Source organism: Musca domestica, unplaced genomic scaffold, assembly GCF_030504385.1.
Source record: "Musca domestica strain aabys unplaced genomic scaffold, Musca_domestica.polishedcontigs.V.1.1 2, whole genome shotgun sequence".
Taxonomy (NCBI): Eukaryota; Metazoa; Arthropoda; class Insecta; order Diptera; family Muscidae; genus Musca; species Musca domestica.
Window position 1 is genome coordinate 38089069 of NW_026712249.1, and position 287977 is coordinate 38377045.

The window sequence follows — 287977 nt, forward strand, 5'->3', positions numbered from 1 at the left end:
AATTATTGCAACCAAGCCAAGAGCAGCAGCCCAAAAAAAAAAACACACACACACACTCACACAACAGGCAACAACGGCTTATTTGCAATAATGAATAAAATAATGCGAAGAAAAAAGATGGCAAAATGTATAATAATTAACTAATTACCCTAGCCCGCCATTGGCAATAGAAGAAAAATAAACAGTTAAAAGCAAAAAGAAGAAAAAAAACCAAAGAGATAACGTTATGTGCAACAGGAGTTTACTTTTGACGTAATTTTGGGTTTGGACTACAAAAAATAAAAAAAATGAAAAAAAAAAACGACTGCAAGCTAGTCATCATGAGCTCAGGCCAACCATGCATGATCTATAATGGCAACACGCACCAACGCCTATTTTGTGAGTTATGTTTTTTTAACGAACAAAAAATAGGTCTATGAACGCAACAAAATTAAATTTTCCGGGTGAGATCAGGAGCGTAGTCAATTTCACAATAGTTTACAGTTTGCAATCATTTTTCAAGAAGGTGTCCCCTTGGGCATTAACTTTGAGCTGGGACGTCAAACTAAGTTTGAGACTGAAATAGCTTGCGATGTAACATAAACCTCCAAAGAGGAAACTTTGTTCTAGACCAAGTTTCTGAGCTATGACGTGATGAATATTTCGAATAACCCCATTTGGTGATGGTCTTTCTTGTTATACCTCCCACTAAAAATAGGTGGTATTTTAAATTTGAGCTTGCATTTTTAAATATAGAGCTTTGAAATTTTGAGGAGAAGACCTCCTTTTTTCCTTCCAGAAGACCTTTTGGAGCTCTTTTCCTTCCTGAGGGCCTTTTGGATGTCCTCTTTCCAGCAGACATTTTGGAGCTCTTCTCTTTCCTTTTGGAGGAACTTGTGGATATCTTCTCTGAATAGAAGCCTTCTGCAGATCGTTTCTCTCCAGAAGACGTTTTGGAGGAATTTTTGGAGATCTTCTATGAATAGAAGACTTGTGGAGATATTTTCTCTCCGGAAGACCTTTTGGAGCTCCCCTCCTTCCAGAAGACCTTTTGGATGTCCTTTCTGTCCTGAAGATCCTATGGAGTAACTTTTGGAAATCTTCTCTGTACAGAGGAGGTTTCTTCTACAAAAAATACTTTTTGGACGTTATATCTGAACAGGAGACCAAAATACCTTTTAGAGCTGTTTTCCTTCCTGAAGATCTTTTGGAGGAACTTTCGGAGATCTTCTCTGAATAAAAGACTTCTGGAGATATTTTCTCTCCAGAAGACCTTTTGGAGCTCTTCTCCTTTCAGAAGACCTTTTGTAGCTCTTCTCCTACCAGAAGATCGTTTGGATGTCATCTCTGTCCTGAAGACCTTTTTGAAGAACTTTTGGAAATCTTCTCTGTACAGAGGAGGTTTCTTTTACAAAAAATACTTTTTGGACGTTATATCTGAACAGGAGACCAAAAGACCTTTTGGAGCTCTTTTCCTTTGAGAAGACCTTTTGGAGAACTTTCGGAGATCTTCTCTGAATAGAAGACTTCGAAGAACTTTTCTTTCTAGAAGACTCTTTGGAGCTCTTCTCCTTCCAGAAGACCTTTTGGAATCCTCTCTATCCCGAAGACCTTTTGGAGCTCTTCTCTTTCTAGAAAACCTTTTGGATGTCCTCTCTGTCCTGAAGACCTTTTTGAGGAACTTTTGGAAATCTTCTCAATACAGACGAGGGTTCTTTTACAAAAATCTTTTTGGACGTTATACGTAAACAAGAGACCAAAACACCTTTTGGAGCTATTTTCCTTCCAGATAACGTTTTGGGCGAAATTTTAGAGATCTCTGAATAGAAGACTTCTGGAGATCTTTTCTTTTGGAGCTCTTCTCCTTCCAGAAGACCTTTCGACTGTCCCCTCTGTCCAGAAGATTTTTCGAGCTCTTCTCCTTCCTAAAGACCTTTTGGATGTCCTCTCTGTCCTGAAGACCTTTTGGGGGAACTTTTGGAAGTTTTCTCTGTACAGAGGAGGCTTCTTCTACAAAAAATACTTTTTAGACGTTATATCTGAACAGGAGACCAAAAGACCTTTTCCTTCCAGAAGATCTTTTGGAGGAACTTTCGGAGATCTTCTCTGAATAGAAGATTTCTGGAGATCTTTTCTCTCCAGAAGACCTTTTGTAGCTCTTCTCCTTCCAGAAGACCTATTGAATGTCCTCTCTTTTTGGAGCTCTTCTCCTTCCTAAAGACCTTTTGAATGCCCTCTCTGTCCTGAAGACCTTTCGGAGGAAAATTTTGGAAATCTATGTACAGAGGAGGTCTCTTCTACAAAAAATACTTTGTGGACGTTATATCTGAACAGGAGGCCAAAAGACATTTTGGCCTTCTTTTCCTTTGAAAAGACCTTTTGGAGGAATTTTCGGAGATCTTCTCTGAATAGAACACTCCTGGAGATCTTTTCTCTCCAGAAGACTTTTTGGAGCTCTTCTCCTTCTTTAAGACTTTTTAGATGCCTTCTCTGTCCAGCAGACCTTTTGGAGCTCTTCTCCTTCCAGAAGATATTTTGGATGTCCTCTCTATCCTGAAGATCTTATGGCGGAACTTTTGGAAATCTTCTCTGTACAGAGGAAATCTCTTCTACAAAAAATACTTATATGTTCTCTCTGTCCTGAAGATCTTTTGGAGGAACTTTCGGAGATCTTTTCTGAATAGAAGACTTCTGGATATATTTTCTCTCCAGAATATCTTTTGGAGCTCTTCTCATTCCAGAAGACCTTTTGAATGCGCTCTCTGTTCCGAAGAATTTTTGGAGCTCTTCTCCTTCCTGAAGACCTTTTGGATGTTCTCTCTGTCCTGAAGATCTTATGGCGGAACTTTTGGAAATCTTCTCTGTACAGAGGAGGTGTCTTCTACAAGAAATACTTTTTGAAGGTAATATCTGAACAGGAGACGTTTTGGAGGTATGTATTCCGTTTGTTTCGAAATATTTCCTACGCAAAAAAAAAAAAAAACTTTGGAGGGCTTCTCTGTAGAGAATCCTTTTTGGAGGTCTTATCTGTACAGAGAGTGTTTTTCAGGTCCTCTTCTGGAGGTATTCTGTAACATAGAGATTCTTCTAGAAAACTCGCCCTTTTCAGTTTTGGAAATAGAAAGTGGTTCTTGGTTTTGCATATATATCGACTTGCTCTATCAGGTGTTTTAAGTATTCATGAGGAATCAAAAGTGTTCGGTTTGCTGTCGCCTTGAAAGATATTGGGCTGCTGCCTACTTTCATATAATCGGTTGAAAATGTAATCGTTGCAATAGTATTCGGATTGCTGTCGAGATTGAGTTTGAATAGAGCGGTTTGAATTGGATTTGATGGGGAAGACTGAGCTGAGAACGTGATAAGCGCTGGGAGCTTGCTGGATGTGGAAGTAGAACTTGCAAAAAGCTCCGAGGTAATGGGGTGTAGTGCTCTTGCAAACTCTCAAGCATCCATTTTTCCAACACCCTATGCCTTTTTACGCATCCAGACGCTAAAATGTCATTTCACGAAACCACAACCCGAATTACCAAAACGCAATCAATTACATACATCAAGGCATAAATACCTGAATTTGTTGGTACTACGATAGCCTCAACGAAATCGAAAAATCGAAAATTAAAGAAAAAATAAAATATTGCAAAGAAACATTTCACTAATGAGAGTCTGTCGAATGATGAAAGATTAGAAATGCTAAGCCCCATGCGAACACTTACAACATATTTTGCACTTTCATGGAATTTGGGCAATAAATTATTTGAAAATCGTGTTGATCGGCGATCGATGGGATAGTGTCGCGTGTGCGTGGATGTCGGGAATGGATGAAAAACTAATTTTTGCATGCTATTAAAATTAAAAGTTATGTTCCTGCGGATTATTGATTTAGTTCAGGTTTTTTTGGGTGGGTTTTGGGACCTGATTGCAAAAGAGGTGTTGTAGACTGTCAACATTAAAAAGAGATTTGCGAAGTGATATGAATTTTTTCTTTTCGTTTTTTATGTCTGGATTATATTTGTGTCTCTTGGTTTATTTCGTTGTTGCTATGGCAATTTCCAATGTATGGACAAAAATTGTTACATCAAAATGAGAGGTGGCGTGGAAAAATTTTAACTAATCTATTTACAGTTGTGTTTTAAGTTTGAAAACTAGAGATAAGTTATTTCTAAAAAAAAATCAAGTTAAGAAGGATCGGTCGGTTTTGCCGACAGATGTATACTCTCAGACAATGTTAGATTATTTAAATATATTTTGACTTCTGTTATGATTTTTCAAATTGTTGACCTTCTATGGAGTGGGTTCCGAACACACACATTTCGTATCGGATCTAAATAAATATGATATAAATATTGCGACTATATCGACTGTTCCCTTCACTCTGTATGAAATATGTAATAATTTTTAGAAAATCTTAAAATGTGCGTGAGGTACCAGATAAAGTCCATCGAATTATTCCATTTTCATACTTCATCTAAAGGGTGAGATGAAAATACTGCAACCAACTTCAGACTGCTGTCATTTCTAAGCCACTCGTCCGACAGTTATAAAAATTATTCCAGCGACAGTTCATTATATTTTTTACAAGCGTACAAAAACATTTTGGTGAGAATTTTCCAAAAAAGCTATTCGTGATGGAATTCAAGCGTGATAGTGTGATTTCTTAATATTTGGCTGGAAAACCACAAGTGGCTGTCGTTAGGGCACTCCAGCATTTAAATGCGAATAAATCTCTTGTGTCTCGTACCATAGCTCGTTACCGTGATACTGGTAGCGTAGCCCGACGTCAGGCAAGTGGAGGGAAGAAAACAACAACATCAGCAGAAATGTTTCGAATGGTGGTAAAGAAGCGACTTGATCGAAAACTGCGTTGCAGTGGCCGAAAAAGGGCTCTTAAACTGAACATATCGCAATATTCCATTCGGCAAATATTGAAAAATGAGCTCGGGGTAAAGCCATTGAAATTCCAAAAAGTGCAAGAACTTACACCGCAACGGAAAGAAAATAGACTCAAAAGAGCTAAAGAGTTGCTTCGATTCATTTGGCCGAAAGTGGCGAACAGCCGAATCTGGTTTTCTCCGATTAGAAAACATTTTTTGTCCAGCAGTTTGTAAACAAACAAAATAATCGTGTTTACTTGCCAAAGAGGTCAGCTGAAAATTTGCACCTTCGGTTGGCCATCAGAGCTGAAGCGCCGGCCATGGTGATGGTGTGGGCCGCCATAACAGCCAATGGTCGCTCTCCGCTTGTATTAATCGACCATGGCATCAGATTAAATGCCGAATATTATCGCGAAAATATTCTGGAGGTTGTATTATAGCCTTGGGCTCTCAAACATTTTGGCCGCATACCTCCCCCCATTGCAACAGGACTCAGCACCATCGCACTCAGCACGCGCCACCCAAGAATGATTACAAAATGAGGTTCCTCACTTCATTTCCAGCGCACAATCGTCACCAAAATCTCCGAATACCAATTCGTTGGACTATTGTGTCTGGTTGGCACTAAAAAATACCAAAGTGTCGATCACCACAAGGAAGCGCTTCGCCGGAAATGGGTCAAAATACCGCAGAGCAACATTCTGGGTTGCGTGTGACGGTTTCATTGGCCGTTTGAAGGCCATAATTCGTGCCAAAGGTGACCAGATTCGAACAAATCTGAACTTATTCTAAAATTTGATGCTATTTCCGAAATTTTTTGCCTTCATTTAATAAAATTAAAAAAATATGTAAAAATTACGGAATTTGACTTTGTTGCAGTTTTTTTTCATCTCACCCTGTAATGGGATGAAATATAAAGAAAACCTAATGCTTATTTCGGATTTTATAAACGTTTCTGTTATTAAAAACTTCGACCCTCTTTGGAATGGGTACCAGAAAGAATTTTCCGATCCCTACCGTCTGTATAACAGATCCTGTGTTGATAGAAATATTCAGATGTGCCAAATGTAAATGGAATCTGATTTTACTTTTGCTTTTTATGAGCTTCGTGGATATTCAAAATTTTGAGCCTTTGTGGGAGAGGTACCTGAAGGAGTGCACCGATATACTTTATATACTTTATCTTCACACCAGACCTTGGGTTAATACAATTATTTTGAGGTGTGAAATTTGAAGACAATCGGACTCTTATATCACATTTTATAAGAGTTGTAATTATTCAAAATTTTGGTCCTTTTGTGGGGTAGGTATTCGATGGATTGGACCGACATTGTCCATTTTCTTACATAACCTAGCACTGATGCAAATATTAGGATTTGCAAAGTTGGGGCAAAATCGAATAATCGTTTCTCTTTTTCTGCAGAAAAAAATTTCAACCTTTTGTAGGGTAGATACCAGAAGGAGCGGACCGATATATTCCATCTTAACACCAGACCTTGGGTTGATAGAAATATTGGTATGTGTGAAATTTGAAGACAATTGGACTCTTACATCTCACTTTTTAAGAGTTATAAATATTCAAAATGTTGACCTTTTATGGTGGAGGTACTTGATGGAGTGGACCGATATTGTCCATTTTCTCACCTGACCTAGCTCAAATGCAACTATTAGTATTTGCAAAGTTGGAGCAAAATCGGATTGTCTTTTCTCTTTTGGTGCAGAAAAAAAGTGTTGGAAAATTTCGACCTTTCATGGTTGAGGTACTAGAAGAAGTGGATCGATCTTACCCATCTCCGAACTCGATCTAAGTTTGACAAAAATATTACGATTTACCAAGTTTGCACCAAATCGGAACACCCTTCGAGAGTTATCGTGCGCACCAGCCAGACAGACGGACGGAGGGATACCCCTAGATCGACTCCGAACGTCCTGAAACAAATTTGGTCCAAAGAGTCCTAGGCTCTAAAAACTTTATTTCGATGGGACACGTTTTGGTCGTATCAAATGTTATATAGCCTCTGTAGCCATATGGCTGAGGTAAAATTATAATTTTTTTTGCGGATTATATTTTGTTCGCCTCTTCAGTTTCTCAATAGATTGGATATTAAATCAACATTAGATATTAAATCTTATGATCCTTTTCACAGTTTTTTTCTCGGTATTTTTAAGATTTTCACATATTAACAATTTTTCTCTTCATTTTCATTAGTGTTCAATGGAAAATTTTCCTCAACATAAGGCTTATTAATGCCACAAGACTTTCCCATAAGTCAATGATCCTATGACTTTAAATTACTAAACTGGCTGGCTGACTAGTTGGCTAGATATCTGTTGCGAAGTTGTTAGCTCAATTAATATGTTTGAAGTTAAAGTAAGTCTTGTTTGTTTATCTGTTTGCCAGCCAGTCAGCCAAATGTATAGCTTGTTTGTTTGAAACAAACATAAAACAACCGGCAACTTTAAATTGGGAAATAACAGCGTCTGTCGATGTTATGACAACTACACATAACAGTTTTTCCTCCGACGATTAGAGTTAGCGCCAATGCAGTCACGTTTTCGTTTTTCATATTTTTTTTTCTTGGAGTTTGGCACCAAGTGATACCACAACAGAAACTATCATTCGTTGCGGGAACTGGTTGAGAGGAGATAAGGCTTCTCTTGACTGTCGTCACAACCTATGTCTGAAGAAAAAAAAAATATTGGAAAAGTTTGGGAAAAGTTGGTTGTTATGGGCGCACACATGTGTTACGTAAATGAAAGTTTTCTTTTTTATACCCTCCACCGTTGTATGGAGGGTATATTAAGTTTGTCATTCCGTTTGTAACACCTCGAAATATACATTTTAGACCCCATAGAGTATATATATTCTTGATCAGCATAACATTCTATGCCGATTTATCAATGTCCGTCCGTCTATCCGCCTGTGGAAATCACTCTAGCTTGCGAACGAAATGAAGTAGGTTGATAAAATTTTACTCAAATGTGTATTATGTCTGCAGGACTTTTGGTATTGAAAATGGGCCATGTAGGAGCACGTCTTCGTATAGCCCCCATATAACGGTACCTCCCGATATGCGGTATTTTGATGATTTTAGCGACATTATTTACCGGAACTATTTCATAATGAATACTACAGCCTATGACAGAAAATTTTCTGTGCAGGTCCACGTCTTCGTATAGCCCCCATATAACGGTACCCCCGGATATTCGGTATTTTGATGATTTTAGCGACATTATTTACCGGAACTATTTCGTAATGGATACTACAGCATATGACAGAAAATTCTCTGTGCAGGTCTACGTCTTCGTATAGTCCCCATATAATGGAACCTCCAATATTCGGTATTTTGATGATTTTAGCGACATTATTTACCGGAATTATTTCAAATTTTGTAATTGAAGTTCGTAATGGATACTACAGCCTATGGCAGAAAATTGTCTGGGCAGGTCCATTTATAACCCCCATGGTACCTCCCTATATTCGGTATTTTTTTTTTTTTGAGGATTTTAGCTACATTATAAACAGATTTTTTTTTCAAGTTTCGCATTTGAAGTTGCCTATGCAGGCCCAAGTCGTCGTATAGACCCTAATATTCGGCTACATTCGGTATTTTATGATTTTAACAGAATTTTTAACGGATTTTATTTTTTTGAAAATTGTTAAATTTGTACCAAATGGTGGAGGGTATTCAATGTTCGGCCCGGCCGAACTTACAGCTTTTTTACTTGTTTTTTTAATTTAAACAAATTGAATTTTTAACTGTTATAATATTTCATTTTTTACAAAAATAAATAATATTTTTATGTTGCTGAATTTCGTAACAATTTTTGGAGAAAATTCAAATTTTGGAAAAAGTCTTCATTTTTGTATGAGAGATTCATAATGAATACTTAGATAAAGATAAAAAAACTTAAAAGGAAATTAGATGCTCTATACCCCCACATGATTAATTTTTAATTCTTGAAATTCTCAATTTTTTTCTTTTTTAAACAGCCACCTTTAACTTCTCATCTCACCCTTTGAGTCCCAACATACATTCAATCAAAACAAACAATTTAAATTAATTTGCCAACCCCGCCACCAAATATCACTTCTTTCAATCAGCTAATGCATCGTTTGAAAAAAAAAAAAAAAAAACTAAAATGATTTGTTCAAATAAATTTCTTATTAATTATATCTCATCATTGTTTCCTTTCCTTTCCATTCTCCGCAACGTCTAATGAAAATTCACAAACTTATTACAACATTGCATGTCTGAAATAAATTAAGAAACATCAAAAGATTTGTAGCCAGTGAAAAAACATTATCCGAATTAATGGAAAATCTTTTTTCCGCAATCGATAAAGATTTTCAAAATGTAATTATTTCAATTAATTTTTGCAAGGAAAAACCAAAAATTGATGTTGGTAAATTGTAGGAATCAAAGAGGGCACTAATGGACCAATGGCGTATACATTATGACATTAAGTATACGCATGGACGTTCCTCGCACAATTTGAACCCTTTCGTGTCAAACATGGCGTTCCCAATATAAAACGTGATATATTCGACAAAAATTAATCAATCCAAACTGCAACCAACATCAGACTGCTGTCATTTCTAAGCCACTCGTTCTACAGCTGTTAAAATTATTCCAGTGACAGCTCATTATATTCACAACAAGCGTACAAAAGCTTTTTGGTGAGAATTTTCCAGAAAAAAGTTATTCGTGATGGAATTCAAGCGTGATAGTGTGATTTCATTATATTTGACTGAAAAACCACAAGTGGCTACCGTTAGAGCACTTCAGCATTTAAATGTGAATAAATCTTTTGTGTCTCGTACGATCGCTCGTTACCGTGATGCTGATGGCGTAGCCCGACGTCAAGGAAGTGGAGGGAAGAAAACAGCAACATCAACAGAAAAGATTCGAAATGTAAAGAAGCGACTTGATCGAAACCCGCGTCGCAGTGGCCGAAAAATGGCTCGTGAGCTGATCATATCGCAATATTGAAAAATGAACTCGGGGTAAAATTCCGGAAAGTGCAAGAACTTACACCGCAATAGAAAGAAAGAAAACTCAAAAACGGGTCGCTCTCCGCTCGTATTAATCAACCGCACCGTGAATAAATGCGGAATATTATCGCGAAAATATTCTGGAGGGTGTATTGAAGCCTTGGGCACGCAAACATTTTGGCCGCAGACCTTGAACATTCCAACAGAACTCAGCACCATCGCACTCAGCACGCGCCATCCAAGAATGGTTACAAAATGAGGCTTCACGCTTCATTTCCAGCGCACAACGGCCACCAAAATCTCCGGGTACCAATTCTTTGGACTATTGCGTCTGAAGTATTTTGGAAAGTAAGGTTGGCACTAAAAAAAATACCAAAGTGTCGATCACCTCAAGGATGCGTTTCGCCGGGAATGGGCGAAAATACCGCAGAGTAGCATTCGGGTAGCGTGTGATGGTTTCATTGTCCGTTTGAAGGCCATAATTCGTGCCAAAGGTGACTAATTCAAACAAATCTAAACTTATTCTAAAATTTGATGCTGTTTCCGACATTTTTTGCTTTCATTCAATGAATTTTAAAAAAATGTAAAAATTATGACGTTGGACTTTGTTGCAGTTTTATGTATTCACCCTGTATTTGCGCTAGGTCACGTGTGAAAATGGACAATAACGGCTAATTCTTTCTAGTATCCCCCACAAAGGATAAAATTTTTAAATGGGAATTTTTCAATAATTACTCCTGTATCTTTTTTTTGGAAGTTTACACTAATTAGACGGAGCAAGTTACCTGTTGAAGTTGAAAAGTATAACCCCACCCAATGTTCGATTATTTAAATATATTTTGTCTTCGGTTATGATTATTCAAATTGTTGACCCTACCCTACCCTAAGTTCCTAGGGAATGGACCAGTATTGTCCATTTCGTATCGGATCTAAATAAATATGACATAAATATTGCGACGAGCCAGGTTTGAACTACAGGGTGAGATAACAAAACTGCACAAAGTCCAAGGCCATAATTTTTACATCTTTTTTAAATTTTATTGAATGAAAGCAAAAAATGTCGGAAATAGCATAAAATTTTAGTATAAGTTTAGATTTGTTCGAATTGGCCACCTTCGGTACGAATTATGGCCTTCAAAATGTTGCTCTGCGGTATTTTCGCCCATTCCCGGTGAAGCGCTTGCTTGAGGTGATTGACACTTTGGTATTTTTTAGTGCCAACCTTGCTTTCCAAAATACTCCAGAATATTCCAACGGATTGGTATCCACGAGATTATGGTGGCCATTGTGCGCTGGAAATTAAGCGAGAAACCTGATTTTGTAACCATTCTTCGGAGACGTGTGCTGCTGAGTACGATGGTGTTGAGTCCTGTTGGAATGTCCAAGGTCTGCGGCCAAAATATTTGCGTGCGCCCAAGGCTTTAATACACCCTCCAGAATATTTTCGTGATAATATTTGGCATTTATTCTGATGCCACAGTCGACAGATCGCTGATATGGCGGCCCACACCATAACCATGGCCGGCGCTTGAGTTCAGGTGGCCAACCGAAGGTGCACATTTTCAGCGGACAACGAATGCTTTCTCCTCGGAGAAAACCAAATTCGGCCGTTCATCACTTTCGGCCAAGCGAATCAACTCTTTAGCTCTTTTGAGTCTATTATCTTTCTGTTGCGGTTTAAGTTCTTGCACTCTTTGGAATTTCAATGGCTGTACCCCGAGCTCATTTTTCAATATCTGGGGAATGGAATATTGCGATATGTTCAGCTCTCGAGCTGAACTTGTGGTTTTCCAGCCAAATATATAGAAATCAGCCTATCACGCTTGAATTCCATCACGAATAACTTTTTTTCTGGAAAATTCTCACCAAATGCTTTTATACGCTTGTAAACAATAAAATGAACTGTCACTGGAATACATTTTACAGCTGTCGGACGAGTGGTTTAGAAATGACAGGAGTCTGAAGTTGGTTGCACTTTTTTTATCTCACTATTTTTCGATGAAACAAAGTTTTGTCGTCAGCCTCTGAAGAATCTTGGATATCTTCATAAATCTTTCTGAAGTCTGACAATATATGCCGCAGGGCTTTTGTTTACTTTGGTGGCTTTCTAGTACTTTAATGATCTTTCTAACTTCTGTGCTGTGCTAGATAACAATTGTTTTTTTTTTTTTTTTTTTTGGTCTGCAAGTTGAAAATATTTCAACTACTTTCAATGTCCAATATTAAGGTCCAAAATAATAATCCACATAAATTGCAGCACTCAATGTTACACGTGTAAGTAATTATGACACGAGCAGGTCTGATGTTTAATAACATGAGAGGGTAGATATCATTTAATACGACCAAAACATGCCGAAATCGAAATAACGGTTTTAGACCCTAGGTCTCTTTGGGCCAAATCCGTTTCAGGACATTTGGAGTCGATCTAGCGATGTCTGTCCATCTCGAAGGGAATATCCGATTTGATCCAGATATGATATCCGATTTGATCCAGACGGTCCTTTCCACCTAAACGCAGGGATCGGACTAACTAGAAATGGGAAAGATTATATAAGAGTATGAATTTTTCCAAACAAAATGTGACGATTTTTAAAGGGTTAGAGTTCCCAAACTTAAGGGTACTCAACTTTGGACGTGGAACGTGCTCAGACATAGCTTATTCGAGCCAGCACAGATGGAGAGTTTCACATGTTCTTAGCGTGGCTTTTTTTTTTGTTTCTTCCCCATATTCTTCCACTCCTATTATTAATCTATTATCCATTAATAATCCAATTGCTACGCCTATTGAATTGAATCAAACTAAGGCAAACAGCAAAAAAATAAATATTTAATTTAGGAATTAATGAATTCTGTTTCGCAGTGGTCTTGTTTTGTCGTTGCCCAGGTGACATTTAAGGGAATCCGACATTTATTTATGTGTTTATTTAATTTGGCTGCGAGTAGTTGGAAAAACAAATAGGCTGGAAGGAATTAGATGCGACTGAGTGAGAACACTCGTGTGTAAATATATAGCATGCTTCTTTCGCGCGCGTGTGTGTGTGTGTGCGAGTGAGAAATATGGTGTTGGCTTTAACCTTGACTTGAGCATTAAAAAGCGAAGCCATATTTTTTTTGAACAAACCCCCTTCCACCACACGTGAGTTATTTACTTGACTATTTGTCTAACAAATGGTTGTTTTTGAATTTGGCTGGAGGGGTAAGGGGGGATGAGCCATTAGGTGGCAACTGACAAATGTCTTTTATTGACACACCACTCGACTGAGTAAATATGAGAATTCATATTCATATTCACAATCATCATTTATGCCGCCAATGAGGAAAGACCATCCATCCATCCACCTACCAAACTACCAACTTAAACGCCAGGGCAATAAAGCCAATAATTCACTACATAGCCATAGCATTAACTCACGTCCAGCAATAATAATTTTGAAAATAATTTAATACTAATAAAAAAAACAAGTTACAAAGTATACGTCGGTTGTGCCGACACATGTATAACCTCAGCCAATTTTCGATTATTTAAATACGTTTTGACTTGTGTTATGATTATTCAAATTGTTGACCCTCTATGGAGTAGGTTCCAAAGGAATGGGTCTATATTGTCCATTTCGTATCGGACCTAAATAAATATGATATAAATATTGTGACGTGCCAGGTTTGGACTATACTGATTACTTCCTTCACTTTAAATGAGATATGTGATAATTTTTGAGAAAATCGTAAAATATGTGTGCCGGATATAGTCGGCCGAAGTATTCCATTTTTGTACTTCTTCTAAAACAGATAAAAATATTGGTATGAGCAAAAAATTACAAGAAAATAAAAATTTTTTATTTAATTTTATGCGAAATCATAAATTCCGATAAAATCCACATTCATCTCAGATATCTTGTTAAGAGAAATAGTTGGATATGGAAAGTTGTAAAGAATCGCTGACATGTTTCGCAAGTTATGACAAATAAAAGCATTGAAAATTGTGACCCTTTATGGGTGAGGTACGAGAAGGAATTCGCAGATATATTCCATCTCTACAACAGATCTTGCAAAAATGTTTTGATAAGTTAAATTTTAAAGAGATTTGGAGGCTTACATCGCTTTCTTTGAGCGTTTTGTTTGTTAAAATCTTGAAGCCTATGTGGGTGAGGTATCAGAAGAAATGGTCTGAACTCTACCATCTTCAAAACAGATCTTGTGCTGATGGAATTAAGAAGATGTGCCATGTCTGAATGGAATCTGATGTTAATTTCGAGTTTTATGAGCTTTATGGATATTCAAAATTTTCATCCTTTGTGGGGGTGGTACCAGAAAGAGTGGACCGATTTCTACCATGTTTGCAGCAGATCTTGTGTTAGTAGAAATAATAGGATGTGCGAAATATCAAGAGAACCGGATGCCTATTTCAAATTAAATAATCGTTTTTAACCCTTTGTGGGGGAGGTGCCAGAAGACATGGTCCGATATCTACCATCTTTATAACAGATCTTGTGTTGATAGAAATATTTAGATGTGCCAAGTCTGCCTGGTACCGGATGTAAATTTCGCGTTTTATGAGCTTCATGGATATTCAAAGTTTTGACCCTTTGTGGGGGAGGTATCAGAAGGAGTGGACCGATATATCCTATCTTCACAACAGATCTTGTGTTGGCAGAAATAATGGCATGTGTAAAATGTGGAGAGAACCGCATGCTTATTTCGCATTTTGTGATCGTTTTGGTTATTTAAAACTTTCACTCTTTGTGGGGGAGGTACCAGAAGAAATGGTTCGATCTCTACCATCATTATAACAGATCTTGTGTTCTTGGAAATATTGAGATGTACCAAGTCTGAATGGAATCGGATGTTAATCTTGCGTGTTATGAGCTTCATCGATATTCAAAATGTTGACCCTTTGTGGGGGAGGTACCAGAAGGGGTGGACTGATATATCCCATCTTCACAGTAGATCTTGTGTAAGAAGAAATAACGGGATGTGTGAAATATGAAAAAAGCCGTGTGCTTATTTCGAATTAAATAATCGTTTTGGTTATTCAAAATTTTGACCCTTTGTGGGAGAGCTACCAGAAAGAATAGTCCGATCTCTACCTTCTTTATAACAGATCTTGTGTTGGTAGAAATAATGGGATGTGTGAAATGTGAAGAGAACCGGATGCTTATTTCGCATTTTATGATCGTTTTGGTTATTCAAAACTTTCACTCTTTGTGGGGGAGGTATCAGAAGAAATGGTCCGTTCTCTACCATCTTTATAACACATCTTGTGTTGTTGGAAATATTGAGATGTACCAAGTCTGTGTGGAATCGGATGTTAATTTTGCGTGTTATGAGCTTCATGGATATTCAAAACTTTGACCCTTTGTGGGGGAGGTACCAGAAGGAGTGGGTCGATATATCCCATTTTCACATCAGCCCTTGGGTTAATAAAAATACTGTGAGGTGTGTAGTTTGAAGACACTCGTCACATTTTATAAGTGTTATAATTATTCAAAATGTTGACCCTTTGTGGGGGCAGGTGCTTGATGGAGTGGGCCGATATTGTCCATTTTCGCACCTGACCTGACCCAAATATTAGGATTTGTAAAGTTGGAGTAAAATCGGATTATCCTTTCTTTTTCTGTGCACTTAAATGTTAAATTTAAATTAAATTTTAATTTTTTTTTTTTGCAAATTTAGAACTTTTGTTGGGGGTCTACCAGAAGTAGTGGGTCGATATGCCCATCTCCGAACTCGATCTAAGTTTGATACTAATATTACGATGTACCAAGTTTGGAGCACATCGGATACTCGCTTCGAGAGTTATCGTGCAAGACAGACGGACGGACATCACTAGATCGACTCCAAATGTCCTGAAATGGATTTGGTCCAAAGAGATCTAGGGTCTAAAATCGTTATTTCGATGAGACACGTATTGGCCGTATCAAATGATATATACCCTCTCTAGCCATGTGGCTGAGTGTATAATTAAATACTAATAAAAAAACAAAAAGGTCGAAAAACTTTACCACCTCTGCCACCCGCCGCAACAGAGGCAGCTCCGCATAGTTTAAATCTCTTGTAAATAAATCGCTCTATAGTAACGCCACCGAATTCTTAACGAAATTATGACAGTTGATACGTCACGTCATGGTTGTGTGTGTGTTTGTTTTTTTTGCATTTATTTTATTTTTGTTGCTTTTTGTTGGAGTTGAACATGAACTTCAACTTTTTGTTGTTGCAATTTTGTTGCTGTTGTATTTTTTTTTCATAATAACAGAAAATGACAATAAATTGTGGCTTTTATTGTTATTGACTTTATTGTTGTTGGTGTTGTAATCGCTGTGGCTGGTCTTGTTAAAGTTTAAAGTGTTGTGTGCTTTGGAGTTTTGTTGTTATTTTAGCTTAACTTGATATTTTTATAAGCTATTGCAAAACAACTCTTTTTTCGTGTAGTTTCATTGTTGTTGTTGTAGGCTGTCGCCGTCTACTATTACATGATCTCTAATCAATGATCCCATTGTGCATCTGGCCACAGTGGAGAGGGAGGATGTGAAATTGTCTAAATATATTTAAAAGAGTAGTAAAATAACTGACTGACCGACTAAGAATCAACGACCAGATTAAACGGCTTAAGCTAGAATCTTCAAATTTTTCATGAGGGTCAGACTTGGGGCATAGGCGTGTGATAAGGCTGGAAACTCGTAATATGGGGCTATACGAAAAACGTGGACCTTAACAGCCAATAATTTGCCAAAGAAGGAGGTGCCTATTACGTACTCCAAATAGGAAGTTTATGATAATTCTGTTGAAAAGTGTAGCTAAAATCGTATCAAATACCGAATATAGTGGGGTACAGTTATATGTGAGCTATACGAACCTGTATAGGAAATTGTCTATCATGTGAGGGAGTACCCATTACAAACTCGAAATACCAAATTTGAAACAATTCCGGTTATATCATGACACAAATAAGTCATCAAAATAAAGAATATCTGGAGGTGGGGTTGAAATGCGCTTACACTAAACCGTAAACATCTACAGCCAATTATCTGTCTGAAAAAGTGGTGCCTATTATGTACTGCAAATACCAAGTTTGAACAAGAAAAATAGGAGCTAAGTTCGGACGGGCCGAACTTTTAATACCATCCATCTTTTGGAAGGGACATGAAATTGGACCTGCATACAATTTTTTTCCATAGTTTGTAGTAGCCATTAAGATCTCCCAATACAAAATTTGAAACGATTTCGGTAAATTATGTTGTTGGTCCTGCATACACAAATTTTTGTCACAGGCTGTAATACCCATTACGAACTTTAAATATGAAATTTGAAATAATTCCGGTTAATACTGTCGCTACAATCATGAAAATACCAAATAGCGAGAGGTGCCGTTTTATGGGGGCTATACGAAAACGTGGACCAACATGGCCCATTTACGAACTTAACCTGCCTACTGGTAAACTATGCATGTATGCAAAATGTTAGCCTTCTATCTCAATCCGTTCGATTCATTACAACAGACGGACGAACATCGCTAAATCGACATAAAAGAATCAAGGGTATATACACTTTGTGGGGTCTAAAATATATGTTTCGAGGTGTTACAAACTGAATGACAAATCTAATATACCCTACATACTATGATAGAGAGTATATAATAAGGGCGAGCATGCTTTGCTCTTGCCCAGCACTCTTTTAGCCTCTTATACCCTCAGCCATATGGCTAGAGAGGGTATATATCATTTGATACGGTCAAAACCTGCCTCATCGAAATTACGGTTTTAGACCCTAGGTTTCTTTGGACCAAATCTGTTTCTGGACATTTGGAGTCGATCTAGGGATGTGCGTCCGTCCGTTCGCCTGTTTGTCTGGTTGGTGCGCACGATTACTCTCGAAGGGAGTATCCGGTTTAACCCAAATTTGGTACATCGTAATATTATTATCAAACTTAGATCGAGTTCGGTGATAGCCAATATCGGTCCACTACTTCTGCTACCTCCCCCACAACATATCAACATTTTCAATAAAAAAAATAATTTTCTGCACAGAAAGAAAAAGGATAATCCAATTTTGCCCCAACTTTGCAAATCCTAATATTTCCATCAGTGCTGGATCAGTTGCGAAAATGGATAATATAGATCTACTTCATCCAGTACCTCCCACACAATGGGTCAACATTTTGAATAATTATAACTCTTTTAAAATGTGATGTAAGTGTCCGATTGACTTCAAATTACACACATCACAATATTTTTATTAACTCAAGATCTGGTGTGAATATGGAATATATCAGTTCCCTCCTTCTGGTACCTCCCCCACAAACGTTCAAAATTTTGAATATTCATGAAGCTCATAAACTACAAAATTAACATCTGTTTCAGGCTTGGCACATCTCAATATTTTCATTAACACAAGATCTGCTATAAAGATTGTAGAAATCGGACCATTCCTTCTGGTACCTCCCCACCCCACAAAGGTTCAAAATTTTGAATAACAAAAATGATCATGAAATCCGAAATAAGCATCCGGTTCTCTTCAAATTACACACATTCCAATATTTTTATTCACCCAAAGTCTGGTGTGAAGATGGACAATATCGGTCCACTCCTTGTGGTACCTCCCCCATAAAGGGTCAAATGTTCTGCATATTCATGAAGCTCATAAAACACGAAATTAACATCCGATTCCATTGAGACTTGGTACATCTCAATATTTTCATCAACATTTCATGGTAGAGATCGGACCATTCCTGTTGGTACCTTCCCCACGGAGGTGAAAAATTTTGAATATTCATGAAGCTCATAAAACGTGAAATTAACATCTGATTCCATTCAGACTTGGCACATCTCAATATTTTCATTAACACAACATCTGCTATAAAGTTGGTAAAGATCGGAGCATTTCTTCTGGCACCTCCCTTCAAAAGATCAATGCTTTAAATAACCAAAACGGTTATCCGAAATAAGCATCCGGTTCTTTTCATATTTCACACATCCCATAATTTCTACTAACACAAGATCTGCTGAGAGAATGAAATGCATCGGTCCACTTTATGAAGCTCATAAAATACAAAATTAACATCCGATTCCATTCGGTCTTGCCACATCTCAATATTCCATCAACATAAAATCTCTTATAAAGATGGTAGAGATAGGTCCATTTCTTCTGGTAGGGTTCAAGATTTAAAGAAAACGAAACGCTCAATGAAAACGAAATAAACATCCAACTCTCTTCAAATTTCACACGGAAAATACAGGGTGAGACAAAAAACTGCAACAAAGTCAAACGCCATAATTTTTACATTTTTTTTTTAATTTTTTGTGAATGAAAGCAAAAAATGTCGGAAATAACATCAAATTTTAGAAAATGTTTAGATTTGTTCGCTCAAATTATGGCCTTCAAACGGCCAATGAAACCGTCACACGCTGCCCGAATGTTGTTCTGAGGTATTTTGGCCCAATCTCGGCGAAGCGCTTGCTTGAGATGATCGACACTTTGGTATTTTTTAGTGCCAACCTTGCTTTCCAAAATACTCCAGACACAATAGTCCAATGGATTGGTATCCGGAGATTTTGGTGGCCATTGTGCGCTCGAAATGAAGTGAGGAACCTCATTTTGTAACCACCATTGGGTGGCGCGTGCTGAGTGCAATAGTGCAATAGTGCTCAGTCCTGCTGGAATGTCCAAGGTCTACGGCCAAAATATTTGTTCATATTCGCGATTTATTCTGATGCCACGGTCGATTAATACGAGCGGGGAGCGACCATCGGCTGTTATGGCGGCCCACACCATCACCATGGCCGGCGCTTGAGTTCTGGTGGCCAATCGAAGCTTCACATTTTCAGCCGACCTCTTGGCAAGTAAACAGGATCACAAACTGGTGGACAACGAATGTTTTCTCATCGGTGAAAACCAAATTCGGCAGTTCACCAGTTTCGGCAGTTCACCATTTTCGGCTAAGCGAAGCAACTCTTTAGCTCTTTTGAGTCTATTTTCTTTTTGTAGAGGTGTAATTTCTTGCCTTTTTGAAATTTCAATGGCTTTACCCCGAGCTCATTTTTCAATATTTGTCGAATGGGACATTGTGATATGTTTAGCTCACGAGCCATTTTTCGGCCACTGCGACGCGGTTTTCGATCAAGTCTCTTCTTTACTTTTCGAACCATATCTGCTCATGTTGCTGTTTCCTTTCGTCCACTTCCTTGAGGTCAGGCTACGCTACAGTAACGAGCGATGGTACGAGACACAAAAGATTTATTCACATTTAAATGCTGAAGTGCTCTAACTATAGTCACTTGTGTTTTTCCAACCAAATATAAAGAAATCACACTATCACGCTTGAATTCCATCACGAATAACTTTTTTTTCTGGAAAATTCTCATCAAAATGCTTGTGTACAGGGTTGCCCATATTCGACGGACCTTTCAATCGACGAGGCTTGTCCGCAGGCAACATTCTTTGCGTCAATTGAATTTTGTACGGAAACAAATGCAAATCAATGCGAATAATCCGTTGTAAAGTGGACCGAGCCATGCCCAACTGCTGAGAACGGCGTTTTTGGGATGTTCTTGGGGACCTCTCAACACTGGCTCGTATGGCAGCGATATTCTCGGCCGATCGCCTTGGTCGACTTTTATATGGCCTCTTCGGATTAGAAAGAGCCTTGCCAGTCGAAAATTTTTCGTATAAACGCTTAATGGTGTTCTTAGAAGGCGCACTTCTCACATTTTTTAATGTTTTAAAAGCACGTTGGGTTTTCACAATTGACTTCTTCTGTTAAATGTAAATTTCAGAGCGCTCGCGTGGCGTGTATTTTAGAAGCTGTCGGACAAGAGACTTAGAAATGACAGCAGTCTGAAGTTGTTGGCTGTTTTTTATCTCACCCTGTATAGTCCTAACCTTGCACGTCGCAATATTTATATCATATTTATTTAGGGTCAACAATTTGAATAATCATAACAGAAGTCAAAATATTTTTAAATAATCGAGGGTGTTCATCTGTCGGCATATCCGACTGATACTTTTTAACTTATTTTTTAGGAATGCAATTAAGGCAATGCTATCATAGATTTAATTTCCCCATGAACATCTGATTGTCCCTAATATTTGATTTAAATAAATATACTCATGCCTTTACTGGATGGTTTTGTTGTCTTCGAATCATATTTTCAAAATTTCCACACAAAGCTTTTAAATAGCCTTAATTATGAATTTTTTTCGGTGCAAACTACTAAAAACTTGCCAAATAACAAAAGTTTTCAAAACAATATTCCATTTTTTCCCTCAAAATCCAAATCAAGATGAATCACATTAAAATAGTGTCACCTGAAATCCGAATACAACTTAAAAACCAAACTTGGACTTAATAATCCATAATTTATGCCGTGCAAATCATTCAATCTACTGTGCAACGACAAGAAACCGTTTGATCGCAGCTCATTGTTGTCAGCGAACGAACAAAAGCGCCCCAAAGCATAACAAATGAAAATAAAATAGAAGAAAAAAAAAAGAAATATACCAGACAGTCGGACGGACGGCCGGTCGGTCGAACGGATCAAGTCCAAAGAAAATGTTGGGGTTCACTTTCGTTTTCATTTCATGTTTTGATCTTAACTTTTATTTTTTGTTAGAGACATTAAAACGGGTTATTTGGATTGGAGTGTGAGTCTGAGTGTGTGGGTATCTGATTTCATTCCCTCACCTCCAACTGCGCTCTCTCCATCTCTAACATTTAAATGTTATGCTTATGTGAAGTTTTTCTTCTGCTGCTGCTGTTGCTCCACTTTATTGAATTGGTGGCGAGCGCATTAAGTCTTCCATTTATCTCACACATTTGATTATGTTATGCACATTGAGTTGCTGCTGAGGGGGCTCGGGTTGTCTGTTCGTCTCCGGGGATCGAACGCCATACAATCGTGTTGAGACCACTGGTTTTAGTCCATATACCGAGAAGCCGAGCGGGCCAAATGACAAAAAACAAAAAAAAAACATACGTCAGTACTGCTCCACTTTGGAAACTTGTTGAGTTGAGCTGAGTTGAGATGTTAATGTTAAAATACACAATTTTGCATGAATTTTTAATTTTTTTTTGTCTTGTTGTTGTTGGGTTTTTGTTGTTGTCATTTGCTGGTCGTGATGTTTATTTGGCTGACGTCTTTCTTTATTTCATCATCGGACCGGTGCTGATTGCCAGCCTTTCCCTTAACCAAAAAAAAAAAAGCGAAAGTGGTTGGTTAAGTTTTATAGATTGTAAGTTCGGCTTGGTCATAAAAATATACAGTGGAAATATATAGACGTGTAGGTTTTTTATGAGACTCAAATTGGAGTGGAGGAAGAGGAAGTCGAAAAGAAGGAAATTTATGAAGGTTGGAGAAATATGACACTTTCATAAAATCTGCGGATTTTTTAAAGAATATTTTTTCAGAGGACCAACTGACTTGGATTTTTAAAGAATATTTTTTTCCAAGGATCAACAGATGTGGATTTTTTAAAGAACATTTTTTTCAAGCATAAACAGACGTGGATTCTAAAAAAATAATTTTTTTAAGGATAAACAAAAGTGGATTTTTTAAACAAATTTTTTTCCAAGTACCTACAGAAAGGATTTTTTCTAAGGATAAACAGACGTTGATTTGTTAAAAAATATTTTTTTCAAGGATCAACAGACGTGGATTTTTTAAAGAATATTTTTTCCAATAATCAAAGCGTGATTTTTTTAAAGAATAGTTTTCAAAGACCGACTTGGATTTTTTAAAGAATATTTTTTCCAATAATCAAAGCATGATTTTTTAAAGAACATTTTTTCAAAGACCGGCGTGGATTTTTTAAAGAATATTTTTTCAAAGACTGGCGTGGATTTTTTAAAGGATATTTTTTCAAAGACTGGCGTGGATTTTTTAAATAATATTTTTTTCAAAGATCAACAGACGTGGATTTTTTAAAGAATATTTTTTCAAAGACTGGCGTGGATTTTTTAAAGGATATTTTTTCAAAGACTGGCGTGGATTTTTTAAATAATATTTTTTTCAAAGATCAACAGACGTGGATTTTTTAAATAATATTTTTTCAAAGATCAACAGACGTGGATTTTTTAAATAATATTTTTTTCAAAGATCAACAGACGTGGATTTTTTAAATAATATTTTTTTCAAAGATCAACAGACGTGGATTTTTTAAATAATATTTTTTTCAAAGATCAACAGACGTGGATTTTTTAAATAATATTTTTTTCAAAGATCAACAGACGTGGATTTTTTAAATAATATTTTTTTCAAAGATCAACAGACGTGGATTTTTTAAATAATATTTTTTTCAAGGAGCCAATAGTTGTGTTTTTTAAGGAAAATTTTTCAAGGATCAACAGACGTGGATTTTTTAAAGAATATTTTTTTAGAGAACCAACTGACTGGGAATTTTTAAAGAATATTTTTCCAAGAATCAACTGATGTGGACTTTTAAAGAAATATTTTTCAAGGACCTACAGAAACGTGGATTTTTTAAAGAATATTTTTTCCAAGCATCAACAGACGTGGATTAAAAAAAAATAATTTTTTCCAAGGACCTACAGAAACGTGGATTTAAAAAAAAAATATATAAAAATAAATATATATATAAAATATAAAATAAAAATATTTTTTTCCAAGGATCAACGGACGTGGATTTTTTGAAGAATATTTTTTTCAAGGATCAACAGTCGTGGTATTTTTTTTCGATGACATTTTTTTTCAAGGATCAACAGACGTGGATTTTTTAAAGAATAATTTTTTCAAGGATCAATGGATTTTTTAAAAAATATTTTTTCCAAGGATCAGCAGACGTGGATTTTGTAAAGAATATTTTTTCAAAGACTGACGTTGATTTTTAAAAAATAAAATATTTTTTCCAAGGATCACCAGACGTGGATTTTGTAAAGAATATTTTTTCAAAGACTGACGTTGATTTTTAAAAAATAAAATATTTTTTCCAAGGATCACCAGACGTGGATTTTGTAAAGATTATTTTTTCAAAGACTGACGTGGATTTAAAAAAAAAAATAAAAATTTCCAAGGATCACCAGACGTGGATTTTGTAAAGAATATTTTTTCAAAGACTGACGTTGATTTTTAAAAAATAAAATATTTTTTCCAAGGATCACCAGACGTGGATTTTGTAAAGATTATTTTTTCAAAGACTGACGTGGATTTAAAAAAAAAAAAAAAAATTTCCAAGGATCACCAGACGTGGATTTTGTAAAGAATATTTTTTCCAAGGATCAATGGATTTTTTAAAGAATATTTTTCCAAGGATCAATGGATTTTTTAAAGAATATTTTTTCCAAGGATCAATGGATTTTTTAAATAATAATTTTTCCAAGGATCAATGGATTTTTCGCATAATATTTTTTTCCAAGGATCAATGGATTTTTAAAATAATATTTTTTCCAAGGATCAACAGACTTGGAATTTTTTTGAGGAATATTTTTTAAAGACGTATAATTTTTAAAGATTATTTTTTTTTCAAGGATCAACAAACACATGGAAGTGGATATTTTTTCCAACTGATGCGAATTTTATAAAGGAGCCATAAAAAATGAATTTTATAAAAAATGGTTTCAAGCATCGACAAGGCACAGAACGTGGATTTTAAAATGAATATTTTTTCCATTAACCCAAAAAGTGAATTTTATAAAAATTTCAATAACCCATAGGCCCACAAAACATGGAGTTTATAAACAATTTCCAAGGACCTATAAAACCACAAAACGTAAACTTTTTGAAGAATATTTTTTAAGGATCGACGGGCTCACAAAATTTTGGGGTTTTAACGATATTTTTTTCAAATATCTACAGTCACAGAAAAGTCGGTTTTTTTATAGAATATGTTTTAAACAGATGTTGATTTTTAATATTTTTTTTTTAAATAACTAACGGAAGAAGTAAATAAAACCGTTTTCAAGTATCGCCAGGAGCACCAAACGTTATTTTTTCAGACTGTGACAATGACTTTTATGTCTTGTTACAAAGACAGTTAGATGAAGGATAGCCAGAGCCATAAAACTTGGGTTTTTAAATTTTTTCCAAATACCAACAGAGCTTCAAACGTGAATTTTTCAAGACCAATTTTGTAAGCATCAATAGAAGTTCAAGAGTATAATCTTTATGAACATATTTCCAAAGACCAACAGAGTTTCCAACTTGAAGTTTTTAAGAATATTCATGGACCAAGGTGATCTGATCCAAATTTTAGGGACTAATCTGGGATATGGTTATTTTAAGTTTCAAGGACGAATGGATTATCAGTAGCAGGGCGAATTATTTATTTTGCCAAGATGAATTTTTATTTCTAGGCCGAATCGCGGAATTTCTAAAGTTTTTTTATTTTAAGGACGAATATATTTTAGATTTCTTTTTTTAGGGTGAAATGTGGAATTTTTAATTTTTTTTTAAAAAGTATATTTTTAGGGATTTTTTTTGATTTAAAAAAAAAATCACACAAAACGACCAATTTTAAAAATATATTTTGTGGACCAACATAGATTCAAGAGTGGAAATTTTAAGAATATTTTCCAAAAATAGCAGTAGCCCGCAAACCGTGCATATTTAAAGAATATTTTTTAAAAAACCATTAGATACATATTTTTCGATTGTTTAATAACATATTTGTTTAAGGCCGAAATCAGTCGTAATTTCCCAAGGACCTGTATATTCAAAGGCTAGTCTGAGTTTTTTTAGAAAATATTTTTAAGGACTAATTGTGGACTTTCGTAAATTGTTTAAAGGATCAATAGTGATTTTTAAGAACATTTTCTAAGGATCATTCAGTGATACTTTTAAGCACCAATGTGAAGAATTTTTCAAGAACATTAGTGGGAATTCTTAGATTTTTCACTCCAGTGCCGAGTAGTGAATTATTTAATTCCATGTACGAATTTCTCATTTCACGAACGAATCGTGGATTTTGTAATGCTTTTTAATTTTATGGACAAATGTGGTTTTAGTGTTTATTTTGTAGGAATTTTTATTGAAAGATTTTTGTATTTTTGTTTTAGTTTAGAAGACAATTTTTTACTTCAAAGACGAATTGTGAATTTTTCAAATCTTTTTTTTTGATATTGAATTTTTTTTTTTTGAGTTGTTACCCGGCCCATTATTTCATAAACGAGTGATGGATTTTCGAACATTTTTATTTCAGAACGAATCGGGGATTTTGTAAGATTTTATATTTCAAGAAAGAAATCTGGATTTTCAATACTTTTTATTTCAAGGATGATTTGTGGATTCTCAAGAATAAATAATAAATCAAAAATCGAGGACTATTTGCGAATATTTTTGTGAGAGCACTTTTTATTTATCCAAAATGGATTGTTTAAATTTTTATTATTTTACATTTTTAAATTTTATTTTTTTTTTATTATTTTTCCAAAGATTTCCTATTTTACATGTTTTATGGTTCCATAATCTGTAACCTAGTTGGTTGTTAGTTGGGGTTTTTGAATTTTTTTTGGTATGAATTCGCCCAGCTATTTCACATTTTTGGCAAAGCCCCATTTAGCTGTTTTGTCCGATTTTGGTGTAGCTGAATTTTGCAGTGGTTGTAAATTTGTATTTTGAAATTTAAATAGGTATTCTCCAAAGAAAATATGTCCAGTTTTTGTGAAGTTGTTTAGCATATCTTCCCAAATACTGCATTTATACTATTTGAGGGAATATTCAAAATACAAATTTTCAGTCACTTCGTTACCAAACTCTAAAGTCGCGATCAAGCCAAAACTTGCTATAATGTTTGCAAACAGCTTTGAGATTTATTTTACATATTTTTTTAATATCTTCCACAAATGACAAAATCAATTCTATGTCCTGCCAGAAATTTGTTCAGAGATTTCAAATGTTCGCTATATGTACGATCCCTACGATTCTCTCGTATATGGAAGTCATACCACCATTGCATAATATTCCCAACGTTCCCACTCAACTAAAAAATATTGAGTGTTCTTCTTGTTGCTGTTGTTGTTGTGTTTTCGATTTTTTCCCCTGCTATAAATATTGTTTCACATCAATTAACAAGTTATTACTTGTACTAATGATAGATTTTAAACCTGTGGAAAAATTGTTGATTTCAGTGAAAGTAGAAAGTACTACCATCAACTATGACAGAGATTTGTTGATTGGAGGTGGGGTGGTGCTGGTGGCGATGGCGACGTCCGCGACGACGACGACATATCACTAACATCGTCCATGTCCACTGGTAATGCGGTTGATCGCTAATGATGGGTTGTTTCTTTCTGTCAGGGTGTTAATCAGCGAAATAACATATCGACAATTCGACAGTGCGCACAACAGCAAACATAGGCAGACACACGCCTAAACATGCAGTTGGGCGGGCAGGCTGGCATGCACACCAAATATCATAGATGGGGAACACACACACACACACACACAGAGAGAATGCAAGTGAAAATGAAAATGGGTAAATAAAAAAAAACGAATAATTGTTTTTCCCAATTGGTGAGGTTGTTTTGATTTGGTATTTTTCGACCAATTATGGAGATGGAGAATTTTTCTGGACCAAAATCTTGACCACATGGAGAATTTGAAATGTCAGTGTTTCGCGAACGTCAATTTTTTTAATTTTTTTTTTTTGACAATCGATATTTATACCCTGAGACTAGAGAGGGTATACAGGGTGAGATGAAACAACTGCAACCAACTTCAGACCGCTGTCATATCTAAGCCACTAGTCCAACAGCTGTTAAAATTATTCCTGTAACAACTCATTATATTGTTTACAAGCGAACAAAAGCATTTTGGTGAGAATTTTCCAGAAAAAATGTTAATCGTGATGGAATTCGAGCGTGATGGTGCGATTTCTTTATATTTGGCTGGGAAACCACAAGTGGCTATTGTTAGAGCACTCCAGCATTCAAATGTGAATAAATATTTTATGTCTCGTACCATTGCTCGTACCGTGATAATGGTAGCGTAGCTCGACATCAAGGAAGTAGGCGGAGGAAAACAGCAACATCAGCAGATATGGTGCGAAAGTAAAGAAACGACTTGATCAAAACCCGCGTCGCAGTGGCCGAAAAATGGCTCGTGAGCTGAACATATCGCAATATTCTATTCGGCAAATATTAAAAAATGAGCTCGAGTTATAGCCATTGAAATTCCAAAAAGTGCAAGAACTTTCACCGCATCGGAAATAAAATAGACATAAAAGAGCTAAACCGTTGCTTCGCTTGGCCGAAATTTGGTTTTCTCCGATGGGAAAACATTCATTGTCCAGCAGTTTGTAAACAAACACAATGATCGTGTTTACTTGCCAAAGAGCTTAGCTGAAAATGTGCACCTTCGGTTGGCCACCAGAACTCAAGCGCCAGCCATGGTGATGGTGTGGACTGCCATAACAGCCGATGTTCGCTCTCCGCTTGTATTAATCGACCGTGGCATAAGAAAAAATACCAAATATTATCGCAAAAATATTCTGGAGGGTGTATTAAAGCCTTGGGCACGCAAACATTTTGGCCGCAGACCTTGGACACTCAAACAGGACTCAGCACCATCGAACTCAGCACGCACCACCCAAGAATGGTTACAAAATGAGGTTCCTCGCTGGAAATGGCACACAATGGTCACCAAAATCTCCGTATACCAATCCGTTGGACTATTGTGTCTGGAGTATTTTGGAAAGCAAGGTTAGCACTAAAAATGACCAAACTTTTTGCTTTCATTCAATAAAATTAAAAAAAATTATGTCTTTTGATACGACCAAATTATGTCTTTTGATACGACCCTATGCGATTTCCAAACTTGGTACATCGTAATATTATTGTCAAACTTAGATCGAGTTCGGAGAATATTGGTCCACTCCTTCGGTACCTCCCCCGTAAAGGGTCTACATTGTCAAAAAAAAAAAAAAAAAAAACTGCATAAAAAAGAAACGATAATCCGATTTTGCTCCAATTTTGCCAATCCTAATATTTACGTAGTTCAGGTGCGAAAATGGACAATATCTGTCCACTCAATCAGGTAACTCCCCCACAAACGGTCAAAGTTTTGACTTTTTATAACTCTTTTAAAATATGATGTAGGTGTCGATTGTCGTCAAATTTCACACATACCAATATATTTGTATTAACCCAAGATCTGGTGCTAAAATGGAATATATCGGTGCACTCCTTCTGGTACCTCCCCCACACGAGGTCGAAATTTTCAAAAATATATATTTTCTGCATAGAAAGAGAAACGATAATCTGATTTTGCTCCAACTTTGCAAATCCTAATATTTGCGTCAGTTCTAGATCAGGCGAAAAAATGGGTAATATCGGTCCACTCCATCAAGTACCTCCCCCACAAATGGTCAACATTTTGAATAGTTACAACTCTTATAAGATGTGATGTAAGAGTCCGATTGTCTTCAAATTTCACACATACCAATATTTTTATTGACCCAAGGTCTGGTGCTTAAATGGAATATATCGGTCTACTCCTTCTGGTACCTCTCCCACAAAAGGTCGAAAGTTTCAAAAAAAAAAACATATTTTTTTGCACAGAAAGAGGAATTATAATCTGATTTTGCTCCAACTTTGCAAATCCTTATATTCGCATCAGTGCTATGTTAGATGCGAAAATGGAAAATATAGGTCCAATCCATCAGGTACCTCCTCCACAAACGGTCAACATTTTGAATAATTACAATTCTTATAAAATTTGATATAAATATCTGATTGTCTTCAAATTTCACACATACCAATATTTTTATTAACCCAAGATCTGGTGCTAAAATGGAATATATCGGTCTACTCCTTCTGGAGTAGACTTCTCTCCCACAAACGGTCGAAACTTTTTTGCACAGAAAGAGAAATTATAATCTGATTTTGCTCTAACTTTTCAAATTCTAATAGGTCTGGTGCGAAAATGGACAATATCGGTACACCCCTTCTGGTACCTCCCCCACTTACGCTCAAAATTTTGAATATCCATGAAGCTCATAAAAATCGAAATCAACATCCGATTCCATTCCATACATGGTACATCTAAAATATTTCCATCAACACAAGATCGGTTATAAAGACGGTAGAGATCGGACCATTTATTTTGCTACCTGCTCTACATAGGGTTCAAGATTTTGAAAATCAAAATGTTCAAAGAAAGCGAAATAAGAATCCAACTCTTTTCAAATTTCACACCTTCCAAAATTTTTGCTAACACAAGATCTGTTGTGAAGATGCTATATATCTGCAAACTCCTTCTGGTACCTCACCCACAAAGGGATCCAATTTTTAATATTTTTTATGTCATAAATTGCGAAACAACTCAGCGATTCTTCACAACTTGCTACATCTAAATATATGTCTCTCAACCAGAATCCTGAGATGAATATGGAATTTAAGAGTTCCCATAAATTGTATATAAATGTCCGATTTTCTTATATATTCATAATAATATTTCACAACAGAAGGCAAAATATTTTTAAAAAATCGAACATTGGCTGGGGTAAGCATCTGTCGGCAAAACCGACCGATACTTTTTTACTTGTTTTTACGAATTTTAAAAACAATTTGTAGAAAATTATATTTTCAAATAAAAACTCTAAACCTTAGATGTTTTATGTGTAAAAAAATATTAAAATATTTTTTTTTTATTTTTCAGCCGTGTTTTTAATTCTTACTAAGAACAAGAACTGCGCCATAAGTTACGTAAGTTAAAATTGAGTTTCCTACAATATATATAATATTTTATATATTATATAATTTATAACTTTTTATACATAACGTTTTATTTTTTTTCACAATAATTTTTTTTACGGATTTTCAAGAAATATTTTGGTAGATCATTTTAAAAGGCAACTCTGATGCTAAGGTAAAAACCTTTTTTCTTTTTGTCTCAGGTTTACCAACCATATTCAGTTTCCATATCTTTCGCTGCGCCACACGTTAATAGCTGTTGGCCAAGACAAACTCTAATTGTTATTGCTTTGCTAAATATTCTAACGAGGCGAACAAATATCATTGAAGATGATGACGATGGACGGGTACGTGTAGTTCGTTAAGGTCGATTGCGTTATAAAAGAAAAATATCAACACACAACGTTTTTTTGGACTTGTTATGTAAACGTCACGTTTCATGTTTACAAAGCCATTACCAAGCGTTTTTTGATGTTGTTTTTTTTTTTTTCGTAGCATAGAAGAATATTCATAATTTTATTTAAATGGATATTTATTAAAACTCTACGATTTATAAAGAGCAAATAGTAATCTTTGACCATTAATATTAACAACTTGCCTTGAATAATGGAAGTATTTACTTATACCATCCATAGGGCAAACATTTTGTAGAACCAAAACCTACAAAACGGTGAAATTCTATTCCATTTTGGTTCAAACTCATGTCAAAAGTCACATATCCCATACGTACTTAGTATTCAACATCGCAATATGCATATCTTATTCTCTCATGAACTCATAACGAAACAATGGCAAGAAATCTACACGATTTTGTGTTTTTTATACCCTCCATCTTGAAAAGCAGGATATATTATCTTTGTCATTCTGTTTGTAACATCCCTAAATATTAGCAGATGCCCGTCTGTCTGTTGAAATCACGATACGACCCACATTATTTGATATAGAGCTTCAAAATTTGGCAGAACAATTTGTATTGTGTCTAGGATGGTTGGTATTGAAAATGAGATAAATCAGTCCACGTTTTGATATAGCCTCCATAAAACGGCATCTCCGGATATTCGGTCAAGAAATTGGTATTGGGTTCTTGCTCCGGTGGCGGAACATAGTATATATAAGTACACGTTTTCCTATTACGAAAATATAACGATACCCACCGATTGTTTCAAATTTGGTATTTTAGAAGATTTGGTACAGGGCAATCTTTGATGTATTAAATTGTCTATACAGGTTATGGTATGGTTTGAAAAGTTTAGCAGCATTATCCAAACGATCTTACTGGTGTTTGTAGTTAAAAGTGGAACACGTTTGAATTTAGATACTTTATATAATAATGTTTCTTTATCCAAAGGTGGGGGGGTATTAAAATGCTCTTTTAATTGTTTTTTTTTTTTGAATTTTCAGGTATGTGATAATTAAGATTCTCATCATTACTAAAACGATACTAGGTTCAAAAACGCACTGAAATTATAGCTGACCCGATCCACGTTGCTGGCTCTTAATTTTAGTGCTTAATGCATATTTTCAAGAACATAATAGTCCTCATGTAAGTAGTAAACTTTGCTAAAAATAATTATGCTTCCAACTAAAGTTATTGACGTCTTCCCTGTCTTCTGGTTATTGCTGTAGTCTTTTCAACCCATTTTCGAATATTTGTGGCGATTTAATGGAATTTTGCATAGACACCTATATAAGTCCTCTGTCCTCCGGAAAAGTCTGCTTATTAGGATATATTTTCAGAATATCGAAGGACTCCTCGAAATCGGTTGTAATTTGGAATTTTAAGAATGATTTGATATTAAGGGCGACTGTTTTGAAAATTTGTATATTCGATCCTCTTTTAAACATAACTCCCTTGTAAGTGTATCTCGTAACATTCGTTGACCCAATGAGCACCAATTTGATATTTAATGATTCACTATAGGACATGGCCTAGCATATAGGTTTTTCTAAGGTTCATTATCGAGTTTAGAAATCCTATTGTCACAAAACTTTAACTAGTGTCCACAATTTGGAATAGGTTCCACTTAGCAGTACCTTTTCATTTTACCAATTATAATCCTCATTTAGTCTAGCTTTTTATACCCTCAGCCATATGGCTCGAGAATGTATATATCATGTGATATGACCAAAATGTGCCTCATCGCAATAACCGTTTTAGACCCTAGGTCTCTTTTGACCAAATCCGTTTCTTTTGGAGTCGATCTACGGGTGTCCGACCATCTGTCTGGCTGGCTGGTGCGCACAATAACTCTCGAAGGAAGTATCTGATTTGGGCCAAACTTGGTACAACCTAATATTATATATCGGTCCACTCCTTCAGGTACATCATCCATACAAGGTCAAAATTTTCAAAAAAAAAATTACTGAGCAGAAAGAGGAAGGATAAGCCGATTTTTCTCCAAGAAATTTTAGCATCAGCACTAGGTCAGATGAGAAAATACACAATATCGGTCCACTCCATCGAGTAACTCCCCCACAAAGGGTCAACATTTTGAATAATTATAACTCTTATTAAATGTGATGTTCGATTGTCTTCAAATTATACACATCACAATATTATTACTAACCCAAGGTCTGGTGTGAAGATGGAATATATAGGTCCACACCTTCTGGTACCTCCCCCACAAAGGGTTAAAATTTAAAATATGAATGAAGCATATAAAACACGACATTTACATCCGATTCAATTCAACTTGACAAATCCCAATATTTCTATCAACACAGTACTCATTATTAAGATGGTTGAAATCGGATCATTCCTTCTGGTACCTCCCCTACAAAAGGTCAAAGTTTTGAATAAACAAAACAATTATAAAATCCGAAATATGCATACGGTTCTCTTCAAATCAAACACATCACAATATTTTCATTAACCTAAGTTCTAGTGTGAAGATGGACTATATTGGTCCACTCCTTCCGGTACCTCCCCCACAAAGCATCAACGTTTACTCACCCCATTATTTCTACTAACACAAGATTTGCTGTGAAAATGGTATATTTCGGTCGACTCCTTTTGGCACCTCCCCTACAAATGTATCAAAATTTTGAATATCCATGAAGCTTATAAAACACGAAATTAACATACGATTCAATTCAGTCTTGACAAATCTCAACATTTCTATCAACACAAGATCTGTTATAAAGATGGTAGAGATTTGAACATTCTTTCTGGTGCCACCCCCACGAAGGGTCAAAGTTTTGAATAACCAAAACGGTTATAAAATCCGAAATATGCATGGGGTTCTCCTCATATTTCACACATCACAATATCTTTCTTAACCCAAGGTCTGGTGTGAAGATGGAATATATATCGGTCCACTCTTTCTGGTACCTCTCCACGAAAGGGTCAACATTTTGAATAACCATAACAGAAATCAAAATATATTTAAAGAAGGAATTCAGGAAGCTCATAAAACACATCTCAATACTTTCATCAACACAAGATCTGGTCTAAAGATGTTAGAGATCGAATGATTTCTTCTGGTACCTCCCCCACATAGGGTTCAAGATTTCAAACGATTATAAAATCAGAAAAAAACATTCTGTTCCCTTCATAATTCACACATCCTATTATTATCCTATTATTTGTACTAACACAAGATCTGCTGTGAAGATGAGTTATATCGATCCACTCCTTCTGGTACCTCCCCCACAAAGGGTCCACAATTTTGAATATCTATAAAGCTCGTAAAACGCAAAATTAACATCCGATTCCATTAAGACTTGGTACATATCAATGTTTCCATCAACGCAAAACCTGTTATAAAGATGGTAAAGATCGGACTATTTCTGCCGGTACCTCTCCCACAAAGTTTTGAATAACCAAAACGATTATAAAGTCCGAAAAAAGCATCCGGTTATCTTCACATTTCACACACTCCATTTTTTTCTACTAATACAAGATAGGGTTCAAGATTTTGAAAAAACAAATCGCTCAAAGAAAACGAAATAAACATCCAACTATCTTCAAATTTCACACACACAAATATTTTTGCTAGCACAAGATCTGTTGAGAAGATGATATATATCTGCGAACCCCTTCTGGTACCTCAGCCACAAAAGGGTCACAATTTTCAATACTTTTCTCTGTCAAAATTGCGAAACAATTCAGTGATTCTTTACAACTTGCTCTATCTGAATATTTCTCTTAACCAGAAATCGGAGATGAATATATAATTTATTATTTCGCATTAAATTGGATATAAATGTTGGATTTTCTTGTAATTTTGCCCATACCAATATTTTTATCTGTATTAGATGAAGTATGAATATGGAATACCTCGGTCGACTATATCTGGTACCTCAGGCACATTTTAACATTTTCTAAAAATTATCAGAGATTTCATATAATGTGAAGAAAGTAGTCGGTAGAGTCCAAACCTGGTACGTCGCAATAATTATATCATATTTAATTAGGTCCAATACGAAATGGACAATATTGGCCCATTCCTTCGGAACCTACTACATAGTTGGTTAACAATTTAAATAATCATAACAGGAGTCAAAATATATTTAAATAATCGAACATTGGTTGAGGGTATGCATCTGTCGGAAAAAAACGACTGATACTTTTTTTGTCATAAATTTTGTTTGGTGGGAAAGTATAAGAAGAAGTAGACCGCTATATCCTATTTTCACACCAGATCTTATGTTGATATTGTGATATGTTTAATTTGCGGACAATCGAACACCTAAATCACATTTTATAAGGTTATAATTATTCCAAAATTTTACCCTTTGGAGGTACTTGATGGAGTGAACCGATAGTGTCGATTTTCGCACCTGACCTGGCAATGATGTATATATTAGGATTTGAAAAGTTGAAGCAAATTCGTATTATCCTTTTTTCCCTCTGTGCAGAAAATTATTTTCTTTGAAAATTTTGACATTATGTGTGGGAGGTACCTGAAGGAGTGGACCTATATGGCACATCTCCGAACTCAATCTAAGTTTGACAACATATTACGATGTACCAAGTTCGGATCAAATCGTACACTCGCTCGTGCGCACCAGCCAGACAGACGGACGGACATCGCTAGATCGACTCCAGATGTCCTGAAACGGATTTGGTCCAAAGAGACCTTGGGTTTACAACCGTTACATGGATGAGGCACGTTTTGGCCTTATCAAATGATATATAACCTCTGTAGCCATATGGCTGAGGGTATAAAAATCAGAAAAGCATTAGCCTCCATCACTTTAGAAATATTTCCAAACAATTTTCAAACACCCAGAATTAAGAAAGGAAAAATAGTCTCACTTTCAAAATCAACAACAATTAGATCAACAACAGTTGATTGAACAAACTTTTACTCTTTCATCAATTAGTAGCTTTCTATAAATACTGCACTTCAATCAATACCCTTAAGTAGAAGAATTCTCCAAACACAACTCGAAATTTAGAAATTAATATTGACTTTGTTTCATTGTTTCTAAAGATGGACAGACGTTTCCTTTCGAGCGTAACGCCGCATCGAATTCGAACTGAAAATTGTGTTAAAATTTATACTCTATTTAGGAACAACAAATACAACCCAAACAACCGATGAAAAGTTAAAATTGAAAATAACAACAAAAGCAACAGCAGCAACAACAACAACAACGGCTCTCAATTATTGCATACACATGACTTTTATTTAGTAACCGAATTAACACCTTCTATTCGCCTTCGCCTTCTTCTTCTTCACTGTGTCTTTTCTTTTGACGAAATTTGTCGAAATCGACGTTGGGTCCGATGTGCGAAAATCCTGATCACAGATGTGTGGATGTGTGACTCCAAAAAAAAAAGTATTTAGAATTGAAATCACTGCTGATGATTTCGGTAAACAACAACTACAACAACATCTGAACGTAAATATTTTTGAAAATAATAGTAATAATGATGGGTAAATAAATAGGAAGTCTTGTCGACCAGGGATGGATGGGTGCCATTGCTATTGTGGGACAGGTGTGAAAGTGAGCTAACGTTTTAAAGAAAACAAATATTCTTCTCCCATAGGCATTTTGGGATTTTTGTTCAAGGCAGTCGAATGGGACTGTTTGCAGCAGAACAGATGGAAGCCGTTCAGTCCAACAGGTGTGTCTTTTTTTCGATTTGTTGAATGGATGTTGGCAAAGGGGTGGGAAGGGTGGGGTATGACAATTCTTTGTGGCAAGTCTAAAGTATATAATATATAGAAGTAAAGCGGACTGAAAGGGATTCTATATTTTAGACGATTTAAAAATACTTTCATTTCTGTATGACTTTTCAATTTATTGACCCTCTATGGAGTAGAATCCGAGGGAATAGGCCAGTATTGTCCATTTCGTATTCGACCTAAATAAATATTATAGAAGTATTGTGGCGTACGAGGTTTGTATTAACTACTTCCTCAGGTTAATATGAGACATGTGATAATTTTTAGAAAATCTTAAAATGTGCCTGAGGTACCAGATATACGGGTGAGATAAAAAAATTACAATAAAGTCACACGACATAATTTTTACATTTTTTTTTTTAAATTTTATTGAATGACAGAAAAAAATGTCCGAAATAGCATGACATTTTAGAATAAGTTTAGATTTTTTCCAATTGGTCACCTTTGGCACGAATTATGGCCTTCAAACGACCAATGAAATCGTCACACGCTGACCGAATGTTGCTCTGCGGTATTTTATCCTATTTCCGGCGAAGTGCTTGCTTGAGGTGATCGACACTTTGGTGTTTTTAGTGCCAACCTTGCTTTCAAAAATACTCCAGACACAATAGTCCAACGAATTGGTATCCACAGATTTTAGTGGTCATTGTGCTATGGAAATGATGCGAGGAACCTCATTTTGTGACCATTCTTGGGTGGCGCGTGCTTAGTCCTGTTGCAATGTCCAAGGTCTGCGGCCAAAATGTTTGCGTGCCCAAGGCTTTAATACACCCTCCAGAATATGTTCGCGATAACATTCGGCATTTATTCTGATGCCACGGTCGATTAATACGAGCGGAGAGCGACTATCGGCTGTTATGGCGGTCCACACCATCACCATGGCCGGCGCTTCAGTTCTGATGGCCAACAGAAGGTGCACATTTTGAGCTGACCTCTTTGGCCACTGAACAACGAATTTTGTCTCGTCGGAGAAAACCAAATTCGGCACTTCACCACTTGCGGCCAAGCGAAGCTACTCTTTAGCTCTTTTGAGTCTATTTTCTTTCTGTTGCGGTGTAAGTTCTTGCTCTTTTTGGAATTTCAATGGCTTTGCCCCGAGCATATTTTTCAATATTTGCCAAATGGAAATTTGCGATATATTCAGCTCACGAGCCATTTTGCCGCCACTGCGACGCGGGTTTCGATCATGTCGCTTCTTTACTTTTCGAACCATTTCTGCTGATGTTACTGTTTTCTTCCGTCCACTTCCTTGACGGTCGGGCTACGCTACGAGAAACAAAAGATTTATTACATTTAAATGCTGGAGGGCTCTAACGATAGCCACTTGTGGTTTTCAGCCAAATATAAAGAAATCACACCATCGCGCTTGAATTCCATCAAGAATAATTTTTTTCCGGAAAATTCTCACCAAAATGCTTTTGTACGCTTGTAAACAATATAATGAGCTGTCACTTGTGTTAGCAAAAATGTTTGTATGTGTGATATTTGAAGAGAATTGGATGCTTATTTCGATTTCTTTGAGCGTTTTGTTTTTTAAAATCTTGACTCCTATGTGGGGGAGGTACCAGAAGAAATGGTCCGATCTTGTGTTGATGGAAATATTGACATGTACCAAGTCTAAAAGGAATAGGATGTTAATTTTGCGTTTTATGATTTTCTCGGGTATTTAAAATGTTTGCCCTTTGTGGCGGAGGTACCAGAAGGAGTGGACCAATATATCCCATTTTCACGGCAGATCTTGTGTTGGTAGAAAAAAAGAGTCCATAATCGGACCCTTACTTCATATTTATAAGAGTTATAATTATTCAAAATTTTGATGCTTTGTGGAGGAGGTACTTTATGGAGTGGACCGATATTGTCCCTTTTCGCAATTGACCTGACGCTGATGGTAATATTAGGATTAAATATATTAGGATTAAATATTTTTTTTAAGTTTGATAATAATGCTACGATGATTTGGTGCAAAGAGACCTAGGGTCTAAAATCGTTAATTCGATGAGGCACGTTTTGGCCGTATCCAATGATATATACCCTTTGTAGACATACGGCTGAGGGTATAAAAAATCCACGAATATGCTTCCACGATAGGAACAAACGAGATGATCATGTTGGGCGAGCTTAACAGGGACCGACAAAAAATTAAGTATTTCAAGTACCCGATAATAAAAAATCCACGATTATACTTCCTAAAAAAAATAAAAATTAACGATATTTTTAAAAATCTATGAATATCATTCCAAATTCATTTTTGAAAATCCACGGATATCTTTCCAAAAATATTTTTAGAAAATCAACGAATATCCTTCCGAATTTTTTTAAGTCCACGGATGTCCTTCAAAATGTCCACGGATGTCCAAAAATATTTTAAAAAATCCTTTCAATCCTTCCAATTTTTTTTAAATCCAAGGATATCCTTCAAAAATATTTTAATAAATACTTTCAATCCTTCCAGAAATATTTTTAAAAAATTCACGAATATCCTTCCAATTTTTTTATAATTCATGAATATTCTTTCAAAATCATTTTTAAAAAATCCACGAATATCCTTCAACAAATGCTTCTAAAAATCCACGAATATCCTTCCAAAATATGTTTTAACGATCCAAGAATATCCTTCCAAATGTATTTTTTTTAAAAACACCACGAATGTCCTTTAAAAAACATTTTTTAAAAAACCACGAATATCGTTCCAAAAATATTTTAGAAAAACCGACGAATATACTTTCAAATATATTTTTAAAAATCCACGAATAGCCTTCCAACAAAATATTAAAAAGAGCACGAATATTCTTCCAAAAATATTTTTTAAAAATTCATGATTATTCTTCCAAAAATATTTAAAAAAACCCACATATATCTGTCCAAAAAATATTTTTAAAAAATCCAGGAATATCCTTCCAAAAATATTTTTAAAAATTCCACGAATATCCTTCCAAAAATATTTTTAAAAAATACAAGAATATCCTTTCAAAATCATTAAAATTGATTCAATCCAAAAATATTTAAAAAAATCCACGAATATCTCTTCAAAAATATTTAAAAAAATCCACGAATATCTCTTCAAAAACATTTAAAAAAATCCACGAATATCTCTTCAAAAGTATTTAAAAATATTCATGAATATCTCTTCAAAAATATTTAAAAAAATCCACGAATATCTCTTCAAAAATATTTAAAAAAAAAATCACGAATATCTCTTTTAAAAAATATTTAAAAAAAATCCACGAATATCTCTTCAAAAATATTTTAAAAAATCCACGAATATCTTTTCAAAAATATTTTAAAAAATCCACGAATATCTTTTCAAAAATATTCTAAAAAATCCACGAATATCTCTTCAAAAATATTTTAAAAAATCTACGAATCTCTCTTCAAAAATATCTAAAAAAATCCACGAATATCTCTTCAAAAATATTTTAAAAAATCCGTGAATATCCTTAAAAAATATTTTTAAAATTCAGCCCCAGATGTGTCACCCTATGAGTCAATTATTTCACACCTGGCCCCAAGTTCTTATAATTTATGGTTTACCCAGTTATTTTCAATTTCACTTAACTTCCTGGATTTTCAAAATTCTTATAGATATTTTTACACACATCAAAGCAAAATTCCAAATTCAGTGACCGGGTAATCCGAAACTAAATTTAAATCCGGAAATTTCCACAATTTCTGCCACGAGATGACACCGTTTCATTTATTAATTTTAATTTAGCCGTCGATATGGGGTTTTGGTTAAAATTAAAAACCCATACAAATTGTTGCTGTACCCGTGCCAATCTGTATTAATTAATTAATTGATGCAGGCAAATGCCGGACGTTGGTTGGTTGGCGGGCTGGTTGACTGTTGCATCGAAAATGCAGGTGATGCCTCTGTTGTTGCTCTTGCTGCTAAACTGTGGGTGTTTTTTGTTAAAACCGGAACTGTTTGGAAGAGACGACGCTGTAATAATATATGTGTACATATTCAAAACAGCCGGAAAGTAAACTGAGCCATTTCAGCACTTCTAATAATAGTCTTTATAAATAATTGTTTATTTGCATATCCAGGAAAGTAAATAAATAAATGAGGCTGGCAAAAAAATTGTGTTTTGTTGAAAATGGAAATTTGATATCCGTGTTAAGGTTTCAATTAACATATGTTATGATATATATTTTGGGAATAATTGTTGCTAATTAGATAGATGGATTTCAGAAATTTCTGGAATGAGGGTAAAGGAAAAAAATTTAATTTCATGCGACTTTAAAAATATACGTAATTTCCGGTTCATCTAAATTTTTATGTTTTCGAATGACAAAAAATGTTGGTTTCGCAAAGAACGTGTATTATTTAAATCAGCTCCGACTGAATCCAAAAAAGACCAACTGTCAACAATGTGGAATTTCTTGCCAGAATTCGGATTGGAAAAGTTTGGATCGATTTGAAAATGAAATTAACGATTATTTGAAATCTGGTTATATACTGTCACCTTCAATTTTTATCTGTTTGTTGGAAAGATACCAGAAAGAGTAGGCTGATAGCTACCATGTACATATTAGATCAAAGATTGGGGGATGCATATGACTAGATCTACTGTAAATGTCCTGAAACGAATTTCGTTCATTGTGTCAAGTTAAAAAATCGATCGTCCACGTCCGACTATAGTCCCCATTTAACGCTCCCGATATTCGGTATTTTGATGATTAGCGACAGTATTTACCGGAATTATTTCAAATTTCATATTTAAAGTTCATAATGGGTACTACAGCCTATGACAAAAATTTTTGTTTTTTTTTGCAGGTCCATATAGCCCCCATATAGCGGTATCTCCCGATAGTCGGTATTTTGTATGATTTCAGACACATTATTCACCGAAATCGTTTCAAATTTCGTATGGGTACTACAACCTATTCCAGAAAATTTTCTATGCTGGTCCAGGTCTTCATATAGGCCCCATATATTAGTACCTCCCTATATTCGATATTTTGACGATTTTAGCGACACTATTCAGCGGAGTTGTTTTAAATTTCGTATTAAGAATTTGTATTGGGTACTTTAAACTATGAAAAATAATTGCGTATGCAGGCCCACGTCTTCGTATAGCCTCCATATAACGGTACCTCCCAATATTAGGTATTCTAAAGGTTTTAGCGACATAATTCACTGAAATTGTTTCAAATTTCGTATTGGAAGATGTTAATGGGTATTACAGCCTAATACAAACAATTTCGTATATAGGTCCACGTCTTCGTGTAGTTCCCATATAAAGGGGTTTCAATTAAGTGGTATTTTTCGGATTTTTTTTTTTTGAAAAATTTCATATTAAAAAAAAAAATTGATCCTTTTTGAGGGAGATACCAGAAAGAATGGGCCGACGAGTTCCAATTCACCATAGATCTAATATTGGTGAAAATATTGCATTTGCGCAGTAAGAAGTAACATTGAATAATTATTTTCAATCTTCTGAAACTTGTAACCAGAATCAACTTTAAACCCATAAGGAGGAGTTTTCAGGCGTAGTGTGTCTAAAAATGCCATATTCACCTCAGATGTTGGGTTTAGTTAAACATTAAGACATACATAGTTTAAAGAGAATTACTGACTTGTTTCGCATGTTAGAGGGTTAGAGTACTCGAAATTTTGACCCTTTGTAGTGGAGGTACTTGGGTACAACATCCCATCTTCCTTGCAGATTTTAGATTTGTAGAAGTTTGAAAAGAATCGTATACTTATTTCGCATTTTATGAGCATTTGGGTTATTCAAAATGTTCACATCATGTATCCCATCTTCACACCTGATAGATGTGATTTTGAAAGTAATCGTTAGCTCATTTTACGTTTTATGAGATTCATGGTTATTCAAAATTTGACCTGTTGTGAGGAAGATACCAGAGGGAGTAGACCGATATATCTTATGTTCATAGTACATCTTGCGTTGGTAAAAAATAAGATATGCGAAATTTGAAGAAAATAATAAAATTATTTTTTTATGGGTTATCAAAATATTGACCCATTGCGTGGGAGGAAATTTATGGATGTCTACTTTCGCACCTGACCTAGCACTGATACAAATATTAAGATTTGCACAAAATTGGATGATCCTTTCTCTCCGAATTCGACCAAAGTTTGATAATAATATTACGGATTCACTCCAAAAAGACATATGATCTAAAACCCTTATTTCGATGAGACATGTTTTGGCCGTATCGAATGATTAATTAAAATTGTCGTCATTTCAAATTATTAAAATGGTACCAAATATTGTACATTTGAACTACAAGTTGCCAAAAATATTTTTTAATAATAATCCACGCTTAACCTACCTTAATATTAAAAATTCGAAATGTACGTATTTCCGGCTGTGGTTTTTCGCCAAAGGTCATTAAACAAATATCTTGTAACTTTTAGTACTGTTTTTACCAATTTTGCACAAAATTATAGGGTTTACCTTTTGTTACCCGATATGCTTATCATAGACAAAAGGGATGTAAAAAATGTAAAGCTGGACAATTGCTCAAAACTACGAGTACGATTTTCCGAAGTTGCATATTTAACTTTATGGTTCGAATTTCCCATCCTTCAGAATTTAGTACAATTTAGTAATTTTCATACTCTTGTGGTTGGAATTTCACAAAAATTCATCTTAACCTCACCCATTACATACTGCTGGTGCGCCACATTCCAAATATCAAAATCTATACATTTGAAAATACCATGGCATAACAATTGGTACATATTAGGACTTTTCGTACTTGTTTTAATCCCGCCTTTTCTCACTCCGAAACTCAAACAGTAATCCACACTCAAAATTTCCGAATTCCAGAATTTACTATATAATTTAGTACCTTTCGTACTCTTTGAGGATGCATTTTTAAAGAATCTGCCACTATCTTTCTACAAAATATCAAAATTTTAATTCTCCCAAAATCATTTTGCGGCATTTAGTACATTTTAGTACTTTTCGTAACCTTAAAGTTGCTATGTCCCAAAAATGCAGAATTGCTTCTTTCCTACACACCACCGGTATGACATACTCAAAATTTTAGAATTTTACATTGACCCACTTGCTTAAAAAAATCCAACGTATTGAATACATTTTGGTACTTTTCATACACTTTAGTTCGAATTTGCACACCTGTCCTTATCTCACCTCTTCACATCAATAGCGTCCTCTATGACAAATTTTAGACTTTTAACTCTACTTAGCTAACTACCATCCCTCAGAATTTAGTACCATTTAGCACTTTTCGTACTCTTATATTTATTGCCAAATCCCGTACCATAACATTTATTACATTTTAGTACTTTTTCGATCAATATGCTCGAATTCTCCTGAATCTAGCCTTTTATAATTCATAAACTCAAACAGTGATCCACACTCATAATTTCAGTCTTTTGTGTGCAGACAGGTCAAGTTCGATGATGGACTATATCGGTCTACGATATTGAACTGTACCTCCCAATATTCGGTATTTTGATTTTTTTTTAATGGAATTGTCTGAAATTCTACACAAGGAGTTCTCTGTGAGTACTTTATCCCCCGAAAAAGAATTGTCTGTATAGGTCCACGATATCGTATAGACCCCCATACAATGGTGGCCCCGATATTGGGCATTTTGATGATTTTTGTTAAATTTTTCAATGGAATTGGCTTAATTGGCTCTACACAAGGAGTTCTTTCCGAAAACTTTGACCCCTGAAAAGAATTGTCTTTATAGGTCCACGATATCGTATATCTCCCATATATACCAGTACCTCCCGACATTCAGTATTTTAATTAATTTAGGCGCATTTTTAATAGGCATTGTCTGCAATTCTACTCAATGAGTTCTCTGTAAGTACGTTATCCCCTGAAAGAGAATTGCCTATATAGGTCCACGATATCGTATATCCCTCATATAACGGTACCTCCCGATATTCGGCATTTTAATGATTTTAACCACATTTTTATATGGAATGGGCTTAAAATCCACACAAGGTGTTCTCTCTGAGTACTTTACCCCCTGGAAGAGAATTGTCTATGCAGGTCCACGTCTTAGTATAGCCCCCATACTATGGTACCTCCCTTTATTTTGTATTTTAATGATATTAGCAACATTTTTCACCGGTATTGTTTCGAATTTCGCATTTGAAGTTCGGAATCGTTACCACAGCCTATGACAGAAAATTACTTATCCAGCACCCCGTCTTGATATATACCCCATACAAAGGTTTTTATTTGAGAGGTATTTTTCGACGGATTTTTTTCTTTTTTTTTTGAAAATTTTCAGGTTCCTTCCGAATGGTGGAGGGTATAAAACTTAGCTTCTTTTTTATACCCTCCACCATACTATGGAGGGTATATTAACTTTGTCATTTCGTTTGTAACTTCACGAAATAGTCATGTCAGACCCAACAAAGTATATATATTGTTGATCAGCGCAAAATTCTAAGTCGATATGTCTGTCTGTCCGTCTGTTGTAATCACGCTATCTTTAGAACGAATTGAGATAGAAGGCTAGGTCCACGTTTCAATATGGCCCCCATATAACGGTACCTTCCGATATTCGGTATTTTGATGATTTTAGCGACATTATTCACCGGAATTGTTTCAAATTTGGTATTTGAAGTTCGAAATGGATAGTACAGCCTAAGACAGAAAATTGTCTGTGCAGATCCACGTCTTCGTATAGCCCCCATATAACGGTATCTCCCTATATTCGGTATTTTGATGATTTTAGCGTCATTATTCACCGGAATTGTTTCAAATTTGGCATTTAAATTTCGCAATGGATACTACACCCTAAGACAGAAAAAATTTTGTGCAGGTCCACGTCTTGGTATAGCCCCCATATAACGGTACCTCCAAATATTCGGTATTTTTGATGATTTTAGCGTCATTATTCACCAGAATTGTTTCAAATTACGTATTTAGAGTTCGTAATGGAAACTACAGTCTGTGACAAAAAATTGTCTATGTAGGTCCACGTTTTCATATAGCCCCCATATAACGGTACCTCCAGATATTCAGTATTTTGATGATTTTGGCGACATTATTCACCGGAATTGTTTCAAATTTGGTATTTGAATTTCGCAATGGATACTACAGCCTAAGACAGAAAATTGTCTGTGCAGGTCTACGTCTTCGTATAACCCCCATATAACGGTACCTCCCGATTTTCGGTATTTGGATGATTTTGGCGTCATTATTCACCGGCTTTTTAAATTACGCATTTAGAGTTCGTAATGAAAACTACAGTCTGTGACAGAAAATTGTCCATGCAGGTCCAGGTCTTTGAATAGGCCTCATATACCAGAGCCACCCTATATTCGGTATTTTGACGAGTTTAGGTACAATGTTCACCGAAATTTTTTAAAACGTCGTATTTGAAGTTCGTAATGGATGCTACAGCCTATGACAGATAATTGTCTATGCAGGTGCAGGTCTTCGCACAGCTCTGATATAACGGTACCTCCCTATATACGATATTTTGATGATTTTAGCTACATTATTCACCGTTTATTTCAAGTTCCGAATTTGAATTTGACTTATGACAAACAATGACTGTGTGGGTCCACGTCGTATAGACGCCAATATAACGGCTATATTCGGTATTTTTAAAATTTTAACAGAATTTTTTAAGGATTTTATTTTTTGAAAATTTCCAAATTCGTTCCAAATGGTGGAGGGTATTCAAAGTTCGGCCCGGCCGAAATTACTTTTTTTAACTTCTTTAATTTTCAAGTTCCTTCCAAATGGTGGAGGATATAAAACTTAGCTCCTTTCTACTTGCTGGTACTGTGATAGTTCTAGGCTCTAGAAACTCAGCTTTATTCCACCCCTTCTCGTCACCATTCCACATTTCATATATTATAGTACCTTTCGTACCCTTCTCATCCCAAATTCGAATAAAAACGCAAATTTTATGTTTTTTTTTTTTTTTTTTGTTTTAACTAAAAAAATTTGTTAACTTTATTTTTGTATCGTTTTCATTTTTTTTGTAAATGTAATTAAATTGGTTTAACAAACAAAAGATTTGTTGATGGATTTTTGTTTTTTTTTTTGTTGTTGCTAGTGTGTGTGTGTGTGAAATAAAAAAATCAATGATATTCGAAATAAAAAAACTTAACAGAAAAAAATACTTTAATAAATAGGTACAACTTAGAAACTAATGCGCTAACGGCGGCCAGTATAGCTGGCCGGTGTTTTTGTTTTCTTTTTTTTAATTTTTTGTTTAAATGTTTTTTTTTTTGTTAATCTTAATTCTACTAAAAATGTCGGTTAAAACTACAATTTTCAGTCAATTTTCAACAACAATAGTGTTGACTATATGTGGGTTTTGTTTTTGTTGTGTGTGTGTTTTGCATACAAACGACCGGAGGAAAAAAAAAACAAAAAATAATTTTGCCATTCAAAAAGGGGAGGGGGAAGGAGGAAAAAATCCAGAGGAAAATAAAAAAAGGTTTACATACATAGTATATTTAAGACAATCAATCACACGACATACATTCACACACAATGTAAAATAGGCATTCACACATACACACTCATTCATCACCCACTCATACCCACTCACACTCACTCACTCCCTTACAGGCTACGATAATAAAAACATTCACTCATCGACATCGACATCATCATCATCGTCGTCGTCGTGGTGGCCGTGGTCGTATTTACAGTTAGATATGTTGCATAGACCCCCCTGCCACCACTACCGGTGTCGCTTGTCAATGTCGTCGCCATCCTCGTCGTCGTCGCATAGAGACTACGATTACCACTACTACCGCTATTACTAATACTAGTACTACCACTACTATTACAATTACAATTAATAGTACTTGTCGTATATACACGCATACAATCACAATAGCACAAGGCTGTAGACGCCGAAGGATACACCCAATCCAATGATGGCCATGATGCTGGCCTCCAGCCGTCTTCGAACCACATTGCCCCTGCCGTGCCGGTGGCAACAGATTGCCATGGGGTACTGAGAATGGCCTCCTGTTGCCTCCGTTTAGCATTCATCCCTTCATCCTCCTCGACGTCCTCTCATTGATAGCTCCAGTGACGCAAATCCTTGCGTACCTTCCACAACATTAGCTCTAGGCAGGCCCGCGAATCCTCGAAACTACTGTGACCACTGTCGCTGCACTGAATGTCCCGCTTGAGAAAGGACTTGGTTAAATTCTTAAGAGATCGCCGATATGGATAACCGGTCGAATGGCTGAATATCAGCGATGTGTCGACAATGGTTTTGTGCACCAGGCGCAGGACACGCAAATCATTGTCCAACCCATGGCCAATGAGTATGGTGTCGGCATCGAACAGCTTCAGCAGATCCTGCTGGACCTGGGCGAAGGTCTTGATGGAGTTATTCGAGTCGGGTGAGAGATCTTTTTCGGTGATGCCCGAAAATCGGGTATTATAATCGATTATCTCGGCTTGGGGCCGGACGAAGTGTTCATAGACCAGTGAACCATCATAGCCGACCACAGTGACCTTGGTCACCTCCAGGCCCAGGCCGGTGTAGGACATTTCACAGTCGATGGCATAGATTTTGGGGTGGCGGTTCTTCTGTTTTTCGCTGCGTGGCCGGGTGTGGACAAAATCGCTGTAGGGTCCATTGATGCCCACCACTGCCCCATTCCAAACATGCAACGGATGTTGGCTGCAGCCTTCGCTCGATTCCTCACCCTGGCAACAGGAATAGATGTTGACATAACATTTACCGTTATACACATTATTCGCCTTGCCCCAGTGATAGGTACAGGGTTCAAAGGTCAGATACTCTCCCTCAGAGTTTACCTCGAACATTTTCGAACAGCGCACACATTGCTTCTCCACGGAGTTGTCGTATTCGGAAAAGATCTGATAGACCCCATCGGGTGTGTAGAAGGCCATGACGGGGGGATTCTCCGTCTCCAGGCCACAAGTCATATCATCTTCACCCATTTCACTGGAATCGGAATCTGTAAAACGCGGACTCGAATCCCCCGAACCATGGCCCGAATCTATGGCCGTGCTGGAGTTGGACCATTGCTGTGAACTCGACAAGCCGTCATAGGAATTGATGACACTCGACTTTTTGCGTCCGTAATAGTGGCGATGATGTCTCTGATTATCCTTGGTCACAGCCTCTTCGGCCAGGTGCTTGGGCAAACATTTGTAGATTTCTATGCAGCCCTCGTGATGCACTGATTCCACAGGGAAGCCATAGACGCGCAAAAGGCTGGGATCCACAACATAGCGACGCATTTGTTGCACCAACTCACTCTCGGAGAGATTTAGTTTCACAAACTGCCTAAGGGGTGGTGGGGCCAAGGCCTGGGCCACCTTCTTTAAATGTTCCGCATTACGTTTGCTGGCCGTGGGCGAGGCAGTGGGTGATGAATTGGCCGAATGGGCGGGCGAACTTGAGGCCGATGAGGACAGCGATGAAGATGAAATCGAGGTGGTCGACGAGGCCGATGACAATGAACTGCAGACCGACGAATTGGAGGGAGATGTGGTCAGGGCATTCACGCCCGGCGTTCCTAATTTGCCCAATTTACTGTTGTTCAACACCGCCTTGAGAGCGGCTGCCTTTGTGCATTGCTTGCGTAGATTAATAGCTGCTGTGGAGTTCGTGTTGTTGTTGTGGGATTGTTTTGCTCCCAGTGGCTTGTGATTCTCCTTGTACTCCTCATCAATGTCCATGGGCTGTAGCAAATCACTGGAGTTATTTTTATGGGAGCCATTGGTGTTCGAAGAAGCAGAAGCTCCAGTGCCATTGGAGTGGTTGTTGTTCTGTTTGCGTTTCTGTTGACGTTTTTGACGTGACTTGGATGATTTCTTATTGGCCGCCTTATTCTGGACAATATAGGCTGAGCTGAGGTCCTCATTGCTGGAACTGGTATTCAAGTCATCACTGCCGGCAGCCTCGCTGGATGTGCTGTTACGATGTGCTGGATTATGACGAGATGCAATCATAGAGTCTGCAAAGAGAGAGGGAGAAAATTATTAAATGTTTTCCAAAAAAATTAAAAAAGTTTTTTTTAAATTAAAAAAATAATTTAAATTAAAAAAAAAATTAAAATAAATTTTGAAAAATTGAAAAACTTAAAACAATTAATTTAAATTAAAAAAAAATTAAATTAAAAAAAATATTAAATTAAGAAAAAAATAAAAAATAACTAATTTTGGCTAAATTCAGTAAAATCTGTTAAAATTTTCGAAATCAAAATATTTGAGTCTCCTAAGGAGAAGACCAGACCTTCTGGTCTTCTATGGAGAAGGCCAGACCTTCTGGTCTTCTATGGAGAAGACCAGACCTTCTGGTCTTCTATGGACAACGCCAGACCTTCTGGTCTTCTATGGACAAGGCCAGACCTTCTGGTATTCTATGGGCAAGGCGAGACCTTCTGGTCTTCTATGGATAAGGCCAGACCTTCTGGTCTTCTATGGACAAGGCCTGATCTTCTGGTTTTCTATGGACAAGGCCAGATCTTCTGGTCTTCTATCGAGAAGGCGAGACCTTCTGGTCTCCTATGGAGAAGGCGAGACCTTCTGGTCTTCTATTGAGAAAGATCAACTTCTGGTCTACTATGGGGAAGACTATCTTCTCCTCTGGTCTTCTATGGAGAAGACCACCTTCTGGTCTATTGAGAAGATCTTCGTCTGATCTTCTACGGAGAAGACCACCTTCTGGTCATCTGTGGAGAAGACCTTCGGCTCTTATAAGAGAAAATTATGTACTCTCTTAGGAGAAGGACCTACGGCCCTCTAGAAGAATCTCCTTTGGTTTTGTAGAAGAAAAACATTTGGCTTTCAAGGAGAAGAGCCTGTGTTCTTCCATGGCTTTATGTCAGAAGACCTTCAGACCCTTTCGGTTTCTAGGGAGAGGGTTCATAGTTTGTTTCAAAATAAAATTTTCTTTATTTTTTCTTAATTTTCCAATTTTTTTTCCAAATTTTCCCCACGAGGGGAAGCTGCTGTATAACCCCATATTTCCTCCTCCAAACAATGGCCACTTAAAATTCTTCACACACAAAAGCTTTTATTTCTCCTCGTTCTCCTCTACTTCTTCTTCTTTTTTTCTTCGTCAACATATTATACCCAACAACTTTTCTGTTATATAGCCACTTTTGGCCCAGAGAGGTGGTCCCTCTTAACCCAAAAAAACTGAAGTTTTGACAACAATTGGCCATACATTGTCGTATCGAATGTTTGTCTCTGTTGCCGTGGATTATTTAATAAACCATACACGTTCGACGTTTATACAAAATGGCACAAGAGTTTAACACAAAACCGAATAAAGTCGTTGTAGTCCCCCTTCCAAGCAGCCCAATATTGGACAACGCCAAATTAAGCGGTCTTTGTTGTTGCTGCTGTGTTAAAAAACAAGCAAACATGAGGTAAAAAAAATAAATCAACAAATGACAAGAAGAGTTGAAAAAAAAATTAAAAATAGAAAAAAAAAAAAAAACAACGACACCAAGCCCAAAAGTGTCCTTCAGCATTAATAAAATAAAAAATGTCAACAAACTTTAATTCAATTCGTTGTTAATTTGAATAAAAGTTCTGCTTTTTTGGAAGAAGGAGAATAAAACTACTTTTCTTCTTCTAAATATAATTTTTTTCGTAGATAGGTATTTGAGATTTTTCAAATATTGAACGATGCGGATTTTATACCCTACGTTACACTGGTTATTGTGTTTAGTAGTTTTCGGAAACGCAAAAAACCTATAGTTCCATTTAATGACCTTCATAAAATCACATTCTGAGTCGTTGTATGCATCTTCATCCATCCATGCATTATTGTAATCAAAAGTACAGGTCGCATTTATTGTCCGATTGAAATGAAATTTTACACAAGTCATTTGTTTGGCCCAAGGACGAACTCTATCGGAATTGGTGAGAATTGTTGCAAATTTAGATAGAGCTCCCATGCATATCTTCATCCGATTTCAATTTTATTGGGCGCCATATGTGTAATATTCGTTCAAAAGGGGTGGATTTCGGCAAATCCGATCGAATTCAGGCTAGAAGGAAGTTTCCAGATATCTCATACAACACTGAAATACCTCTGCGATTTATTTTTATTCAGATCTGTTCAAATTTGGATATACCTCCCATATATATTTTTATCCGATTTCATGCTTTTTGTACAAAAAATCGTGAATATCAGCCAATATGGTGTGTATTTTGGAACATACGACCGAATTTTTCCATTTGGCGAAGCTCGGTTCCGCTATATCTCCGATATATATTTTTATACCCTTCAATATACACAATAATAAAGGTATATTAAGTTTGTCTTTCCGTTCGAAGTATTCGTATTAGAACCAACAAAGTGTATGTATTCTATTTTTTGAACCTTATATTTTTCATAGAGTTTTCTTTGCAGGCAGGTCAACTTCGAAGATGAGCAATATCTGTCAAGGTTTTCGTCTGGCTCCCATATAATTTTAGCCACAGTTTCTAGCGGAAAAGCTCAAAATTCGGTATTTGAAGTTCATAATGGATTCTCTCCCCTATGGCAGAACATTGTCTATACAGATCCACGTTTTCATAAAGCCACCAGATAACATTACCTCCCCATCGGTGTCTAGCGGAATAGCTTTAACTTCTGTATTTGGGGTTCGTAATGAGTTTTATCTACTCTGGCAGATGCTTGGTTTCGAAAAGCCGTTTAAATGTACATCCCGAAATTCGAAATTTTGATTATTATAGCCTCAGTTTCTAGCAGAATAGCTTAAACTTCGGTATTTGCTGTTCATAATGTATTTTATTTCCTTGGACTGAAAATTGCTTATATAGATCCACATTTTCCTATAGCACTCATATAACGGTACCTTTTCAGATTTGAAATTTTCATCATTTTAGCCTTAGTTTCCAATGAAGTTTCAAATTCGGTTGTCATAGTTAAAAATGAGTTCTATGTTCTACTGTGGTAGAACATGGTCCATATAGATTCATGTTATCCTATTAATCCCATATATTGATACTTTTTGAGATATTAATATACAATTTTTACATGAGCTACTTTCCAAATGGTGGAAGGTTTTCGACCCGGCCGAACATTATTCCGTTTTTACTTCTTTAAAATATTGTTGAAAAAAAAACCTTCTCCAAAGCATATCATTCAATCTATTGCAATGTTATTTTGGAACGAGAGGTACAAGAGCCACCAATAAATTTGGTGGAAAACGTTTCAGAGTTGGATATACCTCCCATATATTCCCTTCTTCTGATTCCGAATTTTAGCTGCTCTGAAGCCATAATACGCCTTCCTAATAAGGTTCATAGTTGGTATGATTTACTTCACAGAAATCCATAATAAAAACGTTTTTTGTGGCTCCACTAAATACGCATGGTCGTGTAGGGTATCATATGGTCGGCCCGCCCATCTTTTGACCTTTCTTTACTGGTTTTTATTTATTTTATTTTTTTTGTCAAATTTATTTTTTATCTTCTTTATTAATTTAATATATCTTAGTTTTGAGTAGAGTTCATTGACTCAACCGTATCACATGTTTTGTAATTCCAGTTCCAACCACCTTATCACCAGGCGTACTTATTTACGTATGCTGTAAGCTTTCAACATTTTACTTCCCTCTTGTTGTTGTTGGTTTTCCAAAGAGATTATTTAATTTTTATATATGTTAATTAAATATATTATTAATGTAATATAAATAAATAAATCTAATACTATCTAATTTGTGATTAGCATAAGTCTGTCGTGATTATAAAAAATATATAAAAATAAATATGAAAAAATATCATACATAGCTGTATGACGTCGTAGAGATTAACATGGCTCTCTCCCCTCCCTTACCCACTATAATGGCAAGAAGCAAGGTTAGCATGGATCTCTGATTAAAATATAACCGGCATGGTTTGGTTGGATGGATGACCGTATGGAACAACTTAGCATTAATTCTTATCGCTTAGAGATTATTAATCAATAGCACGTGTAAATGTTCGACTTGATAATCGTTCAAGGCTGAACTATTACAGTTAAGCTAAACGAGGGTTGTTCCAGAAGTTTTATATATGAAATTTCACAATTTTGTTTGGTATTTCCAATGTTTTAACCACAATTTCCAAACTTGGTACTCCTATGTGTTCATCACATGTGTCCTTTTTTTTACACTACTAGTAATGACAACTGTATACCATCATTATTACCAGTAATCTAAAAATTAATGACTTATTCCAAAAAAAAATTGGTAACACCTAAATATTGATAGTGACGAAAATTAGCAGAAAATAATACAATATGAATCCTAACAGACGATAACAATTTCTAGCTGGAGATCTGAAAAAAATTTCGACATTTTGAAGTCGTGGGGTGGTAACATAATGATATTTCCTTACCAGGCAAAAACTTGTTACAAATTTTCATGATATAAAAAGTTTGGAAGGATTGAAGTAGTGTCGGACTGGAAAAAAAAAAAAATACGAGGAATATTTTACTTCAAAATTTTACTTCATTTTTATGAAATATGGTTAAAAACTTCCTTTAAATGGGATCGTAGCAAGTCAAAATATTCTAAAAAAGTATTTGTCATAAAATTCTACTCCACAACAAGACATCAAGAGTCTAAATCAGGGTGAGATAAAAAAACTGCAACAAAGCCAAACGCCATAATTTTTACATATTTTTTTTTAACTGTCGGAAATAGCATCAAATTTTAGAATAAGTTTAGATTTGTTCGAATTGACACGAATTATGACCTTCAAACGGACAATGAAATCATCACACGCTGCCCGAATGTTGCTCTGCGGTATCTTGACCCATTCCCGGCGAAGCGCTTGCTTGAGGTAATCGACATTTTGGTATTATTTAATGCCAACCTTGCTTTCCGAAATACTCCAGACACAATAGTCCAGCGGATTGGTATCCCGGAGATTTTGGTGGCCATTGTGCGCTGGAAATGAAGCGAGGAACCTCATTTTGTAACCATTCTTGGGTGGCTCGTGCTGAGTGCGATGCTGAGTCCAAGGTATGCGGCCAAAATTTTTGCGTGCCCAATGCTTTAATACTCTAGAATATTTTCGTGATAATATTCGGCATTTATTCTGATGCCACGGTCAATTAATACGAGCGCAGAGCGACCATAGACTGTTATAGCGGCCCACACCATCACCATGGCCGGCGCTTGAGTTTTGGTGGCCAACCGAAGGTGCTGACCTCTTGGCAAGCTGACCTCTTTGGCAAGTAAACACGCTCATCTTGTTTGTTTACAAACTGCTGGACAACGAATGTTTTATAATCAGAGAAAACCGGATTCGGCAGTCCACCACTTTCGGCCAAGCGAAGCAACTCTTTAGCTCCTTTAAGTCTATTTTCTTTCTGCTCTCTTGCACTTTTTGGAATTTCAATGACTTTACCCCGAGCTCTTTTTTTAATGTTTGCCGAATGGAATATTGCGATATGTTCAGCTCTATTTTTCGGCTACTGCGACGCGGGTTTCGACCAAGTCGCTTCCTAACTTTTCGAACCATTTCTGCTGATGTTGCTGTTTTCTGCTTCCGTCCACTTCTTTGACGTCGGGCTACGCTACCAGAATCACGGTAACGAGCGATGGTACGAGACACAAAAGACTTATTCACATTTAAATCCGGGAGTGCTCTAATGATAGCCACTTGTGGTTTTCCAGTCCAATATAAAGAAATCACACTATCACGCTTGAATTCCACCACGCTTGAATTCCACCGTGCTTGTGAACAATATAATGAGTTGTCACTGGAATAATTTTAGCAGCTGTCGGACGAGTGGCTTAGAAATGACAGCAGTCTGAAGTTGGTTGCAGTTTTTTCATCTTGCCCTGTATATCACAAATACATTATAGGGTTAAAACCGTACAAATTTGATGGATGACGTCAAAGACAAAAATATTCTTCATCAAATTTCACATTGAGTGACCAACGAAAAGAAATCTCCATTTCCATTGCGTAGCAGGGAAATATTTGCATCAATATTTCCCACAAAAGAAAAACCGAAATTATTTCCTAAATTTTTTCATAAATTTTCCTCGGATTTTTTTCGATTTGACACTTGAAAGTAACATAAAATTTCGTTTTACGCAGAAGTTGTCAAAAGAAGAAATATTCTACGCAAAATTTCACTATAAATCTTAGAATATACCATATATCTAGGTACAATAGTTTTTATGTCAAATTACCCTCAACATTTGTGTACTAAAAGTGAAAATTTTCTCCTCACTTTATTTACTGTAAATTTAAGACATATCAAATCCGGTTCAAAATCTTCCTTTATATTTCATTTTTTGGGCAAAGTGTCAAAGTAAGAATTGTTCTAGATCAAAATTCATGGTGAGTCTCTGAACAAAAAAAATGCGTATACCTAATATGTATCATAAAAAATAGCATCAACTTTTGGTAATAAAAAAACCTTATCCAATTCTAAAAAAATTAACTTCAATTAAAATTTTTTAAAATTGAAATTCGCTGCAAATTTCCTTTAAATTCCACTGTACAATAGCCATTTTGGGTGGTGAAAAATGCCAAGGGGACTTGAAAGTACTTGGTTTTAGATGAAACTGCAAAAGTAGACCTGGGTCCTAGGCCAAATATGGTTTAGGCTCTATTTTATATAGTTTTGACCATATATAGCAAGAGACTCATATAATTTGAGTCATATTTCGCAATTTTTGAAATATAATTTTTTAACTTCAGAAGAGATCTTTTGGATTACAAATTTTTTAAATCATTTTTTTTTTTTTTTTGGGAAGAGAATTTTATCTTTTCTAGTTGAGAAAAAACAAAAACAATGGGAAAATTCACCCAACAAACATTTCATTTCCCACGCACACAAATACATATACCCAAAATATGGCGTGTTCCATTGTAGAAAAATAAAACTAAGGTACCCCGCTTCACTTCCCAGCATTTCCATTATCTTAACCTTGTCCATTTATAAAATTTTTGGATTTGATTGAAATGGTTGTACGCATTGTAGCGTATAATTTGCAATTACATTAAATTGCCGGTGATACTGATTTAAATCAAATCATGACGTTTATTTCAAACGAACGAACGAACACACATACATGCATACATACATGGCAAAAAGACAAAGGGGGCAGGCAGACACAGCCAACTAGAATTTCCTATTAATTTATAGAAAAAATAAAAAAAATTATACCTCTCTTTACCCTTTGCCGGTTTTTATTGCTTTGTGCATCTCGGGGCGTATTCGAATGATTAGAGAGCAACAGGTTTTCTATTATTATTTTGATTTTAATTTAATTTAATTTCCTTATTGTAAATGCTGTTTTTAAACCACAAATCAACAATGCGACTTATAATAATTTAAATAATAGACTTTGCAAACTATTAAAAGTAATTTTTTTTCATAATGGCAAAGCTTTTAAATATAATTTAAGTAATAACAAAATTCAACACCCTTTGAATTGTGGCCAATATAAACTAGACAGACAGACACATACAAAGCGAAATAAATTATTTGTTGTTTTTTTTTTTTTTTTTTTTCATTTTTCTATTTCTATTTGACTTTATGACAAATGCTATTCTAAGCACGTGCTTAAATTTTTAATTATTTTCAATAAAAATATATATTTTTTTCTAATTTTTTTGGCTGAGATCTTTATCACCAGAATTTGGCTAGTTTAAAATATTTCGGGCCATGTTTATAGAAAAAAAACTTTTTTAATTGCTTTTAATCAGATTGGATTACATAAGGCATATAAATATGATTTGAAGGCATTCAAAAACTAGAAGAAACAAAAAATCGAAATCATGGAGCAAAAGGGGGTGCCTTTAGAGATTGAAGAAGTAAAAGGCAGGCTCAATTTTAGAGTTTTAATATTGGGAAGCTTAAGTATTTTAAAATGCATTGAAGAAAATGTCGGTGCAAGTTAAGATATATATCTCTCAAATTTTACTATACGACCCCTACCCACAGAATTGAAATTGAAATTGGACCATACATGGCTTCAAAGAACCTCTAAAATTAAGCATTTAAAAATTGATTCCAAATTTAGGTTTTACAGATGTAGGTCAAGGCTAGCAATATATGAAGAGTCCATTATTATAAGTTAAAAATTAAATCAAAAGAATTTCCCAAACATTTTGGTTGTTTAAACTTCAAAAATTAAACAAAAAATACTTTGAAATTTTACTAATAAACCCTCGAAAAAAAAAAACATTTAAATACTGAAGGAAAAAAATGAAAATATTAACTTATTTAAAAAATTGGATACAAAAATGTTTTTAAAAATTTTAAATCTATCAGAGCTGGGCCCAAAAATTATAAAAAAATCCAACAATTATTTTTTTTTTTTTGTAATGAACCAGGTGAAAATTATTTTAAATACAAAAAAAAAAAGAAATAAAAAAACAAATCTCTTCCTGCCATTTTTTAAAAAAACTAAATCTTAAGAATCTAACCTAAATAAAAACAAGTAAAAAAGATGTAATTTCGGCCGGGTCGATCTTTGAATCCCCTCCACCATTTGGAAGGAATTTGTCAATTTTCAAAAAAATAAAATCAATTAAGAAATCTGTTAAAATCTTAAAAATACAGAATGTAGCCATTATATTAGGGTCTATACGAGGACGTAGACCTGCATAGTCAAATTTTGTCTTAAGTCATTATAATATTCAAATGCGAAACTTAAAAAAATCGGTGAATAATGTAGCTAAAATCATCAAAATACAGAATATGGAGAGGTACCGTTATGTGGGAGATATTCGAAGACGTGGACCTGCACAGACAATTTTTTGTCTTAGGCTGTAGTATCCATTTCGAACTTCAAATACCAAATTTCAAACAATTCCGGTGAATAATGTGGCTAAAATCAACAAAGTACTGAATATCGGGAGGTTAAGTTTTATGGGGGCTATACGAAGATGTGACAGATAATTTTCTGTCATAGGCTGTAGTAACCATTACGAACTTCAAATACCAAATTTAAAACAATTCCGGTGAATAATGTCGCTAAAATCATCAAAATACAGAATATCGGGAGGTGCTGTTATATGGGGGCTATACGAAGACGTGGACCTGCACAGACAATTTTTTGTCTTAGGCTGTAGTATCCATTCCGAACTTCAAATAGAAAATTTGAAACAATTCCGGTGAATAATGTCGCTAAAATCATCAAAATACCGAATATCGAGAGGTGCCGTTATATGGGGGCTATACCAAAACATGGACCTAGATGGCCCATTTTCAATACCAACAGTCCTGCAGACATAACATACATTAGAGTAAAATTTTATCAATCTACTTCATTTCGTTCGGAAGCTAGAGTGATTTCCACAGACGCATAGAGACGGACGGACATCGCTAAATCGACATAGAATTTTATACTGATTAAGAATATATATACTTTGTGGGGTCTAAGATGTATATTGTGTTACAAATTATTATTATCGTTATTATTATTATTAGTATTTAATTTATTGTTAATATTATTATTATTTTATTGTTATTATAATAATAACTATTATTATCAATAAGATTGCTTTTATTTTCAAAACCATTCAATGAGCTCATCTCTCACCAGTCTGCCAATGAAACAGAAAATTGAAACTATTCAAATGTCAGTTAGATATGATTCATAACATTTGCTTACACTATATAAATATCTTGTTGTTGTTTTTTTTTTGCTGTTCGAACCATCTGTTTAATATTATTGAATATTGACATTGATCCATAGGTTAATGACAATGCCAATTGGTTTAGTGTGGCATTTTGTTGTCGTTTTCGTTATTATTAACCTATAAATGAATGGAAAGTGTGGGCAGGTCATTCGCGCAGGTTATTCGCCTAGAGTGATTTTGTGAAATTTTGAGTTCCACATCAGGCGTCATACTATTTCGGGGTTCAAGGCAGTGCGTAAATTAATTTTTAATATTTATTTTTGTATTTTAATACAAAATACCTGTTGGTATGGTGACATTGTAAAGAAAGGGATTACTTTTAATCTTATCAGAGTAAAAATAAAAAAAAAACGCAAAAAATGTATTTACAGAAAATAAAAAAAGTTATAAGGAAGTAAAAAGGTTTTATGGTGTAGAGAAGCTTTAAATAATAATAAAACAAATATTAACAACATTTCCGTATTATTGTTTTATTTTTGGAATATGTGGGTTCTAGAGAGCACATTTTAGTACATTTTTATTTGCCTTTTTGTGAAACCCCAGCAAAGTAATGCGCTCCAATAATTTAGAAAAAAATTATTTGTTGTTGCAAAATGGCCAGGCTTTATCCCTTTATTGTTGCTTTTATAAAAACAATGTTTGTTTATTAGTGGAGAAAGAAAGAAAAAAATTATTTTTAGAATATGTGGCAATGCTGGGTTCTAGAGAACAAATTTTAGTACATTTTTATTTGCTTTTGGTGAAACACCAGCAAAGTAATCCGCTTCAATGATTTAGAAAAACTTTGGTTTACGTAGCCGGTGTTGTACAAAGCTCGAGGAGAAAATCTTAATGCCCGGACGAAGGCCGGCTCCCTAGAACAGCATAAAATTTAAGAAAAAAAAAAACTGAACAGAATGTAATGAGGATAATCGGTTCGACCGGATTCAAAGGCGCATATCAATGGATCCAAGAAAGATAATAACACATATTGTAGCATTTTGGAATGGTTATAGTGTCAACTATCATTTGAATAATTTGGATTCCCAAAAAGAGCTCCTTTTCGATTTGTGGGGGATCTTTTAAAAAATACGGCTCCAAAAAATCAATAATTTTGATATAACTCCTGAACCGTTGACAACTTTTTGGATGGGTTCCAAATATTCCAATATATTTTCCATATCGTTTTAGTAGGTCAGGGTCTAATCCGGCTTTTGGACCCGGATTTTTGTTTGAAATATCCGGATTTCCGATTCCTTCCCCTCAAGTGAAAACTACTTTCTCGGATCCAGGTTACAAATACCTATCTGTGAAAAAAAAAAATTCAAAAATGTCCGCGAGTTTGTAGAATGCTAGAGTTAAGCCAATAATGCTAAGGTACAATTTCAACAAGTAAAAAAGAAGCGAAGTTCGGCCGAGCCGAATTTTTTATACCTTCCACCATTTGAAAACTCGCAAAAACTTTGACAAAAAATACCGTTTAAGTGAAAAAAGCTATATGGGGGCTATACGAAGGCGACCAACTGCATTCGCATTTTTTGGCCATAGGTTGTGATACCCTTTAGGACCGTTGAAAAATATCGCTAATATCATCAAAACGCCGAAAAAAGGGAGGTACCGTTATATGTGGGCCATACGAAGACGTGGACCTGCAAAAGACATTTTTTGTTATAGGCTGAAGTACCCATTAAGGACCTTCAAATATGAAATTTAAAACAATTCCGTTGAATAAAGTCGCTAATATCATCAAAATGCCGAGAAGAGAGACGTACCGTCATATGTGGGGTATACGAAGACGTGGACCTGCATTCGCAATTTGCTGGCATAGGTTGAAGTATCCATTACGAATGTTAAATAAGAAATAAAAAACAATTCCCTTGTATAATGTCTGTAATATCATAAAAATACCGAATATTGGGACATCCCGTTATATAGGTGCTATACGAAGGTCTGGTCCTGCAAAAGTAATATTTTGTCATAAGCTGAAGTACCCATTAAGATCTTCAAATACGAAATATGAAACAATTCCAGTCAATAATTTCTCTAATACCATAAAAATACCGAATATAGAGAGGTCCCGTTATATAGGGGATATACGAAGTCGTGAACCTACATAAGTAATTTTTTGTCATAGCCTGAAGTACCCATTAAGGATCTTCAAATACGAAATTTGAAACAATTCAAGTCTATAATGTCTCTAATACCATAAAAATACCCAATATTGGGAGGGCCCGTCCTATAGGGGCTTTGTGTAGTCGTGAACCTGCATAAGCAATTAATTTTTTTATAGGCTAAAGTACCCATTAACACCTTCAAATACGAAATATGAAACGATTCCGGTAAATAATGTCGCGAAAATTATCGAAATACGGAACATCGGGGGGTATTGTTATATGGAGGCTATACGAAGTCGTGAAACTTCATAAAACAATTTTTTGTCGTAGGCTGAAGTAACCATTAAGATTTTCAAATACGAAATATGAAACGATTCCGGTGAATATATATTGTCGCTAAAATCATCAAAATAGGGAATATCGGAAGATATCGTTATGTGGGGGCTATACGAAAACGTGGAGCGACATGACCCATCTTTGAACTAAGCCTGCCTACTGACAAAATACAAATGTGCGGAAAATTTGAGCCGTCTATCTCAATTCGTTTGACAGGCAGACAATCGGACGGACACCGCTAAACCGACTTAGAATTTTACGCTGATCAAGAATACATATACTTTTTTTTTGGATCTGGCATGAGTATTTCTAGGAGTTACAAGCGGAATGAAGACATTATGGGGGGAGGGTATAAAAAACTGGTATATTTACTTTGTCCCAGTACCTGCAAGAATCTACTATTTTGGTAATTTTCTTCGATATCATAAAGGGAAAATTGGTTATTGTAATAAAAACTTCTACACTCTTGCAGTTCTGGAACAGACCAATTATTGGACGAAGTTCATCTATGCTATTAGCTAATCTTCTATTTGACCAATCTTCTTTTGGATTTTTAATGATTTTTAGATTTTAAAATAAAACTTAGACAGTTAAGATGTTTTTTTTTTTTTTTTTTTGAGAATATATTAAATAATTTTTTTATAATTTTTTTTTATTTATTTATTTATTTTTTTTTGATAATTTTGGACATTTAAAATATTAAAATTGGAACACTCAATGTCACATATTTTCCTGAGGCCCATAGGCATTTGAAAAAAAAAATATATTTATATACCTGTCATGCTTTGAATTGATTTGTGTAATTAGTTTTACATGGAGACATGTAAATATTTCCAATCAAAAGCTGCCATCCAAATATGAACACATAAATATGTGAAACATCTTTTTTTTGTTGTTGTTAAATATTATGCAGAAGTAGTACAGAGTGGGCTACTCAAGACACTCACGCACACACACACACATATGCACTTACTCAACTGGAATTGACAACAAATTATGATATTCAATATTCACGTTACGTGACAACTGAAACGAATTGTCGTTGAAGTTGTGAATTTATTTATTTTTTGTTTTTTTTTGCATTTGTTATTATCAAATAAATATACATTAAATTATGAAGGAATTGAAAAAAGTGTTAATAATATTAAAACAAAAAAAAAAATATATACTACTGTTAATGTTTAAACCATGCCCATGCTGAGTTGAAGACTACCGAATATAACAATGCCAGAGTAGTCGTATTTTTTTACAGAAGTAGGAAAATGTGTTATTAACACCATAAATTGTTATTGTATTCAGTTTTAAGTTTTATTTTTTTTAAACTTGGATAGAAATATCCATAAATATTAACAATAATTATTTTTTTGAATAATTTTTCTCTGTTGCCTATGAATTATTAACAAGCGAAAAAAATAAGCAAATGAAACGAGAAACAATAAAACTAAAGTCTCAACATTGGACTTTAAATGTTGTGTCTTCACAAAGCCCAGCCATGTTGAGACGATGACTATTTGAGTGTGTGAGTGTGTGGCGGTGTGTGTGTATGTTCGAATGGATTTATGTCTGATGGTGGCCAAACAAAACAACAACGAGGTCAAACAACTCCATAAAAGGAGACTCGAATAAATAATGTTTAATGTTTAAAAAAAATATATATTTTTTTTTATTTAAACAATAGAGGCAATAATTTTTTCGTTAAAAAAAGAGAAATCGTTGGGTGGTCGTGAAAATGTTTCTCAATAAAAAAAATCACAATCATTTTCCTTAAAAAATAGCACTTCAAAAACATAAGGTCATCATAATTTTGATTTATTAAATCAAAAACAAAAACACTTAAAAATTAAAAAAAAAATAAAAAAGGGTGAGAAGAAAATACTGCCACCAACTTCAGACTACTGCCATTTCTGAGCCACTCGTCTGACATCTGTTAAAATTATTCCAGTGACAGCTCATTATATTATTTAAAAGCGTACAAAAGCATTTTCGTGGGAATTTTATTCCATATAATATTCCATTCGGCAAATATTGAAAAATGAGCTCGGGGTAAAGCCATTGAAATTCGAAAAAGTGCAAGAACTTACACCGCAACAGCAAGAAAGTAGACTCAAAAGAGCTAAAGAGTTACTTCGCTTGACCTAAAGTGGTAAACTGCCGAATTTGGTTTTCTCCGATGGGAAAACATTCGTTGTCCAGCAGTTTGTAAACAAAACAAATGATCGTTTCTACTTGACAAAGAGGTCAGGAGGCCAGCTGAAAATGTACACCTTCGGTAGAACTCAAGCGCCGGCCATGGTGATGGTGTGGGCTGCCATAACAGCCGATGTACGCTCTGCGCTCGTATTAATCGACCGTGGCATCAGAAAAAATGCCAATAATATCGCGAAAATATTCTGGAGGGTGTATTAAAGCCTTGGGCACGCAAATATTTTGGCCGCAGACCTTGGACATTCCAACAGGACTCAGCAGCATGAATGATTACAAAATAAGGTTCCTCGCTTCATTTCCAGCGCACAATGACCACCAAAATCTCCGGATACCAATCCGTTGGACTATTGTGTCTGGAGTATTTTGGAAAGCAATGTTGGCAATAAAAAATACCTAAGTGTCGATCACCTCAAGCGAGCGCTTTGCCGGGTATGGGCCAAAATACCACAGAGCAACATTCGGGCAACATGTGATGGTTTCATTGGCCGTTTGAAGGCCATATTTCGTGCCAAAGGTGACCAATTCGAACAAATCTAAACTTATTCTAAAATTTGATGCTATTCCCGACATTTTAAACAAATGTCGACAAATGTGAAAATTATGGCGCTTTTGCATACATCCATAGTCGTAATGGGTACTACAGCCTATGATAATATTTTTTGTCTGTAGGTCCACCACTTCGTACACATCCCCATACTCGGTATTTTGATAATTTTTGCTACATTTTTTACCCGAATCGTTTTAAATTTCGTATTGGAAGATCTTAATGGATACTGCAACCTATGGCAAAAACTTTCGTATGCAGGTTCACGTCTTTGCTCTCATATGACGGTATCTCCCGATACTCGGCTTTTTCATTATTATATCGACATTATTCGCAGGAACTGTTTCAAATTTCGTATTGACGTTCGTAATGGGTACTAAAACCTATGTCAAATAATTTCGTATGCAGGTTACGTTTTCGTATATCCCCCATATAACAGTACCTCCCGATATTCGGAATTTTCATGATTTTTGCTACATTATTTACCGGAATCGTTTCAAATTTCGTATTGGAAGATCTTAATGGGTACTGCAACCTATGACAAAAACTTTCGTATGCAGGTCCACGTTTTCGTATATTCCCCATATAACGGTACCTTCCGATACTCAGTATTTTTATAATTTTTGCGACATTATTCCCCGGAATCGTAACAAATTTCCTATTTCAAGGTCGTAATGGGTACTAGAGCCTATGGCAAAAAATTTCGAATGCAGGCCCACATATTTTTATAGCCCCCATATAACGGTTTTCATTTAAGTGGTAGGTTTCGGAATTTTTTTTGAAATTTGAAATTCCTTCCAAATAGTGGAGGATATTTCAAGTTCGGCCCGGCCGAACTTTTCTGCTTTTTTACTTGTTTTTTTTTTACTGTTACAATTTTCAAATTTTGGTTTTATAATATTGTACTTTTTTGTTATTGTTGCTAATTTGTTTAAGTACTTTTTGGCACCATTTACCCACCAGCCATATGGTGCTGGTGGTGGTGGTGCTGGTCATTTGCGGTCATTGCCGCAAACAACTTTGTACTCGTCAATTGCATGTCACATCCTAAGTATGTCTTCGTCTCCAAACAACAACAGCAAACAGTATTGGTTGCATGCGTTTTGTTGTTGTTTTTGCTAATAAATAAATAATTACATCATCAAACCGCCGTCCGTCCGTCCATCTCTAATCAGCGACACAAAGTGCACAATTATTTGCAAATTATGCATGTGAATGCACGAATGTTAATTCGCTTTTTTTTGTTATTTCGTATTTGTCAATTTCAATGCTATTGGCTTTTAATGCTATAATAATTACAGAAAAGACAACAACAGTAACAATAACAAGAAACAGAATATTCATTGTTTTGAAGTCAGAAGCAGAAAAGAATAGAGCTTTTGAATCAATATGCATATATATGCTAATAGGCAGTGCCAATTCTTATTTTTTGGAGGGTGAGGAAGTGGGGGAGGCGGTGTTGCAATAGACCCAAAGATAGAGGGAGAGAAAAGGCTGAAAGGCTCAGTAGGTTAGAGTATAGGCAGTGCCAATTCTTATTGTTTTTGGAGGGATGGGGGTGGGGGAGGTGGTGTGGCAATAGACCCAGAGATAGAGGGAGAGAAAAGGCTTAAAGGCTCAGTAGGGTAGAGTATTTTCCAAAAAAAGAACCACCAACCTCCGCTTAAGTCACTGTTAGCTACATAATGTTGAGTGAATTCCGAACTGATTCAGGAACTCCCTTGGAGAGATAAAGTGCCCATCGATCTGATATCAGGACGAACACTACGAACTAGTTAGGTCGACCAAACATGACCTGAAATGTATTTCCTCCAAAACATATATGGCGTATAAATTCCTATTATAAATCAAGTTTTTGATTGCATAACCCCTATATATACTCTGAACTTATGGAGTACCTCTTAGAACCGAATTTTAGTTTTAAAAAAATGCTTGACAAAGTTTTTCAAATAATTTTCCAGTTCAAATCTTAACTTCTTTTGATCAATTCGGGCATTACGAACTTCAAACACCAAATTTGAAACAATTCTGGTGAATAATGTCGCTAAAATCATCAAAATACCTAATATCGGGAGGTTTCTGTTATAAGGGGGCTATACGACAACGTGGACGACAACGTGCTCAGAGAATTTTCTGTCATAGGCTGTAGTATCCATTACGAAATTCAAACACCAAATTCGAAACTTTCCCGGTAAATAATGTCGCTAAAATCATCAAAATACCGAATATGGGAAGGTGCCGTTATATGGGGCCTATTCGAAGACGTGGACCTGCATACAAATTCTTTTCCATAGATTGTAGTAACCATTAAGATCTCCCAATGCGAAATTTGAAACGATTCCGGTGAATAATGTTGTTGAAATCATCAAAATGCCGAGTATCGGGAGCTACGGTTATATGGGGGCTATACGAAGACGTGGACCTGCATACAAAAATGTTTGTCATAGGCTGTAGTACCCATTACGAACTTCAAATATGAAATTTGAAATAATTTCGGTAAATACTGTCGCTAAAATCATGAAAATACCGAATGTCGGGAGGTATCGTTATATGGGGGCTATACGAAAACGTGGACCGACATGGCCTATTTACGAACTTAACCTGCCTACTGGTAAACTATGCATGTATGCAAAAGTTTAGCCATCTATCTCAATTCGTCCGAAAGATAGCGATATTGCAACAGACGGACAGACAGGCAGAGAGACGGACATCGCTAGATCGTCGTAGAATTTTACGCTGATGCAGAATATATATATTTTGTAGGGTCTATTATGAATATTTCGAGGAGTTTTCCAAATAATTTTTCCCGTTCGGATCTTAACTTCTTTTGATCTATTCGCCCCCTTTTGGTAAATGGAAAATAGATTAAAATTTGGAAAATGTATTAATGCTTAATATTTCTCCACCAGATGGCGCTCCCGTTAACAAAGTCTTGGCAATAAATTCCCTGAATTCCAAAAAGTGAACCACAGGACTCCTCTGATATTTTCTTGAAAAGATTGATATATTTAAAATATAATCTCTATTCCCTTATTTGATACATAAAAGTATAAAGGATTAAATATTTCACAGATAGATGGCGTTCTTCGTAGAACAAGTTTTGAATATATTCCCCTATCCATTCCAACCTTATTTTCATTTAATCCCTCTCAAAAACTCCAAACTAATATTAAAAGAATATACAATATATGTTCCATTATTTGATACGTGGGAAATATAAATGAAGATTTTTTGCAAAATCGAATTGAAATTAAATATCTTATAACTAGATGGCGCTCTTACTCACAAATGAATATGTCCCCCAATTCATCCCAAACTTATTTTCATTTAATCCCTCTCAAAAACTCCAAACTATTATTAATAGGGATTTTTTTGCAAAAATTATTCGTAGTTAAATATATCACCACCAGATGACTCTCTGTTTAAGTTATATAAATTTGAAAATAATCCCCTCATTCCCCTTTCACACTTGCCTTCCTCTAATTCCCTCTCAAAAACTCCCATTCACCCATAACATTTCCCTCCAAAAATCTCCCAAGTAAGTCATCTAAAGTAGGTCACCATCGCCGTGTACCATGTAATTGTTTTATGACTTTTTTATATAAAATAATTACTTTAAAGTTTCTTTTTTCTTTGCCTGGCGTTGAATTTAATGTTTAAAGTACTTTGACACACGTCATGATATCTTAACTGTATCAGCTAATAATAATAACAGCACCCAAGTTATGATACCAATTTAAAGTTTGCACTGAACCATGTGAAAGGGGGCAGGGACAGGGACAGGTTGGAGGGTACCGAGGTGGAAATGTTGCTTGAATGACATGCCAAGGGGGAAAAAATGAGGTTAATAAGCTGCAATAATAAAGATGTCATAAAAATGTTGTATAAAATTTGCAACAACGACAACAACAGCAACAGCTACATGAAAATGCAATGTAATAGAGATAATTGGATTAAGTTTTGAAAGGTGTCTGGCTGGAGAATGGGTTAATTAAAGGTGGTTATAATATATATTATATATTAGGATTGGATTATGGAGGTTAAATTTATAGGTAAAAGGGAGGGGAGGGGCTGAAAAAATTATGAAATTTCAAATATTCCTTAGGGATATATACCAAAATTCCACTAAAGGAGATCTCCCTGATATAAAATTGGAAAATTTAGCAACTCCATTAAAAATATGAGCAAAAATTTACCCTTGCTATTTTATAGCAGAAAATAAAAATCTAGCATTTTCTAACTTCTGTTATGGCTCTATTATTAAACTGGGTCATTGGAAAACCCCATTTCATTTAGGAATTCCTTGAAACAATTTCGTCTTGGCACTTTTCATTTGCACATGTTTGCCTCAAGGCAATATTGAAGCAAAAATATTTGAAATTGTGACTGGAAATCAAACAATTAGAACGAAACAAAGTTGCCGATTTGTATATATTTGTATAATTGTTTTGTTTTGGCTTTTTTCTTTTTAATTCTAAAATAAATATAGAATTATTAACTGAAACGCTTAAGGAATACACAAGCAAAATTATAAACAATGAAACAAAAAAACTAGGCAGAAAAACTGGGGTTTTTTCTCCCATCCATCCAGGCAGTCAGCCAGACAGACAGAACAGAACATGTGAATAGAGAACCTTGAAAAAAGCCGGCAGTTTATTTTGCTTTGTTTCTATTTTTGCTTCTCCACAGACCTATTCTAGCACTCCATAAGTCAATGTGTGTGTGGAAAGATAAAAAGTTTTAAAAATAAATATTTTTTCTCGCTCTACTTAATGGAATTACTTATAATTTCTATTGTTAACCACTCAAAGTGGTGAGGAGGCGAAGGAGGTGTAATACAGTGTGTAATTGAATTACATTACGGTTGTCTAGCCACTAGTCTGCTTCGTTGAATTGCTTTCATCTCTATTTTCTTTACACACATATCTGGCTTAGATTTTTTTTTACTTAATCTCGTTGGTGTGGCTAAAATTGTTTAACTGTTTTATTGTTCAACAAGTTAAAAAGCAGTAAGTTCGGCCGGGCCGAACTTTGAATACCCTCCACCACCATTTGGAACGAATTTGGAAATTTTCAAATAAAATCCTTAAAAAATTCTGTTGAAATTTTAAAAATACCCAATATAGCCGTTATATTGGGGTCCATACGAAGTGGACCTTCATAAGCATTTTTTGTCATAACCCATTACCATATTCAAATTCGAAACCTTAAAATAAACGGTGAATAATGTAGCTAAATATAGTATATAGAGAGGTACTGCTATATCAGAGCTGTGCGAAGTCCCGGACCAGCATAGACAATTTTCTGTCACAGGCTGTAGTATCCATTACGAACTTCAAATACGACATCTCAAACAATTTCAGTGGGTATTGTACCTAAAATCGTCAAAATACCGAATATAGGGAGGTACTGATATATGGGGCCTATACGAAGACCTGGACCTGCAAATACAATTTCCTGTCACAGACTGTAGTTCCTATTACGAACTCTAAATACGTAATTTGAAACAATTCTGGTTAATAATGACGCTAAAATCATCAAAATACCGAATATCGGGTGTTCCGTTATATGGGGGCTATAAGAAGACTTGGATCTCCACAGACAATTTTCTGTCATAGGCTGTAGTATCCATTACGAACTTCAAATACCAAATTTGAAACAATTTCGGTTAATAATGTCGCTTAAATCACTAAAATACCGAATATCGGGAGGTAGCGTTATATGGTAACTATACGAAGACGTGGATCTGCACAGGCAACTTTCTATCTTAGGCTGTAGTATCCATTTCGTCCTATAAAATACTATGGATGACATTCGAGGTCATCTGCTTTACAGAAGATGATATCGGAGGTCCTCTGCTTTACAGAAGATAACAGCTGAGGTCATCTGCTCTACAGATGACCTCAGTGGCCATCTACAATAGAGTAGATGACCTCAGTGGCCATCTACAATAGAGTAGATGACCTCAGAGGCCATCTACAATATAGTAGATGACCTCAGTGGCCATCTACAATAGAGCAGAAGACCTCAGTGGCCAACTACAAAAGAGCAGAAGACCTCACTGGCCAACTACAATAGAGTAGATGACCTCAGTGGTCATCTACAATAGAGTAGATGACCTCAGTGGCCATCTACAATAGAGTAGATGACCTCAGAGGCCATCTACAATAGAGTAGATGACCTCAGTGGCCATCTACAATAGAGCAGAAGACCTCAGTGGCCAACTACAAAAGAGCAGAAGACCTCACTGGCCAACTACAATAGAGTAGATGACCTCAGTGGTCATCTACAATAGAGTAGATGACCTCAGTGGCCATCTACAATAGAGTAGATGACCTCAGTGGCCATCTACAATAGAGTAGATGACCTCAGTGGCCATCTACAATAGAGTAGATGACCTCAGTGGCCATCTACAATAGAGTAGATGACCTCAGTGGCCATCTACAATAGAGTAGATGACCTCAGTGGCCATCTACAACAGAGTAGATGACCTCAGTGGCCATCTACAACAGAGTAGATGACCTCAGTGGCCATCTACAACAGAGTAGATGACCTCAGTGGCCATCTACAATAGAGTAGATGACCTCAGTGGCCATCCACTGTAGAGTAGATGACCTCTGTGGCCATCCACTGTAGAGTAGATGACCTCAGTGGCCATCTACTGTAGAGTAGATGACCTCAGTGGCCATCTACAGTAGAGTAGATGACCTCAGTGGCCATCTACTGTAGAGTAGATGACCTCAGTGGCCATCTACAATAGAGTAGATGACCTCAGTGGCCATCTACAATAGAGTAGATGACCTCAGTGGCCATCTACAATAGAGTAGATGACCTCAGTGGCCATCTACAATAGGGTAAATAACCTCAGTGGCCATCTACAATAGAGTAGATGACCTCAGTGGCCATCTACAATGGAGTAGATGACCTCTGTGGTCATCTACAATAGAGTAGATGACCTCAGTGGTCATCTACAATAGAGTAGATGACCTCAGTGGCCATCTATAATAGAGTAGATGACCTCAGTGACCATCTACAATAGAGTAGATGACCTCAGTGGCCATCTACTGTGGAGTAGATGACCTCAGTGTTCTTTTTCAAAAAGCAAAAAACCCCGCAATTTAAAAATTGGCATCCCTGAAAAATCTTTGTCGGCCAGTGTTAATCCCCAAACACACTTGTCGTGATTTTTTCTCCTCCCCAAAACTTTTTTTCCGCCAATTTCTGTTTGCCTTAGTTTGAACGAAAAATAAAAATGTTTGTGTTCTATTTGTTACATTTAATTTTTATTCGCTCTCTTTTGTTGCTGTTTTTGTTGTAGTCGTATTTGTTCACTTCTCTAGAAAAATTCAATTTGAAAATTTGTGCCACTCGAACAATTGCTGATTTCGGTTTGTGCTTTGCATGACAAAGTATAAAATGCATAAAAGACCGACAACGGCGTCCGTGCGACGTCCAATGATCTCGCATTCTCGTTTGTATTGTTAAGCGAGAGCGATATATTTGTTGATATATCTAAGTAGACAGTTTGCCAGTTAATTTAATACGTATGACAAAGCGTTTTGTCCACCACGTAAATTGCCCGTGGGCCAAGAAGAAGAGGGGAGGGGAGGCGAGTGGTGGAAGTTAGGCTGTTCTGGCAGGTAGGTTGATTGGTGGATAGCTAGTAATCGTTCTATAGATATGATCATATATAAATATTCAGATTAAAAGTTGTTGTATTTTTTGCCCTCTTTGTTGTTGTTGCCGTGGTGGTGCTTCGGGCTTTGTCGATTGTCTCATTGTGTGACATTGTGCGGCAATTCTTTTGTCTTCCAAGTGATTATTGAGTGGAAGTCAAAATAAAACATTCTAAATGTAATAATAAATTAAAACTTAGTTCGCAGTGTGTTTTTGATGGCGACTACCAAGTCGAGCCGTAGTTGTCGGCTATGGATGACATAAGTCTTGAGTATTGTTGGATTTAAACCAAAGATTGTTTGATTGTGGATTTTAGTTTTTTGTTTATCTTAATTAGTGTCAACTGCAATTAAATTTGAAAACTGTATTAACGCTTCATTGAAAAACGTTTTTGAAAAAACAAAAAAAAAAAACGTTTCTTTAGCAACTGCCAAAAAAAATACTTCAAAGATAAAATATTTTGATATATTTTTTTTCATTTAATTAAGCAATATTCAAATTCCAACAATCATTAATTCTAATCTTCAACAAAGAACGAATTTTAATCAGACCTATTAATTTTAAAAGGCGTTTAATTTATGTCAACGTTGGGCGCCAGGCGCAGAGTGGTTTGTTTTTTGAAATATTTCTTAATCTTGCAGAAGAACCAGATTTCTTTTTCAAGTCAAAGTTACGAGACTAAGGCTTCACATTGTACTCTCTGCCTTTAGCTAAACAGAGAAAGAAAGAGAGATAGGGAGAGCAAATAAAAGAGTAAAAATATATATTCTCTTCTAATTTCTATCTACCCAAAAACACATTGAGGTAGGCCCTATATTCATTTGTTTTGATTAACTCATCGAATGGCTATTGATTTACAGCAGACCTCCTTCTCCAGATATTTGAAAGCCATAACTATTTTAGTAAAGTGATATAGTAAATTTCTGGTGATAACAGCCATTATCTTTATGACTGGAATCTTAACAATGTAGTGTTCATTTCCTAGTTTTTTTTTATGCCACCGTCAGTCTTATCAAGAAGTACTTCGCTTGTATGGCATTAAATATATTTTTTCCAATGAAATTTGATATGTGAGATCTAATCGTAGAATTCGCATTGCCTTTATATGGTGGGTATTTATAATTATGATATGGTCTGAATTTGCGCAGTTTGGAGAGGTACAAAAGGTCCCTATGAAATAGTCTTTAATAACTGTTAAAAACTAGATCGCATTGAAGCCATCTACGGTAGGGTAGATAACTTTGATGTAATCTTCTATAGAGAGAATGTCCCCAGACGTCTTCTTCTATAGCGAATTTGACACCAGGTTTCATCTTCTGTAGAGTAGATGACCTTAAGTGTCATCTGCGATAAAGTAGATAAAATTCGAAGTCATCTACGATAGAGGATATGACATTCGAAGACATCTACGACAGAGTAGATGACGTCCGACGTCCTCTACGATAAGTACATGAAGTTCGAAGTAATCTTCGATAGAGTAGATAACATTCGAAGTCGTCTACGATAGAGTAGATAAAATTCAAAGTCATCTACGATAGAGTAGTTGACGTTTGAAGTCATCTATGACAGAGCAGATGACGTTCGATGTCATCTACGGAAGAGTAGATGACGTTCGAAGTCATCTACTATAGAGTAGATGACGTTCGAGGTCATCTACTATAGAGTAGATGACGTTCGAAGTCATCTACGATAGAGTAGATGACGTTCGAAGTCATCTACGATAGAGTAGATGACGTTCGAAGTTATCTACGATAGAGTAGATGACGTTCGAAGTCATCTACGATAGAGTCATCAACTGCAGATTTGATTGTCCCAGGTGTCATCTACTGTGAAGTAGATGTCATCCATTGTCATCTACTTTGAAGTCTTCCGATGTCATCTACTGTGAAGTAGATGTCTTCCGATGCCATTTACTGTGAAGTAGATGTTTTATGATGGCATCTACTGTGGAGTAGATGTCTTCTGATGTCATCCACGGTGGAGTAGATGTCATCCGATGTCATCTACTATAGAGTAGATGTCATCTACTATGAGGTAGATAAATTTTGAGTTTATCTGCTGTAGAGTAGATGTCATCAGATGTCATTGTCCAATATTTGTCCATATTTAATATTTAAAAATTAATTTAAATTATTTATAAATATATCCGACCACAAGTCTATTTTTAACTTGTTTATGAAAATATTTAAACAATTGGTTTCTATGCTAGGCAGTGACTCACATTTTGAATCGAAAAAAATCGTTCTTGCCTTATAAAGAATTCGTTTGAGTATTAATACAAATCTAGCCAAAAATCGAAAAAAAAACCTAATCAATGGATGAATCATTTGGATTTATTTCTAAGCAAATAAAATAAATAGAAACCGATTGATAATGCCAATTAAGACCCCTTCGCAACTCTGAGCAAAACATATAATATGCTATTTTTAGAATCATATGTAACTATGGAGTCCGATTTTTCATTCATGACAAATCAATTTGATGGTTGAAACGTGAGTCTGCGGTAAAAAAAAAAATATTTGAAAACTTAATTTGCATATGGACTTAGAACTTTGGTGATTGAAATTTATTTATCACCATTTGATCAGAAGAATACCAAAACAAGGGGGTGGTCCCCCAAAACAGGGGTGTGAATAATAATTGGGAAAACTATTAGAGCCTTAAGACTTTAAGTTAGCTGCTACTAATATCTGCAACATTGCATGGAATTTAATTTGTTTTTATGAGTCCCGCCCCCATGCCTGGTGGCTAAATAAATTTTGCAATATTTTTCGTTATTATTTTTTCACACTTTTGTAGTATTGTTTTTTTTATTGCTATTATTTTAAAATTTTCTTAATTGTTTTCGCCTCCAAGTGTGCCGCCTTCCTGCAAAATGCAAAATGACATCACAAACCAAATAATTATACAATATACCCTCCCTTTTGAATTTTACTACCAATATTTACAACAACTATGGCTGGCTTTGTTGCCGGCGGTTCGTAGTAAAATTGAAATGAATAATACTATTTAATTCCTCCAAAGTTTAGTATTTGTGCAGTTGTTGATTTAATTCATTCATAAGTTCTGTGTATTTCTCTGTTTTTTTTTTCGTTATTTCTTTGAAGAAAATACACGTCATGTTTTGTTTTTGTACAATTATTGGGAAAGACACCCCAGCCGAGAAATGAGTCATTGCCTAAGAGGTGACTACCTGGTCGGTGGCAATAGAAATCATGAATTATCATACATTTTTTTTTATAAAAATAGCTTAAGGTTCATGTTTGGCTTGAAGGTGTGTTTGTTCTTTTGTTTACTTTGAGTGCATTAGCTTTACAAAAATTAATTTGTTTTTTTTTTTTTTTATTTGCAACGCGTGGCGGCGGCATCGGCTCGTTCCTGATAACACACATTGGCGGCGCACCATTGCAGTTCATTGGATTAGGGTTAGAGGTTTAGTAACCTTTTTTGTGTTTTTTTTGTTTTTACATTTTTGGAAAGACGATTCGATTTGTTTACTTGAGTTACTAAGTCGCAATTTCGTTTTGTAAACAAAAACCACTCGCTTTGCAATTGCTTTTCCATGTTTCATCAGCTGGATTTTTTGCTGGCTTTTTTTTTTTGTTGATTTTTTTAAATTTTTTTTGTGGTTGTGCGCAGTTTTCGAAAGCAAAAAAGGGCTTAATTAGGGGTTGAGGAACTCCGGGAAGAGGTTATAACGGGTCCCTGGGTGTGGTAACCTCATATTTCAACGATTTTCATCATAAATAAACAAATTTGTAAACAATTAAAAATTCCAAAAATAAAGGGAATCGGGAGCGAACGTGTTTCTAAGGCGTTAAAAAACGGTTTCTTGACTCTTGATTTTTCAAAGAGTTGAAGGTTTAAGCCTCTTTATAACCTGCTGATATTCACACTGTAATAGTGGCAATATAGCCATATTTTTTCATAGTTTTCCCATACTTAAACAAAAATGGCGCCCAATATGAAATGTCTTGATTTGAATTTAATTCTCCATATAATCTTGTGCTTGGGGTTTAATAAATAATAATTAGTAAAAAATTATGAATTAGTCACACTGTAATTTTAGAAATATAGCCATATTTTTTTAATAGGGTTTCCCTTCCTTGAACAAAAATGGCTCCCAACATGGCATACCCAAATTTTAATTTAAAATGCCATAAAACTTTTTGCTTTTGGTTTAAGATATAGTTTATTTAAATAGTCCGGATATAGGTCTACGATTTGAATATATGCCTTGTGTTCTCGTCACTGCAAAAGAATTAATATTTTCTGTAAAAATGGCGCCCAATATGACACATATATATTGGTTTAGAAATATATTATTTTGCCCTTGATTTGACATGCATTTGTAGAATATTGGCTCCAGTTATTTCTGATCTTGTAATAATGACGATTTGGCCATCTTTCATATGTTTTCCCATCCAGGACTAAAAAATTAACCTTCCAAGTGTTCCAAAGTCTAGGACAATTTTCCCTGACTTAAAATATTTTCCTCAAGGCTTGATATGACATATATCTGTAGATTATTGCCAGACCAATACCATATTGTAATAATGAAGATATTACCATAATTTTTAATCAGTTTTTCCTTCTATATAAAATGGCGCCCAATACCCTCAGCAATATGCCCTCAGCAATATGGCTAGAGAGGGTATATAGCGAGTAACCGATTTCATCCAAACTTGGTACATCGTAATATTATTGTCAAACATAGACCTAGTTCGGAGATGGACAATATCGGTCCTATCATTCTGGTACCTCCCCCACAAAATGTCAACATTTGCACAGAAAATAATTTCCTGCGCAGAAAGAGAAAGGACAATCAGTTTTTGCTAAAACTTTGCATATCCTAATATTTGCATCAGTGCTAGGTCAGGTGTGAAAATGGACAATATCGGCCCACTCCATAAAGTACCTACCCCACAAAGGGTCAACATTTTGAATAATCATAACTCTTATAAAATGTGACGTAAGAGTCCGATTGTCTTTAAATTACACGCATCACAATATTTTTATTAACCCAAGTTCTGGTGGGAAGATGGAATATATCGGTTCACTCCTTTTGGTACCTTCTCCTCAAAAGGGTCAACATTTTCTATATTCATGAAGTTCATAAAACGCGAAATTAGTATCCGATTCCATTTAGACTTGGTACATCTCAGTATTTCCATCAACACCAGATCTGTTATAAAGATGGTAGAGATCGGAGCATTCCTTCTGGTACTTCCCCCACAAAGGGTCAACATTTTGAAGAACCAAAAACGGTTATAAAATCCGAAATAAGCATCCGGTTGTCTTCATATTTTACACAAGATCCACTCCTTTTTATACCTCCCCCAACAAAGGGTCAGTATTTGGAATAGTTACGGAGCTCATAAAACGTAATAGTAACAGAAGATTCCATTCAGACATGGCACATCTCAATATTTTCATCAGCACCAGATCTGTTATAACGATGGTAGAGGTCGCACCATTCCTCCTGGTACCTCCCCCACAAAGGGTCAAAATTTTGAATAACCAAATCGGTGATAAAAACGGAAATAAGCTTTCGGCTCCCTTTATATTTCACACATGCCATTATTTCTACTAACACAAGATCTGCTGTGAAGATGAAATATATCGGTCCACTCCTTCTGGTACCTCCACCCATAAAGTGTTACAATTTTCCATTCCATTATAGGTCATAAATTGCGAAACAAGTCAGCGATTCATTACAAGCGCTGTATCTAAATATTTCTCTTAACCCGAAACCTAAGATGAATATGGAATTTATGACTTCACATAGAATTGGATAAAAATATTAGATTTTTTTTTTGTAATTTTGCCCACACCAATTTTTGTATCTGTATTAGATGAAGTATGAAAATGGAATACTTCGGTCGACCATACCCGGTATCTCAAGCTCATTTCAAGATTTTCAAAAATATTATTATATATTCGATAGGGTCCAAAACTGGCACGTCACAATATTTACATCATATTTATTTAGGTCCGAAACGAAATGGACAATATTGGCCCATTTCTTCTGAACCTACTCCATAGAGGGTCAACAATTTGAATAATCATAACAGATCTCAGAATATATTTAAATAATCGAACATTGGCTGTGGGGGTATACATCTGTCGGAAAAATCGACCGATAGTTTTTTAAGTTGTTCCCAACATTTTTAGTTGATTTTCATGCAAATCACCCTGATTTATATCAGCCTTCCATATTTTGTCGTGGTCTCCGCTAACCGAAGGCAAATTCTTACAACTTATGAAACCCCCCTCTCTGAATAGAGAGAGAGAGAGAGAGTAATTCCCCGACACTCCCAACTCAGTATCACATTCACTAAACACACTTGGCCTCCTATCATGCAAATCATGCTGACTGATGACAAAACTATTTCAAATTATGAAATTCCACCATGATAAGAGGCCGAAGCCGAAGTCGAAGCAGAAAAAAGAAAACTAACCGCTCAAGTACTTCGTTCGCATGGACAAAATGATTACTCACCTTCGCCGCATGAAGCTAAATACCGCCGTCTCTCGTAACAATACAAATCGTTTTGCAACCAATCATTCACCGTAAAAGCCGTTGAGGCAGCGCCACGTTGTTGCTGTTGTTGTTTTTGTTGCTGCTGCTGGCCACTACCATTGGTGGCCGTGGAATTTCCAGCATTCGAAGTGCCATCTTGACGTTTGTTATTACCGCGAGATTTGCGCTGTTTCGAGGTGGCCGAAGAACTATTGGCATGATGCTGATGACCACTGCCAGTTGAGATACCCGAATCGGAGGAGTCGTGATTAGAGTTTTTGCCATGACCACTCGTTGAGGATGAAATGTGGGATGATGACTGGTGATGATGATGATGATCTTTGCTGTGGGATTTATTTTGATTGTTGTGATTGGATGTGGTGGGAGATGACAATGATGCATGACTTGCTTTGCTACTGTTACGTTGCATAGTGTCATCTGCAAGAGAGAGAGAGAGAAGAGAAGAGAGGAAGAGAAACAAACAACACAGAGACGTTAAATGAAATTCACTTTCAGTTTCGTTTTTTTTGTTTTTAAATTTAATTAAATTTTTTTGTTTTTGTTTTTCTATTTTTTGTTAATTGTTTTTGGTTTTTATTACACATTTCGTAAATCGTGTTTGAAATCTATACCTCCAATTATGGCATTGCGCCGCCAAAACATTGTATAGCTCAGTAATTGTTCTTTTATTCTCAACATTATTATTCACTTCACTTTGATGTTGTTGTTGTTGGTGGTGGTTTTCGTTTATTCTGATTATTAATTTCATTGAACGTCCGTTTTGTTGAAATTATTTCTGACAACTGTTGGCTGCAGCGTTCGGCTTTAGACATTTTAAATGAATTGCGGTGATATTCCCTATTTTAGCAAAAACAAAAAAAAGCAGCGACGACAACGACCAACGACGAAGATGGCAAAACCAATACCGGCGCAGCAGTAGCAGCAGCAAAAACAACAACAAAATAATAACAATACAGTGACGTTATTTTAATATCGTGAATAAATGACTCATACGCCAAATGGGTTCACCCAGCCATCGAACGAGCAGCCGCTAGCAAGCATTCAACCAACCCAGCCGCAGTATCGCTGCCATATGATTCAATACTTAAACGATAAAGCGAAAAATATTTTTTTTTATTTTATTTTTTTTTTTTTGTTTTGGCCTGTTTTTTTTTCTATATCGAAATCAAAACAAAAAATAAAAAACACGACAGTTCAATACTTTCCCACATCTGCTCGGATGTTTTTTGTTGTTGTCTGCCTTCAACGGCCGAATGTTTCATTCATTGGGATTTTTTTTTTTGTTGTGTTTTTTGGATTTAAAATTCGTATGAACGGCATTATTTTGTTTTGTTTTTGGGGTAAGTGCAATGAGTGGGCCTAGCTAGGTCTTCTTCTTGATTGATGTGAAGAGGAATTTCCCAGAAATTTTGGTGAATAAAGAATTGTGTTTGGATTTTTTATTATTTCGGTGAATAAGTGGATTTCAGTAGTAAAGGAGGGCATATTGTGAATATCTTAGATGACAGGGTCCATTGACCTATATACGGAGTACGTGAGAAGAGGAGTGGCTTACAGATTTGGACTCAAATGTCATCATTATAAAATAGTATTACATATCCTATTTAATTCAAAATAAAAATATTAGAATATGTTATCTTAGAATATCGATCCTTTTTAAAGAAAGAAGAAATAAAAATAAAAATAACCCAAATCGTGAAACCTATAAAACCATCTAATTTGGTTGGAAACTGTGGCAGAAAGCTTCAAAATACTGAAAATCAGGAGCTATTGAGACTATACCAATTAGAAGACCTAAAGCAAACTTTTTGGCAAGGAGAGGACTGGCCTTCCGAGAAATCCAATTGTCAAGTTTCAGCTGATTTGGTTGGAAATTGTGGCAAAGAAATTTCGAAATACCCAAAAATCGGCAGGTACCATTATATGGGGGCTACATCAATTAGGGGGTCTGTAGTAAAAATTTTTTTTCAAGGAGAGAAAAGACCCAACAAGAACCCCAAATGCAAAGCAAGCTTATTTGTGGCAAAAACCTTCAAAATACAGAAAATCGGGAGGTACAGTTCTATTGGGTTTATGCCAATTAGTGAACCTGAATCGAACACCTTTTTGCAAAGGTAGAACTAACCCTTCAAAAACCCTAATTGTTAAGTTTCATCTAATTTGGTTGGAAATTTTGGCAGAAACTCCCAAAATACCGAAAATCGGGAGGTATGGTTCTATAGGGGTCATGCCTAAACCTGGACCACTACAATCCATTTTCAATATCAATCAGCCAGCATAGAATACAAAGCTGTAGGTAAAATAAAATGGACTCTATGGCGATTTTAATATTAATTGCCTTATAATTTTATTCTGATCAGGTGGCCTCCGACGAATTTTTGGGGTTTCCGACGAATAAATAATAGAAATATTTAAATATGACAGATAAATGAATTGAGCCTTTGTGGGTGAGGTACCTAAATAAATTCGATCTCTACTAATCTTGTGTTGATGTCTAAATGGAATCAGATGTTAATTTCGTGTTTAATGAGCTTCATGGATATTCAAAATTTTAACCCTTTGGGGTGGGGGTGCTGTATTGGGGTTACCAGATGAAGTGGACCGTTGTATACCATCTTCACGTCAGATCTAGCGGTAGTATAAATAATGGGATTTGTGAAATATAAAGAGGACCGGATGCTTATTTTAGATTTTGCTTGTTTTGGTTATTCAAAACTTAACAGGCTGAGAATTATGTACAAAATCAGGGAATTTTTTTTTTTTGTAAAATATGAGGGGATTTTTCAGTCATTTGCCTTCTTTAATTTATAGCGAAATCACATACAAATGATGTTTCCTATTTAAGATGATTTATTTATAAATGCGGTATATGCGGTATTTACAGGCTTTATGTTTTATTATTTTGAAATTAACAAGTCATCTTTTAAAAAAAGTACTCTTTACGAACTCAGAATGCCGAAACACTGCTCGATCAGCAGTGGAATCTAAGCCTACAACGTCTCTATAGACGAGCTGGCCACCAGCTGGTCTCTATAGACGAGCTGGCCACCAGCTGGTCTCTATAGACGAGCTGGCCACCAGCTGGTCTCTATAGACGAGCTGGCCACCAGCTGGTCTCTATAGACGAGCTGGCCACCAGCTGGTCTCTATAGACGAGCTGGCCACCAGCTGGTCTCTATAGACGAGCTGGCCACCAGCTGGTCTCTATAGACGAGCTGGCCACCAGCTGGTCTCTATAGACGAGCTGGCCACCAGCTGGTCTCTATAGACGAGCTGGCCACCAGCTGGTCTCTATAGACGAGCTGGCCACCAGCTGGTCTCTATAGACGAGCTGGCCACCAGCTGGTCTCTATAGACGAGCTGGCCACCAGCTGGTCTCTATAGACGAGCTGGCCACCAGCTGGTCTCTATAGACGAGCTGGCCACCAGCTGGTCTCTATAGACGAGCTGGCCACCAGCTGGTCTCTATAGACGAGCTGGCCACCAGCTGGTCTCTATAGACGAGCTGGCCACCAGCTGGTCTCTATAGACGAGCTGGCCACCAGCTGGTCTCTATAGACGAGCTGGCCACCAGCTGGTCTCTACAGACGAGCTGGCCACCAGCTGGTCTCTATAGACGAGCTGGCCTCCAGCTGGTCTCTATAGACGAGCTGGCTTCCAGCTGGTCTCTATAGACGAGCTGGCTTCCAGCTGGTCTCTATAGACGAGCTGGCCTCCAGCTGGTCTCTATAGACGAGCTGGCCTCCAGCTGGTCTCTATAGACGAGCTGGCCTCTGGCTAGTCTCTATAGACGAGCTGGCCTCCAGCTAGTCTCTATAGAGGGACTGGCCTCCAGCTAGCCTCTATAGACGAGCTGGCCTCCAGCTAGCTTCTATAGACGAGCTGGCCTCCAGCTAGCTTCTATAGACGAGCTAGCCTCTATAGACGAGCTGGCCTCCAGCTAGCCTCTATAGACGGGCTGGCCTCCAGCTAGCCTCTATAGACGGGCTGGCCTCCAGCTAGCCTCTATAGACGGGCTGGCCTCCAGCTAGCCTCTATAGACGGGCTGGCCTCCAGCTAGCCTCTATAGACGGGCTGTCCTCCAGCTAGCCTCGGTAGACGAGCGGGCCTCCAGCTAGCCTCTATAGACGAGCTGGCCTCAAGCTAGCCTCTATAGACGAGCTGGCCTCCAGCTAGTCTCTATAGACGAGTTGGCTCCCAGCTAGTCTCTATAGACGAGCTGGCCTCCGTTTCTATAAGACTCTAACATAAAATCGTGCGATATGGTATCTGACAATGTTGGAGGTCATAAAAACTTTGTCCATTCTTTTTTATTTGACTTTTTTCGTAATTTTTTTCAAAACAATGGAATCTTACAAAGACGGTCAAAACAAATGTTCGCTTCTGACATATTGGACTTTCGATACTATCATATCCCCGATAAGAGTATAACATTATAATCTTCTATGTAAACACATGATGGGCTATGTTGTACCTCAAAAAACCCCTTTTACTTTTTAAGTGTCTGGGAAGATAAGATATCAAAGGAATATGTGAAAATAACAACCCAATTTCTCGTAGAAATAAAAAAATCCAAAAAAGAGAGATAATTTAAGAAATATAGAATAATTTAAAAAAAATATTAACATATATCTCAAAGTATCTGCTCCACCAGCTACCGAGCTTGGTAATCGTTTTGTTAATATTTACACTGTTTGAGACAGCTTTGAGACAGGCAAAACGACGAGCAACAGGTGAAATAGACTCGCTTATCTTATCTAATGGAAACAAATCAAAGGCAGGCGAACAGACAGACCCGCCGAGGCTGAGAAGGGCAACCAGCACCGAGTTAACCAGCAACACCTTAAAAATGCTAATGGTAACTATATAAAAATACACATAAATGTGTATGTATGTGTGTATATACGAGAGAAGGCAGACACTTGTATTAAAATGAAAAACGTAAAACAGCAACGGCGAAAATACGTAGTTTCTGGTCTGGTGGTCGTTTTGTTGAAATGATAACGCTCACACGCAGATAATGAAATTAAAACAAAACAAAAACACAAAATGATTTTTTTTTTTTTTTTTGCGAAAAAGAGTTACTTGCACTCGTCAACTGTTCGCCTGATATTTTAGATGGAAATTGAAACGCAGATAACCATCGAAAGATTAACCATAAGAAGAAGAAGAAAACAAAACGGTCTCTGGAACCAAAGTTCAAATATCATTTTCAAAATAACAAAGCGAACATGAAGCCATCACCGTTGTGAGGTGTTGAAACAAAACGACTTTGGCCAAGGAAATATGGGGCAAAATATCATCGCCACATGAGATTATCATGTGAGGAAAGCCTGGATATGTTTACCAGGAAATTCGGGTGAACGTAAATATTTATGTGGCGGAAATTTTGAAAATGAAAAAAAAAAACAAGAAAAAAAGCTGCAAGTTCGGCCGGGCCGAACTTTGAAAACCCTCCACTGTTTGGAACGAATTTGGCAATTCTCAAAAACAATAAAATCCGTTAGAAATTCTGTTAAAATCTTAAAAATACCGAATGTAGCTATTATATTAGGGTCTATATGACGACGTGAACCTGCGCATGTAACATTTGTCATTAAGCCATTACAATATTCAAATGCGAAACTTGAAAAAACCGGTATTAATGTCGATAAAATCAAAATACCGAATATCGGGAGGTACCGTTGAATATTTCTGAATATTCTACTATTTTGGAATGCCAAGGCAAATACGTCAAAGCTTAAATATAAATCAGTTTGACATACATCCGGCGGATATGCCCCCATGTACGTCATAAATTGGATCTCATCTCACTCCAAATGCAATAAATTCCTAGCAAATTGCGTCTTCTTCCTATGCCATAAACCAAAAAAAATCGACCCAAAAACAAAATTGCAAGGTCATTTCTGTAGGCAAATCACAACAAAGTATTTATTTTTTTTTTCTAGTAGCAAACGAAAATCACACAAAACCAAAAAAAAAAACTTCTGAATACCTACAAATCAATGCCTAAGTGGTTGAACAAATATATTTAGCACAAAAATGTATTTTTAAGACGACCGACAAATAAAAAAACACGAAAAAAAGCAAACAAATCGAAGGGGCATACAAATCTCAGAACCCAAGTAAAAGTGTTATTGTTTTGAGAGCAAAAAAAAAAAAAAACAAAAAACCGTGTGTTTGCTGTCAATTTCAATGACGCGTTAAATGCTTTTGCCATTTACCGCCTCGCTGCTGCTTAGTTTTAGCAACCTACCTACCCACCTGCCTAGCTGCATGCAAACGTAGCTAGCCATAAGATTTGTTTTTTTGTCGCCACTGATGATTGTTGTGATATTTTTATACCCTCCACCATGGGTAGGAGGGTATATTAACTTTGTCATTCCGTTTGTAACACCTCTAAATATTCGTCGTAGACCCGTCGTATATTCATAATCAGCATAAAATTCTAAGACGATTTAGCGATGTCCGTCTGTCTGTCTGTCTGTCCGTCTGTCTGTTGAAATCACGATAGAGCCCACATTATTTGACGTAGACCTTTGAAATTTGGCACAAGTGTGTGTATTGTCCCTAGGATGGTTGGTATTGAAAATAAGATATATCGGTCCACGTTCTGGTATAGTCCCCATATAACGGTACCTCCCGATATTCGGTATTTTGATGATTTATGCCACATTTTTTCACGGATTTATCTGAAAATTGGTATTTGTAGGTCATGACGGGTCCCTGAGCGTGTGGCAAAACATTGCATGTATAGGTCCACGTTTTGGTATAGCCCCCATATAACGGTACCTACCGATATTCGGTATTTTGATGATTTATGCCACATTTTTTCACTGATTTGTGTAAAAGTTGGTATTTGTGGGTCATAATTGGTCCTAGTTCGTGTGGCGAAACATTGTAATTATAGGTGCACGTGTTGGTGTAGCCCCTATATAACGGTACCTCCCGATATTCGGCATTTTAATGTTTTTTGCCACATTTCTTCTAATGTTCTTTTACCCTAGGGTGGAGGGTATTAAAAGTTTGGCCCGGGCGAACTTAATGTTTTTTTACTTGTTTTTTTCTCAAAACAAACAAAAAAAAGTGATCTTCAGGTGGGGGAAAGATGACAATGAAAGTAATTAGGGAATAAATATGAAATGAATTTGTTTTATGGAAATGAAGCAAATTATTAATTACTTATAAAATAAATTATTTTTCAATTGCATGATCCAAAATTTATACAAGATCAGCTACCATAACTCTGTATAAAAATATTCTAAAAATTTTCTATTCTAAACTTACAAGTCCCTCTTTTATAAATCTAAATGAATTTAAATTAAAATCTCTTAAAACTCTTATAAAAATTCTAAATCTGCAGTTGAAGCTACTGAAAAATTTCCAAAAAATAAATCTAATCGATTTTAATTTACTGAATATTTGTATGAGTGTATAATCAATTTAATTAAATATTTTAAAATATAAAGCTTCGGTTTATGCTAATACAGTAGATTTCACTTAGCTTCGGTATCATTTTTATAAGAACAATTTTTATTGTATATACCTGAATCATATACAATTTTCGTAAAAGTTAACTCAAAATGTGACGTATAAAAGTGGCAGCTAAGTCAAAATTATTGAAATTCTTAAAAAGAAAATGAAGAGTATTAAAAAAATGTATTACTAGCAATAAAAACATACATTTTATTTTTTAAAACTAATACTTGGCCGTAAATTGAAGATGAGATGTATGACTGTGTGGCAGCTAAGTCAAAATTCACACATATAAAAAAAATGAAATTTGAAAGCCTACGAGATATCTTTGGTAGCTTATCCAAATTGTACTTAAAAGAGAGGCAGCTAAATCCAAAATATTGCAATATTGTAAATTTATACATCTGAATGGGTGGAATTTCTCTTGTCACACCGAAATGAAATTCTGATTTTTTGCCAAACCATTCGTCTTAGGACATTATGATTCCTTTTCGTTATAAGTCCGATTTAAGCCCAATATATTGATAATATAACTAAAAACCCTTTCCAAGCCACGATTCGACACAAATAAGACCCAGATCGAAAAATCAATTTCTAAATTGACCACACCAAATGAGAAAGATAAAGAAATCATGGTGAGGAACTGGAATGAATCCCATGAATAGGCATGCCACCCATGATCGACACATTAAATTGCTCAAATAATTTTGGCAGCCTATTTCAACCCATCTTGTATTGTAAGTCAACTTTTTTTGGTTCTTTTTATATCAATAACAGAAGTTTTGTTTTCGGTAATTTCCAAAAAAATTCCATCTCTAATTAATGGCATCTATTAACAGCTATTTGTTAATTATTTAATTAGATTATTTTTATAACTGAGAACATTGGATGAAAGTCGAAGATGACGAAGCTAATTTTGATGTTTTCGAAAGAAACGAAAAAAATTAGAAAACCTAAATAAATTGGGGAAATCAATTTGGGAAAACCAAGTACAATGGAAACCTATACAACCGGTTATTGGATGATTGATCTCCAAAAATAAATTAATTTATGGGATGTCTCAATAAAAGAAAAAGAAAAACTAGAAGAATTCTCATAAAGAAGAATTAATAGCCCTCCTAAAAACATTGATTTTAAGTAACAAGTGGTCCCACTAAAGATTTTTTCGCTAAGATTCATGTTTTTGATTTGAGAAGAGCCCCTCCAAAAAATGTTTACAAAGTGTTCATGTCAGGAATTTGTAAGAAATATAGAACCCATATGAAGATTGCAAAGATTATACACCCTGCGTTTCGAATATGAGCTATTTCGCAATTTTTTCTTTAGAAGGGCCCGTAATTACTTAAAAATTCAAAATCGAACTTTAACGATACGAAAAGTTCTAAAATGGTACTAAACTAAAAACTTTGGTATGAGAATCAATGTTGGAAATTAGTTCGATATATGGAGATGGTTTGGGAATGTGTACGAACTGTACAAAATGGTACTAAATTGGAACAGTTTGGCCTAGGGTGAATGGATGAAGCTGGAATTTAAAAATTTTGTATTGGTGTCCCCGTTGGTGATAGGTTTGTGATAAAGAGGTGGTTTTGGTTTGGTACTGCAAGTGCACGAAAAGTACTAAATAGTACTACTTTTGGTACAATTTGGTATTATGTGAACAGATAGTACTTGAAATCTCAAATTTGGCATTTAGGTTGCTGTTTATATGTAGCCTGGACATTTGGAGGTAGTTTCGGAGGTGTGTACTATAATTGTACGAAAAGTACTGAATGGTACTGTATTTGATATTAGGTGAGGGGATAGGTCCTATAAATGAGTCCTATATTTGTACTAAGAGTACTAAATGGTACTAAATTTGGTATTGGTTGAAGGGATATGGCTGGAATCCTAAAATTTGATATTTAGATTTCTGTTATTATTTGGAATTGAGATATGGATGTGGTTCTGGAAATGCGTACTATATTTGTAAGAAAAGTACTAAATAGTACTGCATTTGGTATTGGATGAAGGTAAAGAGCTAGAATCCCGACATGTGATATTGTAGTCACCGTTAGGTATATAGAATTGAGATATGGAAGTGGTTTTGGAAATGTGTACTATAATTGTACGAAAATAATTAAATGGTACTAAATAAGGTATTAGGTGAGGGGATAGAGATAAAATATTTAAATTTTATGTTTCGATTACTGATCTGTGTTTGAGACTTGGAAATACTTCCTATAAATGAGTCCTACGATAAATATAAATGAGTACGAAGAGTACTAAATGGTACTAAATTTGGTATTGGGTGAAAGAATAGGGCTAAAATCCTCAAATTCAATATTGAGGTGTCTGTTAATATCTGAGATATGGTGGTGGTTTTGAAAATGAGTGTTATAATTGTACGAATAGTACTAAATAGTACCAAATTTGGTATTGGGTAAAGGAGTAGAGCTAAAAATCCTGAAATTTGCTGGTGTCTGTTGTTGAGATAAGGATCTCATTTTAGATATGCGTACTATAATTGTACTAAATTTGGTAATGGGGGACATTTAGGGGCTGAAATCCTCAAATTTTATATTGAGTTCTCTCTTGGTATCCGGAATTATGATCTGGAGGTGGTTTCGAAAATGTGTGCTATAATTGTACGAAAAGTACTAAATAGTACCAAATTTGGTATTGGGTAAAGGAATAGAGCTAAAATCCTGAAATTTGCTATGGATGTCACTGTTGGTGTCCGTGGTTGAGAGAAGGATCTGTTTTTGGATATGCGTACTATAATTGTACTAAATTTGGCAATGGGGGAAATTAAAGAGCTAAAATCCTAAATTTTATATAGAGGTCTCTGTTGTCATCAGGAATTAAAATTTGGAGCTGGTTTTGGAAATGTGTACTATAACTGTACGAAAAGTACTAAGTAGTACTAAATTTGTTATTGGGTGAAGGAATAGAGCTGAAATCCTGGCTTCGATTGGTTTCTGTGGTTTAAAAAGAGGTTCTGGTTTTGATATGCGTACTTTAATTGTACTAAATGAGACTAAATTTGGCAATTAGCACAAAAATTATACAAAAAGTACTAATTTTGGTATTGAGTAAAGGGATAGGCCTAATATACCCAAACTTATTTATAATTATATTTTTTTTTTACATTACAACCCATGTTTACAAAAATAATTGAATAAAAAATTATATTTAAATTGCATTGACTTTGGAGAGAGGCTCGCTAATAAACGATAAGACTTCCTATAATTTTTTTGCTTTTATTTATAGGAAGTGAACATTAAAAATCAACATTCAACAAATACATGGCAATAAGAAAAGTAAATAATAATAATGAGAATATTTACAATCACTCAAGCGCACACACACACATAAATAATGTGATAACCGTCATAAGAATATACATACATCCATATGTACATACATATGTATACATACGTAGACATGTATAAATTCTAGGTAGGCCGATTGTTAAGCCTCAGCTAAATAGATAGTCAATCATTCCGAATCAATCGATTGGGATTGGAAGTTGGCATTTGGCATTTAGCTAACATGGAAAACGCGATGTAAATCGGTTTCACATGACTTACACATTTCGAAGGTGTGTACACAACTCAACGAACTACATAGTAAAAATACAAAAATATGAAGAGGGGAAAATAAATCGAAATAGTTACAGTTTTTCTCCTCAATTAATAAGGGGGGCAAAAAATCTGACTTATTAGGAATTGAGAAACCACCTCTCTCTCCCTCTCCCAAATATTTTTCATTCATTCGCAGGAAATACAATAAAAAATCACACTGCGTGCCTTAATTGAACACGAGCCAAGCGAATAGACGCAAATCAAATTATTCCTCTTCACACACACACACACGCACACAGACACATGCATGGAAATTAGGAAGTTAATAAAAATTTCGTATTTCATTTATTGATTTTTCCACCTTGGAATCACGTACAAAATGGCAGAGAATAGAGACACGGACGGGCATCATCAATATTTCGTCAACATTAAATGTTCTGAACTTTTTTGTTGTTGTTATAATTATGACGCTGTTGGTGGTGAAACAACAAAAAAAGCAACTAAGTGGTGTCAGCGGCTACAGATGGAAGTCATAGGGGCGCGATTGACGTCAATGGCGGGATTCGAATTTTACTATTTTTGTACATAATTGTAAATTGGAGTGCGTAGATTTGATTTACGTTGGTGTTTGCTATTGTTGTTGTTTTCGTTGAAATGTCAAGAGGAGTAAATTGGGTTCTTCGAATGTAAGTTGAACGAAAAAAATCATTCAAGTAGATAATTAGAGCAGTTGCCTATTTAAAAAAAAAAAAAAAAAAAAAAAAAAAAAAAAACAGTAGAACCCCAAATGCTCCAAATAATAAAAAAATTAAAAAAATCAAATATTTCTAAATTTAATTTTTAAAATTTTAACCATTTCAATCAAAAAAAAGAGAATTATTATTTTATAGAGTATTTATGAGCTAGAAAAGGAAAAACTTCGTCCAGTCATTTAACAAAGACAGCAACCACAATTTGTTCTTATACAATGATTGATTGTAAGTTAATTAGAGGTTCTTTTGTAGAGAAGCAAATATTTAAACCGGCTGAAGTCAGTTTTCTTGAGGAAATATTCTGTAACAATTTATTTTTTTTTTTTCTAAAAATCCAAGATCTCCTTAAAAAAGATCTAGAGGTAGTCTAAGGTACGGAACGTTGCCTTATGTTCAATATCTCCTCAAGATCCTTCTTCATATAAACCTAAAATATAGAATTTGTTCAAAAATATCTTCCTTAGATCATTGCTAATCCAAAAAGGCCAAAGATATTCTTGAAGAAATTCCATATTTTGGGTTCATATGAATTGAAGAGAGATCCTGAAGAGATTTGAACATAAGGCAACGTTCCGTACCTTAGACTACCTCTTGATATTTTTTAAAGAGATATTTGGATCTTTAGAAAACAAAAATTGTTACAGAAAATTTCCTCAAGAAAACTGACTTCAGTCGGGCTTAAATAATATTTGCTTCTCTACAAAAGAACTCTATTCAACTCAACCGAATAATGGTTTTCCTTTACAAAGCTCTAAGAAAGAAGTATCCGATTTGGTCGAAACTTGGTTCATCTTAATATTATTATAAAACTTAGATCAAGTTTGAAGGTGCGCAATATCGGTTCACTCCTTTTGGCACATCCTAAACAAAAGGTCGAAATTTTCAAAAAAAAAAGAATATATATTTTACTGCACAGAAAGAAAAAAGGTAATCTTATTTTGCTCCAACTTTGCAAATCTTAATGATTGCATCAGTTCTAGGTCAGGTGCGAAAATGGACAAAATCGGTTCACTTCTCAGCCCGGTTAAGAAGGTATTTTCTCAAAGAAGCATGGATGAAACCTTTTTCAGCCTCGCTGACTAGATTTCTGCTATAGGCTGAATATGGTTTTGTACATAGGTTTCTGTAGCAACATATTTATGCAGCAGGGTTGAATAATAGGACATTTAGCGGGTTCAAAAAAGTTTCCTACATACAAGAATATTTAATCAGCAGCGCTGAATAAGGGCTTGACTCGTTTTTCCCTATTAAAATCCGGCGTTCTATACTTCTTAATTTGTGTGTATGTGTATGTAAAATATGGGCTTACCAAAAAAAAACCGAAAAAATGTTCCACTTGACTTACCTGTAAAGAGATAGAAAAAAATATAAATATTAATATTGAATTTCAAAAGTTAAGAATAAAATAGTTAAATGTATTCTTTGGTTTTTAGGGAAAAAAGTTTAAAACTTTAACTTTAAAAAATCTGAGCATTGTATAGGTTATAGAGACATCCTAACATAAGTCTTTCAATGGGATTTCTACAGGTCCTTTATATGTGTTCACGGAACACCTTTAAAGGGTCATACCAAAAAAAAAAAAGAAATGAACCACAGTCGTTGGAATAGTTTCGAGAGTCCTTAAAGAAATGTTTGGATGTGATTATCCTATTTCTCGAAAAAAAAAAAAAGAAATAAAAATCCTCCCTTATTATAAAATCTCCATTGACAGTAAAAATTAAAAATAAATCCTCAATCATTGAATATGGATCCTATAAAAAATATTCTAGTTTCGAAAGTCCTTAAAACCTTGTGAATGAGAAGAGAAACCAAACACTCTGTGTTGAGATCAGTTCCAAATCTCACTCCTGAGAAATAAAACACAACCGCTCGTTTGGGTTGCTGGTTTAAATCTGATTTTATTTTCAAAAATATTATTCTTAACTGCTACAAAAACTGATCTAACTTAACATATTCGCAGCCACACAATTGTCCTTATCTATTTTTAGATTTACAATGAACCATTGCGTAGCTGTTTGTCCCTTCATTCAAGTGGTCTTGGCTACCTACTGGCGCATCGATAATTGTGTGTGTGTGTGGGTCATGGACTTTATTATTTTACACATTACCATATGCGACAGCGCACAAGATCACTGAATTGTACACATGTGGTATTTTATGACCGCTGGGAAACTGATAATGTTTAAATATTTATTTTTAATTGTTAGATTTTCCCAGCGCCTCAATCGCACACAAAAGGATGTACAAAGTATTTTGTACACCTTGGTTGTGAGCAAATTTTTTTTTTAAATATCCTAATTGTAGTTTTATTAAAAATATCCTTAACAATTATCTGTAAAAAATATAAAAAAAAACTTAAAAAAATTCAATGAAAATAAAAAATAGTTTCAAAAGTTCTTGGAAAATATTATTTTGAATTTTATAAATCTTGAGCAAAAAACTAAAAACAAAATCGAATATAGCTGTGATGGTCCGTTCAAAATACGTTAAAGAAATCTTAATGTTTCTTGATTAAACATCCTCGAATGTTCTTAAAAAATAGGCAAATTATCGTTTTTTTTTCTTGAAAACAAGTAAAAACCTGCACAGACAATTTTCTGTCATAGGCTGTAGTATCCATTACGAACTTCAAATGCCAAATTTGAAACAATTCTTTTAGTAAAAAATTGAAAATTTTAACTGTTGATAAAGTTTCGGGTATTCGAACATAGAAGACCCTTAAGAAGACTTTTAATGAGTCTTCATAGAACATTTTTAAGAGGTCAAAATGGAAGGTTTTCATGGTTCTATTCAAAAAATCTTTAAAAGGCCTTTAAATTCCCTTAAAAATAGTTTTTGAATTATGAGACCCAAAAAAAAAAAACCTAATATCCTTGAAACTTAAACCATACCAAAGAGCCTTAAAGCACTCTTATCAAATTTCAAAGATCCAGCATTAAAACTATGATATCTAGAATGAAATATTGGGGACCCTTTGTCTTTAGTTTACAAAATTTTTGAAGTTAAAATTTCAACCCATTTTTTGTCTGTGGCCCACTAACTAAAATAAATATCTTCAAATGTCCTTAAAAATTAAATATACTCGATCATTCTTAAATTCCTAAGAATTCTTTCTTTGGAAAAGATTTTTAAGTTGCCTTTCTAAAAAAAAGATTCCCTCAGTGATGGTCCTTAAAAGATCGTCAAGAAATCTTAAAAATAATCCTTAAATACTAACACAGAAAAACCTTAATTTTCCGTAAAGATATGAATAAAATCCTCAATCAGTTTTCCAATACCAAAGAGCCTTAAATATATCACTCCTGCACAGTTCCTACATTAAAATTACGATATCCAGAATAAAATATTGGAGAACCTTTGTTTTTAGTTAGAAATGGTTTGAGGCTAAAATTCCGGAAATCCTCAATCCTTCTTTACCATTTTCAATACCACAGAGCCCTAAAGTACTCTAAATATATCAGACAAATTTCAAAGTTCCAGTATTAAAATTTCGATATCCAGTATAAAATTTTGGAGACCCTTTGTCTTTTTAGTCCGAAAAATTTTGAGGTTAAAATTTCAACCTATTTTGTCCTTAAAAAAATTAAAAATCCTCCATCGTATCTAATGTTCCTAAGAAATGCTCCTTAAATAAATTAACTTTGCGGAAAAGATTTTTAAGATGTCCTCTTAAAAAAAAATATTAGGTTATATCAGTGTTGGTCCTTAAAAAAATTCGAAAAAAAAAAACTGAAAAATATTCCCTAAATATTAATCCGGATAAACTTCATTTTCCGTAAAAATATAAAAGAAATCCTCGCTTGTTTTGGAATTTAAATATATTAGCCAAATTTCAAAGTTCCAGCATTAAAATTACGATATTCAAAATAAAATATTGGAGACCCTTTGTCTTTAGTTAGAAAAGGTTTCAGGTTAAAATTCCAGAAATCTTCAATCATTCGTGACCATTTTCAATACCAAACTGCCTTAAAGTACTTTAAATATATCAGTCAAATTTCAAAGTTCCACAATTAAAATTACGATATACAATTTTGGAGACCCTTTGTCTTCAGTCCGAAAACGGTTAAGGTTAAAATTTCAACCAATTTTGTTTTTGTGGCCCACTTACTAAAATAAAATAAATATCCTGTCCTAAAAAAGATTACAAATCCTCCATCGTATTTAATATTCCTAAAAAAATTCTCCTTAAATAATATAAATTCTTTGGAAAAGATTTTTAAGAAGTCCTCTTTAAAAAAAATAATGATTATATCAGTATCGGTCCTTAAAAAAATTAAAAAAAAAACTGAAAAATATTCCCTAAATATTAATCCGGATAAACTTCATTTTCCGTAAAAATATAAAAGAAATCCTCGCTTGTTTTGGAATTTAAATATATTAGCCAAATTTCAAAGTTCCAGCATTAAAATTACGATATTCAAAATAAAATATTGGAGACCCTTTGTCTTTAGTTAGAAAAGGTTTCAGGTTAAAATTCCAGAAATCTTCAATCATTCGTGACCATTTTCAATGCCAAACTGCCTTAAAGTACTTTAAATATATCAGTCAAATTTCAAAGTTCCACAATTAAAATTACGATATACAATTTTGGAGACCCTTTGTCTTCAGTCCGAAAACGGTTAAGGTTAAAATTTCAACCAATTTAGTTTTTGTGGCCCACTTACTAAAATAAAATAAATATCCTGTCCTAAAAAAGATTACAAATCCTCCATCGTATTTAATATTCCTAAAAAAATTCTCCTTAAATAATATAAATTCTTTGGAAAAGATTTTTAAGAAGTCCTCTTTAAAAAAAATAATGATTATATCAGTATCGGTCCTTAAAAAAATTAAAAAAAAAAACTGAAAAATAATCCCTAAATATTAAACCGGAATACCCTTATTTTCTTCAAAAATATGAATGAAATCCTGCATCATTTGTGACCATTTTCAATTCCAAAGATCCTAAAAGTACTCTAAATGTATCAGTCGAATTTCCAGCATTAATACTACTATATCCAAAATAAAATATTGGAGACCCTTTGTCCTTAGTCCGAAAATTTTTTGTGGTTAAAATGTCAACCTATTTTGTTTCTGTGTCCCACTAAAGGAAATATCCTCAAGTGTCCTTAAAAAAACTAAAAATCTTCCATCGTAGGTATTTAATATTCCTAAAAGATTCTCCTTAAATAAAATAATTTTTTTGGAAAAATGTTTAATAAGTCCTCTTTAAAAAATAATGATTATATCAGTGTTGGTCCATAAAAAATTTGTTAAAAAAAATCTGGAAAATAATCCTTGAATACTACCACCATTTTTGACCATTTTCAATACCAAAGAGCCATAAATTACTTTAAATATATCGCTCAAATTTTAAAGTTCCTGCCTTAAAATTACGATATCCAGAATAACATATTGGATACTGTTTGTCTTTAGTTAGAAAAGGTTTGAGGTTAAAATTTATTACCATTTTCAATACCAAAGAGCCTTAAAGTACTCAAAATATATCAGTCAAATTTCGAAATTTCAACCTTAAAAGTACGATATCCAGAAAAAAAACATTGGGGACCCTTCATCTTCAGTTTAGAAAATTTTGAGCGATAAAGGTTAAAATGCCAACCCATTTTGTGTTTGTGGCCCACTAAACTCATACCCTTATCATAACTTGACATTTTCCATTCACCCAGTTTAGCTGTTGTACCGAGCTATTGTTCTCAGCTACCGTTAACTAAACCGTAATTCCAAGTTTTTTTGTTTAATTTTCTTTGTTTTCCCCGCAACAAAGAGGAAAAATAATGAAAACGCATTTTCCATTTTTTTGTTGTAGAATTAATTTCCAAGAGAATGGAGATTTACAGGTTTGCATAAATTTAATGGTGTTTTAATTGTGCCATCCACAAAGTAAGGCAGCAACTTTCCTATCTCTTTCCCACCTTCTGTCTGCCCGTCTGTTCGGCCGTCTCACTATCTGTGAAACAAATCATGCAATGGAATAATAAATTAAAAATCATCATCTCCATAAAAATAGTAAAATTGAAATACAAAAAAAAAAAACGAAGAAAATAAAACGAAATATATAATAATGGCTTACGTGCCGAGTCACACAAAAAAATGAAAAAAAAAAAAAAACGTTGATGCCAAAGAAAAATGTGTCAAATAAATATAAACAAATATTTTTTTCACTCTCTGCTTTGACATGACATGCTGTGCTACTGCTGCTGCGGATGATGAAAGTTTATCAAATAAATTATAACTAATACAATGAGAAAACAAAGTTTTGATACTCAAAAAAATAGATACGTAAAAACAGAAGCAGAAAAAAAATTTAAATGGAATTTCTGAAAGTAAAGAAAACTGTGATAATTCGAAAGTCGATGGTGCCCAAGAAAAAAATAAACAAAATATTAATAAAACAACAAAGAAACCAAAAGAGAAAAAAATCTAGTATCTCACATTTGTTGCAATAAAAATACCTCACCGTGAACTGAAATGAAACTACAAGTGTTAATTGTATCTGAAGACACCTCCACCATTAACTACCTCTCCCCACCCCCCACAAAAAAAGTGTGAAATTGACACGGCCATCAACACCCACCCATCCATACATTCATTCATCTGTCCATTCAAATATCGCCACCAAGATGACCAACAAAATTTCACTCGTTCTCGCAATTTTTCAAAAGAATACAGGAAAGAAATGCAAAAGAATACAATAACAACACCAACAACACGAAAAATGAAAATCTCCCCAAAAGGCCTTGAACGACAACAACACCCATCAATACCTTGCGCTGCCTCTGGTCTTTAATCTAATGGCTGGGTGGGTGCGTTGCTTTATTGTTGTTTGTTTGTCTGTCTGTTTTCCCCTCCCTCCCCCAGAAACCCAAAATAGACAAAACAATTTGCCAAAAATGAAAACAAAAAAATATTTATTGACAGAAAAAAATACGTTTTTCTCTTTAGTACGCAAATAAAGCAACAAAAAAATTAGAACAAAAGAAAAACAAAACAATAAACCGCAAAGTTGAATAGAGACAAATTTGTGTCAATTAGAAAAAAGAACAAAGATCCGAAAGAGGCAGCAAAAGTCGAATTTGGGGAAACAATGTTGGTAAACAGTAATTATTGCAGACAAAAATTTAATTTTGGAGAGAAGACAGACCCACTTTTTGCACTTCTCTCCAAGAGTGCAGTTCAAAATAGCAAATTTTTAAGAGGTTTTAAAAAGCCTCTAAGAGGTCTTCTCAGACCTTTAAGATATCTTCATAGAATGGCCGTAAATGTTATATCAGTCAAAATTACAATCTTGAGCGAAAGACAGACCCGTTTTTTGAACTTCTCTCCAAGGTTTGCAAAGATACTTCATAGAACGGTCGTAAAAAGTAATATCAGGCAAAATCATGGACGAAAGACGGATCAGCTTTTGAAAATCCCTCCAAGATTTCAAATCAAAATAGCAGATCTTTTTGAGGCTTTGAAAGTCCCTAAGAGGTTTTCAAGACCCTAAATATATCTCCATAGACCACTTTTAAGAAATTCTTCAGAAAAGACCTTTTTCTAAAATCATCTCAAATACTTGTTATAGAACACCACTTAAAGGTCTTGACGGAAGACCTAGAAATGGACTTCATTGAATATCCGAAAAACGTCTTTAAAAATCTTTAAGAGATTTTCATAGAAGACCTTTTAGAGGTCTGGTAGAGGATTTTATAGAAGACCTTTAAGAAGTTTTTAGGAAATACAATGCGACGTATTCATAGAAGACCTGGTAAATTTCTTTATAAAAGACCAGACAAAGAAGGTCTTAACAGAAGACCTATTAAAGGTTTGAATAGAGAACCTGTGAAAAGTTTTTATATAAGCCTGTTTTGGCTTTTAATAAAAGACTATAAAAACCAAGATGGTCACTCAAACGTTTGTTATAAAAACCTACGACGACAAATTTTGATTTAAAAAATTTAATTTTTATAAAATTTCGAAATTAAGTTTTTATAATATTTTAAAATTGAATTTTTATAATATTTTAAAATTTATTTTTTATAAAATTTTAAAAAAATTAATTCTTATAAAATTTGAATTATTTATTTAAAAATTTATTTTTTATAAAATTTCAAATTTTAATTTATATAAAATATAATTTTTATAAAATTTAAAAATGTAATTTTTATAAAATGTTAAAAATTTAATTTTTATAAAATGTTAAAACATTTAATTTTTATAATATTTAAATTTTATTACATTTCAAAATTTAATTTTTATAAAATTTAAAAATTTATTTTTTATAAAGCATAATTTTTATAAAATTTCAAATTTTCATTTTTATAAAATTTTTAAAAATTAATTCTTATAAAATTTAAATTTTATAAAATTTAATTTTATAAAATTTAATTTTTATAAAATTTCAAATTTTAATTTTTATAAAATTTAATATTTTCAAAATTTAAAAAATTAATTCTTAAAAAAATATCAAATTGTATTTTTTATAAAAGGTTCATAATAATACAAAACCAGAAAAGAAGGGCTAAAGGTCGAGCGGGGCCGACTACATAATACCCTACAGCACTAAGCATATTTAGTGGTAGCCGTACCCCTGACAAATAATGGTTTATATTGGGAACCAGGAAGTGCCGGATACTTCGTCAGCGAAAATTTCTTTTAGGCCTTTTTAGTATTTGAACTTCCCAATTTGCCCAGTTTGACAAATATTTTTGATCAGAATTTCACACAACGCACTTAATTTTCAGATCTTCATGTTTTTTTCTTTTTCAGAAAGAACAATGGGAAAATATTTAACTTTTACAATGAAAAGTTTTCAAACTCGTTAATTTTGAAGTTTGCCGAGGAGGATGTTATTAAAACCATTGCACAATGGACCCAAATGCAATTTTTCTGTCCAAAATTATTTCAACGTCTCCATATGTAAACAAAGAAACCAACATTGACCTCAATATCAAATTTCAGAAATTCAGCTTTAAACCTTCACCCAATACCAAAGGTCAAAATTGAGTACTTTTTAATATTTAGTACCTTTCGTACAATTATAGTACACATTTCCAAAGATCACCTTCAAATGTCAATTTCAAATACCAACAGTGACATCAATATCAAATTTGAGAAAATTCAGCCCTATCCCTTCACCTAATACCAAATTTAGTATCATTTTGTCCTTTTTGTACAAATATATGACGCATTTCTAAAACCACATACAAGTCTTAATCCCATATACCACCAGACCCCTCAATATCAAATTTCGGGACTCTAGTTCCGTCCCTGCACTCAAAACCCAATTTAGTACAAATTAGTAATTTTCGAACAATTATACTACACATTTAGAAAAACCACCTCCATATCTAAATAACAGATACCAACAGAACTTCAAAATCAAATTTTAGGATTCCAGGCCTATCCCTTCACCTAATATCAAATTAAGTCCCATTTAGTACTTTTCCAATAATTGCTGTACACATTTCCAAAAAAACCACCTCCACAGACACCAACCGAGACATCTATGTCAAATTTCAGGATTTCTGTTCCATTCCTTCCCCCAATAGCAAATTTAGTACTATTTACTTTTCGTACAAAAATGGTACATATTGCCAAAGTCATCCCCATATTTCAATTCCAGATTCCAAGAGAGAGACATTAATATCGCTTTTCGGGGTTCCAGCCTCCATTCAGTACTTTTCGCACAATTATAGTACACTTTTCCGAAAACACCTCCTTCACACCATACCTGGGGTTAATAAAAATATTGCGATCTGTGTAATTTGGAGATAATCGGACTTTTACATCACATTTTACAAGAGTAATAATTATTCAAAATTTTTACACTTTGTGGAGGAGTTACTTAAAAGAGTGGACCGATATTTTCCATTTTCGCACCTGACCTAGCACTGATGCAAATATTAGGATATTCAAAATCGGGGCAAAATCGGATTTCCTTTCTCTTTCTGTGTAGTAAAACATTTTTTTTGTAAATTTCTAACTTTTTTTTTTTTTTTTGGGGGGGGGGGAGGGTTGGATTCACCGATATTGCCCATCTCCGAACTTGACCGGACCTAGCATTGATGCAAATATTAGGATATGTAAAGATGGAGCAAAATTAGATTTTCCTTTCTCTTTCTGTGCAGTAAAACAGGTTTTTTTAATTTCGACCTTTTTTATCTAGGGGGAGGGGGGTGGTTTGGGTTACAGCAGGGTGGACCGATATTGCCCATCTCCGATCTCGACCTAAGTTTGATAATAATATTACGATGTACCAGATTTGAAACAAATCGGAGCTTTAATAGTATCTGAAAATGGAATCAAAAAATCCACGATTACAGATTTAATTGTCCTCGAAAAGATTGAGATTTGGCAATCCTTAAAAATTTTTTTTTGGAAAAATCCTGTGGTGGTCTTTAAAAATGTTTGAAAAAATTATCGATGATACTCCAAACCCATATGACGATTATAACGAAAATTCAACATCAATGACATGTGAAACCGATCAATCCTCCAAATGAGACAAGAAACAAAAAAGAACGTCAATCCCAAAAAAATGCGCACCAAAATTCGTCAGAGATTAAATGACAAGACGTGATAAGCACAGCAATCAAAAAGTGCAACGTTTGTAAAAAATTGAATGCAAATGCGTAAATTCAAAACGAATGAAAACAAAACCACACGAATTGAAATATCGCTATATAATGTTACGAAGAAATGAACTTGAGTAAAAATTAACGTAATTTTTGAAATAACAAAAAAAAAATAATAATAATAATAAATATATTAAATGGTTGCGGATTATATTTCATTTAAAAACAAAAAAACTAAACAACATTGAAGACTCATCTTAAATACGACGTAAATTCAAATTTAGCCACAATATCACGTATCAGATCTATTGTTTTGCAAGTCTAGCAAAAAAAAAAAAAAAAAAAAAAAAAACAAAATAAAATAAAATAAAATAGAATATCAAAATATTATATTTAAATGTGTATACATATTTATTTTATATTTTTATTTTTTATTTATTTTTTTTTGTTTTGTAAGTTCACCCAACTTTTTTCGCTGATAAACATTCCTCCCAAAGATGTCTTTGATCGGGTTACATTATATTGCACTTTTTTACGGGCTTTGGTCCACAATTCATCACTGGCGAGTTGATATGGGCCATAAAAAACGCCATTTATATTTCAATTCCCCTCATTAAAACAAATAAAAAACCGGTGATAAGAAAGAAGAAATTTCATCAACACATTTTATTTTCAAAATCCACCAACAACGTGTTTTTTTTTTTTGCAAACAATAGCCTCCAATTATGAAATGGGATATTTCAAAGTATTTTTATTTGAAATTTTGACGACAACAAATAATGACCTACAAATTATTTTTAAACTCATTTTTTTTTAATTATCAAAGCATCAAGGATATTTATAATCTGCGTTTTTTTTTTGTTTATGAGTTCATCAGCATCTATTTGTTTCAGAAATGAGGAGAAATAAATTTAATAATATGGGTCGATCTCTATCAGACGTCTGTCTGAGGGGCCTTCTGTTTTTTTTTTTTTTTTTTTTTGAAAATCTCTAAAAGACCTTTCGTGGATAGAAGCCGTCTCAAAGATTTTTGGTAGAAACTTATACCAAAAAGGCTCCATATGATGATGTTCGTGATAATGACGGAAGACGGAGGACGAAATATTGAAAATAATAAATAAATAAAAAAAACAACAAAGACCTCCAGCTCAATTCTATTAAACTTACATTTGAAATAATTTAAAATAAAGGTCGAAGTAAATAACTAAAAATCAGAAAATATCTGAACTTAGAGGGTGAGATAAAAAAAACTGCAACAAAGTCAAACACCATAATTTTTACATTTTCTTTTTTTTAAATTTTATTGAGTGAAAGCGAAAAATGGAGGAAATAGCATCAAATTTAAGAATAAGTTAAGATTTGTTCGAATTGGTCACCTTAGTGGCACGAATTATGGCCTTCAAACGGTCAATGAAACCGTCACACACTGCCCGAATGTTGCTCTGCGGTATTTTGGCCCATTTCCGGCGAAGCGCTTGTTTGAGGTGATCGACACTTTGGTATTTTTTAGTACCAACCTTGCTTTCCAAAATACCCCAGACACAAAAGTCCAACGGATTGTTATCCGGAGATTTTGGTGGCCATTGTGCGCTGGAAATGAAGCGACAAAATTCATTTAGTAACTTTTCTTGTGTGGCGCGTGCTGGGTGCAATGGTGCTGAGTCCGGTTAGAATGTCTAAGGTCGGCTGCTGGAAAAATGTTTGCGTGCCCAACGACCCTCCAGAATATTTTCGCGATAATATTTGGCACTTATTCTGATGCTAGAGTCGAATAATACGAGCGGAGAGCGATCATCGGCTGTTATGGCGGCCCACATCATCATCATGGCCGGCGCTTGAGTTCTGGTGGCCAACCGAGGATGCGCATTTTCAGCTGACCACGATCATTTTGTTTGTTTACAAACTGCTGTACAACGAATGTCTTCTTCTCGGAGAAAACCAAATTCGGCAGTTCACCACTTTCGGCCAAGCGAAGCAACTCCTTAGCTCTTTTGAGTCTATTTTTTTTCCGTTGCAGTGTAAGTTCTTGCACTTTTTGGAATTTCAATGGCTTTACCCCGAGCTCATTTTTTAATATTTGCCGAACGAAATATTGCGACATGTTGAGCTCACGAGCCATTTTTCGGTCACTGCGACTTGGGTTTCGATCAAGTCGCTTCTTTACTTTTCGAACCATTTCTGCTGATGTTGCTGTTTTCTTCCATTCACTTTCTTGATGTCGGGCTAAGCCAGCAGTATCACGGTAACGAGCGATGGTACGAGACACAAATAATTTATTCACATCTAAATGCTGGAGTGCTCTAACGATAGCCACTTGTGTTTTTCCAGCCAAATATAAAGAAATCACACTATCACGCTTGAATTCCATCACGAATAACTTTATTTCCGGAAAATTCTCACCAAAATGCTTTTGTGCGCTTGCAAACAATATAATGAGCTGTCACTGGAATAATTTTAACAGCTGTCGGACGATTGGCTTAGAAATAAGAGCAGTCTGAAGTTGGTTGCATTTTTTTTCATCTCACCCTGCATATATGAATTCATGGTGTTTATGTAAGATTCTAAGACCTGTAGTACAATATTATGGCGAACAATTTTGAAGATTATTTTGACGTGCTACGATCCCGTCTAAAGCGAGTTTTAAACCATATTTTTAAAAAAAAAAGGACTAAAAAGATCCCTCTGATGAGTCGTTTGAAGGTTAAAATATGCAATAAAAATACTCCTCGTATTTCTATTTGCAATATTACTGAAGACAGTATATACCTAAAGCTGTGGTTCCAGAAATAATATTGCTGCTACGAACCAGGAAATTAATAAAAAAATAAAATACAAATTATTACGACTACCACATGACTGATGACAAACGAGATCATCTCAATTTCAAATTTTACAAAAAATTAACTGGAAATTTCTGGCACTTTTTAACTTATTTGCTCAAAGTAGCTAAATTATTTTATTAGAAGATAATAAAAATCAACATAGGTAGTTATCATAAAAACGAAAACGAGGAGCTCAACCAACAAATTTTTTAAAACCCAAAAACAAAAAATACTCATAAAATGATTCTAAATTCTAGCTAAAATTTGCGAACTTGTGACTCTGTTCAAATGACGACGGAGGAGGAGAAGTTTGTCCAAATATTTTCATGATGATAAAACAGATTTTATGGCTCCAGTTTTTTTTTTTTGAGACTCATCATACATAATACCTCCACATATGTCTTCCTTTGCTATCAATGTTGATTCAAGAGATCATAAGTCGTTGACAAGTTTTTTTTCTTTGGCAAACCTGTTGTAGGTGTTGTCAAATCAAAAAAAAAAAAATCTTGAGTGATGTTGCTGAAATTTAAAACATCTTAGGTTTCTAAGAAGCCTGCTCTTCGTGCTATCAAAATTCTGAAATATTTATTTTATTATCATTGTTTATTTTGAAGAAATAAAAAAACCAACAACAATAGAAGATGAAGAAGAAGAAGAATACCAGCCACAAATGTTTTAAATTGTTTAATAACTGGTCATCATGCCCAGAATTCATTCAACTTTAGTCATTAATTTTGTTAGCCTCTACTCCTCCAGTAGACTAAAGATGCGAAGAAGATGCTGATGATGGTGATTATTTGTGAGCTACCAAAAATAACAAAAATTAGCAAAAAAAAAAAAACAGAATTTTGGCAAATTAAATCTATTTATTTTATCAACTTTGTTTACGTTGAGAGAGAGAGAGAGAGAGAGAGAGAGAGAGGGGAGAGAGAATTCCTTTCCCCCTCGATATGAAGAGTATATTAAGTTTTTTAGAAGGTTGGAATCTCTTTGTGGGGCGAGCCTTTGTTATGGTCCCGATATAATTTTCCTAACCTTGTATTCTGCATGTAAGCGCATTGATCTCGTTTTCCCTAGAATTTCCGATTTTTATTTTTTATTTTTCTAATTTTTCAAAGGTTCTCATTTCCCAACTGCACTGCGCAACAAAAAAAATGATGGAGAAAAGCCAGCAGATTATGAATATAGAGCTAAAGAACAGAAGACACGTGTATCGCCGCTTTGAAAGTTAACATCGAAAAGTAACCAAAGTAGAGGGGAAAAGGGAGGGGTTGGCGTACTTTCTCACTTTTTGAAATTTTGAGATTTAGATTCCTTGGAACCCGTACATTTTAGATATATATTATATATGGCATAGCAGATACCAGGATTATTTTGGTAAAAAATTTTAACCCTCAAGCGAGCCACGAAAAGTGTCTTTTTGGACCTTTTATGAAAATATGGTTCAAAACTCCTCTTAGGCGGCATCGTAGCATGTCCAAATATTTTACAAAATTGTTCGCCATAAAATTGTACTATAGGTCCTAGAAGACATCATAAGTCTTAATCTTACCCAAACGCCAGAAATTCATATGTTCCAAATCGAACTCTATGTGAGTTTGTGCAAAAATCTCCAACAAAGCAACATTTTGGAAGGATGACGTCAAGGACAAAAATATTCGCCATAAAATATTACTATAAGTCTCTAAAGAAAAAAATCCCTATTTCTATTTCATATCAAAAAAATACATACAGGGTGAGATAAAAAAAAACCGTAACAAAGTAAAACGCCATAATTTTAACATTTTTTTGAAATTTTATTGAATGAAAGCAAAAAATGTCCGAGATAGCATCAAATTTTAGAATAAGTTTAGATTTGTTCGAATTGGTCACCTTTGGCACACATTATGGCCTTCAAACGGTCAATGAAACAGTCACACGCTGCCGAATGTTGCTCTGCGGTATTTTGGCCAATTCCCGACAAAGCGCTTGCTTGAGGTGATCGACACGTTGGTATTTTTTAGTGCCAACCTTGCTTTCCAAAATACTCCAGACACAATAGTAAAACAGATTGGTATCCCGAGATTTTGGTGGCCATTATGCGTTCGAAATGAAGCGAGGAACCTCATTTTGTAACCATTCTTGGGTGACGGTGGCGTGCTGAGTGTGATGGTGCTAAGTCCTGTTGGAATGTCTGAGGTCTGCGGCCAAAATGTTTGCATGCCCAAGGCTTTAATACACCCTCCAGAATATTTTCGCGATATTATTCGGCATTTATTCTGATGTCACGGTCGATTAATACGAGCGGAGAGCGACCATCGGTTGTTATGGCGGCCCACACCATCGCCATGGCCGATACTTGAGTTCTGGTGGCCAACCGAAGGTGCACATTTTCAGCTGACCTCTTTGGCAAGTAAACACGATGATTTTGTTTGTTTACAAACTGCTGGACAACGAATGTTTTCTCATCGGAGAAACCCAAATTCGGCAGTTCACCACTTTCGGCCAAGCGAAGCAACTCTTCAGCTCTTTTGAGTCTATTTTTTCTTGCACCTTTTGGAATTTCAATGACTGTACCCGAGCTCATTTTTCAATATTTGTTGAATGGAATATTGCGATATGTTCAGCTCACGAGCCACTTTTCGGCCACTGCGAAGCGGGTTTCGATCAAGTCGCTTCTTTACTTTTCGAACCATTTCTGCTGATGTTGTTGTTTTCTTCCGTCCACTTCCTCGACGTCGGGCTACGTTACCAGTATCACGGTAACGAGCGATGGTACGAGTCACAAAAGATTTATCCACATTTAAATGCTGAAGTTCTCTAACGATAGCCTAGCCACTTGTGGTTTTCCAGCCAATAACTTTTTTTCTGGAAAATTCTCACCAAAATGCTTTTGTACGCTTATAAACAATATAATGAGCTGTCACTGGAATAATTTTAACAGCTGTCGGCCGAGTGGCTTAGTAATTACAGCAGTCTGAAGTTTGTTGCAGTTTTTTCATTTCACTCTATAAATTCCTGGCGTTGGGGTAAGATTTAGACTTATGATGACTTCTAGGACCCTTAGTAGAATTTTATGACAAATAATTTTGTAGAATATTTTCACTTGCTACGATGACGTTTAAAGGTATTTTTTTTAGCCACATTTTAAAAAAAGGACCAAAAAGGCCCCTTTGTTGACTCACTTGAGGGTTAATAGTTTTGCCCAAAATATTCCTCATATTTTGATCTGTAATATTGCCAGAGGCACTTTATATCTATAGTGCACGGATTCCGAGGAATCTTAACTCGAAAATTACCAAAGTGCCAACAAGAAAAAAGTACCAAAAAGACCCCTTAGTTGACTCGCTTGAAGATTAACATTCTCTACCAAAATATTCCTCGTATTTTTATCTGCATTATTGCCGAAGACACTATATATCTAAAATGCATGGGTTCCGAAGATGTCTTAATTCGAAAATTTCCAAAACTGTGTAAAAGGGGTCAACATGGCCCCATATTTAGGTTAATTTTCGCTGTAAACTTTCAAAACCCTGTCGATACACTTGTCTTCTTTTTTAGCTCTTCTTTCATAATCTGCTGAATTTCCCCCGTAATTATTGAAAAATTGAAATTTGTTGCCCAGTTTTTATTTTTCTTTTCCTCACGGCGAAGGGTATCAACAGTTCGTCTTGGCCTAACTTAACACTTTTCGTTTTGTTTTTTTTTTTTTTTTTTTTTTTTTTGTAAAATTGCAAATTTGCCATTTGAAACGTAAAGCAGCGAGTATTTTGGTAGGTAGATGATGGCTTTGTTGTCGCTCATAGCTGTCGACAGTAGCACATCTCAGCAGATTATTATCAACGCAAAACAATCGATGATACTGCGGCGTCCTCTATTGTCTTATTTTTTGTTACGCTATTGACAGAAAAAATCGTCATTATCGTTTGCACCAAATGTGGTCTGACCACAACAACAAATCAATTTGCAATAACCCGACAGCTAGCCAGTGAGACAAAAACCAAACAACAACAACAGCAACAAATCAAAGTAATGTTGTTAAAATTAAACACAACGAAAAAAGACGACGACAAAAAAGAAAGAAAATAAAAATATTTCGAAAAAACGATGAAATTTCTCACAAGGTACGAACTGGTACGGACGCCTCGTAGCGCCTTTATACGTTTTGTTTTTATTTTTTCGATTTTTTTTGTTTTAACTTTTTTCGTTGTCACTCTAGTCAAGCAATCTGTCAGAGCTAGTCATGTGTGAGACGCTTCTTCTCATTTTTGCTATTTTATTTCGGTGTTGTTTTCTTCTTCGGCGTAATTATTTGAATACCACTTTTTTCGTGTTCGTCTATTAAATTAAGACTAATTATTTGAAATTAATTTTATAGAAAATATACATCGAAAAAACATGTGTAGTTTTTTCAAAAAAAAAAAAAAAAAAAAAAAACGAAAACGAAACAACCACTAAATAGTTTGGCTTAAATTAGTGGCATAGGTCTTGACAGGAATGGCAACAACAACACTAAAAAAAATATATTTATAAATAAAATGGTCGGAAAACTAACGATGTCAAAATAAAAGAAACAGTTGTAAGGATTCGGTAATCCTTAAAGTCTAATTAAAAAATTCACTATTTAAAAACGACAGTTTTTAAAAACGACATTTTTTGTGAGAAAATTCCTTGAAATGTGTGCAGAATTAGGGAGTCCTTAAAATGTTTTTAACAAAATCTACGAATTCTTGATACGATGTCTTTGAAAACATAAAATTTCTTGACATAAAATCCTTAAAAAAGAAGGCATGAAAATTTGTACATAATCTTGGCGTGTTGTTCTTAAATAATTTATTTATTTACCAAATTCCTTAAAAAATCCACAATGGAATTATGACTTTAAATAGAGTTTTTTAACTACGATTCCTTAGCATGGAAAATCTAACAAAAGCTTAAATCTTTTGACGTGAAGTCCTTAAATAAAAAAGGATTACAACATCCACGCAGCTTAGGACTGATGTCCTTGAAAAAAAATCTAAAAAAATCAAATTCTTTCTGGCTCCATGGCCTGAAATAAAAGCATTACAAATTACACATCGATTTGGACTGATGTCCTTGAATCATAATTCTAAAAAATCCATGATTTCTTGGCACACATCCTTAAATTAAAATATTAAAAAAACCACGGTATCTGAGTATTGTGTCCTTGAAAAAAAAAAATATCATACAGAATTTATGATTTCTCCTTAAAAATATCAAAAAACCCTACATTTATTTGCCAAAAAGTCCACGAAAAAAGGAACCAAATCCAGGAATTCTCGGCAAGATGACCTTCAAAAAAATATTTTTTTTTTTTTTTTAAATTACGGGAATCGATTTTACTTAAAGTCGTTGTGTAAAAATTCTATAAAATGTCATGGTATTCTTAGATCTTACATATTATATTATTTCTTTGTATAAAAGTTCTCTAAACTTCACATATAATTTGCCTACATGTCCTCATGAAACTAATTCTTTATAAAATCCTTGACTGATCCTAAAAAATCAACAATATGTTCGGTGAGATGTCCTTATATAAAAAAATTACAAAAAATCTTAAAAATTTGACGATTTCTTACTATGATGTCCTTCTAAAAATCGTCAAAAAAAAATCTACGATTTATTTGCCAAAAAGTTCTTGAACAAATCTACAAATTCCGCGATTTTTTGGTATAAAGTCGTAGACAAAAAAAAATATTACCAGATCCACAATTTCTTGACGAAATTCTTAATAAATCCATATTTTGGCACGATGTCCTTAAAAACAAATATCCATGAAAAAATTAAAGATTTTGGGCATGGTATTCGTAAGAAAATGTCATAAAAATCAACGATTTATCGATACAATGTCTATGAAAAGAAATCCATAATTTGATTGTCGAAAAGCTTAATATCCTTAATTTTTTGACACAATGTCCTCGTAAGAAGTTCTTAGAAATCCGTGATGCAGATGAAAGAAATCTCGTTGAAAATCTACAATTCATATTACAGGAAGTCCTTTAACATATTTCTTCTTGATATCTTGATTTTTACCTTAAAAATTTTATAAAAGCCAAAATATAGTTATTGGTATCCTTGAAAAAAAAAACTTACAATAACAAAAATTTCTTGGAAAATCAATGATTCCTCGTTCATGAAAAAATGTTTAAATATACAAAGATTTATTTGCCAATAAATTCAAATATTATCTCAATTGTGATTTTTTACCGGAAGTTTTAAAAAATTCCATGATTATTTAAAAAAACACACTGCTTTTGTCCAGGGAAACTTTGCAAAGAAATGCCTTAGGAAATACTCGATTTGTGATAAGGACGTACTTGTTAAAATGCTACTATTTTTTTCATGATATCCCTGAAAGGAAAATCGTACAGGATCCATTATTCCTTGTCCTTAAAAAACTTCTTGAAAAATCGACGACTCATTTGCCGAAAAATTTTGGAAATACATATTTTTTTAATTTATAACTTTTTTTATCAGCAAGTCCTTAAAAAATATTGTAAAGAAGTCTTTGAAAAATTCTAAATTTTAAGTCTTAAAAAAATTTAAATCGAAAAATCTTACAAAATGCACGATTTCTCCTGCATTAAAAAATCTTTTAAAAGTCGTCCACGTCTTTCCATTTATTACCTAAAATTATAGATTTCCTTAAATCTATGATTTTTTTCCAGAAAGTACTTAAAATCTCATGATTTTCAGTTAGAAGGTACTTGAAAAAGGTTATTCAAAACACACACATTTTCGGTCTTAAAACTTTACGGTTTTTTCCAATAGGGCTTTGTTAAACATGTTTAAAAGACCGATTTGTGATCAACATTTTTTTTCAAAATATTTTTATTTTTCGCTGGAGATCTTTGAAAAAATTGGTTTTAAAAAATACAATATTTATATGTCGTGGAAGAATCCTTAAAGAATAGTAGTAGAAAATCCACTTTTCTTGTTTCATAAATTGTTGGTATTTTTTTTTAATGCAAAATGTTTTGGGCAAAATGTCATTGCACATATTTCTATGAAGAAAACATTTTTGGAAAAAAATCATTTTTAAAAATATTTTTTTCTGCCAAGAGGTCCTTGAAAATAGGTTTTAAAAAATTCAATTTTTGTACGTCCCCAAAAAGGTCTTAAAATAAATATTTAGAAAATTCGCTTTTGATTTTCGATTTCTTTGTAAATCCACTATTTAATTGAGCAGAAGGTCCCTGAAAATATATATTAAAAAAAAGAAATTCAATATTTACGCATTGCCAAGATATCCTAAAAATATATATTTAGAAAATCCACTTTTCTTGGCTCGTAAATTATTTATATGATATGTTAATTCACAATTTTGGTCAGTAGGTCCTTAAAAGATCTTTCTAAAACAACAAGATCTTATATATCGAATTTCTCATCTCTCCGAGCCGAGTCCATCTTCACGCTTCACGCTATAGGTCGCAATTATGGATCGATCTTCACAAAACTTTGCATTGAGAAAATGTTATGGTCAGAATAGAAGCTTATTCTTGGGTTGGGGGAGCGATTATAGCGAAATGTTAAGGCATAGACATGGACCAAGAAATGATTTTTGTGCTAATTTTGCAGTCGCTATTATAGACCGATCAAAACTTAATATTGCGTGGGGCTTGAGTTTAGGACTGGACAGACCATTCTACCATTTTTGATTGCCAAAAAATGATATTTCGCGGGCGAAATGATCTTGCTTGAACGGAGAAATGTAATAATAACAAAAAATACCTTAAATCAGGAATATGTTACATTATTTGGAACCCCTTAAGAACCAACTCTAATATTTAGAATTATTTTTTTGGTAGTTCAATTATATATCCCAATATCCTACTCCAAAGAGAATAATATCTACACAAACTTTACTGTAAATTATAGTGTTGTAGGGTATCCCACTAGAATTCAACATTCATCGATTATATCAGAAATGTAGACAGTTTTATATCCCATTTGTGTTGAACGTTTGATATTGATTTGATACTCACAAGCCAACTTACCCATTTGGGAGAGAACATTTCTATGAAACTTACCTGAAAAGAAGACAGAAAATGTAAATTACTTTAGTTTTTGCATATTCATATGTGAATTTTAAAATTTGTAAATAAATAAAAAATATATATTGTTTTCAAAATCATTTTGTAAACAAAAATATTCCCAACTACTACTACTACTATTTCCTGGCAGACGACGGCATTGATTTGCATAATATAAATAAAAATGAAATGAAAACAAATCAAATAAAATATATTTATTTGTCTATATTGTTTCAGTATTTTTGTTTATGTTACGAATTTCAATGAAACACATTTGGTCAAATTTACTAAACTAAATTAATCATTTCAATTTTGAAACAAAAAATTGTATTTTTGTTCTGTCATTTAGAAGATAGAGGAGACGCTGATGGATGCTGAGTTTTGTTTGTTTTGCTTTTCTTGACTACCGGTCCAACTGGCTCAGCATATCCATATCATAGCCATGACAAATTCAAATTTTCATTTCTTGATTTTGGCAGCCGGCAAAACAAAATCAAACCACTTGAGTGGCGATTTTATTTTTTGGGGGCTTGTTCTGCTAAATGTGTATTGGAGGGGACTAGTTTTTCTTCTGAGACACTTAAATAACACCTCCCTCCCCCCACACTTTAAACAATGTATGGATGTAGATTTGTGCATAAGTTCGTTTGTACGCATATTATTTGAGTACAAATGTGTGGTGTATTATTTGAATTAGGTTTTGAGCGTCAATAGTTTCTGAGAAAATATATTCGAAGGTCATACTCTATTATAAATTTATTTATTTAGAATTATTCTAGTTTCTTTTATTTTTTGTCTTTATTGTATTGTTTTGTCACATATCACATGATGGGGTTTTTTATCAGATAGGGGGGAAACCAAAGTATCGATCCAGATAAAATAAATACGACACATGATAAAGATTATCTAGAAAAAATCAAAAAGAGTTTATCTGCGAAGGAGATAAATTTGTAAAAGAGATTGGAACCAATTTGTTGGTTTTTCGTCTAAGGTGTGGTGGATGACCCCCGTTGTCATCCAAGCCAGAGTTGATAAGCTCCGTTTTTACCTAACTTAAGTAGATAACCTTCGATGTAATTTGTCGTAGACTAGTTGACCTACGGTAACATCCATGATCAAGTAGATGACCTCCAAGGAAATCTACGGTCAAGTAGATGACCTCCGGGGAAATCTACGGTCAAGTAGATGACCTCCGGGGAAATCTACGGTGAAGTAGATGACCTCCGCGGACATCTACTGTCGAGTCGATGATCTTCGGTGGCTTCTACTCTACAGTAGATGACCTCCGGTGGCTTCTACTCTACAGTAGATGACCTCAAGTGTCATCTACTGTAGAGTAGATGACCTCAAGTGTCATCTACTGTAGAGTAGATGACCTCCAGTGTCATCAACTGTAGAGTTGATGACCTCCAGTGTCATCTACTGTAGAGTTGATGACCTCCAGTGTCATCTACTGTATAGTTGATGACCTCCAGTGTCATCTACTGTAGAGTAGATAACCTCCAGTGTCATCTACTGTAGAGTCAGATGAGAGATAGATAGAGAGATAGATGACCTCCGGTGTGATCTTCCGTAGAGTAGATGACCTCCGGTGTGATCTACCGTAGAGTAGATGACCTCCGGTGTGATCTACCGTAGAGTAAATGACCTCCGGTGTGATCTACCGTAGAGTAAATGACCTCCGGTGTCATCTACCGTAGAGTAGATGACCTGCGGTATCATATACCGGTGAGTAAATGACCTCCGGTGTCATCTACCGTAGAGTAGATGACCTCCGGTGTCATCTACCGTAAAGTAGATGACCTCTGGTGTCATCTACCGTAGAGTAGATGACCTCTGGTGTCACCTACTATGGAGTAGATGTCCTCCAGTTTCATCTTCTATAGAGTAGATGTCCTCCAGTGCACTTTACTATAGAGTAAATGTCCTCCAGTGTCATCTACTATAGAGTAAATGTCCTCCTGTGGCATCTACTGTAGAGCAGATGACCTTGAGTGTCATTTATGGTAGAGTAGATGATCTCCAGTGCCATCTACTCTACCTTAGGTGACCTCCAGCGTCATCTACTCTATCGTAGATGACCTCCAGCGTCCTCTACTCTATCGTAGATAACTTCCACCCTCCACTTCTCTACAGTAGATTACTTCCAATCTCATCTTCCGTAGAGTAGATAACCTCCGGCGTCATTTACTGTAAATTACCTTTAATGTCAGGTCCTTATAATTCCCACCTAGTGCTTTGTGTCCATGTGCCTCTGTTTAAAAAAAACCGCAAGTTCTTTTAGTGATTCACCATTTCCTTTGTCTGAGCTGTGATGCGCAACTCACACACATTTCTACAAATATACACGCAATGTAAATCATCTGTAGGCATGCCTCCCTAATAGACGAGGACATTAACCAGCCGGCATGGATGGCGTACGAAAGACAAAAAGCACATGGCTTTTTGTTGCCATGTTCTTTGTACATTCTTAAGAAATTGTTGTTGTTTTTTTTTTTTGCTTCAACTTCTTTTATTATTATTCCGCTTCCAAGAATGTAACAAAACGAACACGCAAAACTATTTCATTTTGTAATGATGGCATGAAATGGAAAGGGGAGTGGAGGTAGTTTCAAGTCACATGGTTGTGGTTCATTGTTCAATTGCTGCGACCATTCAAAATGGTATGGGGCAACAATAAAAAAAACCATTTGGATATTTTTCCCGCCATTTCATGAAGCTAAAAAGAATGCTGTTTTACGACAAAAAGCACATGGTTTAGGACCAGCCCGAGCTTCAAAGCCAAGTAAGAAGGGGAAAGGTATCATGTGAACTATTAAAGTTAATGATCGTAAAGATCAGCGGAGACTAGGGGCAGAAGCAACATGCCGAAAACCATTCATGCTGGTTGCTTCCTTAGTATCTTGGGACCAATACGAGAGCTTTATGTATGGCAGGTTAGGAAGAATGAAAAAAGAACTCTTTTAACGACTTTGGGTTCTCATACCGTTTGTTTCTTTCTTCTTCTATATATTCTCCCTTTTGCTAACGGCCAAAAGTAGTTTGGTGATGGCGTAAAAAATGCGTTAACATGCGGTTTATTTTGTTTTTCAATCTCCTGCTCGGTTTCATTGAGATATTTCTTAGCCATACCATTCTACGTTCCTCAAGCACATTATGACCATTGAGGAAAAGAATTTCATTCATTCTTTCAATTTTTTTTCGACTGCTGCTGTCAGCGATGATAATGACTATGGCCAAAATGAAGATTTTTTTATTTGGGTAGAAGATTTTAATGATTATGATGCCTTTGGGTGGCGACCGACCATGTGATTCTCTGGCATGCAAGTGGCTCTGATGGTGCCCCTCTCTTTATTAATGATTTGCTTTGTTTGCCATACATAAATATTATTTTTTCTTTTTGTTTTTGTTTTTATATAAGTATGTATGTTTGTTTATATATTTATTGACAAAAAAATCTTAATATATTTTGAAAATTTTTTATTAATTTATATTATATCATTATGGTATAATAATAAATGCATCCTCTTAAAATAAGTTTTCGAATTTTTTCTTTTCAAATTACAAATTTCACGGCCAAAAATTATTAATTAGCAGATTTTTGAATGTGGTTTTTAATTCGATTTGGAAAATTGAATTTGTAGTTGAATTGAAAAACCCTTTGCTTTTTTATTTTAATTATTTATTTATTTTATTTTATTTTATTTTATTTTATTTTATTATTATTATTATTATTATTATTATTATTATTATTATTATTATTATTATTATTATTATTATTATTATTATTATTATTATTATTATTATTATTATTATTATTATTATTATTATTATTATTATTATTTATTATTTGTTATTATTATTATTTATTTATTTCTTTTATTTATTTATTTATATTTTTTTTTTTTTGAATAAGACCTCCCTTTATAATTTTACTATTATAGCAATTTTGATGGTGTTTGAAAATATATGACATACGAAATTTATTTCTTTTAGATTTTTATGAGTGTTTGCGGCAAATAAATTACTTCCGTTTTGTAGGCCAACATACCCTGGCACACCTACGAGGAAAATATATTATTTTCAATATTTTTTTCATAGAACTGTTTTGTCAATCACATTTTTTCTCATTTCCCATTCTTTATGTTCGGCAAAATAAATATTGAAATCCCAAATGTGCTTTTCTTGATGGGATTAAAGGTTGAGAAGAAATATGGCATAAGTTTTAAAAGGAATAGAAAAATCCAGAAAGAAAATAGGGTGGCGCCCAATTAAACAACGGCTAAGATTTGCAAACAGTTACTCAGCAAATTGTCATTTTGTCTAATTTTTATCGTAAAGGTTAGAAATATTGTATTTACAAAAAAAAAAAAAAAATCTACATAGAACATATGTTATGGACACTAAATACGAAATGGCGCCCAACATGATTTTTATACCATCCACCGTCTGTTCGTCTGTTGAAATCACTCTAGCTTTCGAACGAAATGAAGTAGGTTGATCAAATTTTAGTCAAATGTATATTATGTCTGCAGAACTCTTGGTATTGAATGGGTCCTGTTTTGGTATAACCCCCATATTTTAGCAACACGATTCACCGAAATTGCGACAAATTTGGTATTTGAAGTTCGTTATACATATTATAGCCTGAGACGGAAAATTGTTTGGGCGAGTCCACGTCTTCGTATAGCCCTCATATAACGGTACCTCCCGATATTCGGTACTTTGATGATTTTAGCGACATTATTCACCGGAATTGTTTCCAATTTGGTATTTGAAGTTCGTAATAAATACTATAGCCTAGGACGGAAAATTGTCTGAGCAGGTCCAAGTCTTCGTATAGCCCCCATATAACGATACCTCCCTATATTCGGTATTTTGATTCATTTGCTACTTGGATTCGCTAATGCTTGACCGTAGTTCAAGTCTTCAGGACTTGATTCTGTTTCTTCCCCAAGTACTTCAACTTCGGTAATGTGTTCTTCTACTCCGATTTCAGTAATTGGGCCTTCTACTCCAACTCTTTCGTCCTTGCTGATATTTCCGACTATTTTCCAGCCAAGTTTGCATTTTTGTTCTCAGCTGCTCGACAGGCCTTCTCGATAGAAGCCAACCTCTACCAGCATACAGCATAATTCCTCCTCCTTCTTCCTACGAACTTGATACCTTCCGATATTCGGTATTATGATGATTTTAGCCACATTACTCACCGAATTTTTTTTCATGTTTGGCATTTGAATGTTGTAATGGCTTATGACAAAAGTTTTCTATACAGGTCCATGTCATCGTATAGACCCTAATAATAACAGCTACATTCGGAATTTTTAAGATTTTAACAATATTTTTTAACGTTTTTTTTTTTTTTTTTTTTTTTTTTTGAAAAATGTCGATGGAGGGTAATTAAAGTTCGGTTTTTGTTTAATATTTTCTGCTTTTTTATTTGAAAATTTTTATATATTAAGGCTAAGGCCTAAGGCTAAGGTTGAACTTCTAATAACCTAGGGAAATGAAACTAGCGAAGGCCCACGCCTAAACCGGCAAGCGAAGCGTTTCCCCGTTGGTTAAGCGGCTCATGGAGTATATTAGAATCTATTTTCTATTATTATCTAATATTCGAAGTTCCAAGATTTAATGTTACCATTTTAGGTCTTTATAAGCTCAACTTGAAGGAGAAAAGTATTAGAAAATAATGCGAAAATATTTCCCAAATTTTTGATTACATTTTCCTCTACCCTTTTTCGAACTGATGCGTGAAAGTAACATAAAATATCATTGTAGGCACAAAATGTCAAAAGATGAAATATTCTACACAAAATTCCAATATAAAGCTCTGAATGAGCCATATATCTAGGATTAATAGTTCTAAGAAAATTACATTCGAAATTTTGAAATAATAATATAATTTTATAACCTTGAAATATGTGTCTTTTGAGCTTTTTGAAATTTATCGAACAAAGCATTATTTTAGAAGGATGATGTCAAAGACAAAAATATTTTTCATTAAATTTTAATAAAAGTCACCAAAGAAGCGAAATCTCTATTTCCATTTTTTTTTTCGCACTTTTTTCGAATTGACACCTGGGAGTAACATAAAATTTCATTTAAGGCAGAAAATGTCAAAGGCACAAATATTCTACACAACATTTCAGTATAAGTTCCAGAATAAAACATATATCTAGCTGAAATAGGTTCTAAGAAAGTTATATTCGAAATATGACAAATTTTATTTTCCCGAATTTGCGGCAATGTTGTTTTGTCTGGGTCTTAGAAAATTCCAAATGGACCTGATTGGACTTGTTTGTGGATCAAATCTTTAAAATATTTATTTTATTGAGCGATTTTGAGCATTTTTGGAGTGAAGAAATTATGTCCATCTCCGAAATCGATATAACTTTGGTAGACCATGGGTCTGCGATAATAGATAAAAAATCGGTAGGCCACGAAAGGCGTACAGATTATCCTACTGATCCAAATTTCGGACATCATAAGAAACATTTTATCAACTGCTTCTTCTCAAATGGTCAAAATTGTACCTATCTTATATTTGTTATAAGTTCTCCTCATTAAAATATTTTTTTTTGTCAAATTTTAACCTGGCTTCTAGACATAGTGTATGGGCTCCCTGTCTTTCGTATTGAGAGTATATTTTTGTGTTTATAATAATTTCTGTTAACGGAAATTTAAGTTATCGCATAATGAAGTTTTACGCTTAATTTCATTTCCCAAAGGCAATTTCACACCCATAAATCGTGTGAAAATATTTACCGTCTGCTAGGAAAATAATCACTTAACAAAAAAAATGAAAAAAAAAAAAAAAAGAATTCAACAAAACATGTGTTCAGCATGTGAAAAAATTATATTGAAAATATCGAAATTTTCATAGATTTCTTCTAGCCAGACACATGGAGGGAGAATCGCAAAAAAAAAAATTCTCACGATTCTGGTGGCTACAAGGAAGGGAAATAATTAAACGTCTACAGATAAAGCTCAGAGTGGAGTAATTACACACCTGTAAAAAGCAAAAAGAGCTAAGTATCTTTTGTTAATGTCTCATATTTTTTGTTAGATTTGGAAAGACATGGCAGGCCCTCAATAAAATGTTTGTAGAATTATTTTACTTAATTCTGATAATTATATTAATTAATGCTCCTCCTATCATTAGCAATTACATTATTTCCACGCCCAAAAATCATTTAAAGATCAATTAACCTTTTTATTTGTTCTTTTTTTTTATCAAATGATAACGAAAAAATATAATTAGCAAAAAAATCAAATCTAAGTACATGGCTAAGTGCGTAGTTAGATATTAAGGGCCCATTGACCTGCCCGAGCGCTAAAAACAACAATTTTCAAAAATTTTTCCGTCTGTACTTGTTTTACACCCAGTCATTAAACGGATGGTGGATAGATCCGACGATCGTCTTACCAATCGAAAAATAAAATAAAAGTATAACAAAGTACCGTTACTAACAACAATGCCAGTGAATTGAGTATTTTTTATTGGCTATAATTCCATGCCACATGTCGTCGTTGTCTTCGCCAATAATGGAGAACATTAACCTTATTTTGTTGTTGGTGTTCTTGGGTTCTGTCGCTTTGGTGGGCCATTGACAGCTGCTGCTCCACCACCGGTGTGGACTATCAAGTGACAGGATGATGGTTAGAATTTTAATAAAATTGTGTGGTGTCTTCTCTATATGTGTGTGTATGTGATGGTGTTGGTATTGCTGTTATAATTATTGTATTTTTGGATCGTATATTTTTGTTACAATTGCTTTTTTGTTGTTATTTTTCCAAAGGTTTGTTGACATTTCTTTTTTAGGTTTTTGATTGATTTTCGATTTGAACTGTAATGGGAAATTTTTACAGACATGTTTTCGGTTCTGTGACCTATTGATATTTTTGTTTTATTGATTTTAATGGGGGTGTTACAGATACTGGTTTAGGTAAACATATTTTCCAGACTGGAAAAAGTTCATTCAAGTCCATCCAAATGAAAATAGACGAGTTCATATACCGATTATAAAAAAATAAATAAATAAATTTTACCCAACCCAAAAATTGCAAAATGAAGTTCATTCAAGTCCATACGACTGCTATAGCGTGCTTGTCATTCGAACATATTTAGGGAAAAATATAAATTTTATTAAATATAAAAATGTGCACAGGGGGTTTTCAAATGCTGAGAAACCAAGACATCAAATATGCGACATGAACCATTGCGTCAATAATTTTTGATGGAAAAATTTTTTGGTTACCCTAAATACCAAATTACATTAGATATTGACTATAACTTAAAAAATCGAAAATTTGGGATCTTGGAGTAATTTATCTAAATTTGAAATTTATCTAGATTTGAAATGTTAATTTTTGATATCCGACATTATATGACCTCAAATGAATATTCTGGGTAAATTTTAATGGAAAATATGGCTAAAACAAAAAAAAAAATTGAATTTTGACTTTTATTTTCATAAAGACTATTGCACATAGACATATGGTTTATTCTGAGATTTATAGTGAAATTTTGTGTGGAATATTTCTCCTTTTAATATCTTCCGCCTAAAACGATGTTTTTTTTTTTACTTTTAGGCGTCAACCCGAAAAATTGATCAAAAGACTAAGGTAATATTTTCAATATTTTTTTCGCTCAAGCGATGCATACCCGTCCGTCTGTCCACTCCTTCCGGTACCTCCCCCATAAAAGGTCCAAATTTAAAAAAATATATATATTTTTTAATGCACAGACGAGAAAGAATAATCCGATTTTGCTCCAACTTTGCAAATTCTAATATTTGCATGAGTGCTAGGTCAGGTGTGAAATATGTTAGAGATCGGACCACACCTTCTGATACCTAACCCAAAATGTGAAAAAAATTTCACACGTCCCAATATTTTTATTAGAATAATATCTGGTGTGAAGATGAAAGACATCGGTTTATTTCTTCTCTTATCTCCCCCCACAAAGGGTTTAAATTTTTAAATAACAAAAATGCTCAAAAAATTCGGTATAAACATTCGATTCATACCAAAAGTCATACATTCCAATATTTCTACCAGCACAAGACCTGGTGTAAAGATGGAATATATCGGTCCACTTTTTCGAGTACCTCCCCCACAAAAGGAATCAAGATATTGAATATCCATGAAGCTCACTTAAACGCGAAATTAACATCGGATTCCATTCTGATTTGGTACATCTGAATATTTCTATTAAAACAAGATTTGTTGTAAAGATGGTAGAAATCGGACCACATCTTCGGGTACCTCCCCCACAACGGGGGATGCTTTTTTTAGAAAACGTGAAATAAGCATCCGACTCTCATAAAATTGCACACATCCTAATATTCCTATCAATACAAGATCTGCGGTAAAGATAAAATATGACGGGCTACCCTGGTACCTCCCCCACAAAGGGGTTAACATTTTGAATAATCAAAACGGTCATCAAATGCGAAATAAGCTTTCGATTCTCTTCAAATTTCACAAATCCTAATATTTGTACTAATTTAAGATCTGGTGTGAAGATGGAATATATCGGACCACTCCTTTTGGTACATTCCCCACAAAGGCTTACAATATTCAAAACCTATATCTCTGCTAACCTGCGGCACAAGTCAGCTATTCTTTTAAAATTTGGTACCTATGTCTAAATATTTCTCTCAACCAGAGATCTGATATGAACATGAAATTTAGCGGCCCACTACTTCTGGTACCTCATCCACACAGGGTTAAAATTTCGACTAATAATTATTTGCATAAAATTCAGAAAAATATCCGATTTTTTCGATTTTCTTTCAATTTTACACATCTCAATATTTTTATCAGTATTAGATGAAGTGGAATACTTCGGTCCATTGGTACTTCTTGAGCATTTCACCTTTTTTTTTTTCAAAAATTATCACCATGTAATATTTATGTCAGATACGAAATGAACAATATTGACCCACTTCTTCGGAACCTCCCCAATAAAACGTAGACAATTTAAATAATCATAACAAAAGTCAAAAATATTTTTTAAATAAACGATCATTGGCTGAGGGTATACATGTGTGGGTAAAACATACTGACAGTTTCCATTTTTTTTTTCTCATAAAAGAAAAATGGGGAAAAAAATTTCGACAAGTAAAAAATGCCGTGCCGAACTTTTAATACCCTCCACCATTTGAAAAGAACTTGAAAATTTTCCAAAAATTCTGATAAATAATTCTGAAATTTGTCATATGGGGGCCATACGAAGTCGTATCATAGGCTTTAGTACCTATTTCGAACTTCAAATACGCAATTTGAAACCATTCCGGTGAAAAATGTCGCTTAAATTATAAAAATACCAAATATCGAGAGGCATCAATATATATGGGGGCAATACGAAGACGTGGACCTGCATACGAAATTGTTTGTCATTACGAACATTAAATACGAAATTCGAAACAATTCCGCTCTATAATGCCTCTAAATTCATAAAAATGCCGAATATTTGGAGATACCGCTATATGGGGGCTATCCGAAGACGTGGGCCTGCATATGTATTGTTTTCTTAGAGGCTGTAATACCAATCTTCAAAATTTTAAAAAAAAAAATCGACAAAATCATTAAAATACCGAATATTGGTATTGGGAGCGACACGAACTTAATCTATCAAAATACACATGTGTGCAAACTATTAGCCTTCTATCACAATTCGTTCGAAAGATAGTGTGATTACAACAGGCGACTTGGAATTTTACGCTGATCCAGAATATATGTACTTCTGAGGGTCTATCATATTTCGAGAAGCTTCGAACGGAATGACAGAGATAATATATCCACCATAGAATGGTGGAGGGTATAAACGTATATTGGCTCTTAATGGGTTAAGCTTTTCCACCAGGGTGCCCATTCTTCCCGATTAATTTTGCAATGGAAATTTTTGTGAATTGGACTCTACTGTGGAACACCCATTATCCAAACAAGAAACACCCAACTGCAATTAATTCCCATTTAATGATAAACGTCAATAAGAATATACGATACATACATACAAACATACATGCATATGTCTTTGTCGTTGCAAAGCAAAAAAAAGCAAACGCTTGCCGTTTAATTTTCTAAACAAATTAAAAATAGCTTAAGTCATGACGTTGCTTTATCGCGTTGCGTTTCATTCGTTCATTTGTCTCTCTGTCGGCCTGGCTGTTTGTTTGTTTACTGTTTACTGTTTGTTATAAAATTCTTGGCAACATTTTTTCCATTTCAGAAAAAAAAACTTTCGTAATTGCCATTTCTTAAACAAAACAAAAAAAAAAAACAACAAAAAACATTTAATTAGTGCTAAAATTTATGTTTATGGAGGCGCCACAATGCAATTCTGGAATTATGAAAATAAAACAAAATTTTCCAGAATTATTTTTTTTTTTTTTGAAAATTATAAAAAAGATATTTTGTGAGGGGTGGCAGTAAAACGAAATAGTTTTGTTTGAAAGAAAAAAGGGTGCAAATAAAATTGTTATTGAAAACGAAAAAGAAGAAGTAAGGCAGTAACGAAAATGATTGTGTAATCGTAGCGTGTGACCAACCTCAGCTTTGAAAAAGAAATTGAATTTAATTAAAAAAAATATTTAAATAAAATAAAAAATTCAAAACGAAGAGGTACAAGAAATGCAAGAGTGGAAAAGGGAGGGGGGCACTACACCCCCACACGAAATTCAATTTTATAAAAAATAAATTCAAAATGAAAAGCTTTAAATTATTCAATGGCAGGAGAGTGGGGCGACAAAGAGATGGGGGCCACATAAAAAGCAATTTTATAACAAGTAATAAAAAAGCTATAAGTTCGAACGGACCGAACTTTGAATACCCTCCACCATTTGGAATGAAATTGGCAAATTTCAAAAAAAAAAAAAAATAAAATAAAATAAATAAATAAATATAATCCGTTAAAAAATCTGTTAAAATCTTAAAAATACCAAATGTAGCCGTTATATTAGTGTATATACGACGACGTGGACCTGCATAGGCCACATTTTGTTATAAACCATTACAATATTCAAATGCGAAACTTGAATAAAAAATTCGGTGAATAATGTAAGCTAAAATCATCAAAATACCGAATATAGTGAGGTACCATGGAGGCTATACCAAAACGTAAACCTGCGCAGACACTTTTCGGTCATAGGCTGTAGTATCCTTTACGAACTTCAAGTACCAAATTTGAAACAATTCCGGTGAAAAATTTCGCTAAAATCATCAAAAATACCGAATATCGGGAGGTACCTTTTTAAGAGGGATATACGAAGACGTGAACCTTCAGAGATAATTTTCTGTCATAGGCTGCAATATCCATTACGAACTTCAAATACCAAATTTGAAACAATTCCTGTAAATAATGTCGCTAAAATCATCAAAAATACCGAATGTCGGGAGGTACCTTTTTAAGAGGGCTTTACGAAGACATGAATCTGCAGAGATAATTTTCTGTCATAGGCTGCAATATCCATTACGAACTTCAAATACCAAATTTGAAACAATTCCGGTGAATAATGTCGCTAAAATCATTAAAATACCGAATATCAAGAGGTTCTGTTATACGGGGGCTATACGAAGACGTGAACCTGCAGAGATAATTTTCTGCCATAGGCTGTAGTATCCATTACGAACTTCATATATCAAATTTGAAACAATTCCGGTGAATAATGTCCCAAAAATCATCAAAATACCGAATATCGGGAGGTACTGTTATACGGGGGGTATACCAAAACGTGGACGTACATGGCCCATTTTCAATACCAAAAGCGCTCTGCAGACATAGTACACATTTGAGTAAAATTTGATCAACCTACTTCATTTCGTTCGGAAGCTGGAGTGATTTCCACAGACGGATAGAAGGACAGATGGACGGACATCCCTAAATTGACATAGAATTTTATGCTGATCAAGAATATATACAGGGTGAGATAAAAAACTACAACAAATTCAAACCTCATAATTTTTAATTTTTTTTTTTTTGGCATGAATTATGGCCTTTAAATCTGGTTCTGGCTCTGGTTGCTCTGCGGTATTTTGGCCCATTCCCGATGAAGCGCTTACTTGAGGTGACCCTTTGGTATTTTTTTGTGCCAACCTTGCTTTCCATAATACTCCAGACACAATAGTCCAACGGATTGGTATACGGAGAGTTTAGTGGCCATCTGGAAATGAAGCGAGGAACCTCATTTTGTAACCATTCTTGGGTGGCGCGTTCTGAGAGGAATGTCCAAGGCTTGCAGCCAAAATGTGTGCGTGCCCAAGGCTTTAATACACCCTCCAGAATATTTTCGCGATAATAATCTGCATTTATTCCACAATCGATTAATACGAGCGAAGAGCGACCATGGGCTGTTATGGACGGCGCTTGAGTTCTGGTGGCCTACAGAAGGTGCACATTTTCAGCTGACCTCTTTGGCAGGTAAACACGATCGTGCTGTTTGTTTACAAACTGCTGGACTACGAATGTTTTCTCATCGGAGAAAACCAAATTCGGCAGTTCATCACTTTCGGCCAAGCGAAGCAACTCTTTAGCTCTTTTGAGTCTATCTATTTTCTTTCTGTCGCGGTGTAAGTCTTGCACTTTTTGGAATTTCAATGGCTTTGCCCCGAGCTCATTTTTCAATATTTGCCGTATGGAATATTGCGATATGTTCAGCTCACGAGCCATTTTCGGCCACTGCGACGCTGGTGTCGATCAAGTCGCTTCTTTACTTTTCGAACCATTTCTGCTGATGTTGCTGTTTTCTTCCGTCCACTTCCTTGACGTCAGGCTACGTTACCAGTATCGCGGTAACGAGCGATGTTACGAGACACAACAGATTTATTCACATTTAAATGCTGGAGGGCTCTAACGATAGCCACTTGTGGTTTTCCAGCCAAATACAAAGAAATCACACTATCACGCTTGAATTCCATCACGAATAATTTTTTTTCTGGAAAATTCTCACCAAAATGCTTTTGTACGCTTTTAAAAACTATAATGAGCTGTCATTGGAATAATTTTAACAGCTGTCGGACGAGTGGCTTAGAAATGACAGCAGTCTGAAGTTGGTTGGAGTTTTTTCATCCCACCCTGTATACTTTGTGGGGTCTAAAATGTACATTTCGAGGTGTTACAAACGGAATTACAAATTTAATATACCCTTCAAACTATGGTGTAGGTTATAAAAAGTTCAATATGCAGAGCTTTTAAAATTATTCAATCGAAATAGAGGTAAAGTCAATGGGAATCGAAAGGGGTGCCACACAGTATTCAATTTTAAAATTCAAATTCAATTTTGAAGAGCTTTAACAAAAATTTAATTCCAGGAGAGAGAGAGGGAGAGAAAGATAGCCAGAGAGGGGGTGGTGAAAGGGGCTCTAGCCATTGTCGCATTGAATCCAAAATAAATTGCTTGTTATTTTCAATTCCTCACGTCCGACATTAAACATTATGCCTCCATTTCGTACCGGCGGCATGTACGGCCCATAAAATCAGCCTTCAATTTCATGTCAGGCATGTTTTGGCCATCCACCTGATTTTTTTTATTATTTTTGGTAAGCTATTGCCTAATAGCGCAAGACTCTACCTACTTTTTGTGTGTGTGTTTTTATTTTTACCGTTTTGTTGTTGTCTTTCTTTCTTTCTTTCTCCCCCCTTCTCCCCCACTGAAAGACAAGTTAATTTTTTACAACAAATACCAACAAAACAAAAGTAAATAAATAAATGTACTTTATTTATTGTTGTAATTATTGCCGCTACTTTCAAACAAAAGCAATGGCTACAGTTTACGTTGGTTCGTCTGTCTGTCCGATTATCCGGCCTGACTCTTATAACTTTCACTTCTTTCTTAACCAGTTTTTTTTTCAGTTGTTGCTGCTTTTAAGTTTTACGGTTCATGGAGGGGATCACTTGCTTAGTGTAACCTGGTTGGTATGTTGCAAATGTTCAACTGTTTGTCAGTCTGTCTGTCCACCATTCAAATAACTGAGCCTTATGACTCCATTATCGTAATGGTCATCATCATCACCATCATCGTCATCAGCCATGGCATGCCATGCAGCATTGTTAATGCCCTCATGTCTTAGCAACAACCACAAAATACGCTTAACTTTTTTTTGGGTAGTCATCACCATCATCACGAGCTTTAGTTTAAGTTTTTTTTTTTCAATTTTTTTTTGTGTCCAAAATAAGTAAAACCGGTTTCAAAACGCACACAATTTCCTTACATGTTTCATGAGTTTCAGTTTTATTTTTACTTTTTTGGTTAAAAACTAAATAGTCATTTGAAACCGCATGGCAGCTTCAACATCATCCAGCACCGGCATTTTTTTTTCTTCTCAAAAATGGCATTTGAAACCCCTTCACAACCGCAAGAAATAAGGGGTGGAGCAGAGACGATTGGCCGGCCGATAGCCTTTGTGTTATTTAAGATACACTTCAAGAAATTGATTAGGAGATATAGTATTTTTTTTAAAGAAGAACTTGTGCGGAATTTTTATCCGTTATCAAGTCCTCTTTTTAATTGGATTGGAATATCTTCTACAACGACGTAGTCAAGGTGGAAGTCGTGCCCTCTTCGAAATGGAAATTTTAACATATTTTTAGATGGTCTTATATACTATAGGAGACCTTCACAAGTTATTAGAGATCATCACAGATTTTCCATGCAGTATCAAGTGGCCTTCTATTCTATATTAGAGCTTTGAAAGAGCTTTTCTCTCCTATACAAAACCTTCAAAGGTTTGCTCTCCTATAAAAACATTTTGAAACTTTTGATTTGAAGCTCGAGAAAATCTAATTGCTGGTCTCAACTTGTCTATTCTATACAAGAGCTTTTCTAACTAAATTAGAGACTTTCCTCCCAAAGAAAGTCATTGAATTGTTTTTCTCTTAAAGAATGAATTATAGGCTCATCTCTTGATTATTCTAGAAAAAGCTTAAATTGCTGATCTCAACTATAGAAAAGCCGTCAAGGCTTGTCCCTCATAATACATAATAATAGCCTCCTGGCATGTAAAAGAGTTTTTAAACCTCTTCTGCCATAGCAGAACTGTGTATGCTTTACTCTTTCTATGGAGACCTCTAAAGACAAACTACAGAAGGATCTCTATTCTATAGACGAGCCTATCCTTTTGAATATCTTTAGAAAAGTTTCAAATGATGACTACAAAGTCAAGAAAGAGGAGCAGGAGAATGATGAGAAAGTAGAAACTAAAGACATAAGCAAAGTCAAAGATGAAAAACCCATCAAATCAATCTGTGGCTAAAGGTGAGTCTAGTTCTCCCAACTCCTCCCCAGAAGATAATGAAGAGAAGCCTGAGGCCGCAGAAAGCTCAACTTCAGCGAAATAATCAAAACGCGGAAGATCTAATAATTCATTCAAATGCTTATGTTCTACAAAAAGGCTGTACTGTATAAAGAACTTCAAGAATTTTTCTACGGTATATACAAGCTTTGTGAGCTCCTATGCTGCATAAAAGAGGATTCTCTATCAGTTCCGCACGAACTGTTCCTTTTTTATATAGAGCTTCTAATGGCTTCCTATTTTATAGAAGAGTTTCGAGAACTCTTCAGTGGTCCATAAGAAGTTCGCAAGATTTTCTACGGCACCAGAGAGCCTTAAGAGATGATCTTCAAGAACTCTTCTAGGGTATATACCAGCTCTCGGGTGCATTTTACTGCATAAAATAGCGTCGAGAGTTCCTATAAAAATAGCGTTTGCACTAAAAAAGACATCGAAAGCTTTTCTGGGCCATAGAAGAGCTTTGAGAAGTCTCGTGAGATTTTCTAGATCATAGAAGAGCTTCGAGAGGTCCCCCCCCTGCCCAGAAGACCTTAGAGATTTCTTCTAAGGTCTAGAAGAAATTCTCTTCTACTGCTTCTCAGCTTCTCATGCTCTTCTATTCTACAAAAGACCTTCAAGTGCTTTGGTTCCCTATAAACAAGAGCTTTACAGGCTCTTCTATTCAATAGAATAGCTTTCAAAGTTTTTCTACTCTACCGAAGAGTTTCGAAAGCTCCCAGATTAAATACAAGATCTTCGAGGGTTTTGCTACTCTACAAGATCTTCACAGGGTCTTCTACTGTAAAAATCAATTTATCAAGCCCTGGAATTCTACAGAAGAGCTTGAAATTTCTTCAATCCCATAGAAAACTTTATCGATTTTTTTCCATTTTTCAAGTGAGCTTCAAGAGCTCATTGAGTTTATGAAGATTTAAGATTTCTTCCAATCATTAAAAGAGTGTCAAGAGCTTGTCTCGTCTATAGAAGAGCTTATGAGCGCTTCTAGTCTATGGAAGAGCTTCGGGAGATCCCGTATGCTATAGCAGGCCTTCCAGAGCAGTTCTAGCCTATAGAAGAGCTCCCACAGTCCTTCTATTTCATAAAAGAGTTTGAGAGCACTTTTATGTTGCAGAAGGACAGCGAGTGCTCATCTATTCTCCTTCAGAAAAAAAATCTCTCTTCTTCAATTATATTTGGTCTTCTAACCTATAAAAGCCCTCACCGTTATACTACAATGCCATTCAAGGGCAACTCTTCTATAGAAAACACCTCAAGGGTCTTCTATTGTCGAAGATCCATTTAGGGTCTTCGAGCTTATAGAAGACCACACAAGACCCTTCTAGTCTATAGGGTCTTCTATTCCATAAAATTACACCAAAAGGTCTGTAATTCTATTGAAGTCCTTCCATTTCATATTCTCCTCAAAAGTCATATATTCTAAAGAAAATCTATTTGGAATCTTTCGATCTACAAAATAACTATTCTGAGTAGTTTCCGCTAAAAGAACTTGTATTTTATCCTTTAGCATGCCTTCTTAAAGGATTTTGTTCTACTGGAGACCTCGAAAGGGAAAGGGTGTCCTATTCTAAAGAATAAATCTAAAGGGATTTATATTCTATATAAGACCTTCAAATTCCTCTAAAGGCTAGAGACCCTCAGAAGATTTGTTATTTTATTAAATGACACTTTTGAGGCCTTTTCTTCCACAGAAGTGCGGTGAAAGTCCCTTTGGAAGCCTCCGATTCTATGTGAGACTTATAAACGAGTATCTTTTCTATAGAAGAGCCTAATGAAGGCTATTCAATTCTATCCTATAGCATAGCCCCCAAAAGACTTCTCTTCTATTGAAGAACTGTAGACATATCTTTTCCTTGGAAAGACCCCTAAAGTGTGTCCTATTCTAAAAGAGTCATCCTAAAAGACTTTTATTCTATAGAAGACCTCCAAAAGCCTCTTAGGGCTATTGAATAGAATACCCTTACAAGATTTGTAATTCTTTCTATTCTATTGAAGATCTTAAATGTATCTTTTCGGGAAGCCTTTAAAGATAAAATTCTATAGAACCACAAAAAATTATTTTCCATGCTCTGGGACAACTTAAAAATCCATTTTCGATCATCTTCTAGGATTCTTAAAAATCTGCTTTCCTACCAATTAATTAAGAAGTGTCTCCCTTCCCTTTGCTGATCTGTCATTATCTCACTCATTTACTTTGTTTCAAAACTGATTGATGTCATAATTAGCCAAAATAGATATTCATGTGAATATAAAAGAGAATTTGCCGTTATTTATATATGTATGTAAATCGGTTTTTTCCTAATAGTGTAAATTTATTTTCCTTGTAGTTTTTTCTTTCGTAGTATTCATTTTTGTTGCTATTTTTTCTGCGTATTCAAATTAATTGTTTTGTTTTGGAAATAAACATTCACCCCAAATCAATGGGGATTTTAGACAAAAACAAAATTTCTTTCAGATTTTTACGCAACACATTTCGTTTTCTTTTCGAAGGGGGGGGGGGGGGGGGGGGGGGGACTATGGATGTGAGTGAGTGTGTGTGTGTCTGTCTTTTGTTTTGATTTTTTTGGTGTTTTCTTAATGACCAGCATTCGATTCGATTACGTTATACTACACATAGGGCTGGCTCATATTCTCTGAAGCAAAAAAACAATAACAAGAACATCAACGAAATGGATTTAATCATATTCAACAAATACATGGACACCAGCAATCTTTGGGATGCTGCCCTGCTCCCACAAAAACTGATGGCAATGGTTGGTGGCGCTGCTGCCAATGTAGCGGCAATATTTTATGTTGTTGTTACTTTAATCATTTGAAGGTCAAATGAAACAAATTTCTCCTCATTTCCATATATTGAATATGTTAAGCGAGAATGTGTTTACAAGCATACCTACATATGTATGGCTGTATTCACTTCCGCATTAACTGTTTACAGCCATTGATATATTTTTCCTTGTTATGGAAATACGAGTTTTTTTCGTTTTGTAACATTTGGAAAGATTGAGAAACCAAATTTGGAGATGTAGAATAATGTCATGTCAGAATTTGTGGAAATGTTATGCCTTCTAAGAACTATGATCGAAAAGTGGCCAGCTGTTAACATCCCCAGCTGATTTCGGGGAAATGTAAACAATCACAGCTGTGGCCTTAATTCGAAATAATTAAGACATTATAAATAATTCTCAAATTCGTTTATGTAGCCCACATTCATGGGAATTAATTACTAAATCTTACCATTTGAGTGCAGATTTTGGAGAAACTTACCTAGAAAGAGAGAGGAAGAGAGAAAAGAGGTAATTAGTACACAATCAATACAAAATGGGAAGATTATTGAAATAGCTACAGACAAAGTATGAGTCGGTTTCGCAGACTGATGTATAGTCCCTGTGAATGCTTTTTTAAGTCTTAAAAATTGTGACCCTTTGTGGGGAAGGTACTAGAATAAGTTGGCCGATATCTACCATCTTCGCACCAGCTCTTGTGTTAGTAAAAATATTGGTATGTGTAAAATTTGAAGAGATTTGGAGGCTTATTTCGCGTTTTTGGAGAGATGTAATTATTTTAAAATTTTGACTCCTTTGTGGGGGAGATACCAGAAGGAGTGGACCAATAAATGCCATCTTCACAGCCGATTTTTTGTTTGTAAAAATATTGAAATATGTATGAAGTTTAGAATGAATCTGATACTTATTTTTATTTTTATGAGCAATTGGGTTTTCCCAAATTTTGACCCCTTTGTGAGAGAGGTACCAGAAAGAGTGGGCCAGTCTCCACCATCTTCACATCAGATCTTGTGTTAGTTAAAATATTGGGTTACGTGAAATTTGAAGCCAATCTGACTGCTATTTCACATTTTATAAGATATATAATTTTTCAAAATTTTGACCCCTTTGTGGGGGAGGTACCAGAAGGAGTGGGCCGATATATTTCAACTTCACACCAGATCTTGCGTTAGAAAAAGTATTAAAATGTGTGAAGTTTAGAAAAAATCGGATGCTTATTTCGCATTCTATGAGGTTTTTGGTTATTCGAATTTTTAACCCCTTTGTGGGGGAGGTACCCGTAGGAGTGAACCGATATTTCCCATATTCACACCAGACCTTGGGTTAATAAAAGTATTCTGATGTGTGCAATTTGGAGAAAATCGGACTCTTACATCACATTTTATAAGAGTTATAATTTTTCAAAATTTTGACCCCTTTGTGAGGGAGGTAGCAGAAGGAGTGTGCCGATATTATCCATATTTACGCCAAATGTTGTGTTAGTAAATATATAGGTATGTGGAAAGTTTAGAATTAATTGGATTCTTAGTTTGCATTTTATGAGCATTTTAGTTATTCGAAATTTTGACCCCTTTGTGGGGGAGGTATCAGAATTAGTGGTCCGATATATTCCATCTTTACACCAAATCTTGTGTTAGTAGAAATATTGGATTGTGTTAAATTTGAAGAGAACAGGGTGCTTATATCGCCTTTTATAAGCATTTGGTTATTAAAAATGTTAACCCCTTTGTGGGGGAGGTACCAGAAGGTGTGGTCCGATATATTTCATCTTCACACCAGATCTTACGTTAGCAAAAGTATTGAAATTTAGAAAAAAATCGGATGCTTATTTCGCATTCTATGGGGTTTTTGGTTTTTCAAAAATTTAACCCCTTTGTGGGGGAGGTACCAGAAGGAGTGAACCCATATATCCCATCTTCACACCAGACCTTGGGTTAATAAAAATTTTGTGATGTGTGTCATTTGGAGATAATCGAACTCTTACATCACATTTTATGAGAGTTATAATTATTCAAAATATTGACCCCTTTGTGGGGGAAGTACCAGAAGGAGTGGACCGATATATCCCATATTTACACCAGATTTTGTTTTAGTATAGGCATTGAAATGTGTGAAGTTTATAAGAAAATCGGATGCTTATTTCGCATTGTATGAGGTTTTTGGTTATTCGAAATTTTGAACCCTTTGTGAGGTAGGTACCAGAAGGGGTGGACGGACATATTCCACATTTACCCCAGATCTTGTATTGATGGAAATATTGAGATGTTGAAAGTTTAAAATTAATTGGATTTTTAGTTTACATTTTATGAGGATTTTGATGATTCAAAATTTTGACCCCTTTGTGGGGGAGGTACCAGAAGGAGTGGACCGAGATATCCCATCTATACACCTAATCTTGGGTTGATAGAAATATTGAGATGTACGAACTTTAAAGACCATCGGACACTTAGTTCACATTTTATAAGAGTTATAACTATTGAACGTATTAAATCTTTGTGGGGGAGGTACCTTATAGGGTTGGATAATACTGTCCATTTTCGCACCTCACCTATCACTGACAAAAATATTGGAATTTGCAAAATGTGTACAAAATTGGATGATGTTTTCTTATTTTAAAAGGTAAATTATATTCTTTGAAAATTTTAATCTTTTGTGGGGGAGGTACAACAAAGAGTGGACCGATATTGCCCATCGGCGAACTCAATCTTAGTTTGATAATAATATTACGATGCACAAAATTTGGGCCAATTCGGACATACCCTTCGAGTGTTATCGTGTGAACCAGGCAGGCAGGCCGTCTAGATCAAGTCCAAATATATCCTGAAACGGATTTGGTAAAACCGTTTTTTTGGTGTATTAAATAATATATACCCTATGTAACCATATGACTAAGAATATATATATAAAATATATATATTCTTTTTTTCGGAAACCTACGTCTTTGGTTCCAATAAAACATTCAATTTACACCCTTAAATGTTTTAATTTAACCAAAGACGTGGGTCTCCTAAAAAAATGGATTTTGACGATATATTTATTAATTATGGACCCTTTTAACAGCATCTATTGGAATTCTTGCCCTTAGAACCCAGGCATTCATGTTAAAATAGACGCTGGTTTTTTAGGTAATATTTTTTTTATTATTTATCACACCCTTGCTCCACACCCTGTATAACACACTGACATTTAATTTGTGTAATGTTCAATGTAAAAATATGCAATTGTTAAACATTGCACCATGTTTAGACTGAACAACAAAGCGAAATAAGGAAAGTTAGAGGTAGGAAAACTCAGTCAACAAAATAATGCAGTCACCCAAAAAAATAGGGTGAAATGTTCAATGAATGTCAAGCAGTAAATGCCGACAGACAGACAGACAGTCCGACAGGTGGAGTGGTGGGCCCCACACTTTTCTTTTTTTGTTGTAGTTTTTTTGATTTGGTTAATGTTTATTTATTTTGATTGTAGAAAGTGGGTCTTGAGTGTGACACTCCACTGTTGCATGTAATTGTCAAGTGATGGGGTGTCGCGGAAGTCATGCCATAGTTGTTGGGGTTTATATTTCGGAATTGTTTTTCTTTGCTGTTGTTGTAATTTTTTTCCCTACCCTCTCTTGACTTTAATGCCACTTTCAAGATAAAGGCATATAAAATAAAATGTAATTGTTTTTTTTTTGTTTTTATTGTTTTCCTACCTTGTTGGTGTAAAAGAGCGAAAACAAAACCTAAACCTCATGGACCTTTCTCAATGCAAAAGAAAGTGGGCTTGTCATCATCATTGGCCTTTGTTATGGTTTTTGGTTGTTTAGTGGGACTTTGTCTTTTTGTGGATTTGGGGTTCATTATGTTGTTTTTTTTTTTTTTTTTTTTTTTTTTTTTTTTTTTTAACGACATTCAAAGAATCGAGTTTGAAACTTTTCGTTGGCGAGCAGTGATTATGTGATCACCAAAAAAACAACAACAACAATAACTTTGGTGTTTTCATCTTCAGACATTATGTAAGTTTTTATTATAGCTGTTGCCTTTGTTGTGAATATTTCAAAAAAAAACTCGTGATGATGCTGTTCGTGGTGTTGGGTCTCTTGATGATACCTCTTAAGCATCTCCAAATGATCATTCATTTCGAAAATGATGATCATTTCAAGCTGAAATATCAATGGTGATTAACTAAAGGAAAAAAATTTAAATCTTGACAAATGACTGCGACACACTTTTGTTTGGGTTTTGTTTTTTAATTTTTTTTATTTTTATTGTCAAAGGAAATTGTTGTCATTTTATGGCCTTTTATGCGGTTTGCAGAATTGTCGGTTTTTTTCTCTATCGTAAAATTTGAAGTATAAGAAAAATATTCCATTTAAAAACCAGTTGGTTGGTCCTCAGTCTATGGAAGACCTTTGGAAGTTCTTCGGTTTTTTTAAAGTATTTCTCCTGAAGAAGACTGTTTTTAGCTGATCTTTTTATTAAGGCTTTCTTGTTTTAATAAAAGCCCATTAAAAAAGAACTTCATTGGGTATACCCTACGGTCATCAGTCTATGGAAGACCTTTGACAGTTCTTCGGTTTACAGAAGGCCTTCAACATTTGAAAGAAGAATTTTCAAAATTATTTTTTCTGTAAAAGACTGTTTTAGCTAAATTTTTTATAATGGCTTTCATGTTTTAATAAAAGACCATCAAAGAAGAACTTCATATTTTAAAACGAGCCTTCTATCTATGGGCTTCTTATTATACCCTTAGCCATATGGCTTGAGAGGGTATACATACAAGGTGAGATACAAAAAAAAAAAAAAAAAAAAAAAACTGCAAAATCAAAAGCCATAATTTTCACATTTTTTTTTTTTAAATTTTATTGATTGAAAGCAAAAAATGTCGCAAATAGCATCAAATTTTCGAAGGAGTGGACCGATATATGTCATATTTACACCAGATTTTGTTTTAGTACAGGCATTGAAATGTGTGTAGTTAAGAAAAAAATCGGATGCTTATTTCACATTCTATGAGGTTTTTGGTTATTCGAAATATTGACCCCTTTGTGGGGTGGGTACCAGAAGGGGTAGACGGACATATTCCACATTTACACCAGATCATATATTGATGGAAATATTGAGATGTTGAATGTTTAAAATTGGATTGGATTCTTAGTTTGAATTTTATCAGCATTTTGGTTATTCAAAATTTTGACCCTTTGTGGGGGAGGTACCAGAATGGGTAAGCTGATACATCCCATATTCACACAAGATCTTGTTTTAGTAGAAATATTGTGATGTGCGAACTTTAAAGACAATCGGACATTTAGTTCACATTTTATAAGAAATATAATTTTTCAAATTTTTAACCTGTTTGTGGGGGAGGTACTTAGTAGGGTAGGCCGATATTGTCCATTTGGAGCAAAGACAAAAATATTTGAATAATTTTTAGATTTGCTCGAATTGGTCACTTCGGCACGAATTATGGCCTTCAAATGGCCAATGAAACCTTCACACGCTGCCCGAATGTCGCTCTGCGGTATTTTGGCCTATTTCCGGCGAAGCGCTTGCTTGAGGTGATCGACACTTTGGTATTTTTTAGTGTCAACCTTGTTTTCCAAAATACTCCAGACACAATAGTCCAACGGATTGGTATCCTCCCGGAGATTTTGGTAGCCACTATGCGCTGGAAATGAAGCGAGGAACCTCATTTTGTAACCATTCTTGGGTGGCGCGTGCTGAGTGCAATGGTGTTGAGTCCTGTTGGAATGTAATAGCTCTGCGGCCAACATGTTTGTCTGCCCAAGGCTTTAATATACCCTCCAAAATATTATTGCGATAATATTCGGCATTTTTTCTGATGCCACCGTCGTGCCATGTAAAAAGTGCAAAGAACGACCATCGTTTGTTATGGCAGCCCACACCATCCTCATGGCTGGCGCTTGAGATCTGGTGGCCAACCGAAGGTGCACATTTTCAGCTGACCCCTTCTAATAAGTAAACACGATCATTTTGTTTGTTTACAAACTGCTGGACAACGAATGTTTTCTCATCGGTGACGGAGAAAACCAAATTCGGCAGTTCACCACTTTCGGCCAAGCGAAGCAACTCTTTAGCTCTTTTGAGTCTATTTTCTTTCTTTCCGTTGCGGTTTAAGTTCCTGCACTCGAATGGAATATTGCGATATGTTCAGATCACGAGCCATTTTTCGGCCTCGCAGTGGCCCAGGTTTCGATCAAGTCGCTTCTTTACTTTTCGAACCATTTTTGCTGATGTTAATGTTTTCTTCCGTCCATTTCCTTGACGTCGGTCTACGCTACCAGTATCGAGCGAGCGATGGTACGAGACACAAAAGATTTATTCACATTTAAATGCTGGAGTGCTCTAACGATAGCCACTTGTGGTTTTCCAGCCAAATATAAAGAAATCACACTATCACGCTTGAACTCCATCACGAATAACTTTTTTCCTGGAAAATTCTCACCAAAGTGCTTCTGTATGCTTATAAACAATATAATGAGCTTTCACTGGAATAATTTTAACAACTGTCGGACGATTGGCTTAGAAATGACAGCAGTCTGAAGCTGGTTGCAGTTTGTTCATTTCACCCTGTATGTGCCTCATAAATAAACATCAGAACTCAAGCTTAATTCCATTGCTTTTTAAATTTCGTGGAGAATGAATGTCTTTTTGTGAACACTGTGTACTTTCTAATACCTTTTAGCCCTAGTAACAGATCCATAGACTTCGAATCCATTTCGGGGCCGAACTAGAGAAGAATTAACTTTTCAGAAAATGGTACAAAACTCGTCAGTTTTTGAAAAGATCAGGGCCGCCAGAGGCTTCATGCTGCGTATATCCCCGATGTCGAAAAAAAATATTTCTAATTTGTCTCCCTTTTTTTCATAAATATTTCTATCAAGGAACAAGTAAAAGAACCATTTGCAACGAATTTAGCAATTTTCAAAAAAATAAAAACCGGTATAAAATCTTTTAAAATCTTAAAAATACCGAATGTAGCCATTGTATTAGGGTCTATACGACGATGTAGACCTGCATCGTCGACTTTTGTCCTAAGCCATTACAATATTCAAATGCTAAACATGGAAAAAAATCGGTTGATAATGTATCTAATATCATCAAAATACCGAATATCGGCAGGTACCGTTATATTGGGCCTATGTAAAGACGTGAACCTGCACTGACAAATTTGAAACAATTCCGGTGACTAATTTCTATAAAATCATCAAAATACCCAAAGTAGGGAGGTACACTATATGGTGGCTATACCAAAACGTGGAACTACATGATCCACTTCCAATACCAAAAGTCCACGATATACATTTGGGTAAATTTTTATCAACCTTCGTCATTTCTGTCGGAAATTTTTATCAACCTTCGTCATTTCTTTCGACATAGAATTTTATGCTGATCAAGAATATATATACTTTGTGGGGTCTAAAATCTATATTTCGAGGTGTTACAAATGGAGTGACAAACTTAATATATCCTCCATACTATATTGGAGGTTATAAAAAATTATTACTCCACCTATCTGGAGAATTGCCGGGGTCCTCTAGGCCTTCCCACTACGCACGTCCCAATTGTCGACAAAAAAACCGTAAACAATTCGATCCCTCCCAATTTATATTCCGTTTCCCCTTCAAATACACTTCTATTAACGGAAAAATTTACTACTCATCACTCCACCAGACTATACCCTACCATCCCTGTCCATTGCAAATATCTACTTGCAATTTTTTTGCAATACATTGTTCATGTCGTTGTTGTTGCTGTTCGCTTTTTATCACCATAACTTGTTTTTGTTTTTGTTTTTTTTTTTTAGTACACAAATGAAATTTCAAATTAAAATTCAATTTTAACCCAGTCACAGTATTGAATTTCTTTGCCTTACAAATCAAATGGAGGTGGCCGGCCACACATTGGTGTGTGAGTGTGTGTGTGCATGGCATCGTCGTGTAAACATGGTTATATAGGTATGCAGCATGGCCTGTTAACACCACACGAATGAAAACGCGTGCATTTAAGTCAGACGAAAAATACGCGTGCATTATTTGTTGGATTTGTTTTTTGTCGGCAAAGTGCAGGCAATGTGATGTGAATAATTTTTTGCCAGCCTTTGTTGTTGCTGTTGTATGCACAGGTAACACATTTTGTCGGTTCGCAAAAAAATAAAAACAACAAAGACAACAAACACTTGTCGAACCAAATTCATACCCAAAACCCGGAAGTTAAAATGCATATGCTGCTGTTGGGTTTGGGGAATACATTGAGGTGGTTTTATACATATGTATATTACAATGTATATACATATGTACGTGTGTTATATATAGAGCAAATATGTATGGGTGTTATCCCCGTGTAAAAAGATATTTTTATTTATTTATTTATTTATTTTTTTTTTTTAAATCGCATTTTTTTGTAATAAAAGGAAACTCAAGAAGTGAATGCGAATTATGACATGTGATCTGCTGTGGTTGACCAAAAAGGAAGTCAAAACGTGTTTTTGTAAAAAAACTGCCTCAGAGAAATGTAACACATGTAGGGTGATCCTCCTTAGTTAATATGCACCCTCCACAGACTTGTTTCCGTATTTTATGGCTTTGTGTGGACTTGAGTCATTTATTATCGGAAATATTTTAATTTTCTTGTCATTTGGTAGCTATGGGACAGCTGTAAGTGTTTCTTGTTAAAAAACTTTACTTCCTGCTTCTAAAAATGAATTGCTTGAAATTTCCTTGGAGGATCAAAAAATTGGAAGGACTTCTGTTCGAATAGCTATAGCCCTGAAAATTGTAATAAAAACTGGTGACTACTTTTTTTAATGGGAAATTAATTCGATTTGATTGGCAAATTAATGCCGTTCCCCAGTCTGAGATAAAATATTCAGGTATTTAAGTGAAAACCTTCCATAGACTGCTTTTTAGCCATAAAAAGGGTATAGAGATGACCCTCTCGGAAGATATATATCTACAGATATATCTTCCGAGAGGAGAGATATATCTTCCAACAGTGGACAGCGACAGTCGACCGAAATTTGTCAACTGTAAGGAGGTGTCCGCCGATCTACTTTTCTTACATTTTGGAAAATCAATAAATAAATAAAAAGTTTATTTAGCCTTCCACAGGCGGGGCAGCTAAATAACTGACCGACTGACCAAGAATCAATGCCCAGACGAAACGGCTAAAGCTAGAATCTTGAAATTTTGCACAAGGGTTAGTTTTGGTGCGTATGCTTGTTATATAGGTGAATTTTCGGAAATTCGTACTAAATGTACGAAAAGTACTAAAATGTACTAAAAATTGAATACTATGTATCGTGCAAACGGAATGAGTCAGACTTCTGAAATTTGGAATGAGAGTCACCGATAAAGTTCAGGAAAGATGTATCAATCGATTTTTGGAAATTCGAACTTTAAGGTTACGAAAAGTTCTAAAATAGTACCATTTGGTATTATAGTACTAAAAGTGCGGAAAGTACTGAAATGTTAAAAAAATTTTACTTTTTATTGGACAAACGGAATGAGCGCGAATTCTAAAAATTTGAATGAGAGTCACTGATGGAGTGAAGGATAGATGTATCAAAGGATTTTTGGGAATTCGAACTTTAGGGTTACGAAAAATTCTAAAATGGTACCATTTGGTATTAAAGTACGAAAAATACTTAAATGTTCTATAAATTTAATACTTTGTATTGAAACAAACAAAATGAGATAACGATCTAAAATTTGAAACGAGAGTCACTGATGGAGTGCACGATAGATGTACCAAAAAGATTTTTGGAATTTCGAACTTTAAAGTTACGAAAAGTTCTAAAATGGTACTAAACTCATAAAATGGTACCATTTGCTATTATGTGAACGGAGTTAAAAAAAAATAGAAATTTGGTATGGGAATCAAGGTTGGAAAGTAAATTTGATATATGAAGGTGATTTTGGAAATGTGTACTAAGTGTGCCAACTGTACTAAATGGTACAAAATTTGTGAACAGTTTGTTTTCAGGGTAAACTGATGAAGCTGGAATTTTTAAATTTTGCATTTGTGTCCCAATTGCTGGTAGTTTTGTGATAAAGAGTTGATTTTGGAAATTCGTACTACAAGTGCATGAAAAGTACTGAATTGTACTATATTTGGTACAATTTGGTATTTGGGGGAACAGATAGTGTTTGAAATCTGTAATTTGGTATTGGGGTCGTTGTTCATGGGTAGCCTGGATACATGGAAGTGGTTTGGGAAATGTGTACTATAATTGTACGAATAGTACTAAACGGTACTATATTGGTATTGGGTGAAGGGATAGGGGTAAAATTCTGAAATTTGATATTTAGATTATTGATGGTATCTGTGTTTGAGATTTGAAGATGATTCGGAAAGGCGTCATAATTTTTGTACGCAATGTACTAAATGGTACTAAATTTGGTAAGGGTTGCAATTATTGAGCTGAAATTCTAAAGTTTGATATAAACGTCACTGTCGATTGTTAAGAAATGAACGTGGTTTTAGAAATATGTCCTATAATTGGAGTTACGGAAGTGTTTTTTGGAAATGTGTACCATAATTGTACGAAAAGTGCTAATTAGTACTAAATTTGGTATTTGATGTAGAAATGGAGCCGGAATACCGAAATTTGATTTTAGATCGCCGCTGGTATCTGTGTTTGAAATTTGGCGGTGTTTTTTAGAAATGCATACTATATTTGTACGAAAATTGCTAAATGGTACTAAATTTGGTATTAGGTGCAGGGATATGGCTGGAATCCTCAAATTTGATATTGAGATCTCTGTTGTTATTTGAAATTGAGATATGGAGGTGTTTTTGGAAATGTGTACTACAATTGTACGAAAAGTACTAATTAGTACTAAATTTGGTAATGGGTGTAGAAATAGAGCTGGAATACCGAAAGTTGATATTGAGATATCTGTTGGTATCTGGGATTGAAATATGGAGTTTTTTTTTGGAAATTTGTACTATAATTGTACGACAAGTACTGGACGGTAGTAAATTTCTTATTAGATGAAGGGATAGAGCTGGAATCCTGAAATTTAGTATTGAGGTCTCGGTTGGTATCTGGAATAGAGATATGGAAGTGGTTTTTGGAAATGTGTATTACAATTGTAGGGTAGAGATATATAGATATAGAAGTGGTTTTATAAAAGACGTCCTATTGTACATATTTGTACGAAAAATAATAAATGGTTCTACATTTGGTATTGGATGAAAGGATATGTCTGGAAACCTCAAAATTGATATGGAGGTCTCGGTTGGTATCTGGAAACGAGATGTGGAGGTAGTTTTGTAAATATTTAGTATAATTGTACGAAAAGTACAAATTAGTACTAAATTTGGTATTGAGGTATCTGTTGTTATCTGGACTTGAGATATGGAACTGTTTCGCAAATGTGCACTAAAATTATACGAAAAGTACTAAATGTTACTAAATTTGGAATTGGATGAATATATAGAGATGGAATCCCGAAATTCGATGTCTCTGTTGGTACCTTTTTTTGGTTTTGCATACTATAATTATTCGAAATTACTCAATCAATCACTGTTGGTGTCTGGGATGGAGGGATGTAAATAATTTTGTATATGCGTACTAAATATTACTAAATTTGGTATTGAAAAAAGGGAGAGAGCTGAAATTTTGAAACTTGATATGGAGGTCACTGTTGGTTTCCAGGGCTTACATTTGGAGACGTTGAAATAGTTTTTTAAAGAAAAAATGGATCTGGGTCCAGATCCATTTTAAAAACTTTTTGGTGCAACGGAAAAAAATTCCTATTTTTCGTTCGGAAAAAGGAAAAAACTTAAATAATATATAAAAACCTGAGAGTCTGGAAATTTAGTATGATATATGAAATTTTAATTAAAAATGTTGTCAAACTGAACAAATTATTAATTTTGAGTACTAAGAAGTCCCAGCACGAAATGTTGAAATTAATCTAAAATTTTAAGGCGGACTTTGCACTGACGAAGTACTGGACACTTATCCACTTATGAGTATAAATCGAACTAATGAAATATTAAAAATTTATCTCTCAAAAATCAGTTCTTAATCAGAATTATTCTTAAATTACCTTAGCTTTTTTTAGTTCACGTGTCCCCTTCGTGCTCATCCATCTAACAATAGTCCCCCCATACCTTGTGATTGACTAGCTTCTTATCGTGCTTATATTTGGATAAGAATTTCCCTCTCGGCCTCTATCTCCTCCAGTGTAACACGTTTTCCCAACACATGTTAGTTACACTAAGTCGCATTTTATATCGAAGAAAATTGCGACGTTTTTTTTTTTTTTCTTGTTTCTAAAACCCCTAGCTTTATCATCAATTCTATTCCAAAACGAAATATTTAACAAAACATTAATTCCCCATGGAATTGAAATGCAAAAATATCTACGGGTATTTGGAATAATAAAACAATGGATAAATTAATTTTTTTTAATTTAATTCAATTGGTGACACTCCTGTTAGAAACAATGGAAATTCTATAAAAAAAACAATGGAAATGGAAACGGGCAAAAGAAGTGGGGAATGGGACAAAAAAATATGGTTTTGGAAAATGATTTTCAGTTAAGAAGTTAAGGAAAACTTCTATATAAAAATACTCCTTTAGAAAGCCATAAATGGGAAAAATCGAGTAGAAAATGGATTTATTGAAGATACGACTTAAATGTACACCAAGAGGAATACATATATATTTTCAATATAAAAAATATAAAAAAAAAAATTTCAATATAAAAATAAATTAGAAAGCCTATTTTGATCTGCTAACAAATTTATTTACCCTCAGCTTGGAGAGGTATGTAGGAATATTCAAAATTTTTATTTTTTTTTTCTGGCATTTTTGTATATTTTGAACCTCGGTGAACCTCTGATGACTGACTACATCCAATAAATATATTTCACTGTGCTACACAAATAAAATAAATACGAGAAAAATCCAGCAGATTTTGAAAATATAACTAAAAATAGGCGTTTGAAAAGTTTACATAGCAAAGCAACCTAAAAAGACGGGTCGGACCCGCCCCTATACAACATTTTTTTTTTTTTTTTTTGAAAATTTCGTATCAAGATCCCTTGGAATCCTTACATTCCAGGTATATAATGTTTTCGGCAATATTAATGACAACAATACGACGATTATTTTTTTGGCTGAAAATCGTAAAACTCTAGCGAGTCGCCAAAGGGGCCTTTTTGGTTGATTTTTCAAAAATTGGTTAAAAACTCCCCTTAAACGGAATCGTAGCAAGTCAAAATATTCTACAAATTTATTTGTCATGAAATTCTGCTATAGGTCCCGAAATATATTAAAAGTCTAAATCTAAGTTAAACGCCAGGAAGTCATAAATATTAAACAGTTTATATGTTGTAATTTGTACTCCATGTGAATCTATGCAAAATTCTCCTACAAAGAATCGTCGTAGAAGGTTGCTCTCAAAGACAAACATTTTCTTCATCAAATTTCACTATAAGTCAGCTACGGAAAGAAATTTATATTTCCTAATTTTTTGATAAATTTTCCTTAGACCATTTTTCGAGTTGATGCATGAAAGTAAAATAAAATTTCATTTTTGGCAGAAAGTGCCAATGGAAGAAATATTCTACACAACATTTCACTATAAATCCCAGAATAAACCATATATCTAGGTTTGATAGTTCTTAAGATATTTACATTCGAAATTATGTGTCAATGTGTCAATATTTTAATCGCTTATTTTTTACGTTTTCATTCCAAGTCAAAATCACCCTTTCTGTCTCATTTTTTGGGGAAAGTGTCAAGGGAAGAAATATTCTAGATCCGATTTCATGGTGAGTCTCTGACCAAAAAACATTAGTATATTTAATATTTAACCTAAAAAAGTACCATTTTTTAAATTTGCCAAAAAAAATGGGCAATATTTCCTGACCTTTTAATAAATTTTTATTCGACCATTGTTTGAGAGTTGATGCATGAAAGTAACATAAAATTTTATTTTTGGCAGAAAGTGTCAAAAGACGGAATATTCTACACAACATTTCATTACAAATTCTAAAATACACCCTATATCTAGCTCAAATAGTTTTAAAAAAAAAATACATTTGAAATTTATATTGTGAAAATGATGTGTTTATATTTTTGACGCTAATTGCTTACGTTTTCATTTCAGGTCCAAATCTCCCTTAATACTTCATTTTTTGGGGAAAGAATCAAAAGAAGAAATATTCTATATCAAATTTCATGGTGAGTCTCTGAATAAAATATATTTTTATATTTAATATTTACCATAAAAAATCTCATCAATTATATATTTTTTTACCGAAAAATTTGGAAATATTTTTTTGGGTTTTTTGGCAACATTGCTAAAAATATTTTCTTGGTATATAATAAAATTAGAGATTTTATTTCTTTGGTGACTTATAATGAAATTTGATGAGGAACATTTTTGCCATTGACGTCATTCTTCTAAAATAATGTTTTATAGGGGAATTTTGCATAAACTCACACAATGTATGGCTTTAAACAATTTTTTTTGCCCCACAAGTCTAAGAAAAAAATTTGTTTTCTTCTTTTAAGAAAATCCCACAAGTTTTTCTTTGATTCAGAATATATTTAATGAAGATTAAAAAAAATATTCGGAAGTCCTTAAAAATATTTGTTTATATTTTTCTTCTTTTTGTCAGAAGAATTGAACCGAGATTTAACATTATAACAAGTGAAAGAAACAGTTCGGCCTTAAACTTTGAATACTCTCCACCATTTGGGACGAATTAGGAAATTTTCAAAAAAAAAAAAAAAAAAAAACAAAACAAAAAAAAATAATAAAAGCCATTAAAAATTCTGTTAAAATCTTAAAAATACGGAAAATCGGAAGGTGCCGATGTATGGGGGATATACGATATCGTGGACCTATATAGACAATTCTCTGTCAGAGGGGTAAAGTACTTAAAAAGAACTGTTTGTGTACAATTTCAGACAACTTGATTTAAAAATGTGGCTAAAATCACCAAAATAGTGAATATCAGGAGGTACCTTTATATGGGGGCTATACTATACGAGGGGCAGGGCTAAACCGTCTTAGAATTTTACGCTGATCAAGGATATATATATACTTTGTTGGGTCTAAAATTATTATTTCGATGAGTTACAAACCGAAAGACGAACTTAATATATCCTCCATACTATGTCTTGTGGAGGGTATAAAAAAGGTGAAACTTTGGGGGGGGGGGGTTGTGAAATGTGTATGTGTAAAAGAAGGGTCTATTTCGTCCATATTTGGACTTGATCTGATATAGAATTTATATGGGCTAAGTCTCATTTGAATACTCACTTCGATTTTTATGGCAGATATGATTTTTTTCAAATGGACCGATCTTCGAACAAAGTTCTGGAATTATCGGTCGCACAAGGCAGGCAGGCAAATGATGGTTTGATCCCCCCCTAAGTAATCTAACGCGGATTTGTTCTTAAAGACATGGGGCCCCTTTTTTACCATACCAAATGCTAGTTATCGTGTGTAGCCACAGGTCTGAGGGTATATAACCTTTATCAGGTCTAAAGTCTACACTGAGCTTCTAGGAAGCCTTTTATCTACAGGAGACCATTAGGAGCTTTTGGAAAAAATTTCCAATTTTATTTTCAAGGAACTTTTGAACTTCCATAGCTAAAATGCCACTTCTTCTCAGAAGCTACGCAGTTTCAAATATTAAACTCACTTCGACTTTTCTGGCAGATATGATTTTTTTTTCAAATGGACCGATACTACCTATCTTCGAACAAAGTTCTGGAATTATCGGTTGCACAAGGCAGACAAATGAACGGACCTGGTTTGATCTGCCCCTAAGTAATCTAACACGGATTTGACATAGGGTCCCATTTTGACCATACCAAATACTAGTTATCGTATGTAGCCATAGGTCTGAGGGTATATAACCTTTATCAGGTCTAAAGTCTACACTAAGCTTCTAGGAAGCCTTTTATCTACAGGAGACCATTAGGAGCTTTTGGAAAACATTTTCCAATTTTATTTAAAAGGAACTATTGAACTTTTGTGGCTAAAATGACACTTCTTCTCGGAAGCTACGCAGTTTCAAATAAATGTAAGATAATCCCGCCCATAAGAGCTTAAAATTTATTTTAAGATAATTCCATAAAGTACTCAACACCAAGTACTGGCGACCATGTGCTTTTGCTGGCGATCCCCCCGAGAAGATACCAACCTACCTAACCGGTAGCTGTGGCTATGACAACAAATTGGACATGGAAACAATAAAAAAATCTGAATTTCAATAAATTATTTTGTAATCATTGCTACTAATACGTAATAAATACTAACTTATTAAAATACTATAGAACCAACAAAAAAAATCAGTAGCAACAACAAAAAACAACATAAAAAATATAAATTAATATAATAACAATAACAAAAAACATATCAGATTAATTTCAGGTTTTTTTTTCAATTTTGATTGTAAATTAACCCAAAACAATGGGACGCGGCCCATCAACAGGCTCCAATCAACGAGACACACTCGTGGACACACTCTTCGCCGCCACTCGATTAGATTAAAACTAGCAACAATTTATTTTCCTATTTATATTAAAAAGTATTTAATAGTATAATTATTATGATTATTATTTTATTGTTAAAAATATTTTTTGTGTTGTTGTCGTCGTCGTCTTTGCCACTGATAATCTCTCTTCAATTACGTCAAGATGACGCCTTAGCGGAATTATTTTTTATTTTTATAATTTTTTTTATTACATTCCTCCAGAAAAGAAATTTTTTTCTGTTTCCAACACGACATGAAAATAGTTTCGTGTTTGCCACTTTTGTTAAGCAATGTGTGAATTTCTAACAGTTTGTTTTTTTCGAACCCATACAAAAAAATCGACAACTTTGCAATTAAAATTATATTACAAAAAAAATATATATATTTAAATTACCGTTCGGGTTGAAAAAAATGTGTTTTCCACGATATCTTTCGGAAAATATCATGTAGGGTTGGAGAATGTGACACAGGTCTACAGGGATTGGAAAAAATTACAATTAATACCAGATATGGTCTCGAATATTATATCTTCTATAAATAGAAAATATATGGATAAAAATCCCTTCAGAGACCTTTACAAGGGCATCTATGGAGGTAAAAAATCCTAAGGATATTCCATGGACAAAAAAAGCCTTTAAAAGTCTTCTATAGAAAAAATACCCTTTAAATTACCTTCTACAGAGAGAAGGCATTAAAAGTGAGAAGGCATCTGAAGAAGGCCAGTTCACTATAGAGGTGTCCATATGCATACACCGACGGACTTTTTCAGGTCTTTTGTAGACATAAGACTCTTCAAAGATAGTTAAAAGACAGAATGCCTTATTTTGATTTTTAATAACAAGTAAAAATACTGTAAATTCGGCCGGGCCGAACTTTGAATACCCTTCACCATTTGGTACAAATTTGGCAGTTTTCAAAAAAAAAAAAAAAATTAAAAATTCTATTAAAATCCCAAAAATGCCGAATTTAGCTGTTATATTAGGGTCTATACGACGATATGGACCTGTATAGGTAAAATTTGTCTTAAGCCATTACAATATTCAAATGTGAAACTTAAAAAAATCGCTTAATAATGTCACTAAAATCATCAAAATACCGAATATCGGAGGTACCGCCACATTGTGGGGCTATACGAAGACGTGGACCGGTACAGACAATTTTCTGTCTTAGGCTGTAGTATCCATTACGAACTTCAAATACCAAACTTGAAACAATTCCGGTGAATAATATCGCTAACATCATCAAAATACCGAATATCGGGAGGTACCGTTATATGGAGGCTATACGAAGACGTGGACCGGTACTGCCAATTTTCTGTCTTAGGCTGTAGTATCTATTACGAACCTCAAATACCAAACTTGAAACAATTCCGGTGAATAATGTCGCTAAAATTATCAAAATACCGAATATCGGGAGGTACCGTTATATGGAGGCTATACGAAGACGTGAACCGGCAATGACAATTTTCTGTCTTAGGCTGTAGTATCTATTACGAACCTCAAATACCAAATTTGAAAGACTTCCGGTGAATAATGTCGCTAAAATCATCAAAATACCGAATATCGGGAGGTACCGTTATATGGGAGCTATTCGAAAACGTGGACCGGCACAGCTAATTTTCTGTCTTAGGTTGTAGTATCCATTACGAACCTCAAATACCAAATTTGAAACCATTCCGGTGAATAATGTCGCTAAAATCATCAAAATACCGAATATCGGGAGGTACCCTTATATGGGGGCTATACGAAGATGTGGACATACACAGACAATTTTCTGTCTTAGGCTGTAGTATCCATTACGAACTTCAAATACCAAATTGGAAAGAATTCCGGTGAATAATGTCGTTAAAATCCTCAAAATACCGAATATCGGGAGGGAGGTTAATATACCCTCCATACTATGGTGGAGGATATAAAAAGGGAACATATTTCTGTAATGAAATGATCGTGTTTTCTTGCCAAAGAGGTCAGCTGAAAATGTGCACCTTCGGTTGGCCACCAAAACTCAAGCGCCGGCCATGGTGATGGTTTTGGCCGCCATAACAGCCAATGGTCGCTCTCCGCTCGTATCAGCACTGGTCACCCAAGAATAGTTACAAAAGTGCCGATCACCTCAAGCAAGAGCTTCGCCGGGAATGGGCCAAAATATCGCAGAGCAACATTCGGGCAGCGTGTGACGGTTTCATTGGCCGTTTGAAGGCCATAATTCGTGCTATTTCCGACATTTTTTGCTTTCATTTAAAAAATGTAAAAATTATGGCGTTTGATTTTGTTGAAGTTTTTTATCTCAGCGTGTATAGTCCGAAAAATTTTGAAGGCTTTTCAAAGAGAGAAAGTGTTCTATGGTCCGAACCTTCTATGGATTTTTTAAATCCACTTAAAGAAAGAGGATCTTCCTTTAGTCTAATGTGGAGAAGGCAATCTAGAATTCTTCTACAGAGAAAAGATCTGCTAAAGATCTTCCATGGGTGAAATACTGAAAAAGTCTTGTATAAACAGTGTACCGATATTGTCCATTTTCGCACCTGACCAAGTACTGATGCAAATATTTAGATTTGCGAAGTTGGAGCAAAATTGGATTATCCTTTCTGTGCATAAAAATATTTTTCCTTATACCAGAAGGAGTGGACCGATATTGCCCATCTCTGAACTCGATCTAAGTTTGATAATAATACTACGATGTACCAAGTTTGGACCAAATCGGATACTCCCTTCAAGAGTTATCGTTCGCACATAAAGACGGGTGGACGGACGGATATAGCTAAATCGACTCCAAATGTCTTGAAACGGTCCAAAAGAGACCTACGGTCCAAAACCGTTATTTCGATGAGGCACGTTTTGGCCGTATCTAATGATATATACCCTCTCTACCCATATGGCTTGTGTCCATTAAAAATTATATTTCTGCCAACCAATACTTTTCTGAAAACACTGTTCAGGAGGGGGTGTGATAAGAGGTTATACATTGCCGCTTATCGCCTATAATGTTCTACCTTTTCTTTGGTGACATTGAGATAATATTTTTTGCGCATAATCATAGAATAAACGGACAAACACTATGTACGAATGTGCGTGCGTGTGTGTGTGCGATGTTATCATATCAAACATGTTTTATGTTGCCATCATAAATGTTGATCATCTGCAAATCAGGCGGTTTGAAAGTGTTTGTTTACCATCACCATATGTTGTTTAATCAAGTAAATGGGTGAAAGGGGCGGGAGATGGGACTGTGGGTCGAAATCATTTCCATGGAAGGCCCATGGAAATGTTTTTGACCCCCATGTTCTTTCTTTCTAATTTGGTTGAATAATTTTTTGCAAGAATTGAAAAAACAAACATGACCTTGGCCACTGCAGTAAAGTGAAAATAATTGAATTTAAATTTGGTTTTGAAGGTAGTGGCGCTAGGGTTATTGGCATTTCGAAATTGAAAAAAGTGAACCGTCAAAATTTGTTGTTTAATTGAGTGGAAAGTTCGGAATTAATCAAGGCAATTTACATAGCAATTAATTGATTTTATTGGGTCTTCAATTTAGAAAGTCAATTAAATCAATTTCGCCCTTACAAAAATGTGGCAGGTATGGGTAGAAAAATGTATAACTTTTATAGAAAATTTCTACAATAGATAAAATAGATTTCTACAATTTTTGTATTGCTTGAAGAGAGGGGAAACAATTTCATAAAGTCACTTTAGAATATCAAACAGAGACAGGTAAGTGCAAATTACAGGAAAAATCTCTGTTTGATTGAATAGAAAGTTCCGAACGAAATCAGTTTAGATGGTAATTCATTAATTTTATTATGTCTTCAATTTAGAAAGTCATTTAAATCAATTTCGCCCTTACAAAAAAGTGGCAGGTATGAAATGAAAATTATAATAACAAAAGAACATTACTAGAATATTTTTACTATTAGCTGCCACGGCGTTTTGTTTGAAGTTAGATGAAAAAAGGATGAATATTTCACATATTGTAATAAATCTCGGATTTCAAAAAGAGGCAGTTAAGTGCAAATTATTATTTAATAAGCAGAATCGTTCTTAAATTGCGTGGAAAGTTCTGAATGAATTCAGTTTAAATGGCAATGAATTGATTTAATAAAAAAAAAAAAAAATAATTAAGTCAAACTCGCCCTTACAAAAAGTGGCAGGTATGAAAGGAAAAAATATAACACTTATAGAAATATTACTAGAATATTTTAATCCTTAGCTGTCACAATGTTTTGTTTGAAGTTTGACGAAAAAAGCCTCAAAAACGAACATTTCACATATTGCAATAAATAAACTTTAGAACTTCAAAGAGTGGCAGTTAAGCGCAAACTTTTATTAAATAGGCAAACTCGTTCTTAAATTGAGTGGGAAGTTAAGAATGAAGTCAGTATGTATGGCAATGAATTGATTTAATTGTCTCTTCAATTAAAAAAAAAAAACAATTAAGTCGAACTCGCCCTTACAAAAAGTGGCAGGTATGAAACGAAAAAAATATAACACTTATAGAACTATTACTAGAATATTTTAATCCTTAGCTGCCACTATGTTTTGTTTGAAGTTTGGCAAAAAGGCACAAAAATGAAAATTTCACATATTGCAATAAATAAACTTTAGAACTTCAAAGAGTGGCAGTTAAGCGCAAACTTTCATTAAGTGGGCAAACTCGTTCTTAAATTGCGAGGGAAGTTCTGAATGAAATCAGTTTAGATGGCAGTGAATAGATTTCATTGTCTCTTCAATTAAAAAAACAATTAAGTCAAAATCGCCCTCACAAAAAGTGGCAGGTATGAAACGAAAAAAATATAACACTTATAGAAATATTACTAGAATATTTTAATCCTTAGCTGCCACGATATTTTGTTTGAAGATTAACGAAAAAGCCTCAAAAACGAAACATTTCACATATAAACATTGGAATCTCAAAGAGTGGCAGTTAAGTGCAAACTATTTTTTAATAAACAAAATCATAATTTAATTGTGTGGAAAGCTCTGAATGAAATCAGTTGGGATGGACTTTATTTTCTCTTCAATTTAGAAAAGGCCATATAATTAATTTCACATTTATAAAAAAGTGGCAGGTATGGACCGAAATATCAAAAATAGAAAAATTTCATAATATTTTATCCCTAGACGTTAAGACGTGTATTGCTTGAAGAGAGGAGAAAAAATCGATAAATGAACACTTTACATATCGTAATAAAATGAGTTTGAAATTTCAATCAGTTGCACTTAAGTGCAAAATATTATTTAATGCAAAATCGATGTTTAATTGGGTTAAAATTTCAAATGAAATCTGACGAGATGGCAATTAATTGAGTGTAGTTTGTCTTCAATCAAGAAAAACAAATAAAATTCGCCCTTATCACAAAGTGGCAGGTATGAGACGTAATTTATGTTATAGAAGATTTATGGAATAGTTTTATCCGTAGACGTTAACAAGTGTATTTCTGGAAGAGGGGTGAAAAATGCTATAAATTTATTTTATTTCAATTAAATCAATTTTGAATTTGGAAGAGTGGCAGTTAAGTGCAAACTATTATTTAATAAGCAAAATTGTTGTTTGATGAAATTGAAAATTAGAATGAATTCAGTTGAGATGGCAATAATTGATTTCATTTGGTCTTTAATTTATAATTGCAATTAAATCACTGTTAAAAATGGCAGGTAAAGAACGAAAATTATAAATCCTGCATAATATTTCATGAATATTTTTATCCCTTTCTGTTACGACGTTGTTTCTGAAGTTTGATGAAAATGTACACTTCGCATGCGAAAATAAAATGACTTGGAAATTTAAAAGTGTGGCAGCTAAGTGCAAACAATTATTTATATAGACAAAATTATTGTTTAAATGAGTGGAATGTTCTGAATGAATCAATAGAGATTGAGTTTTGCCTTGTTAAGGCGAAGATCATATGTTTTATGATTTATGTGTTTGTTTTCTCTTTCGAGACGAGCTTAATGATCAGGAATTTGCAGTGAAAAGGAAAGCCAGATAGACACTATCACACACTCACCACTATGCGACGCGTTTCGCCGTTGGTTAAGCGGCTCATCAGGCATATTTGGTGTGGATGATGGCTTACAAGGGCCGTTCTCTGGAAAGTAGTATATATTTCGAACTTATTGCAAATTAGCATATGCGAATTATACACTAGAAACTCTCCAGGTTGGACTCAAGTTCTATTGGCAGATCTTTTTCACAGCAAAGTTTTTGTTTTTGTAGTGATGGATTTTTTTGTCCAGAGATTGATTTACTTTTCTCTTCAATTTAGAAAATAAATTAAATCAATTTCACCTCTTTCAAAAAAGTGGCAGGTATGAAAAAATTTTGATATATTCGATATATTCCGTCGACATTAAGACATGTACTAGATATAGAAGATAGCAAAATGGAGCTTATAAATGAACATTTGATATAGTGCAATGAACAAACTTTGGAATTTCGCAGAGTGGCAGTTAAGTGCATATTATTATTTTATTGGCAAAAAAAAAAATTAATTGAGTGGAAATCTTGAATAAAGGCAGTTGAGTTTGATTTTTTTGTATTTTATTGTATAATTTTAAAAAACATTTAAATAAATTTCGACGATGTAAAACAGTGGCAGGTATGGGCCGAAATATCACTACAATAGGAAATTACCAGAATAGTTTTATCCGTATCTTTTACGACATAGTTTACTTCAAAATAGGTGAAAAGGCTCATAAATGATAATTTCACATACTCCAATAAAATAACTTTGAAATTCCAAAAGTGTGGCAGTTAAGTGCAAACTATTATTTAATAAGGGAAATTTTTGTTTAAATGAATTGAAAATTTGAATGAATTTTGTTAAAAATGCCAACTAATTTTTAACCAACATTTCAATTAGTAATTTTCGAGTTTCAACAAGTGGCAGCTAAATGCAAACTTTTATTTAATGAGCAAAATCGTTTTTTGATTGAGTGAAAGTTCCTAATGAAAAATCAGTTAAGATGGCAATGATTTTATTTTGTCTTTAATTCACAATATCAGTTATATAAATGTCGTCCTTATCAAAAAGTGGGACGTATGAACCAAATGTTTTATCCATAGCTGTGCCGCCATGTTTTACTCGAAGATAGCTGAAAAAAGCTTATAAATAAATATTTCACATATTGTAATTCAATAAACATTGGATTTCAAAGAGTGGCAGCTAAGTGTAAATTTGCTATTTAGTATACAAAATCGCTGTTTAATTGAGTGGCAAGTTATGAATGAAATCATTTTAGAGCGCAATGAATTAATTTCACTATTTCTTCAATTAAGAAAAGTAATTAAAAAATGTCGCCCTTATGAAAAAGTGGCAGGTATGGGTCGAAATATCTATAATAGAAAATTTCATAATTTAAGAAGTGTATTGCTTGAAGAGAGGAGAAAAAAAAGCTATAAATGAACATTTCACATACTGCAATAAAATCATATTCGAATTTTAAAGAGTGGCAGCTACGTGCAGTATATAATTTATCGAGCAAAATCGTTAGTTGAATGAGTGTAGAATCTAAAAAAATTCCAGTAGAGATGACAAATGATTGATTAGTGCCTTTAATTTGAAAAATTAATTAAATAAATATCTCCCTTATAAAAAAAGTGGCAGGTATGAATAAAAAGTTTTATCCATTGCTATACCGACATGTTTTACTCGAAAATAGCTGAAAAAAAAGCTTCTACATAAAGCATTTTTTGAATTGCAATTAAATAACTTTGGAATTTCAAAGAGTGGCAGCTAAGTGCAACATATTGTTTATTAAGAAAAATCGACTTGGAAGGCAAAAATCGACTTTTCTCTGAACCAAAAGGCGATCCCGCTTATTTTTGGCTGTAAAAAAATATGAAATGGGGATGTTAGAGACGACTTTGGTGGAATCTACTTGAGGTATTGTCAGGGTCGACTATTGACACTTTCAAAATTGACTTTCAATTGATGGATTGAATTCGAAATTCGACTATAAAAAATCGACTTTGTAAAAGTGGAGGTTTTTTAAATACCCATAATGGATTTATCGACTATTCTAAAATTGAAGTACGTATCGACTTCCAACTAATCGAAAAATCGACTTTTATTCCTAAAAGATGAAAAGTCGGTAGTCACTTGAGTCAAAAAAAAATCAATATCGACTTTTTTAAATTCGAAATTCGATTTTTATTAAAATTCGATTTTGATTAAAATTCGTATCGACTTCCAAATAATCGAAAACTCGACTTTTAGTACTAAAAAGGTGAAAAGTCGGTAGTTACTTAAGTTAAAAAAATCAATATCGATTTTTTTAATGCGAAATTCGATTTTGATTGAAATTAGATTTTCATTGAAATTCGATTTTGATTGAAATTCGATTTTCATTGAAATTTGATTTTGATTTGGATTAAAAATCGATTTTAAAATCACGATATATCACATCATCTGTAAATTTTTAATTGAAACCCCACTCGAATTGTATTCCCATTAATCTTCGCTTTTGACAGCAGCTCATTCTTCATTTTTTGTTTCCCACACTATTCCAAAAAATTGAAAATTTCCACTCCATACAAAAATAAAAAATGGCAGGTGAGTCAGAAAAAAAAATTAAACTTTCCGCACGGCCACCTGGGAAGCCTTTTGTTTTTCTAATTAAAACGTGCCTTAATATTCTTTTTTCACTACCAATTTTTTTTTTATTTAATTGATAAATTCCCTTTTTATTATTCAACACAAATGACATGATTGTCATATAGAATTTTATTGACAATTTAGATTTAACAAAAAAAAAAAAAAAAAACGAAAACTTTAAAGTTTTGCCCAAAAACTTGTTGCCGCCAGTACACGCAGTCTAGCAAAGCCATTATACTTTGAAGTTAAGTTCATGGTCGTCGGTAGCGCCAATATTTTTGGTGTGTGTTTTTTTTTTCAGATCAGTTAAAACTGGCTAACAGTCTGTGGTTATTGAAAACCACTGTGCCAATAAACGCCTTTTTTCTGGTAAATTCGTCGAATATCAGTCTATTTGATTTTTCATTTTAGTTCTGTTTTTTTTTGGCGAGGTAGTGAATGGTGTTTTTTTTTCGTTTAACACATGATTGGTGATAATCATTTTAAGTGTGAATGGCGGCGAGTGAGTGCTAGAGTGTGGGTTAGCCATGTGGTCGACTGATAGGAGAATTTGTTGCTGTTGCTGTTTTTTGCCATGCCCATATCTCGAAGAAAAATCAAAATATAAATAAATAATTAAATCCAAATGTAAACAAAACATTGTGGAAAAAAATTCAAAGAGGTGTAGCCACTAGATATGAGACCATAGAACAAGATAGCGGGTAATTAGTGGTGTTTTTCGACAATGATGATGATAATAAGGTGGTTATCGTCTTGCGGTGTTTTTTGCGAAGGGAATAAATTCTTATCAAGTTTCTAAGCCAGAAAATTGATATGTTTCCTTTGAAAGAAATGAGTCTCTTACCATCCCGTGATTGCTCTAATCATGATAATTTAGGCTTGATAATTTCGAAACAATTTCAAGTGATAATCCTCCCAACAACAGTATTAGTTTTTTATTTAAAAATTTTCAATACCTAACACAACTGAGTCATGGTTTCAAGGCAAAAAAATTGAACTAGGAAACATGTAGAGCAATATTTGATTTAGCTGCCACATCATGGTTGGCTCAAAAAACCAAAATTTGCTAATAAATTAAACTTTATATTTTCGAAAATGGAATCTTTTGCCAATAACAAGAATTTTGCACTTAAATAAGTGACAGCAAAGTACAAAATTATGTAATTTAATAGATTTATAGAAATTTTTACTTAACTGCCACACCATTTATTGCTCGTATTTTGAGGAAAATTTAGTATCTCTAAACTACAATGGAGAATACCTTTGAAAACAAAATTTGTATTTACTTATTTTAAAATTTAAAACTAGAAAAATTATTTTTAAACTTAGCTGCCATATCATGGTTGGTTTATAAGTGAAATTTTGCTGGTAAATAAAAATATATTTTTTTATACCATGAAATCGCCACAAATACAATTGACAACACGAAGAATTTTGCACTTAAATAAATGACGACAAAATAAAAAATAATATAGCTGATAAAAATCATAGGAGATTCAACTTAAGTGCCACACCCTTTATTGCTCACATTTGGAGACTGAGGTGATATTTGAAATTTCTAATGGAAAATTTCATTAAAAATAATTTCCAATTTCATTTTGTTGAACTTTAAAACTTGTAGATCAGTTTTTTAACTTAGCTGCCATATCATATTTGGCAAATAAGTGAAAATTTGCTGGTAAACAAAAATAAATAGTAAAATACGAAGAAATAGTAAAATACGAAGAATTTTGCACTTAAATAAATAACGGCAAAATAATAAATAACATAGCTAACAAAAATCACAGAATATTCAACTTAGCTGCCACAACATTTATTGCTTTCATTTTGAGGCAGATATTATATTTGAATTCTCCAACGGTAAATTTCATTAAAAATAATTTACACTTTAAATATATTGAATTTTAAAATTTAAAAGATTTAACTTAGCTGCCACACCATGGCTTGCTCACAAATGATAATCGGTTGACAAAATTATCGCGTTTACTTGCCAAGAGGTCAGCTGAAAATGTGCACTTTCTGTTGGCCACCAGAACTCAAGCGCCGGCCATGGTGATGGTGTTGGCCGCAATAACAGCCGATGGTCACTCTCTGCTGGTATTAATCGACCGTGGCACCAGAATAAATGCCGAATATTATGGTGAAAATATTCTGGAGGGTGTATTAAAGCCTTGGGCACGCAAACATTTTGGCCGCGCACCTTGGACATTCCAACAGGACTCAGCACCATCGCACTCAGCACGCACGCGCCACCCAAGATTGGTTACAAAATGAGGTTCCTTGCTTTATTTCCAGCGCATAATGGCCACCAAATACTCCGGATACCAATCCGTTGGACTATTGTGTCTGGAGTATTTTGCAAAAGCAAGGTTGGCACTGAAAAATACCAAATGGTCGATCACCTCAAGCAAGCGCTTTGCCGGGAATGGGCCGAAATACCGCAGAGCAACTTTCGGGCAGCGTGTGAAGGTTTCATTGGCCGTTTGAAGGCCATAATTCGTGCCAAAGGTGACCAATTTGAACAAATCTCAAATGGCCAATATAGGGCAAAATTACCTGAATTTTATTACATCCCACCAAATTCAGCCTAGAAGCCAGTACATCAAATTCGGAGAAAATCGGTTCAGATATAGCTATAGCTCCCACACATAAGTTTCATCCGAATTGGTGTTTAAGTCCCTCGCATTCGTAATACGTATTCTACAACAATGACATTTGGTACCAGATATCAGATACAGTCCAGAAATACCTCTGCCAATTTGTATCAAGATCGGTTCAGATTTGGATATAGCTCCCATATATATCTCAAATTCAACCGATTTCGGGTTATTTGTGCACTAAATGGTCAATATAAGTCCTAATAACCTGAATTTTGGTACATCCCTCCAAATTCAGTCTATAAGCCAGTACATCAAATTCGGATAAAATCGGTTCAGATATAGCTATAGCTTCCACACATAAGTTTCATCCGATTTGGTGTTGAAGTCGCTCACATTCGTAATATGCATTCGATAACAATGATATTTGGTACCATATATCAGATACAGCCCTGAAATACCTCTGCCAAATTGTATCCAGATCGATTCAGATTTCGATATAGCTCCCATATAAATCATTAATCCGATTTCAGGTTTATTGTGCAAATAATGGCCAATATCAGCCCAAATGGAGTGAATTTCGGGACGTACGTTTCCATTTGGCAGAACTCGGTTCCGATATATAATGTTTTAATATAATCCCTTTCGAAGTGATAACATACACTCTATAGCAATTTTATTTGATATTAAAGATGAAAATGTGGTGAAAATCGATTCAGAATTGGATGTGCCTCCCATATATTAGTACCCTCTGAAACCAAACTGTATTTGGTCTAAAGCCAAATGTTGATAAGAGGTATGATCTAATATATAGTCGGTGATATAGTCGGTCCCGCCCGACTTTTGACTTTTCCTTATTCTTTCCCTGATATGTTCATGCCAAAATAAGGAGTGACTAGTATATTCCGTAAGTAATTATTGGTACCAAAAAGTATTTGATTAACACATTATTTGGTAATGACCTTTTTTGGTTTTTAAAATCTGTAGCTAATGACAAGTTAAAAAACGTTACCCCAGTTTCAAACCATGCCTTTTTATTTGCCTCTCGACTACACCATACCGATTTTTCTTTCCAAAATACCCTGATCTATTGGCTAACCCTCTCTGATTCTTTCTCACCTGTCTATGACGTCAATCAGTTATCAAAGCACTTTATCATCTTGAGCATCATCCTCATCATCATCGTCAATTTCACTTTCTTTATTTTTCGCAATATATCTTCCAAAAAAACCCAATGGCCATTATTTCCATCATTTATAACTTCGATGGTTTTGGATTATGAAATTATGTATGTCTATGCAAATTTCAATATTTTTTTTATTAATCATTTTTTTGATATTGACTTAATTTTGTTATGTCTATACAAAAGATTTGTTATTTTTTTTCGCATAATCATAATATTTTGCAGGGTAGGTAGGTAGGTGGTGGCTAGTGAGTTAGGTAGGTGTGAGTGAGTCTGTGTCGAAAAAATCATCACCAAATCATATTTATCTATGATTCGAAATACAGGTCGGCAGCATAACAAAACTAGGTTTTGTTTTAAAAAAAATAACACAAAGCTTGAAAATTATGTTAAGAGCAAAAGTCGATAGACGAACGGCAATGGCTTGGCTGATGTATAGCCGGTATGGACTAGATTTAACGCTGTGGTTGGTTGGGGGCTTTTTGTGAAACCGGTTTTTATGCGAGCAGGGATTTCGAAGTTCAATTTTTATTTTCAATATTGAAATGTGTGACTGCGAGTTTGTGTGTGTGTGTTAGTGCGTGTGAATATTATATAATATATTTATGCACACAATGCTGGAGGGACAAATGTCTGCAATTATGATTTCTTCAATCACTTGTGATTTTGTTTCGTCACTTGGGGAAATAAATATTGTATTGGCAGATTTTGGCAAAAATATGGAAGGGAAAAATTGAAAATATTTAGTTTAGTAGGAAATGGAGGAAACATTTTTATTAAAGAAAAATATTAAATATTTTAAAATAAAAAAAAATAAATATTTTAAAATAAACAAAAAATAATTACATATTTTAACATAAAAAAAAATAAATAAATATTTTAACATAAAAAAATAAATAAATAAATATTTTAAAATAAAAAAAAATAATTAAATATTTTAAAATAAAAAAATAATTAAATATTTTAAAATAAAAAAAATAAATAAATATTTTAAAATAAAAAAAAATAAATAAATATTTTAAAATAAAAAAATAATTAAATATTTTAAAATAAAAAAATAATAATTAAATATTTTAAAATAAAAAAAATAATTAAATATTTTAAAATAAAAAAATAATAATTAAATATTTTAAAATAAAAAAAATAATTAAATATTTTAAAATAAAAAAAAACAAATTATTTTTACTAAACTACAAATTTTTGTTCGATAAATTTTTGAAGAAAAAAAAAATGACGAAATATTTTCCTCTAAAAAAAATCCCCATGGATCCACTAACTGCTCCAAAAAATTGCAAGTTTTTGATTTGTTCCAAAGCTTGACAGAATCCGCGATTTTTGCCATTTTTCGATATCATAAGGGAACAAGTAAAAATTATAAATATTGAGATATGCCAAGACTGAATGGAATCGGATATTAATTTCGCGTTTTATGAGCTTTTAAAATGTTGACCCTTTGTGGGGGACGTACCAGAAGGAGTGGACCGATATATTCCATCTTCACAGAAGATCTTGTATTGGTAGAAATAATGGAATGTGAAAAATATGAAAAGAATCGGTGCAAATATGTGCAAAATTTAAAGAGAAACGGATGCTTATTTCAGATTTTATAATCGTTTTGGTCATTCCAAACTTTGATCCTTTGTGTGGGAGGTACCAGAAGAAATAGTCCGATCTCTACCATCTTTATTACAAATCTTGTGTTGATGGAAATATTGAGATGTACCTAGTCTGAATGGAATCCGATGTGGATTACCCGTTTTATAAGCTCCATGGATATTGACAAATTTTACCCTTTGTGGAGGAGGTACCAGAAGGAGTAGACCGATATATCCCATATTCATAGCAGATCTTGTGTTCGTGGTAATAATGAAATGTGTGAAATATGAAGAGAATCGGGTGCTTATTTCGGATTTTATGATCGTTTTCAGTTATTCCAAACTTTGAGCCTTTGTGGGAGAGGTACCAGAAGCAATGGTCCGATTTCTACCATCTTCACAACAGATCTTGTGTTGGTGATAATATTGAGATGTGCCAAGTCTAAATGGAATCGGATGTTAATTTCGTGCTTTATGAGCTTCATGGATATTCAAAATTTTGACCCTTTGTGGGGGAGGTACCAGAAGTAGTGGACCGATATATCCCATCTTCACAGCAGCTCTTCTGTTGATAGACATATTAAGATGAACCAAGTCTGAATGGAATCGGAGGTTAATTTCGTGTTTTATGAGCTTCATTGATATTCAAAATGTTAACCCTTTGTAGGGGAGGTACTTGATGGAGTGAACCGATATTTTCCATTTTCTTACCTGACCTATTACTGATGCAAATATTAGAATTTGCAAAGTTGGAGCCAAATCGGATTATTATCTCTCTTTCTGTGCAGTAAAATATATTTTGTTTTGAAAATTTCGACCTTTTTTGGGTGAGGTACCAGAAGGAGTGAACCGATGTGGTCCATCTTCGAACTCGATCTAACTTTGATAATAATTATATAATGTACCAAGTTCGGAGCAAATCGGATACTCCCGGAGGACATCGCTAGATAGACTCCTAATGTACTGAAACGGATTTGGTCCAAAGAGATCTAGGGTCTAAAATTCATTTTTCAATTTCAATTTTATTTGAATTAAAATCCAAAATTAAAAAAAAAAAAAAACATAGAGAATTGGTATTTTCCTACGCATTCACTTTTTTGACATTCATAAAAAAAACGTAAAATTTTCATCATGACATGCAAACTAACATGAGGCCGTAACTCTCCGACCCAATTCTTTAAAAACAAACATTTTCCAAAAAAAAAAAAAAAAAAAAATTATAAACCCACACCTTGATGAAATTATCATTATAAATGACACATAATTTCAAAACTTTCCATTGAAAGAATTAAAGAAACCGAAAAAAACAAACCACACACAAAAAGTTTTCCCCCAAACAGTCACCTTTCTTGATAGTTTGGCCCCCATTTACTTACCCCCCTCCCAAGAAAGGAAATTATAAAGAAGTCACATACTGAAAAGTTTTCAATGAACACTGTTTTTTTTTTTTTGATATTTGTTGTTACTGCTGTTATTGTCGGTTTGAGCAACAACTTTCTCCTGACCTTGGTAATTTAATGCTTGACAATTCCCAAAAAAAGTCGAAAAACAAACATAAAACGATGGCCAATGTTCTTTCAATTTGTATATAATCACGTTTTTGTGCAGACAGACAGACAGACAGCAGGTAAAGTAAACCGAGTGAAAACTTGAAATATTAAAATAATTGGTGTCAGCATTTTTTTCTGTTTTTTGATGGTAGGAAAAAATTGTAAATATTATTTTAATGACTGGAGTTGTAAAATTTCGATTCGTTGTGAAATTAAAGGAAAATATCTGAATTTAAATATTTTTAAAATCTTTATTAGTCAAAATGATATATATGAGCAAAATATAATTTTAAAATTGCTCTTAGGCAGGTATGTGAGAAAAATGGCTTTGTTTTCGAATATTTGTTGGAAGTTTTAATTTTTATACCATCAGCCATATGGCTAGAGGGTATATATCATTTTGATACGGCCAAAACGTGCCTAATCGAAATAACGGTTTTAGACCATAGACCTCTTTGGACCAAATCAGTTTCAGGACATTTGAAGTCGATTTACCGATGTTTGTCCGTCCTCCGTTTGTCTGGCTGGCTGGTGCGTACAAAAAATCTCGAAGGGAGTTTCCGATTTGGTCCAAACTTGGTGCATCGTAATATTATTATCAAACTTAAATCGAGTTTGAAGAGGGGCAATGTCGATCCACTCCTGGTACCTCTCCCAAAATATTTTATTGCACAGAAAGAGAAAGTATAATCAGATTTTTCTCCAACATTTGGATCAGTGCTAGGTCTGGTGAAAAAATGGACAATGTCGGTCCACTCCACTAGGTACCTCCCCCACAAAGGATCATAATATGATGTGAGAGTCCACTTGTCTTTAGAATACACACATCACAATATTTTTTTATCCCAAGGTCTGGTGTAAAGATGGTAGATATTGGACCACACCATTAGGTACCTCCTTCACATAGGGTTACAATTTTGAATAAGTATGAAGCAGAGCACGAAGCCGATCGGCTCGCAGTCGGCGTGCAGCCGCCGCCGACTTTTTTTAAGTGATCTGAGCCGCCGCTGATGTATGCGGCTCTCATCGGCTCAAATTTTTAGCCGACTGAGTCGGCTAAGCCGTTGAAAAATATAAATTTATACAGCAAATTTGTATAAATATGTCTTTTAATCTTATCGATAAATTAACATATTATAATGCTCATTATTGGACGATAATTTACATTGTGCACTCGTCTTCGAGAGGCAAAAACGTGTAGGCTATTTATATTAATTATACCCTACACCACATAGTGGTAAGGGTATTATGACTTTGTAGATTTGTTTTTTTATCACAAAACCTTTGGCAACCTTTTGTAACTTACGAATTTTGATGGAGTGGCAACCATATTGTTTGCCAAAGATTCGTTGTGTTTTTGCTTGTTCAAAGAAAAGAATGCAAAATGTGCCAAAGGAATATTAAAAATTATTTTTCCGCTAACCGAAAGGGTCAAACAGTTTTGACTAAATCAGAATCCGATTCTGACGAATCTGTTGATACTGAAATCAATATTTCTCCATATGCAGATGTATCTCAATATGAAGATCTTTTTAAAAAGAAAAATGAATTTAAAAATTTGGCAAAGGTTGTTGTAAATGAAGGTGGTATATCAATGTGTTGGAAATATTTTGGTGATCTCTATTTTAAAAAGAGGCATATACTTCAAAAATATAAATTTTGCAAATTGTGTTTGGATGAAAAGACCAATTTAAAAAGGTAAGAATTTCTAATTTTTTCCATTCGCATGTGTGTAAATGTTTATGATTTTAGTTTTGGAAAATCAACATCAACCACAAATTATATGAACCATCTACGAGCTGTACATAACTTGGACGTGAAATCTTTAAATAACCTGAAAAGTTCAACAATGACACAAAATGCATTGAAATCCTCAACAAGTTGTAACAACAAACAACAAAATGCTCGCCGGGTCGCCGAAATGTGCTGTTGGGATTTGCAACCGTTTAAAATTGTTGAAAGGCCAGGATTTAAGAAATTGGTATCTTTCTTAAACCCAAAGGCTATATTCCCCACAGATAGGACAATAGCTACGACGGCTTTAAACGATGTTTATAACATATATTTGGACCACGTAAAAACAAGCCTTAAAGAGTCGCCCAAAAATGTTACACTTGTATTGGATATGTGGTCAGATAAACATAAGCACTTGTCTTACATAAACATAAAAGTTCATTTCTGCCAAAATTTTCAAATGCAAATTGTAACGCTCAAGACAGAGATCTTTCCACGACCTCACACTGGACTAGCAGTTGTAGAAAAAATTGAAGAAGCTTTATGTGAATTTAATCTGTTGGAAAAAAACATATGTGCTGTTACTGATGGTGGAAGCAACATCGTTTCAGCTTTAAAAATTAAAAATATACCAAGATATGGTTGTATGGCTCATGTTTTACACAGATTTTTGATGGAAGATATACTAAACAACAAGTCATTTGAAAATATTAATAACATAATATCAAAATTAAAAAAAATTTATGGCAGCTTAATGTATAGCTATGAAGAAATATCAAATATTCAAAATATGGAGGAACAAAACGATTTAGAAAAAATATTTACTGAGGTTGAAATAATTTTGGAGAGTTTGGATAGTTGCGAACAATTTCCACATGGAGATGACTATTTTACTGAACAATATGAAGCAACTTTAAACGTCAAGCACCACACCTCTTTGAAAAATTCCGTTGCAACACGTTGGAACTCTCTGCTTGCAATGATTCAAAGCTATACGAATAATATATCCACTATAAATGTAGCATTAGTTAAAGCTAAAAAGGAACTGTTATTGATTGGGACAATGGAAAAGCAAATTATAACGGAATTTGGCACGTTTTTAAAAATTTTTGAGGACGCAACAAAACACCTTCAAGGCCAAGATTATCCGACGATATCTTCGTGTATTTATTTTCAGGAATCCATTATGTCCTCATTGAAGAAAGAAGAAGAAAAAGCGTCTTTTGAACTAACAATCAATTTATGCAATTTCGCTGTGCAAAACTTCACGAAGCGATTCAAAGTATATAGAATGTATGTTGTAGCTGCGCTTATGGACCCATGCCAAAAAAACTGGCCTGTTTTAGATAAATATATACTACAGATACCCAAACAATCGCCAAACTCCTTGGAACTTGTGCATGATGTTCTGTCTCCAATTTCCAAGGAGAACTTGATTATGGAAGAAATTGAAAAATTAAAGGAAATCGATGACACATTATTAAATGAGCCATCAACGAGCACTGAACCAAATGCAAAAAAACAGGTATTATGTTTTAATAAATGTAAAGGTAAACTTAACTGACGTATATTTTACTTGCAGAAAATATCAGCTAGTCGTCAAAGAATGTTGGAATTTATGGGACCATCGCCTTCTAATGTACAAAATAACGTAGAGTTAGAAATAAGAAAATATTTGGAAATGAAAGTCGAGGCGGTCGAGCCTCTAGATTGGTGGCGACAGAACAAACAAGTACGTTAAAGATTCACATCTTAAACTTGTTTTAAGCAGGTTACGTTTTGACCATTTACTTTTTATAGATCTTTCCAAATGTTGCTACTGTAGCAAATATGTGCTTTGGAATTCCAGCCACATCAGCATCTTCAGAGCAAGCATTTTCATATGCCGGGAATTGTGTAAATGCAAAGAGAAGCAGCCTGCATCCGGCAACAGTAAAGAAACAATTGTTTGTTCACGATAACAAGGCAGTCGTCGAACCATTTTTATCAAATTAAAGTATTTTTATTAATTTTTAATGTGCTATAAGCAACAAATGTGCATATAAACCTATATATTTCATTTTTATTTTAAATTAAATGAATTGACAGTTATTAAAACAACCGAAATTATTTGTTCACGTTAAAGTCGTCGTCTGTAGCCGACTTTTAGCCGCCGCCGGCCGTATATTGCTTTAGCCGCCGCCGCCGATTTTCTTTCGGCTGCAGTCGACTTTTAGCCGCCGCCGACTTTTTTATGCTTAGCCGCCGCCGCCGAGAATTTCACATCGGCTTCGCCCTCTGGTATGAAGCTCGTAAAACGGAAATGAGTATCCGATTCTTTTGAAATTTCATACATCCCAATACATCTGCTTAAGCCAGATCTGCTGTGAATATGGTAGATATCGGACCACTCTTTCTGGTACCTCGCCCACAAAAGGTCAAAATTTTGAATGATTATAATGTTTATAAAATTTTAACTAAGATTCCGGTTATCTTCAAATTCCGCATATTTTAATATTTCCACTAAGAAGAACGTATTGAACGGACCAATCCTTCTAGTACTTGCGAAACCACTCAAGAATTTGAATGGTCACACGCAAGACAAAATATATTTAAAAAACCCAAAATTGCCTGAGGGTATGCAGCTGTCATTTAATTTGTTTTTGAACAATTAAATTAAGTTCTGGAAAGAATATCCCAAATTATAACCATATCTTTCATAAATCGCAAAGCCTTGGATATGAGGTCCAATAGTTTGGTATGGTCATAAAATGAGTACACATAAACGAGTGATCAAAATTTTAATAAAAAAAATGTATTGCTATTAATTTTTAGACTCATGCAGAAAACATTGAGGCCAGAATTCAATTCGGAAAGAACTATTATGTCTGGTCAATTGACTTTTTCTTAGGCTTCCACGCCTATGAGCATTCATAAGTGAATGAGAATCACACTCACTTCTTAACTTTCACTTTAATAGAGAGTAACATGAAGTTATGTGGGAATACTCCAGACTTTAGCAATCAACTGGTGGAATTCTCAACAATATCAAAACAAACAATAAATAATTCGTCTAATAATTTGCTAAAAATTGCCCCTGACCCCATCAAAGAGTCAACTTGAAGAGTTTTTTTATTGAATGCCAAAATCAATTTGAAAATTTGTCATCTCAAGACCTTAACTATGTCATAAGTGTTAGGTTCACTTAAAAAAAAACACATTTTTTAGAGACCAATTTACATAGGTCCGTATTTAAATGAAGTCATGTTACAGCTTAATTTCACGTATTTTGAAAAAGTTGATATCAATTTAACACTGATTTTGAAAACTCTCAAATTGAAAAATTATTATTTTTTTAATTTCTTATGTAGGTCAAAATTTTGTAAGGACTTGAATAGTTTGGCCAGTTAAATCCAACACCGCACCACTGTGCAACCCCGGAGTCAAACCTGTTGCTTAAATGCCACACCCCCTTTCAATAGATCACAATTCCCATTCTAAAACATAGAAACATATATTTACATTTTTTTTTTTTTTTTTTTTTTTTTTGAATTCTGCCAATTTCCCACCCAATGAAAAAATGCACATTTTCCTACTTACTTTTTGATTTAGTTATGAAAAATAATCCACAGAAAATGAGAGCTGCCGATGGTAGGCATATCAGCATTATTGATATATAATCCATGTTGTGTATATAATCCATTATTGAATCCATGATGGTGATGCGAGTGGTGGTGGTGTTGTAGAAATATTTCCAAAAGAAAAAAATGTAATCCAAAAAAAAGTTGATTTGTTCAGGTTGCTTTTGTTTCGATGAGCCGGAAATGGATGGACGGACGGGCGCTTGGATGAATGATAATTACACTTTGCACTTTCTTTGTGTCAAATGAAAGGAAATGTTGGAACTCTTTCTTTTTTTCCAAATAATTTTTTTTAGTTTTATGCGTTTTTTTAATTGAATTCGTTTTTGTACCGTTTCTAATGAAATGTCCTTTGAAACTAAACGTTGCTTGGCTTCAGCTGGCTTTTTTTCTGTGTTTTTTTTTTTTTTGAACAAAAGACAGGACGAAAAACTGGATACCAACACACAGCGTATTCCGTATTGGAGTTATTCTTATGCTCTCCCTTTTATTTCTCTCTTTTAAATTTTTCTCTCAGTTTTGTGAGACAATGAGAGTCTTTTAAAAATACCGATAAAAGTACAGCTGCCTTTGTTGGTTTATTATTTTGGTAGGTCCTTGTTGTATGTTTCTTGTTGTTGTTGTTTTTGTTGTTAGACAGGATACTTAAGGAATTGTTGTCAATGTATATGGGAGAATATGAGTCCTCAACAAAACACTTCAAGTTATGGCCAACAAACAAATGAAAGCACCTTTTATTCTCTACTTTTTTAGAATATGTTTGCCAGTGAGAGGAAGAGAGAGAGAGAGAGCGAGAGTGCTGGAGAGTTCGAGGAACTTTGTTTATCCACAAAAAAAAATTTGGTAACTTGTACAGTTTAATATCCTTCGAAGAAATGTGTTGTCCTGGGCCGTAAATTGAAAGGGGGGTTGTCTGTGGTCGTTTGCTTGTTTTCTCTTTGTTATCCTTTTTCTTGTCCTTGTTTTCTTTGCTCAAATTTTATTCCAGTGATGTTGTGGCTGTTGTCTGTTTCTCAATTGCTGTTGATGGATTTTCAAAGGTCTTTGATTTTCGGTTAATTGGCTCTGCTTTAAATCCTTGTTGCTGCTGTTGTTGTTGTTCTTGTTGTACCAAAGGTAATTCGCTCATTATCATGTCGTTATGGGAAAAACTGCCTTTTCTCAGTAGAAATAAAGCCATATTCTCAGGATAACCACAAAGAAAATGAGAAATTAAATCCAAAATTCCGGACAAAATTGGGCCGGCTATTTCAGTTTTGAAAATAAAAAATTGTCGAATTTTTTTTTCACACAAAACTACTAAACATTGTAGACATGTTGACAGATGACAAAGGTTTTGACACTTGTTTTTTTGTTGTTATTTTTATTTTGTTTTTATTTTTTTATTTTTTTGTTGTTGGTGTTGTCAATCAATTAATGTTATTTTTTGTTGTCGTAGCAAGGAAAGCAAAAAATATTGCGTTTTTTGAAATATTTCTTCTTCTTCTTTTGCAATTTGTTGTTGTTTTGTTATTTTTGTATTCCTGTTTTGCTTCTGGCCTAGAGAGAGAAATGTCAAAAAATATTATTTATATTGTCACAAATGTCGCGGTGCCAAAAACAACATAAATTCTTTGACACTTGCTCTAGAGGAAAGTGAAATTTACACACACACACGAACACATGCACAAAAATATTTTGTTTATATTTTTTGATTTTTTTTTTTTTCAAAATATTTTTTTATTTATATATTTTTGTTTTGTATAATTATTATGCCAACCACTAAAATTCCTCATAAAAATTTTTTTCTTTGTTTTATTTTTTTTTTTTTAAATTTCCCACACAACTTTTTTAAGATTTCAAATCGTTTAGTTTTGTTAAAAACAATTTTCCACCAACATAAACGATTTTCTTTTTAATTGCAATTGATTTAAGTTTTCTGTTTCCATTAAAAAAAAAATTAGAAAATCAATCATTCAATTTTACTTATTTCTTCATTTAAATTAAAAGAAAATAAATCTCCACAGTTTGTTTTTGTTGTTGCAACAGTATTTCTGCGAAGCTCATACACGCGAAACGTTCAAAATTCAACTGATTTTGAAATCTTTTAACCAGCACGAGTATATCGCTCTCGGGGGGCCATCAATTCACAACAGCCAGCCAGCCACACAAAATTTCTTTGCCTTATTCTCCAAGTGAGTAGGCAAATGAGAAAACCCCCCCAACAAAACACAACACTCAGTTTGTTGTTCAAGTCACAGACTGCATGGTTTGCCAACTCTCTCACATTCACCATGCTCTTTCACACACACACACATCACAACAATAACAAACCCCATGACAGAGAAGAATTCCGCAACAACGACCAAGCATACTCACCTCACCACACATTAACTTCGAAACCGCTTTAAAACAAAACACAGAGACAGCACGTTGTTCGAAATAAATTCAACTCAATGCTTTCGAACAACAGGGTGGTGGGCATCTCCCCTCCACTCCACTCCCCTCACCGAAACCCCAAGCAACGTCTCGTGTTAAGCACCACCACGAAAATCCATTGTTTATTTATTCATTGACGGCAACCATCCATCCCCCCATGTGAAAAAAAAATAATTTCTCACACTCACTCTTTGGCTCTCATCCATACTCAATAGCTCTCCCCACTCTCACCTCACACAGTAGGTGAGTATATTGTGTGTGTGTGCTGTTATGTTTCGTGTTTATTATGTAAAGTTTGCTGTTTCATTTAGTTTTTGTTTGTTTTCTTTCTTTCTTTTGTTTTTGGCGACCCCAAAACTAAACAACGTTGGCTGCTCTGGCACTGGATAGCGCCACCGCAGCCGCTGCTGCCGCCAAAACGATTGAGTAATGCCAAATTTTGAATAAATGAATAGCGCCTGGAGACAATTTATGGGATGGGATGTGAAATGCGGGCATAAATCTAATAAATATATGGTTAAGAAAAATTTGTTAGTGGGAGGACCATTGATGAGAGAATGCGCTATATACACCCGCTTCCAAAATAAAACTGAGAGTATATATCTCTCACGATATTACGGTCATAATTCCACCAAATCGAAAAAGGGCGTTTGAGGATTTAAACTCCAATAAGTCACATCTATCGGATTGTTTGTTTGGATTACAATCACTATAACAACCAAAGTAAGTTTCAGACTTTTTTTTCAAGATCCACACCAGATCCAATTTGAATGTAGGCTTCGTGTGCCCACTTATTCTGGTACTCATCTTAAAACAAAAATTTGGAACAAATCAATCATTGTTGAATATTTTACCGCAATGGGGGACCTAAGTACCGGCAAGTCCCCACTTACCGAGTTAAGATTCCCTAAAGTTCCGTTAGTGTCTGGTATACAGTGCGAGATGAAAAAAGTACAACCGACCTCAGACTGCTGTCATTTTTAAGCCACTCGTCCTATAGCCGTTAAAATAATTTCAGTGACAGCTCATTATATTGTTTACAAGCGTGCAAAAGCATTTTTGTGAGAATTTTCCAGAAAAAAAGTTATTCGTGATGGAATTCAAGCGTGATAGTGTGATTCCTTTATATTTGGCTGGAAAACCACAAGTGGCTATCGTTGGAGGACTTCAGCATTTAAATGTGAATTAATTTTTTGTGTCTCGTAACATCGCTCGTTATCGTTATACTGGTAGCGTAGCCCGACGTCAAGGAAGTGGACGGAAGAAAACAACAACATCAGCAGAAATGGTTCAAAAAGTAAACTCACGTCGCAGTAGCTGAAAATGGCTCGAGAGCTGAACATATCGCAATATGACATTCGGCAAATATTGAAAAATGAGCTCGGGGTAAAGCCCTTGAAATTCCAAAAAGTGCAAGAACTTACATCGCAACAGAAAGAAAATATACTCAAAAGAGCTAAAAAATTGCTTCGCTTGACGAAAGTGGTGAACTGCCGAAAATGGTTTTCTCCGATGAGAAAACATTCGTTGTCCAGCAGTTTGTAAACAAACAACATGATCGTGTTTACTTGCCAAAGAGGTCAGCTGAAAATTTGCACCTTCGGTTGGCCATAACAGCCGATGGCCGTTCTCCGCTCGTATTTATCAACCGTGGCACCAGAATAAATGCCGAATATTATCGAGAAAATATTCTGGAGGGTGTATTAAAACCTTGGGCACGCAAACATTTTGGCCGCAGACCATGAACATTCCCAAAAGAACTCAGCACCATCGCTCTCAGCACGCGCAACCCAAGAATGATTACAAAATGAGGTTTCTCGCTTCATTTTCCACGAACAATGGCCACCAAAATCTCCGGATACCAATCCGTTGGACTATTGTGTCTGGAGTATTTTGAAAAGCAAGGCTGGCACTAAAAATACCAAAGTATCGATCACCTCAAGCAAGCGCTTCGCCGGGAATGGGCCAAAATACCGCAGAGCAACATTCGGGCAGCCATAATTCGTGCCAAATGTGACCAATTCGAACAAATCTAAACTTATTCTAAAATTTGATGGTATTTCCGACATTTTTTGCTTTCATTCAATAAAATTTAAAAAAATGTAAAAATTATGGCATTTGACTTTGTTGCAGTTTTTTTTATCTCACCCTGTATTCTCTCAATGACACTAAATCGAGTAAATTATGCTCGCACATATTGAAGTGGCAAAAAATACTCGTATACTCCTTTTTGTCTGCTCGCAGGAGTACATCCGCTCGAATTCGAGCGAATTCACTCTCTACTAGAATTCAAGTTCCCCAATTAGAGATGTTATGCATCAATATTTTCCAAAGGACCGTCAATATCCATCCATGTTAAAAAATGTTGCTTGCACGAAAAATTGTAAAAATACAAGTTAATTTATTTGTCTCCATATAAAGGAATAAATAAGTTGCTGGGGTTTGGATAAATAACCTCCATTGCCAATTAAAGTCCCATATGAATTGTTAATGTAATTCCGATATAAATCTGATATATCCATTGATTGATAGCTGTAAAAATGGCATTTTCCCACAAAAAAATCTTAATTGTTTCCCATACAAAACGCTCTTTAATAAATGCCTATAAAGAGGAATAAACAGTTTCAACATTTAATGTAATTTCTGCCTCTTCATTAAATATCCAACAAGTCCCTCAACTCCTTAACTCGCATAAAATTACTCATTCTCGCATCTCTCCCTCTCTTTCTCCCATATGAGATATGCGATTATGGTTAATTTTAACAAAGGAAATTTGCCAGACAGTTTATGATTGTTGTTGTTGTTGTTGTTGTTGTATTACTGCGAGACAAGTCTATGATTAGCATTAATTCGTTCCCCTTAAGTAGACGACGATGGGACGGCAACTGCGGTTGTGACTAAGAGTCTGATGGAGCCTCATACAAACATACATGCGAACATACAGCCAGTCAGTCATATGCAAAATGTGTGGGTTGGATGCCAGTTTTGGGGGTTACTCAATACGGTTTGCTGTGTGATGGGGAAAGTGAGGAAGTGCAGGAGAAGGAGGAGAGCGGCGGTGTTAGTGTGTGTGGGGGAGTGAATATTGTAAGTGATCAAAACATCTGTTAATAAAGATGCGATGCGAGGGTGCGTTTTGTTTATGGCACAACAGTGTGTCAAACAATTGAGGAGATATTTTTAAATGAAACATCTTTGAAGCAACAAATTAACACTCTTTTGCAGTGTGCAGGCGTGGGCTTTACAGAATCTCCTCAATGTAGCAGCATGCAAATTAGCTGGTGTCATGTATCTTTTTATTTGACAGTTGTGACAGTTTATGTAGTAGCAAACATTGTGGCAGATAATGACAGATGTAATTGATATGGTGGTGAGGAATATGGTAAGGTGAGTTAAGAACTAAAGAACTTTTTTGGTACTTTTTACTTCCGAAATGTACTGAAAACTGTATAGAGGGTGGGATCAAAAAAATGCAATAAAGTCAAATGCCATAATTTTTACATTTTTTTTAAATTTTAAATGAAAGCAAAAAAAGTCGGAAATAGCAGCAAATTTTAAAATAAGTTTAGATTTGTTCGAATTGGTCACCGTTGGCACGAATTATGGCCTTCAAATGGCCAATGAAACCGTCACACCCTTCCAGAATGTTGCTCTGCGGTATTTTGCGCTTGCTTGAGGTGATCGACACTTTGGTATTTTTTAATACCAACCTTGCTTTCCAAAATACTCCAGACAAAATAGTCCAACAGATTGGCATCCGGAGATTTTGGTGGCCATTGTACGGTGGAATTGAAGCGAGGAACCTCATTTTGTAACCATTCTGAGTGCGATGGTGCTGAGTCATGTTGGAATGGTCTACAGCCAAAATGTTTGCATGCCCAAGGCTTTAATACACCCTCCAGAATATTTTCACGATAATATTCGGCATTTATTCTGATGCCACGGTCGATTAATACGAGCGGCTGTTATGGTGGCCCACACCACCACCATGGCCGGCGCTTGAGATCTGGTGGCCAACCGAAGGTGCACATTTTCAGCTGACCTCTTTGGCAAGTAAACACGATCATTCTGTTCGTTCGTTTACAAACTGCTGGACAACGAATGTTTTCTCATCGGAGAAAATCAAATTCGGCAGTTCACCACTTTCGGCCAAGCGAAACAACTCTTTAGCTATTTTGAGTCTGTTTTCTTTCTGTTGCGGTGTAAGTTCTTGCACTTTTTGGAATTTCAATGGCTTTACCCTGAACTCATTTTTCAATATTTGCCGAATGGAATATTGCGATATGTTCAACTCACGAGCCCATTTTTCGGCCACTGCGACGCGGGTTTCGATCAAGTCGCTTCTTTACTTTTTGAACCATTTCTTCTGATGTTGCTGTTGTCTTCTGTCCACTTGACTTGACGTCGGGCTACACTACCAGTATCACGGTAACGAGCGATAGTACGAGACACAAAAGATTTAATCACATTTAAATGCTGGAGTGCTCTAACGATAGCCACTTGTGGTTTTCCAGCCAAATATAAAAAATTCACACTATCACGCTTGTCTTCCATCACGAATAACTTTTTTTCTGGAAAATTCTCATCAAAATGCTTGTAAACAATATAATCTGTTACTGGAATAATTTTAACAGCTATCGGACGAGCGGCTTGGAAATGGCAGAAGTCTGAATTTGGTTGCAGTCTTTTCATCTCAGCCTGTATTTCTGCTACCTCCCCCACAAAGGGTCGGAATTTGGAATACCCATGAAACTCCCGAAATAAGCATCCAACTCTCTTCAAAATTCACACATCTCAATATTTCTTCTAACACTAGATCTGTTGTGAAGATGGAATATATCTGCCCACTCCTTCTGATACCTCCCCCACAAAGGGTAAAAATTTTGATTATCCATGGATCTCATGAAACACGAAATTACCGTCCAATTACATTAAGACTTGCCACATCTCAATATTTCTATCAGCACGAGAACTTTCATAAAGACGGTAGAGATCGGGCCATTCCTTCTAGTACCTCCCACACAAAGGGTCAAAATTTTGAATAACCAAAATGATTGTAAAATCCGTAATAAGCATCCGGTTCCCTTAATATTTCACACATCCCAATATTTTTATGAACACATAATCAGGTGTGAATATGGGATATATCGGTCCACTCCTTCTGGTACCTCCCCCACATAGGTCAAAATTTTGAATAATTATAACTCTAATAAAATGTGACATAAGAGTCTGATTGTTTTCAAATTTCAAACATTTTAATATTTTTGTTAACTTAAAGTCTGGTGTGAATATGGGATATATTAGTCCACACCTTCTGGTACCTCCCACACAAAGGGACAACATTCTAAATATCTATGAAGCTCATAAAACGCGAAATTAACATCCGATTCCATTCAGACTTGGTACATCTCAATATTTCCATCAACATTAGATCTGCCATAAAGATGGTAGAGATCGGACCATTTCTTCTGGTACCTCCCCCACAAAGATTCAAAGTTTTGAATAACCAAAACGATTATAAAATCCGAAAAAAGTATCCGGTTCTCCTCAAATTTCACACATCCCAATATTTCTATCAACACATAATCAGGTGTGAATATGGGTTATATCGCTCCACTCCTTCTGGTACCTCCGCCCCCCTTATCTGTCATAACTTGCGAAACATGTCAGCGATTCTTTACAACTTGCTCTATCTAAGTATTTCTCTCAACCTGAAAACAGAGATGAATATGGAATTTATGATTTCGTATCCAGTAGGATATAAATGTTCGATTTTCTTGTAATTTTGCCTATTCCAATATTTATATCTGTATTCGATGAAGTATGCAAATGGAATACTTCGGTCAACTATATCAGGGACCTCAGGCACATTTTAACATTTTCTAAAAAAATATCGTATATCTCATCTAAAGTGAAGGGAGTAACCAATATAGTCCAAACCTGACACTTCGCAATATTTATATCATATTTATTTAGGTCCCATGCGAAATGGACAATATTGGCCCATTCTTTCGGAACCTACTCCATACAGGGTCTACAATTTAAATAATCATAACAGAAGACAAAATATATTTAGATAATCGAACTTTGGCTGAGGGTATACGTCTGTCGGCAACACCGTGCTGGTCTTTATTATATATATGTACATCATTTTGTAAATGTAAAAAGTACACATGTAAAAATTTCCAATTCCATGGGTGCTGTTGGGGTTACTGGTATTGTAAAAAAATTGTCACACACTCACAAGCTTTTGTTTTCCTTAAGGTTTTGCATTTAAATGACAATTGTCTGATTTAAAATTCACTCAACGTTTGTCGTGGAAGAAAACTTTTGGGCCATTGTTTCTATTGAATGGAATTCAAAAATACAATGGGGGAATACAATAATGAAGGGATGAATGAGTGAATAGGGTAAGTGTGCCTAAGTTCGGCATGTCCCAGTAGTCGGCACTTTTTATTTTTAAGCCAAAATAAATGAAACTATTATAACTAAATATATTTAGTTTACTTCAAATATATTGCCAGCTATCTTTGTGTACAATTTCGCGAAGAAAAGATGATTTATTCTAATAAAAATTAAATTTTTGTCTGTGAAGGTCCTCAACAATCCATATTCTTAAGAAAAGTACAATAAAGACGTCGAATCAGTTTAACTAAAAAAATATTATATTTTAATGAATAAATTTATTATTAATATTAATTATTCTTACAAAAAATTTGGTTTGCCGGCTGTTGGAACATGCCATACCGCCAATTGGCAAGTGGTGCCGACTACTGGCAAAAAAGCCTTGTTTTAATAAAACTACAAATTTATGAAATTTAATAAAAAGTTATTAAAAATTTATTTATTATTGCAAAAACTATACAAAATTTCCAACCTGAATAAATTAACTTTGTAATAATTAAAAATTTTCCACTCAGAATAGTGAGCGATTAAAAACGCGAAAATCCTAAAAGTGCCGACTACTGGTACACTTACCCTAGATGATAATACAACAATTATGGAGTATTTTCTGTTTCAAAAGATTTTGGCAATATTTTATCTTAATTTCCACATAAATGTAGCACTGCAAGGTTACTTAGAGTCATATTTTTCATAATTTATATTTTTTTATAATATTTTTGTTTTATGTTTAAAATTTCAGTTTCCCCTATTATACCAAATGTATATTCATGAAAATATTGTCAATCAAATGCATACTTCCACATTTAATCAGCCAGTGTTTTCCATGTGATCAATTAGAACTTATATCTATGGAATTTTGTTTTGGGACCGCCCACCACCGCCTTCCTACCTTCAAACGACACAAGGTAATCAAAAAGAATTTACTATGAATAGAATGCTGTTCGTATGTACGAAAACCGACCAACAAAACAAAAATAAATAACGACAACACATTCATAAAAAATTAAACTATAATAAAATAACTTAAGGGTGGGGAAGGACAGGGAGACAAAAAATCGCACACGTGCTGTAGAGCAATTGGTAACAGTGAAACCCTGGTCTTTTCTTTGAAAACTCTACATAAATGGACAAAGGGGTGAACTTATTGATATAAAGTATGAACCAAAAATCATTTTGGAGAGGCCTGGACCCTCTGCTTTCTTAAATAAATCAATGAAGCTGAAACTATGATTTTTTTCGGATCTACGGTGTGTGGAAACCTTAATAGCCAGTAAAATGCAACACGAGACGAATTTTTTGCTATAACCTTGTTTATGTGGGTGGCGCCCAATTGTAGCAAAATCATAGTTATTATCCATAATTGTCAGCGATATCTCAATATATTGTCCTTATGGGTCTGCAGCGGTTGGAAAATGTCAATTGGAAATATATAATCAACATTATGTCGGTGAAATATTTAAGTGTTCCATTATTTTACTTTTTGGGATATTGGAGATTTTGAAGGTTTCTCGGTGTGCCATTTCCGAATTGTTGTTCAGTTTGGACATATCTGCTCTAATTTTCGAGATATCCACATGGTGTAGCTATAAGGCGTCTGTAATTTGAAATTTAAAAATTCTAATCATTGTGCGGCGTCCAATTAAGCAATTAGAAAATTTCGTTGACAGAAAATTATCAACATAACCTGCATATAAGACTGGCATCCAATATTATCAACATTTTAATTATTATCAGTACTTGTAAACGAATTCTTAATGTTTATTCATTTTACGTCGTTAATGGTAAGAGCAATCGCCTTTTGTAAAATATATTGCAATGTAAAGCAACTTTTACGGGCACTAAATACAAATAATAATACATGGCGCCCGACATTAAGTTTTTTAAAACACAATTAAACTTTTTCTAAGGAATTAGAATGCGATATTAGTTAGTCGATTTTGACTTTTTGGGACATACACGGTCCGGAGTATTCCCTCAAAAAATTATTTGACGTTAATTGTCGAAGCGAAAAAAAAACAAAACAATTCCGGAGTATGTCGACGTAAATTTTCTAAAAACAAAGTTTAAGGGCCAGTAAATCGAGTTGAATCAAACGGATGAATTCTTTTTTGGGCGGAAATCTCAACTTGCAATTATGATGTAATGGCGCCCAACGTGGGGTCATGTGACATGACCATAAATGCGAGTTTTCTTTGAGGGAAATTTTGTTTTACTTACATTGATATTATGTTTTTGACAAGTTGAATGGCCTCACGTTGGGCGCCACTAAAAAATAAAAGAAAGCTCAAAGCTCGTCGAAAATCGATAAAAAAAATCGGCGAATCCAGTTCAGAAGCTCTACCAGGCAATATTTATCACTTTTACTGTGTTCTTGGCGTTTATGGTTTCTGAATTGGATTTCCCGCGAATTCTTTGTCGATTGAAATTTAAACTTGCGTTTATGGTTTAGTGGCGCCCAACGTGGGTCCATGTTAAATGATCAAAAACTCGATTTTTATTTGAAGGAGACTTCATTTTGTTTGTTTTTAGTTGATGCTATATCTCTGTAATGTTACATGGCCCGACGTTGGGCGCCACTAAACCATAAACGCAAGTTTAAATTTCAATCCCCAAAGAAATTGCGGGAAATCCAATTCAAAAGTTCCTTTAGGCAATTTTGACAATTTGTAGTGTGTTCTTTGCGTTAATGGTTTTGCGGCGCCCAACGTGGGATCCAACGTAACATGGCCATAAACGATAGCTTCAATTAAGGGAGACCCTATTTTGCTTTCTGTTGGATACTTTGTTTTGGTCATGTTACATGGCCCCACGTTGGGCGCCACTAAACCATAAACGCAATTTTAAATTTCTATCGACAAACAAATCCAGTTTAAACGTTCTTCAAGGCAATTTTCATAATTTGTACTGTCTGTGTATGACAGAAAATATCGATGTCTGTGGAAGATCTTATAATTTATAAAATATTCGATTTTTTCTGGACTCCAATGTTTCAAATTTAATTTAAATTGTTTAATTAATTAATTTAAATTTTTGAAACGTAGATCTTTTATCAATATTTTCAGGGACTATATTAAGATGCATTTTTAAAAAACGTACATAACGGTGATGTTTTTTATATTTTAAAGGACTCGGAATCGCACATTTAAAAACAACGTGCAGTTTAAAGGATATTTTTTTAAGGTGAATTTTTGACTTAATTTTTTTAAGGACCAGCAGAGCAGGGAACATGTGTTTTTAAGGGACTAGCAGAAACGCGGATTTTTAAAGATATTTTTTAAGGACCTACAGAGTAAAAAATATGGATTTTTAAGAATATTTATCAAGGACCAGTAAAAGGCATTTTATTTGAGGGATATTTTTTAAAGGACCGGCAGTGTAAGAAACATGGCTTTATAAGGATATTTTTTTAAGTACCGAGAAATATGTGGATTTTTAAAGGACTGATAGATTAAGAATTTTTTGGATGGTATTTTTAAAAAACCAGCAGAGAAAGAACTGAGGATCTTTTAAGGATGTTTTTCGATGACAATCTAGGATTATGGTTAGATTTAATCCAAAATGTGCCCCGGATTTTGTCATTTTCTCTCTTTTTAGATTAATTCCACTCCTTTTTTAAGGATATTTTTTAAAGACCTTCATAAAAAAAAAATGTATTTTTAAGAATAATTCTCAAGGACCAGCTACAAGCATTTGTTTTAAGGGTAATTTTTAAAGGGCCAACAGGGTAAGAATCATGGCTTTATAAGGAAATTTTTAAGGGACCAACAGATACGTGGATTTTTAAAGGACTGGTAGAGTAAGAATTTTTTTAATGGCATTTTAAAAGAACCAGCAGAGGAAGAACAGAGGATCTTTTATTTTTTTTAAATTTAATTTGACAATTTAAGGATTTTTATTAAATGCAATCTAAAATTTGCCCCGGATTTTGTCATTTCGTCTCCTTTAAGAATAATATCACTCCTTTTTGGTTGTAAAATGTTATCTTTATGGTGTAGTGGCGCCCAATGTGGGCCATGCAACAACATAGCATCAACTGAAAACATCGAAAAAATTAAGAAACGTTGCTAAATTTGAAATTTTGGAAGCGTAGATATATCAAGATCATTTTTAAAGGATCATAACCAGAAATAATTTTTCAAGGACCAACCAAATATGTTGCTCAAAAACTACCTGATCCACAAAACAATAATTTTTTGAGGCTATTTTCTTAAGGACTGAGTGACACAACACTGGGATTTTTGAGTATATTTTCTAAAGGTCCAGCGGACTCACATAATTAATTCAATGTTAAGGATATATTCATTTAATTCAATTAAAACTCTCCCCTGAATTGGGGAGTAGTATTCTGCCAGAAGTGAAAAGAAAATTGTGCTGGGTTGCTATTTCGATGTGATCGTAGCATTGAACACATGGATCCACTTCAAATTTTTCGTTGGCATGAAATTTGATCCTTTGATCCCTAATTTTTAAAAATTTTCCTTTTTTTATTTTTGAAAAAGTTCCACTGTATTTAATTTACATATTTACACACTTAATTCAAAAAATTACAATATGAAACAAACACGAGACATATAAAAAACGACACTTCCTTCCATGTCCCACCAACCTCCCCCAATTTCATTTATTTAATATTTTTTTGGGGAAGTTCCAAACTTCAAGACAACTGCCAGTACTTTCAATACCCATAATGTTCAAATATTTATATTGTCAAACTTTATCAGATTACTGACAATTTGTTATTTTTGTTGGTTGCCAAGACAACAGTAATTGTTTCGTTTGATTTGCGTCGATAACCCCTTTCACAAGACTTCCTAGTCACAAATGAGGAAAAAACATGAGCCACTTCTCCGCGCGTTTTTGGGCTAAAACACACACACGCAGCCACCACCCTACCCCAACAGCAAGAGTCAGCCAGTCATATGGTAATGACGGATACGTATTGATGATTAGATAGGCGAAAAAAAAAACTACCTCCATAACAACAATACGAAAAATAATAATAATAATGACAATAGCAATAGCAATAAACAAAGTTCGAAAGTGGGGAGAAAACCCGATGAACGAGTGGTGGTCTCCACCATCACCACTGCTTATCGAAACAGCTGATATGAAAATGTTGAGGTGGGAGACTTGAAGAAAATACAACTGAGTTGGTCAAGTGAAAAGATCGAGTGAAATTATAAAAAAGCTTTATGAGTGCAACCAACTACCAACAAAGAGCATAATTTATGTGACTTTCTCTTGCATGCCTCTGAGAGAAAGGTTTTTCTCTTTCAAAGAAATTGAAGATCTTTTCGGAGATGTACATCAAATGACGGTTAATGTAGAAAGCTATTTCTTTTTTAAACGATGGGGGGAAAAGCTTTTCATTCAAACTATTCATTGTGATGCGGGTTACCATATTGCTTAGTAATGTTAGGGATTTAATGGGATTTTTTAATTTTTTAAAAAGTAAAATTTTTTATATATAATTTTTGGGAAAGCCAGGAAATGAGTGTGATTCTCATTCACACTCATAGACCTTGCCACCAAAGTCTTCATATCATAAAGCTGAAAATCGCCAAATGCCGGGATGAAATTATAAAATTGGTAGCGATCAGCAAATATTGCAAAGCTGTCGGTTTTGTTTTGAAGTACATTGCTACTTGTAATAGAGTGCAATATGAAGTTGAGCCAATGGCGTAATGTGGGCTTTAAGCATATTTCTTAAAGGACCAAAATGTAAGGAACGTATATTTTTATACCCTCCACCACGGAGGGTATATTAAGTTTGTCATTCCGTTTGTAACACCTCGAAATATACATTTCAGACCCCAAAAAGAATATATATTCTTGACCAGCATAAAATTCTATGTCGATTTAGCGATGTCCGTCCGTCTATCCGTCTGTGGAAATCAATGTAGCTTCCGAACGGAATGAAGTAAGTTGATAAAAATTTACTTAAATGTGTATTATGTCTGCAGGACTTTTAGTATTGAAAATGGGCCATGTAGGTCCACGTCTTCGTATAGCCCCCATATAACGGTACTCCCCCCCTCCCCTGATATTCGGTATTTTTATGATTTTAGCGACATTATTTGACGGAATTCGGTATTTGAAGTTCGTAATGGATAACACAGCCTAAGACAGAAAATGAGCCATATAGGTTCACGTCTTCGTATAGCCCCCATATAACGGTACCCCCTATATTCCGTATTTTGATGATTTTAGATACATTATTTACCAGAACTATTTCAAATTTGGTATTTGAAGATCGTACCGGATACTACAGCCTTGTGATAGAAAATTGTCTGTGCAGGTCCACGTCTTCGTATAGCCCCCATATAACGGTACACCCCGATATTCGATATTTTGATTATTTTAGCGAGACTATTTACCTGCACTATTTCAAATTTGGTATTTGAAGTTCGAATTGAATACTACAGCCTATAACCGAATATACCCCCATATAACGGTACCTCCCGATATGCGGTATTTTGATGAGTTCAGCGACATTATTTATCGGAATTGTTTCAAATTTGGTATTTAAAGTTCGTAATGAATACTACAGCTTATTACAGAAAATTGTCTGTGCTGGTCCACGTTTTATAACCCCCATGGTACCTCCATATACTCGGTATTTTAATGATTTTAGCTACATTATTCACCGATTTTTTTTTCAAGTTTTGCATTTGAATATTGTAATAGCTTATGACAAAAGTTGTCTATGCAGGTCCACGTCGTATGGACCCTAAATACGGCTAGATTCGGTATTATTTAAGATTTTAACAGATTTTTTAACGGATTTTTTTTTTAATTGTAAAATTTGTACCAAATGGTGGAAGGTATTCAAAGTTCGGCCCGGCTGAACTAAAAGTCTTTTTACTTGTTAATGATATTTTTAAGCACCAGTAGAGTAAGAGACTTATGTAACCAATTAGTATGTTAATAACTTCTAATTTTTATTTTATTTATTTATTTATTTTTTTTTTGTGTTTTTAGTTATTAACAAATATTTATTATATAATGACTTACATGTAATATAAAACCAACGTTTATTTTTAATTATTCCCACTCTTTATTAATTGACAAAATTTTAATTAATGAATTGTGAAACCGAATTGTACAATATTTTATAATCGAAATATTACAGAGCTTATTCGAAACGCTTTACAAAACAATGGAACAAAACATGTTTCATTTTCATTAAAAAAATGTAAGCAATTATTTGCTTATTTTGAACCCTGGTTCTTATTGCCCAAAAGCCATTGGACTTATTGGTAAATATTGACCAAAGTGGTAATCCATTAACCCAATTAATGGAAATATGGGATTTTCAAGAGGCCAGCACATCTTGAATTCAACACATTTTTAGCGGCCATGAGCGTCATAATGATATTTTTATACCCTCCACCATACATAGGGTATATTAAGTTCGTCATTCCGTTTGTAACTCATCGAAATAATAATTTTAGACCTAACAAAGTATATATAATGGGTACTACAGCCTATGACAAAAAATTGCGTATGCAGGCCCACGTTTTCGTATGCCCCCATATAACGATAACTCTCAATATTCGATATTTTGATGATTTTAGGGACTTTATTCACAAATTTCGTATTTGAAGCTCGTAATAGGTACTGCAGCTTAAGATAGGGCGACGTCTTCGTATAACCCCCAAATAACGGTTTTCCTTTGAGCGGTATTTTTTAACTTTCATAAGTTCCTTAAAAATGGTGGAGGGTATTAAAACTTTTTGAAACTTAGCTGCTTTTTTACTTGCTAACTTTTATTTTAAGGACCAGAAGATCTATAGTTTTTTTTTAGTTTCTGAAATCGAGATTAATCTAAATGCAAAAAAAAAGTCAAGTAAAATAAAGTCTCATCAATTGAAGCTGGTGTTTATGGTTTGGTGGCGCCCAACGTGTGGGTATATAACATGACCCTAACATAGCGTCAACTGAAAGCAGCAAAAAGTTGGATGTTCCTGTGCAGATGTCGTATAAGCAATTTGAATAATTTGTACTGTGTTATAAGGGTCTGCTTCATGGCAGAATTTACCGAGAAATAACATATTCGAATTTTTAAAAATTTGAATTGAAAGTCGAACAAAAGCGAACAATTTTAAGAACGTGTTTTCAAGGACCAAGGAACTCAAAACTTGATTTTTTAGTAATATTTCCTAAAGGAATACGAAACGTAGAAACGTGATCTTTTTATACCCTCCACCATACTATCTAACTCCTCGAAATACTCATGTCAGACCCAACAAAGTATATATATTCTTGATCAGCGTAAAATTCTAAGTCGATTTAGCGATGTCCGTCTGTCCGTCTGTCCGTCTGTCTGTTGTAATCACGCTATTTTTCGCATGAATTGAGATAGATGGCTAAAATTTTGCACACATGTTTATTTTCCCAGTAGGCAGGTTAAGTTCGTAAATTGGCCATGTAGGTCCACGTTTTCATATAGCCCCCATATGACGGTACCTCCCTATATTCGGTATTTTGATGATTTTAGCGACATTATTCACCGGAATTGTTTCAAATTTGGTATTTGAAGTTCCAACTGGATACTACAGCCTATGACTGAAAATTGTCTGTGCAGGTCCACGTCTTCGTATAGCTCCCATGTAACGGTTTAGCGACATTATTCACCGGAATTGTTTCAAAATTGGCATTTGAAGTTCGTTATGGGAACTACAATCCGTGACAGAAATTTGTCTGTGCGGGTCCAGGTCTTCGTATAGGCTCCATATATCAGTACCTTCCTATATTCAGTATTTTGACGATTTTAGGTACAATACCCACCGAAATTGTTTGAGATGTGGTATTTGAAGTTCGTAATGGATGCTACAGCCTGTGACAGAAAATTGTCTATGCTGGTCCAGGTCTTCTCCAATTTAACGGCACCTCCTAAATTTTTTGATTTTAGCTACATTATTCACCGTTTATTTCAAGTTTCGAATTTGAATATGGTAATGGCTTATGACAAACAATGCCTATGTATGTCCACGTCGTATAGACCCCAATATAACGGCTATATTCTGTATTTTTAAAATTTTAACAGAATTTTTTAAGGATTTTATTTTTTGAAAATTTCCAAATTCGTTGTAAATGGTGGAGGGTATTAAAAGTTCGGCCCGGCCGAACTTACTGCTTTTTAACTTGTTCAAGGATATTTTTTAAAGGACCAGTTCATACTGAAAGATACTTTTTTTGAGGATCAGTCGGGATATAACAAGAATTTTTAAGGTTATTTTTTAAAGGACTAGCAGATATATTTTCGAGGATATTTTTAAAGGAAAGAAGACTAAGAACTTTGAATTTTTGAAGTTTTTTTTTTTTTTGAGAACTAAATGAATAAGTCACGTAGAATTGTTTTGGTTGTAAAGGATTTGCATATTATTCACGTTTTACCCATTTTTCCCGTTTTCGGAATGATTAATAGGTAAATATTTACCTTTCAAGTTTTAAGCTCTATCCGTTCACATAATACCAAGGATATTTTTTTAGAAGTTTAGTACCTTTTTAGTACTTTTCGTAACCTTAAAGTTCGAATGTCCAAATACCCTTTGGTACATTTATCCTACACTCCGTCGGTGACTGTCATTTAAAATTTCAATTCTAGCTCATTTGTTTTTGGTACTTTTGGAACACTTTCTAGTTCGAATTTAAAAAAACAAAAAAACACCCTTTTCAAAGTCACAAAATTAATATACCCTCCTTTTCAAGGTGGAGGGAATAATAACAATTTTAACCAACATCAGTGAAAAACGTCGAACTAAATTGTTGTTTATAATCTATAATCTATAAAGAATAATACAATTTAAAATTTTCTCTTAAATAATCTCTTTATATGATTGTGTATCTGCTCTGATTTACATATATAGATTAAATTACTAATGAATAATTCCCCCGATATGGTAACTCTAATTTGGGAAAAGTTTTCAAACTTTGAGTGAAAGTTTTGTAAAAACTTTTCAATTATGCACTTTTATTTTTCTCTCTCAATTCATTTTAAGAGAATTTGCATACTCTTAAATCCTCCAAAAAAAAAACTACTGATTGATCACTTCTAACAGTAGTGTTAATTTAATAAACAAAATTTATGGGGCATTAAATGTCAAACAAAATTTAACAAATTCATTTGCAGTCTTGCGTGTCCCAGAGAAAAGAAAAAAACTGCCACCTGTGGGGGGGGGGGGTTGGGCTGGGCATTAGAGGTGATCCGAGAAGTGAGATGTTTGGGTGGTAAAACAGTTTCAAACATTTGACCCCATGATCCATTGTTTATTTATTATGTCAAACATTGTTGTCATTTTTTTTGGTTTTGGTTTTTTATCAAATTTAGTCATTTGTAATACTCGGAAGTTATGCCAAGCTATTACCGTTAAAAAAGAAAGTAACCATTACATTTGGATTCAATTGAGCTGGTGTTGTCTTGCCCACCAGTTTTTTTACCGGTATTGGGTTTGACATTTTGTTCCCGATTTTTTATTTAAACCATTGTCTTTTCAATTTATATTTTGAGTGTGGGTTGGGAAATGACCCAAATGCCCAACTGGCCATCAGCAGAGACCGTTAAACCAAGGGGGTCATTGTTTGTTTGTTTTATGAGACTGATGGACTTTTTGGGGGATTTCTTTAATTTTTCGCAGCTCAGCTGTGAAATTTTAATTATTTATTTTTGTTATGTTTTTTTTTTTTGTCTTTTCTTCTTTGTTTGTAAGATGCCCATGTAGAGTCATTGTTATGGCCCATCAGACATCACACGGCATTTATTGGCCAGTCAAATGACCTTGACCCAGTTGTGAGACAATTTTGTTAAAAAATATTTTTTGCATCTTGTTAAACATTGTTTGAAGAGCTTCTATGCGACGAGCTTTGTAATAAATGTATGAATATTTATGTGGGAGTTTTAAAAAATAATATTAGGAAATTTAGAAAATAGCTTCTTACCAAATGTCTGATTGTTCAACTTACCTAGAAAGAAAAGGGAAATTAATTAATAAATTATGATTTAGTTTTTTCATTTTCAAATTTTTAAAAAAAAATTCTATATAAATCTGTTAAAATTTCATAAAAACATGTTAATAATTATCGGACGATTTTGCCAACAGTTGTATACCCTCATGCAATTTTCTTTTCAATATTTTTTGACTTGCGTTATAATAACACTGTGCGACATAATTCAATTTATTTCAGAAAAAATCTCAGCATATATTTAATATATATAAATAATATAATTCGACTTCTGTTATGATTTTTCAAATTGTTGACCCTCCATGGAGTAGGTCCCGAAGGAATGGGTCAATATTTTCCGTCCAATCTTAAATTCTATGTGGGAGAGGTACCAGAAGAAATGGCTCGATCTCTACCACTTTTGTAACAAATCTTGTATTGATGGAAATATTAAAATCTCCAAAGTCTGAATGGAATTGGATGGATTTCGCGTTTTATAAGCTGAACCTTTGTGGGAGAAGTACCAGAAAGTGTGGACCGATTTATCCTATCTTCACAGAAAATCCTTTGTTAGTAGAAATAATGGAATGTGTGAAATGTGAGGAGAACGGTGAGCTTACAGGGTGAGATGAAAAAACTGTAATCAACTTCAGACTGCTGTCATTTCTAAGTCGCTCGTCCGACATCTGTTAAAATTATTGCAGTCAAAAGCATTTTAGTGAGAATTTCGCAGAAAAAAAAGTTATTCGTGATGGAATTCAAGCGTGATAGTGTAATTTCCTTTAGAGCACTCCAGCATTTAAATGTGAATAAATCTTTTCTGTCTCGTACCAACGCTCGTTACCGTGATGCTGTAGCGTAGCCCGACGTCAAGGAAGTGGACGGAACAAAACAGCAACATCAGCAGAAATGGTCTGAAAAGTAAAGAAGCGATTTTATCGAAACCCGCGTCGCAGCGGCCGAAAAATGCCTCGTGAGCTGAACATATCGCAATATTACATTCGGCAAATATTGAAAAATAAGCTCGGAGAAAAATCATTGAAAGTTCAAGACTTAGAAGAGTTAAAGAGTTGCTTCGCTTTGCCCAAAGTGCTGAACTGCCGAATTTTGTAAATTTCAATAAAATTTAAAAAATGTAAAAATTATGGCGTTTGATTTTGTTGCAGCTTTTTTATCTCACCCTGTATATGAATAGTTTAGGTAGCATTTTGATTTTTGAAGTCCTTAAGGACCCATAGAAGGATTTTGCAACAAATAATTTTGTGGAGTATTTTGACTTGCTGCGAATAAAGATTTCTCGGCATTCGTGCATTTTAAGCATGTAGTGTCTTCGGCACTCCGTTCAAAAAGGACCAAAAAGACCCTTTTTTCGCCTCACTTAAGGGTTAATATATTCCACGTATTTTTTGTCTGCAATATTGCCGAAGACACTATATACCTAAAAAGCACGGATTCCGAGGAATCTTTATTCGAAAACTTTCAGAAGTGTGGAAGGGGGGTGGGGGTACGTGCCTCCTCTGTTTAGGTTACTTTGCGATGTAAACTAAACCTATACACGTGTCTTCTGTTTTTAGCTCTACTTCCGATGGCCGTTAAAAAATATACTTTAACATTTGACGATTTCTTAAAAAAATATTTTTTTCGAGGACCAAAGGACGGGGATTTTTTAAAGAATATTTTTTTCGGTAACCAAAGGAAGTGGTGTTTTTAAACAATACTTTTTCGAGGACCAAAGGACGTGGACGATATTTTTTTGAGGACCAAAGGACTTGGATTTTTTAAAGAATGTGTTTCCTGAGAACCAAAGGATGTGGCTTTTTAAACAATGTTTTTTCGACTACCAAAGGATGTGTTTTTTTAAACAATATTTTTCAGGACCAAAGGCCGTGGATTTTTTTAAAGAATATTTTTTTCAGGACCAAAAGACTTGCATTCTTTAAAGAATACTTTTTCTAGGACCAAAGGACGTGGATTTTTTAAAGAATATTTTTTTCAAGGATAAAAGAACGTGGATTTTTTAAAGAATTTTCTTTATGGATATAATGAGGTGGATTCATAGAGAATATTTTTTTCAAGGATGTGGATTAAAAAATAAGGATAAACAGACATGGATTATTATTTTTTTAGATTTTTTTAAAGATTTTTTCAATAATAAAAGCCTGGAGTTTTGAAAAAATTTACTCAATGAAAAATAGAAGTTTTCCTTCATTTTTCATTCAAGATTTTAGCTCTATTGGTGTTTCAAAAATATTTTCAAAATATTCACATTTCCAACTCTGCAAGTCCTTAAAAATGCTGTTAAAAAATATGTATTACAAAAAAAAAAAAAAATAACAATTTGAAGGTGGTCACTCCTGTGATCGCCAAATAAGTGTTCATAAAACATCCACGTTTATTTCGGATCTAGAAATAAAAATATTTTCACCTGTAATCTTCAATAAAAAATAGTGATTTTTGATATCAATAGGTCATTGCGTTCCAGGCTTTTAAATTCTTAATATCCTTTAAATACATTTTTTGATGATTAATAAAAATAAGCCAAACAAAATATGGAATCAATTTTATTGCTTATTAATTGCAGACTTTTTCGAAATACATTTCTGGATGTAATCAAAGCAACCACCCCCACACATTTATTGGTTCATTGGCATACTTATTTCAGCGGCCACACCAAGTAATAATTTCTTCCCAGCGATTCCATTTCTTGACCTCAAAAAATAAAAATAAAATAAAAAAAAAACAGAATAATAAATAAAATTGCAACAATAAAGGGTGAATGAACCGTTCCCGTTCTTATTGAAATTTTCATTTGAAAATGTGAAACTCACACCCAAAACAACAAAACCCCAAAATAATAAAAAATTAATGAAATTCTAAAACACATTTTTATGCGGGTTATACGGGGAGTGGATATGGGGGCAATGTCAATAGCACACTTTCTGGAATCGAACGACAAATTAATGTCAATAAACAGAAATGAAAAAAAATGTAAATAAAATACCCTCATTCATACCACAGACCACCTGCCGCCCTATCAACCCCCCTCTAGCAGTTGCGGCGAAAACGAAAGTGTTTTTGTTTTGCGGCTGGTGAAATATGTTTTAGATATTGGGAATTACGGGCAGACTTTGTTTGGAGTGGGGGGGTGGCGAAGACTTAAGTCAAGTTCAGGGACAACACATTTTATCAAGTGTTTCGTTTTTGAGGTTTATGAACTCTGGCGCTCACACTACCTTTTTGCGGTAAAGGTGACGCTGAAGGTGATTAGTTTATTTTCCGGCTATAATTGTTATGGAAAATAGTAGTGAGTCACATTGAAATTGTAAGTAGCTTTTAAGAACAACAACAAAGCTACAAATGGAAATTTTCAAGTGAATGATTTCCAGGATCAATAGACATCCAAAACTTGGCAACAACAACAACACATTGGATTTTTAACAACATTTCTTCAAGGACCAAAGACGTGCATTTTTGAAGTTATTTTTTCCAGAACCAATGACGTGGATTTTTTAAAGACTATGTACGTGCTTTCATTTTTTTTTTTTTCAAGATAAAAGGACGTGGATTTTTTAAGAATATTTTTTTCAAAGACAAAAGAACGTGCTTTTATTTTATCAAGATAAAAGGACGTGGATTTTTTAAAGAACATTTTTTCAAAGACAAAAGGACGTGCTTTTATTTTTTTCAAGATAAAAGGACGTGGATTTTTTAAAGAATATTTTTTCAAAGACAAAAGGACTTGTTTTTTTTTCAATATAAAAGGACGTGGATTTTTTGAAGAATATTTTTTCCTAAGAACATGGATTTTTTAAAGAATATATTTTCCAAAGAACATGGATTTTTTAAAAATATTTTTTCCAAAGGACATGGATTTTTTAAAGAATATTTTTTCCAGGACCAAAGGACATGGATTTTTTAAAGAATATTTTTTCCAAAGGACATGGATTTTTTAAAGAATATTTTTTCCAAAGGACAAATTACTTCTTAAAGAAGATTTTTGAGGATGAAGGACGTGCATTTTTTTGAAGATATGTTTTTCAAGGACAAAAGGACGTGGATTGTTAAAAGAATTTTATTCAAGGTCCACCTGACGTGGATGTATTTATTTAAGAAATAGTTTTTCCTTGACCAAAGGACGTGGATTTTTTGAAGAATATTTTTTCTAGGACCAAAGGACGTGGAGTTTTAAAAGAATTTTATTCAAGGTCCACATTACGTTGATGTATTTATTTAAGAAATAGTTTTCCCTTGACCAAAAGAATCGGATGTAATTTTCTAAAAAATATTTTTCCATGACCAAAGGACTTGGATTTTTGAAGAATATTTATTCCAGGCGCAAAGGATGTTGGTTTTTTATGATATTTTTCCAGGACAAAAAGAACGTGGATTTCTTTTAAAGTTTTTTTTTTTTTAAGGAAAAAGGACGGGCAACTTTAAAGAGTTTGTTCATGGATGGATTTTTTAAAGTATATTTTTTCAAGGATAAAAAAGACGTGGATTTTTTAAAAATGTTTTTTCAAGGATAAAATAATTTCGATCTTTCAAAGAATTTTTTATGGATAAAAGAATATGGAAGGAATATTAAAGAATATATTTAAAAAAAAATGAAAGAACGTGGAATTTTAAAAGAATATTTTTCGCAACCAAACCAAACCACAACCAAAGGACGTGATTTTTTTAAGATTTTTTTTTTTCAAAGATAAAAGAACGTGACTTCTTTAAAAAATATTTTTCCAGGATAAAAAGACAAAAGAACTGGAATTAAAAAAAGAAATTCAAAGATGAAAGGACGTTGATTTTTAAAGAATATTCTTTTCAAAAATAAAAGTATGTGGATTTTTTAAAGAATATTTTTTTCAAGGATAAAAGTATGAAGATTCTTCAAGAATATTTTTTTACAAAAATAAAATGATTTGGATATTTAAAGAATATTTTTTCAAGGACCAAAGGAGTGGATTTTTTTAAGAATATTTTTCAAGGATAAAAGGATGCTCATTAAAACAAAAATCAAGGATAAGAGAACGTGGATTAAAAAAAGGAGGACGTGAAAATGAATGACGTGTATTTTAAAAAAAAATAAAGGACAAGACGGACGTGGATTTAAAAAAAATCAAGGATAAAAAGAACGTGTATTTAAAAAAAATAAAGGATAAGAGGGACGTACATTTAAAAAACTAGGATAAAATTGACGTGGATTTGAAAAAAAAAATAAGGTTAAAAGGGACGTGGATTTATATCAAAAATTAAGGATTTCAAGAGCTTTCATTAAAAAAAAAAAATAAAAAACAAACATTGTTTTTATAAAAAGAACAATAATGGGATCAAGCCTAACCATTTTGCAACAACAAAAACAATTAAGGATAAATGGACATGGATTTATTAAATATTTTTTTCTCAAGAACCAATAAAATTTTGGTTTTTAAAAAATATTTTTTTAGGGTCAATTTTGATTTTGTAAAGAATGCTTTTCTTTATTTTTATTTTTATTTTTTTTTTTTTTTGATTTGTTAAAAATATTTTTTCCAATTAGAATTTTTAAAATTAAAATTCAAATAATCCTTTATTTTAAATTTGTATCTACATTACATTTCTGATTACCATAAAACCATTGACGTATATAATGAGCTTTTCGATATCCTTTTCTCCCCTCGAGCTAGTGACTCCTCAATCAATGTAAATTACCTTAAATTGCAATTATTCTTAATGGATATTGGGTAGATGAAAATCTAATTTCCAATATTGATATTGAACGTTATATTCTTGAAATAGTAAATCCTTGTATGTCATACACCCAATATATGACTAATCACCGGAACCCACTAATGTGATTAGTTTCTCTACCAGTTGGAAACCACACATTCTCTCCTTCGTTTTTTCTGAGAAAAGGTTGTGAGAAGGCCACGTGTCTTAGGTACGTCGTTTCGTCAGCATATCCTGTTGAACCACGTCAAACTTGTACATGGCTCGAAGGGAAAAACAGAACCTGTGACGAAGGTGAAGTGAAATTGTGAAAAGGTCATGTGGAAGTCAAGTTGTAATGGATTTAATAACATTTATGTGGGTTATGAAATGAGTTGTGGGATGTTATGAGGATTTCACAATAACAACAAGGATGTGGGGGAGGGGGTATTTTAAAATGTTGAGTTTTAATTTTTTTTTAATCCAAAAAGGAAATATCTAAAATTGAGTTTATCTGTAGGAAAGCTATTGGGATTTATGATCACAAATGGGGTTGTACATTTTGAAACAGATGCCAAAAATGCGTAATTCATAAAATTAAAACTGGCAATAACCACTTTCAACCCGATTCAGCGATAATTTTTTTTAAGATTTCAAAATTGACAAAAAGTCATTCACTTATTTCCTCTGGCTGATTGCATTTATTGTGGTTAAAAATACTCAACGATAACACAACATTTCGAACCGATTCAGCTGGACAATAACGACCTTAAACAGTGTCGAGAGGTAGGCACGACGGCAAGGAAGTGCATTACGTTAAGTGTTCGGAAAACAATTTCGAAAGAGATGCATACTTACACACAAAAGTGTGTATGGTAATTTTTCTTTGTTGTTGTTTTTTTCTCAACAAAAAAATTAAAAAAAAATATTTCTGAAAATATTATGACGCCAACACATTACAACACTCACACATAAATATTGAAAACACTTGAAAATAACAGCCAACAACTATTTCAATGTTACAACGAAGATGATGCTGCTGTTGTTGTTTTGTTTCATTGTTACACTGACCACAACGCCAAAAGGCCAACAGCCGATCGGACGATGCGACAGTTTCCTTCACAGCCGCCGTAGACGGGAACTGAAAGTTTAACAAACGCTCTCAAAGTCAAGAGCATCAACAACCGGCTGACAGACTGACTGACTGATGCAATGCTGATGATGAAATTCATACATTGTCCCCAATGCCTACAGAACGCTTGTGGAATTGGTTCAAGTGAAGATACAATGAAAACCAAGTGGAGATTGTGAAACAACAATGTCAAGCTCTTTTTGTGTTGGGAAATGCTTTTTGTTAAACATGATAGCCACAGGAGATCTACAACTCGATAGAAGATTTTCGACCTTAGATAGAACGAGTTCTTCCATAGATAGAAGACGAGGTCTTCTATAGATAAAAGACGAGGTCTTCTATAGATAAAAGACGAGGTCTTCTATAGATAGAAGACGAGGTCTTCTATAGATAGAAGGCGAGGTCTTCTCTATACATAGAAGATGAAATCTTCTCTATAGAAAGAAGATGAAATCTTCTCTATAGAAAGAAGACGAGGTCTTCTCTATACATAGAAGATGAAATCTTCTCTATAGATAGAAGACGAGGTATTCTATAGAAAGAAGACGAGGTCTTCTATAGAAAGAAGACGAGGTCTTCTATAGAAAGAAGACGAGGTCTTCTCTATAGATAGAAGACGAGGTCTTCTATAGATAGAAGACGAGGTCTTCTATAGATAGAAGACGAGGTCTTCTATAGATAGAAGACGAGGTCTTCTATAGATAGAAGACGAGGTCTTCTATAGATAGAAGACGAGGTCTTCTATAGATAGAAGACGAGGTCTTCTATAGATAGAAGACGAGGTCTTCTATAGATAGAAGACGAGGTCTTCTATAGATAGAAGACGAGGTCTTCTATAGATAGAAGACCCAGGTCTTCTATAGATAGAACACCCAGGTCTTCTATAGATAGATTGGAGACGAGGTCTTCTATAGATAGAAGACGAGGTCTTCTATAGATTGAAGACGAGGTCTTCTATAGCTAGAAGACGCAGGGCTTCTATAGCTAGAAGACCCAGTTCTTCTATAGCTAGAAGACCCAGATCTTCTATAGCTAGAAGACCCCAGGTGTTCTATAGATAGAATACCCAGGTCCTCAACAGATGGAAGACCCACGTCTTATATAGAAAGAAGACCCAGGCCTTCTCTAGATTGAAGACGATGTCTTTTAAAAAATAACAAGTAAAAAAGCTGTAAATTAGGCCGGGCCGAACTTTAACTACACTCCACCATTTGCAAAGAATTTGAAAATTTTCAAAAAAATAAAATCCCGTCAAAAATCTGTTAAAAATAAAAATACCGAATATAGCCGTTGGGGTCTATACGAAGACGTGGACCTGCACAGGCAACTTTTGCCATCGGTGAATAATGCCGCTAAAATCATCAAAATACCGAATATAGGGAGGTACTGATATATGGGACCTATACGAAGACCTGGACCTGCATAGACAATTTTCTGTCATAGGCTGTAGTATCCATTACAAACTTCAAATACCAAATTTAAAACAATTTCGGTGAATAATGTAGCTTAATTCACCAAAATACCCAAAATGGGGAGGTTCCATTATATGGGGGCTATACCAAAACGTGGACCTACATGGCCCATTTTCAATACCAAAAGTCCTGTAGATATAATATTTAATTTGAGTAAAATTTTATCAACCTACTTCATTTCGTTCGGAAGCTAGTGTGATTTACACAGACGGAGGGACAACACTAAATCCACATAGAATTTTATGCTGATCAGGAAATATATACTTTGTGGGGTCTAAAATGTATATTTCGAGGTGTTACAAACGGAATGACAAACTTAATATACCCTCCATACTATGGTGGATGGTATAAAAATCAAATAAAAATGTTTATAAGTGATTTTCACGTTTGCATACATTTTCCAGACAAATTTTTTGTTATCTATCCTCTTATGAATAATCCCATTTTCTTCCACCACTTGAAAGTACCCTCCTAATATGAGTCATTGAAATCACACAAACAAAACTCAACCACAAACCAGTCTTAAATTGTTCGACATTTTTATTTTCTTAACACAAAACCAAAACGAAACAAAATTGACCTAATTTGTTTGGCCACAAATCAAGTAAATGTAACTGTTCTTTGTTATATTTCCACAGAAATTCCAAAAATGTTGATCTGATTCATGCCGGGCGGTTGCCAAATTTTAGCCACAGCCGGACAAAAGAAAAAATGTTGTTAAACCAAAGAAAAAAAATACATTCCATGTTCTATTTTGTATATCTACATGTTTCCATAAAACTCGCCAAACAATTATTACAGAAAAGCACACAGCGGAACCTTTGTAATAGATACAGACGTATTCTACTGTAAATACTTTTAATGAAATTTATTTATCTGCATTCAAATCCGTACACCAATATCCATGTTCCACTGTAAATTCTTTCGTTTGTTACCTCTGTAAAAATTAAGCTGATACAATGCAGTCCAACAATAAACTGCAAATCCAGAAAGCATTGGCATAGGTCATCGTCGTAAACACGTCACTCAGCAGCATCTCCTTGCAAGTTGTGATAAAACGCAGTAGCTGTAGCCTTTAACAATATAAAAAGAAACAACAACCAAAACAACGACCACTGCAACAATAACAGAACCATATAAGGGCATCATGACCTTATAAAAAAATTTCATTTTTGTTTTCTTTTTTTTTTTTTTTGTATTGTTGCAGTAGCCATAGTATTATTGTTGCTATTGTATATGGATCTCTTCTTATAAGAAATGCTTTTGTTTTGCCAACAAAATGATGTCATTACGTTCAAGTTCAGTTGATTGCATTTTTTTATAAATGAAATACTACAATTTTATAAGTTATTTAGGAAACAAGTGTCCAGGTTCAAAATTCAGCCAACTCAATGTTTTTTGGGGAATTGCAATGAATGGTTGAATTAAATGTATGGTCTTGAGATTCTTGTTTGATGCATCAACATGTAATGCTATCCCTGAAAGTATGCACTGATTTTGTTTGCATTTACTGCAACGAAATTTAGTAAAAATAATATTATTAATTTATTTTTATATATTGCCAATAATGAGACACAGGGGCCGAAGTTTTATGGACAAATTTGCAGTTATGTATAATTAGGAGAAATGCATTTGTAAACCAATTTCTTTCATATAAAATTTACACATATTGTCAGAAAAGCGAACATTTCGGAGAGCCCTTGACAGTCCAGATATAAAACGTTGAACATATCTGTAAAAAGCTCAATGAAGGTATATGAATTTGGTGAGCGAGTAAATAAATCAAACTAAGGTAGTCAAAAAAACATACCAAACAGAAATTTGCCACAAATAAATTTGGACGAAAACTTAGCACATTGTAACAATTATTATCGAAAAAAAATGGACAATAGCGGATCATTCCTTTTGGTACAAATGGCAAAATTACCAAAAAACAAGTTAAGAAGTATCAGTCGGTTTTGCCGACAGATGTATACCCTCATTCGATTATTTAATTATATGTTGGCTTCTGTTATGATTATTCAAATTGTTGACCCTCTATGGAGTAGGTTCCGAAGGAATGGGCCTATTTGTTCATTTCGTATCAGACCTAAATAAATATGATTCCTTCCTTCACTTTATATGAAATATGTCATAATTTTTTTGAAAATGTTAAAATGTACGTGAGGCACCAGATGTAGTCGACCGAAGTATTCCATTTTCACCATTCATCGTATACAGATAAAAATATTGGTATGGGCAAAATTATAAAAATATCCAACATTTATATCCAATTCTATGCGAAATCGTAAATTCCACATTTATCTCAGGTTTTTGGTTGAGAAAAAAATTTGGATATTGATATATATATATATATATATATATATATATATATATATATATATATATTATAAAGAATCGCTGACTTACTTGGCCAATTGTGACCCTTTGTATATATCATTCTCACAACAAATCTTGTGTTAGCAAAAATGTTTGGATGTGTGAAATTTAAAGATAGTTGATTGCTTATTTCGCTTTCTTCCTTAGCGTTTTGTATTTCAAAATATTGAACCTCATGTGGGGAGATTTCAGATAAAATGGACTGTCTCTACCATGTTTGTAACAGATCTTGTGCTGATGGAAATATTGAGATGTACCACGTCTGAATGTAATCGGATGTTAATTTAGCGTTTTATGAGCTTCATGGATATTCAAAATTTTGAGCATTTGTGGGAGAGGCACCAAAAGGAATCTTTACAACAGATCTTGTGTTTGTAGAAATAATGGGAAGTATGAAATTTAAAGAGAACCCGATGCTTATTTCGCATTTTATAAAAGTTTTGGTTATTCAAAACTTCAACCCTTTGTGGGGGAGGTACCAAAAGGAATGAATCGATATATTCCATCTTAACACCAGACCTTTTGTTTATAAAAATATTGCGATATGTGAAGATAATTGGACTCTTACATCACATTTTATAAGAGTTGTAATTTCGCACCTGACCTAGCACTGACGCAAATATTGGGATTTGCAAAGTTGGAGCAAAATCGAATCATCGTTTCTCTTTCTGTGCAAAAAATATTTTTTTAAAGTTTCGACCTTTTGTGGAGTGAGGGTACCAGAAGGAATGGACCGATACATTCCATTTTCACTCCGGACCTTGGGTTAATAAAAATATTGTGATGTGTGTAATTTGAAGACATTTTATAAGAGTTATAATTATTCCAAATTTTGACCCTTTATGAGGGAAGTACTTAAAGAAGTGATCCGATATTGTCCATTTTGGCACCTGAACTAGCACTAGTGGAAATACTAAGATTGGCAAAGTAGGAGCTAAATTGGGTTATCCTTTATCTTTCTGCGCAATAAATTATTTCCTTGGTGGGGGATTTACCGGAAGGATAGCACCGATATTGCCCATCTCCGAACTTGATCTAAGTTTGATATTACGATGTACCAAATTTGAACCAAATCGGACACTCCCTTTGAGAGTTATCGTGGGCACCAGCCAGACAGACTGACGGACGGATGGACGTACATCGCTAGATCGACACCAAATGTCCTGTTTGATAGACAACAATATTGACAACAATTCTTTATTATTCTGTCTGCAATTACAACAACAAAAGCTATAGTTTTGGTGTATTTTTGTCGATATTTGTATGAAAAAAAAAACATTTAGTTTAACTAACAAAGCTTAATAGTGGTAGATATCTAAAGTTGATCATTAAAGTACGTTCAGGGTCAAAGGTCAACAATTTTATTTTATATATTTTTCTCAACAAACTATAACTTTTTTATATTAAAAAAATTAAAACTGACCCTCAGTTCCTGAGATATAGCAATTTTAGAAGTCACTTCTTAGTTATGGTTTCATATTTCAAGGCGACATATCATTCAAAGTAGTTGGAATATTCCTATATTCTAGTTCCCATGCATCTCTACTTTCCTACTACGCGAAAGATGGGTATTGGCCTTTTGAAGATTCAATCTCTAATAAAGACATAATCTCATTATTTTCGTTAAATTACTACCGCAAGATTTTTAATTTAATTATAAAACAAACGTGATAAAAAAGGAGATTTCAGTTGCTTGAACTTTACCTACTGTCATTGTTTAAACTGACTTAGGTAATAAATAATAAAAACAACAAAAGCAAAGATAAAATAATAACAAAACGGAGACAATAAATTCAAGTTATTATCTGAACAACTTACATCCGTCAAGTCAACACCCCGTCTGAAAAGGGTCAAGCACCTTAGGGTAGGTAAGGTTCGGCGTACGGCAAAACAATTTAAAACTAAAACAACAAATATAAACGGAGCAGATATAGCTGTGAGAAGGGAGGGGATCTGCTACCAGTGTCTGGGAAATAATTTTAATCACTTTTGCAAAAAAAAAAAAAAAAAAAAAAAAAACAATAAAAACAGATACTATATTATTAAGTTGTAACTACTTCCCTCTCTCCATACCTCACTCTCTTTGATATTGAACTACAACTTGTAAGCGCTTGTTAATTTACAGCTGGTTTTGTGAAATTATTCCGTAGTCTTATAATGCGTTGTTATTGTTGCAGTTTTTTATTTTTTTGTGCGGTAGCTAAAAACCTTGACCCCTTGGGATTATCTGTTCGGATAATGCGTTAAATTTAATTGTGGATTATAATGACTTTATCTCCGCACATTTCTCTTCCCCGCCAACAAAGCGCCTATGTCTCGGACACTTGAATTTGCTTGTATTTTTAATTTGCGTGCCTATTTGTTTTAATTATCCGACGAATAGTAACATGTGGACTTTGGCGTTGTTGTTATTGCTTTTTTTTCAAAAATTGTATTGCATTTCTTCAATCTTGATATTTAAGTATTGTAATTAACTTCAGCGTTATTTGTAAATGTAGATAATAAAACGTGAAATATAACTTCGAGCAAGTGCCCGCTACTTCGTCAGCGAAAAGTCCACCTTAAAATTATAGATTCTTCAGCAATCAGTTTGTTTAGTTTCACAACATTTTTTGATCAAAACTTAATTTATTGTCCTAATTTTCAGACTTTCAAGACATTAATCGATTTTTTAATTTTGGGGAAGGCCGAAGAAACCAACAGTGACCTCAATATCAAATTTCAGGATGTCAGCTTTATTCCTTTACAAAATACGAAATTTGGTAGCATTTAGTACGCATGTCCCAAACAATGTACATCTCTTCATCCTAGACACCAACAGTAATCCAAAATTTGTACCGAAACCACAGCCAGATCTCAACACCAGATACCAAAATAAAATTTGAGGATTCCAGACCTATCGCTTCACCTAATACCAAAGCAAGTGTCATTTAGTACTTTTCCAGCAATTATACAGGGTTGCCCATATTCGACGGACCTTTGGGCACTTTGGGCCCCATTCCAATCGACGAGGCTTGTCCGCAGGCAACATTCTTTGCGTCAATTGAATTTTGTACGGAACAAATGCATATCAATGCGAATAATCCTTTGTAAAGTGGACCGAGCCATGCCCAACTGCTGAGAACGGCGTTTTTGGGATGTTCTTGGGGACCTCTCAACACTGGCTCGTACGGCAGCGATATTCTCGGCCGATCGCCTTGGTCGACTTTTATATGGCCTCTTCGGATTAGAAAGAGCCTTACCAGTCGAAAATTTTTCGTATAAACGCTAATGGTGTTCTTAGAAGGCCCACTTCTCACAATTTTTAATGTTTTAAAAGCACATTGAGTTTTCACAATTGACTTCTTCTGTTGAATGTAAATTTCAACTATTTCAGAGCGCTCGCGTGCCGTGTATTGGCTCATGGTAAAAATCTGCTTGGACTGACGCTTCAAACGCGGTATGTCATTAAGCGATGTGACATCTCTGTGAAAAGTTATGGCGTTGCCAGATGGGTCCGTCGAATATGGGCAACCCTGTACTAAACATTTTCAAAACCACCTCCCTATCTTAACCACAGACCCAAAAGTGAAATTTATATTTAATTTCAAGACTTCAGTTCTTATCCTTCAACCAATACCAAATTTAGTACTATTTAGTACTTTTCGTACAATTACAGTACATATTTCTAAAGCCAACTTCAGATTTAAATTCAAGACACCAACAGAGACCTCAAATTTGAGGACTTCAGCTCAATCGCTTCATTCAGTATTAAAGTAAGTACCATTTAGTACATTTCGTACAAATACAGATATCATCAGTAATCTAAATATCAAAACTTAAAATGTTAATTTAGAAGATTTTTTCCGCAAAATTCTAAAACCATGCATTTTTAAAATCTTATCTTTATCCTAATCCCAGATATCAACAGAGACCTCAATATAACATTTCAGGATGTCGGCTCTGCAATTTCCTCCATTACCAGATACAGTACCATTTAGTACAATTATGGTATGCATATCCGAAACCAGCTCCATTTCTCAACTCCAAATACTACAGAAACCTAAATATCTAATTTGAAGATTCCAGCCCTATTCCTTCTTCCAATACCAAAATTTGTACCATTTAGTACTTTTAGTATAAATATTGGACGCTACTCCAAACCATCGCCAATTCTCAAAAATAGCTACCATCAGTAATCGAAATATCAAATTTCATTTTATATATATCCCTTCACCCAATACCAAATATAGTACCATAGAGTACTTTTCGTACAATTATAGTACACATTTCCGAAACCATCTTCATATGTCAAGGCAACACCAAAACAGCGACCCTAATACAATATTTCAGATTTCAAGCACTATTTGTTTATCCAATACCAAATCTAGTACTATTTAGTACTTTTCTTGCACTTGTAGTACACATTTCCGAAACCATTCGTTATCACAAACCCACCACCAACAGGGATTTGGAAAATTTCCAAATTAGTACAGTTCGCACACTTGGTACACTTTTCCAAAACCACTTTCATATATCAACAATCAACTTTCCTACCTTGATTCCAGTACCAAATTTCTGATTTTTAGCTCTATCCGTTGACATAATATCAAATGGTACAATTTTAGAAGTTTAGTACAATTTTAGAAAATTTTCGTAACGTTAAAGTTCGGATTTCCAAAAACCCTTTGGCACATCTATCATACACTCCATCAGTGACCCTCATTCTAAATTTCATTAAATTCTAGCTCATTCTGTTTGTCCAATACAAAAGAATAATTTTTTTTAGTACTTTTCGTACCTTTGTAGTACGAATTTCCAAAGGCTCAGGCTTATCACACGTCTACACAGGAAGGCTGACCCTCGTGCAAAATTCCAATATTCTAGTTTTAGCGGCTTGGTCTGGGCATTATTTGTCAGTATATAGATTAGAACTGTCAAAATCGATGACTATGAAAATATGTTCCTTATAATAAATTCCAAATATAACTAGCCAAGACTTGAACCACAATATTAATGTAGCAGGGTAGTGTCAAGATTGGTAGAGCTAATTTAATGAAATTTAAATATTTTGAGGGTACACTGTGCCCAAGTAATTAGTTTTTGAATTTTTTAACAACAAAGTGTCATAAAGTTTATTTATGTCCGTCCAGAGTTGATTAATTACCACACAAATAAAATTTATTTAAAGTGGAGAACCACTGGCAAACATTTGATAGAAGTGTATATTGTACTCGTCTATCAAAAATGGTTAGAACAAAAATTTTATCACCTTATCTTGTGGTGTCAATGGCCCCTGACTTTGAGGTACTTCAAATAATATTTGCCATTTCTTGCAATTCATGCTTTTGAGAGGTTCCATCGATCAAATGCCTCGTAGAAGGCAGTACAAATATAGAGACAGAAAAGGACTTTTATCTAAAAAACGATTTTATACATAGAAGACATAAAAGTGGTCTTCTATAAAAAAGGCTTAAAAAGGACATAAGCATGGCATATTTATCTCACATGTGATAATCAAATCTGCTGCACATGGTTATCAGTTTGTAGTCTAGTTTACATCCTCTAATCCAACTCAAAACTGCCGCATCTAATTCATTTCTTATGACTATTCCAACATTAGGTTCGTATTTTTCCTAAATTGTACCTATATTGAAATAGATCCCTGTTTAACTAAAATCTCTCTCTCTTCTACATAAGGTAGCCGCGCTATTTCCTTTATTATGAAAGCAAAAAATCCATAAAGATATTAAAATATAAAAAAAAATAAATATGGAGTGTCAAAAAGAATCGAATTTAAGGAATATAAAGGAGTTTTCTAAGTGGAAGCATGCACAAAGTTCCTCCACATTTCCAGCCGATATTTCTTTAATATCCCACCTTTTTGTCTGACTGAAACCTCTTTATGTATCTTATTTTGGAGTACATCCCTCTCTGGCAGGTTCATCTTATGAACCTTGGACGGACATGGGCGCTTCATCTTGCCGACCTTGGGTAGCATATTGTTCCAGCGTTAAAAACCTATCTAATTTTCTGCTTTTGCGATATGCCCTTTTCTAGCTGAACCACTTCCATTTGGCAGCTTCATCATACCAACTATTTAAACTTCCTTGGGAAAATTCTACTTCCAACATCGACGACGTTCATTCTCCTTTTGCGACTTCATCTCGCAGACTCATCCTTGACGTCTTTGTCTTCCGTTTCCAGATGAGAACGACATCTTGTTTCTTTTTCCAAAAGTATCATTATTCTGTGCTTCAAAACTACTATTCTAATCTTCAGGATAAGATTCTAACTCTTCTCCAAGTAATTTTTCTTTAGTAATCGTAATTTACGAACTTCACGTTTGACAATATCAATTGAATTTGTAAAGGCTCCAGTTTTGTATCCCTTTCGTGTCTGCCACAATTCTCTTTGACCCGCAGACAACATAAACCTACTATTATTTACTCGTGTATCTTTAGCTACCTAATTTCCCTCCTAGTACGATCTAACCTCGTTCATTAGATTTATAGCCCAGGTGATCAGACAAAGAAGCATGTCAACTTCTACATCGTAATTGGTCGGTGCCTACTGTCAGCCTCATGAGCTTTTTTACTTGCCGCCACGAGCTTTTCCTAGGTCGGTGACGGGTCTGTGCTCACGAGAATGAGTCCCCAAAGCCCACATCTTCTGTCTTCTTTCATTCGTGTGTTCCGTTAAAGTTCTTCTACTCGCTCTCTGTCACTTATCCGTCTTTTGGGACAAATGGAATCGGGGACCTGTAGTTCTAATAAACTGCACGTCTTTTCGAGCAGAGTTTTTTTAACCCTCCACCATAGTATGGAGGATATATTAAGTTTGTCATTCTGTTTGTAACACCTCGAAATATGCATTTATGCAATATGCAAAGTATTCTTGACCAGCATAAAATTCTATGTCGATTTCCGATTTCCGTCCGTCCATCCGCCTGTCCGTCTGTGGAAATAACTCTAGCTTCCGAACGAAATGAAGTACATTCATAAAATTTTACTCAAATGTATATTATGGGTCCACGTTTTGGCATAGCCCCCATATAACGGTACCCCCGGATATTCAGTATTTTGGTGATTTTAGCGACATTATTCACCGGAATTGTTTCAAATTTTGTATTTGAAGTTCGTAATGGATACTACAGCCTAAGACAGAAAATCGTCTCTGCATTTCCACGTCTTCGTATAGCCCCCATATAACGGTACCTCCGGATGTTCGGTATTTTGATGATTTTAACTACATTATTGACCGGAATTGTTTGAAGTTTGGTGTTTGAAGTTCGTAACGAATACTACAGCCTAGAACAGAAAATCGTCTCTGCAGGTCCACGTCTTCCTATAGCCCCCATATAACGGTACCTCCGGATATTCGGTATTTTGATAATTTTTAACGATATTATTCACCAGAATTGTTTGAAATTTGATATTTGAAATTCGAAATGGGTGCTACAGCCTATGACAGGAGGTTGTCTGTTCAGATCCACGTCTTCGTATAGCCCCCATATAACGGTACCTCCCCATATTCGGTATTTGAATGATTTTATCTACATTATTCACCGATTTATTTTTTTTTAAATTTTCGAAAACATCGACTCATTTGATGTGTAGCTTAACCTCGTTTCAACGAAGACTACAATTCAAAAAAGTTCGTTCAACTCTCTACACTAAGCAGATTATCTCTTCAAGAACGTAATCTATATTAAATTCAGCTTCTCCTTTTCTTCAAAAAAAATCTCTGGTGTTCTTCTATAAAGAAAACATGCAGTTCTTCTTAAATGCAATCATTAAGAACAATATTCTGTTTTGTTTACCAACAAAAACCAGAAACCAGGAACGTCATTAATTAACAGAGAATTAAAACCACAACAAAAATCAAATAAATTAATTAAGAAATACCTACCAAAAAAAAAAAGCAGCAAAAATAGAAAGCAAAACAAATCGACAAATTTCAACAATTATTTGTTTGGCCCTGACGACGGCGATTACTACGGATACGATTATTACGGAGATGCGCTAAATGCTAACAAATCATTCGGAAGCTGAGGCGACCACGTATTTTTGTTTATAATCAGGGGATCAGACTTTCAAGTATAAAGAAATCAAAAATTATCGATTTTTAAATTAAATATTGGTATTTTAAATACTGTACAACTTTTTGAAGTCCTTAACCTATTAATGTAGATACATTAATCACAAATTTCCCATGTGATGTGAACCGCCCTTTATGATTGTCAACTACCTTCGTTTTAATTTATGACCACATAACGTTGTCATGCCAAGTCAATTACCTTCTTCTTCATCATACGTTCCTTCCTTCGTTCATTATTCTTATTGACAAATCAAATACAAAATAAAGATGCAGGGTACGTTCGTTTCTGCTGCTCTCTAGTCATTGTTTATCTACAATGCGAAATAAAAAAAACACGAATAAAAGTAAACAAATAGTCACTCACTGACGATGACCAACGTCGTTTTTGTATTTCTTTCTTGTCAATTTCATTCTCAACATCAACAACATCAGACCAGGCAAGACTACATCAACGAAAGTACGAAGAGCATTAAACTTTTCGCCACCAAAGCCGAAGGTCGTTTGAAAAGAAAGCATGGCGTTCATTGAGAGCAGAGAGTAGAGCAGTGAAAAGCAAAAAATCAATTGAGAGAATAGGTGTTTAGGGAGAAATTGAAAAGAGGTCAAACACCCCATCCAATTTTGAACAACATAGACATAAAAATAAAAATAAGGTTGTTCTAAATAGATAAAATATGAAAATGTTTTTTTTTTTCTATATGGGTATTAAACAGAAAATATGTTTTCAAAATGTTTTCTATGGGCAAAAGAGTCTATGTTGCGAGACTTCTGTAGATAGGCAATTTAGTGACTCATTTTAAATGGAGTGGAGTATTATCAAGAAGCACGATTCCAAAGGGTTTCCTTTAGGGATTTCTATTGAGATCCGCCGTAGCTTCCGTATTCCACTAAAAATGGATCACTGAGAGATTGATTCATGAAAAAGGAACCTATGGACGAGACTTTCTTGCATTAGTCGCAACACAAATTTGACTAAAATTTTTCTGGCACGCACTAGGAATGATCTACCCAAATTCGAGTCGAAACTGTACCGACAATCTAAAAACAAGCAGTTTAAAAAGTGTCAGTCGGTTTTGCCGACATATGTACAAACTCAGTCTATGTCAGTTTATAAAATATGTTTTGACTTATATTATGATTATTCAAAATGTTGACTCTTTATGGAGGAGATAACGAAGGTATAGATCTGAACTAACTTTAATATACACGGTGAGATAAAAAAACTGCAACAAAGTCAAACGCCATAATTTTAATTTTTGTTTTTAAATTTTATTGAATAATTTTATAATAAGTTTAGTTTTGTTCGATTTGGTCACCTTTGGCACGAATTATGGCCTTCAAACGGCCAATGAAACCTTCACACGCTGTCTGAATGTTGCTCTGCGATATTTTGGTCCATTCCCGGCGAAGCGCTTGCTTAAGGTGATCGACACTTTGGTATTTTTTAGTGCCAACCTTGCTTTCCAAAATATACCAAATGGTCCGACCTCTACTATCTTTATAACAGATCTTCTTATAAAGATCTGACCCTTTGTGTGGGAGATACCAGATATATCCCATCTTGAGATCAGATCTTGTATTAATAGAATTAATGGGATGTGTGAAATATGAAGAAAGCCGGATGCTTATTTCAGATTTTATAACCTTTTTGGTTATTCAAAACATTGACCCTTTGTGGGGGAGGTACAAGAAAGAATGGTCGGATCTCTACCATCTTCATTACAGATCTTGTGTTAATGGAAATGTTGTGATGTTCAAAGTCTTTATGAAATTGCTTCATGGATATTCAAAATTTTGACCCCTTGTGGGGCAGGTACCAGAAGCAGTGGACCGATATATTCCAAATAGTAGGATTTTCAATGTTGGAGCAAAATCGGATAATTCTTTTTCTTTCTGTGCAGTAAAATATTTTTTTGAAAATTTCGACTTTTTGTGGGATATCGTCCATCTCCGAACTCGATCTAAGTATAATAATATTATTACGATGTAGTCTAAGTTTGGACCAATTAGGTACCAGCCAGACAGAGTGACATCGCGAAATCGACTCCAAATGTCGTAAAACGGATTTGGTTCAAAGACACCTAGGGTCTAAAATCGTTATTTCGATTAAACACCTTTTGGCCGTATCCAATGATATGGCTGAGGGTATGTCAAAGTAATGTAAACCTTTAAAAATTAAAAAAAAATATATATATTAATGTATTCAAATTTGATCGCTAAGGAATAAAATGAAATTGAAAAAAAATAATTGTAACTCGTATAAAAACATCTAAGAAATAGTTGAATTCAATGTTAACCAAGAAACGACAGGGAGTTTAAACTAAAAAACCTACGATTTACATCCCCCAAGGAACGAAATGTAAATCTTAACAAATAAAACATAGTAGTTGTATTCAAAGATGATTTTCAAGGAACGGCAAGGAACTGTCGTCCATAACAAATTAAAAAAATTATTCAATTTAAAGCTTCGAGGAACAACACGGAATTGATACAAAAATCTTATTTCTTTAGAACCAAAATTAAAAAAGTAAATTTCATTCCACTTAGGTATTCAAGGAATAAAATGGAATGGAACAAGTAAATGTTGATTCTCATGGAACGACATGGAAATCAAACAAATAATTGTAAATCCTCAACATGTGAAACAATAACCGTTGTATTTATTCTATGTTAATATTGGAGGAACGAAATGGAATTGAACTAAAAACATAAATCCTTGCGACAAAACAAAAATTAATAAAAAAAAATTAATTCCACTTTGCTATCCAAGGAACGAAATGGAATGAATCGCCTAAACGTATTTTTTTGTACGAAATGGAATTTGATTTAAAAACATAAATTCTTCCGACAAAAAATTAAAAAAAAATAATTTTAATTCCACTTTGGTACCCAAGGAACGAAATGGAATGAATCGCCTAAATGTAGTTTTTAAACCAATTCAGAAAATACTAATTATGTTCAATAGTGTTCCTCAAGGATCGAATAAATCCTTTAAAACAAAAAGTAATATCATTCCAAGTTGTTCCCACCTCCCCCCCCCCCGGGGAACGTAATGGAATTAAAAAATATAATTCCAAATCTTTTACTTACTTTTCTTTTTCTGTTGTTCCCTCTGTTTCATATCCTTGTTGATGATTTTCACACACGTTGCTGCTGTTGACATTGTTGTTGTTGAAATTGAAGCTGAAGATATTTTGCCGGTGGTGGCGGCGGCGGATGACGTTACCGTTGCCACCGCCTCGGCAACGACCAGCGTTGCTGCTGCTGTTGTTGTTTTCTTGTTAGCTAATTTAGAATCGGCACGTTTAATTTTCGGAAGTTTCGTTAACGATTTATTTAAAACTTTGTCGATTTTATCAGATTTCTTAACGGATTGTTGCGGTTGCGACTGTTGTTTGTTGTGTTCCCCTTTTGGCGTTTCATTGGAGGCATTTTGTTCCTTTGTTGTTTCATTTTCCATTGTTGTTGTAGCTGTTTTTGCAGTTTCTGAGGTAGTCGGTTCAGCATTGACATTATCCTTTGGCTGATTGCAGTTTCGAGGAGGACTTCCTCCTTGTATGGGTGGAAAATTATGTTTGCTGTTGGTCCATATGCCCCCGTGGCTGAAGATGTTATTTTGTAAAGGTGATCGCGAATGATTCATCATCATGCCGGGTGGTGGGGGATTGTAAAAGTGACGCGGCCCAGCCTGGTGGTGATGTTGCTGCTGCTGATGATGGTGGTGGTGATAGTAGGAAAATCCAGACCTTTGTGGCGGAGATTGCCCCATAAATCGGGGAAAATTCATCATTTGTCGCATATGATGATACATGGCATTGGGATGGCCATGGGGATGTGGTGGTGGTGGGCCACCCATAAAATGAGCCCCTCCCGCGCCTCCAGCACCACCTGGTATCATCATGTTGGGTGTGGCAGGTTGGCCACCATTGCCGGGTACAAACATCATACCCTGATTCAAGTTCATTGTTGAGTTTGAATTAATACGCGGTGTGTGTTTCGTTTCCACTTTGTTCCAACGTTTGTCTGTTGAGAGGTTTTCTTCGTTTTTTGAGTTTTGAGTTTTCTTTTTGGTTGGTGGTTATTAAGTTGTTCGACTTCCTCTACTTCTTGTCTTGAGATAATCCCCCCTCTGAAGTGGGCCCCTAATCCGGTGGCTATGTGTAATCAATCCACAAATTATTAATTGCTGAGCCACCAATGTCACGTAGCGTGACGCTAGAGCGTGTTATTGTCTCGAATGGTAAGCAAATGTTGGCGGTTTGCTGGCGTTGTTTGATTTGAGTTTGACGACAATGGTCTAACGTGGTGTTGTTCTTGTGGTGACGGTTCTGCTTGGTCGTAGGTGCTAAAATTCTAAGCGTTGCCTTAGCAGGAAATGAAGTAATAACAGATGTGGGAGGAGGTGGAGGACGTGGTTCTTGGTGCAGAGCGGTTGAGTGAGGTTCTTGGTGTTGTTGTTGTTGTTTCGATTCATTAACTATAAAATGAAAACGTTGTTGTTGTTGCTCTGTGCACATATTATGATGCGTTCAAATTTGTTCCAATCGACAAAACAAAACAGACGCAAAATAATTTTTGTTGTTCTTTTGTTGGGAAATTTTGCCAAATCGAAATGTTTTCTGGCGTTTTCTGATTTCGTGTTTTGTAAATGCAACGCCGCCGAGAAGTCTCGTTGGCAATGGTGGGTTTTAGCAGCTTCTTGATATAGTCAATGCTGACGATGATGCTAATCTGGTTGATGTCTTTTCCTTTGCCAAATTTCCAATGGCCATATGCTGATGATGATGCTGCTGCTGCTCACAAATTCTCAGATTCTGCATTCGTCGGAAGAAAATGAATTTTGAAATGTTTTCTGTTTTTTTCTTTATGTTCGTTCTAGTTTTCTATTTCGTTGCAGGCACTTGCTGTTTTCACTTTTCGGTTTGTTTTCTTTTTCAAAATATTTTTTTTCAATACGTTCTTTGTTTTCAATTATTCTATAAAAATTGAAAAAAAAAATACAAGAAAATATAAATTTTGTTTTTTCTTTTATTGCGGCTCGTGTCACTTTTGTTCTTTGTTTTATTTCTGAATCGGCCACCAATGTCGAATCGATGACGTCCAAATTTATTTTTACACCATTATTAAATTTATGTTTGTTTTCGTTGTTGTTGTTTTTATGTTATGGCATTGTAAGATTTTCTTTGATTGCAATTTATTTTGTAAATATAGTCATTAAATCACTTCCTGCTCTCATATGTGTAGGTATATGAGTCCAATTAAGTAGGGCAATAGTCTTAAAATGTATATTTTTGGCAAATGTATTTAAGTGAGAAAATCTAGACATTTTGTTGCAATTGATAACATTGTTGTTAATTAGAACAATTTTTAATTAATTTTTGTGCAAAGGGAACAATGTGGAATTGAAACACTTTTTTCACTCAAGGGAAAAATTTGATGGAGACATTATATTTTTAGCTATAATAATACCCATTGATGTTAATTAGAACTTTTTTAATAAATTTTTTTCAGAGGAACAATATGTAAATGAAACATTTTCTTATTTTTGTTCTAAAGCTGATGAAGGCATTACTTTTTTTAGATTTAATAATATTTCAATTAAAAATTGTTCAAATATATGGAGGTGGAACGAAATGGAATTGAAACAGTTTTTTTTTATCGAATTTAAATAAGCAAACCCATTTTCTAAATAATATACAAAATACTACTATATTATAGCTTGAATAATTAGATCAAAATTGTTTTTGGATAAAAATGAAATGGAATTGAAACATCAGGTTTGACAAACAAAGACTAAGTCACAAATTACACAGTACGACAACATTTAATTGTTTTCAGGAGAAACTCAATAAATAAAAATAGAAGACATGTCTATGGGTTTTTTAAAACTACATTGCAAGGTAACCTCAAATTGAGGGGTGAGGTGGCAAGTTCCCCTCTTTTCCACATTTTTTTCATTTTCGGATTAAGATTCCCTGAAATCATTGTAATTTAGGTTAATAGCGTCTTCGGCAATATTACAGATAACAATATGAGGATCACACTGTAAAACATAAAACAAAATTACAGGAAAGATCCAGAGGGAACGAAATGGAATGAATTTTTTTTAATGAATCAATGAAACCGAAATAAGATAATAAAATTTTTAATGTAGAGCTAAAACTATAAGACGTGTGTATCGGCGTTTTGAAAGTTTACACTGCCAAGTAACCTAAACTGGAGGGGAGTCAAGTTCCCCCTCTCTTACACATTTTTTGAAGTGTTTATATTTAGGGTCCTCGGAATTAGGTATACCGTGTATTCGGCAGTATTACTGATAATACTGTACAACACAAAAAATAAAAATCTAGAAGGAACGAATTGGAATTGAAACATTGTTTTTTTTTTTTTAATTTAATCATCAAAGAGAACAAGTTAAAAAGCTTTGAATACCCTTTCGAACGAATTTGGAAATTTTCAAAAAAAAAATCCGTTAAAAGTTCTGTTAAAATCTTAAAAATACCGAATATAGCCATTATATTGGGGTCTATAAGACGTTGACCTACAGAGGCATTGTTTGTCATAAGCCATTATTCAAATTCGAACCTTGAAATAAACGGTGAATAATGCAGTTAAAAATCGTCAAAATGCCGTATATAGGGAGGTAACGTTATATCGGAGCAATACGAAGACCTGGACCTGCATAGACATTTTCTGTCACAGGCTGTAGCATCCATTACGAACTTCAAATACGACTTCTCAAAACTATTTACCGAATATAGGGAGGTACTGATATATGGGGCCTATACGAAGACCTGGACCTATACCTGCATAGACAATTTTCTGTCACAGACTGTAGTTCCCATTACGAACTCTAAATACGTAATTTGAAACTACTCCTGTAAATAATGTCGCTAAAATCATCAAAATACCGAAAATAGGAAGGTACCGTTATATTGGGCCTATACGGAGACGTGGACCTGCACAGACATTTTTCTGTATTAGGCTTTAGTATCCACTTCGAACTTCAAATACCAAATTTAAAGCAATTCTGGTGAATAATGTCGCTAAAATCATCGAAATACCGAATATCGAGAGGTACCGTTATATGAGGGCTATATGAAGACGGGGATCTGCACAAACAATTATCTGTCATAGACTGCCGTATCCATTACGAACTTCAAATACTAAATTTATAACAATTCTGGTGAATAATGTCGCTAAAATCATCAAAATACGGAAAATAGGAAGGTACCGTTATATTGGGGCTATACGAAGACGTGGACCCGCACAAAAAATTTTGTGTCTTAGGCTCTAATATCCATTTCGAATTTCAAATACCAAATTTGAAACAATTCTGGTGAATAATGTCGCTAAAATCATCAAAATACCGAATATCGGGAGGTACCGTTGTATGAGGGCTATATGAAAACCTACATGGCCCATTTACGAATATACCCTCCATAGTATGGAGGAGGGTGTAAAAACTTGAAAATGGTTCCTATTTTTTTGATTGTTTCTTTTTTTATTACTTTTCCTCTGACTTTTTTTTTTTTTTTTTGATTTGACGCCTGAAAGTGACATAAAAAATTGTTTTAGCTTTGGGAAAACATCATCAAAAACCATTTTTAATATTTGAAAAATGAAGCATTTTTTCCTAATTCGCTGCTACTTTTCCTATAATTTCACTATCCAATCGATAGTCCGGGTTGTGGAAAATTTAAGTAATACTCATTAGTAGATCGAGACCTTAAAGGAGTTGTGGGTTCTTAGTTTAAACTTTGTTTTAAGGTTATTTTTTATCGGTAATACAAGATTTCAAATTCCCATGTCTATTAATATTTCCCCCTCACAAAGGCCTTTGTATAGTTTTTTTTTTAATTCTCCTTCCAAAAAATCATTTTTCCATAGTATTTTTGCAATTACAACATTGCATGTTCATGTTCATTTTCATGATTTCCTTTTCAAATTAATTCACTCAATTCTTGTTTTCATTTTCTAATGATCGCGTTTCACACTTCATGTGTGTTGTAATGATTTCCAGGAAAAGTGTTTTTTTCTTTTTTTTTTTTTTTTGTTCAACATTATTTTCACCACATTACCTAGATACAACATAAGTATGTGGGAACAAATAATTGCACAAACTACACACAAAGCTCATGTTTCATTTCATTTTGTTTCCTCATTTTCACATATTCAGCAAAACAAAGGAACAACGGAAAGCAACCGACTCATCCGATTTCTTTGTAATTTTGTGGAACAAACCAAAGAGAGACATGACCACCATCAGTGTTTGTCATTAACGTAACGTTGACTTTTTTCAATTCCATTTTGTTTCTCGTTTTTTTTTTTTTTTGAGCATTTTGACAATCATTAAGGTGTTTGCATGTGTGCGTTGGTCATTGTCTGTTTGTTTTTTTATTTGTTTTGCTGACCGGTTGAGGTCACAACACATTTTTTAAGGCCATACCCTACATGTTGCAATTAGGCGAATTGTCATTTTTTACTGTGAACTAAAAGCATGCAAGGGGGTCATACAATAATTTGGGTCTGGAGAAAAATATTGAGTTGATATGCTCATTTGAAGTATTAAAATTAAACTATTATTTTAATCTGCGTCTAAACAAAAAGAATTCAAAGTACTTTGGGACGAATGAATATTGTCCGTCCGTCTGTTGTAATCACGCTACAGTCAAAACGAATTAAGATAGGAAGCTAAAATTTTGCACAGATCTGTCTTTTATCTGCAGGCAGTTCAAGTTCGAAGATGGGCTACATCGGTCCACGATACCGTATAGCCCCCATATAACGGTACCCCCGATATTCGGTATTTTAATGATTTTAGCCACATTTTCCAATGGAATTGTCTGAAAATCCACACAAGGAGTTCCTTGTGAGTACTTTTATTCCGATATCGTATAGACCCATATAACGGTACCCCCGATATTCGGTATTTTAACGATTTTAGCCACATTTTTCAATGGAATTGTTTGAAATTCCACACAAGGAGTTGCTTGTGAGTACTTTACCCCCTAAAGGAGAATTGTCTATAAAGGTCCACGATATCGTATATTCCCCATATAACGGAACCTTCCGATATTCGGTATTTTGACGATTTTAGCCACATTTTCCAATGGAATGGCCTGAAAATCCACATAATGAGTTCTTTTTGAGTACTTTATCTCCTGGAAGGTTATTATCTATATAGGTCCACGATAATGGATATCCCCCCAATATTCGGTATTTCTAATTTTTTTTTTTTAAATTTCCTAATTTGTTCCATATGATGGAGGGTATTCAAAGTTCGACCCGGCCGAACTTACTGCTTTTTTACTTGTTTTTTTTTTTTTTTTTTTTTTTAATAATTACGCGAAAAAAAACCTGCAGATTATTATAGTAGATCTAAAAAAGAATACACGTGTATCGGCGTTCTGTTTATATCGCAAAGTAACCTAAATAGAGAGGACAAGTTCCGCCCTTATCCACAATTTTAGAATTTTTCAGATTAAAATTCTTTGAAATCCGTTAGTTTTAAATGTACCTTCGGCAATATTGCAGATAAAAGTACGAACAATATTTTAACCCTCGGGCGAGTCATGTCCAATCACCAATTTATCACACATTTCCAATACCACCTACATATCTCAACCACAGACATCAACTCCGGCATCTATATCAAATTTCAGAATACCAGATCTATCCTACATCCCGACCTTACCGAGCTTAATCTTATTTTTAATTTTCAGGATACCAGCTCTATTGGTTCATCCAAATCCAAATTGTACCAAACCATTTAGTACACTTAGTAAATTTTCCTAGCTCCAAAATTCCTACTATATTGATAAACCCAAATCCAAATTGGACCAAATTTAATATCTTTTAGTACACATAAGTACGACTTTCCAAAATTACTTACATACCTCAGTCCTACAATGCAATAATAATCTTATTTCCTAATTTTAGGGTTCAAACTCTATTGGTTCTCCCAAAATTTAGATTGTACCAAATATAGTACCATAAGTAAGCATTTCCTAAACCACATACATTTCTACAATGGGATAGTATTCCTATTTCTAAATTTCAGAATTCCAGCTCTATCGAAATTGTACCAAATTTTGTACCATTTAGTACTTTTCGTTCACATTAGAACAAAATTCGAAAACTTCCTTCGTATCACAAATCCTACACTCCGTCAATAATGTTAATTCCAACTTTTAGGATTCCAGCTCTATCAGGATCAGTTCTAAGTACATATTTCGAAAACTTCGTTCATATCCTAATCCTACACTCCGCCAGTAATGTTAATTTCAAATTATAGGAATTCAGCTTCATTCGTTCCACCAAATTCAAATTGTACCAAATTTAGTACAATTTAGTATTCTTCGTATACATGAGTACACACTTCCTACAATTACCTTCTTACATCGTCTCTACTCCTGAATACGCCCCACCATTTGGAACGAATTTGGAAATTTTCAAAAAATAAAAATCCGTTAAACATTATGTTAAAATCTTAAAAATACCGAATAAAGCCGTTATATTGGAGTCTATACAACGTGGACCTACATTGTCATTGTTTGTCTCAAGTCATTGCCATATTCAAATTCGAAACTTGAAATAAACGGTGAATAAAGTAGCTAAAATCATCAAAATACCGTATATAGGGGGGTACCGTTATATCGGAGGAATACGAAGACGTGGGCCTGCACAGACAATTTTCTGTCACAGGCTGTAGCACCCACTACGAACTTCAAATACGAAATTTCAAATAATTCCGGTGAACAATGTCGCTAAAATCATCAAAATACCGAATATTGGGAGGTAATGTTATATGGGGGCCATATGAAAACGTGGACCTGCATACGAAGATGTTTTCCATAGGTTGTAGTATCCATTTAGATCTCCCAATACGAAATTTGAAACGATTCCGGTGAATAATGTTGCTGAAATCATCAAAATACCGAATATCGGGAGCTACCGTTGTATCAGGGCTATTCGAAGACTTGGACCTGAATACAAAAATGTTTGTCATAGGCTGTAGTACCCATTATGAACTTCAAATACGAAATTTGAAAAAAATTCCGGTGAATAATGACGCTAAAATCATCAAAATACCGAATACTGGGAGGTACTGTTATATGGGGGCTTTATGAAAACAAGGACCTGCATGCAAAATTGTTTGTAATAGACTGTAGTAGCAATTAGGAACTTCAAATACGACATTTGAAATAATTCCGGTAAATAATGTCGCTAAAATCTTGAAAGTACCGAATATCGGGAGGTACCGTTATATGGGGGCTATACGAAAACATGAACCGATATGGGCCATTTACGAACTTAACCTGCTGGTAAACTGCATGTATGCAAAATTTTAGCCTTCTCTATCAATTCGTTCGAAAGATTACAGACAGACGGACATCGCTAGATCGTCTTAGAATTTAAAACTGATCCAGAATATATACACTTGTAGGGTGAAAAGTTAATATACCCTCCATAATATGGTGGAGGGTATAAAAAAAGTAAAAGAGGGTGGAGCTTGCCATCTCTATTTTGGTTACACTTCGCTGTAAACTTTCAAAACGCCGATATACGCGTCTTCCATTTTTAGCTCTACTTTCATAAACTGCTTGAGTTTCCATGCAATTATTGGAAAAAAAAATTATTTTGTCGCGCAGTGTTATCAAATGATCCTGATTTTGTGGTTTTCAAAAATATATATTGTAGTATATAGTCCGGTTTTTGGAAAGGTTAGAATGTCAGCTATAACTTGGCTTATAGGTTCTGATTTCCAATTAGAGACACTACTTCGTCTCTTTGAAGTTTTTGTTAATTTCATGGTCCGAGTATTTTGCTTTAACTTTGGAGAATAAAATTACTCCATCAAAGAATCACTTGCTGGATAGTCATTCAATTTCAGGTCAAACAACAGAGACTGTCCCCCATATAAATATACTTTCCTCAATATCAAGCTAAAAATATCGGCTAACGGTAAATTTTCAGAACATTTTGAGAATTCTTACAATACTGAGATTAGCCGGTAAGTGTTGCCTTGGTGGTCAATGAGTTATAATCAGTCTATCCACTGCTCAAGAGAGTGATAAGTTGTTCCATTGTCCATTTCAATCTGGTTTGTTTGCTTTGTGTTTGTTCCTTATTTATTTATTTATTGTTTTGTTTGCAATTTTCGTTATCAAGTGCAACGATTTTCCCTTGAAATATTACCTTCAATTAATATTTACAATCCCCACTATTATTATTAAGTTTAGTTTATTTTTTTTTTTTTATTTGTTATTTTTAAACCTCATATATCAAGAGCGACGAGGATGAGTGTAAACACACATCCAATGTACACTTCGTTTTTTTTTTGTTTATGAGAATTCCAATTGGAGATTTGTTTTTAATTTGATATCTTCATTAACGTCAAGCGATAGCTGGACTGGTGTTTTGGTGTTGTTGTCGTTGGCATTTTATTGTTGATGTTTGTTTTAGTTAATTATTCAAATCGACTGGGACTTGTGTTTTGTTATTTTTTCTTTGTTGCTGTGTTTTTAAAATCAGCTGATTTCACTTACTTTCTCACCAAAACAATCGATGGAGGAGGGCGATGAGAGTTTTCAACACGTACCGTTTAGATATGTGTGTTTGTGTGTATGCATAACTGGGGGTGAGCCCAACATGGCTTTGAGACAAAAGAAAAAAAAAACTGAAACTGAACTTTGTCACTCACACAAATTAACAAAAGAGTCTCTCAGCGAGGTTGAGCCTTACAAACAAACCAACAAAAACTTAATGTCATCTCATAAACTCTAACTGTATGGGTGCGATCTGTGTGTGAGAGAGCGATTTGTTTTTTTTTTTTTTCTGTGGGTGGGTGGTAGTTTTGTTTTGGGGAATTTCAAAATTTTGTGACACTATTTCGGCAACGGAAATATGTTCAAAATTTGTTCACCAACAACACACACACGCACACACAATGGCCGCAATTTGTCCACGTCAAACGCAATGAGATTTTCTTTTAAATTTCTTGTATCTCTTTTCTTTCTTTTTTTTTTAATTTTCCGTTTTCAATACTGATCTAATGTAAGCACAAGAATTCGTATTCCCAGAATTCCGGAACACTTGACACACACACAGACACTCGATTGGTTTTTAATATTTCACTTTGTTGTCTGGCGTTTTTCTTCTTCTTTTAATTTATTCTCGATCAGTTGAAATAAACCGTTATTCTTATTTTCTTGGGTTCATTAAATGTTTGGGCAACCGACCGACGTATTTCTATCTTTCTTTCCGAATCTTTGCCGTTTTCTTTTGTAATTTCGTTGTTTCGAAGAAAATACGCGTCTTGCACTCTGGGGAACAACAAACGTTTTGTGAAGAATACGAATGAGCAACAAGCTGAAAGCGTCAAACCAAAAAACCCCAATCGATTCGCGAGTGCCCACTCACCGACAACTCAGAGCAAACGAAAAGAGCACAGCAACGCCATAATTTGTTCTCATTCCATTTTGTGCCTGCCTGACAGCGAATGCCAAACACATAACCGTAATAATAAAGCAATGAATGCAATCTCATCATGAAAACAATCTTTTTTTCTGTCTTCAATGCACCCTACACTCGCACACCCATATATACATACATACTCGTCATCGTCTTGTAATCATGCATTCATTCAATCGACCGTTTTAATCAACACCAGCAAAAGAGATAATTTGACCCAATATCTGTTTGTTTCGACTGCATGAGGAGAATAACAAAGAAATATCAAAACAAAAATAACAACAATGTAAACATAAACAATTTCGAAAAAAAGCGCCTTCGATGCCAACAAAAACATTGGAATTCACAAACACTCACACACACAGAGAGAAATAGAAATAACCGTAATTTCATAGAAAATGTTGTGGAATTGAAACACTCTCTCTCTCTTAATCTCTTTGTGGTATGGTATCATGAAGATAAAAGCGCAATGAGGTTATTTTCGACAGGGATGGGAAGTTTGAATTTTAGATAGATTACACAGTACCGATGTAGATCGGCATGTCGTGGAAAATGTAAGAACTTTCTTTGCTCTCAAAACATCTGAATGATTGACTGACAGACTTCATGATTCACAAACGAAACGGCTGAAGCAAGAATCTTGAAACTATGGGAGATGGTCATTCTTGGTCCAAAGGGGTAGACAAGGCTCCGTTTTTGGAAGTTCGTACTAGAACGAAGGTACGAAAAGTATTTAAAAGTACTAAATATGGTATGCTTTTTATTTGAGAAAGCAGTAGAACTAGAACTCTCAAATTTGGAATAAGGGTTATTGATGGAGTGTATAATAAATGAACCAAAGGGTTTTTAGAAATAAACACTATAATTGTATGAAAAGTACTGAAATGGTACAATTTCGTAACATGCAAACGATTAGAGCTAAAAACTTGAAATTTCGAATGGAAATCAAGGTTGAGGATTAGAGTCGATGCAAGGAGGTAATTTTGGAAGTGTGAACTCATGTATAGGAAAAGTACTAAATGATACTAAATTTGGTACAATTTGAATTTGGAGGAACGGATGGAGCTGGAATCCTGAAATTTGAAATTGACATTACTGGCAGAGTGTAGAATTGGGATATGGAGGAAGTTTTCGAAGCACATACTTATGTGCACGAAAAGTACAAAATGGTACTTTATTTGGTACAATTTCGATTTAGGTGAACCGATAGAGCTGGAATTCCGAGATTTTGAAATTAAGCTTTACTATTGCATTCTAGGACTGAGGAAAGTAGGTAGTTTTGGAAATTCGTACTTTGCGTGCTAAATGGTACTAAATTTGGTACAATATAAATTTTTTGATAACTAATATAGTTGGTATCCTGAAATTTCAAATTAATATTACTGGCGGTGTGTAGGATTGGGATGTGGAGGAAGTTTTCTAAATTTGAACTTATGTGCACAAAAAGTACTAAATAGTACTAAATTTTGTACAATTTCGATTTGGGTGAACCGATAAAGCTGGCATTCTGAAATTTAGAAATAAGATTACTATGGCACTATATGACTGAGGAATGTAGGATGTTTTGGAAACTCGTACTTATGGTACTGAATTTGGTACAATTTAAATTTTGGGAGAACCAATAGAGTTGGCATCCTGAAATTTGAAATTAACATTACTGGCGGCGTGAAGGATTGGAATATGGGGAAAGTTTTCAAAATTTGTACTTATGTGCACGAAAATTTGGTAGAACTCGGATTTGGGTGTACCCATAGCTGGTATCCTGACAATTGGAATAAGATTCCTGTCAGACTGTAGGATTGGGATATGTAAGTAGCTATGGAATTTGTACTTATCTACATTTGATGCAATTTGTATTTAGGCGAATCGATATGGATAGAATCCTGAAATGTCTTGAAAATTTGGAGTACAGGATTGGGATATGTAGAAAGGTATGTGTACCAAATTTGGTACAATTTGGGATTGGGTGAAGAGATAGATAGTAGTAAATCTGAAACTTGATTTAGGGTCGTTGTTTATGTGCAGCCGGGACATATGAAGGCGGTACTATAATTGTACAAAGTACTGAATAGTACTAAATTTGGTACTGGGTGAAGGAATAGAGCTGAAAACCTGAAATTTGATATTGAGGTGACTGTTAGTATCTAGGATTCATATATTAAAGTGGTTTTGCAAATGGGTACTATAATTTTACGTAAAACGCTGAATGGTACATAAGTTGGTATTGGGTGAAAATTATATTTTTGGAAGGTATCAAAAAACCTCTCGCGACCTTAGAACCGATCTTATTCCATAGTCAGCATGTCTGTTATACTGGCTTTGAAGATTGAAAAGATTTTACTTTAAAAATAAACTTTTTAGTAGATAAACGCTCCAAAATTATCAATATTATTTTTTAAATGAATAATATTTTACTTTTCTTATAATTTTTTTTATATCTATCTATTTATTTATTTATTTATTTTATTTTATTATTACTTTTTTTTTTTTTGATAAATTTGCGGTTAGTTTTGATGTTAAAAAGGAATTTTTTCCAGCCACGTACCGGCATTTCTTATTATTTTTCCAGACCTTCCTGATAAATGTTTTATTAAATAAACTGTCGGCAAAATATTCAATGTTGAAATTAAAAGTGAAATCAGGGGGAAATCTCGCATTCAATTTTTATAATAAAATAATTTTTAAGTTTCCACAGAAATTTTCAATTTAATTATGCTAAAATTGATGTATTAAATCTTATTTCGATCCAAATATTTTTGATAATGAGTAAAAGAATTGGGTCACAGCCTTTTCTATTCCCTACACACTTCTTTGCTACTCCAAGTAGGACGGCTGATTTTCTTTGACCATTGCAATTGCAAAAACATACAACCGCCTTGTCTTCATTAATGTTCTAACCATATTCTCTCACTCCATCGAATTATATTTCAAATTCTCATTTCCCCCTAATGTTTTTCCCCCCATTTCCTAATGCAGCACCTCTTGCTGTTCTCTCTCATTTAAATGTCTCTCTTAAAGGGCCAAGTCTCCTTGTGATCTTTTTAATTGCAGTTTGCAAATGCAGTTAGATTTTTCCTCTCCCGAAAAAATTTCTCCCCCTGAATTACTACTCAGAGTAAAAAGAGCATAAACCTCTATAATTTTGCTCAAGAAAAATAACAACCAAATTGGGAGTTAGTTTTTGCTGGGCTATTAATTCGTTCGCAAGTTTTTGGAAGGGCTCCATACAATTTGGAAAAAAATAATTAAAAATATTTTACAATATTTATTTAGCTTATAAATGCAACTTATGTATGTGTAAACTATTATGTTGTTAAATTGCAAATGAAGTGAAATAGTCAAGTTTGTGAAAAAGCATGTCAAGGCATGTCAAGCATTAAAAGGCAAAATGCTGGTGTTTTTTTGGATCAGTGTTGTTGAGAAGGAAAAGAAGTGGGGAAGCCAAATCTCAGTTTGAAACAAAACAAAACCAATTTTGCTTAGTGATGAAATAGTTGAAGAAGTGTGTAAAAAATCGAAATCACAGAAAATATAATTTTTCTGATTTTCGTTCGTGCATGGAGACTCGGTTAACGCGAGTGTTTGTTTACTTCGTTCGTTCTCGGCTATTAAGGGTAAGTTTTTCATATGTATGACTTGTTTACATGTATCATAAATATTTTTTTATTAAATATAATTTTAAGAAGCAAAATTGTCTTAGAATTTTTTATATGTATTTGATACCTGGCTATATTTGTGTAGTTAAATTTTCTTAGCTTAACTCCAGTTAGGTAAGAAAAGAATTTTTTTTTTTGAAAAAATTTCCAGAGATAGTTTTGTGTCCCCTGAGTCCAGGGATATATTTTTTTCTTAGGGATAATTGAGCCGAAAGGGACAACAACAAGTTGTAATGAATTAAGAAGTTTAATTAAAGTTATCGAATTTTTTTGTGTCCTGATTTAAAAAAAAAAAATGGCCCAATTTGGGAGTCCTCAAAATATACGCCAAATTATAGTTAACACTATAACCTTTCCAAATTTCTTCTATATGTTGTATTATACAACAACAAAGTCAAAAGCCATAATTTTTACATTTTTTTAATTTAATTAAATGAAAGCAAAAATGTCGGAAGAAGCATCAAATTTTAGAATAAGTTTAGGTTTGTTCGAATTGGTACAAATTATGGCCTTCAAACGGCCAATGAAACCGTCTCATGCTGGCCGAATGTTGCTCTGCGAAGCGCTTGTTTGAGGTGATTGACATTTTGGTATTTCTTAGTGCCAACCTTGCTTTCCAAAATACTATAGACACATTAGTCCAACAGATTGGTATCCGGAGATTTGGGTGACCATTGTGCGCTGGAAATAAAGCGAGGAATCTCATTTTGTAATCATTCTTGGGTGGCGCGTGCTGAGTGCGATGGTGCTGAGTCCTGCTGGAATGTACAAGGTCTGCGGCCAAAATTTTTGGGTGCCCAAGGCTATAATACACCCTCCAGAATATTTTCGCGAAAATATTCGGCATTTATTCTGATGCCACGGTCGATTACTACGAGCGAAGAGCCACCATCGGCTGTTATGGCGGCCCACACCATCACCACGGCCGGCGCTTGAGTTCTGTTGGCCAACCGAAGGTGCACATTTCAGCTGACCTCTTTTCGCATTTTAGTAAAGAACGCATTTTCAAATCAATGTCAAATCTCAGACACATATGTCACACTGATCTAAATATCAAATTTCAGAATTTTATCTCTATATCTTCACCCAATACCAAAATATAGTACCATTCAGAATTTTTCGTACAATTTTAGTCCATACTTCCAAAACAACTTCCATATGTCCAGGCGTCATAAAAACAGGGACCCTAATACAAATTTCACGCTTCAAGCACTATATGTTCATCCGATACCAAATAGTACTATTTAGCAGATTTCGTGCCCTACATCTTTTTCACAAACTTATAACGTACAAGGACCCCTATACAAAATTTCAAAATTCCAGCTTCTTCCGTTCACCCAAAACGGAATTGTGCCAATTGTAGTACCATTAAGTACAGTTCGCACACTTTGTACACATTTCCAAAACCACCTTCATATATCAAACTTACTTTACAACCTTGACTCTCATACCAAATTTCAAGTTTTTAGCACCATCTGTGCCCATAATACCAAATAGTACCATTTTAGAAGTTTTCGTAAAATAAAAATTTAGAATTTCCAAAAACCCTTGCATTACATGTTTGTACTTATGTTCGTTTATGACTCTTGGTTATTTTGCCTAGAATTTTACAAAACATACCTCCGAATGGCAAATTTATGTAATTCCCTTCTCCCATCTCTGTAATATCTCCACATTTATAAACAAATGCAACAATGCCAGGCAGGCAGCCAGCCAGCTGACGATAATGATGTTTACAACAAATATGCTATGGCAAGCGAAAGCTTTCATGTTTTCTTTTCTCTGTTTTGATCCCTCTCTCCCATTGGGTGTTTTCACATTCTCTCGCCCCCATTTGCCCACCCAGCATGTTTTGCTCATCCATCGCTAGAAGTGTGTCAAACGGCGAGGTCTTTTACTTTTGTACCGTTTTGTTTGCGACGCTGGTTGGTGGTGTTGTTGTTGCTGGCTGTTATTTAGAACACAATCAACCGCAATTTTGATGCGGTCAACAGCGACAACAACAGCAGCAACAACTGTTTGTCGAGTCGATGTCTCAATGAAATTGCAAAGCTTTGGCTTATTAAGATTTGTTTTGTTTTGTTTATGGTTCTTTGTGTTTGAAGAGAACCCATTGAGTACTCTGGGTGAGAGAGATATAGAGAGTGGGGGGTATTCAGAAGAAAGTATGCCCATAATATTGAGATGTCAACAAAGCCGCAATACACCAGCATTGGAACAAAGGAAATTACAAACAGTCGGCAATTGCGTTTTGTTGTGTTTGTTTTTTTTGGTGTCTGTGTTTTATTTGTTTACTTTCTTTTGGCCATTCTCTTACTGATGTTGTTGTTGCTGTTGCTGTTGCTATTGGTGTTTACATTTGTAAATGTGTTGGCGATGGGCTTTGGTCGTTTGCATTTTTGTTTATCTTTAAGTTTCATTGATCTCTCCTCGTTTCTAATCTTCTTTGTTGTGTTGTCTTTCTAATTATTGTTATTCCGTCTACATGGGCGGTACAAATAATAGCTTTGGGAGAAAAGATGTGAGGGTATAGTAGGTTAGGGTGACTAAACTACACCCTACGTGTATCCAAGACTAAGACCCTGGTTAGACCCGGACCTATGGACCAACAGAATCGGTATCCAGGGAAGATAATAGCACAAATTGTAGCATTTTGGAAAGGTTGGAGTGTAAGCTATAATTTGGCATACATTTTGTGGACTCCCAAAATAGGTGATTTTTCAACTTTTGGGAAATTTTTTAAAAAATCCGGGTCCATAAAATGAATAATTTTAGTACAACTCCCGAACCGTTTTGTGACCTCTTATTGGATAGGTATTTTCATAATATAGGTACACTTTCAAATAATACCTATATTGTCGATGGGTTTAGTAGGTCAGGGTATAGGATCCGGGTCCGTCCCCCACGAAAAAAATACTTTCACAGATTCGGGAAAGGCCCGATGGGAGGTTTTCTATCTATAGAAGACCGATGAGAGGTCTACTCTCTATAGCAGGCCGCTAGGAGGTCTTTTATATATAGAAGACCGATAGAAGGGAGGTCTTCTATCTATAGAAGACCGATGGGAGGTCTTCTATCTATGGAAGACCGATGGGAGGTCTTCTATCTATAGAAGACCGATAGGAGGGAGGTCTTCTATATATAAATGACCCTTGGGAGGTCTTTTATCGCTAGAAGACTGCTAAGAGGTCTTCTATCTATACAAGACCGATGGGAGGTCTCCTATCTGTAGAAGACCGATGGGAGGTCTTCTATCTATAGAAGACCGATAGGAGGGAGGTCTTCTATATATAAATGACCCTTGGGAGGTCTTTTATCGGTAGAAGACCGCTAGGAGGTCTTCTGTCTATAGAAGACCGCTAGGAGGTCTTCTATCTATAGAAGACCGCTAGGAGGTCTTCTATCTATAGAAGACCGCTAGGAGGTCTTCTGTCTATAGAAGACCGCTAGGAGGTCTTCTATCTATAGAAGACCGCTAGGAGGTCTTCTGTCTATAGAAGACCGCTAGGAGAAGACCAATAGGAGGTCTTCTATCCATAGAAGACCACTAGGAGGTCTTCTATCCATAGAAGACCGCTACGAGGTCTTCTATCTATAGAAGACCGCTAGGAGGTCTTCTATCTATAGAAGACCGCTAGGAGGTCTTCTGTCTATAGAAGACCGCTAGGAGAAGACCAATAGGAGGTCTTCTATCCATAGAAGACCACTAGGAGGTCTTCTATCCATAGAAGACCGCTACGAGGTCTTCTATCTATAGAAGACCGCTAGGAGGTCTTCTATCTATAGAAGACCGCTAGGAAGTCTTCTGTCTATAGAAGACCGCTAGGAGGTCTTCTATCTATAGAAGACCGCTAGGAGGTCTTCTGTCTATAGAAGACCGCTAGGAGAAGACCAATAGGAGGTCTTCTATCCATAAAAGACCACTAGGAGGTCTTCTATCCATAGAAGACCACTAGTGGTCTATAGAAGACCACTAGGAGGTCTTCTATCTATAGAAGACCACTAGGAGGTCTTCTACCCATAGAAGACCACTAGGAGGTCTTCTATCCATAGAAGACCACTAGGAGGTCTTCTATCCATAGAAGACCACTAGGAGGTCTTCTATCCATAGAAAACCACTAATAGGACTTCTGTCCATAGAAGACCAATAGGAGGTCACCTATGCATAGAAGACCGAAGGGAGGTCTTGCATCTGCAGAAGACCGCTGGGGGTCTATAGAAGACCTATAGCAGGTTTTTCATGCCTCTTCAAATGTTTTACTGAGCCATGATCTCTAATGTCCCTCTTACTGACATTAGGGTTAATGCTGATTCTCATTCTCACATTAACATCTTTCCTAGAGAACAAATGATTTCGACGTTTTTGCCTGCCAGATCGTCTCAGCACATGACGTATGACTCATTACTTTTTCCCCATCGCACAACGAACCGACCAGACACATTTTTCGCTTGAACTTTTTTTCATTAAATTTGCCAATGTTGTTGTAGTCGCTAAAAGATGATAATGACGAACATTTTTTTCTCAATATTTTTGCTTTTATTTGAAAATTGACAAATTCTAAGAAAAATAAAAAATAAAATATTTTTTTTTGCGGGCAGGTGAAATTTCCCAGTTCTGTGGGGTAGGCAATAGCAAATCCATGGGGATTTTTTGTTTGTGCAAAAATTATTATTTCTGGGTAGGTACTTTATTTTTGTTTTGCAAATAGTGTGTTTTTGTAATCTTATCAGTCTACAGTGACAAACATTGCTAAACCCTATTTTTTATTTACCTTTATTCGCAAGAGCTAATAGTGAGTTGGTTTTTTTTTTGTTCCTATCACCCATAAAACAATATGGTACACAGATATTTTCACAGTTAAAGTTGTAACCCAGCTAATAAAGTCCTCTTACCAAATAATGGGTTCTGGCCTCCATATCAAAATTCCAGCTCTATTCTAAGACCCGATCCCAAAGATAATACTATACTTTTCGTAAAGTTATATTAAGCATGTCCAAAAAGCACATCTTTCTCCCAACCCTGGACCCCAACAGTGACCTCGATAGCAAATTTTAGAATTCTCTCATTGTTCCAAAACCCAATGGCACATTTTGTGCGCAGAATGCTTTGTACGTCAATGGTACTTATTTCCAAAACTACATCCTTCTATCAACTACAGACACCAACAGTCACATTCATCAAAATATCAGGATTTCAGCTCAATTCCTTTACCCGGTACCAAATTTTGTACCATAAATTTTTTTTGTACAGTTAAAGTACACATTTTCAAGGCAATCTCCATATCTTAACCTTAGATAACAACAGTGTCCTCTATATGCAATGTCAGCTCTTTAATTTTCCCCATTACCAAATTTAGTACCATTTAGTGCAATTATAGTACACGTATCCGAAACTAGCTCATTCTCTCAACCACAGAAACTAACGGTGTCATCCATATCAACATTTCAGGATTTCAGATCTATTCCCTCACCAAATATCAAGTTTAGTACTATTTAGTACTTTTCTTACAATTATAATACAAAATCATCTCCATGACTCAATCTCAAAAATCACCTCTATGTCTCAATCCCCGAGACTTCAATATCGAATTTGAGGATTCCAGCCCTATCCCTTCACCCAATACCAAATTAAGTGCCATTTAGTACTTTTCGTACAAATATATAACAAATTTCCAACCCACCTTCACATCTCAAATACTGATACTATCAGGTATCCAAATATCAAATTTGAGAATTTTATCTCAATTCCTTCACCCAATCCCAAATATTGTACCATTCAGTACTTTTCGTACGATTATAGTACTTCACATGAACAGCGATCCTAATACAAAATTTTAGATTTTCAGCACCCTATACCAAATATAGTACTATTCAGTACTTTTCTGTACTTGTAGTACACATTTCCAAACCCAACTCTTAATCACATACCTAACACCAAGGCAGACTTTAATACAGAATTTCAAAATCCAGTATCATTCGTTGATCCTAAACAAAACTGTTCCATATTTAGTACCATTTCGTACAGTTTGACACATTTAGTACATATTTCCAAAACCACCTTCATATATCAAACTTACTTTCCAACCTTAATTCTCGAACCAAATTTCAAGTTTTTAGCTCTATCCGTCCATATAATGCCAAATGGTACAATTTTTGATGTTTTGTACCATTTTAAAACTTTTCGTAACCTTCAAGTTCGAATTACCAAAAACCCTTTGGTTCATCTATCATGCACGTCGATTTAGCGATGTCCGTCCGTCTGCCCTCCTGTGAAATCACTCTAGCTTCCGAACGAAATTAAAGTAGGTCGATAAAATTTTACTCAAATATTGAAAATGGGTCGTGTAGGTCCACGTTTTGGTATAGCCCCTATATTCGGTATTTAATGATTTTAGCGACATTATTCACCGGAAATGTTTCAAATTTGGTATTTGAAGTTTGTAATGGATACTAAAGCCTATGACAGAAACATGTCTGTGCAGGTCCACGTCTTCGTATAGCCCCCATATAATGGTACCTCCGTATATTGGATATTTTGATGATTTTAGCGACATTGTTAGAGGAATTGTTTCAAATTTGGTATTTGAAGTTCGTAATGGATACTAAAGCCTACGACAGAAAATTGTCTGTGCAGGTCCACGTCTTCGTATAGCCCCCAAATAACGCTACCTCCCTTTTTTCGGTATTTTGGTGATTTAAGCGACATTATTCACCGGAAATGTTTCAAATTTGGTATTTGAAGTTCGTAATGGATACCACAGCCTACGACAGAAAATTGTCTGTGCAGGTCCACGTCTTCGTATAGCCCCCAAATAACACTTCCTCCCTTTTTTCGGTATTTTGATGATTTTAGCTACATTATTCACCGGAAATGTTCCAAATTTGGTATTTGAAGTTCCTAATGGATACTGCAGCCTATGACAGAAAATAGTTTGTGCAGGTCCACGTCTTCGTATAGCCCCCATATAAGGGTACCTCCCGATATTCGGTATTTTGATGATTTTAGCGACATTATTCACAGGAATTGTTTCAAATTTGGTATTTAAAGTTCGTAATGGATACTGCAGCCTATGACAGAAAATTGTCTGTGCAGGTCCACGTCTTCGTATAGCCCCAATATAACGGTATCTCCCGATATTCGGTATTTTGATGATTTTAGCTACATTATTCATCGGAATTGTTTCAAATTTAACAGATTTTTTAACGGATTTAATTTTTTTGTTTTGAAAATTGCCAAATTCGTTCCAAATGGGGGAGGGTATTCAAAGATCGACCCGGCCGAACTTACCCCTCTTTTACTCGTTTAGCGTTAATATTAAGTGTTTCAAGACTGAATCTGAATTCCTGACAGTAATTTTGCATTTAGAGTTCCGAAAAGTGCAACATGGCTCTATAACATTTCTCAAATTGGTTTAAACAAATTGTAGATCTTTCCTTAAATATCGTGATATCCGCTGTATAACTCCACTGTCCAGTTTGATGTACTTGAGTTGCTTTACCTACATTTTTATTTTCAATTCAATATTTCAATGTTTAAACTCGGCATTAGCTCCAAAAGTCCCAGCACCCAATATTTAGATTTTATTTTCATAAAGATTTCGATTTTATATAGATTCGATTTTCGTTTCAAATAGGGTATACAAATGTCGTTGCGATCACAATGAAAGTGTCTTCCACTTTTTATACCCTACACCACATAGTGGTAAGGGTATTATGTCTTTGTGCATTTGTTTGTAACATGGAGAAGGAAACGAGATAGACCCATAGTTACTTTTGAGAACCTTCATAGAATCACTTTCTGAGTCGATTTATGCATGTCAGTCCGTCTGTCCGTCTGTCCGTCCGTCCGTCCGTCCGTCCGTCTGTCCATGTATTCTTGTGAACAAAATGCAGGTCGCATTTATTATCGGATTGAGATGAAATTTTCCAAACAATACTTTTTTGGCCCAATGACGAACCCTATTGAAATTGGTGAGAATCGGATCAAATTTAGATACAGCTCCCATATATATCTTCATCCGATTTCGGGTTAAATGTGCACCAAATGTCCACTATCAGTCCAAATTACCTGAATTTTGGCACACCCAACCGAGTTCGGCCTAGAAGCAAGTATATCAAATTTGGAGAAAATCGGTTCAGATATAGCTATAGCTCCCATATATATCTTTCATCCGATTTGATCTTTAAGTCCCTCACATTCCTACTATGCACTCCACAATCGTGATATTTGGTACCAGGTATTAGATGGAGCACAGAAATAGCTGTTTTAAATTTTATCGAAATCGGTTCAGATTTGGATATAGCTCCCATATATATCTTCATCCGATTTCGGGTTAATTGACCACCAAATGGCCAATATCAGCCCAAATGGCTCGAATTTTGGCACATGTGACCGAGATTAGCCTTAAAGCAAATAAAACAAATTTGGAGAAAATCGGTTCAAAAACAGCTATAGCTCCCATATATATGTTTCATCCGATTTGGTGTTTAAGCCTCTCACATTCGTAATATGCACTCCACAAGAATGATATTTGGTACCAGATATAAGATACAGCCCAGAAATAGCTGTTTGTAATTTTATCGAAATCGGTTCAGATTTGGATATAGCTCCCATATATATCTTCATCCGATTTCGGGTTAATTGTGCACCAAATGGCCGATATAAGTCCAAATGGACTGAATTTTAGTACATCGGACCAAATTCAGCCTAGAAGCAAGTATATCAAATTTAGTGAAAATCGGTTCAGATATAGATATAGCAACCATATATATGTTTCATCCGATTTAGTGTTTTAGTTCCTTACATTCGTAATATTCACTCCAAAACCGTGATATTTGGTACCAGGTATTAGATGGAGCACAGGAATAGCTGTTTTAAATTTTATCGAAATCGGTTCAGATTTGGATATAGCTCCCATATATATCTTCATCCGATTTCGGGTGATTGCCCACCAAATGGCCGTAATAGCATCAATATTGGCAAATCGGACCGAAACCAACCTATAAGCAAGTACACAAATTTTAGTAAAAATCGGTTTAGATATAGCTCTAGCTCCCATATATATGTTTCATCCGATTTGCTCCTTAAGTCCCTTACATTCGTAATATACTCTTCACAGGAATGATATTAGGTACCAGATATCAGATTAAGCCCAAAAATAGTCGATTTTAATTTTATCAAAATCTGATCAGATTTGGATGTAGCATAGCATAGCATAGCATACTCTTCACATTATTCTAACGATTTCAGTATAATTGTGCACTAAATGGTCAATATTAGCCCAAATCACCTGAATTTTCGTACATAAGACCGAATTCAGTCTAGCTAATACGTCAAATTTGGAGAAACCCGGTTCAGAGATAGCTATAGTTCGTAAAATGCACGATAGAATTAGATAGATTTTGATTTTGTACCAAATATCTCATAGAGCTCTGAAATGCCCTGTATAAACCTTTTTACGAGAGCTCTACTAAATATGCATAGTGGTGTAGGGTATCATATAGTCGGCCCCGCCCGACATTTGAGCTTTCCTTACTGGTTTTACTTTTTAATAATTTGAAAGTCCTTCGCCTAACATTCACTGCACGTTTTCCAATTTCTATGTAGATCACGCCAAACCAACAAACATTCTTTTTTCAACACTAACAACAACATTAAATATTTTCTTATTTCACTTTTTATTTTTTTCCTTCAAATGTTTCATTTTGAAAATATTTCGCATGGTTCTTTTGTTTTTTTCTTTTTTGTTAGTGTAGTTGCGAAAACTAAATATTAATCACCTATTTTCACAGCTACACTTATTCACGCGGTGCTTATGGCCGAAACTACATATTTTCATGTTACTCGATTTTTTTTGAGAAATTTTTATTTTGTTGTTACTTTTTATGTACTTGAGTAATTTTGAGAGATGGGATTATCATTTACATATTTATTTTGAACACAGAAAATAGTTATTTTTTAGGAAAATTAAAATATTTATGAAATATCGCAAAAATTCAGTTTTATTCGCTTTGTTATCTTCGATTTGTTTTCTTTGGAAATTTAGAGGGAATCACTCGTTTCGTTTGTTATTTTTTTTTTTCAATTCTTTTGCGACTGTGATTTTTTGTATTCTTTCGTAAAATTTTCTAAACAACAAAACCAACCGCCAACATTCAGCTCGCGTGTTCCGTTTCAAACTAAAATCGAAACGTTTGCATTCATCGTCAACGTCGTCATCATCATCGTCAGCGGCAGCAACAACATCATCATCATCATTCGTGTTGTTGTTGTCATCGTCGCCGCCAACATCTTAAAGAGACAACTGAAAACACTCAGAGCACTTGTTGTCATCATAGATGAGCATGGGGCACACGCTACAATGGGCAGCTTCCATAGATAGAAGACCTTCTACAGATCGTCTATGGATGTAAGACCCTTTACAGATCTACTACAAATAGAGGAGGAAGTCTCCATGTTTTATATGGCTAGAAAACTTCAAAAGGGTCTTCTGGGTCTAGAAGACCTGTGTTTGAACAAATGGGTCCCACTGAAAAAACTACCCCATTCACAGGTCTTTTGGATCTAAAATTTTTTCTGCAGGCCTTATGGGTCTAAAAGACTTTCTATAGGTCTTCTGAGTCTAGAAGAACTTCTGCTGGTTTTCTGGGTCTAGAAGACCTTCATTAGTTCTTCTTGGTCTTAAAAACATAAACAGTTCCTCTGGGTCTTGAAGACGTTCTACAGATATTCTGGGTCTTGAAGACCCTCAACAGGTTTTCTGTGGCTAGAAGACCTTCTATAGGTCTTCTATATCTAGAAGAACTTCTGCTGGTCTTATGGGTCTAGACGACATTATATAGATCTTCTTGGTCTAGAAGACCTTCTTCTATGGTGGTAAGACCTTCTTCTAGTCTTCTAGGTTCAAAAGTCCGTCTACAGCTCTTCTGAGTTTAGAAGCTTCAGCTGATCTTATGGGTCTAGAAGACCTTCAAGAGTCAGATGTCTGCAAGACCATCTACAGCTCCACTAGGTCTAGAGGAGCTGCTATTGGTCTTCTAGGTCTTGAAAATCTTCTACAGGTCTTCTGGGTCTAGAAGACTTTCTACGGGTCTTTTATGTCTACAGAGCATCTGGGTTTAGAAGACCTTCTTCAGATATTTTATGGCTAGAAGAGCTTCAATAGTTCTTCTGGGTCTAAAAGATCTTCAACAGTGTCTAAAAAACCATCAACAGGTCCTCTGGGTCTTAAAGACCTTCTACAGATTTTTGGGTCTAGAAGACCCTATACAGGTCTTCTATGGCTATGAGACCTTCTACGGGTCTTCTATAGCTAGATGACCTTATACAGTTTTTCTGGATGTAGAAGACTTTCTACAGGCCTTTTGATTCTAGAAGACGTTCTGCTACTCTTCTGGGTCCAAAAGGCCTTCAACAGGTCTTCTGAATATTCTATGGCTGAAAGACCTTCTAGAAGCCTTCTGCGTCTAAAAGATTTTCTACAGGTCTTCTAGGTCTAGAAGACTATTTTACGAGTCTTCTGGGTCTAGAAGACCATCTAAGGGTGTCTAGAAAATCTTCTACAGGTATTCTGGGTATAGATGACCTCCTACAGTTCTTCTTGGTCTAGAAAACCTCCTACAGTACTTCTTGGTCTAGAGGACCAAAAGACCTTCTGCAGGTCTTCTATGGCTAGAAGACTTTCTGCTGCTCATCTGGGGGTCTATAAGGCCTTCTATAGGTCTTCTGTTTGTTTTCTATGACTGGGAGACTTTCTAAAGGACTTCTGGGTTTAGAAGACTTTGTACAGGTCTTCTGGGTCTAGAAGACCTTCAACAGTTAATATTCTACAGGTCTTCTGGATCTAGAAGATCTTTTACAAGTCTTCTGGGTCTATAAGAACTTCTGCAGGTCTTTTATGGCTGGAAGACTGTCTACAAACCTGTAGAAGAGTATTCTGGGTGTGGAAGACCTTCTGCCTGTCTTTTGTGGCTGGAAGACCTTCTACAAGTCTTCTTGGTACAGAAGACTTCCTACAGATCTCCTGTATCTAGAAGACTTTCCTTTCTTCTATGGCTGGAACACCCTCCATATGCTTTCTGGGTCTAGAAGACCTTCTACAGTTTTTCTGAGTTTAGAAGACCACCTACAATTTTGTCTGGGTTTAGGAGACCTCCTGCAAGTTTTTTATATATATAAAACTTTCTGCTGATCTTTAATCACTGGAAGACCTTATACGGGTCTTCTATGGCCAGAGTACTTTCAAAAAGTCTTATATGGCTAGGAGAACATCTACGGATCTATTAATTCTAAAATTCCCTCTACAGGTCTTCTATGGCTCGAAAACCTGCCACAGGTATTTTATGATCATAAGACCTTCCAAATATTTTTTATCCGTAGAATACTTGTTGATCGGAGAAGTCGTTGCATACCGATAATTATCTCATTTTCTCATTTGGCTTACATATTTGCTTGTTGTCTTTCCTTCTATTTTTTTCTCATATCTCCGAACCGACAATTGAATAATGTTTGTATGTAGGTTTGAAATGATTTTCAAAAAAAAAAAAAAAAAAAACGAAAAACAAAAAACAAAATTGCTGATGTTGCTGTAATTGTTGTCATTTCGCTGGGAGTTTTATTTAGCAGCTGATGCGATGTGATGGCGATGCTGTTGCCGCTACAGCTGGCGCTGCTTTTTTGCCACTAAATGTTGCTGTTGAGCTCTCGAGGCAGAGAGCAGTACATTTGAGTTCATTGAATAGCTGTTGGTTTGGTGGAGGGATTTGTTTTGATGAGAGCGGACGTTTGCTTCATCAATATTGTGCTTTTTACGTCATCATTGTTGTCTATGGCCGAAGATGAGGACGACAGCAGCAACAGCAACAAGTACACTAACATGTCATTGCAATGGGCCAACATTTTTGGGTAGTCAATCACTTTGTGTCGATGTCGATGTTGCTGTTGTAGTTCATTACACCATGGCTCGGTTAGATTGATGATGGGGCCGCAATGAACCCCCCATCTGGGTGTTTAACTTATTGATGATGACCAATCTGCTGTTCTTATTATTGACAGTTGAAATGAATGATGAGGGGTTAGTGTGGCAATGTGGTAAGGTGTCAGTGATGTGAATTGTTGATTGATGTGCGGACTGACTGATAAACAATTTTCCAATAATTCCTCTGAAGATAAACTTAAAAAATTTGGACCATGAACTGTCGAGAAATTGACAAACAAATTTTGTGGAATTTAGATCGACACACTTATGGGGAGGATGATTGGAGGTCATATCATTACAAAGTAATTATTTATTTTATTCAGACCTCTGAAACACTAGCCGGAATTTGTAAAAGGAGAGAGAGACTCACTCGAATTGGAGCGAGATCGCTCCTGGGATGCCTTGTCATAATCCCCACGGAAATAATCCCCATTAAATTGTGCAGGCCGGTTATTTTTGTCCACAAAATTGTTCCTAATTCCCAGATAGTAGCGGACATATTCCCCATAATAATGGGCTTTATGTCCAAAGGCATTGCGGATATAAACCCCATTATGGAGTAATTATTTTTAGCCTCCTCTACCTTTATAGCTTCTTGAAGTAGCCGGCCTTCGGCAGGGTCTTGAGATTTCCTCCTCTACGGTATGTCTAACAGCGGCTACGCGATCCATAGTTTTTCTAAACATATATAACTTTTGTAAAAAGCCGGCCTCCGATTTTCGGAACAACAAGATATATCAATACACATGGCTGCATTTTGGAAACACAAGAGTGTAGGCCATTAATATACCATAGTGGGTCCATTTTCGACTTTTAAGAGATATTTTCAAAAAGTTCCAATACAAATATAAATATTTTCTCGTATTGCTCTGGAACCGTTTCATAATATGACCACTTATTGGATAGATATTTCCGTAAGCTCCCCCATCCCCATTTTTTATACCCTCCACCATACTATGGAGGGTATATTAACTTTGTCATTCCGTTTGTAACTCCTCGAAATACTCATGTCAGACCCAACAAAGTATATATATTCTTGATCAGCGTAAAATTCTAAGTCGATTTAGCCATGTCCGTCTGTCTGTCTGTCCGTCTGTCTGTTGTAATCACGCTATCTTTCGAACGAATTGAGATAGAAGGCTAAAATTTTGCACACGTGTTTATTTTTCCAGTAGGCAGGTTAAGTTCGTAAATGGGCTATGTAGGTCCACGTTTTCATATAGCCCCCATATAACGGCACCTCCCGATATTCGATATGTTCATGATTTTAGCGCCATTATTCACCGGAATTGTTTCAAATTTGGTATTTTAGATTCGCAATGGATGCTACAGTCTATGACAGAAAAATGCCTATGCAGGTCCACGTTTTCATATAGCCCCCATATAACGGCACCTCCCTATATTCGGTATTTTGATGATATTAGCGACATTATTCACTGGAATTGTTTCAAATTTGGTATTTGAGATTCGCAATGGATGCTACATCCTATGACAGAAAATTGTCTGTGCAGGTCCACGTCTTCGTATAGCCCCCATATAACGGTACCTCCCAAAATTCGGTATTTTGATGATTTTAGCGCCATAATTCACCTGAATTGTTTCAAATTACGTATTTAGAGTTCGTAATGGGAACTACAGTCTGTGACAGAAAAATGTCTATGCAGGTCCACGTCTTCGTATAGCCCCCATACAACGGTACCTCCCAAAATTCGGTATTTTGACGAGTTTAGTCACAATACCCACCGAAATTGTTTGAGATATCGTATTTGACGTTAGTAATGGATGCTAAAGCCTGTGACAGAAAATTGTCTATGCTGGTCCAGGTCTTCGCACAGCTCCGATATAATGGTACCTCTCTATATACGATATTTTGATGATTTTAGCTAAATTATTCACCGTTTATTTCAAGTTTCGAATTTGAATATGGTAATTACTAATTTCTAATGGCAAACAATGTCCATGTAGGTCCACGTCGTATAGACACCAATATAACGGCAATATTCAGTATTTTTAAAATTTAACAGAATTTTTTAAGGATTTTTAAATTTCCAAATTCGTTCCAAATGGTGGAGGGTATTCAAAGTTTGGCCCGGCCGAACTTACTGCTTTTTAACTTATTTACATATCAGATTGCATCCGAACTTTCGGGTCGAATAACTAGGTAACCTGATATTTTCTCCCACGAAAAAATATTTTTGCCGTAGTCAGGCTAAATATACCAAGCTGTGATAAAAATTTCAGGTCAATTCGAATAGCCCCTATACTCAACTTAAGCCTTGTTTTTTCTTCTGGGGATTATCACAGCAAACGGTTATAGGGTGTGTTATGAATGTTCTGACCAAAAACCGGACACAATCCCCAATTTTGCATGGGTATTATGCATGACCTCCCGCTCCTGGGAGTAGAAGAAGTAGAAATAGATTCACACTCGCATTCGCATTGATTCTGTTCCCACTCTAATTTTTCAAATAGGAGTGACCCGGGATAGCTGGCACACAATTCAAAAGTGGAAGGAGTAGACTTCGTAAAAAGCTCCCACTCTTCGAGCAATTCTGCTCGAAAATCTGTGCCCTGATTTTATTTATTTCCGTAGTCAGGCTAAATATACCAAGCTGTGAAAAAAATTTCAGGTCAATCCGAATAGCCCCTATACTCAACTTAAGCCTTGTTTTTTCTTCTGGCGGTTATCACAGCAAACGGTTATAGGGTGTGCTATGAATGTTCTGACGAAAAACCGGACACAATCTCAAATTTTGCATGGGTATTATGCACGGGCACCCGCTCCTGGGAGTAGAAGAAGTAGAAATAGATTCACACTACCCTCTCTTCGCATTGATTCTGTTCCCACTCTATTTTTTTTAAATAGGAGTGACTCGGAATAGCTGGCACACAAATTAAAAGAGTAAGGAGAAGACTTCGTAAAAAACTCCCACTCTTCAAGAAATTCTGCTCGAAAATCTGGGCTCTGATTTTATTTATTTTCGTACTCAGGCTAAAAATACCAACCTGTGATAAAAATTTCAGGTCAATCCGAATAGCCCTTATACTCAACTTAAGCCTTGTTTTTTTTTTTCCTGGGGATTATCACAGCAAACGGTTATAGGGTGTGCTATGAATGTTCTGAACAAAAACTGAACACAATCCCAAATTTTGCATGGGTATTATGCACGGACACCCGCACCTGGGAGTAGAAGAAGTAGATTCACACTACCCTCTCTTCGGAGGGTTCCCACTCTAATTTTTCAAAGAGGAGAGGAGTAAACTTTGTGAAAAACTCCCACTCTTCGAGCAATTCTGCTCGAAAATCTGTGCTCTGATTTTATTTATTTCCGTAGTCAGGCTAAAAATACCAACCTGTGATAAAAAATTCAGGTCAATCCGAATAACCCCTATATTCGACTTAAGCCATGTTTTTTCTTCTGGGGATTATCACAGCAAACGGTTATAGGGTGTGTTATGAATGTTCTGACCAAAAACCGGACACAAATCCAAATTTTGCATGGGTATTATGCAAGGACACCCGCTCTAGGGAGCAGAAGAGATAGAAGTAGATTCAAACTACCCTCTCTTCGCATTGATTCTGTTCCCACTCTAATTTTTCAAATAGGAGTGACTCGGGATAGCTGCCACACAATTTAAAAGAGTAAGGAGTAGACTACGTAAAAAACTCCCACACTTCCAGAAATTCTTCTCGAAGATCTGTCCTCTGATTTTATTTATTCGCGGCGAAAACATGGAAACTGTATGAGTCAAATAATTTATTCTTCTGCTTTACCAATTTTTTGAAAATAATGGGTTACATACTCTGTAAGAATGTGGCTAAAGATAGGCATATACCCTCAGCCATTTGGCTAAAGAGGTTATACATGGTCAGATAAAAAACTGCAACAAAGTCAGACGCCATAATTTCTACAATTTTTTTTTTAAATTTTATTGAATGAAAGCAAAAAAATGTCGGAAATAGCATCAAATTTTAGAATAAGTTTAGATTTGTTCAAATTGGTCACCTTTGGCACGAATTATGGCCTTCAAACGGCCAATGAAACCGCCGTCACACGCTGCCCGAATGTTGCTCTGCGGTATTTTGGCCCATTCGACAGTGATCTACACTTTGGTACTTTTTAGTGCCAACCTTGCTTTCTAAAATTCTCCAGACAAAATAGTCCAACGGTTTGGTATCCGGAGATTTAGGTGGCCATTGTGCGCTGGAAATGAAGCGAGGAACCTCATTTTGTAACCAATCCTGAGTGGCGCGTTTTGAGTGCGATGTTGCTGAGTCCTTTTGGAATGTCCAAGATCTGCAGCCAAAATGCTTGCGTGCCCAAGGCTTTAATACACCCTCCAGAATATTTTCGCGATAATAATCGTCATTTATTCTGATGCCACGGAGAGCGACCATTGGCTCTTATGACGGCCCACACCATCCACCGGGTGCACATTTTCAGCTGACCTCTTTGGCAAGTAAACACGATCAGTTTGTTTAGAAACTGCTGGACAAGGAATTTTCTCAGCGGTGACGGAAAAAACCAAGTTCGGCAGGTCACCACCTTCGGCCAAGTGAAGCAACTATTTAGCTCTTTTGAGTCTATTTTCTTTCAGTTGCGGTGTAAGTTCTTGCACTTTTAGGAATTTCAATGGCTTTACTCCGAGCTCATTTTTCAATATCTGCCGAATGGAATATTGTGAAATGTTCAGCTCACGAGCCATTTTTCGGCCACTGCGACGCGGTTTTCGATCAAATCGCTTCTTTACTTTTCGAACCATTTCTGCTGATGTTGCTATTTTCTTCCGTCCGCTTCCTTAACGCCAGGCTACGCTACCAGTGTCACGGTAACCAGCGATGAAACGAGACACAAAAGATCTATTCACATTTAAATGCTGAAGTGCCTTAACGATAGCCACTTGCGGGTTTCCAGCGAAATATAGATATATATATCATATTTATTTAGAACCGATACGAAATGGACAATATTAGCCCATTCCTTCGGAACCTATTCCATAAGTCAATAATTTGAATAATCATAATTGAATAATCATAATTGAATATATTTAAATAATCGAACATTGACTTGGGGACCTCTCAACACTGGCTCGTACGGCAGCAATATTCTCGGCCGATCGCCTTGGTCGACTTTTATATGGCCTCTTCGGATTAGAAAGAGCCTTACCAGTCGAAAATTTTTCGTATAAACGCTTAATGGTGTTCTTAGAAGGCGCACTTCTCACATTTTTTAATGTTTTAAAATCACGTTGAGTTTTCACAATTGACTTCTTGTAAATTTCAACTATTTCAGAGCGCTCGCGTTGCGTGTATTGGTTCATGGTAAAAATCTGCTCGGACTGACGCTTCAAACGCGGTATGTCATTAAGCGATGTGACATCTCTGTCAAAAGTTATGGCGTTGCCAGATGGGTCCGTCGAATATGGGCAACCCTGTACATAAGTCAGCAAAACCGAGTGATACTGTTTTGACTTGTTTTATCAGTATTAGATATTTTGAAATTTTCTGAGAAAAAAAAGATCACATATCTCATGTAGTCAATATAGTTCAAATCGGGCGCTTTAGTTCAGATGATAAGTTAATAATATATTCCCACTCCTTCTGTATCTCCACCATAAGGGTCAACATTTCAGAATGTAAGTCAAAACATATTTAAATAAACTGACATATGCGGAGGATATACATCTGTCGACAAAATAGACTGATACTTTTTAACATGTTTTCATACTTATTTAATCGAAAAACACTGCCTTCCTAATAATTTTCGAGTTCTATCTTCTTTTCTGTGCTGGTTATATTTTCAATAGGAACGACATGGCATGAAACACCATAATACGAAAATGTAAACAGAGATCACTCTACCCCGTCCCCTTCCTCCCCTCGCTCCCACAAAACCCCTCTAACTTTATATTTTCATTTGAAATGCGATCGCTTGGAGATGATGAATTGCAGTTTAAACGAATCAAAACTGCGCTTTAATTGTTGCAGTTTTAGGCGACACCAACGGATCTCTCCAATTACCTGACACTTTGGTTGGTATTGACAAATGGAAGCTCAAATATCGTTGGGGATACCTACAGACATACATACAGATGTGAACGTACGTGCAAAATTCATAAACAAAACTAAAAACGAAGATAACGAAGTCGTCGTGTGAACGACGTGAACTGATTTCTTTGGTCAGCGGGTGAAGGGACTCACCTAACCCAAGAAGTATGAAGGAGAGAGGGAGGGGGTCTGCGATCAACCTATTTTTGGTATTACGTTTATTTGTGTCATTTGAAAGCAAACGGCATCGAACACAACAAAGCTGCTGAATATTTGTTGTACTATAGCCCCACGATGTTGGGTGAATCATTTGTTTGAAAGCCACCAAAAATCTCTCAGCAGAGTCGTCAAAAAATGTGAAATGGTAAACAAAGCTGAAAACGCGTCAACCGTCACGTTGACCTTCTGCAGAGACAACAGCATCGACTTGGACTTGGACCGAGACTGAGAGGAGTTTTTGTTGTGCGATGTTTATATTTCTGTTTATTTACATTTTTTTTTGGGTTTGTTTGGATGGTGGGTGGTTCGAGGCTTTAATTTTTGTTTAATTGATACTGAAGTTCATTTTTAATTATATTTACCCACAAAAGTTGGGGTATTAAGAGATATGAAATAATGGGGGGGGGGTGCGAAAGAGGGGTAGGTAAATATTGACAGGCGGTTTACCCTACATATGCAATATGTAGGTAAGGTCAAGTCTAAAATAATTTCAATAACCTATACATACAGTGTTTCGCCAAAAGAGGTAGAACCCATTAAGACCAACAAATACCAATTCCTAGACAAATCCGCGAAGAAATGTGGCAAAAACCATTAAAATGTCGAATATCGGGAGGTACTGTTATGGATCCGTTATGACCTACAAATACCAATTTTCAGACAAATCCGTGAAAAAAATGTGTCAAAAATCATCAAAATACCGATTATTGGGAGGTACTGTTATATGGGGACTATACCAAAACGTGGACCTATACATACAATGTTTCGCCACACGAACTGGGATCCGTTATGACCTAAAACTACCAATTTTCAGAGAAATTCGTGAAAAAATGTGTCAAAAATCATGAAAATATCAAATATCGGGAGGTATTGTTATATGGGGACTATACCAAAACATGGACCGATATATCATATATCATTTTCAATACCAACCATCCTAGGCACAATATAAATTATTCTGCTAAATTTTGACGCTCTACGTCAAATAATGTGGCCTGTATCGTGATTTGAATAGACAGACGGACAGACTGACGGACAGACAGACAGACGGACATCGTTAAATCGACTTAGAATTTTACGCTGATTATGAAAATACATACATTATGGAGTCTACTACGAATATTTAGGGATGTTACAAACGGAATGACAAAGTTAATATACCCACCCTCCTTTCCAAGGTGGAGGGTTTAAAAATATTCTTAATCGATACGTCACCAAAGAAAACAAATCTCTATCTGCACTTACTTCGGGCCAGCCGCGATTATATTTCGACATTTTCCAAAAAATAAAATCCGTTAAAAAAATATGTTATAATCTTAAAAATACCGAATATTGTCGTTATATTAAGGATCTATACGAAGACGTGAACCTGCATATGCAACTTTTGTCATAAGTCAAATACGAAACATGAAAAAAATCAGGTGAATAATGTAGCTAAAATCATCAAATTACAGAATATAGGCAGTTACCTTTTTATGGAGGCTATACGAAGCATACGCAATTTTTTCTCATAGGCTGTAGTACCCATTTCGAATTCGAAATACGAAATATGAAACAACTTCAGTGAATAATGTCTCTAAAATCGTCAAAATATCGAATATCGGGGGTATTGTTTTAAGTGGGTTATACGACTATGGATATTTTTCTTCCAGGAGGTAAAGTGCTTAGAGAGAACTTCTAGTATGGATTTTTAGACAATTCCATTAAAATAGGGAGGGGAGGTAGTATAGTTATATGGAGAGATAACGATATCCTGGAACTATATTGACAATACTCTTCCAGGGGGAAAAGTACTCAGAAGGAACTCCTTTTGCGGATTTTAAGACAATTTCATTGAAAAATTTGGCTACAATCATCACAATACCGAATATCGGGGGTACCGTTATATAAGGACTATACGATATCGTGAACCGATATAGCGCATCTTCGAACATAACCTGCCGGCAGACAAAAGATAGATCTCTGAAAAATTTTAGCTTCCTATCTTAATTCGTTTTAACTATAGCGTGATTACAACAGACAGACGGACAGGGCTAAATCGTCTTAGAATTTCACGCTGATCAAGAATATATATACTTTGTTGGGTCTAAAATTATTATTTCGAATGACGAACTTAATATACCCTCTATACTATGTATGGTTCAGGGTATAAAAATCTACGACCCACAGTTGGTCCTTAACATTTATTTTTTGAAAAATCCAAGATTGTAGGACTGAAGTCATTCGAAAATATTCTCAAAACTTCCTTAAAAATATTCTAAAAAGTTCAAAACTTTAGTTTTTTCTTAAATCCAGGATTACAACGCTGTTGTTCCATGAAATGTATTCTTTAAGCATCCGCTATTATTCCACTGTTGGTCCTTGGAGACATGTTTTTTAGAAATCCCGCAATTATTGACCTGTTGATTCTTAAAAATGTATTCGTAAAATATATATTATAATTGCTATGATGGTTCTCCAAAAGTTATTCTTTAAAATTCCACAATTATTAGTCTGATGACCCTTGAAAATATTCTCTAAAAATCCTTGATTATTGCTTTGTTGGTACTTCAACAATTATTCTTTAGAAATTCCCAATAATAGTTCTGTTGGTATCTGTAAAACTATTCTCCTAAAATCCACAATTATTGCCTTGTTCGTCCCTGGAAAATATTATTTAAAAATCCACGAATACCACTCTGTTGGTCTATAAAAAATATTCTCAAGATTTCCTTCAATAGTCGTCGTCTCTAAGAATTAAAGTCCCTCAAAAGTATTCCTAAGAAGTATCTCAAAACTGTTCTTAAAATATTCTTAAAGAGTGATTTAAAAATATTTTCAAAGAGCAATTCAAAAAAAAATTCTTTAAAAATTCCTAAAAATTTTTAAATGTAACAAGTTAAAAAGCAGTAAGTTCCGCCGGGCTGAACATTAAATACCCTCTACCACTTGGAACGAATTTGGAAATTTTCAAAAAATAAAATCCTTAAAATATTCTGTTAAAATTTTAAAAATACCGAATATAGCCGTTATATTGGGGTCTATACGACGTGGAGCCACTACCATATTCAAATTCGAAACTTGAAATGAACGGTGAATAATGTAGCTAAAATCATCAAAATATCGTATATAGGGAGGTACCGTTACATCGGAGCTGTGCGAAGACCTGGACCAGAATGGACAATTTTCCGTCACAGGCTATAGCATCCATTACGGACGTCAAATACGACATCTCAAACAATTTCTGTGGGTATTGTACCTAAACTCGTCAAGCACTCGGAGGTACTGATATATGGGGCATATACGAAGACCTAGACCTGCATAGACAATTTTCTGTCACAGACTGTAGTTTCCATTACGAACTCTAAATAGGTAATTTGAAATAATTCCGTGGAATAATGACGCAAAAATCATCAAAATACCTTATTTTGGAAGGTACCGTTATAGGGGGGCTATACGAAGACGTGGACCTGCACAGACAATTTTCTGTCTTAAGCTGTAGTATACATTTCGAATTTCAAATACCAAATTTGAAACAATGCCGGTGAATAATGTCGCTAAAATTATCAAAATACCGAATATTGGGAGGTACCGTTATATGGGAGCTATACAAAAAGTGGACCTGCACAAATAATTTTCTGTCATAGGCAGTAGTATTCATTTCGAACTTCAAATACCAAACTTGAAACAATTCCAGTGAATAATGTCGCTAAAATCATAAAAATACCGAATTTCGGGAGGTATCGTCATATGGGGGGCTATAAGAAAACGTGGAACTACATGGCCCATTTGCGAATTTAACCTCCCTACTGGAAAATTAAACACGTGTGAAAAATTTTAGCCTTCTATCTCAATTCGTTCGAAAAATAGCGTGATTACAACAGACGGACAGGGCTAAATCGACTTAGAATTTTACGCAGATCAAGAATATATATACTTTGTTGGGTCTGACATGAGTATTTCGAAGAGTTACAAACGGAACGACAAAGTTAATATACCCTCCATAGTATGGTGGAAGGTATAAAAATAATATTTAAACATCCACCATTTATTGCCCAGTTGGCTCTGGAGAAAATATTCGTAAAAATTCTCGATGATTGCTATGATGATCCCTCAAAAAATATTCCTTAAAATTCCGCAATTGTTGCTCTGTTGGTACTTTGAAAAATATACCACAGAGGTCCACAACTATTATCCTGGTGATATTCTCTAAGATTCTACGATTACCGCTTTTTTGGTCCTTCAACAAATATTCCTTAGAAATTCACGATAATTGTCCTATTTGGTACCTGCATAATTACGCTCCCCTAAAATTCACGATTATTGCTTTGTTCGTTCCTGAAAGGTATTCTTTAAAAATCCTCGAATACCACTCTCTTGGTCCTTGAAAAAAATATTCTCCAACAATCCAAAATTATTACCCTCTTGGTCCTTAAAAAAAATATTCCCTAAAAATCCATGATTGATGTTCTGCTAGGCTTTGAAAACCATGCCCTAAAAAATCCATGATAATTATTTGTTAGTCCGTGAAAAGATATTCTTAAAAAATCCGCAATTATTGCTTTATTGGTGATTGAAAATAAGATCTTTAAGGATACCCGATTATTTCACTATTGATCCTTAAAATATTTATTAAAAATCCCCGAATATCGCCTCATATGTCCTTAAAAAGATATTATTTAAATTTTTCCGATAGCTAGTCTGTTGATCCTTCAACAGAAAATGTTATAAAAATTTACGAATATTGCTCTGGTGATCCTTGAAAATAATTTTTTTCCCGTACCATTTTTTCCTGTAACATTTTTTGTTTATTATTTTTTAAATCACCGCGAATAGCTCTGTTGGTCCTTAAAAAAATATTCCCTAAAAATCCATGATTGATGTTCTGCCTAGTCTTTGAAAACCATGCCCTAAAAAATCCATGATAATTGTTTTGTTAGTCCTCCAAAAAAATATTCTTAAAAAATCCGCAATTATTGCTCTATTGGTGATTGAAAATAAGATCTTTAAGGATACCCGATTACATCACTGTTGATCCTTGAAAAAAATATTCATTAAAAATCCCCGAATATCGCCTTATATACCCTTAAAAAAATATTATTTAAAATTTCCCGATAGCTAGTCTGTTGGTCCTTCAAAGGAAAATGCTATAAAAATTTACGAATATTGCTCTGGTGATCCTTGAAAATTAATTTTTTTCGGGGCCGGAAATCTCTTGAAAATATCCTTTAAAATTTTTTTATTTATTATTATTTTTCTTAAATCATTGCTAATAGCTCTGTTGGTCCTTGAAAAAAATATTCTTCAACAATCCAATATTATTACTCTGTTGGTCCTTAAAAAAATATTCCCTAAAAATCCATGATTGATGTCCTGCCTAGTCTTTGAAAACCATGCCGTAAAAAATCCATGATAATTGTTTTGTTAGTCCTTGAAAATATATTCTTTAATAATTCACAATTATTGCTCTATTGGTGACTGAAAATAAGATCTTTAAGGATACCCGATTACTTCACTATTGATCCTTAAAAATATATTCATTAAAAATCCCCGAATATCGCCTCATATGTCCTTAAAAAGATATTATTTAAAATTTCCCGATAACTAGTCTGTTGGTCCTTCAAAAAAAAAAAAAAAAATTCTATAAAATTTTACGAATATTGCTTTGGTGATTCTTGAAATCTAATTTTTTTCGGCGCCGGATATCTTTTGAAAAATATCCTTTAACATTTTTTGTTTATTATTTTTTTTTAAATCAGTGCTAATAGCTCTGTTGGTCCTTGAAAAAATATTCATAAAATTCTAATTGTGACTTACATGCAAATAAAATCTGTTTACACCTTCCATGCTGGTGCTTTCCATTTCCGGTCTTTTTGTTGGCAGATGATGACATATCCAGAGGTGATAATGACATTTTCAATGTGAATTCTTTATTTTTTTTTCGTTTGAAACTTGTTTCTAATTGTTGACACACATTCATTCACTCTCAATAAATATTTCAAAATTAATTAATTTCTATTATTTTTTAAAATTTTATTTACTTATTTTCACAGAACTTTTCCCGCCATACGATGAAAAATCGAAAATTTTATTCAAATCTGAAATTGTTTCCTTTTTTGCCGAAATGCGACGCAACGCAACGTTTCCGATAATGATTTGCAAGTCAACTGAATCAGTAGTCAATCAGCGGCAACAAAAGGGACAGACGCACGCAGGAATGTCATCATCAGTCACCCACTCAACTACAATGGTTGGTTGGTTGGTATCTCTGGTGAAAATTCACATACGCACACACAGTCATACATACATATGTACGTTCTCATTGCTAGGCATTCAGGCAATCGCCCATTGGAAGGTAAACTCAGAGTCCAGAGCAACGGCTGATAAAATGCAAAGGAGTTGACAAAAACAAAACAGTTGTTGCTGTCATTGTTGTTGTAATTTTGTCATTGAATTTATATGATCTTTGAAATAAGCAGCAAAATACAAAAAAAAAACGGAAATAGAATGGGAGCTGAGGGGTGTTAGCAGCGACCATCAGTCATTCAATGTTGGAGAGATAGCATTGCCTGCCGAACCGAGTAAATGGCAAACATTTAGGAAATTTTGGCTCTGATAGAGGAGTTGTTGTTATTCACAATAACATTAAATCAATTATCATTGACCAACAACACCAGCAACAACAATAGATGGAAATTGAATTAAAATCGGGAGATGATACAGTGGCGAGAAAATGCAGGAAGTTCAGGTAAGAGAATTTTAATTTTGTATCTATAAAGGAAGTCTTCTATCAACATAAGAGGCTTTCTATCCATGGAAGTCCTTTAAGGGCTCTCCTATCGCATAAAAATGATTTTCAGAAGACCATTAAAACTCTTCTGCTGGCCTAGAAGAAGTTTTTTAGATCTTCTATATACATAAACACTACAAAAGGCCTTCTACCCTTAGAAGGTCTGTAAGAGGTCATTTTAACCATAGTAAACCTGTAAGACGTCTTCGGCCCTTAGAAGACCTTTAAGAGGTCTTTTGTTCCCAGGAAAATGGTAGACTTTCCTGACTTCAAATAAATCAATATAAAACCTTCAAGAGTTTCAAGAAGACCCTTAAGTGGTATTTTGTCCCAGCTTGGCTTCTGGTCCTGTAATATTTTCAAAAGATCTCATGTCCCTAATATACATTTAAGGGCGACAAAATCATTTTTATACCCTCAGCCATGTGGCTAGAGAAGGTATATATAATTTAATACGGTCAAAACGTGCCTAGTCGAAATAATGGTTTTAGACCCTAGGTCTCTTTGGACCAAATCCGTTTTAGGACATTTGGGGTCGATCCAGTGATGTCCGTCCGTCTGTCTGTCTGGCTGGCTAGTGTGCATGATAACTCTCGAAGGGTGTATCCGAATTGATCTTTTGTGTCTCGTACCATCGCTCGTTACCGTGATACTGGTAGCTTAGCCCGACGTCAAGGAAGTGGAGAAGAAAACAGCAACATCAGCAGAAATGGTTCGAAAAGTAATGAAGCGACTTGATCGAAGCGAAACCCGAGTCGCAATGGCCGAAAAATGGCTCGTGAGCTGAACATATCGCAATATTCCATTCGGCAAATATTGAAAAATAAGCTCGGGGTAAAGCCATTGAAATTCCAAAAAGTGCAAGAACTTAAGAGCTAAAGAGTTGCTTCCCTTGGCCGAAAATAGCGAAAACATTCGATGAGAAAACATTCGTTGTCCAGCAGTTTGTAAACAAACGAACAGAATGATCGTGTTTACTTGCCAAAGAGGTCAGCTGAAAATGTGCACCTTCGGTTCGGTTCTGCCACTAGAACTCAAGCGCCGGCTTGAGTGATGGTGTGGACCACCATAACAGTCGATGGTCGCTCTCCGCTCGTATTAATCAGAATAAATGCCAAATATTATCGCGAAAATATTCTGAAGGGTGTATTAAAGCCTTGGGCAAGCAACATTTTGGCCGCAGACCTTGGACTTTTCAACAGGACTCAGAACCATCGCTCTCAGCACGCACCACCCAAGAATGGTTACAAAATGAGGTTCCTCGCTTCATTTCCAGTGCACAATGGCCACCAAAATCTCCGTATACCAATCTGTTGGACTATTATGTCTGGAGTATTTTGGAAGGCAAGGTTGGCACTAAAAAATACCAAAGTGTCGATCATCTGAGGCAAACGCTTCGCCGGGAATGGGCCAAAATACCGCAGAGCAACATTCGGGCAGCGTATGACGGTTTCATTAGCCGTTTGAAGGCCATAATTCGTACCAAAGTTGACCAATTCGAACAAATCTAAATTTATTCTAAAATTTGATGTTATTTGATGACATTTTTCTGCTTTCATTTAAAAAAAATTAAAAAAAATCAAAAATCCGTTTGACAAGACTATCTAGAAAAAGTCGTAACTCACCCCCTTTACAAAGAGTGCTCCCATACAAAATGGTAAAATTCCAGCTTTTATCGGCTGATGAATAACTATATTCTAGCACTTCGTACACTTTAGTACTTTTCATACCAATCCAAAAATTTGCCCTCAACTCGTCCAAGATGCTATTGTCAAGGCATTGTCAAGCTCCTTCAAATTAATTGATAGCATCCTAATATACAACGTTTCGAAAGTGCCACCGTATCTCAAAGTCTGCAGGAATTTAAATCCGTGCAATTGGAAAAATATTCGAAAAAGTGCTAAAATTCAAGAAATTCGAAATTGGATATGAGCGTCGCGGGTGCGTCACCTCTCGAGAGGGTTATTTTATGTTGCAAAGCTTCTATAACTGTATTTCCAGAAATCGGTATTTTTATTGTTTAATTAAATATTTCACCGGAAATGTTTCAAATTTGGAATTTGCTCACCTAGAGGCAGCTTATATTTTCCCTTGAAATCCCACAATTATTTTCATTTACATCCACTGTCCTCGGCTCACCTCAACGCTTGTTGGGTGTGTGTCTGCGTGCGTGGGAGTAAAGACCTTTGTCAATACAAAATATCCTCGGCCATTTGTTTGCTTGAACGTTTATAATACATTGGCTTTTACGGCTTGACATATACGTCATTGGCGTTTATCATCATAGCCGAGAGGTGATATTGGCCGATCATATCTCATATTTTTTTGTGGTTCATTCACAGGTTGCTTGTAGCTTCTCATTGGTTACGTATTTCGGTGTTGGAAAATATATAAAACAAATACAACAACAGTTTAACGAACAAAACAACGCATTTATGGATCAATAATCTAGTTGAAGTTCATTCATTTCACAGTGTTTGGAGAAGAGAGTCTCCCACATGTTTTGTCTCTAGGTTGAACGTTCAATGCTCTCCCTGGGCAGATTTTTCTTCATTGAGTTTACAATCTGTTTTCCAGATATCTAAAGTTTCACAATTCGGGTGTATGTTTTGATGTAGAATATTGTGATGTGATTGCAGATAAATAATTGAACAAGGAACCCTCAAAAAAAAAAAAAAACCTACAGATCAATTACGCAAAAATGTATATTGGCAAATTTTGAGGTAATTGATCTCTAGGTTATTCTACTGCAATTATTACTCAATTTATTTATCGGCATGGTTATCTTACAATTCATAAATATACCCGGAAAATGTTCGTTACAGGATATTATGAAATCGTTTTTATTATTTCTGGTCTTTATCGGGCAAATAAAATTTAACAATCCTTTGCAGGCAACAGAGGTCAATGGCTGTATTTGGAGGTTGTAATTTAAGGAAGGCTTGGACTTATTGGGAAAATGAGAGAAATCACCTTTTGAAAAAAAGATGTTACCTTCATAGAACTTATATACATATTTAGGTTTATTTGTTCAGTAAAATAGCGATGACAAAGGTGAGGTATAACCATGTTTCTACTATCAACCATTTTGATATTTCATTGATATCCGTCGGTGGATAGAGGGCTTATAGACAGTAAGTCTATAGCTTGGCGATGGCTCTTCTATAGCCCATCGATTGATCGTCTACAGTCCATCGACAGCTTAGCAATGGTTCGTTAATAGATTAACTCATCGATGGCTTATAATAACACGTCAATAGCCCGTCCATAGCTTGGTGATAGCTAATTGGTCGATAGCTTATCTGTAGATCATTTATATATAGCTTACCGATAGCTCGAATATGGCTCATTTACTTACCCATATTTCAATAAAAAAAATTGTGTTAGTTTCAAATAGAATTCTGATGGAATTTTCCACATTTATTTGGCCCAAGGACGAACCTTATTAAAATTGGTGAAAACCGGTCCAAATTTGGATATAGTTCCCATTAATATCTTAGTCCGATTTAATTTTTATTGTGAGTCATATGTGTACTATTTGTCCAAATAGGATGTATTTCGGTATTTCATCCCATTTGATATTTAAATTCCCCAAAGCCGTAATATGCGCTCCAAATTATGGATATTCGGGAAAAGATATGAAATATACAGCTCATAATCTATTGGACAAATTATATCGACATCGGTTCAAATTTGAATATATCTTTAGCTGATTTCACGATTATTGTCCACCCAAATGATGTAGATTTCGGCACATACGACCGAATTCAGCCTAAATATGTAATATCAGCCCGAAATGGATTGATTTTTGCGCACACAACCGGATTTTTTAACTTGGAGAATTTGGTTCCTATACATCTATATAAAGAGTAGTGAAATAAATGACTGATTCACCAACGGTCAGATTAAACGCCTAAGGCTAGAATTTTAAAATCTTTCATGTGGATCAATGTTGGTGAGTAGATGTGAGATAAGACTGGGTTTTGGACTAGAAGTGTACTAAAAGTAAATTTTGTAACTTTTGTTTTTTTTTTTTACGAATTTGACATTTTTTTTAAATGTGTACTATTTCTAACAGCTGAACTAAATGATACTAAATTCGGTACAATTTGATTTTGGTTGAACGAATTAATCTTGAAATTTAAAATGTTGTTGTTGGGGTCTCAGCGGTTGGGTAGGACTAAGATAAAGAGATTGGTTTGGAAATGTGTTTAGAAAGCGTACGAAATGTTTTAAATAGCACTAAATTTGGTATTGCATGAACGGATACTTCTTGAAATCTGAAATTTGGCGTTAGGTTGAGATTTGTAGGTGGTTCCTGAAATACGAACTAAATAGTACTAAATTTTGTATTTGTGCAAGGGACTGAGTTGGAAGTCTAAAATTTGGCATAAGGATCATCTTTTCGTACGGTTTGGTTAATACACGGACATATGTACTAAAAAGTACGAAAAGTACTAAATAATATTAACTTCGGTATTTGGGGAAGGTTTGAAGAGAAAGTCTTTGGTGTTGTGTAGGTTGTAGACAAACTAAAGGGCTTTCCCAAATTCTAACAATACGTGTACCATAAGTACTAAAATGCACTAAATTTGTTACGATTTTGAATTAACAATTTCGAAATTTAGTAAGAAAATCAATTTTAGGAAATCTGATTAATGTAAAGTGGTGGTTTTGAAAATGTGTACTAAGTGTAAAAGCTGTACTAAGTGATACTATATTTGGTATAAATACGTTTCGGGTGGACGGAATAAGCTTGTACTTTGAAATGTTGGTTTTGGGGTCCCTGTTGGTGGTAGGTTTGTGATAATGATTTGGTTTTGAGAAAGTGTACTACAAGTACCTGAAAAGTACTAAATAATACTATATTGTACAATTTTGTATTGGGTGAACATATATTGCTTGAAATCTGAAATTTGGTATTAGGGTCCACTGCTCATGTGTAGCCTGGAAATATGGAGGTGGTTTTGGATAGGTGTACTATAATTGTACAAATAGTATTAAATAGTTCTAAATTTGGTATTGGGTGAATGAATATAGCTGAAATCCTGGAATTTAATTTTTAGATAACTATTGGTACCTGAGGTCGAGATTTGGGGGTGGGTTTGGATAATTTTGCACTTATTTGGGTATTCGCTGATAAATAGGGTGGGGATTCCCAAATTTGATGTTGTGGTCTCTGTTGGTATCTGGAATTAAGATAAAGAGGTGAGTTTGCAAATGCTATTATTGTCCGAAAAGAAGTAAATAGTACTAAATTTGGTATTGGTTTGAAACTGAGCTGAAATCCTGAAATTTGATATAGATGTCACTGTTGTCGTTTGTGGTTAAGATGTGGTTTTGTTTTTTTTTTTTTTTTGTTTTTTTTTTTTTTTGGTGCTTTTGGAATAATTGTACGAAAAGTACTAAATGCTACTAAATTCGGTATTAGGCGAAGGGATAGGGCTGGAATCCTCAAATTCGATATTACGCTCTCTATTATTAGTTGGAATTGACATATAGAAGTGGTTCCAGAAATGTGTACCATAATTATTCTTAAAGCACTAAGTGGTAGATAATGTAGATTATTGTTTTTGTCTACGATGGAGGGATTAATATTGTATTGGATATGCGTTCTAAATGAGTTCAACCAAATCCAAATTATACAAAATTTAGTACCATTTAGTACAGATAGTAGTACATTCTAGTACATATAAGCACTAATTTCCAAAAGTTACTACAGATCTCAATCCGTCACTCTGACAGTAATTTTATTTCTAATTTTCAGGACACCAGGTCTATTGGTTCATCCAAATCTAAATGTACCAAATTTAGTTTCATTTAGTACACTTAACAACATCAGTCGAATAGAAAATTTATTTCCGAATTTCAGTATTCCAACTCTATTGGTTTCCCCAAAATTTTAATTGTACCAAATTTAGTACACATAATTACGAAACTACCTAAATTCCTCTGTTCTAGAATGCAATAGTAATCTTATTTCTAAATTTCAGGATTCCAGCTTCATTCCTTCCTTCAAATTCAAATTGTATTAAATTTAGTACAGTTTAGTACTTTTCGTATACATGAGTAGACACTTCCAAAACTACTCCCTTACATTACCTCTACTCCTCAATCTTAATTCCCATTTGAAATTTCAAGTTTTTAGCTCTAACCATTCACTTGATACGAAATGGTACCAAATGTAGTATATTTAAGTACTTTTCGTACATTTTCCAAAATTTCCGAATTTCCAAAAAGTCTTTGGTACATCTATCATAAACTCCATGAGTGTCCCCTTTGCCAAATTAAAGAGTTTTAGCTCTATTGTTTCCTTTAATACAAAGGGTACCATATTCAGTACTTTTCGTTATAGTACGAATTTCCAAAAACTCAGCCTTATATGACCCCTTCGGACCAAGAGCGACCATCACCCCAAATTTCAAGATTTTAGCTTCAGCCGCTTTGTCTGGGAGTTGATGTTTACCATAGATTGGAACAATCGATTTTCCCAGTTTTTTTCTCACCCATCATCTTTTAGACATTTTTTTGCAACTTTATACCAAAGTTCATATTTTGTCTGTGATGCTCAATACTTATTTATTTACAATATCCAATATATTCCATGTCATTTTTACTAATTACATTATTTTCTATTTTTTTCCTCTCTACAAATTTAGACGTTGGATGTTTATAGCATTGGAAGTGTGGGTGTGTGTGTGAGTTAACATCATTACTCACTCAATTAGCGTTGTTGGGCTGCAGTAGCGGCATTTCATGATAACACTTAGATGCTAATGTAAATGACGTCAGAGCGAGAGACTAAAATAAACTTCGGGGAAATGGTAATAGCTTGACCGCTATAAATAATTGACTGATGTTTAAACATTATTGGCATTAGAGTTAAAATGTCATTGACCTTGGCTCTGATATGCTAGATAAAATTTTTACTTTAGAAAAAGGATAAAAAACAGGTTAAAAAGTATCAGTAGATTTTGCCGACAAATGTATACCCTCAGCCAGTGTTCGATTATTTAAATATATTTTGACTTCTATTAATTGTTGACCCTCGGACCGAAATACATATGATAAAAATATTGCGATGTGACAGGTCTGGACTATATTGAGATACGAGATACAGGGTGAGATAAAAAAAACTGTAACAAAGTCAGACGGCATTTTTTTAATATTATTGAAAAAAAGCAAAACATGTCGGAAGTAGCATCAAATTTTAGAATAAGTTTAGATTTGTTCGAATTGGTCAGCTTTGGCAGGAATTATGGCCTTTAAACGGCCAATTAAACCGTCACACGCTGCCCGAATGTTGTTCTGCGGTATTTTGGCCAATTCCAGGCGAAGCACTTGCTTGGGGTGATCGACACTTTGGTATTTTTTAGTGTCAACCTTGCTTTCCAAAATACTTCAGACACAATAGTCCAAAGGATTCGTATCCGGAGATTTTGGTGACCATTGTGCGCTAGACATGAAGCGAGGAACCTCATTTTGTAACCATTCTTGGGTGGCGTGTGCTGAGTGCGATGGTGCTGAGTCCTGTTGGAATGTCCAAGGTCTGCGGCCAAAATGTTTGCGTGCCCAAGGCTTTAATACACCCTCCAGAATATTTTCGCGATAATATTCGGCATTTATTCTGATGCCAAAGTCGATTAATATGAGCGGAGAGCGATTATCGGCTGTTATGGCGGCCCACACCATCACCATTTTTCAATATTTGTCTAATGGAATATTGCGATATGTTCAGCTCACGAGCCAGAACAGCTGTCGCACGAGTGGCTTTGAAATGACAGCATTCTGAAGTTGGTTGCAGTTTTTTCATCTCACCCTGTATAACAAGTTATAAAGAATCGCTGATCTGTTTCGCAAATTATAACAGATAAAGGTATTGAAAATTGTAACCCTTTGTGCACGCAGAAAAATATATGTTAGAAATATGTTTGGATCCAAACATATATTTGTTTGGGACTGGTTGCAAACAAATATATTTTTGGATGCAAACATAATTTGTTTCGGTGCAAACAAATATTTGTTTGCAACATTTTGTAACATAACTCAATTTTATTTGTTGGGTACCAACATATTTTATATGTTAGAACATATTTTTTTATGGGTGCGGAGAGGATTTTTTTCAAAGAGCTAAACAACAGAGCTCTCGATTACTTTTGAATTGGTGTTATAGGTGACTTAAAAGAAGACAGGAGGGTGAGAAGTCTGTTTTTGCGTTGATGATGTGTTGGCTTGGTTGGCCGCACAACAAAGCAGAACCGAAACATTTTTTGCTCTCTTCCAAATATAACTGTAAATAGAAGTTGTATGTATGCATGAACATTAGTAAGAAGTAACGTCTCAGCAACAACTAGAAAATACACACCGCACAACAACAACAACGAAAAAACTTTTTGCATGTTTTTTCGTTGCTGTTGTGCGGTGTGAATTTTCTAGTTGTTGCTGAGACGTTACTTCTTACTAATGTTCATGCATACATACATACATTCGTTTTTCGCATTAACACCGACATATATACAGAGGAGTCAATTTTTTTGTGTGTTGTTGTTGTAACGTTTTCTTTCTCAAGTAGGCATTTTTTGGTGCATGGACAATAAAAAAGAAATAAACGTCTCAGCAACAGTTTCCATCCCTCTTGCCGCGCACACACCACACATAGTTCCATCAGCAATCGGCAGTGTTTGCTTGGTGAGAACAAAAGAGCGTAACATTGGCGCGTATCTCAACTTGAGTGTCTCAACTTGAGACACGCGCCAATGTTACGCTCTTTTGCTCTCACCAAGCAAACACTGTCGATCGCTGCTGTAACTACCCAGTAAACAATTTTTTCCGACTGCTCTGATTTTAGATTTTTTTCCGAAATTTCTGACGTTTTTTTCAGAAATTTCTGATAGAAATTGGTCCGATTTTCTAAACGTTTTTTTTTAGAATTTCTGCACATTTTCCTGTGTTTTTAAGCGAAAAAAACTCGAAAAATGTACAAACGGAGAGAGTAGATTGTCTATTGCTCTGGCATATTCTCTCCCACATGTAAACGGATGGTGGTGGTTTGACACATTCTCTCCCATAGTAGTTGTTGTTGTGATCATTCATTTCAAGATCTCAACAACAACAAAGCGCAAAGCAAAAATGCTATTTGTTATTGTTATTGTGAACTGTTAGATTTTCCGTTGTAAAAATGTGCGTTTTGTTGTTGTTGTGAATCAGCCTCTTTCTCTTTCGTTCCCAAAAAAATATGATGGAAAAAAATTGCAAAAACAACTACATACCGGTTTTCTGTGTGCACTGCTTTTTATTTTTAGTTCTTGTTTAGCAGTTGAAACAGAAACGTGCTACTGTATGTTATGTTCCTAATAAAAATAATATTTATAATGTAAATGTATTATAGATGTAATATTTAAACTACATTTTTACGAAACCCGAAATAAATTGTTTGTTTTTGAAATAAATATGTGTTTTTTTTTTCATTTTTAAGTGGTGTGACGATTTTTTTCGATATTTCTTCCGAATTCTGAACGATTTCTTTCAGAAAATCGGAACTTTCTCCCGAATTCTGAGCGTTTTTTTTTCAGAAAATCTTAATTTTATTCCGAATTTTCTTTCGAATTCTGACCGATTTCTTTTAGAAAATCTGAATATTCCGCCGAATTTCCAGACGAATTCTGCCCGATTTCTTTCAGAAATTCGGAGTTGTCCTCCGAATCTTTTCCGAAAATCTAATTTTTTCTCCTATTTTTTCAAGAATTTTCACCGAATTCGGACCGAATTCGTCCAGAAAATCTAATATTTTTTCAGATTTTTTTCAGAAAATCTTTCCGAATTCGGTGACCACGTCCATACAACTTTCGTACCGAAATCGGAAGGAATTCGGAATCAGAATCGGACATTTTTTCAGAGATTCTGACAGAAATCGGACCGAATTCGGCAAAAATTGTTTACTGGGTATGTGTGGTGTGTGCGCGGCAAGAGGGATGGAAACTGTTGCTGAGACGTTTATTTCTTTTCTATTGTCCATGCACCAAAAAATGCCACCAACAACACACAAAGAGCTGTTTGGATGTTTTTTTGTTGCTGAGACGTTCCCAGTAAACAATTTTTGCCGAATTCGGTCCGATTTCTGTCAGAATCTCTGAAAAAATGTCCGATTCTGATTCCGAATTCCTTCCGATTTCGGTACGAAAGTTGTATGGACGTGGTCACCGAATTCGGAAAGATTTTCTGAAAAAAATCTGAAAAAATATTAGATTTTCTGGACGAATTCGGTCCGAATTCGGTGAAAATTCTTGAAAAAATAGGAGAAAAAATTAGATTTTCGGAAAAGATTCGGAGGACAACTCCGAATTTCTGAAAGAAATCGGGCAGAATTCGTCTGGAAATTCGGCGGAATATTCAGATTTTCTAAAAGAAATCGGTCAGAATTCGAAAGAAAATTCGGAATAAAATTAAGATTTTCTGAAAAAAAAACGCTCAGAATTCGGGAGAAAGTTCCGATTTTCTGAAAGAAATCGTTCAGAATTCGGAAGAAATATCGAAAAAATCGTCACACCACTTAAAAATGAAAAAAAAACACATATTTATTTCAAAAACAAACAATTTATTTCGGGTTTCGTAAAAATGTAGTTTAAATATTACATCTATAATACATTTACATTATAAATATTATTTTTATTAGGAACATAACATACAGTAGCACGTTTCTGTTTCAACTGCTAAACAAGAACTAAAAATAAAAAGCAGTGCACACAGAAAACCGGTATGTAGTTGTTTTTGCAATTTTTTTCCATCATATTTTTTTGGGAACGAAAGAGAAAGAGGCTGATTCACAACAACAACAAAACGCACATTTTTACAACGGAAAATCTAACAGTTCACAATAACAATAACAAATAGCATTTTTGCTTTGCGCTTTGTTGTTGTTGAGATCTTGAAATGAATGATCACAACAACAACTACTATGGGAGAGAATGTGTCAAACCACCACCATCCGTTTACATGTGGGAGAGAATATGCCAGAGCAATAGACAATCTACTCTCTCCGTTTGTACATTTTTCGAGTTTTTTTCGCTTAAAAACACAGGAAAATGTGCAGAAATTCTAAAAAAAAACGTTTAGAAAATCGGACCAATTTCTATCAGAAATTTCTGAAAAAAACGTCAGAAATTTCGGAAAAAAATCTAAAATCAGAGCAGTCGGAAAAAATTGTTTACTGGGGTTGCTTCTTACTAATGTTCATGCATACATACATACATGCGTTTTTCGCATACACACCGATTTGCTTGATGAGAACAAAAGAGCGTAACATTTGCGCGTGTCTCATGTTGGCATTCTGGTTGTGTTCTTTTTTTATTCTTTTTATTTGTTTTGTGCCTTCGCGTCGTGTCACAAGTGTTGTAATAAATGTTGATACCAACTGTTTTGTGGGAAGACAAATTATTTGTCGAAGCGCCGGAGCCTTTAAATCTACAAAGCTTTATAAAAGCAGCCAAATTAGAGTTAAAAATTGATGCCTCAAGAAAAATAACAGCCTTAGTGTTTGGTGCAACCATTAAAGAAGACCAGTTTGAAAAAGTAATTCATCAATATATGTCAACACCTACTTTTCATATTGAGTTGCAATTTGGAGGTAAGTACACTGGATTTACAGCCTGTTTCTTTATGTCGGAACAAAAAAAATTTCGTTTCAAAATAAAGAAACAGGCTGTTAATATTTTTTTCTTTTTTTAAATAATATATTTCTTTTTTTAAATAATATATTTAATTTTCATTTAGACTCCGTTCGATCAGTGGCATCAGCATCGACAGTTAGTGGCACTCTATCGGAGTGTGAATCCGTAGGTGGTTTTGGGGATCTTACCCCAAAAACAAATGTTATTTCAACTTTAAAGACTGACATAGAGTCCATCAAGTCAATTCCGGCTGTCAACAAAATATGGAGAATTTTTATTGCCGAAAAACGCCTGCAAAATAAAGATAGGGTGAATATTTCGAAGGCCCTTATTGACGAATGTCTAAAAGAAGACCCTAACAGATTGTAAGTATGCATATTGATTTTAATCAGTTTTATTATTATTTTTTTTAGTATTTGCAAAAGTTTTATATTTTTTTGCTTTTATTATTTTTTAATACTTCAATAATTATTGTTATTTATTTATTAAAAAAAATATCTTTCAGACTTAAACGTGAAGATTTTGAAGTTCTGGCCGAATCGATTGTCCACATTTTTTATACCGAATTAGCTTCTGCATACTTCCTCCCCTCGGAGAAAGGCTGTATTGCTAGAGGAAAGTTGTGGAGTGCGTACAATAACAAAAGGACATCTTTACGTTCTGATGGAATAATAAGTCGAAGGCCTCGCAAGGACCTTAAGCGTAAAGCAAATGTGTCTCTCCCATGTAAGTTATTGGTTTATAGGCTACACCACTATGTGGTAAAGGATATTAGTAATTTATAACACCTTGAAATTAAAAATGATTTTTTTTTCAGCTGAAGCAGAAAGTATTGAGTACCTTACTGAGAATACCTCGGATTTATCTACAATTATTTTAAAGTGGCAGGAAACTCATGCTTATCGCCGAAACGAATTAAAAGGAAATATTTCCACATTTGAATATATCTCAAAGTACCCTGTGCTACAGGGTAACAATGGAATCAAGCTAACCACTTTGGACGTGAAATTATTGTATTCAGCAACAGAACCTGTTGAAAATTGGTTGATGATATATTCAAATGTTTTGAATCACGCACGTACTCTTCGGGACAAAGCAGTCTGCAACTTACTTACGAAAATCGATACATCCACTGAAGAACGTAAGTGTTAAAATTATAAAGCATTAATTAGTAAAACAAATATTTTATTTGGATCACGTCATAAATACAATATTTATTTTTTAGGATTGAGAGCACAATTGACCCTTCTTTTAATACCATACATCTTACCACACAGTGGAAAAAGACACGAAACGCATGAAAAGAAAGGTAGAGCCACTAAATTTGAAATTCAGGAGCGTTTTATTAAGGAATATGAGGTAAGCTATTTTAAAATATGTTAATATACAAATATTTATTACCCAAAATAATCAAATTTTATTTTAATTTACAGTCAATTGTGCAATTGAAAGAGGATTCTATTACGGACTTACAAATTAGATTTGTAAAATTTGGCCATGACATCACTTATGCGCAGTTTAACATCGCAGGTTTCATCTATAAATGCACTGATCTACTTGAAGCTTTAAATATAGGATTCATGTATATTATGGCTTTAGATGTTGCATACCCACCACTGTGCAAACACGTATGGGAATTTATCCAATTATCCATTTTCAACATTAAACTGCCAAACGAAAAGGTAGCTATTATTGAAACCATAATCAAAGACTTATTTTAATAATTTTGTATTTGTATTGTCTTTTATTCATTATTATATTCTTGATTTATTTTAATTTAAAGATCATTTTAAGTTACTTTACGATGACAGTATTAACTTGCCACCTTTGCAAAGCAAATTGTGATATTCTTAAAGATCTCATAAAACACTATAGGAAAAAACACAGAAGTTGCAAATTTTTTGAATGTCTGGTTTGTAGTCGCAAATTCACCAATATAGAATCATTTAGATCCCATTTGAGAAAACATTTATGTGTTGAACTTAGAGAAAGATCAGATGAACATCAGCCTGTAGTTAGTCAAGAACTAGATATTCATCATATTTCAAACGAATATTTACAAGAATACTCAGAGCCTGTGGATAATGAAGATTTTGAATCTAGCACTTTATTGTCTCTAAAAATAGAACAGATTCGAATGGAATTTCTGAAAGTATTTATTAAAATATACAGTCATAAGACAATTTCACGGAATTCAGCAATAACAAATTCTAAGCAAATAGTGCTGTTTTACAAAAAATACCTTCAGAAAATTCATTTGCAGTTACAGCTTTCAAAATGGGACGACAATGAAAAGAAAACGGAATTAATTTTATCTGTGTGTAATTTAATACAAGCAAGCCAACTAAATTCAGAATACAAAATTATATCAGAACTAAAACGTAGTAAATTATTTTTCGATATTGAATATCATAATATACAAGATGAAATTAATGAATGTATGGACATGGATAATTCAGTTGTTTTAAAAAAAATTAATTATACTGTAGGGATATTTCCTTTAAAAATATTTTTTGGCGTTCTTTTCAATTCTACCCCTTTTCTTCGCGACATTATTTTATATTACCAAAATTTGTTGACACACCAAAATAATGGCACCATAAAAAACTATGTTCAAAGTAATCACTGGAAAAAAATAATATCTAAATATCCAACATCGAAAGAAATATTTTATTTACCTTTGTTTATTTTCAGTGATGACTTTGAACCGAATAATGCTCTAGCTTCGCACGCTGGCATCCAAAAAATTTGTGGTGTGTATGTAAAATTCGCGTGTATGCCAGACCATATGGCTTCGAAATTACAAAATATTTTTACAGGAATGCTTCTCTTTAGTGAAGACAGGAAACAATTTGGAAATTCCCGTGTATTCACACCATTCATAAAATATCTGAACATCCTAGAGAGTGAGGGAATAATTTTAGATTCAGAAATAGAAGGATATAAGGTCGTAAAAATTGTTTCTGTTTTGGTTCTAGGCGATAATTTGGGGTTGAATACTGTTCTCGGATTTTCAGAAAGTTTTCAAAGCAATTTTTTTTGTAGATTTTGCAAAATGAAACGTTGCGATACGCAGACATCTTGTGAAGAAAAACCAAGTTTGTTGCGAAATGACATTAATTATGCTGATGATGTAGAGACATCAGACGCTAGACAGACAGGTATAAAAGAAACATGCGTTTGGAATAAATTAGAACATTTTAATGTACTTAACAACTTTGCCATTGATGTCATGCATGATTTGCTAGAGGGTGTTTGCCATTACGATTTGATATTCATTTTAAATTCATTTATTACAAAATATAAGTTTTTTACTTTAGAACAGTTAAATTATCGCATTTTGGTATTTAATTATGGTCCTAACTGTAAGAATAAGCCACCCATTTTAAATAGTGATGCTCTTCTGAAATTTAAGTTTAAAATGTCTGCATCTGAAATGAAAACATTTTCTTCTAATCTATCTTTAATAATAGGCGACTTAGTCCCAGATTGCGAAGAATGGCACTTGTATTTACTGCTAAGAGAAATTTTAAACATATGTTGTAACTCTGACGTTTTACAAATTAAGTCAAACGTAATACTAACAAACTCGATAACTGAGCACCACAGATTATATTTGAAACTCTCAAATTCAACATTGAAACCTAAATATCATAATTTGACTCACTATGGACGAATTATGGACGAAGTTGGTCCGCTAAAACACTTGTCATCAATTCGATTCGAAGCGTTCCACCAGCCTTTCAAAAACTGTGCAACTTCCACCAATTCTAGAGTTAATTTAATAAAAACATTATTCACAAAATATCAGCTTAACATCGCCAATACTATATTAAACTTTGAAGAGTTTTATACTAACAAAGTTGAAGGAGAGAGAGTTGTAGAATGCGACATAGAAAGTATTGTAAAGAAATTTCATTTACAAAATCCTATTTCAATTATAAACAATCTAACTATTAATGGCATTTACTATAAAAACAAAATGGTTGTACATATCGGATATAGTGAAGACCAGTTGCCGGAATTCGGCCTTATTTTGCATATTTGTAAAGAACCACAACCAATTTTTTGTCTGCAAAGAATATTGAATCATGGATTTGATTCCCATTTTTATGGATTTCGAGTAGAACTCGACGATTTTTTTTTCACACATCCAGTCGATTTATTGTACACAAATGACACATTTTATATATGTTCAAATTTTGAAAATAATTTATTTATAAATTGCCTTTAAAACATATGCTTATAATATGTATATGTTTTTTAATTTTATATTATATATTATAATATGTATGAATTTATTTTATGTTAAATAAAATGTGAATATCAAAAATTGATTTTAAAACTAGTTTGCATTATGGTTGAATTATATCTGCAGTAAGTATACAAATGGACCCAATCATAAATTTATGTTTGCACCCCAATATATATTATGTTTGGACCCAAACATAAATTATATCTAGGTCCAAACACAACTTATGTTTGGACCCAAACATAAGTTCGTTTCCAGTCAAACATACATTATGTTTGGATCTAAACATATATTATGTTTGGACCCAAACATAAATTATATTTAGATCCAAACACAACTTATGGTTGGACCGAAACATAAGTTTGTTTCCAGCCAAACATACATTATGTTTGGATCTAAACATAATTAATGTTTGGGTCCAAACATAAATTATGTTTGCACCCGAACATTAATTATGTTTGGACCCAAACATTAATTATGTTTGGACCCAAACATTAATTATGTTTGGACCCAAACATTAATTATGTTTGGACCCAAACATTAATTATGTTTGGACCCAAACATTAATTATGTTTGGACCCAAACATAATTTGTTTGCAGCACCCAAACATATGTTATGTTTGGGAATGTTTGCAAACATATATTTGTTTGCTGCAAAATATGTTTGGGACATATGTTAGAGAGGCTTATATTTTTTTGCGTGTGGGTGGGGTATCAGAAATGGTTCGCAGATATTTAGCATCTCCGAAACAGATGTTGTGTTAGCAAAAATGTTTGTATGTGTGAAATTTAAAGATAGTTGGATGCTTATTTCGCATCCTTAGAGGGTTTAGTTTTTCAAAATCTTGAACCCTATGTGGGAGAGGTACCAAAAGAAATGATCCGATCTCTACCATCTTTATAACATATCTTGTGTTGACGGAAATATTGAGATGGATGAAGTCTGAATGAAATCGGACTTTAATTTCGCATTTTATGAGCTTCAGGGATATTTAAAATTGTTTTACCCTTTTGTGGGGGAGCTACCAGAAAGAGTGGACCGATATATCCCATCTTCTTAGCACAATTCGTTTTAGTAGAAATAATGGGATGTGTGAAATATGAAGAGATTCGGACCCTTATTTCAGATTTTACAATCCTTTTTTGTTATTCAACATTTTGACCCTTTTTGGGGGAGGTACCAGAACGAATGGTCCAATCTCTACCATCTTCATATCGGATCTTGTGTTGATCGAAATATCGAGATATGCTAAGTCTGACTCTAGACTAGGATGTTAATTTGGCGTTTTATGAGCTTCATAAATATTCAAAATTTTGACCCTTTGTGGGGGAGTTACCAAAAGGAGTGGACCGATATATCCCCTATTCACCGTATATTATGCGTTAGTAGAAATAATGGGATATATGAAATATGAAGAAGAACTGGATTCTTATTTCGGATTTTATAATCGTTTTGTTCATTCAAAGCCATTTGTGGAGGAGGTACCAGAAGAAAATGTCCGATCTCTACCATCTTTATAACAGATCTCGTTTTGATAGAAATATTGAGATTTACCAAGTCTGAATGAAATCGGTCGTTAATTTCGCATTTTATGAGCTTCATGAATATTCAAAATTTTTTGACTCTTTGTGGGGGAGCTACCAGAAAGAGTGGACCGATATATCCCATCTTCTCAGTAGAATTTGTTTTATAATCCTTTTTTGTTATTAAAAATTTTGACCCTTTTTGGGGGTGGTACCAGAAGGAGTGGTCCGATCTCTACCATCTTCATATCGGATCTTGTGTTGATGGAAATATTGAAATATGCCAAGTCTGAATTCTAGAGTCGGATGTTAATTTCGCGTTTTATGGGCTTCATGGGAATTCAAAATTTTGACCCTTTGTGGGGAAGGTACCATAAGGAGTGGACCGATATATTCCATCTTCACACCAAACCTTGGGTTAATAAAAATATTGGCATGTGTGTAATTTGAAGACAATCGGACTCCTACATCACATTTTATAAGAGTTGTAATTATTCCAAATTTTGGCCCTTTGTGGGAGAGGTACTTGATGGAGGGGACCGATATTGTCCATTTTCGCACCTGACCTAGCACTAATGCAAATATTGGGATTTGCAAAGTTGGAGCAAAATCAGATTATCCTTTCTCTCTCTCTGTGCAGTAAAATATATTCTTAGAAAATTTAGGCGTTATGTGGGAGAGGTACAAGAAGGAGTTAACCGATATTGCCCATCTCCGAACTCGATCTAAGTTTGACAATAATATTACGATATACCAAGTTTGGATCAAATCGCATACTCCCTTCGAGAGTTATTGTACGCACCAGCCAGCCAGACGGACGGATGGACATCGCTAAATCGTCTTCAAATGTCCTGAAACAGATTTGGTCCAAAGAGACATAGGGTCTAAAATAGTAATTTCGACTAGGCACGTTTTGGCCGTATCAAATGATATATATCCTCTGCAGCCAAATGGCTGAGGGTATACAAAGGTTGAATACGATTTATATGTGGTACAAAAATAAAATCTGAAAACTGGAGATTTAGGTATTGGCTACTAAACTTTTATGGACTATATTCTTTGGATATACCGTAAAGATTCAAAAATCTCACCAAAATAAAATGCAGTAAATGAAACTGAAGAAATTTTTATCTCAAACAGTCAAATGTTTATAAAATAATACGAAAATGTTATAGAATCTGAAATCTAAAAATAGCTTATATTAGTTATAAGATTTAAGGTCATCCCATGGCCATGGACATACTTATGTGAATAGAACTTAGTTGGCTGTTTACTCTATGAACTATATATTCCTCGGAAGTAATTACAAAAAATCATCCAAAATTTTTATGGCTCCTCATCGAAAATTCCCAACTTATCCAAACGCTTCAGGGCATATTTAATGGTCTCCATGGTGCGAGGATTCGAACTAAACATCACCTTGACCTTTTTGCGGGCAAACTCCTTATCGGCCAATGCCTCCAGACTAATATCAGCCGAATCCTCTTTGCTCAAGGCGACCATGGGCAGGAAGGAGTACAACGAAAAGAAGCCATATAGTTCACGTGAAGTTATTTCATCCTGGATCTCCTTCAACGATGGAATTCTCTCATAATTCATTTCTCTCAAAGCCTCATGGAATGTCTCGTAATAGGTTTCGATGAGAAATTCCCGGCGATACTTAAGAACCGGCAGTTGGACACTGCTGTTCAAGAAGAAGTTTATATCACAGCCAGGACTGCCAAAGAAACTATTTTGGAAGTCGACCTAAAATGAAAATTAAAATTAGAACTTAAATTCAAAATTTAAAAAAAATATTTAAAGCTTACAAATACCGCATCCTCTGGTGTATTGCAATTATCCGCCTTATATTTATACATAAAATTATTAACCCACAAATCACCATGATTCAAAACTGTAATTTCCCCCGGCCTTGGCCGACCTGACTTTACCAAATTCTCGGTGATATTATCACAATAGTTGTGTAACTTTTTGCTGATTTCCTCGTAACCCTTCCACGTGGCCACCATATCGGCCAAGGTCCTTACATGAAGACTCATGTAATCGGTGAAACGTTCACTGCTCCTAACATAGGTCTCATCCAACATGCCAGCCTTGAAGTGTTCTTTCAGTGAAGGATTCTATGGCGAAAGGAGGGAAAATTATTTTTTTATTTTCAGAGTTGAGAGACAGTTTTACTTTTTCCAGCAAAACCATTGATGAGGCATGAAACTTAGCCAACTTCCTTAGAATAACAACACAGTGTTCCTCATCGAGTCCTTTTTGCCGACTAGCCAGTCTGTATCCGTATTGAGTGAGATCATCGAAGACAATGGTTTGCATCGGCTCGCCGGTTGTGTAAAAGCATCTGAAAACAGAGAAAAAAATGTAAAGTTTGATCTAAGATAGCAATTGTCGGTGATTTTCAAAATCAAACAGAACAATAATAGTCGACTTTTAAAGAGTATGTTTTCAAGGACATAAAGAGAAGAAATATATGATTTTTACAGAAAATTTTTTGGTGGACAAACAGGGAAATATCAGAAAATAATCATGGATTTTTGCAGAAGAACAATAGAACAATTATTTTTGAAGAACAATACAACAATTATTGTAAATTTTTAAAGGATATTTTTTTCAAGGACCAACAGGAAATATTCGTGAATTTTTGAAGAACATAACAATTTTTATAGAAAATTGTGGATTTTAAAAACAAAACGAATTAAAATTGAAAAAAATCGCATGCGATAAAAAATATGAAAAAAATAATAAAATGTCACAAAATCTATATGAACATAATTATTGATACCTTTTTTTGCGATTTTTTTAGATTTTATTCCTTTATGTCAAGAGGGCATTCTGAATTGACAAAATTTGCCAAAATCGGTTCAGCCATTCTTGAGATATAAGCATTCTAGCTAACATCCCCTTCCTTTGTATATACACATTGTATAGATTTCGGTATATATAACCGATATATTTACTATCGGCATCTACGTAACGTTCAGAATTGACCTGTTCGTCTATTTATGATTTCGCCGGGATTAAAAATATTCGCGGTTTAATGGAAATTTTGACTTTTATTTAACACAAATGTTGTGGCCTATTTAACCCATTAAATATTACCCGATGACCATCAAAATTGGAAGGCTTCTGCCCAGCCCTAAGCTCTAGCGCCATGCTAACATCCACGTCGATTGGTCTACAATTGCGACCTGTAGAGCAACTGCAAAATCAGGATTTTTTTCAGTTTTTGGTCCATTTCAATCCCTAAATATTATGCGATTATCTCCAAAAGAAATAGGGTTATATTCTGACCCTAGCCCCACCCCCCATTCTAAATTTCGGGCCATAATTGCGACCTGTAGAGTGATTACAAATTAACATGGACAGACGGACAGGCGGACGGACGGACATACATAGCTAGATCGACTCAGCTCGGCGAGATAGGAAGATCCATATATACTTTCCTATGTGGGAAAACAATATTTCGAGGTGTTACATAATTTTTGGCCCAATCAAACTTATAATACCCCCAACACATAGTGTTGTAGGGTATAAATATTGTTTTGACATTTTTAAAAAATATTTTTGAACTCAACTCCATATACCAACGGAGATCTTAAAATGAAATTTGAGGATTCCTGCCCTATCACTTCACCCAATGCAAAATTTGGTACCATTTAGTACTTTCCGTACAAATATAGGGCGAATTTCCAAACCACCGCCAAATCTCTACCACAAATGCCAACAGTGACCTTAATATCAAATTTCAGGATTTCCGCTCCTTACAGGGTGGTATGAACTGGTACTCCGCAGCAGAAAGAAAATTGACTCAAAAGAGCTAAAGAGTTGTTTCGCTTGGCCGAAAGTTGTGAACTGCGGAATTTGGTTTTCTCCGATGAGAAAAAAATCGTTGTCCTGCAGTTTATAAACAAACAAAATGATCGTGTTTACTTTTCAAAGAGGTCAGCTGAAAATGTGCACCTTCGGTTGGCCACCAGAACTCAAGCGCCGGGCATGGTGATGGCGTGGGCCGCCATAACAGCTGATGGTCGCTCTCCGCTCGTATTAATCGACCGTGACATCAGAATAAATGCCTAATATTATAGCGAAAATATTCTGGAGGGTGTATTAAAGCGTTGGGCACGCAAACATTTTGGCGCAGACCTTGGACATTCCAACAGGACTTAGCATGCGCCACCCAAGAATGTCTCCTCGCATCATTTCCGGCGCACAATGGCCACCGAAATCTCCGGATACCAATCCTTTGGACTATTGTGTCTGGAGTATTTTGGAAAGCAAGGTTGATACTAAAAAATACCAAAGTGTTGATCACCTCAAGCAAGCGCTTCCCCTGGAATGGACCAAAATACCGCACATCAACATTCGGACAGTCTTTTGTCTGCCGATATTTTGATGATTAAAGTCAAATTGTTCAACAGAATTGGCTGAATATCCACAAAAGGAGTTCCTTCTGAGTACTTTATCCCCTGGAAGAGAAAATTCTACATAGGTCCACAATATCGTATAGCCCACATTCAACGGTACCCCCCTACATTCGATATTTTGACGTTTTAGGCACATTATTCACCAGAGTTATTTCAAATTTCGTATTTAGAATTCTTAATGGGTACTACTGCCTATGACAAAAAATTAGCGTATGCACTCCCACGCTTTCGTATAGCCTCCATATAACAGTACAATATTCGGTATTATGATGACAACAATATTCGCTATTATGGTGTTTTTAGAGATATTATTCGCCGGAGTTGTTTCAAATTTCGTATTTAGATTTCTTAGTGGGAACTACAGTTTATGCAAAAAAATTGTCTATGCAGGTGTAGATCTTCGTATAGGTCCAATATATCAGCACCTCCCTATGTTCGGTATTTCGACGATTTTAGGTACAATATTTACCGATTTTTTTTTTTTAATTTTGCATTTGAAGTTCCTAATAGGTACTCCAGCCTGTGCGGGGTCCAGGTCTTCGTATAGACCCCATATATCAGTACCTCTCTATTTTGGCTACATTATTCACCGTATTTTTTCATGATTCGTATTTGAATATTGTAATGGCTTATGACCAAAGTTTTCCACGCAGGTCCACGTCTTCGTATAGATTCCAATATAACGCCTATTTTGAAGATTTTAACAGAATCTTTAACGGATTTTATTTTAATACTTTTTTTTTGAATATTTCCAGATTCGATTTAGCCATGTCCGTCTGTCTGTCTGTTATAATCACGCTATCTTTGGAACAAATTGAGGTAGAAGGCTACAATTTTGCACACATGTATATTTTTCCAGTAGGCAGGTTAAGTTCGTGAATGGGCCATGTAGGTCCAAGTTATCATATAGCCCCCATATAACGGAACCTCCCGATATTCGGTATTTTGATGATTTTAGCGATATTATTAACCGGAATTGTTGCCAATTTGGCATTTGAAGTTCGTAATGGATACTACCTAAGACAGAAAATTATCTGTACAGGTCCACGTCTTCGTATAGCCCCCATATAACGGTACCCCCGATATTCGGTATTTTGATGATTTTAACGACATTATTTACCGGGATTGTTTCAAATTTCGCATGTGAAGGTCGTAATGGATACTTCAGCCCATGCCAGAAAATTGTCTGTGCAGGTTCACGCCTTCGTATAGCCCCCATAAACGGTACCCCCTATATTCGGTATTTTTATGTTTTTAGCTACATTATAAACATATTTTTTTTAAGTTTCGCATTTAAATATTGTAATAACTTATGACAAAAGTTGCCTATGCAGGTCTACGTCGTCGTATAAGCATTCGGTATTTTTAAGATTTTAACAGAATTTTAAACGAATTTTATTTTTTTTTTTTGGAAATTGCCAAATTTGTACCAAATGGTGTTAAAAGTTCGGCCCGGCCGAACTTACAGCTTTTTTACATCCTGCCTCCCACTACTTTACAAGCTGACCATTGCAGTGATAAATTGTTAAATATTGTTTAGGTAACAATTTTTCCCCCTTCTACTCACTTGGCTCCAAACTTAGTGCCCTGCCCCATCAGCATTTCCAGTTTATCCAGCACTTCGAAATAGAATATCTTCTCCCTCAAATATACAGCCAAATCCTCCAGGAATTGTGTAGCCGGTGTTATGTCTATACTTTTGACAATCAGCGCCAGCTCCTCATCCAACTGACGTTTGCTGCAACGATACAATGCCTTGGCGCGATAGATTTTGCTGCAATAATTCTCGCCGCCGCCACTGGGCTCCCCAAATTCGATTTTCTTGATATCCACACAGCTATCGCGAAGACCCACCTCCAGGGCGGCCTTGAAGAAATCCTCGTTCAAATACGATGGCAAATTGTTGGAGTTTTCAAAGATCATGGTTCGATTTTTATTATTTTTTTAATTTGAAAGGGGGTAACTGCTAAAATTATATATTTTATCCTTGATTCCTTGGTTTTCCTCTTCTAATTTTTGTGATTTTAGTCCTGATAATATCCGTTTAAAATTACACTTTGTGATATTCCGCTGAATATTTTAACCGTTGTAGTTATAATTTTACTATAAAAGTTTCTAAGGAATGAAAATGCTTTTTATACCAACTATTAGTCTGTTTGTTGGTCTGAAGTATCTGTTAGATAGCAAATTGAAAGAAGCGACACAAGGTTTAGATTTTTTTACACCTGTTATCAGATCTAGTTTGTTCCATTAGTTCCTTTGTGAGCTGTGTTCTTTGTTTTCTCCCATTTGTTGAAAATGAGATATGCCTAGAGTGGGCCACATTGGCTAGACTCTTGACCACCGGAAAACTCAGTTATAATAAGTTAAGTGCCCGTTTTTCTGCTTCAAGATAATGTAATCGTTTTTTTTTTTTCATAAAAAGTGTTTTATTTATTGCCTTTATTGTTACGGTAAAGTCCTTAGCGATAAAATTGTTTGCACTTTGTTGCTGTCCAACATTTATTTGCCCAAACGTCTCAAGACATTTGCGACTCGACTAGACTATCCGGGTATTTTATTTTTATGTACATACAAGTTTATTCTAGAAGGAAATACACTTAAAAAAAATTATTCCGATTCTCTTGTATTCAAATCAAAATTTCCTAGGATCCAAAATAATTTAAGGTAAAATCTGTAAAGGTCTCAACATTGTTTTATATATTTTGTGATGGAACCTCAGAAGTATTGACAGATTTTCAGTTTGTACTCCAAATACCTTAATAAAAACTAGACCATCACTTGAAATAAACTAATTTTTAAAATCGAGTGGATTCTAGAGTTCGAATTCTCAGAACCTCTAGTACCATAATTGTTATTAACTGATTGCCGATTTTATTGTCTGTCGAACATAACAGACAATTTGTCTGAAGGTTTGTTTTGTCTAAAATAATGTGTGATAAGAAAATATTTATAATAATTTTATACCCTCCACCATACTATAGAGGATATATTAAGTTCGTCATTCCGTTTGTAACTCCTCGATATATTCGTAATAGACCATACAAAGTATTATATTCTGGATCAGCGTAAAATTCTAAGACGATCTAGCGATGCCCGTCTGTCTGTCAGTTGTAATCACACAATATTTCATAGTTTATCAGTAGGCAGGTTGAGTTCGTAAATGGGCCATGTCGGTCCACGTTTTCACACAGCCCCCCATATAATGGTATCTCCCGATATTCGGTATTTTCATTATTTTAGCGACATTATTTACCGGAATTATTTCAAATTTCATATTTAAAGTTCGGAATGGGTACTACAGTTCATGACAAACATGCAGGTCCACGTCTTCGTATTTTCATAATTTTTGCGACATTATTCACAGGTAACAAATTTCGTATTTAAATTTCGTAATGGGTTAACGTTTTCGTGACCCGTATAACGGTACCTACCGATATTCGAAATTTTAATGATTTTAGCGACATTATTCACTGGAACTGTTTCAAATTTCGCATTAAAAGTTAGTAAGGAGTACTATAGACTATGGCAAATAATTCTGTTAACACAGGTCCACGTCTTCGTATAGTTTCCATATAACGGTTTTCATTTAGGTGATAATTTTCAGATTTTTTTGAAATTTTTAAGTTCCTTCCAAATGGTGGAGGGTATTATAAGTTCGGCCCGGCCAAAATTAGCTTTTTTACATATTTTTTAACATTAAACCGCAAAGGGCACAGGTTACACATCATTATTTTTTTTTTTTTTAAATTTTCGAAATAATGTTTCTTAAAATCCCTACATTTTATAGCCCTCAGGCGAGCCAAAAAAATTGAATTTTTGGTTATTTTTCAAGAAAATTTTAAAAATCAATTTAAATTCCCTTATATGGTCTTTTGGCCTTTTTAAAAAGATTCAATATTTTGGGAGTTATGGCCATTTTTAAAAAAAGGCTATTTTTTTAAATTTTAAATAACTCCAATCAAAACAATGCTAGAAAGCCCGAAATGTCAATATTTGAGGAGCTATAGGCATTTAAAAATATGATATTTTTATACCCTCTGCCACATAGCTACAGAGGGTGTATATCATTTGAAACTCCCAAAGGGAGTGTCCGATTTGGTTCAAACTTGATACATCGTAATTATCAAACTTAGATCGAGATTGGTTCCCCCTTCCCCCCATAAAAGGTCAACATTTTCAAAGGAAATAATTTGCCTTAGAGAACGAGAATAATTTCACACATCCCATTATTTCTACTAAAACTAAATTTGGTGTGAAATTTTGTTTTAGTAAAAATAATGATGTGTGTGAAATTTTAAGAGTATTACATGCTCAGTTCGCGCCTTATGATCGTTTGGTTATTCAAAATTGTGATCCTTTGCAGGGGAGACACCAGACGAAGTGGGCCGATATCTACCATCTTTACAGCAGATCTTGTGTTACCGGAAATATTGGGATGTGTGTAATTTAAAGACAAAACCTTTGTGGGGGAGGCACATGATGGTGTGGTCCAATTTTGTCCATTTTCACACCCCAGCCTAGCACTTGCTAAAATATTAGGATTTGAAAAGTTTAAACAAAAAATCGGATGATCGACCGAGAATTTCCACTCGCGAACATATTTCACTTCCGAGTAAAGACAAGCAAATCTGCACTCCGATTTTGAAAGGTCAATCGCCGACACCAAAACGGATGCCACAGTCCTTTGTAGGGACTAGTCTCTTGGCGATGTTGGTGGCGTTTAGTATAGACAGATTCTAGATTCCCATTTGTGTTTTGAGAATTAGAAATAGAGAGCGAATGCAGCTCCAACTCTAAAATGAAAATGGAATTCTCGCTCTTATTCCAGTGAAACCGAAAAATTCAGTTTTGCTCGACTTCAAGCGAGTTTCCCTCCTTACTGGAATTCTAGCTAAATCTCTTTGGATGAAATGTATTTTAGGACATGTGGAGTCGATCTAGACATGCCTTTTATTCTATTCGCAGGATAACTATCGAAAAAAGTATCCAATCTTCTCCAAATATAGTACGAGATGAACAATATAGGTCCACTGCTTTTGGAGCTTATGTATCGGTCAATTTTTACAGGAACAACCCCCCCCCCCCAAAAAAAAAAAAAAAAAGTTAAATGCTATTTCAGATGAGCAGTATCGGCCCACTCCATCAAGTACTTCCCCCACAAAGTGTCAAAATGTGATTGTGTGTTTGATAAAATATAAAATAAGGGCCCGATTGTCTTCAAGTTTTGCACATTCCTATACTTTTATTAACACAAGACCTGTTATGAATGTAGAATATATCGGTACACTCCTTCTAGTACCTCGTTCGTATAAAGCGAAATAAGCATGCGATTTTTATTTTCAAACTAGGTACATCTCAATATTTCTATCAACACAAAAACAGACATGAAGATAGAATATATAGCTTCAAAATAAGCTGCCGATTCATTTTAAACCTCAAACAAGGTCTGATGTGAAAATGGTAGATATCGGTTCACTCTTTCTAGTACCTCCCCCACAAAGGGTCTAGATTGTGTATAATTATTAGTCTTATAAAATGTGAAGTAAGAATCCGATTGTCTTCAAATTTCCCACATGACAATATTTTTATTAATCCAAAATCTGGTGTGAAGTTGGAATCTATCGGTCCACTCCTTCTAATACCTCTCCCACAAAAGGTAGATATTTTCAAAAAATATATATTTTCTGCACTCTTTCTGTGCAGTCCTATTTCGCTCCAACTTTGCAAATCCTAATATTTTCATCAGTGCTATTTCAGGTGCGAAAAATTACAAAATCGGTGCACTACATGAAGTAGCTCCCCTACAAAGGTAAAATTTTTGCATAATTATGAGTCTTGTACAATGTGATATAAGTGTCCGATTGTCTGCAAATTACACACATCACAATATTTTTATTAATCCAAAATCAGGTGTGAAGTTGGAATCTATCGGTCCACTCCTTCTGGTATCTCCCCCCACAAAGGGTTAAAATTTTGAATATTCATGAATCTCATAAAACGCGAAATTTATATCCGATTCCATTCAGAGTTGGTACATCTTAATATTTCCATCAACACAAGGTCTGTTATAAAGATGGTAGAGATCGTACCATTTGTTCTGGTACCTCCCCTACATTACGGATTTTGAAAAACAAAACGCTCAATCTCTTCAATTTTCACACACACAGCACAAGATCTGTTGTGAAGACGATATATGTCTGCGAACTCCTTCTAGTACCTCACTCACAAAGGGTCAACACTTATATCCGCCATAACTTGCGAAACAAATCAGAGATTCTTTACAACTAAATATTTCTCTCAACCAGAAACCTGAGGGGAATAAGGAATTTTAGATTTCGCATAAAATTGGATATAAATGTTCGATTTTCTTGTAATTTTGCCCACACCAATATTTTTATCTGTATTAGATGGAGTATGAAAATGGAATACTTCGGTTGACTATATCTGATCTCATATAAAGTGAAGGAAATAGTCGGTATAGTCCAAACTTGGCACGTCGCAATATTTATATCATTTTTATTTAGGTCCAATACGAAATGGACAATATTGGCCCATTCCATCGGAACCTACGCCATAGAAGGTCAACAATTTGAATAATCATAACAGAAGTCAAAATATATTTAAATAATAGAACATTGACTGATACTTTTTTCGATAAAAACAAGTTAAAAAGTATCAGTCGGTATTGCCGCCAGAGATATACCCTCAGCCTATGTTCGATTATCTAAATATATTTTGACTAGTGTTAAGGTTATTCAAACGTTTGACCCTCTATGGAGCAGATCCCGAAGGAATGGGCCAATATTACCCATTTCCTATCGGACCCAAAATATGATATAAAAATTTCGTCAGATGTGCCAAGTCTAAATGGAATCGGAAGTTAATTTGGCGATTTATGAGCTTCATGGGTACTCAAAATTTCAATATTTTGTGGGGGAGGTACTTGATGGAGTGGACCGATATTGTCCATTTTCACACCTGTCCTAGCACTGACGCAAATATTAGGATTCGCAAAGTCGGAGCAAATTCGGATTAGCCTTTCTCTTTCTGTGCAAAAAATTTGTTTTTTTTTTTTAAATTTCGACCTTTTGTGGGGGAGGTACCAGAAGGAGTGGGCCGATATTGTTCATCTTAACACAAGACCTTGGGGTAATATAAATATTGGAATGTGTGAAATTTGAAGATAATCGGACTCTTACATAACATTTTATGAGAGTTGTAATTATTAAAAATTTTGACCATTTGTGGGGGAGGTACTTGATGGAGTGGACCGATATTGTCCATTTCCACACCTGCCCTAGCACTGACGCAAATATTAGGATTTGCAAAGTTGGAGCAAATTCGGATTATCCTTTCTCTTTCTGTGCAAAGAATATATTTTTTGAAAATTTCGACCTTTTGTGGGGGAGGTACCAGAAGGAGTGGACCGATATTGTTCATCTTAACACCAGACCTTGGGGTAATATAAATATTGGAATGTGTGAAATTTGAAGACAATCGGACTCTTACATAATATTTTATGAGAGTTGTAATTATTCAAAATTTTGACCATTTGTGGGGGAGGTACTTGATGGAGTGGACCGATATTGCCCATTTTCACACCTGCCCTAGCACTGACGCAAATATTAGGATTTGCAAAGTTGGAGCAAATTCGGATCATCCTTTCTCTTTCTGTGCAAAGAATATATTTTTTGAAAATTTCGACCTTTTGTGGGGGAGGTTCCAGAAGGAGTGGACCGATATTGTTCATCTTAACACCAGACCTTGGGGTAATATAAATATTGGAATGTGTGAAATTTGAAGACAATCGGACTCTTACATAATATTTTATGAGAGTTGTAATTATTCAAAATTTTGACCATTTGTGGGGGAGGTACTTGATGGAGTGGACCGATATTGCCCATTTTCACACCTGCCCTAGCACTGACGCAAATATTAGGATTTGCAAAGTTGGAGCAAATTCGGATCATCCTTTCTCTTTCTGTGCAAAGACTATATTTTTTGAAAATTTCGACCTTTTGTGGGGGAGGTACCAGAAGGAGTGGACCGATATTGCCCATCTTCGAACTCGATCTAAGTTTGACAAAAATATTACGTTGTAGCCAATTTGGACCAAATCTGATACTCCCTTGGAGAGTTATCGTGCGCACCAGCCAGACAGACAGACAGACAGACGGACGGACGGACGGACGGGCGGACATCGCTAGATCGACTTCAAATGTTCTGAAACGGATTTGGTCCAAAGAGACCTAGGGTCTAAAACCGTTATTTCGACTAGGCACGTTTTGGCCGTATCAAATGATATATACCCTCTGTAGCCATATGTCTGAGGGTATAAAAATGTCATTTTCAGTCCCGTCAATTGTTAGCTATGGCATTTTTTTAACATATTTTGCACCTAAAAAGTGTGAAATTTGAAATGCTCAACAGCTCTCGGATAAATATTTTAAATCTGAAATTCAACTCTAAAGTCAACATTTTTTCTGAAACAACAAAACTGGAGCACACTTAAAAAAAACCTATTAGAAATTAGGTCGACACTTCAAATAAACTAGTTTAGTTTATAGATCATTAGAAACTTCTAATTAAACATACATAATTAAAAAAAATGTATTGACTGGTTATTACATCCAGACTCTTCTGTTCGAACAATTGCAGTCGCACTCAAGAGTCCAACAATTAATTAAACATTCTACCCCACTTCTAAACCAATATTTATTGAATCGTCTAAACGATGTCACACTTATTGACACTTTTGTTGTATCTGAAGAACGTGGCTTATCTGTCTGCCTCTCGTATTTGCCGTCGACTTTATTGTAGGTCTTTACAGACACTTTGTCTGAAGGCTTAGAGACGAAAGGCACAAAAGAATGTAACCTTTCCTTGCTCGTGTCTTAAGCGTTTCGTCTGGCAATTAAAAACAATTCTGATAACAGCAATTATTGTTTTGTTTTGATTGTTTTTTCCTAACACAATCTAGTTTTTGTTAACCATGGGCAGTTCTGGACTATTCGTCGCGAAGTGGCCACACTTTTGTTATCAACTTTACAATTTAAGTAGTTTTATTTTATAAAGAGAATATGAAGGAAGAGGTATGTTTCAGGTTACATTTTTTGCAGAAATCCTTAACCTCAGGTTATTTAGATGGAAAAATTAAAATGTCCAGAAGTGGAACCCTATAAACAATTTTGACAGGATATACCTTAACCAAAGTCTTGAAATATATTGTTGTTCTAGATATTAATGAAATATAAATAATAACATATGCTGACAATGAGGATGTTCTTTCCAATTTTATTTTTTCTGGGATATATTTTGTTCAATTTTTTTATATGATCCCCTTATTACACTGTGCAACACAAAAAATAATTACAAGAAAAATCGAAGAGCTTTTAAAAGTGGAGCTGAAAAAGACAAATAACAAAGCAGCTAAGTTCGGCAGGGACGAATCTTTAGAACCGTCTACCATTTTGAAGGAAATTTCCGAAAAATTCCGTCCAAATATACCGCTCAAAGGAAAACCTTTACATAGTGGCTTTTAAATGTCGCTTATATTATCAAAATTAAAACAAATACAGATATGTGGGCTATATGACAATAATATTTGCGAACTATAAATATAAAATTTGAAACAATTCCGGTGGATAATTAAAATACCGAATATCGGAGGGTACCGTTAAATACCAATTTTGTCAATTTTTATTTATTTGTGATATCAAAATTTTGCACTTGAAAGTTACGGATTTTTGTCGGTAACTCAAAAAATGAGTTAGAAAATGAAGACCACTTCTTGACCACAACCGGTCAAATTTTTGAATAATAACCTCTCATAAAATGCAAAATAAGCTTCTTCAAATTTCACATATCCACCTACCCCAGAACGGGTCAAAATTTTGTAATAAGTATATCTCTCATAAAATACGAAATAATCATCAGATTCTTTATATATTTCACTTATCCCAATAGTTTTACTACACAAGTTCTGGCGTGAAAATTTTAGATATCAGTCTAACTCTTCTGGTACCTCTCCCACAAACGTTCGCAAATGATAAAACGTCGATACTCGTGTCTTATATTTTTAGCCCTATTTTAATAATTTACTCAGTTTTCGCTAAAATTTTGAAAAAATTGAATTTTAGCGAACAGAGCGAGATTCCCTAGAATTCATATTATATGAACTCAAGCTCATAAAGTAGTTAATATGAACAACATGCTTTCGCGTAAACCAACGTACAAAGACGAATCTTATAAATTTTTTGGATCTGTATTTTACTCGATTTAATAAGCACTTCGATTTAGTATCACATTTTGACACTATGTATACCACTGTTGGTGTTTGGGGTTCAAATATGGTAATATGTGCTATAGCTGTTCGAAAAGTACTAAGGGGTACTATTGTTGGGTAAATAGATAGAGTATAAACACACAATTCTGATATTTGAATTTAGAAAAACTAATGGTATCTTTTTGGAATATGTAAATTAGGAAATGTGTACGCTAGGATTAAGATATAAAACGGATTTGCAAATGAGTACTAAAATTATACGAAAAGTACTAAATACTATACTAAATTTTGCTATTGATTGAATGTATTTAGCTGTAGTCCCGAAATTTAATATTAAGGTCTCTGTTGGTATCAAGGGTAGAGATATGGCGGTGGTTTGGTAAATGTGTACTATAATTATTCTAAAAGTACTAAATGGTAATAATTTTGGTAATATTACAAATAACAATACGCAGATTATGTTAATCAGAGATATCAACCCTCATGCAAGTTAGAAAGGGGCTTTTTGGGTCATTTTTTTTTCAATACAGTTTAAAGTCTACCTTTCGTAGCATTTGTATAAGCTGAGATTGATGATATTTTTCTATGGTACATATTCAGTATTTCGTTTGTTCAGAGACTTACAGTGAATTTTGATGTAGAATATTTCTTCCTCTGGTACTTCCCCAAAAAATTAAATATTAAGGGATATTTTTTACTTGGAATGGAAATGTGTTTAATTAACAGTAAAAAAGCAAAAAACATAATTTTCACTAGTAATTTTCTTAAAAACTATTAAACCTAGATGTATGGTTTATTTTGAAGTTTATAATGAAATTATGTGTAGAATATTTAACACTTTCTCACATTTTATCTTATTTTCATGTATCAACTCAAAAAAAAAAAGACGAGGGAAAAATTGATCAAAAAATTACGAATTTTTTTAGCAACATTGATGGAAATATTTTTTTATATGTAATGGAAATAGAAATTAACAATAAAAAAATGTAAACATATAACTTCCACTTTTAATACATGCATATTTCGATTAAAACTTTCCTAAAAACTATTATACCTACATAGATTGTTTATTCTGAGACATATAGTGAATTTTTATGCAGAATATTTCCTCTTTTAACACTTTCTGTGTAAAAATAAGTTGTATGCTACATTCATGCATCAACTCACAAGAAACCCGAAGAAAAGTCCATGTTAAGCACGACATATTTTTTTTGTCAATATTGTACCAGATATTTCCTTGATATATAATGGGAATAGAAATTTTTTTTCTATGGTGACTCATAGTGAAATTTGATGAAGAATATTTTTGTCTTTGACATTGTTTTTCTAAAATGATGTTTTGTGGCAGAATTTTGCATAAACCCACCAATTTGACTCAAATTAGAAATATATACAATTACCAGTCGAAAACGATCCACTTTTAATACATGCATATTTGGAATATAATTTTCTTAAAAAACTGTTATCCCCACACATATTGCTTATTCTGAGACTTATAGTGAAATTAGGTGTAGAATATTTCCTCTTCTGCCACTTTTTGTCTAAAATGAAGTTAAATGTTACTTTCATGCGTCAACTCGTAAAAAAAAAACAAAGAAAAATCCAGGCAAAATATAGGATTTTTTTTTGCTTTTTTCAATGTTGTAGCAGATATTTTCTTGATATATAATGAAAATAGAGATTTCGTTTCTTAGGCGACTTATAGTAAGATTTAATGAAGAATATTTTTGTCTTTGATATTATTTTTCTAAAATGACAATTTGTATGAGAGTTTGGCATGAACCCACTCATATGACTCAAATTAGAAATGTATAAAATTAGCAGTAAAAAACGGTCCACTTTTAATACATGCATATTTCGAATATAATTTTCTTATAACAACTGTTATCCCTACACATATTGCTTATTCTGAGACTCATAGTGAAATTAGGTGTAGAATATTTTCTCTTCTGTCACTTTTTGTCTAAAATCAAGTTAAATGTTAGTTTCATGGATCAACTCAAATCCCTAAAAAATCCATGCAAAAATATGTAAGGCTTTTTTATGGCAAAATTGAAAGAAATATTTTCTTAATATATAATGAAAATAGAGATTTCGTTACTTTAGCGACTTATAGTGAAATCTGATGAAGAATATTTTTGTCTCTGACATTTTTTTTTTCTAAAATGTTGCTTTGTGGCAGAATTTTGCATAAACCCACCCATATGACTCAAATTAGAAATGTATAAAATTACCAATAAAAACGGTCCACTTTTCATACATGTATATTTCAAATATAATTTTTTTAAAAACTATTTGTCCTATATAGATTGTTTATTCTGAGACTTATAGTGAAATTAGGTGTAGAATATTTCCTCTTCTGTCACTTTTTGTCTAAAATGAAGTTTAATGTTAGTTTCATGGATCAACTCAAATCCCTAAAAAATCCATGCAAAAATAGGTAATATTTTCACTTTTTTAGGGCACAATTGAAAGAAATATTTTCTTAATATATAATGAAAATAGAGATTTCGTTACTTTAGCGACTTATAGTGAAATCTGATGAAGAATATTTTTGTCTCTGACATTTTTTTTTTCTAAAATGTTGCTTTGTGGCAGAATTTTGCATAAACCCACCCATATGACTCAAATTAGAAATGTATAAAATTACCAATAAAAACGGTCCACTTTTCATACATGTATATTTCAAATATAATTTTTTTAAAAACTATTTGTCCTATATAGATTGTTTATTCTGAGACTTATAGTGAAATTAGGTGTAGAATATTTCCTCTTCTGTCACTTTTTGTCTAAAATGAAGTTTAATGTTAGTTTCATGGATCAACTCAAATCCCTAAAAAATCCATGCAAAAATAGGTAATATTTTCACTTTTTTAGGGCACAATTGAAAGAAATATTTTCTTAATATATAATGAAAATAGAGATTTCGTTACTTTAGCGACTTATAGTGAAATCTGATGAAGAATATTTTTGTCTCTGACATTTTTTTTTTCTAAAATGTTGCTTTGTGGCAGAATTTTGCATAAACCCACCCATATGACTCAAATTAGAAATGTATAAAATTACCAATAAAAAACGGTCCACTTTTCATACATGTATATTTCAAATATAATTTTTTTAAAAACTATTTGTCCTATATAGATTGTTTATTCTGAGACTTATAGTGAAATTAGGTGTAGAATATTTCCTCTTCTGTCACTTTTTGTCTAAAATGAAGTTTAATGTTAGTTTCATGGATCAACTCAAATCCCTAAAAAATCCATGCAAAAATAGGTAATATTTTCACTTTTTTAGGGCACAATTGAAAGAAATATTTTCTTAATATATAATGAAAATAGAGATTTCGTTACTTTAGCGACTTATAGTGAAATCTGATGAAGAATATTTTTGTCTCTGACATTTTTTTTTTCTAAAATGTTGCTTTGTGGCAGAATTTTGCATAAACCCACCCATATGACTCAAATTAGAAATGTATAAAATTACCAATAAAAAACGGTCCACTTTTCATACATGTATATTTCAAATATATTTTTTTTAAAAACTATTTGTCCTATATAGATTGTTTATTCTGAGACTTATAGTGAAATTAGGTGTAGAATATTTCCTCTTCTGTCACTTTTTGTCTAAAATGAAGTTTAATGTTAGTTTCATGGATCAACTCAAATCCCTAAAAAATCCATGCAAAAATAGGTAATATTTTCACTTTTTTAGGGCACAATTGAAAGAAATATTTTCTTAATATATAATGAAAATAGAGATTTCGTTACTTTAGCGACTTATAGTGAAATCTGATGAAGAATATTTTTGTCTCTGACATTTTTTTTCTAAAATGTTGCTTTGTGGCAGAATTTTGCATAAACCCACCCATATGACTCAAATTAGAAATGTATAAAATTACCAATAAAAAACGGTCCACTTTTAATACATGCATATTTCACATATATAATTTTCTTAAAAAACTGTTATCCTCACACATATTGCTTATTCTGAGACTTATACTGAAATTAGGTGTAGAATATTTCCTCTTCTGTCACTTTTTGCCTAAAATGAAGTTAAATGTTGCTTTCATGCATCATCTCGAAAAAAGTTTTCGGTCCAAAAAAAATAGGTAATATTTTTAGATTTTCGGCAAAATTGAAGCAGATATTTTCTTGATATAAAATTAAAAAATAAATTTCTCTTCTTTGGCGACTGATTGCGAAATTTGACGGAGAATATTTTTATCTTTGACATAATTTTTCTAAAACGATGTGTTGTAGGAGAATTTTATAAATTTTACAGATCGGTTTTTAATTTATATAAATTTCTGGCGTTAATGTAAGATCTAGACTCTTGGCGGCTTCTACAACCTATAGAAGAATTTTATGACAAATAATTTTGTAGAATATTTCTATGAGCCCCTTTAATGGGAGTTTTTAATCATATTTAAAAAAGGAGACCAAAAAGTCCCCTTTGTTGACGCGATTGAGAGTTAACAGTTTGGACCAAAATTATCCTTATTTTTTATCCTTATTAATTATCCTTATCAATAATGTTACCGAAGAAACTAAAATGAAAGGATTTAACAGAACCATTCAAATTTTTGGATACTTTGCAATGCAAATTGTAGTTCTACTTCCATAATCTACAAAGTTTTTCCCTGTAAATATTTTTTGTTGCACAGTGACATTAAAAAAGTTACATATTCTTCTGTACGTCCTTAAATTTGGATAAATAAAATTTCGCATTCACTGTTCATTTGGCAATCAATCCACACTTCTAATGTTCTATTCGAAACAACCAAAATAGTTGTGTGACCAACCAACCCAACAGACAGCGAACCAAACATTAAATCAAACATTCTGTCCTCAACGTTTTCTCAACACACAATTTGTTGTAACAAAACGTTCAAATATTTAACGCCACGATTTACATGGGTCAATGGCCATTTAAAGAGTTTTGGAGGTGTACGACGACGAATGGCGGCGACAAAATAAAAATAAATGGGCAGAAGGCCAGATGTGGCAAATTGTCTTGACTGAATTAGAATCGAAATATTTTCAAAAAAAAAAAAAAAAAAAAAAAAACAAAAAAACAAAAAGACAAAAAGACAACATGTAGATACATTTACAATACACATACAATTTCCATATTATTTTACAATACATTTGAGTACATTCATTGTGTATGTTTGTGTGCTTGTAATGATAATGTGCGAACATATTACAGCTCAACAATGTCGCGCCATTTACACAGGTAAATATTTAAAATTCTAAGCAAAACGCTATCGGAAGAATACTTCCTTTTTTGTTCGGTAGCTCTTCATTGACAGCAGAATGAAATAAATTGTAGTCAGATTTGTTCATTTGCTTTACGTGTTCCAATTGTTGGCATTTTTTTTTTTTTTTGGAATGGCATGAATTTGTGTTTTACAGATCATTACCCAAAAAAAATCATTTGCAAGTCGAGATGAGATTTTCACACATCGACATGTGTCATTGAAAATTTGTGATTTATGATGCCACCTTTGATTTAAGTGGAAATTTTAATAGAACAGTGTTGGCATGTTTGTTCGGCATACCGTAGTATTTTGCTGTTACAAAATAGTTAGGCTTAAACCCGAAGGAAATGTTTATAAAGGGGTAAGACAGGGAATACCTAGGTTTCGGTAAGAGCCACCAATCCCCATCAGTTCCCTTGCTTTTTGCCTGGGATATTCTCCACAGAAGTTATTTTAAAATAACTACTATGACTATTTTTTTACACAAGAGACAAGATCGTAAGCCCAATAGAAATTTTAAGAAAAAAAAACTACTTTCTGTATAACAAAATCCCACTTTTTTAATAATTGCAGGAAAAATCAAGCAGATAATAAAAGTCAAGCTAAAAATAGAAGACACGTGTATCG

The 287977-nt window shown here is 34.6% G+C and overlaps 4 protein-coding genes across 8 annotated transcripts; 2 read left to right on the top strand and 2 right to left on the bottom strand.

Annotated features, from left to right (window-relative positions):
- Positions 1–46622: 46622 nt before the first annotated feature.
- On the bottom strand, positions 46623–220213 carry LOC101888243 (midnolin homolog). Of its 3 annotated transcripts, none has more exons than XM_059122141.1 (4): positions 220029–220213; positions 209875–211760; positions 78571–79029; positions 46623–49552 (listed from the first exon to the last, which is right to left on the bottom strand). In XM_059122141.1, the coding sequence occupies exons 2-4, from the start codon at positions 210746–210748 to the stop codon at positions 47628–47630; spliced, it is 3258 nt and encodes a 1085-aa protein (XP_058978124.1). In that variant the 5' UTR covers positions 210749–211760; positions 220029–220213; the 3' UTR covers positions 46623–47627. The 3 variants fall into 3 exon arrangements, with proteins under 3 accessions (XP_058978124.1, XP_005179527.1, XP_058978125.1); XM_005179470.4 differs by having other exon boundaries at positions 219336–220213; XM_059122142.1 differs by lacking the exons at positions 78571–79029; positions 220029–220213 and having other exon boundaries at positions 209875–211751.
- LOC131802250 (zinc finger BED domain-containing protein 4-like) lies at positions 164277–166746 on the top strand. The gene is made up of 4 exons (XM_059122143.1): positions 164277–164620; positions 164675–166181; positions 166239–166388; positions 166457–166746. The coding sequence occupies exons 1-4, from the start codon at positions 164307–164309 to the stop codon at positions 166649–166651; spliced, it is 2166 nt and encodes a 721-aa protein (XP_058978126.1). The 5' UTR covers positions 164277–164306; the 3' UTR covers positions 166652–166746.
- Positions 220214–261147: 40934 nt separating the features above from the next.
- Positions 261148–265933, top strand: LOC131802251 (uncharacterized). 3 transcript variants are annotated; one of them, XM_059122144.1, is made up of 7 exons: positions 261148–261553; positions 261700–261961; positions 262102–262322; positions 262414–262737; positions 262822–262955; positions 263030–263278; positions 263380–265933. In XM_059122144.1, exons 1-7 carry the CDS (start codon positions 261328–261330, stop codon positions 265828–265830), a joined length of 3867 nt encoding a protein of 1288 aa, XP_058978127.1. In that variant the 5' UTR covers positions 261148–261327; the 3' UTR covers positions 265831–265933. The 3 variants fall into 3 exon arrangements, with proteins under 3 accessions (XP_058978127.1, XP_058978129.1, XP_058978128.1); XM_059122146.1 differs by having other exon boundaries at positions 261157–261553; positions 265070–265933; XM_059122145.1 differs by having other exon boundaries at positions 261157–261553; positions 263030–265933.
- Positions 265934–268482: 2549 nt separating this feature from the next.
- LOC101889618 (uncharacterized) lies at positions 268483–273905 on the bottom strand. The gene is made up of 4 exons (XM_005176123.4): positions 273370–273905; positions 269551–269719; positions 269181–269492; positions 268483–269118 (listed from the first exon to the last, which is right to left on the bottom strand). Exons 1-4 carry the CDS (start codon positions 273723–273725, stop codon positions 268699–268701), a joined length of 1257 nt encoding a protein of 418 aa, XP_005176180.1. The 5' UTR covers positions 273726–273905; the 3' UTR covers positions 268483–268698.
- Positions 273906–287977: the final 14072 nt, after the last annotated feature.

Bases quoted from the DNA above. Each gene is read 5' to 3' on its own strand.
- LOC131802250 (XM_059122143.1), top strand. From the start codon at position 164,307: ATGTGCCAAAGGAATATTAAAAATTATTTTTCCGCTAACCGAAAGGGT. The intron at 164,621-164,674 runs GTAAGAATTTCT...TTATGATTTTAG, and splicing joins GAAAAGACCAATTTAAAAAG to TTTTGGAAAATCAACATCAA. The intron at 166,182-166,238 runs GTATTATGTTTT...TTTTACTTGCAG, and splicing joins AACCAAATGCAAAAAAACAG to AAAATATCAGCTAGTCGTCA.
- LOC101888243 (XM_059122141.1), bottom strand. From the start codon at position 210,748: ATGAACTTGAATCAGGGTATGATGTTTGTACCCGGCAATGGTGGCCAA. The intron at 79,030-209,874 runs GTAAGTAAAAGA...TCTCTCTTGCAG, and splicing joins GGAACAACAGAAAAAGAAAA to ATGACACTATGCAACGTAAC. The intron at 49,553-78,570 runs GTGAGTAATCAT...CTCTCTTTGCAG, and splicing joins TTTAGCTTCATGCGGCGAAG to ACTCTATGATTGCATCTCGT.
- LOC101889618 (XM_005176123.4), bottom strand. From the start codon at position 273,725: ATGATCTTTGAAAACTCCAACAATTTGCCATCGTATTTGAACGAGGAT. The intron at 269,720-273,369 runs GTGAGTAGAAGG...CTCTGTTTTCAG, and splicing joins GGCACTAAGTTTGGAGCCAA to ATGCTTTTACACAACCGGCG. The intron at 269,493-269,550 runs GTAAAACTGTCT...CTTTCGCCATAG, and splicing joins CAATGGTTTTGCTGGAAAAA to AATCCTTCACTGAAAGAACA.
- LOC131802251 (XM_059122144.1), top strand. From the start codon at position 261,328: ATGTTGATACCAACTGTTTTGTGGGAAGACAAATTATTTGTCGAAGCG. The intron at 262,956-263,029 runs GTAAGCTATTTT...TTTAATTTACAG, and splicing joins GTTTTATTAAGGAATATGAG to TCAATTGTGCAATTGAAAGA. The intron at 263,279-263,379 runs GTAGCTATTATT...TTTAATTTAAAG, and splicing joins TTAAACTGCCAAACGAAAAG to ATCATTTTAAGTTACTTTAC.